This window comes from Microcaecilia unicolor, chromosome 11, assembly GCF_901765095.1.
Source record: "Microcaecilia unicolor chromosome 11, aMicUni1.1, whole genome shotgun sequence".
Classification (NCBI taxonomy): domain Eukaryota; kingdom Metazoa; phylum Chordata; class Amphibia; order Gymnophiona; family Siphonopidae; genus Microcaecilia; species Microcaecilia unicolor.
In genome coordinates, this window is record NC_044041.1 from 25,918,281 (window position 1) to 26,155,261 (window position 236,981).

The 236,981-nt window shown below is 43.9% G+C and overlaps 2 protein-coding genes across 7 annotated transcripts; one reads left to right on the forward strand and one right to left on the reverse strand.

Annotated features, from left to right (window-relative positions):
• Positions 1-1,731: 1,731 nt before the first annotated feature.
• On the reverse strand, positions 1,732-99,290 carry ANKRD13A (ankyrin repeat domain 13A). Of its 2 annotated transcripts, none has more exons than XM_030219440.1 (15): positions 98,591-99,290; positions 79,003-79,141; positions 57,896-58,020; positions 50,993-51,038; positions 44,467-44,610; positions 42,881-43,070; positions 40,669-40,735; positions 36,030-36,111; positions 34,434-34,495; positions 31,256-31,386; positions 20,868-21,025; positions 19,201-19,323; positions 8,953-9,098; positions 3,150-3,217; positions 1,732-2,204 (listed from the first exon to the last, which is right to left on the reverse strand). In XM_030219440.1, the coding sequence occupies exons 1-15, from the start codon at positions 98,684-98,686 to the stop codon at positions 2,009-2,011; spliced, it is 1,773 nt and encodes a 590-aa protein (XP_030075300.1). In that variant the 5' UTR covers positions 98,687-99,290; the 3' UTR covers positions 1,732-2,008. The 2 variants fall into 2 exon arrangements, with proteins under 2 accessions (XP_030075300.1, XP_030075299.1); XM_030219439.1 differs by having other exon boundaries at positions 8,953-9,113.
• A 204-nt stretch (positions 99,291-99,494) lies between these two features.
• Positions 99,495-221,450, forward strand: GIT2 (GIT ArfGAP 2). 5 transcript variants are annotated; one of them, XM_030217921.1, is made up of 20 exons: positions 99,495-99,510; positions 99,697-99,937; positions 131,479-131,612; positions 132,262-132,374; positions 133,568-133,673; positions 134,228-134,314; positions 134,949-135,079; positions 135,504-135,598; positions 140,296-140,341; positions 142,815-142,866; positions 146,532-146,604; positions 147,963-148,060; positions 160,315-160,426; positions 162,492-162,634; positions 170,675-170,824; positions 175,586-175,831; positions 190,557-190,639; positions 191,304-191,492; positions 218,342-218,405; positions 220,533-221,450. In XM_030217921.1, the coding sequence occupies exons 2-20, from the start codon at positions 99,886-99,888 to the stop codon at positions 220,743-220,745; spliced, it is 2,187 nt and encodes a 728-aa protein (XP_030073781.1). In that variant the 5' UTR covers positions 99,495-99,510; positions 99,697-99,885; the 3' UTR covers positions 220,746-221,450. The 5 variants fall into 5 exon arrangements, with proteins under 5 accessions (XP_030073781.1, XP_030073780.1, XP_030073784.1 ...); XM_030217920.1 differs by lacking the exon at positions 99,495-99,510 and having other exon boundaries at positions 99,548-99,937; XM_030217922.1 differs by lacking the exon at positions 99,495-99,510 and having other exon boundaries at positions 99,549-99,937; positions 218,342-218,409; positions 220,533-220,639.
• The last annotated feature ends 15,531 nt before the right edge of the window (positions 221,451-236,981 follow it).

Here is a 236,981-nt window from a genome sequence, read left to right on the forward strand (position 1 = left end):
ACATACCTATTTGACTGCTCCTGCTGGGTATTTATCTTACAGTTTCATGTTAAGCCCCTGAAGCAGCTCTGCGTTGAATAAATTTTGTTTTAATTTTACCATGTGGGCCTGCTTTTCTTTTCTGCTCCAACTTCTTTAGCAGACATTCACACTAGCCACTGACTTAGTGTAAGCGGCCGCACCTGAATTCTAGCACATAAATGCCGACTTAAGTATGTGATTGCTGCTATAGAACTCACACTTAGCATGCAGCATCCTGGCGCCTAACAGTAGGTAACCCTTTTGTTTGTATAAGTGGTGTAGCCAATGGGGGGGGGGGGGGGGGGGGGGGGGGGCGCCTGGGCCCCTGCTTTGGGCTCAGGACCCCTCCAACATGGCTGGTGGGGGTGCTCAAGCTCCGCCAGCCAAAGGGTTTTGCTGCTGAAGCCCTGCTCGTGCTGCCTGAGCAGCAGGAAGTCAGTAGGGTGCTGTAGCCGGCACTTCTGCACATGCTCAGTTTATATATTTGAACTGAGCATGAGCGGAGGTGCTGGCATTGGCGGCTGGAGCACCCTGCCTGCTTCCTCATTTCTCAGACAGCATATGCAGTGCTCCAAATGGGGAAACTCCAGCTGGCGGGGCTTGAGCATCCCTGCCAGCAAAGGTATGCTCTGAGTGGGGGGAGGGGGAGTGGCAACAGTGGCAGCAGGAGGGTGGGGGACTGAGAGGAAATGCTTCCCCCCCTCCCAAAATAAATCTACTTCTTGCTACACCCCTGGTCTGTATATGAGTGTAGAACAGCACTTGTCAAACTTTCTGTGGCTACAACATATATGACCCCGGAGGAACGTGCCAATGACATTTCTACTGACCCCAAACGTAGGTTTCGTAGCCCCATTTGAGGTTATAACTTATGGTTTGGGAAGCCCTGGTGTAGAGGGATAGCTGGGACTCCCTCCTTCCTGAGAGTTGCAGCATTTCCCGCTCTGATCTCCCTGAGGATCCCTCTGCTACATTTTACTGACACTCATTGAACTCATATTATCCCAGTAAAAGTTGTTGCAGCTGAGAGAATTGCAATATAATGGGCCTGATGCCCCACAAACACATGCACGACTGGTATTTCAGTGAGATAAGTGCTCGCTGCATCCTGGTAAAAATGAACACCAGTATTTAGGTATACAAGTGTAGCCTGAGAGTGAAAAGTAATGCATAATGACAGCATCCCAAACTGCATTTATGAATCATCTGGCTGGAGTGGGCAGTTAAGCACAGTTGCCTTCCCCCCAGATATAAGGCTTATAATTATTGCAATTTAGGATAAGGATCTGCTAATAGATTGCTGGAAGCAAAACCTTGAATTTAAGGCTGGGGATCTGGGATTTGGAAACTGAATGCTGGTATTTACTTCCAGCAGCTCTTCCCCTATCACATATGAAAAATGCACCTCATTATTGCCTTGCCGGTCCACAGAAGCCTGAGGCAGACTATTTACATGGCAGTGTTCCACATGTTCTTTTCACCTAAAACTAGGCGGCTTCTTATTAAAATTATCCCCTTTCCGCTTTATTTGCCAGAAAAGCGGTAGACAGATCGACCAACTCTGGCCTGGGAGGCAAACGTAGCCTTAAATTCACCCCTATAATGCAACCCTTAGGATACTAATGACGAGACCCCTGAATGGGAGTTCTGAGTACAGGCAAAGCGCTTCTAAGCTCATTATGAGGCAAATAATTGCAATGAAACAAAATGTGAAACTATCCGCTTTCAATATTACAATTTTGGGTTCAAAGGAATGAAGAAAAACTTTAAAAAAATAAACATCTAGTCATAATACAACCTTGGAAGCTAATCAGAGTTCTCATAATGAAACTGAACTTGCATGTATGAACTCGGCTTTCTACGGTGGAGAGGCACAGGCCGGCAGCAGTGGCGTTGTGTAACCTTTGGTCGAGACTTCTCTCCCGATCATCAGGGGACAGCTGATAATTTGAAGGATTTCTCTGGAAACAGCAGGAAGGCGTTCTTGCTATTTTTCTATGAGAGACAGCTGTAAGATCCGCTCCAGTTCCGCCTCCTCTACTTGCTGCCTGGTCTCCTGTTCCTGTTGCTCTCTGGTTGATAATTCCATGGCAAGTTTTAAGTCTGCATCCAAGCCAGTGGGTTGGCTGAGAGCATCGGAGTGTAGGCTATTTGAACCTGCAAGAAGACTTTCCTGTAGCACCCTGGGGAATTGAGGAGAAACAAAATTCAGGCACTCACAAGCAAGGGGGGTGGGGAGCAGTAATTTTATAAAGGCCCCCAAACGAAGAAAAATGTCAAAACACAAAGAGATAAGAATACAATATCTTCAAAATACAACCTCTCCCAAAATTATATCACCAGCATAAGCAAATTTACGTAAATGAAACTTGTAGCGAAACAAAAAAGCAACTAAAAGGAAAAATAAAGGTGTGTTTTGCCTATGTGCATATATATTTATATTAAAGCCATCTGGCTGAAGGTATTTTTGAAACTCAAGGCTCTTTTTACTAAGCAGCGGTAGGCCCAATGCGGGCTTACTGCTTGCTAAACAGGAAGTACCGCCGGGCTACCTCAGCAGCCTGGCTGTACTTCCCATCCCTAGCGTGCCATTATTTCTGGCGCTATAAAAATAAATTCTAATTTTTGTAGCGCTGGAGTGTACCTGGCGATAATCGGGCAGTGCCGCATGCTGCCCGGTTACCGCTGGGTTAACACGGGAGCCCTTACCGCCACCTCAATGGGTGGCGGTAAGGGCTGCCCCTGAAATGGCCGAGCGGTAAGTGCTTTACTTGCCACACAATCCAAAGTGATACCACATTAGGTGTGGAGGTACCACCCAGAGTGTGGAGGTGCACTTAATCCCCATGAAACAAAGTAAGGGAGAACGGGGGGGGGGGGGGGGGGGGGGGGGGGGGGGAAGCTAGGCTCTTTCCAAACAATAGAGAACACGTATGATTGTAAATAAAAAGTAATATTTATTGCAACAAATATCTTGGGATACTGCTGGACCCATCATTAAAAAAAAAGAGTTTACAACAGCTCCAACTAATTCAGAACGCAATAGGATGACTGACAGAGGGCTGCAACCAAAGCAACACCATGGATGAGACAGCCATGCAAGGAAGAGCGTGCTTTCATGAACTCACCTCTCGTATTCTCTGTCCAAGGTCTGGTGCTGAGTAACGCTTCCGTTGGGCTGGATTTCACACATTTCCTAAAAGACAAACAAGAGGTTTCTTTTCAGACTCTTCAAAGATAATGTGCCTTGAAAGGCATTACACAGTAGGACTTGATTGCTAGTTTTCTGCAACAAAAATGATTTTTTTAGAGGTCTAAACAAACCGATTTGAAGTCTTAATCATCTTTGCTTTTTTTGTAACGCTCAGTCATGGGAATGGTGGGTTTGTGGTTTCAGTAGAGATGACAATCTGGGGAAATGCATCGGATGGTCTGGAAAGCAAAGCTGCTTACCCTGCAACAGATGTTCTTTCTAGACAGCAGGACTAATCAGGCAGACAAGTGGATGACATCACCTACTTGTGTGCTTGATTCCGTCCTGTTAGTTGACAGAGAAAATGTCAGATCACTGGCCCTTTATTTCTCAGTCTGCTAAAATGGATTATGAATTTATGGACAAAGAGAAGAACACAGCTTTAGAGTGTTCATTATACACAAACAAAAATATTATAATAAAAGTCTGGTATGTCTCCAAGGAGACACGACGGCGGAGGAAACAATTTTTACTCCTTAAGCCCGAAATTTTGCACTTCGGGGGTGCCTTTTTTTTTAAGGTACCCCTGCAAGTGCATAGCAGGGGGGTTGCCAGACAGCAGATTTTGGGTGGGCCTAGGCAAGAAGTGGGTGGGCACCAAGCGTTCTCCCCCTCCCACCAAACAAATATCTCAGCTGGTGGGAAAATGCTTCTCTCCACTTTGGCAGTCTGCAGCAGGCATGTGCTGAAAGCTGAGCATGCGCAGGTGCCAGAATCGTGGAGAGCAGCGTTTTTGTTACCATCAGGGGGAAGTTTCCAGCTGGCGGAGCTTGGGGTCCCCACCAGCTACTGCTAAAAATGTGCTACTGTTGGGTGGGCCTGAGCCCTAAGTGGGTGGGTCCCGGCCCACCTAGGCCCACCTGTAGCTACGCCACTGGTGCATAGTAAGGCTGGGAGGGAAGAAATATCTATTTACTGAACCTGAACATTTGTCATCACTAATAACCTCAGTTAAGATGGAGAAGCTTTAAAGAATGATGTACAATTTCTTACCAGAGAAGGATATACCTTATAATTTGTTCCTATATTATAATTCTCCCCTTAGATTACTTGAAATCTTGGATCTCCAATTATGGACTTGAGTGTCTTATCATTTTGAAAGCGTAGAGATTTATTCTTTTGTAATTTCTTTATGTAATAGTTCCTAGTTAACTGACACTTTCCTAAGCAAGAAGTTTCTTGTAAATATTGATTAAATGAATAAATAATCAAATAAAATAAAAGTCTGGTATGATGGGAAAGACTTTGACACCCTATAATTTTAGCCATAGGCTTAAGTAGAGGAGTGTGGTAGCCGTGTTAGTCCACTCTTAAGGTTATCAATAGAAATCAAACAAAATAAAACATGGAAAAGAAAATAAGATGATACCTTTTTTATTGGACATAACTTAATACATTTCTTGATTAGCTTTCGAAGGTTGCCCTTCTTCCTCAGATCGGAAATAAGCAAATGTGCTAGCTGACAGTGTATATAAGTGAAAACATTCAAGCATTACTATGACAGCCTGACAGGGTGGGAGGAGGGGGGTGGGTAGGAAGTATGCACCTATCCACACCCATGACCTTTGAAGTCAGAATGATTGAATATTTTAACACCCAACAGAAAGGACTTAACAAGGACCTGGGGTTCCTAGCCCATTATAAACCATAAAGCTGTATATCTCTGTTGATCACCCCACCCCTCACCTATCCACACCCATCCTGTTAGAATATCAATGATATGCTTTGATGTCCCCATGCATACCTCCGACCCACCCCCATCCTCCCACCCTGTCAGACTGTCATAGTAATGCTTGAATGTTTTCACTTATATACACTGTCAGCTAGCACATTTGCTTATTTCCGATCTGAGGAAGAAGGGCAACCTTCGAAAGCTAATCAAGAAATGTATTAAGTTATGTCCAATAAAAAAGGTATCATCTTATTTTCTTTTCCATGTTTTATTTGGTTTGATTTCTATAGATTCTACATGGAATGTTGCTATTCCACTAGCAACATTCCATGTAGAAGTCGGCCCTTGCGGATCACCAATGTGGCCGCGCAGGCTTCTGCTTCTGTGAGTCTGACATCCTGCACGTACGTGCAGGACGTCAGACTCACAGAAACAGAAGCCTGCGCAGCCTTCTACATGGAATGTTGCTAGTGGAATAGCAACATTCCATGTAGAATCTCCAATAGTAGCAACATTCCATGTAGAATCTCCAATGGTATCTATTTTACTGTCATAGTAATGCTTGAATGTTTTCACTTATATACACTGTCAGCTAGCACATTTGCTTATTTCCGATCTGAGGAAGAAGGGCAACCTTCGAAAGCTAATCAAGAAATGTATTAAGTTATGTCCAATAAAAAAGGTATCATCTTATTTTCTTTTCCATGTTTTATTTTGTTTGATTTCTATAGATTCTACATGGAATGTTGCTATTCCACTAGCAACATTCCACGTAGAAGTCGGCCCTTGTAGATCACCAATGTGGCCGCGCAGACTTCTGCTTCTGTGAGTCTGACGTCCTGCACGTACGTGCAGGACGTCAGACTCACAGAAACAGAAGCCTGCGCAGCCTTCTACATGGAATGTTGCTAGTGGAATAGCAACATTCCATGTAGAATCTCCAAGAGTAGCAACATTCCATGTAGAATCTCCAATGGTATCTATTTTACTGTCATAGTAATGCTTGAATGTTTTCACTTATATACACTGTCAGCTAGCACATTTGCTTCTTTCTGATCTGAGGAAGAAGGGCAACCTTCGAAAGCTAATCAAGAAATGTATTAAGTTATGTCCAATAAAAAAGGGATCATCTTATTTTCTTTTCCATGTTTTATTTGGTTTGATTTCTATTGATAGCCATAGGCTTACTATGCCCTTATCTAGAATGGCTAAATTATGGGAGTAGCAAAGTTTCTGCCCCACCGTCATCCCCTTTTCATCCCATGTGCTTCCAATCCCACCTCTTTCTTGGACCTCAAATCTTTTTCTCCTTAGCTGCCCCAACCTCTTTCCCCTCCCCTACAACTTTCTTTAAATTAGTCACCTTACTTTCTAAATCCTCTCTCTTACCTATCTATACATCTTCCATCTTTGCTTACACCCTACACAGTCAATTAAAATGTTCTATTACGTATTGTGTTGACATTGTAAGTAGTACACTATTCTAATTCCAATGTTGTATTACCACGTGGTATTCAAAATATTCTGCTTCCAACAACTGCTGCTGTTGTAAATCACACTTGTTTATTCTTACTTTTATTAAGAGGACCTCAAATCTTCCCGGCTTGGCTGTTCTATTCAGAACTCTTTTGCATGATATTTTCTTACATGCGCTCAAGCTGTTTTCTGAAAGTATTTATTATCACCGGTCCTGTATTTGCTATCAAATTCTTTCAGAGGTCAAGATTCTAAATCACTGAAAAAAAACTCCCACTCGGAGAAAAACCAGTGATTCCTGCCCTCTGAAACACAGCTTCGCCCTTGGTCCCTATCTAGGCATTATTGTGGTTTAACACAAAGTAGTACACTATGCCATACTTTGTATTGTTATTTGAATGTTTTTAGTGCTGTAATTGTCTATCGCTTATGTTTGATTTATTCTTATTGTACACCGCCTTGAGTGAATTCCTTCAAAAAGGCGGTAAATAAATCTTAATACATAAACAAACATAAATAAATATCAAGGTTCCAGTTCTGGCAATGCTATCAGCACAGGGATCAAATCTATTGGTGCTCACAGGTATCACAACAGCCCCAGCCCTCCAGGCTTCCGTGAGGCAGCAGGGACTGTAAGCATGGGCCGACTCAGTCACTCAACATGCCGTCTACTACTCACAGGTTCTGTGGGGAAGTGGTGAGACATACAAGAATTGGAGATCTGTATGGCTAAGAGATATTAGATCAGATCCAATGTGGGGAAGGGGAAGAGGGGGATGAACTCAGCACCAGAACCAACACAAACAGTGTCTAGGAGAGTGTCATTTCAATGATGCCTTGCATTTTTAAGCTCCCCAAAACTAATTTTAAGTTAGGCCAGTAAAGCATCACTTTATATTAATTTTTTGCTTGTTTTCATTTATTAACCTTTATTCCTATTCTTGCAATTTTTATACCTTTTTAAATTGTATCATTAGTTTTTGTACAAATCTGAAGGTGCTAGATATTTTGATGTAATCCACTAAGAATGTTCACATTTATAGAGATATACGTACATACATACTTCTATTTATATTTTCCAGCCTGGATTCTGGAAGCATAATTTATGTCTAAAACTGATTGCTCTGGTACCAGCCCTATAGCAAAGCATGCCCCGCCCCATACAGAGGGATCCAAGTTCAAATTGTGGTTAGGTAATCTGCTCTTTGAGCCAACCAGGGCTGGGGAGGCTGCAGAGGCAGCATTTTTACGGACTCTGGGGGGAAGAAATCATGGCCTTTGTGAAACAGCTACCCCTACTGGCCGGATTTAAGGTCGATAACTGGAACGTCCTGAAAGGAGCCCTGGCACATGGCCCTTGGCCAAGGACTTTCATTACAATGATTGGAGCCAAGTTAGAAGGTGATACTAAATACAGCAAAAATTGCTTATCTATGAATGAATGCTGGTTGTACTGGATTCCAATTCTAATTCTGACTGAACTGGAAGTTTAAAGGAGCAAGAGAGAGACTGTGGAATCAAATCAATCAATAAATAAAACAATATACAACCCCCCCACCCCCCCCAAAAAAACTATTGCCCTTTCAGCTTGAGCCTTTATTTGACCTTGAAAGTTTTCCCTCAAAAGCAGAGCTCAGGAAAATTTCACACTAAAAAAGCACTTCAAAAATCCTTAAGTAGATTTTATTACTATTCAGACACATAAAACAAAAACTGCAGGCAACATATGGCTTAACCTTTTTAGTCTTAATTTGTTTAATAAAACAAAAGATTCATATAAGGTTTTGTCAATATACTGATGATCTGCTGCAGTACAAGAAAGATAAAAACTAATCCTATAAGAAGCTCAGGGATTAAATGATATTAAATAAAACTTCTATTTCTCAGAACACATGTAGGTCAGAACCCAAAGATCCAGGATCTGGAACCAGAACACGCAGAACCAGGGCCGGTCTTAGCAAGTGCAGGGCCCTGTGCAGACCAATTTGATGGGGCCCCACCCCAGCTCCGCCCCCACCCTAGCTCCACCCAAGCTCTGCCCCCACCCTAGCTCCAGGGCCGGCCATCCCCTCCGAGCTCCAGGACCATCCCCCCTCCCTCCCTGCTCCAGATCCCCCCTCCCTGCCAGCTCCAAGGCTCCCCACCTTCCGAGGCCTCCCTCCCCTCCCTCTGAATTTTAAAAGTTACCTCGTCGGGCAGGAGTGAAAAGCGTGCAAGCTGCTAGGCGCTTCAGGAGCCTTCCTTTCCTTCTCTCAGCTCTGGTCCCGCCCTCATTTCCTGTTTCCACGAGGGCGGGACCAGAGCTGAGATAGAGAAAGGAAGGCTCCTGAATCGCCGAGCAGCTTGCACGCTTTTCACTCCTGCTGCTGCCTGTAACCCCACGAGGTAACTTTTAAAATTCAGAGGGAGGGGGACTGGAACTCAGGCGGTCGGGGGCGGAGGCGTGCCACGCGGGGCCCCCTATGTGGTCGCCTCGCCCTGACCGGCCCTGCGCAGAACAGCACAAGAACAGAATTGCTGCACGGCTTACCGGGCTCCCGTGGCACTCAAGCAAACTCTGCTGGATGGCGAACTGCATGATTTCATCTTCATCATCCCGGATGTGAATGCCTCTTCCATTCTCTTGAACGTAGTAGGACGGAGGGATCTCAAACACAGACTGGTCCACCTGAAACTCTGCAACAGCGCAAGCTGAGAAAAGGGCTTATATCAGTGAATGGGCCACCAGTCAGATCACACAGACTTTCAATTCACACTCAGTATACACTGCTCATAGCATGGGAGTCATTTTCAGTAGCCTGCCTAAGTGCAAAGTGTAGGGGACTTTTTGTACCCACAGACCTGAAGAGCAATTTTCAAAGAACTGCATGTGTAGTTTTTCTTTTTAAAACTTGCTTCCAAAGGTATTCGGTGACAAAGAATCTCCTTTTACCGCAGATGGAAGAAAGGAGAAAACAATGATTGTGCAGATGTGAAAATATCTTTCTGTACATGTATTTTACTCCCCAAGACCTAATCATGTCTTGGGAATATCCCTTTTTAATATTATGAACCCCAAATAATTGCTTTTCACCCGCTCCGAGGAAAGGCAGACCGATCACTTTATCCAGATAAAGGTAAAGGGAAGGGAAATGGGACGGGATTTGATATACCGCCTTTCTGTGGTTACTTATTATATACAGGTACTTATTTTGTATCTGGGCAGTGGAGGGTTATGTGACTTCCCCAAGGTCACAAGGAGCTGCAGTGGGAATTAAATCCAGTTCCCCTGGCTCTCAGGCCACTGCACTAACCATTAGGCTACTCCTTGAGATGTGACCTCAGAATGCTGGCAAACTAATAGGTTTTACCCATATATGCACCTGGATAATGCTGTCCAGATTAGGCTGTGAGCGCTCAGCAGTACATCGCTTTCCTTTCCAGTCTCAGGGCTGTCCCTAGGGCTGTGAAGCTGTATTGGGTGCAAGGGAGACAAGACTGTAAAAGTCCCTCCCTGTCAAGTTTATTATAGGTTTACTATCCCGCCCTTTGGGGCACCTTCAGGGTGGCTTCCAATCTAAAATATAGTAGAGAGTGAAAGAGTTAGACAAAAAGAAAGTCAGACATGACTGTTGCAGTCTCGACTGGAGATGATCTTGCTGGACCCATCTGTGTCAGCCTGCATTTTCATCTTTCCCCTTGGCCCGCCTGGACTTTCAATGTTCATCTTTGCCTCCTTTGCTTTTCCCTTCTTTTCTTCCTCTCCCTCTCTAATTACTAAAACGTAACTGTAATGTATTTATTTTAATTGGTTCATTGTAAGCCGCTTTGGGGCTGCATCACTGTGGCAAAAGGCGGGGTATAAATGGACTGAAATAAATAATAAATAAATAAAAGTAACATGCCACGTGTGCTCATGGTTTACTTCCCAATGGCTTGGTATCCGTACTTGATTTTGCTGCACAGATCTGAGAGCGTACGCAGGACGATAAGGAAGAAGGTGATGGAAAAGATAAAGAGGTTGCTCAGCTTGCAAGATTTCAAAAACAAGCAGTGCAAGTTTATAGGTAACACTGTGAGTAATAGGGAGCCAGTGAGCGTCTTTGAAATAAGGGGTAACATGATCCATGGTCTCCCCTGTGGTGGTCATGACACAGGAGCGCTATGGGGTACGTTGCACAGAGTGCGATTCTGGATTAGAATACTCCAGTAAAATATGGTCACCTTCCCAGTGCTACAAATCTGCAGCTTTGGCTTCTTCATAAGACAGCTGGCCCAGCAGGCGCTCTGATCACAATTATTAAAATCCCAGTTGCTAACAATGCTTATTGTGGAGGAGTGGCCTAGTGGTTAGGGTGGTGGACTTTGGTCCTGGGGAACTGAGGAACTGAGTTCGATTCCCACTTCAGGCACAGGCAGCTCCTTGTGACTCTGGGCAAGTCACTTAACCCTCCATTGCCCCATGTAAGCCGCATTGAGCCTGCCATGAGTGGGAAAGCGCGGGGTACAAATGTAACAAAAAAAAAAAAAAAAAATCCAGATTTGATCTGTCCTGCATTAAATCCCCAAATCTTTTCAGGTTGGATTTAAATTTGATGGAACCCTCCAACTGCAGCATTTTAAGATTAATATTACACACTCCCTGGGATTTTGGGCTTCTCAGAGGGATCAGGTAGGTGGCCACAGCAAGTTTCCTACTGGCAGTCCTAGGTGATCTGTTACCGCCACATAATCATCTTTGGCTGCTCTTACTGTTAAAAACAATAGCTCGCTGTTCAGGATTTGTTCTCACTTAAATGGAGATTGATGTAAAGGAACCTGCAAGTACTTCCCATATCAAGTTAAGAGGCCCTTTTATAAAAAGGCATTAAGATCTAACATGCACTTAGCAAACGAGAAAAGACTTACTGCGTAATCTAAGTGTGCACTAAGGGCCTTATTCTATAAAGGTTATGCTCCTAAATTTACGCTCTTAAATTTATACTCCCAAATTATGAGCATAATCTATGCTCCTAAATTTATGAGTGTAAATTTAGGAGCATAGGGCCTTATTCAAATAAAGGTCATGCTCCTAAATTTACGTGCCTAAATTACGAGCATACTTTAAGGCCCACAACCATTATAGAATAAGGACCTAAGTGCATTTTATTTATAGTTTTTGAAATATTTTTTTTAGATGGGGCATGGTGTGGGCAGGGAAGTGTTATTCAGTTAATACGAACATTAATGCAAGACCTGGAAAAAAATAATTGAAAAATGCCTCCTATTCAGAAGGAATGGATCCTAAGGAGCTTAGCCGAGATTGGGTGGCAGAGCCAGCCGGTGGTGGGAGGCGAGGATAGTGCTGGGCAGACTTATACGGTCTGTGCCAGAGCCAGTGGTGGGAGGCGGGGCTAGTGCTGGGCAGACTTATACGGTCTGTGCCCTGAAGAGGACAGGTACAAATCAAAGTAGGGTATACACAAAAAGTAGCACATATGAGTTTATCTTGTTGGGCAGACTGGATGGACCATGCAGGTCTTTTTCTGCCGTCATTTACTATGTTACTATGTTATGTTACTATGTTAAAGCTGTGAGCACCGAGCATCAAACAGTAGAGAAGAAAGAGGAACCTCTCGCAGATGGTGTCCAGGAGGAATCTTTATTAAACAACAATCTTCAATAAACAATCAAAGGGGACCCGACACGCTGCGTGTTTCGGCCCTAACGGCCTGCTTCATGGGTCTAGGAATCTAACATGTCAAACATATTCCCAGATACATCGGGAAACCAAGGGGCTCATTTTCAAAGCACTTAGCCTTACAAAGTTCCATAGTAACCTATGGAACTTTGTAAGGCTAAGTGCTTTGAAAATACGCCTCCAAATCTCCTATTAGTAATCTTTCTGTGTTCAAAGCGTGTTTACAAGTCAGTTTGTGCCCGCACTCTTTGATTGTTTATTGAAGTTTGTTGTTTAATAAAGATTCCTCCTGGACACCATCTGCGAGAGGTTCCTCTTTCTTCTCTACTGTTTGATGCTCGGTGCTTTCCCTCAGTGGAGTTTTTCTTCTGTTTGTGTTTTACTTAAAGCTGTGTTAGAAATAGTCTTAACATGGGACATTTCTTGCATGCTAAGCCTAACGTATAGTAAAAGAGCCCTTAAAATTATGTAAACAACACTGATGTTATAAATCAGCCTCCCTTTTCTGCACCACTTAATGAGATGCCCCTAAATAATTCCACTGGTACATGCTGAGAAGGACCCGGCTAGCCAAGGTCACTGCAGGACAGTAGCTCCATCTGCTGGGAGATCAGTGCAATGCTACCTACACATGTACTTTGCTTTCCCTGGCCCAGACATAATTATATGGACACCTCTCTTCATATGTGGAGCAATGGACATGCTCTTAGATGCATTGAGAGGGCGATTTTCAGATAACCAATTTACTTGTGTAAATCATTATTTACAAGTATCAATAGCTTTGATAATGCCAATCGTCCCAGTACACTAGAGGTTACGATTTTGTGTTATGGACACATTGCAACTCTCTACAGTGTACAGACAGACCAAAAAGGTCTATTGGGTGTTCATGTGGCTGTTTATGCCGCTCTCCAGTCTCTTGCTGAGGGTTTGATTATGATTTGAGTCTGCTTAGATGCTTACAGCATTAAGTAATTAATAAATCAAGGCAAATCAGAGACTGGAATCAATTCTCTGGGATGATGAGTGTTTGATTTATCCCGCTGTCCACAGAGAACATCCATTACAGGTAAGCAGCTATGGAACCCTTTTACTAAGCCGCACTGGCACCTACGCGCACTCAATGCATGCCAAATTGGAGTTACCTCCCGATTACTGCGTAGCCCTTGTGGTAATTTCAATTTTGGCGCGTGCTCACTACGTGCGTCTGAAAAATATTTTTTATTATCTGGCATGCAGCTGCTACGTGTGTCCAGTGGCATTTGACGCGATGAAACTACAGTGTAGTAAATTTAAAACAAATCGGAGAAAAGTTGTCTTCACCCAACGTGTAATTAAACTCTGGAATTCGTTGCCGGAGAATATGGTGAAGGCGGTTAGCTTAGCAGAGTTTAAAACGGGGGTAGACGGTTTCCTAAAGGACAAGTCCATAAACCACTACTAAACGGACTTGGGAAAAATCCACAATTCCAGGAATAACATGTATAGAATGTTTGTACGTTTGGGAAGCTCGCCAGGTGCCCTTGGCCTGGATTGGCCGCTGTCGTGGACAGGATGCTGGGCTTGATGGACCCTTGGTCTTTTCCCAGTGTGGCATTACTTATGTACTTATGATGCGCATAGACCATTATCGCCCGGTTACTGCGCGAGACCTTACTGCTAGGTCAATGGCTTGCGGTAAGGTCTCAAATGGACACGTGGCAATTTTCATTTTGCTGCACGTTCGTTTTCAGCCCCCTCCCCCAAAAAGGGATTTTTTTGTAGGAGCGCTAAAAAATAATTCTGTGCGCTCCCAAAACACGTGTCTACACTACCGCAGGCCATTTTTCAGTGCACCTTAGTAAAAGGACCCCTATGTTTTCTTTACTAACAAGCAGGATGAAATCAGCTACACTGGAGGGAACTTCCATTCCTGAGGAAGCCTGGACATTCCAGTCATGATGGGGCACTCTGGAAGTAAACAGTGAGGAGAGGTGTCAGGTTGCTGACAGTTGGATGAATCTGGTCTCCTCTTGGGACCCATCGTTTAGGCAGTAATAGCATATGAAGATATGAAACGATGACCAGATGGCAACTCTGCAGATCTCCTTCACTGGCACTAACAAAAGACGAAGACATCGCTACTCACTTGGTCGGCTTTCACCCTATCATGGAGGCGGAACCCAGTGGTGCGAGAGAAGCAGGCAATGTGTTTCACCAGCCAGTTGGAGAAGGAGCACTTGGAAACTGCTACAACCCTGCTGATCTGTTACCTATCTGAACACTTCTGCAGACTTGCAGCACAAGTGGGTTCTTTCCAGGAGGCAAGCAGGGCATACAGAAGTAAGTGGTTGGGTGTTCTCACACTACAGTAGAGTCTGTAATCAAGTGACACAATCTTCAGCTCCCATTTGTCCACCATGATGTCCACCTTGGGCTCCCATGAAAACCTGGACCAGTGGAAGTACGGGATATGCTCGTGCCTCTGAAAAGCTCTGAGCTGGCTCTGGCTGCATTAGGGTCAGAGACTTCTGCCTCAGTTTGTGAGGTTGCTGAGACTGAACTTGTCGGAATCTTTGCCATTGGTGGGCTGGTATGCTCTCCTCCTTAATGGACAGATGGACTTCCTAGAAAATGTTGTCTGGACTTCCACCCCTGCAGAGTCTTTAATTAGGCTGAGCGTTTCTTTCATTTTTGAACTACATGGAGCTAACTTTCCCCTACATGGAACATCTGTAAGGTGATGATGAACATCCTCTCACAAGCCTCTATCTAACAGCCACAACAACCTTCTCACCCTCTCATGACTGCAGAGGTTCTGGAAACTGTGTTAAAGGCCTCATAATTCACATGAAGTTTTTCCTGACTTTTACTGCTTAGTCAAGACTCCCTATGAAGTTGGCATAGTCTTTCTCTGAAACCTTCTCCATAAATGGCTGATGCTTAGATAGGCTCTTGTATATACCATATATAAGTGATGTGCCAGGGTCCTAGAACTCAGCATTGTGCCCTGAAAAGATTTTTTTTACTGATTGTGTTCAGGTTTTTCTGATCCCTGCCAGTTGAAGAGTTTGAATGGTCCCTTGACCATTTTATCCCAGGGGCATAGCCAGACTTCAGTGGGAGGGGGGGGGGGGCAGAGCCCGAGGTGAGGGGAACATTTTAGCCCCCCCCCCCCGCAGACCCCCCTGCCACCTTTGACCCCCCCCCCCGCGCCTCTCCCCTTTCAACCCCCCCTTCCTGCTGCTGCCAACCCTCCCCCTGAGTCCCTTGCCGCCGTCAGGTACCTGTGCTGGCAGGGGTCCCCAACCCCCACCAGCCGAAGTCCTCCTCAGCCGGTCTCTGGGCCGGCACGTTGCTGCAGCTGATGTGGAAGCCTAGGATTCTGTTTCTTCTGTGTGAGTCGTCCTGACGTCCTGCACGTTCAATGTGCAGGACAATTCACACAGAAACAGAATCCTAGGCTTCCACATCAGCTGCAGCAACGCGCCGGCCCGGAGACCGGCTGAAGAGGACTTCGGCTGGCGGGGGTTGGGGATCCCCGCTATCACAGGTACCCGAAGGCAGCGGCAGGAGGGGAGGGGGGTTGAAAGAGTCGGCGGGGTCCAGAGCCAAATCTGGGGGGCCCAGGCCCGTGTGGCCCCACATAGCTACGTCCCTGTATTATCCTCTTAACGGTCCATTTAGCCACTACAGAGTGACAGGGTTGGACTCTATATTCACGCTTTCCAAAAATACTAGGACAAGGAGGCATGCGATGAAGCTACAATGTAGTAAATTTAAAACAAATTGGAGAAAATCTTTCTTCACTCAACGTGTAATTAAACTCTGGAATTCGTTGCCAGAGAATGTGGTAAAGGTGGTTAGCTTAGCAGAGTTTTAAAAAGGTTTGGACGGCTTCCTAAAGGAAAAGTCCATAGACCACTATTAAATGGACTTGGGGAAAATCCACTATTTCTGGGATAAGCAGTATATAATGTTTTGTACTTTTCTGGGATCTTGCCAGGTATTTGTGACCTGGATTGGCCACTGTTGGAAACAGGATGCTGGGCTCGATGGACCTTTGGTCTTTCCCAGTATGGCAATACATATGTACCTATGTCCAACAGGATATGTGGGCTCTGTTACAACTGTAACTGTAGCTCCTGCAGCAATCTGTGAACCGGGATGGACACAGCCTCCCTGAATGTGCTCAAGAGATGCAAGAGGCTGTACATATCAGCCCTTGGATCCTGTTCCTTCTGGATGGAGACAGAAAGCACAGCGGCCATTTTCTATACAATCCTGAAGTGTTTAGGTCTACTAGTGAAAGTGTGCTCCATTTGTGGAATGGAGTCTAAAAGGATTCCTATAGAGCTCCCCTCTTCTGACCGATCTAGGCAGGAGAGACAGTGACCATATCCTTGGCGTGAAAAGAGTTCTCTTTTTAGTGAAGCATCTCAAAACTTCAACCCCTTTGAAGATGCTCTACATGTTTAGATGTCTCCCCAAACTCTTGACTTTCCTCTGTGAATGGTGGAGAACATGGACCAGATGAAACCAGGAGCCAACAGCTGTGAATCAATTGTGCGTTAAGGGTCCCATAAGAAGGGACTGTACTACTACTACTACTACTTGACATTTCTAAAGCGCTACTAGGGTTACGCAGCGCTGTACAATTTAACATAGAAGGACAGTCCCTGCTCAAAGGAGCTTACAATCTAAAGGACAAATGTACAGTCAGTCAAATAGGGGCAGTCTAGATTTCCTGAAAGGTATAAAGGTTAGGTGCCGAAAGCAACATTGAAGAGGTGGGCTTTGAGCAAGGATTTGAAGATGGGTAGGGAGGGGGCTTGGCGTAAGGGCTCAGGAAGTTGATTCCAAGCACAGGGTGAGGCGAGGCAGAATGAGCGGAGCCTGGAGTTGGCGGTGGTGGAGAAGGGTACTGAGAGGAGGGATCTGTCCTGTGAGCGGAGGTTACGGGCGGGAACGTAAGGGGAAATGAAGGTAGAGAGGTAATGAGGGGCTGCAGACTGAGTGCATTTGTAGGTTAGAAGGAGGAGCTTGAACTGTATGCGGTATCTGATTGGAAGCCAGTGAAGTGAACTGAGAAGAGGGGTGATATGAGTATATCGGTTCAGGCGGAATATAAGACGGAATATAAGAAGGGACTGTCTATGCTGGCTCTTCCAAACTCATCAGATCTGTCAACCTGTTGGATGACATGACTCTGAAGGTCTTTAATAAATGCAATAAATAGAAATAAAACAAGACAAAAAGAAAATAAGATGGTAACTTTTTTTATTGGACTAACCTACTACATTTTTTTTAATAAGTTTTCCAAGGCAACCCTTCTTCTTCGGATCAGAAATTCAAAAATATCCGAAGGGTTACCTTTGAAAGCTCATCAAAAAAATGTAGTAAGTTCTCAGCGATACCTTTGCACAGTGCAAGCAATTTGGGATGTCATGGCTGGGTTCCAGGCAGCTGTAGCAAACTGTATGCATGTCGGTGATTGATAGTTTTACTCTACACAGGCACCTCTGGAAGGCCAATGCTAGCCATCGATATGATGGCGCTGGACAGCTTGAACTTAATGCTGAATGAGGAGTGGTGGTGATTGTGGTGGTGGGGAGGAGTTATTTATTTATTGCATTTGTATCCCACATTTTCCCACCTATTTGCAGGCTCAATGTGGCTTACAGAGTCTTGTTATGGCATTGTCATTCCAGGATATAAGATACAGTTAGTGATGTACTACGATTAAGTAGGGGAAAAGAAGAGAGTTAGGTGGGTGAGTATAGAAGGTAGACTTTCTTAACTGGGTTGGGTTGGCAAAGTAATTTATTGAGGCTATGGGTATTCTTTGTAGGCCTTGTTGAAGAGATAGGTCTTCAGAGATTTACGAAAATTGGTTATTTCGTCAATAGATTTCAAATCCTTCGGTAATGCGTTCCACAGTTGCGTGCTCATGTAGGAGAAGGTAGTGGCGTGTAGCTGCTTGTATTTTAGTCCTTTACAGCTGGGGAAGTGCAGATTGAGGAATTTGCGGGCTGATTTTGGCATTCCTGGGAGGCAAGTCCACTAGGTTTAGCATGTAAGTTGGGGCGTCTGTGTGGATGATTTTGTGTACAATTGTGTATATCTTGAACGCAATGCGTTCCTTGAGTGGGAGCCAGTGAAGTTTCTCTCTTAGGGGTTTTGTACTTTCATATTTAGTTTTTCCAAATATGAGTCTGGCGGTGGTATTCTGGGCTGTTTGGAGTTTTTTGATGGTCTGTTCTTTGCAACCAGCGTATAGTGCGTTGCAGTAGTCCAAGTGACTTATTACCATTGACTGTACTAGGGTACGGAAGATGTATCTCGGGAAGAAAGGTTTTACTCTTTTGAGTTTCCACATGGAAAAGAACATCTTTTTCGTCGTATTCTTCACGTGAGTATCGAGTGTGAGGTTTCGACTGATGGTAACTTCAAGAATTTTCAGATAAAAGAAACCAAAGGAAATGCCTCTAGTGCAATAAAATTGAGAGTGAGAGCGAGAGAGAGAGAAAGCAGGACCTGCACCCATGCACAGCTCGGACAAAAAAGGACTGAAGAATTGTGGAGGCAATCCTTAAGCTTTGAAACAGAAGGGTCTGTGCTGGTGCTGTCTGATGGCATCATCCACTGCATCCTGCTTATTGGGAAAGTGGAAAAGTGAGCAACTCAGGCTAGGTGATCTGCACCAACAACAGTTAAAAACGCAGCCCTGGTGCCTCGAGATTAGATTTTCAGACTGGTAGAATGAACTGCCAAAGCAAACATAGAGGTTCTATGAAGGTTAAAGACAGTGGCGTACCAAGGGGGAGGGGTGGTGGTGGTCCCCCCCGGGTGCACGCCGCAGCGCGTGCCTGTCGGCTCAGAGTTCGCCAACTTCGCTCGTTCGCTGCAGCTCCCTCTGCCCCGGAACAGGTTACTTCCAGGTGCACGCCGCAGCACCCCCCCCCCCCCCCCCCAGCGGCGTGCACCTGGGGGGGGGGGTCATTTCACTGGGGGGGGGGGGGGAGGTGTCATTTCGCAGGGGGAGGCACGCTGCACCCGGGGGGGGGGGGGGGGGGGCGGCGCATCGGCGATCCGCCCCGGGTGCCATCCAGGCTAGGAATGCCACTGGTTAAAGATTACCTTCAGTTTTACTGCAATTTGCTGCTTTTTCAGTAGTCTGTGATGAAGCCTCCTCTGTTGTACTGCAGACATTGACATTTCCAAAGGTTATCCGAGCATTCAGCACATGAAACAAGGGAATTTCTGGAAGCAGAAGGTAAATGGATCATTATCAGAGATGGGCACTAGGTACTTGTGGGTAGTTCAAAGAAATCTGAAACCTATTCGCTTCAAATGCAATATTCCAGACATAAATAAATGAATGCTCTTATCTGCCTGCCCACAATACTAAGTGGAGTACAATAAAGACGAGAAATAATGCCACATATAACACAAAACAATAACACAACACATAAGAGAAAGTAACAACACGTAAAACAAATAATCCATCAGATCCTATCATGACTTGACCAACACACATACAAACCACTTAAAAATCATAAAATAAAAGATAACACAGTACCATTCCAATCACCACATTCACATCAACATCCACACATATACCATAATCCAACAAAGAGTAAAACATACTGCTCTCATCTGCTAAAATTCCCCAAAGGAACAGGGCTCAAGGCGCATCAACAGTTGAACAAATAATGTGAGCAAATACCTTTTCACCTGGGTAAATCTGATTGTGAAAACTATCCTCCTCAGAGCAATTAACAAGTACTCAGAGTTCTCTAGCATGTGTGCTATTAGTTGCATTAAAAAAATAAGAGGCTGATATTCAGACCGTGGGAGTTACACTGGTTAACTCTCGCAGTTGGCGTAAAAACTGGATATTCAGTGTCGGGATGTTTCCGTTGACTGGCATTAAATATCTGATTTATTTTGGCCGGTTTAAAGATAACCGGCTAAGTCAACATTCAGACTTAGCCGGTTATCTTTAAACTGGCCAAACATATCCCACTTTTTCACGTGGCCAAATATGGTGATATAGCCGGCTATCTGCTAACGGGGGATATTTAGCGGGGGACAGCTGGTTATCCCCCTCTGAATATCAGTGGATAGCCGGTTAAGTGCTATTTAACCGGTCAGCAGCCTTTCTGGCCGGTTAATTAGAGCTGAATATCAGAGAGTAGGTGTTTCTCTGGGCATGTTTACAGCACAAGAGTAGAACAGTGCAGCGCATACTTAGCATTTTCAAAAGTTCACATGCTTACGCTCCCTCTGCTGCCCAAACAAGTAGCAGGTACAAACTATGAGGCACCTTTGGTACATTGTATTTTTTATTTTAGTTACATTTGTACCCCGCGCTTTCCCACTCATGGCAGGCTCAATGCGGCTTACATATACAGGTATTTATTTGTACCTGGGGCAATGGAGGGTTAAGTGACTTGCCCAGAGTCACAAGGAGCTGCCTGTGCCTGAAGTGGGAATCAAACTCAGTTCCTCAGTTTCCCAGGACCAGAGTCCACCACCCTAACCACTAGGCCACTCCTCCACTCCATGAATCTTATGCTAGCTAATCTTCAAAGGAGCTGCCAAAAACCTTGATCTTGGGAGTGCAAAAGATTCTGTGCCTAGGAGGGCATGAGATATCAAGCCAGTCCTGGGTCACACACAGCATATCGCGCAGAAATGCACACTGCAGAGCAAATCATTTACATTCTCTTCTTTGGTCAGCATGATACCCCGTGCATGAACAGGCCAATAGAGCTCTAGGCATAACCAATAGTAAATCGCACCAATTTTAACTGGGAAACCTGGAGGAAACTGTAGAGTGATGAAATCTCGAAGATGGGCAAAATGAGCGCTTGTCCTGGCCATGAGGTCAATGACTGGAGTGACCCGTTCAACGAGGGAAAGAGGAAAATCTTCACACATCCATAATGTTGCTTTGAATCTGGAATATTTTGAGAAACAAAAACCTAATCAAGAATAGCGCATTAATGTTGGGTGGAAAGAATCAAACCGCTTAAGACTCCTAAATTTAAGAGCATAAAAAGTGGGCGGCAACCAAGGTGTTTTTAGGGCAGGGAAACAGTTAGCAGCTTAACATTGATTATCAGCGTTAGGCTCATAAGGGCCCTTTTACTAAACTGCAGTAAGCACTAATCTTCATGGGGCACGCTCAGGTGTCCCGCGATAGTTTTGGGATCGGCACATGATTCCCACGCGCTAAAAATCAGAATTTTGGCGTGTCTGGGGCACAGAGTAGGTGTGTGCTGCGCTAATCGATTAGCACAGCTACATTGCTGCGTGCTAACCGAATACCGCGTCAGCCCTTACTACGTAGAAAATAGGTGTCAGTAAATGTTCATGCGCTAATGGTCACATTAGCGCATGGCCATTAATAAGAATAAAGAAAATGGGGTCATTTTACCACATAAATGAATAGCAGGCCTAAATTTATAAGTATAACTTTAACTTCTTAAATTAAGATTAATTTTCAGCTAAAAATATACAGGGCAATTTAATAAATTGGGGCCATGATTTAGGCACCCCAATGCCATGTACTTACAGTGGGGGAAATAAGTATTTGATCCCTTGCTGATTTTGTAAGTTTGCCCACTGACAAAGACATGAGCAGCCCATAACTGAAGGGTAGGTTATTGGTAACAGTGAGAGATAGCACATCACAAATTAAATCCGGAAAATCACATTGTGGAAAGTATATGAATTTATTTGCATTCTGCAGAGGGAAATAAGTATTTGATCCCTCTGGCAAACAAGACCTAATACTTGGTGGCAAAACCCTTGTTGGCAAGCACAGCGGTCAGACGTCTTCTGTAGTTGATGATGAGGTTTGCACACATGTCAGGAGGAATTTTGGTCCACTCCTCTTTGCAGATCATCTCTAAATCATTAAGAGTTCTGGGCTGTCGCTTGGCAACTCGCAGCTTCAGCTCCCTCCATAAGTTTTCAATGGGATTAAGGTCTGGTGACTGGCTAGGCCACTCCATGACCCTAATGTGCTTCTTCCTGAGCCACTCCTTTGTTGCCTTGGCTGTATGTTTTGGGTCATTGTCGTGCTGGAAGACCCAGCCACGACCCATTTTTAAGGCCCTGGCGGAGGGAAGGAGGTTGTCACTCAGAATTGTACGGTACATGGCCCCATCCATTCTCCCATTGATGCGGTGAAGTAGTCCTGTGCCCTTAGCAGAGAAACACCCCCAAAACATAACATTTCCACCTCCATGCTTGACAGTGGGGACGGTGTTCTTTGGGTCATAGGCAGCATTTCTCTTCCTCCAAACACGGCGAGTTGAGTTCATGCCAAAGAGCTCAATTTTTGTCTCATCTGACCACAGCACCTTCTCCCAATCACTCTCGGCATCATCCAGGTGTTCACTGGCAAACTTCAGACGGGCCGTCACATGTGCCTTCCGGAGCAGGGGGACCTTGCGGGCACTGCAGGATTGCAATCCGTTATGTCGTAATGTGTTACCAATGGTTTTCGTGGTGACAGTGGTCCCAGCTGCCTTGAGATCATTGACAAGTTCCCCCCTTGTAGTTGTAGGCTGATTTCTAACCTTCCTCATGATCAAGGATACCCCACGAGGTGAGATTTTGCGTGGAGCCCCAGATCTTTGTCGATTGACAGTCATTTTGTACTTCTTCCATTTTCTTACTATGGCACCAACAGTTGTCTCCTTCTCGTCCAGCGTCTTACTGATGGTTTTGTAGCCCATTCCAGCCTTGTGCAGGTGTATGATCTTGTCCCTGACATCCTTAGACAGCTCCTTGCTCTTGGCCATTTTGTAGAGGTTAGAGTCTGACTGATTCACTGAGTCTGTGGACAGGTGTCTTTCATACAGGTGACCATTGCCGACAGCTGTCTGTCATGCAGGTAACGAGTTGATTTGGAGCATCTACCTGGTCTGTAGGGGCCAGATCTCTTACTGGTTCGTGGGGGATCAAATACTTATTTCCCTCTGCAGAATGCAAATAAATTCATATACTTTCCACAATGTGATTTTCCGGATTTAATTTGTGATGTGCTATCTCTCACTGTTACCAATAACCTACCCTTCAATTATGGGCTGCTCATGTCTTTGTCAGTGGGCAAACTTACAAAATCAGCAAGGGATCAAATACTTATTTCCCCCACTGTAATGCCAAGATCCTGTTAAGAATACAAGTGTAAGTCAGCATTGGCACATCTAAAGTTATGCACCAATTGTTATGCCTAGACAATGCCAGTCATAACTGTTGGCACCTAAGTGTGTTCTGAAATGTGCATACCTGTATTTTTCTATAAGGTTCGCGCTATGCCAGAGATACGCCCAAGACCCCATGTACTTAAACGCTAAACAATTTTTGGCCCATATGTTATTGAATTGCATCCAACACTTAGGCGTGTAAATGTCAATTAGTGGTGCCAATCACACGAATGAGGAGAAATTAGGTCTTACCTGATAATTTTCTTTCCATTAATCCTTTTCACTATTCCACGGCCTGTGGGGATAATTGTGTCCCATCAACCAGCAGATGGATATAGAGAAATGAAAACTGAGCTGAGACATATCTCGCTTGGCATCCAGTCCAACTCCTCAGTATTTATGTAGATAAGCAGCAAGAAGAAACTTGGAATAAACACAACCACCTTAAACAGCTTGCTAACCTAACACTAACCATAAACAGCAAACATGTGTGGACCTCTCATCTCTGGACAACTTGTAGAGAACAAGAGATATGCAGGCAGCACCATGCAAAGGTGACAGTCGTTACCTGATCCATTACTTAGCACTGACTAAACATCTCAGAAACCTTGGGTAGGCCTCTGGAATAGTGGGAAGGATTAATGGGAAGAAAATTATCAGGTAAGACCTAATTTCTCCTTCCATTATGTAGCGTCCCACTATTACAGGACCTGTGGGATGTTTAAAAGCAATCCCTCGAGTGGGTGGGATCCTGGCACTGCCGCCCTGAGGACTGAAGACTCAAAACTAAATTCCAAGCACGCCACAACGCCCATCTTGTAGTGCTTGGCAAAAGTATGCAGCGTCAACCATATCACTGCCTTGCAAATATCCGCCAGAGACAATAAAGTAGTTTCTCCTCAGGATGTAGCAGTATGCCTCGCAGAATGAGCCTACACGGGCTGAAGAGCCTGCTTCCCCACAAGCAAATAAGATGACATCATAGCCTGCTTCAGTTATCTAGCAATTGTGGGCTTGGAAGCTGCAAGGCCAAGCCTCTGTTTACCAAAAAAGAACAAACAGTTGGTCTGATTTGCAAAACTCATTTGTGACTTCCAGATATCTAATAAGGACTCTACGCACGTCAAGAAGCTTCAAGGAAGAATATGGAGCCTCTGTAGAATGACAGAAGTTCCACAGATTGGTTGAGATGAAGTGCTGATACCACTTTTGGAAGAAAGGAAGGAACCGTTTACAGGGTGACCCCCCACCTCTGAAAGCAAAGAAAGGGATACCAAAAAGAGAGAGCCAGAAGCTCCAAAACCATACATGCTGATGAAACAGCCATCAAGAATGCTGTGTTTACCATAAGATCTTTCAAAGGAGGCCTTCTGGAATGGCTCAAACGAAGTTTTCTGAGAGCCCGAAGGACTAAATTAAGGATCCACTGTAGACAGGGTGTACAAAAGGGAGGCCAATGCAGCCCGCTCCCGCAAAAATCAAACGATATCCGGGGGAAGCACAAGAGATGTCTTCTGTAGTCAGCCCCTGAAACAGGTCAAAGCTGCAACCTGAACTTTTAGAGAACCCACTGCCAATCCTTTCTGAAGACCTGCCTGAAAAAAACACTAGGATGTGCATGATCTGAGCAGAGAAGGCAGAAAGTCCGTGCTCAGAACACCAGCTTACAAATGACCTCCGCACCCTTGAATATGTCATGGATGTAGAGGATTTCCGAGCCTGAAACAAAATAGCAATGACTGAATCAGAATAACCTTTTCAACTCAACCAAGCCCTTTAATGACCAAGCCATAAGACCAAAAGGGCACGGATCCTCCATGAGCACAGGATCTTGTTTCCGTAGGCCGTGTACCTGTGGAAGATGGAGAGGACCCACATTCAGCAGATGAATCAGGTCTGTGTACCACAGCCTCTACAGCCAATCTGGGGCTACAAGACTTATTCAACCCTGGTGCAATATGACCTTTTCAACATGCGGCCTACCATGGGCCAAGGAGCAAAGACAAACAGTAGATGTGTTTCTGGCCCGGGCTGCAGTACAGCATCGATCCCCATTGAGCCTAGTTCTTTCCAACGGCTGAAGAACTTACTTTGACATTCTTTTTTGTCACCATCGTCCAGAAGCAGAGAACCTCACCTGTCCACTATCAAAGGAAACCCCTGACTGGATAGATCCCATTATCCCGGTACCAAGGACTGCCTGCTGAGAAAGTCCACATTAAAGACCCCACGATGTGAGCTGCTGATAAGCAAAGATTTTTTTCCGCCCAACTCATGAGGGAGGTCCTCTCTGCTGTCATCGAATGGCTGTGGGTCCTGTCTTGCTTATTGATATAAGCCACCACAGTCACATTGTTAGAGAAAACTTGGACCAGGGCCCTCGCCAGAAAGGGAGCAAAATCGCTTAACACATTCTGCACTGCCTTAAGCACCAAGCGTGCCAGATGGAACTTGGAATATGTTCCCCAACCCGATTTGCTGATGTCTGTTGTCACCACTTCTCATTGTGTTATCGGAAAGGGAGCTCCAAAGGTCAAATTCCTGGGCGACAACCACAACTGCATACTTAGTCTGGCAATCAGCTTCCAAGGAAGATGAAGATCGTACTTCTATGACACCAGAGACCAGCGGCTGAGAAAACATTCCTGTAACAGCCGCATATGAGCCCATGCCCATGGCACCACTTCCATCGCTGCCGTCATTGACCCCAGAACCTGGACATAGTCCCAAACCCTGGGCCTGCCTTGACTGAGGAGAAGACAAATCTGTTGAACCAGCTTCCACCTCCTGCACTCCGTGAGGAAGATCCTCTCCCATGCTGTGTCAAATAGAATGCCCAGATACTCCAGCATCTATGATGGAGTTAGTCAGATCACCCAACCCAACTGCAGAAGATAGACAACTTTGTCCATCACCGCCATGCTGTTTGAATAGGACGACACACAAATGATCCAATCATCAAGATACGGAAATCTGATTCCCTGGCTCCGAAGGATGGACGTCGCCGCCACCACCACAACCTTGGAAAAGTTCCTGGAGGCATGGTGAGAGCAAAGGACAAAGCCATGAACTGTAAATGACGGCCCAGCACCGCAAACATAGAAACTTCTGATACGGCAGCCATAGGGGTATGTGCAAGTATGTCTCCTGGAGATCAAGGATGGTGAGAAATTCTCCCACTTGAACCGAGGCTATGACTGCTCTAAGTGTCTCCATGCGAAAGCAGGACACTAAGAGGAAGTGGTTTAAATCTTTGAGATCTAAGACTGGATGAAAGGTGCTTTCCTTCTTTGGGACAACGAAGTAGACTGAGTATCTGCCTTGTTCCTATTCGTCCTGGGGAACAGGAACAATGGCCCGGAGCACCATCAAGGAATCTACAGTGGCCTGAAATTGACTGCCTTGGCTCCCTTTCGACAAGGAGACTGCAAGAAGAGAGGTGTGACCATGCAGGAGAACTCCAACTTGCAACCTTCTGCAAGAATATCCATAGCCCACTCGTCTGAAGTGATTTTGGCCTGCTCCTCCCGAAACTCCTGAAGACGTCCTCCCACCGGAGGAAGAGTAGACCAGCCTTGCATCACTGCGAAGCTCTGGAGGCACTGGGTGCTCTGACTGAGAGGAGGACTTCCTGTCCACATGAAAGGAAGATTAGCATGCCTGAAAAGTGGGCCTTCTAATCATACTGCCTACGACTAAGCCAGTACCATTGCTGTCTCGAAACACAAGATCAAGAGCCCCATGAAAATGGATAACCAGAGGTTTTTGGCTTATCCTCCAGCATCCGCTATGGCTTAGTTTCCCCCAGTTTTTCACCAAGTTACTGAGATCTTCTCCAAATAGCCACTTGCCCCAAAAGGGCAGTTTAACTAGATGCGATTTTGATGGTGCGTTCAGAGTTGCCGACATGCCGAGACAGCTAAAGACATACTGTGGGCCATAACTCATAATTTCATAAATAGCATCCACCAAGTAGGCCAACCCCGCTTCCAGGTAGGCGTTATGGTGCCCATCTTGTGTTGCCAACTGCTGATGCCACTTCAGGCATGCTGTTGCCACTGACGAGCTGCACACTGTCGCTTGAAGGCCCAAAAAGGCCGAGAACTTGCAGCCCTCCAAGTGGTTCCGAGTCAAATTTTAGTCGGACTTACCACTGTCGGATGCTCTCCTCAAACTCAAGAGTCTCCACAAGTCTACCACAGATGAGAAAGGCTCAGGACTAATACTCTGTCCCACGTTCTCCAGAAAACCTCTTTTCGTCTCCTTTTTGTTTGTTTAAAGGTTGTTGTGCTGGAAAAGGAGAGCTCCACAGGAAAACAAGAAAGAGTTGAAGGGAGGTATGAAGTAAATTTGTAGGGAACCAGAGACAGGGATCTGAAGACCTCCCCAAATAACTCTGCAGACTCAAGTCACCTGCAAAGCTCAATTGGGGACTAGATGACTAACTGGACCAGGAGCAAATCACTCAGAACCAAAGGCTGAAAAGTGTGTCCATCCACTTGCTAGAGATAGAAAATACTGAGGCGCTGGACTGGATGCCAAGAGAGAGATCTCTCAGCTCATTTCTCAGTTTTCTATCTCTACTTGCTAAGCATGATGTACTTAGGAACAACAAACATAGTTTGAAATGTCTATATGCGAATGCCAGGAGCCTAAGAAATAAGATGGGGGAGTTAGAATATATTGCACTAAATGAAAAATTAGATATAATAGGCATCTCTGAGACCTGGTGGAAGGAGGATAACCAGTGGGACACTGTCATACCGGGGTACAAATTATATCGTAGTGATAGGGTGAATCGGATTGGTGGAGGGGTAGCATTGTATATTAACGAGAGCCTTGAATCAAATAGATTGAAAATTCTGCAGGAAACAAAACACTCCTTGGAATCACTGTGGATTGAAATTCCATGTGCAAAGGGGAAAAGGATAGTGATAGGAGTGTACTACCATCCGCCTGGCCAGGACGAACAGACGGATGCGGAAATGTTAAAGGAAATCAGGGACGCAAACAAACTGGGCAACACAATAATAATGGGGGATTTCAATTACCCGCATATAGACTGGGTTAATGTAACATCTGTACACGCAAGGGACATAAGATTTCTTGATGAAATCAAGGACAGCTTCATGGAACAGCTAGTTCAGGAGCCAACAAGAGAAGGAAAAATACTAGACTTAGTCCTTAGTGGTGCTCATGATCTAGTGCAGGGGGTAACGATACGAGGGCCGCTTGATAACAGTGATCATAATATGATCGGTTTTGATATTGGCATTGAAGGAAGTGAAACTAGGAAATCAAGTACGCTAGCGTTTAACTATAGAAAAGGTGATTACGACAAAATGAGAAAAATGGTGAAAAAAAGACTGAAAGGAGCAGCTCGCAGAGTAAAAAACTTGCATCAGGCGTGGATGCTGTTTAAAAACACCATCCTGGAGGTTCAGGACAAATATATTCCACGTATTAGAAAAAAGGGAAAAAAGACTAAACGTCAGCCGGCGTGGCTAAACAGTAAGATAAAGGAAATCATTAGAACCAAAAAACAATCCTTCAGAAAGTGGAGAAGAGAACCAACTGAAAGTAACAGGATAGATCATAAGGAATGCCAAGCCAAATGCAAAGCGGAGATAAGGAGGGCAAAAAAGGACTTTGAGAAGAAATTAGCGTTGGAAGCAAAAATACATAGTAAAAATTTTTTTAGATACATTAAAAGCAGGAAACCGGCCAAAGAGTCGGTTGGGCCGCTGGACGAAAATGGTGTTAAAGGGGCGATCAAGGAGGACAAAGCCGTAGCGGAGAAATTAAATGAATTCTTTGCTTCGGTCTTCACCGAGGAGGATTTGGGGGGGACACCGGTGCCGGAAAGAATATTTGAAGCGGGGGAGTCGGAGAAACTAAACAAATTCTCTGTAACCTTGGAGGATGTAATGGGTCAGTTCAGCAAGCTGAAGAGTAGTAAATCACCGGGACCTGATGGTATTCATCCCAGAGTATTAATAGAACTAAAAAATGAACTTGCGGAGCTACTGTTAGAAATATGCAATCTGTCCCTAAAATCGAGTGTAATACCGGAAGACTGGAGGGTAGCCAATGTTACTCCGATTTTTAAGAAGGGTTCCAGAGGAGATCCGGGAAATTATAGACCGGCGAGTCTGACGTCGGTGCCGGGCAAGATGGTGGAGGCTATTATTAAGAATAAAATTGCAGAGCATATACAAAAACATGGACTGATGAGACAAAGTCAGCACGGATTTAGTGAAGGGAAGTCTTGCCTCACCAATCTAATGCATTTTTTTGAGGGGGTAAGCAAACATGTGGACAATGGGGAGCCGGTTGATATTGTATATCTGGATTTTCAGAAGGCGTTTGACAAAGTGCCGCACGAAAGACTCCTGAAGAAATTGCAGAGTCATGGAATCGGAGGTAGGGTACTATTATGGATTAAGAACTGGTTGAAAGATAGGAAGCAGAGAGTAGGATTGCGTGGCCAGTATTCTCAGTGGAGGAGGGTAGTTAGTGGGGTCCCGCAGGGGTCTGTGCTGGGTCCGTTGCTTTTTAATGTATTTATAAATGACCTAGAGATGGGAATAACTAGTGAGGTAATTAAATTCGCCGATGACACAAAATTATTCAGGGTCGTCAAGTCGCAGGAGGAATGTGAACGATTACAGGAGGACCTTGCGAGACTGGGAGAATGGGCGTGCAAGTGGCAGATGAAGTTCAATGTTGACAAGTGCAAAGTGATGCATGTGGGTAAGAGGAACCCGAATTATAGCTACGTCTTGCAAGGTTCCACGTTAGGAGTTACGGATCAAGAAAGGGATCTGGGTGTCGTCGTCGATGATACGCTGAAACCTTCTGCTCAGTGTGCTGCTGCGGCTAGGAAAGCGAATAGAATGTTGGGTGTTATTAGGAAGGGTATGGAGTCCAGGTGTGCGGATGTTATAATGCCGTTGTATCGCTCCATGGTGCGACCGCACCTGGAGTATTGTGTTCAGTACTGGTCTCCGTATCTCAAAAAAGATATAGTAGAATTGGAAAAGGTACAGCGAAGGGCGACGAAAATGATAGTGGGGATGGGACGACTTTTCTATGAAGAGAGGCTGAGAAGGCTAGGGCTTTTCAGCTTGGAGAAGAGACGGCTGAGGGGAGATATGATAGAAGTGTATAAAATAATGAGTGGAATGGATCGGATGGATGTGAAGCGACTGTTCACGCTATCCAAAAATACTAGGACTAGAGGGCATGAGTTGAAGCTACAGTGTGGTAAATTTAAAACGAATCGGAGAAAATTTTTCTTCACCCAACGTGTAATTAGACTCTGGAATTCGTTGCCGGAGAACGTGGTACGGGCGGTTAGCTTGACGGAGTTTAAAAAGGGGTTAGATAGATTCCTAAAGGACAAGTCCATAGACCGCTATTAAATGGACTTGGAAAAATTCCGCATTTTTAGGTAGAACTTGTCTGGAATGTTTTTACGTTTAGGGAGCGTGCCAGGTGCCCTTGACCTGGATTGGCCACTGTCGGTGACAGGATGCTGGGCTAGATGGACCTTTGGTCTTTCCCAGTATGGCACTACTTATGTACTTGCTGTCTGATGTACACAACTGTCCCACAGGTTCTGGAATAGTGGGAAGCTATGTAATGGAAGTGCTATTATTCTATAACTTATGGGTACAATTAGTGCCTATTTTTAGGCATCAATTTATAGAATTTCCACCTTAAGTTTGGCTGAAAATAAGGCACATATTTATTAACTGAAATTTAGGAGCTCAGCTTTTTTTGAATACTGGACTTTAAGTATAAAAAGAGGTCTCCCCCTTCCTCACAATTATACCAATAGAAATCCAACAGAAAGCTGGAGGACCCCCCCCCACACACACACAACAAAAAACCTTCCAGTCTACCGGTATCAAGTAAAATGATAAGAACATTCCCGGGAAATTAAAGGATAAGTTCACCAATCTTACTTCTGGGTTCTAATTGTTAGTTCTTTTGGTCTTCCAATGTCCCTGTCCTTCAGGTCAAAGTCTTTATTAAAATATTCCTCCGGAGTGATGGCTGTTGGGTTGTTCACTGTCGCAAACTCTGTCATATGGTCCTACAAATAAACAGGTAAAGATATAAAATGAGAAATATATGGGTACAAATGTCCCTGGGTTCTCCAAGCTGTGGTGTCACTTCCTCAAGGCAAAATTGTTTATTTATTTATAAAATCTTTACACCATATTGATAAAATCATTCAAAATGGTTTACAAAGCAAACAGAAGAATAAAGGCAGAAAAAACAATAACGACAAAATCAACCAGAAACCTGGGGAAATGTTTTCAAGCCCTTCTTGAATGCAACGGAGACTGCTGCTCTCTCAATCCGGGTAATAATTCAGGCCAATGTTCAGGCCCAACCACTAAAAATCCTCTTCATCCATTTCTTCCGATCCACTTCATTCCACCCCAGAGTCACTAACAAACCTTTGACTCCAGATCTCAAATTTGGTTGGATCATAAGGATATAGAAGCTCCCTTAGATACTATGGCTTACAATTATTAATAACCTTGGATAGTAACACCATTAATTTAATATAACATCTCTCTTTCATAGGAAGCCAATGGGGTTCAAAAAGCAAAAGGCAGGCACTCGCCCACCTTCATTTCCTTAATAGCAACCCAACCACCATATGTGGTTCCAGATCATTGACACCTGTTTTACTAATAAGGCCAGAACAAGATTTGTTCAATGGGAACAGAAAATGGACTACAGGCCACTGAGGGCTTCTCTTGCTCCACCTCCTTTAATCATACCCCTGACCACCATTTGGATATTTCTAAAGAGACACTCAGTCATCAGAAGTAACATGAGAAGAACAATAGAAGGAACCTGGATCCTGAAGGTCTTCCATTGATTACTTCTCAACCAGTTCATTCAGAACCATAAGATCAATATTCAGAAATGCTAATGGGATTGATGGCAATACCAACCACGTAAGATTTTTTTTTGTCTCCTATATACAGAAAAATCTGGCTATTTATATCACTAAGAGGCATATTTTCAAAGCACTTAGCCTTCCAAAGTTCTACAGAAATCTATGGAACTTTGGAAGGCTAAGTGCTTTGAAAATATGCCTCTTAATGGACAAAGTTATCAATTAAAAAGAGGGTGTAGATAAGGGTATTTCAGGACTGACCAAAACATTAAAATGCTTAAAATTTCTCTCATTTATCAGTTATCCTTTTAAGAGGCAGTATTCAACTAGAAGTGCTGCTGCACAAACAGAATACATGACGTTAAACAGATGTCTTATCCATCTAAATTGACCTATGGATTTTCTGTGGTGCTATGTATTTTTATTTATTTTATTTTTGTTACATTTGTACCCCGCGCTTTCCCACTCATGGCAGGCTCAATGCGGCAGGCAATGGAGGGTTAAGTGACTTGCCCAGAGTCACAAGGAGCTGCCTGTGCCAGGAATCGAACTCACTTCCTCAGTTCCCCAGGACCAAAGTCCACCACCCTAACCATTAGGCCACTCCTCCACTCCATGAGGATTAACTTTATGTGGTGGATAACAGACTAAAAAATCAGATCTAAGACGCTTTTTAACTCTTCTCTTTATGATCTAATTGCTTTTCTATGGAATTAGATCTGCCTGCAACCTCAGAGTCATCTTCGACTCCTCTCCTCCTCCCTCTCCTTCTCTGCCCATATCCAGCAGATAGCCAAGACCTGTCGCTTCTTTCTCTATAACATCAGTAAAATTCGCCCTTTCCTCTCTGAGCACACCACCCGAACTCTCATCCACTCTCTCATCACCTCTCACCTTGACTACTGCAACCTACTCCTCACTGGCCTCCCACTTAGCCATCTATCCCCCCTTCAATCCGTTCAGAACTCTGCTGCATGTCTTATCTTCTGCCTAGACCGATGTGCTCACATCGCCCCTCTCCTCAAGTCACTTCACTGGCTTCCGATCAGGTACCGCATTCAGTTCAAGCTTCTCCTACTAACCTACAAATGCACTCAATCTGCAGCCCCTCATTACCTCTCTACCTTTATTTCCCCTTACACTCCTACCTGTAACCTCCACTCACAGGACAAATCCCTCCTCTGTACCCTTCTCCACCACCGCCAATTCCAGGCTCCGCCCTTTCTGCCTCGCCTCTCCCTATGCTTGGAATAAACTTTCTGAGCCCATACGCCAAGCACCCTCCCTGCCCGTCTTCAAATCCTTGCTCAAAGCCCACCTCTTCAATGTCGCCTTCGGCACCTAACCATTCTACCTGTATTCAGGAAATCTAGACTACCCCAATTTGATTGTCTGCACATTTTGTCCATTAGATTGTAAGCTCCTTTGAGCAGGGACTGTCCTCCTTTGTTAAACTGTACAGTGCTGCGTAACCCTAGTAGCGCTTTAGAAGTGTTAAGTAGTAGTAGTATTAACTCTTTACCTTTTGAATTACATATGCTCAGGAACTATCAGGTATTTTGTAAAGTTCTTAAAATGATCTTATTCCACGAATATTTGGATTGATTAGGCGTATTTATGTCTTTTATAATTATACTACTACTACTAATCATTTCTACAGCACTACTAGACATACGCAGTGCTGTACACATTATATGCAGGTACTTTCTTTGTCCCTAGAGGGCTCACAAACTAAGTTTTTGGTACCTGGGGCAATGGAGGGTTAAGTGACTTGCCCAAGGTCACAAGGAGTTGAAGTGGGAATTGAACCCAGTTCCCCAGGATCAAAGTCCACTGCACTAACCACTAGGTTACTCCTCCACACATTAGTTCATTTATGATAGTTTGTAATTCTTGAGGTTATGTCTCATTTTGATTTGTGATCCGCAATGAACTATGCATTGGTATTTATGGGCAATAAGTCCTGAATAAGATAACATAACATAACATAACCTCCTCCATGTTTTTATGAACTGGAAAGTGCAATTTGGATGCAAAAGGCTGTGCGTTTGACGTTCACATCCACCGAGTTACTATTCCTGGTCACTGGAATCCAGCTTTTCAACTTTTTCTGTTAGGTTTACAGAAATTGTTTCTGAAAGAACTTGCAGCTTAATCCAGCAGTGCATTATCAAATGCAAACGGCTCCTAATTTACAATACAGTTCAGAATAGGAATTTACTCACCCCTTGAGCGCCAAAATGATGCTCCACTGATCCCAGCAAAGATTCCAGTATGTTCCTGTCAGCTGAACAAAACCCAAAGATTTTAATTAGCGGAAACCAGCATCACAGAGTCCTAAGAGCTGTACTGGTCCAAACATATTTACTTTCTAAAGATTAGTTTTGATTAAATTGGGAAAGAGGTGCAGCCTATCTGTAGAGAACTCTATTTGTTGACCACAGTAAGAACCAGATTCTATAAACAACACTGAAAACTAGATGCCAGGAATAATCTGCACTCGGTGCTTAGCGCGGATTTCTACGGCTAACTTTTGGTGCAAGGACATACGCCTGCAGAAACCTGATGCAAATCCCGGGGTGCACGTTGGGTGTGGATCTAACACTGAGCCTAAATCTTGTGAATGACCCTGACTCGCCCGTGCCCCTCCATGGCCACTCCCCCTTTTCAGTTGTGTGCTATCCGATTTAAGTGCCCATTGCGATCGTATAGCGTGCAAATCATAATTTGTGACAATTAAATGATTGCCAACTCCAATAATTAAATTGATGGAGCTCGTTAACTAATTATTTTGCATGTGGATATGGGATCTGCACCTAATTTTAGGCAACCTTTATAGACATAAGTACATAAGTATTGCCATACTGGAAAAGACCAAATGTCCATCAAGCCCAGCATCCTGTTTCCAACAGTGGCCAATCCAGGTCACAAATACCTGGCAAGATCCCAAAAAATTACAAACCATTCTAAGCTGCTTATCCCAGAAATAAGCAGTGGATTTTCCCCAAGTCCATTTTAATAATGGTCTATGGACTTTTCCTTTAGGAAGCCGTCCAAACCTTTTTTAAACTCCGCTAAGCTAACTGCCTTTACCACATTCTCTGGCAACGTATTCCAGAGTTTAATTACACGTTGAGTGAAGAAACATTTTCTCTGATTCGTTTTAAATTTACTACATTATAGCTTCATTGCATGCCCCCTAGTCCTAGTATTTTTGGAAAGAGTAAACTGACCTTTCACGTTTACCCGGGGGTAGACTCCAGGGGTAAGTGAATGCAAGGCACAATGTATCTTCTGCAGTGAATGGGATGTAACATTGATACTGGGGCATAACATGCTAGCCAATCCCCACATTGCTAGCACTTGGGGTTGCTGCCTCACCTTGATTTTAGGACTACATTTCTATACATGCTTCGGGGCAAAACCAGGATTCGATCAGCCTGGGCGAGCTGGCAATCCTACCAAGACCTGTCATGCTCAGAACCTCACCTATTATTCCAAGATTTATTCAGATCACTATCACAAATCATATCAACCATATCTCTATAAATCACGGGGAAAAGAACCCTAATCCTAGAATGCAATTTTCCGCCCAAGTCTGTGCATGACATGAAAATACTAGAAAGCATGATGTGCCCCATGCAACACACTCATCTACACTCTCGCACTGCGCTGCCAGTCATCTGTAACTCAAACTGCAACCCTTCTCAGCCAATCTGGCTGGCTTTCCTCTCTCGAAGGGGGCAGACCTGTCTGAATCACACGGTATGAACTTTTATACCAAACCCGCATGTGCTGATGAGACACGATGAAAGAATGACCTTTATATCTGGCCTTGTCTTCTTCCGTCAAATGTTCTGTTCGGGTTTTTGTTATAACGTTCACGTTGTTTGCCGTGTAGACCTGAAGAAGATTGGCAAAAGATGACAAAAAGGCGGAAATGGAGATTAAAGAATGGCAGGTTTGAAGCCAGTGATATTACCCAAATAGATGATAAAAACTGGAAAAAGATTAGCTTATTTAGTGAGGATTCTTTCCACAGGCATAGGCCAGGAGAAGGTTTCTGAAAAGCCCCATGAAAATGAAAAACAGAAACACAAGTTCTCAGCAGAAAGGACCATTTGGTCCACCTGGTCTGCCCCCCAATGTGCCTACTGGGCTTTCACAGAACATTGTCCATCTCTTATCTTCCCTCTCCAGACACCACTAAGGTCCCAATCTCATGCATGCTTGAATTCTTTAGAAGACCAAATTCAAGCCGACATAGGATAAGAACCTTACTGACAACAGGAGGGAGGAAACCAGAGTGACAATGTCCTCTGAAAGCAAAGTGAGCAAACAGGTGGACCAAGTGGTCCTTTCAGCCAACATGCTCTGTTTCTGTTTTCAAAAAGCATGTCCTGTTTCATGACTATGGCAAGACTCCAATTAATTCAGTGAAAAGGTATTTTCTCTCGTTCCTTCAGGTCTCCCTCCCTTCTACTTCTGATGACAATCTCTGGTCCTAAAGCTTTCCACTCTATGAGAAATGCTTCCCACTGGCGCTTTATTGAAGCCTGCTGGAGATTTTAATGTTTGAACTATACTCTCCCCCCCCTTCCCTTCTTTCTTTCGGAGATTATGAAAGTCATTTTAGAAGCATGTAAGCCGCATTGAGCCTGCCATGAGTGGGAAAGCGCAGGGTACAAATGTAACAAAAATAAAATAGATACTATTGGAGATTCTACATGGAACGTTGCTATTCCACTAGCAACATTCCATGTAGAAAGCCGCACAGGCTTCTGTTTCTGTGAATCTGACGTCCTGCACGTACGTGCAGGACGTCAGACTCACAGAAGCAGAAGCCTGCGCGGCCACATTGGTGGAATAGCAACATTCCATGTAGAATCTCAAATAGTAGCAACAGTGGAGGAGTGGCCTAGTGGTTAGGGTGGTGGACTTTGGTCCTGAGGAACTGAGTTCGATTCCCAGTTCAGGCACAGGCAGCTCCTTGTGACTCTGGGCAAGTCACTTAACCCTCCTTTGCCCCATGTAAGCCGCATTGAGCCTGCCAGGAGTGGGAAAGCGTGGGGTACAAATGTAACAAAAATAAAATAGATACTATTGGAGATTCTACATGGAACGTTGCTATTCCACTAGCAACATTCCATGTAGAAAGCCGCACAGGCTTCTGTTTCTGTGAATCTGACGTCCTGCACGTACGTGCAGGACGTCAGACTCACAGAAGCAGAAGCCTGCGCGGCCACATTGGTGGAATAGCAACATTCCATGTAGAATCTCAAATAGTAGCAACAGTGGAGGAGTGGCCTAGTGGTTAGGGTGGTGGACTTTGGTCCTGAGGAACTGAGTTCGATTCCCACTTCAGGCACAGGCAGCTCCTTGTGACTCTGGGCAAGTCACTTAACCCTCCTTTGCCCCATGTAAGCCGCATTGAGCCTGCCAGGAGTGGGAAAGCGTGGGGTACAAATGTAACAAAAATAAAATAGATACTATTGGAGATTCTACATGGAACGTTGCTATTCCACTAGCAACATTCCATGTAGAAAGCCGCACAGGCTTCTGTTTCTGTGAATCTGACAGGACGTCAGACTCACAGAAGCAGAAGCCTGCGCGGCCACATTGGTGGAATAGCAACATTCCATGTAGAATCTCAAATAGTAGCAACAGTGGAGGAGTGGCCTAGTGGTTAGGGTGGTGGACTTTGGTCCTGGGGAACTGAGGAACTGAGTTTGATTCCCACTTCAGGCACAGGCAGCTCCTTGTGACTCTGGGCAAGTCACTTAACCCTCCATTGCCCCATGTAAGCCGCATTGAGCCTGCCATGAGTGGGAAAGCGTGGGGTACAAATGTAACAAAAATAAAATAGATACTATTGGAGATTCTACATGGAATGTTGCTACTATTGGAGATTCTACATGGAATGTTGCTATTCCACTAGCAACATTCCATGTAGAATCTCAAATAGTAGCAACAGTGGAGGAGTGGCCTAGTGGTTAGGGTGGTGGACTTTGGTCCTGAGGAACTGAGTTTGATTCCCACTTCAGGCACAGGCAGCTCCTTGTGACTCTGGGCAAGTCACTTAACCCTCCTTTGCCCCATGTAAGCCGCATTGAGCCTGCCATGAGTGGGAAAGCGCAGGGTACAAATGTAACAAAAATAAAAAAAAGTAAATAAATAAGAAAATAAGTCCTGAGTGGCATTTGTACGTACAGATTACATTTACATGTTCATGGGGATTTCAGAACACTGCTATTTACACTGGAGATGGCCCAGAATGCACAGGTGGGTCAAGAGCTGATACAGTTACAATGATAATACGCATATACAGTAGTTTCAAAAGCCTCTGCTGTTGCACTTCTTCTGAGGCATGCATAAGTTTTGCAAAGTGCTCGTTTCGACTAGGGCTAGAAAGGAGGGATTGAGGAAGTAATAATGCTTAGCCGCCCAGTACTTTTCTTAGCCTTTAAAATGTTAAATTTTACAGGGTAATGTTTAAATTCTGCAGTTGGCATTCCTTTTAAATGCCTGCCACAGTGTTTAAAAGCAGGTATCTGGTATCTAGTAGACCATTTTTGGGGGGCCACCCATTCCTCTCTACTCTCTCTCCCCCATTAAATATTTTACCTTTCCTGGCGGGGATGCCCAAACCCTGCCATCTGAAGAGCTCCACAGCCTGAATCCCCTGCCGGTGCAAAGAAGTCAGTGACGTGCCTTCCAGCCGCTGATGCAGGCACTCCTCTCGCATGCTCGGTTCGCATCAGCAGCTGGGAAGTGCACCACCGACTCCTCACACCGGGAGAGAGCTCTTCAGCTGGCATGGCTTGGGCATCCCTGCCAGCCATTCAGGGTACTGCAGTTTTTTGTTTTTTTTTTGGGGTGGGGGGGGGAGTCCCAGAGTCCAAAGTGGGGGACTCAGGCTCCCAAGTGGTTATACCACCAGTTTAAAGATAAATCCACCACTATCCAGACATTGGTGACCACCGCTCTTATCCAGTAACAGTGATTATTTGGCAAAATGGGACTTGCAGCGCTGCGTATGCTTTGTAGCGCTATATAAATGCTAAATAGTAGTAGTAGTAGACTTCACGTCTAACTTTCATGGTCTGAGTATGTCTTATCATGCAAACTATATTTATTTATTAATTATTACATTTGTACCCCGCGGTTTCCCACTTGAAGCAGGTCCAATGCGGCTTACATAGTAATAGGGATTACAGAGTATTAATAGAGAAAATATAAGTTAAGTATAGCCAAATAACAAAAAACGATAGGTAGAGAAGGGCAAGGGTGAAGGGAGTAGGAGAGGTATAAGCAAGGGTAGGTGAGTGCTGGAGGAGGGGTAGAGGGAGCAGAGGAGGCGGGAGGGGGATGGGATACGGGATAAGCATAGGGAATTTTGGTGGGAAAAGTAGTCTGGTCATTGTCGTATTCATTTTGTTGGCCCTCTTCTCAACTGCCTCTACCTGGTCAATACCATTTTGTAGATGTAATCTCCACAAACGAATACACTATTTACTCCTAGGGGAATTTTATGCTAATTCCCCTCCTCCGTAGGCTATAGAGAATTCTGCCTTTCCCGTGCAGAATTCTGTGTAGTCTGCTGTTGCAGAGTACAGCACAGAATATGCTCAGTTTCTGTCTGCCTCCCTCCCTCCCTGCCCACACCCCATTATAGCGCAGCAGAGAAAGGAGATGCACATCCGCATATCAGGCTGCTTCGGCCTTCTCTGCCACCTTGGTCCCCAGCAGTTCCTTTAAGCTGTGCAACTGTATGGAGAGCTGCACAGGTCAAAGGAACTGTAAGGCCCAGGATGGTCCTTTGTCACACTGACTGGTTAGCTTGAGTTCATCGCCAGATCTCTTCTGGTTTGCCAACTTGTTGGTTCTTCACCTCCAAGTGGTATTTGAGCCTTGGATCTCCGAATTTACAAAATGTAGCAATGTCCACTGCTCAAAAAATCTGTTTGTTTTTCAAGCCTATTTTTGTGTTATTGTTCTTTTTGAAAATTGTGATTTTTTTTTTAATGTTTCTTTAATTTTTTTTTTTAGAATTTTGTATTTTCTTTCTCCCAAAATAATACGTTTCACCCGCTGTCTGCTGTTTCCGATATCTGTTGCTCCATGGATGGACTGTTGTATGCCATTACAGCACATAACCAAGGGAAGGAGAGCAAAGAAAACCAGAGTTTTTATTCTGGATTTAGCTCACTTTTCAGTAGTAGCTCAAGCTTAGGCATTTCTAAAATAGTTATATAGACAGCAGCTGAATACCATTGGCTCTCTGCACAGCAGTGGAGTTCGTTGCGGTGTACATGTAAAATATTTAAATGACGCAGTGGTGTTTACAAAAAATGCTGACTACAGTGTTTGAATAGTGACCCAAATGTATGTTGAACATGACTCATTGAGGGTTTTCTCTAAGAAATAAATACGAGAAAGCTTCCGTTAACTATTTTTTACCTTTGTTTCGTAACCATTGATTGCTTCTGCTTTGTCTGTCCTCCAGCCCCAGAATCCAGACTTTGTCCTGAGGAAAAGGCAACAAAAGCATGTTCTACCACCGATATGCTTTTAAGGTATTTCCACTAAGATAAGAGACCAGGGGTTCTCAACCTAGGCCTCAGGACACACCCTGCCAGTCAAGCTTTCAGGATATCCACAAAGAATGGTCCAAGAAAACAGCAGGGTAATCAATCTGCAAACTCCAAGATGGAAACCAAACGAAGTAGATATGCATGTGGAAAACAATATTTAATGGATACAATAAAAATTAGCAAGCCCGACACAGGCCGTGTTTCGCCCCACTGGGCTGCATCAGGGGCTAATAAATATCTGTATGATCATATAGTCTCCACTTGAGTATCTATTTGTTGAACTTGACAGATGGCACTTCACGAAAACAAATCTTTCAGAAGCCGTGAACCGACATATGCCACCATAAAAATGTAAATATTATTGACTTGTATCCATTAAATATTGTTTTCCACATACATATCTGCTTCGTTTGGTTTCTATCCACAACGAATGTGCATGAGATAAATCTGCATACAATGGAAGTAGTGCATGCAAATTTACCTCATGCATATTCATTGCGGATATCTTGAAAATGTGAGTGGCTGAGTGTGTCCTGAGGAGAACCCCTGGGTTAGACTAAAGATCCCTGGCAGAGCAGCTAAGCAAAGCTGTGGAGTTAACGAACACAGCTATACTTCTGCCACTTTTCAATAGGCGTTCTCAACGGCTTGTTTGGATCATGAAAAAGAACTCTGAGTGTATAACTGAACTGTCAATTAAATGTGCATCGTTTCCTCCCTGGAACTGCAGCCGCATAAAGAGCAAAGCAAAGTACTTAGGAATTTTAGAGACAGGGGTTCTCTACCCAGTCCTTGGGACACATCTAGCCAGTCTGGTTTTTAGGATAACCAGAATGAACATGCATGAGATATATTTGTAGACAATGGAAGAAGTGCATGCAAAATTTATCTTATGCATAGTCATTCTGGGCATTGTGAAAATTTGACTGGCTAGGTGTTTCCCCGAGGACTGGCTTGAGAATCCCTGCTTTATGATATTTTGAAATAGGAACTACACAGGGTAAGGAGTACGTGACTACAAAAGAGCCCATGTACTTTGCCAGCGTGAAAATTACATTCCTCTCCCCAACCCCATAACAGATTACAAGGATACAGGAAGGGGAACTGCCATTTCCACAGGCTGCAAATCAGTGTAATTGTATAATCTTTCAAAATGATATATTAGACGTTATTGCCCAGTCATTTTACTGACTGGGTCCATAAGAGGTCTGAAGAACTAGTCGCCAAGGGTTGTAAATGATTCTGATTTTCAGAATGTAAGCGGAGTATGCATTAGAAGCTTTGATGGCAAATAAATCTCTCAAGTATTGATTCCAGATATCCTGCAAATCCAATCTGTCTGCCGCCCTTGAGCACTCGGAATCCGAGAACCCCGATTCACATATTTAAGGGCTTGACCTTTAACGTCCGCCTAAGCCCAATAAAGTAGCTCCATCTTACCTCCATAGCTCAAAACCTTTATCATGCCAAAGATCTGTATATTGCTGCTGTAAAATAATGTTGCTATTTTCTGATAATCTTCTGGAAATCTAAAGTTAAATTTGATGTCAAAATACAAAAATAGACTAGCCTGGGTGTTTGCATTGTTCCCTCTGAGTGGGAGTCCTCCAACTGCATTGCTGCCAGCAGGGGGCAGTGCTTCAATATTGTATTTTCAGTCACTAGGGACAGGCAGGTTCCCAGGAGTCCTGCAGAGCTTACCTGTTCCTCACTATTGAAAATGTGATAGTGAGACTGCGCCCCCCCACTGGCAGGACTATAAGAGGAGAACTCCTACTCAGCTTAGAAGGAACAGTGGGTTCAGTGACAGCAGTGCGTGCTGCCGTGTGTGTGTGTGTGTATCCAGATTTTGCAAAATATGTTTTGAAAGCATATCCAAACGCCTGGGGCAGAATCTTCATCATTATGAGGTTTTTTTTTTTTAAGATCTGTTATTGATTCAGTTGAGCTCCAGCACTCATAAATCACATGGAAATTGCTCTGAGGCACTGAGATCCTTTTTTTCTCCTTGCACAGTGTTTCTGCCTACATTGTGTTTTTGTTTCAGGATGTTAACATTTTGGAAATGGTTTGCCTACCTTTCAAAGGCAATATTTGCGGTGTCGAGGCACGTGTGAATAATGGGGGACGTTAAGCGCTTTGTCACTTCTCTCTCTGCCGGCTGCATGGAGTCCAACGTGATGCCCTGGATTTCCTGAGAGATGTCAAAACGCTCTTTGGTAACAGTTCTGTCATCGTGGTTTACCTCCATCAGCTCTGCCCAATTGTCTGATCACAGAGTGAGAAAGAGAGACTTAGTCAGCACATTGTGTTGACAGATAATGGACACCTGGAAATACACAGCACTAGTCATCCTGTACATGCTCAGTCTGCTCATGTCTTTATGTGCATGTGTTCTGCTGCATAGTGCTATTCTATAGTGCTGTGTTTCTGGGGCACAGCAAACAGATAACTTGGAACACACTTGTTAGTCAAGCTAGGACCAATCACTGAGCAGTTCAGTAAGCTAGCACTCTGATGAGTGGTCCATACACACTGTATAAAATACATGTATAGAATGTTTGTACGTTTGGGAAGCTTGCCAGGTGCCCTTGGCCTGGATTGGCCGCTGTCGTGGACAGGATGCTGGGCTCGATGGACCCTTGGTCTTTTCCCAGTGTGGCATTATTTATGTACTTATGTCCTCTACTTGGCTCACTTTTATTACATAGAGCAGTGATTTAACCTATTGTGATGTCATAGTGGCTCATTCCACCAATAAGAGCCAACCTCATTAGTGATGTCACAATGGCTTGATTGTATAGAATGTTTGTACGTTTGGGAAGCTTGCCAGGTGCCCTTGGCCTGGATTGGCCGCTGTCGTGGACAGGATGCTGGGCTCGATGGACCCTTGGTCTTTTCCCAGTGTGGCATTACTTATGTACTTATGTCCTCTACTTGGCTCACTTTTATTACATAGAGCAGTGATTTAACCTATTGTGATGTCATAGTGGCTCATTCCACCAATAAGAGCCAACCTCATTAGTGATGTCACAATGGCTTGATTGTATAGAATGTTTGTACGTTTGGGAAGCTTGCCAGGTGCCCTTGGCCTGGATTGGCCGCTGTCGTGGACAGGATGCTGGGCTCGATGGACCCTTGGTCTTTTCCCAGTATGGCATTACTTATGTACTTATGTACCACTTCCTTATATCCTAGAGGCCTCGTACAGTACAAAATAGCACCATCTACTTACAAGAGGACACTAGAGTGACAGCAGCTTGAAGATAGCAAAATCAAGTCATCGTTATTTCTATTGATAGCTATCTGCTGTTATCAAGAGTGTGCGAGTCTGTATCTTATCACTGACCAAGTCTGCAGAACACCTATTCCAAGTTAGCTTCGTGAGATGCGCAAAACCACACATTCTAGCTTTTCTAGAACTGGAAAAAGAAAGATGCCACAGGTCAGTGGCAGTGCAGGATACTGGGGTTCGACTCTCCTGTCCACTCGGATTACCGTCACTGCATCAACTCTTATTAACACAAGTGTGGCACGGGGGTTTGGAGGAGACTTCTAAGCCTCCCTTGGTCAGCAGGGTTCTCTGTGCTCTCAGGGCATACTGTACGAGGAGAGGGGTTGTACTGCAAGAGCGGGGAGGGAATGGAGGAGTCTCACTGCTTACCCTCTTCCTTAAAAATATAGCTGTGTTTCCCTCTTATCCAGCTCATGTTTTCAAATCCCAGTAACGTGGCATCAACTCGCAGCTTGGCACCACTTTTCCATATGCGACAGATATCATTGGGACATATCCGGGACAACAATGGAACTGTTGTAAAAACAAAACAAAAACAAAAAAAGTACAAAATCATTCCATAATTATGCAAAGCAACACAGTTTAGGAAAATATCTAAGCAGAGATGGCTTTTTAGACAAGGAGGCATATGCCAAGTCTTCATACACCTGCCACGGGGACTCCGCAATCAAATTATCAGCACATCCACAAAGAATATACACGAGATAGCTCTGCATACAATGGAGATCTCTCTCATGCATATTTGCTGTGGGTGTCCTGAAAACCTGACTGGCTATGGAGTCCAGGATGCCCTGGCTTCTGTTGTTGTAGCTCTTGAAGAACTCACTCAATTGCTGATTTTTCCCTGGTTCTTCAGTTCCTTTGTGCTCTGGGATCACAGTAACCGATGGAGTTTATCTTGTTGGGCAGACTGGATGGACCATGCAAGTGTTTATCTGACATCTATTATTATGTTGCATGGGTCAATATTCAAAGAGAAATATACAAATAACCAAATAACTGCCCTTAGCTGCAGCTATCTGGATATTCAGTGGCAAAATTCAGATAGTGCTGTTGAATATCTTTGCAAAGCAGATAGTACTAACTCACTACTACATATCCAGGAATATGTTCACCATAAACATGAGTTCATGTCCTTGTGTCCTTATGCCAGTCACATGTCCCGTAAGCAAGTTCATTCTAACTTGTGAACCTTCATGTCCTTGTGTCCTTATGCCATTCACATGTCCCGTATATAGTGAAAAGCTTCTGATCCCATTTCCGTGTGAAGTAACCGAGTCTAAACACTGAAATTGACTCATAAAATTATCATTGCGCATAGACATCTGAAAAAGTGTGGAACTTCTTTTTTTTAATTTTTAGAAGTCTTTATTGAACATTATTAATTCTGAACATAGCGTAACCAACACATTCGCAATACAATTTTGCACATAGCTATGTGCCAGATACATAACAAAGAATACACATTTAAGTTTGCCATGCATAATCAAATACAAAATATACTTCAACTTTTTAATTGTGTTTTATAAGTGACCTCCCATTTCCTACCTATCAACCTCCCCTCTTCCCCCCTCCAGTTCCACCCCCCCTAAACCCTCCCCCCCTCCCCCTTCCCCCAGTGCTATTTCTGGTCCTTCACACTCGTAAACTACGTTCTCTTTTTTTTTTTTTCCCCTAGTTAACTGCATTTACAAAGAACTGCCATGTTGAGTGCCACTGACTTGTCCGGTGTTTTCGTGCGGCTATGAGCCTTTCCATTTCACACACATACTTTAATTTGTTTTGCCATCTTGTAATTGGGGGGACTGTTTTTTGTTTCCAGTGCAACGCTATTGTCACTCTGGCTACTGCTGTCACCTGTCTCAGCAACTGCTGTTTACAAGATGTCAGTCCTCTCACCGGTGCAGAGAAAAGAAACACCTCAGGGACCCAAGGTATCAAACATCCCAGCCAGCTCTGGAGCCTATCTTGCACTGCCTTCCAGAATGCCTTAACTTTAAGGCAACGCCACCATATGTGCCCCATGGTTCCCCTTAGGCCGCATCCCCTCCAGCACAGTCCCGTAGTCGTCGGGTATATTCGCTGAAGTCGATCCGGGGTAAGATACCACCTATATATGACCTTTACTGCATTTTCTTTGAGCGGTACATGTATAGAGACACCCGCCACCCTTTTTTCTATACTCTCCCATTCTACTTCCTCTATGGTCCTACCCAACTCTTTTTCCCACGCCCGCCTATGGCTACTATGTCCTGGAACCTGTGCCGCGACACATCTATATATTTTCCCAATGAGCCCCCAGGATCCAATTAACTTTTCACATATTTCTTCGAGGGGGAGTGATTGCCGCTGGATGACCTTTCTGGTCGCTGCATTGTGTAGGAAATGTGACAATTGACAGTATGCAAACTCTTCACCCTCCACCACCGGGAACTCCGTCTTCAGTGCCGCAAAAGTTAGTACAGTGTTGTTATTGTCATACAATTGACCCCACCTTCGCACTCCCTCCGCATACCAGCGGGTGAAGACACCCGTAGTGTTCCCCGGCAGGAACAAAGGGTTATAAGCTATTGGTGTCATTCGGGACAGCACACATCTGCCCTCTGGAAATAATTTGTCCCAATAGTATAGAGTAACTTCCACTGAGGGGCATACGCCTTCTTGCAGTTTGCGAAAAGACCTTGGCAACCACATAAGTGCCCCCAACGGCGTCTCTCCAAGAGAGTGCTGTTCTAAGTGGACCCACTGTCTATCAGGATAGTCTTGATACCATTCCATAGCTGCCTTTCCCTGAGCTGCCTTGTAATACCAATGAAGGTTTGGGACTCCCAATCCTCCTCTCCTCTTCTCTTGATATAACAAGGTGCGCGACAATCTGGGATGCTTTCCTGCCCAGACGAAACAGACAATACGATCTTGTAAGGACGCGAGAAATCGCCTGGGCGCCTTCACAGGCAGCACTTGGAATAAATACAGGAGGCGAGGTAGGACATTCATCTTAATAATAGCTATACGTCCAAACCAGGATACCTCTAGTCCTCCCCATCTCTCCATATCCTCTGCAATTGTCTTTATCAATCCCTTATAGTTTGCCGAGAAAAGCTCTGACAGTGGTATCGTCAATTTAACCCCTAAGTATCTAATCTGTCCCCGGGCCCACCTAAATGGGAATGATGACTTCAGCTCTGTTACCGTTTCCTCATCTATAGTTACATTCAAGGCTTCGGACTTTGCCATATTCACTTTGAATCCCGAGACTACTGAGTACTCGTCTATAAGTTGAATAAGTCGAGGGAATGTAGTCAGGGGTCGTGTCGCATATAACAAAACATCGTCTGCGTAGAGCGCCAGTTTATGCGTTCTGTCTGCTACCCGGGCCCCTACGAACCCCGGATCTTGTCGTATCCGTGCTGCAAAGGGTTCCATAACCATAGCAAATAGGAGAGGAGACAGGGGGCAGCCCTGTCTCGTTCCTCTATGCAATGTGAACAGCCCAGAATAATTTCCATTAAGTTTAACACATGCTTTTGGCGAGGTATAAAACGCCCGTATCCAGCCTATAAACTTCGCACCAAAACCCATTACCTCCAAGACTCTGTACATGAAGGACCAATGAACGCAATCGAAGGCTTTCTCTGCATCTAAACTCAAAAGACACAAGGGCCTCTGATTCCTCTTTGCCAGGTGCATTAAATCTACCGTACGCCTGATATTGTCCATCGCCTTTCGATGGGCCACAAAGCCCACTTGGTCCGGGTGCACAAGGGTCGGGAGTATAGGCGCCAGCCTGTTGGCCAGTACCTTAGCCAGTATCTTAACATCGGCATTGAGTACCGATATGGGCCTATAGGAGCCACACTCGGTGTGATCTTTTTCTGGCTTGGGTATCACCGCTATCCAAGCATCTCTCATAGTCAACGGCAGAACCTCCCCCTCCTCTGATTGAACAGATCCGCGAGCAACGGCGCTAACTCGGGGGCAAACTGCTTATAAAATTCATTAGGGAGACCATCTAACCCTGGGGACTTGTAAGATGGCAAGCTACTTATCGCCTCCAACAGGTCCCTATGCTGTCTAGCCAAGTTGGGAAGCTCGCATTCCTGCAGAAATTCATCTATCGCGTCAGGTGTCGGATTGATTTCCTGTTTATAAAGCGCTTGATAATACTCCCCCAATCTTTGGCGTATTTGCTCAGTTTGATTCAACAAGCTACCACTCTCATCCCGAACCTGATGTATAAGCCGATCTACTCTCTGCCTGCGTATCTTTGTAGCCAGTAGTCGCCCTGCTTTGTTAGTGAACTCATAAGAGCGCATCCCCTGCCTAGCCCTTAAGACCTCTAAATGCTCTGAGTATATGGCGTCCAGCCTCATCCTTAAAAGTGTGGAACTTCTAAAATAGTTTATAATATTTTCAGGTTGCAAACAGTTCTCAAACCCTGGAGGTGGTGGTCAGTAATCAAGAATCCAAAAACACAGATCAGCATATACTGAGCCAGTAGCTGTTTCTAAAATGTTTAATCAATTAAAATCAACCCATATAATTTTATTAGAGAGTTACATGGACAATTCAACTGAACCCGTTGAGAGTAAAAAATTGATATAACAAATGATTCTATATGAGCAAGAAGTGGTTATGATTTTGAAAATGATAATAGACCAAAATTTTGAATAATAAAATGAATATTATAGATGATTAATATCGAGATTATTGTTTTTTCCAGAGTTCTGGGTATGACTCTAATAAAATTATATGGGTTGATTTTAATTGATTAAACATTTTAGAAACAGCTACTGGCTCAGTATATGCTGATCTGTGTTTTTGGATTCTTGATTACTGACCACCACCTCCAGGGTTTGAGAACTGGTTGCAACCTGAAAATATTATAAACTATTTTAGAAGTTCTACACTTTTTCAGATGTCTATGTGCAATGATAATTTTATGCGTCAATTTCAGTGTTTAGACTCGGTTACTTCACACGGAAATGGGATCAGAAGCTTTTCACTATATTTTTCACATCTATGACATAACTGGATAATGACTGGACATCATTAGCAAGAGCTTTATAAACCCTGTTCTCTGGAGGACAGTGCGTTCAGCACTAAGCCAGAATTTCCAAACTAATCCAGCAAGATCCCATTACTTCATAACTGTGTGTGTGTAATGTCTGGCCAGTGACCTGAGAACCAGAAATTGTTCCGATTAAGAATCTCCCTCAATCAAGCTAGGCTGTGGAGTTCACCATCTTTCCTAGATGGAGAAATGGATTAAACTGGGTTTTCCAGAATAGACTCAATGTACCACAAACTGCAATGTGACACATACTTTCCAACTCTGAACACAAGGACCTTCATTTGGTGAATGGTCAGTTCCAAGATCCTTCTTAGGGCCAATGAGACTGTACACCAGTGTGAAAGGGACCCCTTGCTATTTGGATTTAGCACATGCCTTTTCACTGGTAAGTAAAGGCGAGTTACATTCAGGAGCAGTAGGTATTTCAGTGTCCCTGCAGGACCTACAATCTGTCTGGCATCTGAGGCAATGCAGGGGTTAACCGATTTGCTGAAGGTCACAGGCAGCATCAGTGGGATTTGAACCCTGGATTCTCTGATTCCCAGCCTGCTGCTCTAACCAATAGGAGATTCCTCTATTCCTGATGACAATGGGACCCTACCAATATGGCAGAAGTGGAATCCTGAGCCTGGCTCAGAGGAATCCATGGCTATGTTTAAATGTCGTACAGCTAAAAGGCCTGATATCTAAATGTACTTATCTGGTGAACAGCCCCTACTATCCGGGTAAGAACTGTTGACTGGAGATCTCCAGAAAAGTGGTGCTGAAAAGCATTACTGGCCATCTCAGCATTAAAAGATATCCTAACTTGGCACTGGCGCAATAGTTTGCACGTGTTCGCCACGTGGGAGGCCAAAGATGCTAGAGGAACTTCCAAACGGAAAAAGGAGTACTGGATGGTTTGGGAACCTTATATACAATCGATTAGTGGCAGGGCCCATAGCTTACTACTTAACACCATACAACTATACAATCAATAGAACACAGTAGAGATTGCACACGAGGAGAGAGAGAAGGGAATGCATGGGAGGGGGTGGGATAGATGGAAGGTGGGAGGTGGAATTGGAGGAGATCTGGTTTAGACTTTTTTTGTATATGATAATAGATTTGCTGGATGTCATTAGACTGGTAATTGATATATGCTCATGGAGAGAGGAGTAGATAAGGGCGGGGGGGAGGGAGGTGAGGGGGGAAGGGGGGTAAGGGAGAGGAAGGGAAACTCGACATAACTGTGATAATACTGTCATAGTTGACACTCATTAATAAGAAGATTGCAAGGATGTGGATGCTTGGTAACATATATATACTGTATGACAATCTGTATTCTTAATAAAATATTGAACATAAAATGGAGGGGTGAGGTGGGGGGGATAAAAAGATAAAACGTTGATGACGGACTGTTGAAATGTAGCTTAATAATATTAATTTCCATGTTTGAGTTTCTGTATAATCAGAATGTAGAATGTATTTTCTTTGCATTATCAATAAAATTGTTGTATTATAAAAGATATCCAAACTTTATCTAGTTAACTATCGGGATAGCAGCACCCTTCACCACTCTGTGGATATTCAGTACTGGCCACTATCTGGATTTTTTTGGGCTGTTGCAACCAGTGTTTTTTTTTTTTTTTTTTTTAAATACTGACAGTGGTGGCTAAATGTCAACCTGAAGAGTTTCACTGAATTTATAAAGTGACAGGTTTCTGCATTTCTTCGCACAAATGTGAATCCTTAGCCTCAAGGCTTTCTAATAGAAAGAAAGCGTAGGATAAGATTCTAACACATCAAGGCCACACATCACTCTACCGCTCTTAGACTTACCCCAACTTGTAAACTCCCATTTCATTTCCATATAAAAGTCAGGTGCCTGAGACAGAACAAAAACAGCACAGGTAAAAAAATAAATAGAAGGAGGCAAGCAGAGAATGAACATAGGCTGCTTTCTAGGATGAAAGAGAAAACCCACAAATTAATGATCTGAAGCGCCTTTGACTGGCTGCCACAGATGACATACAGAAAGGTCCCTGGAATGCACTGGGCGGGACTTCCCTACCCAGCGCATTCCAGGATAGACTGGGCAGCGCACCGCCATTATGGAAGTGACGCTAGAAAGAGACGGGAGTGCTCTCCCTCCACCATCTTCAAAGTACAGGAGAGGGTTCAGGGGTGCTAGACCACCATGAGCGTCTGGAGGACTGCCAGACCTCCAGCCCTCTATGGGGGGGGGGGGGGCCTGCAAGCATGCAGTCGTATGCTGGATAAGGCTCCCCATTTCTCCCCAATGCTCTGCAAACCCTAATGGCAGCTCTAAGCTGGCGTAGGGTTTGCCGCCGCAGCAGCAGCACCCTTGTTTGGCGCGCTGCCCGCTGAGCATTGGAGAGGAATAGTTAATGCTCTGTTTCGTATGCATTTGCATGTTACTTGCGGTCAGAGCTGGCGAGCTCGTTGTTTCACGCGCTCGCCGGCTCTGATCATGGAGCGTGAGCAAATGCGGGCGCTTGTATGGTGCTAACGACTGTGTTTGCTTCTGATCATCTGGGCATCTAGGTAATGGCTCCCACACAAGTGAAACTGTTCCCATTCAATCAGGTAGGACTAAACTCATCCAGAATTTATACAGCATCAAGTCTGGGAACTTTAACCAACATATGTCAAATGAACGAGCCAAAATGCTTGGTGCTGCGGCCACACTCCAAAAATCGGCAGTTACATGCGTAAGTCCTAGCTGCTAATTCTATAAACCGCACCTAAATCACTTTGCGTGCAACTCTCAAGGGAGGAGGGGTGTGAACCCATGGGCGGAGCATAAGCGTGTCACCAAGCAACACACACAACTTATAAAATACTACCAGTTGCGGTGGTGGAGGAGTCAAGATGGCGGCACACAGACCTCGCCTTTTTGAAGCTGCTTTTAACTCCTAACCCCTATCCCCTTGTTCAGTATCCAGGTCCGTTGTATTCTTCCCATCTTAATTCCCTTATTTGTCCTGTTTGTCTGTCCTGATTAGATTGTAAGCACTTTCGAGCAGGGACTGTCTTTTCATGTTCAAGTGTACAGCACTGTGTACATCGAGCAGCGCTATAGAAATGATCAGTAGTAGTAGTAATACGACCGACACAACTTAAAGACTTGATTGTTTAACAAATACTTGGTCAGGCTTATTTAGTTACTAACTTCTCACTCTTTGCAATGTTACGCTTTATAATAGTTGCTGTAATTGTTTTTGCTTTTCCTGTTTGATTGTTTTAATTGGTTTTATAATATTTGTATGTATTAATTTTTCTTTTAGTGTCCAGATCCTTTTTTTTTTTTTTGTAATCTGCCTTGAACTGGGTGGTTGAGCGGAATATAAAATAACTGAATGAAATTAAATTATGGTTTCATATATCATATGAGGTGTTTGGGTTATTTTCAACTGTTCCTCTACAACCTCCAACTCACATTAGATTGGGTTTTGTTTAAACTTGGTTTAAACGTTCCACTTGGTTACTGTATAGAAAATATGAAGTAAAGAGTTCAGGATGTGTGCCTACTTGGAGGTGGATATTCCAAAAAGTGGAGCTTCTCAAATTAACCATCTAAGGGGGTCTTTTACTAAGCCACGGTGGCGTTTTTAGTTCACGGTATACGCCGAGATGCCCATTATTACCGCCAGCTGATTTCTACTGCGAGCTAAAAATCACACCATGGCTGAATAATAGACCCCTAAGGAGTACTTTTACAAAGGCGCACTGAAAAATGGCTTGCCGTAGTGTAGGCACAGGTTGTGGGTGGGCGCGCGCCGATCCATTTTTTAAATGCGCCTGTAAAAAAAGGCTTTTTTTTTGCCGAAAATGGATGTGCTGCAAAATTTAAATTGCTGCGTGTCCATTTTGGGTCTGAGACCTTACCGCCAGCCATTGACCTAGCGGTAAAGAATCTGTAGTTAGAAAGTTTGAATGTTGAGATAAGTTATAAGACAGATATACGAATTGTTGTATATTTCATGGTTGAAGATGACAATTGTACACAAAAAACAAATGCAATAAAAATTTAAAGTTAAAAAAAAAAAAGAATCTGGGCGGTAATGACCTCCACGCGTCCATTACGCGCACCAGAAAATAAAAAATATTTTACAGACATGCGTAGCGGACGTACGCCAAAATTGAAATTACCGCAGGGCAAAGCAGTAACCGGGCGGTAACTCCAATTTGGCACGCATAGGCGCCTACGTGGCTTAGTAAAAGGGGCCCTAAGTTAGGAACCTACTTTTACTCAAACTCAGGGGCTTTCATTTTCAGTTGAAAACTTATCTAAAATTTAAGATTCTAAAGTTTAAGCTCCTAATTTAGGCCTGCTAATCATTTACCTCGATTTAGTATCCTAAGGGTAGGCGTCTACTTTGAAAATCATTGCTAAGTTTCTCTTTTTCCCTTGCCCGAAATCTTCCCTCAGTCTCTCACCTTTTAGGCTCCTAAATTCACAAGCCTAGTCAAAATAGGATCCACGAGGCTAAATTAGGAGCCTGAGTCTCAAAGTTAGGAGTTTAAACCCTTTGGATGCTGGCCTTGTGGTGTCCAGCAATATCAACGAATCATCTGACTACACCAGCAATAAAAGGAATAGGTTCAGAAGTACATACCCAAAGAAATATGGAACCTGAAGGTAGAGAGAGAGACCTAGATCCAGCGTACCTGCTGCCTGTGTTCCCTGCCTTCTACACTAAACAGACCCTGTTCGATCGCTGCCTTTGCTCTCACCTTTTTTTCTGCATCCATCTTTTTCTGAATTCCAATTTTTCCTCACATAATGCATTAGAAACATTGTGCATATCAGTAACAAACCTTCCAAAAGATGCTAAGAAATATTACGAACTTGAATTTAAATATGCAGAAGTGCAGAGGAATAGTGGGCCATTTTTTTAAAATCATGGCTGGGGAAAAGCTATTTTTAATGGGCCGCGAAATGGGCCTGCACTAATATTAAAACTAGTGCATGCCTATTTACGGCCTGACCTAGCGGTAAGGATTCACGCGCTACTCATATGGCAATCATGCAACACGTGCCGTGGACAAGCTGCCGGTTACCACTGGGAACGCCCCCACCCCCCCCCCATGGTAGAAAATTATTTTCTACCGTGGGATTCGGCTTGTGCCAAAATCGGACTTATGTTAGCCCTCCCGCACCTTTGTAAAAGAGCCCCTATATATGGAGTTTGGGGTGCTATTTTCCCCCTCTTCCTGTCAGCATGCCTGGGCGGCTCTGGGGAACCCTCTCCTTCAGTGCTGCTCTTTTACCAGCAGGGTTCAGCAACTCTATTCCCTTTCCCAGATCTGAACACACCACCTCCATGGCGCAACACAGCCTAAGCAAAACTTAAAGAAAGCCATGTTGGGTCAGACAGTATTTCATCAAGCCCAATATCTAAGTGTGGTCAGTCCAGGTTGCTTGGACATATCCAACAGATCCCAAAGAGCCCTCATGGACAGAGGATCTGAATGTGGACTTCCTGCATTGCAGTGGTCAGTATCATAGCCTGAACCAGAGTTACTCATTTACAGGCTGGAGGCTTTTTGGCCAGTTCTGGTTTTGAACTTACAACCCAAAGCATTGTGGGATTTGTAGACCTTGATTCTGCCCATTAGAATCAGTGCTGCAAGTCCTATAATGCACCAGGATGGAGTGGTTTCAAATCCAGGACTGATCAAAAAACTCCAGCCTGGAACTGGGTAACTTGGCATCTCTGCTGAACCATTTATTTATTTACTAGTAAAAAAAGGCCCGTTTCTGTTTGTAAGGAAACGGGCGCTAGCAATGTTTTTTTTTTTTTTTTTTGGTATCTGTAGAGTTGTTAGTAAAGTGTGTGTGTTTGAGTGTGTGTCACAGTGAGACACAGAGAGTGGAAAAGAGTGTGTGTGTGTGTGACACAGAGCTACAGTGTGCCAGAGTATGTGTCTGCGTGTGTGCATGACCCCCTCATTCTGTCAGATGTGCAGTTACCCCCACCTTTTGTGTTTGAAGTTCTGGGACCACAGGGGCGAGCAGTGAGTCTGAGTGTGAGTGTGTGTGTGAGAGTGTGTCTGTCTCTGTGTGTGTGTATTTGTGTGTGTGCATGACCCCTTCCTTCTGTCCGTGTTGCAGGGCCATCCCCTCCCCCCCCCATGTGTTTGTATTTTCAGTAACTTTTCCTTGTTTTAATCCTGCGATTGTGCTCTTTTGTCCATGCCCTCCATGTGTAACATTTGTCCTCTCCCCTTTCCCTCTCATTCTGTTCTCTCCCCCCTCTCCATGTGTTTTTGTCTGTCTCCCCTTGAAGTTCCAGGCCCCTCTCTTTTCCTCCCCCCCTCCCTGCATGTGAGAGAGAACATGTGTGTGTGTCAGACAGAGAGTGTGTGTGTTTGAGAGTGTGTATCACACAAAGAGTGAAAGACTGTGTGTTGTGTGTGTGTGTATGACCCCTTCCTTCTGTCTGAGGTACAGGGTAGTTCCACCCCCCCCCCCTGGTTTTTCAGTTCCTTTTCTTTTTTTTTTTTCCTGCCCTTTCTCTCCCATAAGTGTACCTGCTGTTAGGAAAGTTGGTCCGTCTGCTAGGCTTCAAGCAGCTTGCGTTATAGTCGACCCCTGCTGATACGCTGGAGGCTGTGTGTTCACCTTTGTTTTTATTTTGTTAGTGCGGGTCCAGAGGGCTGTTCAGCTTCCTGCTGCTTGCTGAGGTGCCCGGAGCCTGTGTGTTCACTTTTTTTTGTTTTTTTTTGGTTAGTGCAGGACTGGAGGGCGATTCAGCTTCCTGCAGCTTGCAGTGTGGTCGAGGGCCCCTGCTGAGTTGCCCCGAGGCTTTCTCTTCACCCTTTGGGTTTTTTTTTTTTTTTTTTTGTTACTGTGGGTCTGGTGCCTTTTTTTTTTGCACGTGCCAGCAGCCAGTTCCTGCGTTCAGCTGTGTTTGTTGACGTCATTGAGTTCGATGCTGCCTAGTAGACCACCTGCTGAGGGAGCCACGGTCCCAAGCATTAGAACGTTGGAGGTGAGTTTTATTATATAGGATTGCATTTGTATCCCACATTTTCCCACCTCTTTGCAGGCTCAATGTGGCTTACAATACATCATGAATGGTGGAATTATATAGGAAAATAGACATTTAGTGTTACAGGAGGATTTTGGTAGTATAATAAAGTTAAAGCATTATAGTGGTAAACAAGCAGATAGCATAATACAGTTCTGGATATGTGTGGACGAGTTCACATATGTTGATCTTTGTGGTATGCCTTGTTAAAGAGATGAGTCTTCAATAGTTTGCAGAAGTTGATTGATTCATAGGTCGTTTTTAAGTTACGCGGCAGCGCATTCCAGAATTGTGTGCTCAAGTAGGAAAAGGTTGACGCGTGCATTAGTTTGTATTTTAGACCTTTACAGTTGGGGAAGTGAAGATTGAGGAATGTGCGGGATGATTTTTTAGCATTCCTGGGTGGTAAGTCTATCAGGTCTGACATGTAGGCTGGAGCATCTCTGTGAATGATAGTGAGGCTCATTTTCAAAGCACTTAGCCTCTCAAAGTTCCATAGAAACCTATGGAACTTAGCCTCCCAGAGTGCTTTGAAAATATGCCTCTTTGTGAACTAGGGTACATATTTTGAACGTGATGCGTTCTTTAAGTGGGAGCCAGTGTAGCTTTTCTCGTAGGGGTTTAGCACTTTCATATTTTATTTTACCGAATATGAGTCTAGCTGCAGTGTTCTGGGATGACTGAAGTTTTTTGATTATTTGCTCTTTGCAGCCAGCATAGAGTGCGTTGCAATAGTCTAAATGACTGAGTAGCATTGATTGTACTAGGCTCCGGAAGACGGTCCTTGGGAAGAACGGTCTTACTCTTTTTAATTTCCACATGGAGTGGAACATCTTTTTTGTTGTGTTTTTCGCGTGATTTTCAAGTGTTAGGTGTCGATCGATAATAACTCCGAGGATTTTTAGGGTTTCCGAAATTGGAAGATTCAGTTTTGGTGTGTGAATGGTGGTAAATTTGTTCGTATTATGTTGAGAAGTGAGTATTAGGCATTTGGGTTTTTTCCGCGTTGAGTTTCAGCTGAAATGCATCCGCCCATGAATGCATGATCTATAGACTTTGAGGCTGGCCTGAACTTCCAGCACACAACCTGACTCCGTAAACATGAGCCTCCTCTACGTAGAGTCTTTTACTACAAGTGGCAATAAATTAATCACAGTAAATTCTTCCACATTTATTAATCTTTATTAATAAATGCTGCTGCTCCCCAGTATCTCTCCACACTCATCCTTCCCTACACCCCTTCCCGTGCACTCCGCTCCATGGATAAATCCTTCTTATCTGTTCCCTTCTCCACTACTGCCAACTCCAGACTTCGCGCCTTCTGTCTCGCTGCACCCTACGCCTGGAATAAACTTCCTGAGCCCCTACGTCTTGCCCCATCCTTGGCCACCTTTAAATCTAGACTGAAAGCCCACCTCTTTAACATTGCTTTTGACTCGTAACCACTCGCCTCCACCTACCCTCCTCTCTTCCTTCCCATTCACATTAATTGATTTGATTTGCTTACTTTATTTATTTTTTGTCTATTAGATTGTAAGCTCTTTAAGCAGGGACTGTCTTTCTTCTATGTTTGTGCAGCGCTGCGTATGCCTTGTAGCGCTATAGAAATGCTAAATAGTAGTAGTAGTAGTACTTTATGTATAATCCAGAAACTGAAAAAAAACAAGATCTTATCTCCAGGTACCTCCAGCGTTTTTTTCAGCAATTCCGGAACGCCTCCGAGCGCCATGGTTGCTGTGTGGTACTCCCGATACTGCAGGACCATCTGAACCATCTCCGGGTCGCCTGTGCTTACCGCCTCGTGCAAAACTGAAACCCCAATGAGTAGAGTTTAAATAAATCAGAAACAAACAGGAACATTACAAAAGTAGTTATTCTTCAGGGAATCTAAGTAGCAGAAGGGGCAAAGGTGTTTTACATCCAAAAAAAAAAAAAAAAAAATTATTTAACAATGTTATCAAGTTCATTGTTGATTTAAATCTTGAATTGATAATGAATGTGACTGTTGGGCAAACTGGATGGATCATTCAGGTTTTTATCTGCTTTCACTTACTATGTTATTAAGGAAAACCAAAGTTACAAACAGTTAGGTGTAGGTAAAATGACTGTGGTTTAGGATGGCACCCGACAACCTTGCCCATCATCCAGGCCAGTAAACTGTGTAACTGTATACATAAGCACATAAGAACCGCCATGCTGGGAAAAGACCCAAGGTCCATCAAGCCCAGCACAAATTTGTGTGATTTCTGGTTATCTACCGTTTCGGAAGGGACTGAAAACTTATCTTTTTAGTAAACATCTGAACGATTAATTTTGTAAGCCTTCCCAACTTTTCAGTATATGTTTTGAATTTATGTAACCTGCTTAGACATAAATACCCTGAATGGAATAGTGGATCACAAGCCCAGATCACTGAAAATTCTCTCTCATCAGCTCCAAAATGTTTGCAACTCTTTGCGATCTGTTTGCCCATCCCTATAAAGCAACTTTCTTGTTTTAGTTAGCTTAAAATTTTGTTTTTTGAACGCATATAATGTGGGCAAAGAAGTAAGTTCAAATTACCTCTCCTACTTGAGAGGTTACAAGCCATTTCTAAACTTAAATTTAATGTGCATAAACAGTCTTTGAAGAGTTTGTGTTTTCAATAGGACTGAAAGTTAATCGTAGTTAACTCTGTGACTAATGCATTATTAATCGTAAATTTTAAAAATTGCCATTAATGCATTAAACATAATTTAAAAAATTAATGTTGCGGGGAGGAAGTGACGTCACGAAACTGAATGGCTGCTTAATCCCGGAGCTCCGTTCCTACCTCCGCTAAAAAGGCACTATTCGCTATAAATTAATCTCTCACTACATTCGCATGAAAGGCGAACTGTTGCTGAATTAATTGACTCCAGAAAAATGAGTAAAAGAAGCGGCGCGCTGCATCGGGAGAGCGAGCGTCTGTCGTCGAAGCAACCGGATCGAGGCCTAGCGCACCCTGCCTCCCCCAAGGTATGCAGACTCCCAGAAGCTAGCCAGATATCGCCTCGCGAAGAGCGCTGCGAATCCGTCCCCGCTCAGGCTCCCTCGCAGGAACTGACTAAATGCTTGGAGGCACTCAGGGCTGAAATTATTGCGTCAAAAGACGAAATCCTGGAGCACGTGGATGCCCTGAGCGCCGAATTGAGGGAGCTGGGGGGGAGGGTTGAAGCTTTGGAAGAGCGCGCAGACGAGCTGGGGGAGAGACACGACGAGACAGATAAACGCGTGCAAAAATTGACGGATCAGGCGGAAGATCTGCGTTTGAAATTAGATGATCTTGAAAACAGGGGGCGCAGGCAAAATCTTCGCTTTCGAGGAGTTCAGGAAAATGGAGACCAGGAAGATGTTCAGACAGTGGTGCGATCTATATGTGCACAATTGATGGGCCCAGAATTTGATATCAGTGAGATAGCAATGGACAGAGCACATAGAGCGCTGGGGCCTGCAAGGGACAACAGACCGCGAGATATTGTGGTGCGTTTTACCACCTATGCTTGCAAAGAACGGATCTGGCAAAAAGCTCGACAATCCACCAACCTTGAATTCAATGGGGCCCGCGTTGCGGTTTATCAAGATCTTTCTTTGTGGGGGGTCACGTGATGGCAGGAGCCTAGACGGACGTCTCGAGGCTGCTCTCCTCCTCATCGCTTATAAATCAGCTGATTTAATGTGCTCAAACCCCCGATCTGGTCCCTCAAAACATCGTCCAGTACAAGGTAGCGTGGGCTGCATCGATTGAGCAATAAAGGAGAAAGATCAGAAGCTGCTTTCAGGGTATGCCGGCAAAGACCCCGCGTACTCAGAAAGGGCGCGGAACCCCCCACGTGGCTAAGATGGCGTCTGGAAAGGAGAAAGGAGAGGCGACCCAGAGTCAGGATCTGCCGGTGGTAGCCATACAAGACGCAGCGATACAAGAGATAATGAAGCACATGGCAGCAGTTCTGGATGACAAGCTGTCGGCGCTGCATGTCTTTATGGACGAGATGAAAGAAAGCATGGTGGCACAAAGCACCCGCATACAACTGGCAGAGGAACGAATATCACAGCAAGAGGATCTGATGAATAATGTGAGTTCTCAAATGTCTGCTCTGGAGAAGAGGTGTAAACTGCTGGAAGAGCGGGTAGAAGATCATGAGAACCGGAGCAGGCGGAATAATATCAGGCTGGTGGGAATACCGGAATCGGTCAAAGATAAAGAGCTCTGGGACTTGGTAGAAGTCTGGCTGCCGAAAGAGCTTGGGATTGAGTCAGAAGGGCAACGTCTCAAAGCAGAGCGGGTGCATCGGATCGGAGCGCTTAAAGAACATAGCAGTAAGTCACGCCCGGTAATTGCTCGTATTCTCAACTATGCTGAGAAAGCCCAGCTGATGGAAAAGTATCGCCAGAAGAGAACCCTGACTTATCAGGGGACAGGCGTGCTGATGTTTCAAGATTTCTCGCCGCGGGTGTCAGAGCTAAGAAAACGAGTGTCTCCGTACTGCTCTCAGCTCTACAACAAAGGGATCCGGTTCTCGCTGCAGTACCCAGCAAAGGTGAGAGTGCTGCATGAAGGTCGTGTTCTATTCATGGAGCAGCCAGAAGAATTGCGCTCATTTCTGGAGCGGTTGCAGTGATAGAGTGCAATGTTAGAGTGGTTGAAGGGAGCCGGCTTGAAAACACCTTTGATGACACGTGGAGAGCCGCCGGAGACATTATGCCAGGCAGGCTAGGATTTATTTCTTGTTATTTTTGACGTGCAGGGGATTGCAAGCAGCAGAACCATTAAAGATTGATTACTGTAAACAACAAGGAGTGGAGCCCGGGCATTCTTAAACGGGAGACATTGTTGATTTGGAAGGAGAGGCTGTTTGTGGTTTTTTTTTTTTTTTTTTCTTCCCAGCTTTATCTGGATGCCAGCTAGAAGACTGAAGACTCAGTGGGGAAGTTGTGAGTTGCCTGGGGACGATTTGTAATTTAAAGAGGTTTGTTGCAGTGAAGCCTGTGTTCTTTTTTTTTATAGGCTGCACGAGGTAGAGAGAGAGAAAATAAAGGAACACAATGGACTATAGTTTGAACAAGTTTGGAGGGGTACTGTTATTTGTATAATTTGCCTCTGATGGGATCGTTTTACTTTTCTGCTGTCGTATTGGGGGAGTTGAAGGGAAAATGTTGAAACGGGTGGGGGTGTTTAAGAAAGGGAAATGCAGCGCTCAGGCAAGCTGAGGGTCCTTTTCGGGGGGGGGGGGGGGGGGAGGAAGGGAGGGGAGTAGCTTTCTCTTAGGGGAGGGTTGTAACACTGGTTGTTCTAAAGGGGAGGGTGGGAAGGGACTTGAGGGTGTGGGCACAGGTAGGGGGGAAGGGGGATGGGAGGGGAGAAGTGGGAGGAAGGAGCTATTTGACTGGATGGAGTGAATGGTACACAGAGTGTGGATGTAGCAAACGAAGGGAGGGACAGGGATGGGAAAGAGAGGGAGGGGAGGGGGAGGGGCTGGGGTGGGGGGAAGGCTCCTGGAGAAATAAGGAATACTGTTACATGGAGGAGATTGGTACCGAGGCAACACCTGGAAAGGGAGGGGGTGGTGAGCTGGGACATCACCCCTTGTTCTCGGACATAAGGCTGCATATCGCCTTTCGATCTGACAGATGGGTAGTTTGAGAATAGGATCATTAAATGTTGATGGTATTCACTCACCGGTTAAGCGGACTAAAATTTTGGCATACTGTAATAAAATGAAAGTTGATGTGATGTTTTTACAGGAGACTCATCTCTCACAACAAGAACATCGGAAGTTACAAAAAGGGTGGGTTGGAGAGATAGTGTCATCTTCCTTTAATAACAGACAAAGGGGGGTGGTTATATTATTCCATAGAAGGCACCATGTTAGCATGCATAAATTAGTACAAGACCCAGAGGGTCGGTTTGTCATATGGTGGGGAGAGGTTGCAGGGCAGAGGGTGGCCTTATGCTCCATATATGCGCCAAATGTATATTCCCACTCTTTCTTTTCTGGTCTTTTAGCTCATTTGGTATCAGTTAGTGGGTACAAATTGGTGCTGGGGGGAGATTTTAATATTACTGCAGACCCCTTGATAGATTGCAAGCCAGCAAAGCCGCGGCCTCCAGCATGGAAAGATAAAGGGATTAACTTTCTAGTACAAGAGCTAGGGCTCCTGGATATCTGGCGGATCTTACATCCAGAATCATATGACTACACTTTTTTTTCTCAGGTACATGGGGTATATGCACGGCTCGATTATTTACTAGTTGATGCAACCCTTATGTCGAAAGTGCAGGCGGCAGATATAGTGGACGGGGCAGTGTCGGATCATTGTTTGATTTGGGCAGACATCCAGTGGCACCAAGGCAGTGCATCAAGGATGTGGCGTATGAATCCAACGTTGTATTTGGAGCCTGAGTTTCGTAGTTTTTTGTTGAAGATGTGGGACAATTATCTAATGGAAAATGACCCGGAATCAGTAGACCCTATAACTTATTGGGAAGCGGGGAAGGCCGTGATGCGGGGGCATATTATCGCCTATGGGGCAAAATTAAACAGGGAGCGTAATAGTAGATTAATTGCCTTATCGAGCCATCTGCAACAGTTGAGGGGGAGGCATGTACGGCAGAGGGAAGACGAGATAAAAAAGGAATATTTGGACACTCGCCGGCAAATTAATGATATTTTGAATGCGCGGGCGGCTCAGGATATCAGCTTGTATAAATTTAATTTGTATAGATGGGGGAATAAGGCGGGGAGATTGATGTCGACCCTGGTAAAAGGCAGAGGGGCCAAAAAAATCATAATGAAGGTGAGATCTCCTGGAGGGCAGGTAGTGGCCACATCTGAGGGCATCCAGGAAGAGTTTGTCAAATTCTATCAGGCACTGTATAATGCAGGAGAGACAGATCGGACCCAGCGGGAATTATTTTTTCAGAATCTTCCTTTACCGCAGTTATCGCAGGAGCAGAGAGATCAGTTAAATGCGCCGGTGAAGGGAGAGGAAGTACTTCAGGCAGTGAAACGCCTTAAGTTGGCTAAGGCCCCCGGTCCGGACGGCCTAGGGCCTGAATTTTATAAGATATTAGGTGCCAACGTAGGACCCCCTTTTCAAGAATTATGTCATCATCTCTGCACAACTGGGGAGGCGGGTGGTAGACTTACACATGCACACATAGTGGTACTCCCTAAGCCTGGGCGAGATGAGGAATTGCTGGGTTCCTACAGGCCCATATCGCTCCTTAATCAAGACATAAAGCTTTTTGCCAATATTATGGCAAATAGGTTGGGGAGGGTCTTACCTGGCCTGGTTCACTCGGATCAGGCGGGATTCGTGCCAGGCCGATATGCATCTTCCAATATTATGAGAGCCTTGACAGTGTTGCAGAAAGGGGGGGGCAAACCCGGAGATGCGATCATTACAAGTTTGGACGCGGAAAAAGCATTTGATAAGATCTTGTGGGACTATCTATTTTGGGTGTTACCGCAATTTGGTATCATGGGAGCTTTCTTAGGAGGAATCCGCGCTTTATATAGCCATCCCACAGCTCAGATATTAATAAATGGAGCATTGTCATCTGTCTTTTCCTTAAAGCGGGGCACACGGCAAGGGTGCCCACTCTCCCCGATGCTATTTGTGCTGTCCTTAGAACCCTTTGCTATCAAAATTCGACAGACGGACAAAGTTCAGGGAATTAAAATGGGATCCCAAGAATTTAAAATTAATCTGTTTGCAGATGACATGCTTATATATCTAGATAGAGCATCCGTGACTGTTCCTATTCTTATAGACTTAATTGTCCAATTTGGGTCTTTCTCTGGTCTATGTATTAATTTTGATAAGTCTGAGGCTTTGCCGGTGTCCTCCCCTTGTGCGTGTAGGCAGCTCCACACGTTTCCCTTAGCTTGGTCAACCGGAACTTTAAAATATTTAGGAGTGTATTTGCACGCGGATATGAGAGTGGTATATCGTCGCAATATACAGGACAAGCTAGATGGCATTAAAAAATTGTGCCACAGATGGAGAGATTTGCCCCTTTCTTTATTGGGGCGTGTAGCGTTAGTAAAAATGGTTATGTTGCCCAAGATTCTATACCCCTTACAGATGATGCCATTTTGGATAACACGAAAAGATGAACTATACTATAAGGGGTTTATTGGTACTTTTCTTTGGGCGGGAAAGCGGGCCAGGATAAGTTTTGCTAAATTGACGATTGCTAGGAATAAGGGAGGATTAAATCTTCCGGACCTGCGGTTATACAATGTGGCAGCGCTACTTAGGTGGATTTTTGAGCTCCATTCTGGGTCTGCTAAATATGCCCCAAAAGGTATCTGGCAAGGTGAGGTGCTGCCGTATTCAGTGTTTAATAGTTTACAAGTACAGGGAAGCTCGAAAGGAGACCTCCAGTGTTTGCTTCAGCCTCTGAGAAAGGCCTGGAATTGGTGGCGGGGTGGACTGGGAAAGGCCACAGGACCATCTCCGTTTCTGACAGTAGTAGATAACCCCTCATTTCCAGCGGGTCAGGGGGCGTCGCGGTTCAAAGTGTGGGCCAAAAATGGGTGTCGTTATGTGGGACATTTTACGGTGGAGGGACAGGGGATATTCCCCACATTTGAGCAGGCTCGGAATTCTTGGAGCTTGGGACAGGAAGATTATTTCCCTTTTCTTCAATTGAAGCACTATTGTGCGACCTTGTCTTCTAGGAAAGAGGGGGGGCCTAGTTTTTCGCGGCTGGATAAGATGTTTTGTCAGATGCCGAACGCTGCAAACAAATTGGCGGTATGGTATTCTATAGGAAGGGAGCAAAAGGAGGACTTCTTCATTGCTGGCCTGGCAAAATGGTGGGGTGAACAAGTGGGGGAGGAAATCACGGGTAACATGTTGGCAACCTACTTTGCAGCGTCATTTAAATTGACAACTAGTGCAAATTTGCAGGAGATGCAGTTTCGGTTGCTACATGGTGCTTTTATAACAAGAGAGAAAGGAAAGCGGATGGGGCTTTGGGAAGATGACACTTGCATAAGATGTAAACACAGCAAAGGCACCTTAGTACATACCTTTTTGGAGTGTACTGAGTTGTATGTATTCTGGAAAGGGGTGCTGCAAGTGTTGGAGCATTTGTTGGCACAGGCTGTAGAGTGGTCCTACCGGATTTTGCTGTTGGGGGATGAGTCTCAGTTGCGAGAACAGGGGTTGCAGCCATCTCAAGTCCAGTTTGTATGTGTAGCGCTGATGCTGGCACGAAAAACGGTATTAGCACACTGGATTTTGGAAGACCCGCCGGCTATCAACCAGTGGTGGACTAGAATGCTGCAGATGGCTAGATGGGAAACGGAACGCAGTAAGTCCACTGGAGGGAGAGGTCAGGCATATGGTTCTTTATGGAAGCTGTTTGAGGTACTGTATTCTGCAAAGAAGGAATCTCCAGGAGCGGGGAGGGGGGTGGGGGTTAGACGGGTATAAACTAAAAAGTTAGAGGGAAGGGCAGAGGAGATATATTTATGTTTAAAATGGCCTCATTTTGATAGTTGTACTATGTTAAGGTTATACAACAAGGTTTGTTAGCTGACACATGTAGTCAATGTATTCATTGTATTTATAGGTTATTATCGGCTGCTAGATATTGGAAATATTGGAAATAGTTGGCTTCATTGAGCCGAAATGTGATGTTCAAATGTTACATGTCTTTTCTTCTAATAATAAAGATATTTTCAAAAAAAAAAAAAAAAGATCTTTCTTTGTACACCTTGACCTTGAGAAGGAATATGAAGCCGATCATAGAGGTCTTAACTAAGGAAAAAATCTTATACAGATGGGCATTTCCGTTTGCAATTTGCTTTGAGCTTAAAGGGGAGAAACTCCGCTGTCGCACTGTGGAGGCAGCATGGAAGAGCCTATACGAGGTGGGATTAACATCTACAGAAAGTCCGCCGATGGAGCTGGCTCCTTCAACAAAAGCACGGCTGCAGAGATGGAAAAGAGTTGAAAAAGGAGCAAAGAAATCAAGAAACCAGACCTGAGAAGCAACAACTGGACAGTGTGGTGAAAAGATAGTTTTGGAGTTTAAAGCCCCAGTGGGGGAAGAGATGACTTTAAGAATGAGTGAGAGTGAGAGTAACTTAAACATTATCATAAGAAACAAGATAGTGGATCTCCATGTGTATCTGAGAGGATAGATGGAGGTAGGGACGTGAGAAGGGGGGGATTGAGGGGTTCTGTTTATTTTGGGTTAAAAAATTGTAGTATACAAAAAATAAGGCTAGAAATCAGCTAGTGGAGTTTCTTCTTCAAAGTCCCAAGCAGTATCATAAGGAGCTGCTTGGAGGGTTGTTAAGAGGGAAGGGAAGGGAGGGAGGTAGGAGGAGAGAAGGGGATAGGGTGGGTATGGATGAGGGGGAGGGGATAGTAAGGGTAGGGAATAGTAGGGGAGAGAGGGAGCTAGAGTTAGGATCAAGTCTTCCCGGGTTTATATCTTATTGTTCTCTTTACCGAAATATAAATGGTTGATTTTAGGGTTTGCACATACAATATAAAGGGGCTGAACTCTCCATATAAGAGGCATGCACTGATGCGGGAGTTAAACTTGATGAGACCGCGGGTTGTCTTCCTGCAGGAAACTCATTTTCAACGAAGACATGAAGGGCTTTTGAATTTTAAACAATACCAGCAAGTGTTCTGTGCCTCTGATGTGGCTGGTTCTAAAAAACGTGGTGTAGCAATAATGTTTCATAAAGATACTCAGGTACAAGTCTTACACTCTAGAAAGGATAAGGAGGGCAGATTTTTGCTATTGCACGTGATGTTGGAGCAGGAGGAATGCACATTGGCTAATGTATATGCCCCGAATGAGAGGCAGGATAAATTTTTCATGCGCCTGCGGAAGGAACTACAGGCTTTTGCTAAAGGTAAACTGATTGTGGCTGGTGATTTTAATGCCACCATGCAGCCAGGTTTAGATAGGTCAGCTCCTCCTGCTCCGACTGACCGTAAAATTTCTTGTGCTTTAAACTGTTTGGTTGATGAGATGGGCTTATATGATCCCTGGAGAATTGGGAATACCAGGGGGAGGGAATATACCTTTTACTCAACAGTACACCTCTCTTACTCCAGAATTGACTATATATTCTTGGATAAAACATTGTCGGTTGGAGTGGGAGGGGCCAATATAGGTCACATAACGATTTCAGATCACGCTCCAGTCTGGGTCAATATTCCATCATTGAGGGAGGAGCAGCGTGACAGAAGATGGACGATTAATAATTCTCTATTACAAGACCCGGAGCTGGTGGGGAGATTTTACCCAATACTAAAAGAGTATTTTGACATTAATATGGACTCTGGACCATCTCTGGGTACAGTTTGGGATGCTTTTAAAGCAGTAGCGAGAGGGTATTTTCTCAGGCAGGCCAGTCACAGATCTCGAATTCATAAGGAACGCCTGTCTAGATGTATGGATAAATTGGGAGAATTGGAGCTTAAATATAGAGAGACTGGGTCGGTGGCTGATTATCGGAGGCTGCAGGCTATGAGACTGGAGGTGGCTGACCTGCATGAGGAAAGTTTGAAATTTGTGCATGCAAGGGTTAACCAGGTATATTACGCAGGTGCTAATAAACCAGGAAGATTATTGGCCACTAAGTTACGAAAGATGAGATCTGACCGACATATACTAAGGATGAGGGGTACTAGAGGTGAGGTGGTGCACAAATCCGCACAGATCAGAGATTGTTTTGCACAATATTATGAAAAATTATATCGAGAGGATGCTACTGTACAGACTGACAAAATAGATGAATATTTGGAGGCGAGGGGCTTGAAGGCGCTTTCTGAGACACAGAGGTTGGACCTAGACAGACCGGTGGGAGTAGATGAAGTCATTAAGGCTATCAAGAACCTGCCAACGGGGAAAGTGCCGGGGCTAGATGGTTTTACAGGCGAATTTTATAAGACCTTTGTAACCCAACTGGCGCCCTATCTGACGTTGATCATTAATGCGGTGCAGGAGGGAGCTTCATTGCCATTGACGATGTTAGAGGCATGGGTGGCAGTAATACCAAAGCCGGGTAAGGATAGAACTGAATGCTCTTCGTACCGCCCAATATCGATACTCAATACGGACGTAAAAATTTTGGCTAAGGTTCTGGCCACTAGACTGGGGAGGGTCTTGCCTTGTTTAATTCACCCAGATCAGGTAGGCTTTGTAGCTAACAGACAAGCTATGGATAATATCCGGAGAACAGTAGACCTCTTATATGCAACTCGGACGAGGGCTAACCCGCTGGTTTTATTGGGGCTGGACGCTGAGAAAGCCTTTGACCGGGTCCACTGGGGGTTCCTTGACAAAGTCCTAGCTAGGGCTGGGATAGGTACCCAATATAGAACTTGGATTGGGGCATTGTATACGGGGCCACGAGCTTGTGTGAGGGTAAATGGGGGACACTCGGCGATGTTTCAGCTAGGTAGGGGTACAAGGCAGGGGTGCCCGCTGTCTCCCTTACTCTTTGCCCTGGCAATGGAGCCCCTGGCGGAGGCGATTAGAGAACATCCAGACATAGCAGGGGTGAAGGTGGGAGGACAAGAATATAAAGTAGCGTTGTTTGCTGACGATGTCCTCCTGTCATTGACAAATCCGCTGATCTCCTTACCTAACCTCATGAAAGTGATAAGGGAATACGCGGAAATTTCAGGATATAAACTCAATGCTAGTAAGTCTATAGGAATGGCAGTTGGGGTGCCTTCGAGTGTAATGGAGACATTGAAGACATCCTTCCCTTTTAGGTGGGAGGAGAGTGCATTGAGTTACTTGGGTGTGAAGATAACTAGTAATATATCCGCTCTGTTTGACAATAACTACCTAGCCCTTAAGAGGGAGATACAGAGGGATCTGGACAGATGGTTGGGAGTGGGTTTGTCTTGGTTCGGGCGCATTGCAGCAATTAAAATGAACGTTTTGCCCAGGCTGCTATACCTGTTCCAGGTCTTGCCTTTGAAAGTGTCTAGATCCTTTCTGTCTGGGCTTCAAGATACTTTGATCCGATTCATTTGGAATCATAAAAGACCACGATTGCCCCGAACATTGCTATACAAGAGTAAGAGGGAGGGAGGTCTCGGAGTTCCCAATCTGACGTGGTATTATTGGGCGGCTCAGGCGAGAGGTGCTATAGACTGGTTTAGAGGGGAGGACCATAAAAGATGGGTGGCTATAGAGCAAGCTTTGGTGGGTTTGCGACCCCTGAACCATTTAATGTGGCTACCTAGTAAACATAGAGGAAGGACAGACAGATTTCCTCCCACAGTCCAGGCTACGTTTCATTATTGGGATTCTATGTTCACTGACCGTCAACCGACACTATCAGGTTTAGCTCCAATTGCAGATAACCCCTCCTTTGAACCGGGTATGGGCAGTAGACCTTTCAGTGATTGGGCAGTAGCAGGCCTGGATTTGTTAGGGCAGTTGCATGTGGGCGATAGGGTGATCCCTTTTGAGAATTTGATGAATGATTATGGACTTAGCTCCAGTGATCATTATGCCTACTTGCAACTCCATCACTTTCTTAAGGGACCTGTTTATGGTACATGTTTAAAGCGTGACACACACCCGATGGAGGAGATTTGTGTAAACACGAAGCGTACGAAGGGTCTGATATCCTTTTTATATGATTACTTAATGAGGCTTTCAAAACCATATGTACTACATAGACAGAGATGGGAGCAAGAACTACAATTTACACTCCCTGAGGCCAATTGGTTGACTCTGGAGAAGAATATTAGGAAGGTATCATTGGCAGTGGCCTTACAAGAAAATGCGGTTAAGGTATTTTACAGATGGTACTTGACCCCTGCTAGACTGCACCACATGAATGCTCAAATACCACTTAGTTGCTGGCGAAATTGTGGAGAGGTGGGAACTGCAGGACACATTTGGTGGAAATGTCAGAAAGCACAAGCCTACTGGAGAGGAATTCAGGCACGCCTTCAGGGATGGATTGGTAGGTCTGTGCAGTGGCATCCCTCGATCTTTCTGCTGGGGGCAAGGCCTGAAGGTCTTGAGTCCCATCAGTGGCTCTTGGTGCGTGCCTCTCTCAATGTGGCACGGGTGAATTTAGCTCAAAGCTGGAAATCTCCCTTGGTTCCCTCAATGGTAAGATGGATAACTAAGGTTCGCTATACCTGTGAAATGGAAAGGCTGACTGCTGTAAAACGAAAAATGTTGCCTAAGTGGCAGAGAACTTGGGAACCCTTTTTGGCTAAGTGCGCAGAATAATTGAAGTTTTGGATGTTATAAGAAATAAGAGGGAAGACGGGTGGGAGGGGGGAGGGAGGTTTAGAGTTGATAGAGGGGGGTAGGGATATAACGGTGGGGTAGATTCAAATGTAAAATCATAAAATCTTTGAAGTACTGCGAGCTGCATATATGAAAATGTTAATCCGTTAACACTGTTACTAGTTATATTGATTAGTTTGACCTGGATTGAAAGTGAATCATTATACCTTATGGATATTATGTAAAGAAGGTTAAAGCTTATGTTTGATTAACAATACTGAATAAAGACTTCTAAAAATCAAAAAAAAAAAAAAATTTAATGTTGCAGCATCTCCTGTCTCCTTCAAACATCTCTTCTGCTCTGTTCCACTCCTAACCCCTGTCCTTGATGCGATCCAGCATCTTTCCCCTCAGGTCATAATCAAATATCATCACCTCCCCCCCAATGCCAGTCTACCTTAAAGGTAGCCTTCAGTTGGTTCTTGGCAGTGATAGCATTGCACATATGCTGCCTGAGGCCTTGTCCAAAGCGTTCCTTCTCACCCATCCCGCCAAAGCAGAAACAGGAAATGATGTCAGAGGGGGCAGGACAGGCTAGAAGGAAAGCTTTGGAGCAGTCAGTGTATGTGTAATGCTGTCACTGCCAGGGATCAACAGAAGACCACCTTTAAAATAGACCGCTGGAGGGGGGGGGATTGAGGGAGAGGTAGATGCTGAACCTAGGGTGGGAGGACAGGAGTGAGCAACAGAACGAAAAGCAGAAACCAAGGGGCCACTGGTGGGAAATATGGCCAAGATGGTGAGCTCCAGTAGCCATGAGAAGACCTTGGTGTTTTCTCACCACCAAGCTTGTGTTGCTGCTCATGAGGGTGAAGGGGAGGGAGGGAAAGGTGCTGGACAATGGGAGGGAAGAAGGGAAGACAGAGAGGGGTAATTGACCCCTGGAAAGAAAGAGATAATAGACCTGAAGGAAGAGGAGAGGGAGAGAAAGAGAAAGAAAAGGAGATATTTTGGATCTGGGAGTGGGAGGGAGGGAGGGAGGGAGGGAGGGAGATTATCAGTCCTTTAGGGAAGGGAAGTGAAGGGAAGAGGGATGGGATTTGGATTCAGAGTGCATCTCTTCCTGTGACAATGGAAGGTTAAATGACTTGCCCCAAGTCACAAGGAGCTGCAGTGGGAAATAAATACATAAATCAATATTAAAATTGAAATGAAGCCATATTTTTCAGGTGTGCTGGATACATTGCCATTAGCTTGTGATTTTAGTTGCCACTGCTTCCCCCATCGCTATTGAGTACATATTACACAAGAATGTACAGCTTCAATGTGATTTTTTAGCCAAAGCAGCAAAAGTAGCACCGGTTTTATCCAACTTTTTTGGCACTTAGTGGTAGTAAGAACAAGCTTCACGTTTTTGCTGCTTTTCTCCCATTCTTGCAGATCTCCATCAGAACTGCAGTTTCATATGGGTTAAAACTGCAATACAGACTGGACTTGGATGATTTTGAAGCAAGAGGTGTGGCACAATGAAAAATGTGCATCTTTAATCGCCAATAGTATACACAAATTTTTTTTTAAATTGTATTAGCAGAAGAAAGAAGCTCCTTAGTGAGGAGCTGGTAAATTCAGGGAAATTAAGAAAGGGAGGGGTCTTCAGACCCCAATTCTCGACCTGGGTGCTAGCAGCACCAAGAAGAGCCTTCTGATGTGGGAATAGATGTGGCTGTCCAGTACAGCCCAACTCGCTGCTTGCCCCATCCCATTTCTGGACACGCAAGCAGGTTGGCTGACCACAGGATGGCCTACTCTCTAATGGCATCAAAGCAAGTGTCCTCCTACCACAGAGTTCCTCTAGTTCCCCCTGCTGGTGAATGGAAGAAAACTAAATTCAGGTCACTTCACTGGCTTCCGATCAGATACCGCATTCAATTCAAGCTTCTCCTTCTTACCTACAAATGCACTCAGTCTGCTGCCCCTCACTATCTTTCTACCCTCATCTCCCCTTACGTTCCCGCCCGTAACCTCCGTTCACAGGATAAATCCCTCCTCTCAGTACCCTTCTCCACCACCGCCAACTCCAGGCTCCGCTCATTCTGCCTTGCCTCACCCTATGCTTGGAACAACCTTCCTGAACCCTTACGCCAAGCCCCCTCCCTGCCCGTCTTCAAGTCTTTGCTTAAAGCCCACCTCTTCAATGCTGCGTTCGGCACCTAACCCTTACCGTTCAGTGAATCCAGACTGCCCCTATCGGACCGACCGTTCACTTGTCTATTAGATTGTAAGCTCTGAGCAGGGACTGTCTCTCTTTGTTAAATTGTACAGCGCTGCGTAACCCTAGTAGCGCTCTAAAAATGTTAAGTAGTGTAGTAGTAAATTTAAATGCACATCATAAAAAACACCTCCAACGTTCTAATTGAAGCCTCCAGCCGGAAACTTGAGGTGGCATAGATATCCGGTTTAGCAAGTACACAAAGGAAAAGAGAGTTGCAAGTAAAGCAATTAACTCCTCCCAGAGTGGTTGCCCTGGGTGATTAACAAGGTCAGCTGGGGTGCACAGGAAGTGGGGAGGGAGACCCTGGAACTGGGAGGGAGGAGGGAGTGATGGGCCCCTGGCACACACTCTTATTCTCATACATACACTATCACTGTCACAGACACACTCTCTCTGTCACACACACACACACACTCTCGCACACAGTCAATCTCACACACACTCTCTCAAACATACACACTCTGAGGAAAACCTTGCTAGCGCCCGTTTCATTTCTCAGAAACGGGCCTTTTTTACTAGTTAGTAATAAGCTGCACTTCATTTCAAAGATAAGTACAAGGAATGAAAGTTAGGAGTTCAGTAAGCAAAAAAGATTTCTGGCTAAAAAGGGACTGTGTGGATCCAAGGGCTCAGCAGCAGCGCTATGGATATTAGAATTTGATTTCCAAGCCCAACTTCCTGTTTCTTGAACCAACAGGGACTGAGGACATTGTGGAGATAGAAGGCCCGTATTTTCCTGCAAAGGACTGTAGACCTGCCTTTTGGGGTACTGGCCTGAGGACACCTTTTCCTTTGTCTAGGCAGTATTTTAAGGAGCAGCAACATCCTGCCTCATCATCACCTGCCCTCTTAAAGTTGTAGGGTTGGTGGCATTAAGCCTGGAAAATACAATGTGTACTAGCCTGCCCCTGCTCCTTTAAGGGCAGGTGAACCGGAAAGGAGCTCAAATCCAGATCCTCTAGGATAGCATTTTCTGAAATGCTACCTGTTCCACGTGCAGGGCCCAAGAGACAAGCAGAGCTCCAGAGTCTCAATGCGTGGATGAGACGATGGTGCAGGGAGGAGGGTTTTAGATTTGTTAGGAACTGGACAACATTCTGGGGAAGGGGGAGCCTATTCCGAAAGGATGGGCTCCACCTTAACCAGGGTGGGACCAGGCTGCTGGCGTCAGCATTTAAAAAGGAGATAGAGCAGCTTTTAAACTAGAAATGGGGGGAAGGCCGACAGTCGCTCAAAAGCGCATGGTTCGGGAAAAGGTATCTTGCAAAGATACCTCACAAACAGGGAAGATAGGGTTTCTGGATAGTGAGGTTGCACAACAGACCATGGTAGGCCAGGTGCCCTTAAATACAACTAAAGATCAGACAAAAGATGTCAAATCAATAGTGTCAGGTACTAAGCATCATGCAAATAAGAACAACAAACATACTCTGAAATGTCTATATGCAAATGCTAGGAGTCTAAGAAATAAGATGGGAGAGTTGGAATATATTGCACTAAATGAAAAATTGGATATAATAGGCATTACTGAGACCTGGTGGAAGGAGGATAACCAGTGGGACACTGTCATACCGGGGTACAAAGTATATCGTAATGATAGGGTAGACCGGACTGGTGGAGGGGTAGCATTGTATATTAAAGAGAGCCTTGACTCAGATAGATTACAAATTCAGCAGGACACAAATCACACCTTTGAATCACTGTGGGTTGAAATTCCGTGTATAAAAGGGAAAAAAATGGTGATAGGAGTGTACTACCGTCCGCCTCGCCAGGATGAGCAGGTAGACACAGAAATGATAAAAGAAATCAGAGACGCGAACAAAATGGGCAATGTGATAATAATGGGTGACTTCAATTATCCAAATATAGACTGGGTAAATGTAACATCGGGACACGCTACAGAGATACAATTCCTTGATGAAATCAAGGACAGCTTTATGGAGCAACTGGTGCAGGAGCCGACGAGAGAAGGAAAAATTCTAGACTTGGTCCTTAGTGGAGCGCATGATCTGGTGAGGGACGTTATGGTACTGGGGCCGCTTGATAACAGTGACCATAATATGATCAGTTTTGACATCAACCTTGAAGTAACTGTACACAGAAAGTCAAATACGTTAGCGTTTAACTTTAAAAAAGGAGACTATGATAAAATGAGAAGAACGGTAAAAAAAAACTTAGGGGGGCAACTGAGAGAGTAAAAACTGTACAACAGGCGTGGACGCTGTTCAAAAATACCATCCTGGAGGCCCAGGCCATACATATTCCGCGAATTAGAAAAGAAAGACGGAAGTCCAAAAGACACCCGGCCTGGTTGAAAAGTGAGGTGAAGGAAGCTATTAGGGCTAAAAGAAACGCCTTCAGAAAATGGAAGAAGGAACCGTCTGAAAATAACAAGAAACAGCATAAGGAGTGTCAAAGCAAATGCAAGGCGCAGATTAAGAAGGCCAAGAGGGAGTATGAAAAAAAGATAGCATTAGAGGCAAAAAAACATAGTAAAAATTTTTTTCAGTATATTAAAAGCAGGAAGCCGGCAAAAGAATCGGTTGGGCCACTGGATGACCGAGGGGTAAAAGGGGTGATCAAGGAAGACAAAGACGTAGCGGAGAGACTGAATGAATTCTTTGCTTCGGTCTTCACCGAGGAAGATTTGGGTGGGATACCGGTGTCGGAAATGGTATTTCATGCGGACGAGTCGGAGAAACTTACTGACTTCACGGTAAACCTGGAGGACGTAAATGGGCAGTTCGGCAAACTGAAGAGTAGCAAATCTCCTGGACCGGATGGTATTCATCCTAGAGTACTGATAGAACTGAAAAACGAGCTTGCGGAGCTACTGCTAGTGATATGCAACTTATCCTTAAAATCGAGCGTGGTACCGGAAGATTGGAGGGTGGCCAATGTAAAGCCCATTTTTAAAAAAGGCTCCAGGGGAGATCCTGGAAATTATAGACCGGTGAGTCTGACGTCGGTGCCGGGGAAAATGGTAGAGGCTATTATCAAAAACAAAATTACAGAGCACATCCGAGGACATGGATTACTGAGACCAAGTCAGCATGGCTTTTGTGTGGGGAAATCTTGCCTGACCAATTTACTTCAATTCTTTGAAGGAATGAACAAACATGTGGACAAAGGGGAGTCAGTTGATATTGTGTATCTGGATTTTCAAAAGGCGTTTGACAAGGTACCTCATGAAAGGCTACAGAGGAAATTGGAGGGTCATGGGATAGGAGGAAATGTCCTATTGTGGATTAAAAACTGGTTGAAGGATAGGAAACAGAGAGTGGGGTTAAATGGGCAGTATTCACAATGGAGAAGGGTAGTTAGTGGGGTTCCTCAGGGGTCCGTGCTAGGACCGCTGCTTTTTAATATATTTATAAATGATTTAGAGATGGGAGTAACTAGTGAGGTAATTAAATTTGCTGATGACACAAAGTTATTCAAAGTCGTTAAATCGCGACAGGATTGTGAAAAATTACAAGAGGACCTTACGAGACTGGGAGACTGGGCGGCTAAATGGCAGATGATGTTTAATGTGAGCAAGTGCAAGGTGATGCATGTGGGGAAAAAAGAACCCGAATTATAGCTACGTCATGCAAGGTTCCACGTTAGGAGTTACAGACCAAGAAAGGGATCTGGGTGTCGTCGTCGATAACACACTGAAACCTTCTGCTCAGTGTGCTGCTGTGGCTAAGAAAGCGAATAGAATGTTGGGTATTATCAGGAAAGGTATGGAAAACAGGTGTGAGGATGTTATAATGCCGTTGTATCGCTCCATGGTGCGACCGCACCTTGAGTATTGTGTTCAATTCTGGTCGCCGCATCTCAAGAAAGATATAGTAGAATTGGAAAAGGTGCAGCGAAGGGCGACTAAAATGATAGCGGGGATGGGACGACTTCCCTATGAAGAAAGACTAAGGAGGCTAGGGCTATACAGCTTGGAGAAGAGACGGCTGAGGGGAGACATGATAGAGGTATATAAAATAATGAGTGGAGTGGAACAGGTGGATGTGAAGCGTCTGTTCACGCTTTCCAAAAATACTAGGACTAGGGGGCATGCGATGAAACTACAGTGTAGTAAATTTAAAACAAATCTGAGAAAATGTTTCTTCACCCAACGCGTAATTAAACTCTGGAATTCGTTGCCGGAGAAAGTGGTGAAGGCGGTTAGCTTAGCAGAGTTTAAAAAGGGGTTGGACGGTTTCCTAAAGGACAAGTCCATAAACCGCTACTAAACGGACTTGGAAAACTCCAAAATTCCAGGAATAACATGTATAGAATGTTTGTACGTTTGGGAAGCTTGCCAGGTGCCCTTGGCCTGGATTGGCCGCTGTCGTGGACAGGATGCTGGGCTCGATGGACTCTTGGTCTTTTCCCAGTATGGCATTACTTATGTACTTATGGTTTGTCTCTCCCCAGACCAGTTCCAGTATCCTTAGGGGGGGGGGATGATGCCCCCTTTCCCATCTCTTTGGGAACTTTAAAGGTGTATAACTTTACATGTGTACATTGTATAGTGCCATGCTGATGAATATTCACGTCCTTGAAGTCAGAGAGAGGGCAGGCATCCCACCTGCTGTATAACAGTGACACCTACTGGTTAAGCTCAGGATGTTTATGTACCCAGATCAAAAAGGTGTCTTAAGTCTGTAGCCCTTCAATAAGAATTATCACTGTAATGAGTAAGTCAGACTAGACAGGGGGTACAACCGAGAGAAAATATTCACATAGCCATGAATGGAAGCTCAAGGAGCCACAACCCCAGAAGAAACCTCCCCAAAACAGCAGGAGGACGTGCCTACAGTACCAAAAATTGAGAAATGGCAAAGGACAAGCGGAATTGGCTGGGAGGAGCAGCAAGGGCAGTGGCAGGGACTCCCAGGCTCCACCAGCCAAAACGAGAACTGAGGTAGCCACACAGGGCAACGGGAGCCTGTCCTATGGTTCTCCGCCACTTTTCCTCCTCCTCTATAAGGCCAGCAGTGCAAATACATGCCACACATAAGACCACAGGGCCAGCAGTTCTAGATGCTGATCTCACAGTGCACAAAGTGCTGGTCCTGTGACCCTTTGTTTTGAAAATTTTTTTTTTTTTTTTTTAATATTTGTACCCCGCGCTTTCCCACTCATGGCAGGCTCAATGCGGCTTACATGGGGCAATGGAGGGTTAAGTGACTTGCCCAGAGTCACAAGGAGCTGCCTGTGCCTGAAGTGGGAATGGAACTCAGTTCCTCAGTTCCCCAGGACCAGAGTCCACCACCCTAACCACTAGGCCACTCCTCCACTGTTGCTACTATTTGAGATTCTACATGGAATGTTGCTATTCCACTAGCAACATTCCATGTAGAAGTCGGCCCTTGCAGATCACCAATGTGGCCGCGCAGGCTTCTACTTCTGTGAGTCTGACGTCCTGCACGTACGTGCAGGACGTCAGACTCACAGAAACAGAAGCCTGCGCAGCCTTCTACATGGAATGTTGCTAGTGGAATAGCAACATTCCATGTAGAATCTCCAATAGTAGCAACATTCCATGTAGAATCTCCAATAGTAGCAACAGAATCTCATATAGTAGCAACATTCCATGTAGAATCTCCAATAGTATCTATTTTATTTTTGTTACATTTGTACCCCGCGCTTTCCCACTCATGGCAGGCTCAATGCGGCTTACATGGGGCAACGGAGGGTTAAGTGACTTGCCCAGAGTCACAAGGAGCTGCCTGTGCCGGGAATTGAACTCAGTTCCTCAGGACCAAAGTCCACCACCCTGACCACTAGGCCACTCCTCCACTGCCACAATGTGCTCACAATGCATTAAGGAAGAGAAAGAACATAGTAGATGACAGCAGATAAAGACAAGTACTGTCCATCCAGTCTGCCCAACAAGATAAACTCACAGTATAAGGTACGATGTGATACCACATACGTATACTTGACCTTGATTTGTCCTTGCCATTAGCAGGGCACAGACCTTAGAAGTCTGCCCGGCACTGGCCTTGTTCTCCAGTTACTGAAAATGAATCTGTCCAGCCACAATCGGAAGAGCAGTGGGGAGCCACAGTGGGTCAGCGGGATGGGGGAGGAGGGAAGAACAAGGAGGTCCAGTACCCTTCTACTGCCCCTGTGTTTATCCAGCAGCCTTTCAGTAGGTTTCCCAATGAATACTGCATTGCACACCATAAGCATGTGCCGCTTTGATCAGCTTAACTTACAGAACCTGCTACAGCCAAGCCATTAAAAACAAACCAGTACTTACCTGTCCATCCCTGCAGATTTTCTCGTGAGACATCAGCCTTGTGTTTCAGCAGGACTCGCACAGACTCTAAGTGACCCAAGGAAACAGCAAGGTGTAAGGGGGTCCGGCCTCGGGGGTCCAGCTCTTCAATGTTCTGTTGCTAAATGAACAAAAAGTAATTAAACTCTGCAAGAAGAATACACTACGGTGCAGAACTGCTTAGAAAATCCCATTTCACAGAGCGTCAACTAATCCAAGGCCCTGGACTAAGGCTGCCAAATGGATCCAGAATCACAGGACAGGTTTGATCCAGTCCTGGGTTTACCCTGTTGCATTCCCTAAGAAATGCAAGACTACAAGTGCCAGCATGCATTGGGGTAAACCCAGGACTGGATTAACCCTATACCTGCAAATTTGGATCCAGTTGGCAGCCTTACCCTGGTCAGACAAAATAAAGCAGAACTACAAATTCCCAGAATACTTTGGGAAGAGAGCCTGCTTACCCAATCCAGCCTGTATTTCGGATCCATGATACAATTCATTTAATGATGAAGAAGTAGGAATTATGTCTGCAAAGAGGATGGTTTCCGACTTTTGCATTATTAGTCACACACAATATTAACCCACCATTCTACAGGGCCAATATTCAAACCAATATGTATGCACACACATACAGGGTGAGGCAAAAAAAAAAAAGTAACCTCTTAGAATTTTTTGCCATTTTCTGAGTTACTGCCTTGAATTTCAATGAGAAATTTTATGTACTTATTTAGTCTTTATTTATTGCATTTGTATCCCACATTTTCCCTCCTCTTTGCAGGCTCAATGTGGCTTACAATACATCATGAATAGTGGAACTATATAAGAAGATAGACATTTAATATTGCATAAGGATCTTGGTTAACATGATAATGAGAAAGCAAGGTAGTAGTATAACAAGTCATCATACTTACATATTATTATTCAATAATATTTAATTATCTTACGCTATGTTGATGTTACTGACATTTTAACATTGCTACCTACCAATTTTTGCATGTTAAAAATGTCCGAGCTACAACACAGTAAAATAACGTCATGCGAATGATATAATTAACAATGTGTCAGAATTTTGCAGTCACTGTGAATGCTCAAAGTGTCCAACCCCAGCTTTAACACAGACTTTCAGGGCCAGATGCACTAAACTTAACGAGCAAGTAGTAAACCCTGGCATGCACTGGGGGCCAAAATGGGTGCCCATCCAAAAAAAAAAAGTCCATTTTGGCCCCCTTAATAATAAAAAATGTCTTTTTTGGCAGTGCTTCACTCAGCTGAGACCTGGAAGTCCCTGAGCCAATCACAACGTGTTTAGCCGAGCTAAACGCGCTGTGATTGGCTCAGAGACTTCCAGGTCTCTCAGCTGAGTGAAGCACGGCCAAAAAAGACATTTGAGCTGCGAAGAAGTTGCAGGAGATGTTTCTTTTTTTTTTTTCTTTGCAGCTCCTCCTGGCAGGCAGGCAGTCTGAGCAACTGCCTGGGAGGAGCTAACCATGCTTCTGGGACTTTTGAAAGACTTTGAAACGGATCGGATGAGTTTTTTTTGTTGTTTTTTTTGAGTGAAGGACGTCCATTAAGGATGTCCTTGGCATGCGCAGAGCAGCCAGCATAATGCTTGGTTGTTCTGCGCATGCTCGACCGGCCAACTGGCCGAGTGTTTACCGACAGAATAGAGAATGCAAGTGAGCTACAACGAGCAGCTCATTTGCATTCCCTGTCCTTACCGATTCGCTAAGGGAATCGGTAAGGGAAGGGCTCTAACGATTTTTTAGTGCATCTTCCCCTCAATCACTTTGGGAAGGTAACAGCCTTGTCGATAGGGCCCTGTGGCAGGCTGGCCGACATCATCTGCAGCGCTTCCTTGAGTTCAGCGATTGTTTGCCGCTTTGGCTGGAGCTTGTGATAGGCCTCTAACATTGCTCCCCAGAAAAGTCTATATCACTATGACATCATTACCATTATTTGAAAAAAAAAAAAAAGGGCACCAGCTTGTGGAGGAGTGGCCTAGTGGTTAGGGTGGTGTACTTTGGTCCTGAGGAACTGAGTTCGATTCCCACTTCAGGCACAGGCAGCTCCTTGTGACTCTGGGCAAGTCACTTAACCCTCCATTGCCCCATGTAAGCCGCATTGAGCCTGCCATGAGTGGGAAAGAGCGGGGTACAAATGTAACAAAAAAAAATAAAAATACTGTTAGTTTTACATGCAAACCTTTTAGAAAGTGCGAAAACTGCTGGGTGGTCACACTACAAAGTCTGTAATTTTGCTGTTTTTAAAGATTATGTGCCAAGTGGAATGAGATTAACGTAGATATTAACAACAAAGCTGTAAAATCCACATTGAAATTCCAAGCAGTTGCTGAAAAAACAGCAAAAAACTCTAGGGGGTTCTTTCTTTTGCCTCACCCTGTACAGTACATGCAAACATTTGCATCTTCTTTGGAAGCGGGACAAATTTATGCGAGAAGTTCTTTGACACTGTAGGAGCCCATTTTATAAAAGGTATATTGGTGGCTATGATGCCTTTATAAAGTAGTTGGGGTTTGGGGGTATTTTTTTCAAGATTTCACATTAAGTGAGGATGGCCTTGCCACCTAGCAGGCTAGGCATCTGCCCAGGGCAGAAAACTTTGAGGGACTGTCTGTGCGGGACGAGCACAGCACTTTAAAGCTGCTTTCAGAACAATGTGGATCCTTCCATTACAGTCCCGTGCTTAAGTTATACCATGTCCAGTGCCTTCTGATAGGATGCTCAAAATTTAAAAATGCGTTCTGCATAAGAGTTTTTGATCATGTTAATTTCAATACATTGGAGATGGTAGGATGCGGAAGTCCTTGAGCACAAGCTTTGAGGGGCTGCTCTTCTGCTGCTAGACACCTTTGGAAGGTGGGGGCTACGGAAGGGGAGAGGAGACGCTGGACATCTGGGAGGGGACTAAGGAAGGAAAGATGAGATGCTGGACTGCTTGGACGGAGAGCTAGGGAAAGGAAGATACTAGACTACGGGGGGATAGGAACGGGAGATGCTGGACTATGGAAGGTAGGGCCTTGAGCAGCCCGGAAGAGGAGGAGAGGCGCTAGACTATTGGGGGGGGGGGGAAGAGAAATTCTGGACTATGGAAGGTAAGGCCTTGAGCAGCCTGGGAGAGGAGGAGAGGCGCTAGACTATTGGGGGGGGAAGAGAAATTCTGGACTATGGAAGGTAAGGCCTTGAGCAGCCTGGGAAGAGGGGGAGAGGCACATGGCTGAAAGTTTGCCAAGGGCGTCAGGTACCCTTGGACTGCACATAAGAAATTACCTTTCTCCCCATGGTGGGATGCGGAAGTCCTGGAGCACAAGCCTCAGCTACTAGGACCCATGCTGTGCTGACACAAGCTTTGAGGGGCTGCTCTTCTGCTGCTAGACATCTTTGGAAGGTGGGGGCTATGGAAGGGGAGAGGAGATGCTGGACATCTGGGAGGGGACTAGGGAAGGAAAGATGAGATGCTGGACTGCTTGGACAGAGAGCTAGGGAAAGGAAAATGCTAGACTATGGGGGGATAGGAACGGGAGATGCTGGACTATGGAAGGTAGCCCGGGAAGAGGAGGAGAGGCGCTAGACTATTGGGGGGAGGGGGGAGAGAAATTCTGGACTATGGAAGGTAAGGCCTTGAGCAGCCTGGGAAGAGGGGGAGAGGCACATGGCTGAAAGTTTGCCAAGGGCGTCAGGTACCCTTGGACTGCCTCTGCACGTAAGAAATTACCTCTCTCCCCATGTCTGTACATGCATCAAAGTAAATGTCTGCCAGGGATCCTGCCAAAATTATATGCTTCACACACACCCTTTTTGAAGAAGCAATGATGTTATAGCTGAGATGGACAATTGTGAAAAGTAAACAAGAAAGCTAAAAATACATCTAATATTTGTGGCAGTATATCTCCCACTGCCCCCTGCCACCCCTCCCCTCTGGACTATAAGAATAGATTCTTATTCACTTTAACCAGGTCACTCAGCAACTGATGCTTTTAAGACCTTGTTTCGTTTCTCAGGCTCTCCAGTCTCTCTGCTTGTATTTGAGTACATTTCTACTAAGCTGTTCCTCATCCTGCTGCATCACCACAAGACCAAAGGCATAAACACAGTCAGTCACCTAAAGAGCTGCAGCTCTGATTTCATAGTTTTGAGCCAGCTCAAAGCTTAAGATAGTGCAGGGGAAGAAAAAAAGCAGGATGAGGTCAATGTTCAAAAGTACTGATGCAGCTGGCAGCAGTGGCGCCAACCATGTAAATGCTCTTCATTAAAAAAAAAATCCCAGGCCGCTTGAATGGATAATTTTGGACAGATACATCATTGGAGGCCAAATATATTTTTCTGAAGAGATGGCTGGATCTGGGGTGTTTTATATAGACACTAGGAAAAAATGCCCGTTTCTGAGTGGAATGAAACGGGCGCTAGCAAGGGGCCCCCTCCCTCCGTCCCTCGAAGCTACTTGCCTTGTTCGCCCTCCCTCCGTCCCTCGAAGCTACTTGCCTTGTTCGTCCTCCCTCCGTCCCTCAAAGCTACTTGCCTTGTTCGCTGTGGGCCGTTTCGGCCCTCGAGTGTCAATAGCTCCGCCCTCGACGTCATGACGTTTTGACGCGTCATGACGTTTTGACGCGAGGGCGGTGCAGACACTCCAGGGCACACCGGATATCTCGGGCGCCTCAACTTCCGTGGAGGCTTCAGAACGTTGGGGTTGCCTTTTATATATATAGAAGATGAGGAGAACCGTTTTACATAGGACTTCTAGACTGGAAATGGAAGGCCTGATAGACAATTGATCACCCCAAGGTTGAGAGTTTTAAAAATTTGCTAGGGCTGGGTGCAAACCGAACAGAGAGGGTAACCAGCATACATAAAAAGTACACAAACAAAAAAAGCAACACTGGGCCTTCAAGACTGAGACAACAGGAGTATTTTATTGACAAGTGACCCGACACGGGCCGTGTTTCGGCGTTAAGCAACGCCTGCCTCAGGGGTCTAACAACAAAACATATAAAAACATGTAAATCACCATGAAAAATGATTAGCTAATTACAGGACATTCATCTGATAAAACAATAAATATGAGGAAACATCACTATGAGTTATATATACATAAAATATCGTAGTGGCTGGGTGCATAAATGTTTACTCAAAATTTCACTAAACTCCTAAATTTAGGAGTATAAAAAGTGGGTGGTAACAAGGCTGGGTTTAGGGCAGGGGAAAAAAAAGTTATGAGTTTAGAACTGATTTTCAGCTCTAGGCTTATAAATTAGGCTCATGAACCTAGGTAAATAAATGGCAGCCTTAAATTTATAAGCATAACATTTAAGCTCTTAAATCAAGATGAATTTTCAGCTGAAAATAGGGCACTAATTTAGGAGCTCAGCATTTTCTGAATATTGAGCCCAGAATGTCTAAAGATGGGAAATTCACTACTTCCAGCCTACGTTAAAAAGCATCTCTGACTGCAGAGCCTTCAGTAAAATATGTATTGTGCCAGAGAAGTACATGTGGGTTTCTCTATGTGCAGCAGAGTGATGCCGCTCTCTTTCTGAACATGTATTTTTCTGGCATCTTATACAATAGCGTATACATATTTTACAGAAGACTCCACATTCAGTGAGCCTTTTTTTTAAAGATAGGCTGGAAGTTGTGAATGCCCCAACTTACATCCATCTCCAGTCTAGATGCCCTAAGTAAAATGATGCCTTGCACGTCTAAACAAAACACCCCAAATAATGCCAAATTTTCAGAAAAATATATGAATGCAAAGTCTTCTGTAAAATATGTACAGTGCTGCAAACATGTATGTGGGTTTCACTAGATATGCAGCGGGAACGATGCCAGAAAATGATATGTTCAGAAAGACAGCGACATCACTTGGCAGCTTCTGTGTGTACGCTCCAGTGACTGAACGTGTCAAATCCCAATTTTCACTACTTCCATAAGTGCCAGCTTACACATACATATATGCTGTAGTCAAGAAAATTAGACATCACTGAGTCAATACTCAAAGCGATTTAACCGGCCAGAAACAGCTCCTAGCCTGTCCAAATCGCCTGTTTGAAACTAACCACAAATTTTCAACAGCATTTAACCAATTAGTGCTACCGAAAATAACCGGTTTGTGTTGGAAGTCAAAGCTGGCTATTTTGGGGGCGTTCTGGGGCCGGAGTTGGCACTTGGCCAGTTAAGGAGAAATTAGGTCATACCTGATCATTTTATTTCCATTAGTCCTTCCCACTATTCCAGAACCTGTGAGGATAGTTGTGTCCATCAACCAGCAGGTGGAGCTAGAGAACTGAAAACTGAGCTGAGACGTATCTCTCTTGGCATCCAGTACAGCTCTCAGTATTTATACAGAAAAGCAGTAAGGAGAAACTCAGAAGAAAACATAACAATCTTAAACAACTGGCTAACCTAACATGAACCAGAGAGCAAACATGTGTGGACCTCTCTCACCTATGGACAACTTGTAAAGAACAAGAGATATGCAGGAAGCACCATGCAAGGTGACAGATGTTATTAGACCCATTACTTCACACCAACTAAACATATCAGAAACCTCAGGTAGGCCTCTGGAAGATTGGGAAGAACTAACGGAAAGAAAATTATCAGGTAAGGCCTAATTTCTCCTTCCATTTAGTAGCTTCTCACTATTCCAGAACCTGTGGGAGGGATCCACCCTGAGGACCGAAGCCTATAAACTGGCTTCCGAGCATGCTGCAACGTCTGCCCTGTAGTGCTTGGCAAAGGTATGCAGCGTTGACCATGTCGCCTTCTTGTAAATATCCACCAGAGACAGTAAGGTAGTCTCTGCCTAGGATGACACTGTACATCTTGTAGAATGAGCCCACAAGGCCTGAGGAACCTACTTCCCCACAAGGAAATAAGCTGATGTGATAAGTCTTCTTCAGCCATCTAGCAATTGTGGGCTTGGAAGCCATGAGGTCAATCCTCTGTTTAACAAGAAGCACAAACAGTATGTCCGATTTGCAAAACTCATTCGTGACTTTCAGATATCCAATGAGGACTCTGCGTACATTGAGATGCTTCATAGAAGAATACTGAGCCTCTTTATCCTCTATGTGACAGGATGGAAGCTACACAGATTGCTTGAGATGAAATGCTGATATCTCTTTCAGAAGGAAGAAACCATGGGCAGGAAGACCCCTGCCTCCAAAAAGCAAAGAAAGGGATCCCGACAAGTGAGAGAACTTGAAGCTCCAAAATCCTATGTGCTGACACAACAGTCACCAAGAACGCTGTCTTTAGTGCAAGATCATTCAAGAAGGCCTTCCGAGGTGGCTCAAAAGGAGGCTTCTGAAGAGCCCAAAAGACTAAATTAAGATTCCACTCTAGACATGGTATACGAAAGGGAGGCCAGGCCGCAAGTGGCCCGCTCCCCACAAGACTTGAATGACATTCAGGTGAGACAAAAAAAAAAAAAAAAAGACAGACATCTTCTATAGTTGGCCCAAGAAAGAAGTCAAAACCACAACCTGAACTTTTAGAGAACCCAAAGTCAATCCTTTCTGAAGGTCTGCTTAGAAAAACGCTAGGATGTGGCAATCTAAATAGTCTGCACTCAGAACTCTAGCTCTCGAACGTCCTCCACACCCTCGCATGGGCCATGGATGTCGAGAGTTTCCGAGCCTGAAGCAAAGGTAGCAATGACCGAATCAGTATAACATTTTCGTCTCAACCAAGCCCTTTCAATGGCCAAGCTGTAAGATCAAAAGGGGCATAGATCCTCCATGAGCAGCGAACCTTTCTTCGGTAGGCCCCAAATTGATGTGGTGTCTGCTGGTTCGGCTGGTGGGGGTCCCCAAGCCTTGCCAGTAGAAGTCCTCCTCCAGCCGATTCTTGTTTTTCCGAGTTGCTATGCTTCCTGCCCTGCCTCCCCCCCGACATGCCTGATTTTAGTGAATTTAAGTATGCGTGAGGGAGGCTCACCCTTTGCACATGCTTGAAAACAGAGCATGTGCAGGGAGCAGGCCTCCTTCTCGCCTGCTCAATTTAACTAAAACCAAGCATGCACCGTGGTGGGGGGGGGGGGGGGGGGCAGGTCAGGCAGAGCAGCAGCTCAGGAAAACAAACATCGACTGGAGGAGAGCTTTCGCAGGCAGGGCTTGGGGACGCCCGCCAGCTCATGTATGTGGGGTTGTGCAGGGCAAAATTTTGTCGTTGTTCCCCCCCCCCCCTCAGGTCTGTCTCTGCGCATGTCACAATATAAGAGGTCCTTGTACTAAAGGGTGATAAGACCTTAACAAACGGTTAGCGTGCGAAAACAGGCTACTGCACAAACACATTAAAGCATTTTGCAAGTTTTATTCTGTTTCTGTATGCTAAACCGTGCCTTATTTAATTTTTAAGAAATTTTCTCTGAGGGAGCGTGGCATGGGTGGAGAAGTGTTAACCAGTCCTAAATAGAAAGCACTAAATTGCTCCTGCGTTAACTTTCTGCAGGTAACGAGAACATTAGCGCATGACCATGCAAATAACAAAAAGGAAAAAGCCTTTAAAAAAGTGCCGTGTTAAATCTGGCCTTAGCCCACAGTTTAGTCTTGTGATATAATGCGTTAAGCCCTAATTTTACTGCGCTTTAATAAAAGGGCCCCATAACTTGTAACCGAGGCAATGGAGGGTTAAGTTACTTGCCCAAGATCACAAGCAGCAGCTGCAGGATTTGAACTGAGATACTGTTTACATTTTAAAGGCTAGAAGGGCTACGCAAAATCGCCTCCTCCATCATTTATTTCAAGCCCAAACGGAGTACTTTTCTGACATTTGTGGATGCCTTAGTGCAAAAGCAGACATGCATATCTGTAAAGCTATATCTGTACTTCCACGCATTCCATCATTCTACTACTACTACTACGTATCATTTCTATAGAGTTACTAGACGTACACAGCGCTGTACACTTGAACATGAAGAGACAGTCCCTGCTCGACAGAGCTTACAATCTAATTAGGACAGACAAACAGAACAAATAAGGAATAAGGACAAAGAGTAGCAAGATTCCATGCAGAATCCTAAAGAGTAGCAAGATTCCGGAATCCCATAGTAGCAAGATTCTGTGCAGAATCCCAAAGAGTAGCAAGATTCCGGAATCCCAAGACTACTACTACTACTTATCATTTGTATAGCGCTACTAGACGTACGCAGCGCTGTACACTTGAACATGAAGAGGCAGTCCCTGCTCGGCAGAGCTTACAATCTAATTAGGACAGACAAACAGGACAAACAAGAGATAAGGGAATATTAAAGTGAGGATGATAAAATAAGTGTTCTGAACAAGTGAATAAGGGTTAGGAGTTAAAAAGCAGCATCAAAAAGGTGGGCTTTTAGCTTAGATTTGAAGACGGCCAGATATGGAGCTTGACATACCGGCTCAGGAAGTCTATTCCAGGCATATGGTGCAGCAAGATAAAAGGAACGGAGTCTGGAGTTAGCGGTGGAGGAGAAGGGTGCAGATAAGAGAGATTTACCCAGTGAACGGAGTTCACGGGGAGGAATGTAGGGAGAGATGAGAGTGGAGAGGTACTGAGGAGCTGCAGAGTGAATGCACTTATAGGTCAATAAGAGGAGTTTGAACTGAATGCGGAAACGGATAGGAAGCCAGTGAAGTGACTTGAGGAGAGGGCTAATATGACCATAACGACCCTGGCGGAATATTAGTCATGCAGCAGAATTTTGAACAAATTGAAGAGGAGAAAGATTTGAACGTATGTGTCCCAGGGCATCTGCATGTGCAAATAGCAGCACTATAACATCAGCATTTACAAATGCATGTAATCTACACATGTAAATGTTATTATTTACACATGTAGATTCCACTCAAGGCTTTACAACGACCTCCATAACTTGTATGTCTAAATGGCGATATTCAGTCAAGTGGGCCATACAAATACAGTACAGTCTCGATTATCCGACCATCGCTATTCCGACCATCCGGCATATCGGACAGATCCCCGGTGATGTCATCGCATTTATTTCTATTAAAAATCTTTGTTTTAGAACTATTTTTAAAAATCAGGAACTCTATGCCTTTGTTCATGCATTGTATGAGGGGTTTATGCAATGTTTTCTGTATTGTACGACTTTTCACTTATCTGACGATGGGTCAGTCCCGTTTACATCAGATAATCGAGACTGTACTGTAGCAGGTTTAAATTGAAACATCTTACTCAGATGGTTCAGATTATACGAGTATATTCCGTAGCGACACCTAAAGGAACGGCACCACTGAATACAGATATGATTGGAAAATATATAGGTTAGACGGTTCAAATTATATGTTCACTGCATGGCTGAATATTGACCTCGAGGTTCTGGGCCTTAAACAAAAACAAAGAGACTCAGCAAGATTTAAGTTATTTTAATACTAGTAAAAAAAGGCCCGTTTCTGACACAAATGAAACGGGCGCTAGCAAGGTTTTCCTTGGCTCCTCTGCAGCCACCCATGTCCAGCGACCCTCCTCTCCCCCTGCGTCCACTGCAGCCACCCATGTCCAGCGACCCTCCTCTCTCACCTGCCCCCCCTCCAGCCACCCATGTCCAGCGACCCTCCTCTGCACATGGATCAGCTGTGAGGCATGTTTCCCCCCCCCCCCCCCGTTCTGAAGTTGACATCATAATGGCTACAGTGATGTCAGCCTGATCTACGGAGCCTAGCAGACCAACTCGGAATGAGCCACGGTCCCAGGCAGCAAGTCAGAACATTGGAGGTGAGAATTATTATATAAGATCACTTTACAATACATTGGATGGCAGCTTGAGGCATCTTCTGGACCCTCTCTGTAATGCCCAAATGATTTGACTCAAGCAGTTGCGTCTTGGGATTTCAAGAGTATAATCCATGGGCTTGCCAAAGATAGATCATTGGGAAGGAAAAGAGAGTTGAAGAGCTGCCAGGGGGAGGTCCCTTTTACTAAAGCTTAACACGCACTAATGGAATTAGTGCATGATAAATGCTAAGAAACCCCTTTTTATGCTTATGAGTTTCTTAGCATTTAATGCCCGCTAAGCTTTAGTAAAAGGGCCATAGGATCTTTGTTCTGCATATTCTTCAATCTGAGATTATTACTCGTTCGATACTTTATCTAATTCTGTTCCTTGGGGCTTCCAGCTCAAATGACTGGCTTCTACCAGGCTACTACTTTTTTTAATCCCAAAAACCTTTTTATTAATTTTCCAAACCAACAGGATACATCAGCGTAGCCATCAAATTACACAAGTAAAGAAAACAATCAGTCCTGCCCAGGGACCTGAAAAGAAGGAAGCACCAATTTATCAGTAATTAATTAAATAAACAGATATATTGAACCGCTTAAGAAAAAGGAGGGCTGGGACTGGTGGGTGTAGAGCACTCTGTCAGACAGTACTGCATTAAGGATGGGTGCTGTGCTGAATGTGATTGCTTTTGAGTATATTTTTATTTTTGTATTAATTTTTATTTATATTACTATTATAACACCTTTCCATACAACTTAATGGGAAGGCTGAAAGTTCTACAAAGGAGGTGTTTCTTCCTGATGCAGCGAGAGAATTAGCAAAACAAGGTGCTCTTGTTGAAGATGAATGAGTTAAAGAACGATGAATAGGCAGTGCACTGCTAGTAAGTACATAAGTGTTGCCACACTGGGACAGACTGAAGGTCCATCAAGCCCAGCATCCTGTTTCCAACAGTGGCCAATCCAGGTCACAAGTACCTGGCAAGATCCCAAAACAGTACAATACATTTTATGCTGCTTATTCTAGAAATAAGTAGTGGGTTTTCCCCAAGTTCATTTTAATAATGGTCTATGGACTTTTCCTTTAGGAAGCCACCCAAATCTTTTTTACTACTACTACTACTACTTAACATTTCTAAAGCGCTACTAGGGTTACGCAGTGCTGTACAATTTAACATAGAGGGACAGTCCATGCTCAAGGAGCTTACAATCTAAGAGACAAGTGAACGGACAGTCCGATAGGGGCGGTCAAATTGGGGCAGTCTGGATTTAGTGAATGGTAAGAGTTAGGTGCCGAATGCAGCATTGAAGAGGTGGGTTTTAAGCAAAGTCTTGAAGATGGGCAGGGAGGGGGCTTGGCGTAAGGGCTCAGGAAGGTTGTTCCAAGCATAGGGTGAGGCGAGGCAGAATGAGCGGAGCCTGGAGTTGGCAGTGTTGGAGAAGGGTACAGAGAGGAGGGATTTGTCCTGTGAACGGAGGTTACGGGCGGGAACATAGGGGGAGATGAGGGAAGAGAGGTAGTGAGGGGCTAACCGCCTTTACCGCATTCTCTGGTTTTTATTACATTCTCTAGCAACGAATTCCAGAGATTAATTACATGCTGAGTGAAGAAATATTTTCTCCGATTCATTTTAAATTTACTACTTTGTAGCTTCATTGCGTGCCCCCTAGTCCTAGTATTTTTTGGAAAGAGTAAGCAAGTGATTCACGTCTACCCATTCAACTCCACTCATTATTTTATAGACCTCTATCATAGCTCCCCATAGCCATCTTTTCTCCAAGCTGAAGAGCCCTAGCTGCTTTAGCCTTTTCCTCATAGGGATGTCGTCCCATCCCCTTTATCATTTTCGTCACCCTTCTCTGTACCTTTTCTAATTCCACTATATCTTTTTTAAGATGCAGCAACCAAAATTGAACACAATATCATTGGAGGTGGGGACGCACCATGGAGCGATACAAAGGCATTATAACGTCCTTACTTTTGTTTTCCATTCCTTTCCTAATAATATCTAACATTCCATTTGCTTTCTTAGCCGCCTCCAAAAAACTGAGCAGAAGGTTTCAATGTATCATCAACGAGGACGCCTAGATCCCTTTCCTGGTCAGTGACTCCTAATGTGGAACCTTGAATTAGATAACTATAATTCAAACAGCAGAAGAGAATGGCCCAGCACGCTGTATGCAATGGCGACACTGGAATAAGTGTATTGCGAACAGCATGAGAGAGGGTCCCTTCTTCTAAGATGTGCAGGCTGTTATACGCTTTTGACTTTTTAAAATGTTTTGTACTGCCCTTTACAGTACTTCAGGTTTTAAACAGTAGAACCCCTTATAGAGTAAAATAAAGCATACACATTCATTCTAGCCTGTTTATTTATTTATTTATTGCATTTGTATCCCACCTCTTTGCAGGCTCAATGTGGCTTACAATTTATCATGGATACTGGAAATAGAAGAGAATATACATTTGGTTTACAGAGGGTTTTGTGTTACATGAAATACATGATAGTGTTAAAGCAAAGACATTATAAGACATTTCTGGATATTTTAAAGATTATACAGTTACACGTGCTGATCTTTGTGATATATCTTGTCGAGGAGATAGGTTTTCAATAGTTTACGGAAATTGGTCAATTCATAGACTGTTTTTAGGTTACGTGGCAACGCGTTCCAGAGCTGCGTGCTCGTATAGGAAAAGGTAGATGCGTGCATTGATCTGTATTTCAGACCTTTACACTTGGGAGGATGAAGATTAAGGAGTGTGCGAGAAGATTTTTTTTGCGTTCCTGGGTGGTAGTTCTATTAGGTCTGACATGTAGGCTGGGGCGTTGCCACGGATGACTTTATGGACTAGGGTGCAAAGTTTGAACGTGATTCGTTCTTTTAGTGGGAGCCAGTGTAGTTTTTCTCGTAGGGGTTTAGAAGCGGACAGGACTTTTTTGAATCAGTCATTTTTCTCCAAAAGGAGCTTTTTACACTGATTCTTTTTTTTTTCCTCTAAGGAACCAGTGACAGGAATTGACTCCCAGTACGATAGAGAGTAGAAAATGTATTGTAAATTCCCCTATCGGGAGATTTGAGTTTTTTTAATATATTATATACAGGAAGAGTGGATGTGTAGTAGCTTTATTAATTTAACAAACATTGTAATTTTGTTATTATTATTATTATTATACGCTACCTTGGCGATCTTTGTTGAAATGCGGACTATCAAATCTGTAATGAAACTCAACAGCTGTACTAGAAGATGCTGTCTAAAGTGATTACCCCCTTAAACAAAAGAACAACCAATACCAAAACCCAACACCTCCCCCAATGCACCCACCCACCCACCCACCCCATCCCCAGCAACCACAGAGTTGGACACATACAAAAACAGCAATGAGTGCAGAGAAAGGAAATCAAAGAGACATAGATCAGCCTTCGAAAAGCAGAGGTTAGTCAGAACTATAACTAAGAGAGGGCAGCTGGCAATGGTTCTGAAAGCTTTCATTTCTAATAGCCTGGGGCTTTGCTCCACAACGTTAACCCTTTCTGTCTTCCCATCTAGTGCAGGCAGCACAGCAACAGGCCTCAGTTAAGGACCACAAACTGTAACTCCCACTGCAGTTTGGTACATGTGTATCTTGGGTCTGGCAACTAGATGCTACCTAGGAGTGGTCTAGTGGTTAGGGTGGTGGATTTTGGTCCTGGGGAACTGAGGAACTGAGTTCGATTCCCACTTCAGGCACTTAACCCTCCATTGCCCCATGTAAGCCGCATTGAGCCTGCCATGAGTGGGAAAGCGCGGGGTACAAATGTAACAAAAATAAAATAAAATACAATAACTAAAACTCCCTTCCCCATCCACAGTATCTCCATCTAAACCAAGGAGCAACTCAGGTTCTGTAATTAAACCCACAGCTCACTATTTTTCTACAGCTTTCCTCAATGCCATAAAGACAACGCAGAATCACCTCACTTTCCGGAAATCACTAAAGACCGATCTGTTCGAAAAGGAATATACTACTGATCCAACTTAAGTAACTGAACTCAGCAACACAACGAAGCAATAACCTGCAATGAATAATATATCACTCTTCTTTTCTTGATTCTCTAATGTTCTGTAACAACATCACTCTGTATTTGTTTCATCACCGGAGGTGGATAACACCTCACGGTACTATGTAAGCCACAATGAGCCTGCAAAGAGGTGGGAAAATGTGGGGAACAAATGCAACAAATAAATAAATGAAACATATTTCCATTTGGCCTAACAATGAATGGTGAGCACTGTTGTGTTAACTGGTGATGAGGCATTGCCCATATGGAACAAATAGTACCAAAGCACAATGTCAGGTGAAATATAAACATGGGATAGGTCAGCCAGAGTAGAAAGCAGATAAACACTGAACAATGTATATCTTCTTTGTCCTACTTATTCACATTGTAGCAAAAAAGCATCTGAAACTATAGAGCTTTCTTATGACATCAGAAGAAACTAGCACCACACCATGAGGGGCTGTGGCATTCTGACTTGGAGATCTTATCACTGGATATCATAGCGATTGAACAGCTTACTGTGGAAAAATGGACAATCTGGAAGGCCCTAGATCACTTCCATACCCAAGCGGTCAGATTAAAAACCAACCTTGGACAATGAGGATGCTTGCAACTTGAACTGTGACAACAGGCAAGTCACCTTTCGGCCTTGTGAACAACCTCTGCAAGTGTGGGATCTTGCTGAGGCCAAAAGTACTGACATGTCCTCATCAGGAGAAAGAAATGTGATTTTGGTGGATAGACAAGAGAAGAAAAAGACTCACAGTGCTGAATATTGCACGCCAATGCTTGTGTGGCACCTTTTCAAATTAACTAGTAACATAATAACACAGGAAAGGCTGATAGATAATGGCCAACTTGCCCATCCAGTCTACCTAGTAGACATTCTTTCTCTGGCTTCCTAGGTAGGTCAGCAAATTCCCTTAAACAAAGAAACACCAACCACCGCACCCCCCACTGTCTTCTATTTTCAACCACTGCCCAGCATGTTCCACATCTGCCATAGTGCCGGCTTTCACCACCTCTACCTGTTGGCCACTTAAAGCCTCGTCATCTTCTTTAATTCTAACAAGACTAATATTTTACCAATACCCAGATCCTCTTCCAAAACCTTATGACTAAGGGGCCTTTTTATTAACCGTGGCAAAATTTGCAGTTCCTGAGGCTTAATGCGGTAACTGGGGGAATTCCCAGTATTTTCTATTACAGGTCATGTGTTAATATTCCCGTTATCGCATGTACCTGCTTCCAGATAATGCAAAGCACTTAGCGCCTCTAATTTAGGAGGTGCTAAGTGATCCCGTGTTACTTCCACATTAGCCAGTTAGGGGTCCTTTTACTAAAGAGCTGTCATGCGGCAACAGGCTTGCCGCGCGCCAATCTGGAACTACCGCTGGGCTCCATAGGAGCCCGGAGGTAGTTCCCACCCCAGCCAGCGCCATTTCCGGTGCTACAAAAATATTTTCTATTTTTGTAGTGCCAGTGCTTACCTAGCAGTAATCAGGCAGCGGTTGTTGCCGGGTTGGAGAAAAGGCGGCTGAGGGGAGATATGATAGAGGTCTATAAAATAATGAGTGGAGTTGAACGGGTAGATGTGAAGCGTCTGTTCACGCTTTCCAAAAATACTAGGACTAGGGGGCATGTGATGAAGCTACAATGTTGTAAATTTAAAACGAATTGGAGAAAATGTTTCTTCACTCAACATGTAATTAAACTCTGGAATTTGTTGGCAGAGAATGTGGTAAAGGCGGTTAGCTTAGCGGAGTTTTAAAAAGGTTTGGCCGGCTTCCTAAAGGAAAAGTCCATAGACCATTATTAAATGGACTTGGGGAAAATCCACTATTTCAGGGATAAGCAGTATAAAATGTTTTGTACGTTTTTGGGATCTTGCCGGGTATTTGTGACCTGGATTGGCCACTGTTGGAAACAAGATGCTGGGCTCGATGGACCTTTGGGCTTTCCCAGTATGGCAATACTTATGTATTTATGTTAGCATGGGAGCCCTTACCATCACCTCAATGGGTGGTGATAAGTGCTACCCCCTCCCCAAAATGGCCGCACGGCAAGTGGTTCACTTACCGCACAGTCGTTTCTTTTCTAGAAAAAAAAAAAAAAAAGAAAGATAGCCTTTTACCCACTGTGGTAAAAGGGGGCCTCAGCACGTGTCAAAAACACACGCCGACGCTAGCGCAGGCCCCCTTTTACCGCAGCTTAGTAAAAGGACCCCTTAATGTCCAGTAAACTGCCAAATACCTTCCATGCCCACTCTCTGCTGGCGCTATGCCCCCAACACAAAAAGCACTCATCTGTTAAATAACCAAAGCCCCTTAACACAGTTTAATAAAAGGGCTCCTACGTTTTCTAATAATCCACACAGTTACCAAAATTAGTGAGACTATTGACCAAAACATCTGGCCTCCTCTTACTCAGTGATGTTCTGGTTTACTTAGGAGTTAAACATCTCCCCACAATCTTTGTTAATCTCTTGAATAATATGGAACTGAGACCCCGTTGATTGATAAACTATGCTTTTCTCACTTCCAATGAAGGTTCTCATTAATGCCAGAAATAGAGACTTTAATTGTCTCAAAAGCTTAAATCTCAAAATATTTATTAGCTAATAAAATTAGGCAACTATTTTGTAGGTTTCCATTTAAGGAACATCAATTAACATACAGAAAATTGAGTTATGGCTGCCCTGAATACCTGACCTTCCATGGGGTTATGTTATGTCTAGACAAGAAGAACATTTGGTATTATCCAAGTAAGAAAAACAATCTATAATTTATTGCATATTGCAAATGTTGCACTTTTGCTTCCACTCAGAAGATTTGATTCAACGTGGCCTTGCTTTTTTGCAGGGTTTAAAGATCTTATGTTTCATGCTACATCGGACATGAACACAATTTAAAACATGGTTCAGCTGCAGACTCCATGGGGACACGTGTGCAAACTTACTACAGCCAAAGGTGTTGTTGTACAGTGAGCAAAGACACCCGACGCACAGTTCAAGAGCGCCCGCTGGGGACACTCCAGGCATTGTTTGAAATCGGATTTTTTTATTTCTATCATGGGAAATAAAATTTCCCGCAAGATCAAATTCAAGGGAAGCAATACAAGGTGTACAAATGTTATTTTATAATCAGTATTATTATTATAATTTGTGAAAAGAGACAAAATCCATCTAGCCATGCTGAGTGCAGAAATGTATCCCCCTGTTCACTAAGCTGCGCTAGCGGCTGTTAGTGTGGTGATCCCACACCAGCGGGGGTTGTAAGTGAGGAGAAATCCAAATACCAAGGCAAATAAGTGGCAAGAGTGTCCAAGAGTTTATTTGCCAAAAAACAATTGATACAAAGACCCTACAAGGGCCGTGTTTCGGCTCGAAGCCTTCGTCAGGGCTTGTAGTAGTACAAATGTAGTCAGCTTCACAGAGATTTTAACCGAGTAAAAGCCCTAAAAGCACCAGAACAATGTGTGCTATAAAGCAAGACAATCAGACGTCAGTATTTTTGGCAAATAAACTCTTGGATGCTCTTACTACTTATTTGCCTTGGTCATTTGGATTTCTCCTCACTTCCACCCCTGCTAGTGTTGCCTGACCGTTTTGTGGATGCTGCGAGGACCCCCCTCTGTTTTTGCTTGGGGTGCGATAATACCGACAGAGCCCATTGACTTTGAATGGGCTGTGTTGGTATTGCTGCACGGCTTAGTAAACAGGGGGGGGGGGGGGTTTCATTTTAATTGCATGATTTATCAACCACATTTTAATTTTATGGAACGGATAAAGCAGACTGAAGAGGCCCAGAAAGCTTTTTTCCCTACAGACCAGACCCAAGCTGGCCCCATAACAGCATGGCATCACCTATGTGTGGCTGCCTTAACTGGCGTGTCCAGTGAGAACAGCGATGCCAACTAGACTAGAGGCACAGAGCATTCGGTCTCAAACTCTGCTATAAGGGCCTCACAAACGCCTAGTTTGGTTTTCTGAGCACTTCTTTCTTTGGAATTAAGAGAGAACAAAAGAATGGGGTATCAGAAACCGCACATCTGTGATGATGAATGACCCTTATCCTGAAAAATTCTGATAGGGGTACCAAAGACATTCACTGTGATGGCTGCATGAAGATGCAAATGTGACCACGCTAGTACTCTATAAAGGAAAGCACGCACCCGAACACACCTGAATGTAAGTACCCCATAAACTGCAAGTGAAAAGGTGTGCGCTAAATCCAAATAAATAAATAAATATGAATGATTATTAAAATATAAACAAATGCGCCTTTCAATGCCTGATCCCCACATTTTTCGCAGTGACAGTCCCCTGCTGCCCCTCCCCCCCCCCCCCCCCCCCCCCCCCCCCCCCCCCCCGTGCACATTTGGAAAGTGACCAGAGGAGGGAATGAAGATAGGTTAACTAGCTAATTCATAAATGAGCATTGGATTAAATGTGATTTCGGCAATGCAAAAGAAAAAATGACCCCCCCCCCCCCCCCCCCCACACACACACACACACACACACACACCAGAGCCCATTTCTTCAGATTGTATCCAGACAAATGTCAACCTCTGGCACCTGAACATCTTCTACGCCTGTGAAAGAGCAGCCAGCTCTAGAAATATCTTTATAGCGGTTCCACAAACAGAGCGCATTTACCTTAACTATGAAAAAGCGAACTTTTGTTTTATCGTGCCTTAAGCTATAGCCATACCGTAAAAAGTCACCTCCTCCCTACACCTTCATAGAGGAAAGCAACAGGCCTACACAGCACTAGATCCCGTCATCTACATACCTTGCTGCCCAGCTCTTTCTCCAGATCCCTGTAATCATTGTTCCAAACTAGCGCATGGAGGGGAAACTTGCTGTTGTAGTCAGCTGAGGAGCACATGGTGGCGGCAGCAGCAGGGGTAGCGGGACACAGAAGCCTGCGCTGTTCCCCCACCCCACCCCCGTGGAGCTCTTTCTTTCTCTCTTCCTCTGCCTGTTGTCCCAGATCTGCCCAGACAAAAGGGAAACTGAAATCAGAGAGTTTCCGCAGAACTTTTCAAAACAGGGAAGTGACAGGCGAAACCGGCCTCGACGAAGGGGGTGGAAATAAAACCGGTGCCCCGGCCACGCCGCGAAGAAAGCCGTTTTTTTAAATATCCTGCGCAAGCTGCGATACTCCTGACACCGGCTGGGGAATTCCCGCCTGATACTTTGTTTCTTTTCCGCGTTAGTCGCCGAAAGTTTTAACTGCGGGATGCGTTTCCCCCTCTCTTTCATCGCAGTGGTCGGTTCCATCGTTGGGACCCGTCTATCTCCATGTTTGCTGTGGGGATCGTTAATTTTAAAAAAACAAACAAACAATGTTTTGCTAAATAATGTGACCCTGCTGACGCAAAATAATAATCAGGCAAGGGGATACAACTACTAAACCAAAAACAAAAACCCTCACACTGTCAATAAAAGCATCTGGTTTTTTTAACCAGTCAAGAAGAACTGTTTTCTGGTCCAACTGCCTGCCGTAGCTTTTTACGCAATTATTTGGCCCGTACCATCCTTTTAATACCCGAAACGTGACAGCTGTCAACGTAAACGGTTTGGAGAATCGCTCTCTGCGTTTCCAGAGAAGGGGAGGGGCTGTTTGCGAGTGACTGACGACGTCGTTCAGAGAGGAAAAGGGGAAGCGTTGCAAGCCTCGCTCTGACTTGGGGGGGGGGTCTGCTGTAGGTGAGACTACGATGCGCTAAAGCGAGGTTTGCAACGCGGAGCAGTCAGCGCGGAGACGAGGGCGGGCTGGCGCCTGCGCGTGGTGTAGTCGCTGTGACCGGAGGCGGCAGTGGGTTTCTTAGTTCTGCCTTTTGCTGTTAATGTGTTGTTTTTTTTCCCCTTCCTTCCTGCACCTTCGACTCGCAGCGTTAAATGAAAAGCAGAAGGGCCGAGGCCGCAGCTGTGCGTCGTTTACAGGAGCTACCCCGGTATTTCCCCACAGACGTTATATAGGTGAAGTGAGTGACTGACTGAGAGAGCGGCTCTTCTTAACCCGGCTCCTGTTTCCCCTCCCCTCAGCCGGGGGCGGGGGGGCCGCCTGCCGAGGGAAAAACCATGTCGAAGCGGCAGCGGAGTAACGAGGTGTGCGCGGACTGCAGCGTGCCCGGTAAGAAGCGGCGGCTGTCACCAAGCTACACCCCCCTCCCCTCCCCCTCCCGAAACAGCTTGGTAAGATGGGGTTGCATTTGTCGTTAATGAAAGGTTGGCAGCACGTTGAAGCTCGGGGGGGGGGGGGGGGGGGAGAGAGAGACAGCTGCGGCTTTGCACAGCTCTCCTCCCCCCAGGTTGCAGTTGGCAGATGTGTGTGCAGCCTGCTGCTTTCCTGTCACCGCTGTACGGGGGTGGCACTGGCTTCAGGTTTTTGTAATATTTTTTATTTTCTGGTGCTTAGAGCGGAACAGCTCCCCCTTCCCACCGGAGCTGAAGTTCTTCGCCTTTTTTTTTTTTTTCATTCTCTCTTTCTTCCCCTCCCCCCCCTCCCCGGTATTCTGCCGGTAAATGGTCTTATTATTTACCGGCAGGAGTTTTATGCTCGTTGGCGGCAGAGCGTGGGAAAAGTTCCTTGGTTTGTGCAAGTGAGTGCAAATCTGGCTTCAAGTTGTTTTACGCCGAGCTAAAGGAGTCTCTTCCAGGAGAGCATAGGAGCCGACTCTGTGGGTGCTTGAGCACCCCCAATATTGAGAAAAGGCCTTGTACGTGTCCAGGGAGGGGTTATTTCCACTGGAAAAGTTGGTTCCTATGTAGGAGAGCTGCGTATTTAAAGAAGAACAATACACCTGTCAGGCCTTAATGCTTCTATCTATCGATCCAGCTTGAAAAGTTGTTTTGGCGAGAATAGCATTAAAAAAAAAAAAAAGAGCAGTTTGGGACGGGGGATAAACACTGTGATCGTATAAGCTTGTTTTATAGAGTCGTTGTAACAGACCTGCTGGGGCCCAGGGCAGAAATTTGTAAAAGGGAAGGCAAAAACCCACCTGCAAGACTGTACCTGCTGCCTCTGGTTTTTGGTAATTTTTATTTCCGGTGGGGGGAGGGGCCTTTGTGGCATGGGGGATCAAGGTGATTTCTGTGGTTCCACCCCTATAACCCCCATAAAGCGACCCCAGGAGCTGATCTGGGGGGGGAAGTTGAATTTTTGTATGTTCTAGTAACAGAATCAAAAAAATTATGTTTTGAGTTGACTGTTATTAACATCTTAGAAATGGACGGGAGCTGTCTTTTTCTTTTGGTTAAAACAGGAAGAAAATTACGGAAGTTGCAGTACTGCACTTAAGAGTGAAACCATGGTAGCACAATTTTTGATTATTTGTTTGCCATATTAATGTTGATAGGAAGTCAGGTGGCGAGTGGTTTGTCAGCACTTTTGTATCCACTGGCTCAGATCCCTTGAGAAAGCGGCAGCGAAACGGGTGCCTGTCTGGGTCCGATGAGCTCACAGATGAGTGATACTGCGGCTTAAAAGCTTTGTGCCATTGCCAGTCATTCTTTTTTTGAGTATCTAGTAAGATTCATTTTGAAGTATGAAACAAGATATAATTAATTTATCATATAAAAAGACACAATACACATAGGTGGGGGTGGGGGTGGGGGGGGGGGGGGGGGGAGGTTGTCGATGATTTTAAGTCACGAGTGGGATCCACAAATAGTTCTCAAGTGAACACAGTGTCTACTTTTTGTTGAGCAGATAACCAGCAGCGCTTAACACAAATACAATAGAATATAATTACTTAAATACTGCAAAAACCCAGACAGTTCAATGCAGTTAACAATAAAGAGACCAGGGTTTAACTGAAATTAGAATAAAATATTAAAATAAAAACTTAGGTCTCCTTTTACAAAACCGCACTAGTGATTTCGGCGCAGCAAATGCAGTGAAGCTCATTCAGTTCCTCTGGGCTTCGTTGCATTTGCCGCTCCGAAATCGCTAGTACGGCTTTGTAAAAGGAGCCCTTAATTATCAAAAAAAATTGTTTTAAACAAGTACATTTTTAGCTGTTTCTGAACTCTTAAGTAGTCTGGATTCATTCTGAAGTTTAAAAGCAAAGAACTCCATATCTGTAGTACAAAAGTAGAAAATAGAATTAAGTTTTTTTTAATGTTTTTAGCCGGTGGAAAGTTTATAGTTAAGTGGTTTATATTGTGCTGAAAATCTGCTCTGATCACCGTGTCACTCTCCATTTCGTGCCAGGGCAGTCCAGAGGTAGAACTAGGAGTTAGTGCGCAGCTATTAAAAAAAATGTGAACACATAAGCACTTGGGACCTATTTTGTATGCAGTAAGGGCTCACAAGCTAATCCTGCACTAATCACTTAGTGCACGGTAATGTAGCCACACTGATTAGCGCAGAAACGCCCATTCTCCACCCCTCCGACATGGCCCCCTCTGCGCAGTTATAAAGTTTTCAGCGTGCAGTTAGTGCTCGCTGATTTGGAACTTAACGCAGGACACCTGAGCATGTCCCGCAGTAAACCCTTGTAATCTGTGTTAAGTGTGCGCTAGCACTAGTGCTTACACCAGCTTAGGACCCCTTGGTGATTTTTGAAATTTCAAATAAGGAAATTGGCTGTTGTGAGGTCGATAGCACAAAATTCATCTTTCCAATCTAGACACTGAAAATGTTTCATGTTATTAAATTAGCATTTTATCCAGTGTCAAACTCATATTTGACAAGTCTTTATCAGTAGCTGGACACATGACCATTAGCTTTAGAAAGATTCAAGTCATTCAGTCTAGCTTGGGTGGATTACAAAAAGTTCTAAATAAGCCAATCTTCACAATTCTAAGCAGCTAACTGTTTACAACAAAACAAAATCATGTAAAATGAACTTTTAGACATTAAAGCCTGTTCAAACGTGTTTTACAATGGCTAGCAAGGATCTTGTACATCTAGTAAAATCTGATAGAATGGGGGCTTATTTTTCTAAATAGAGAAAGTTAAAGGTACGTTATCTAGTACAATCAAGATACACATCATTTCTTGTCTTCTATTCCATGTGTGTCTCACAAGGGCTTTGCCCAACAAGACTGGCTCAGCTTCTGAAAACTTGTGACAGCCTGGCTCTTGTCTCAAAAATTTACCCCCCCCCCCATACCCCCCCCCCCCCCAGATTCAACATAGCTCGACCGAAATTGCATGCACAAATCGGTCGTATTCTGGATTTGCTTGCGCAATTTAATTAACAAGCCAATCAGCGCTGATAATTGCCACTTAAGCAATTATTGATACTAATTGGCAAAATTAGAATTTATATGCACAGCTTTCTAGGTGTATTCTGTAAAGTGGTACGTGTAAATTCTAAGGTGCACTGCCAAAAAAGGGGAATGTGGGCATGGACTGGGCAGATTGTAGGAGTTCTGAAAATCCACGCATATGGTTATAGAATACACCTGCTCTGCCCCCCACCCCAGCTTAGGGGTTTACACCACGTTTTAATTGGCATAAATGGACGTGCCTAGAGTTTGGCACAGGCGTGGCTGCTAGACGTATTCTACAAACCATGCCTAAATCTAAGCACAGTTTACAGAATGCTCCTAGGTAGAAATATATTTTCACTGCCTATTTTTCAGGCACCATATACAGAATCTAGTCCTTAATGGACAAGGTAATTGACTAGCCAATTACACGCTATTAAGATCAATTGAACACATCAAAGTAAGACTAACTTACTGCACATATCTGACTATAAACATCTATCCCAGCTTCTCTGTCATATCCTAGTTTTCCTGTCTATATATTCACCTGCTTCTGTCTACTTCAGTCAAGATGTCCTGATGTGTGTAGTGTACTGACATTGTGTGCATCATGCCTTTATTGTGAGATTTTCTGTGTTTTGATATGTATTGTTACATGAATGTTTTACTGTTTATGTATATTGTACTGAGACTGGATTATATTGTTGTAACTAGTTTGCCTGTTTCCAGGTTTACATTGCTAGTCCAACTGCACACTGATAGTCAAGCATTGCTATTATGATCCTGCCATAATTTATAAACTGCCTGTGTCTACTTACATTTGAAGAAATTCACCCAAGGTGGTGTACAGCAAAAAGGTGGTATTTAATCTTAATAGATAAAAATGAGAGCGCTGAGCAATGATTTTTACATTTCTACATAGTAACATAGTAGATGACGGCAGAAAAAGACCTGCGCGGTCCATCCAGTCTGCCCAACAAGATAAACTCACATGTGCTACTTTTTGTGTATACCTTACCTTGATTTGTACCTGTCCTTTTCCGGGCACAGACCGTATAAGTCTGCCCAGCACTATCCCCGCCTCCCAACCACCAGCCCCGCCTCCCACCACCGGTTATGGCACAGACCGTATAAGTCTGCCCAGCACTATCCCCGCCTCCAAACCACCAGTCCCGCCTCCCACCATCGGCTCTGGCACAGACCGTATAAGTCTGCCCAGCACCATCTCCGTCTTCCGCCACCGGCTTTGCCACCCAATCTCGTCTAAGCTCCTTAGGATCCATTCCTTCTGAGCAGAATTCCTTTGTTTATCCCACGCATGTTTGAATTCCGTTACCGTTTGCGCTGAGCAATGATTTTTACATTTCTACAAGACATGGGGGGGGGGGGGTAGGGAGCGGTTAACTTGCATGAACAGCAGTTACAACCCTAATTGATGCAACATGGGGTCCTTTTACTAACTGTGCCAAAAAAATGGCCTGCGCTGGTGTATTGGACGCACACAGGCCCATTTTTCAGCACGCCTGCAAAAAAGGCCTTTTTAAAAAATTTGGGGGCGAAAATGGACGTGCGACAAAATAAAAATTAGCGCATGTCCATTTTGGGTCTTGAGACCTTACCGCTTCCCATTGACCTAGCAGCAAAGTCTCGCGCATTAACAGGGCGGTAATGGTGTACGTGCGTACAGTGCTGATTACTTCCCGGTTGGCAGCGTGCACCAGAAAATTTCCAGTGCGCTTAGTGGACGCTTGTAAAAAATGAAATTACCGCCCGGGCCATACGGTAGTTCAAAATTGACGCATGTAGGATGTGCCTACGCGGCTTAGTAAAAGGGCCCCCATGCCAACTAGCTGAGTCATTTAAGTTTTTCTATTGCCAACTACTATGTTTCTGTGAACATTGGTCCTAAATTCTGGCATGATCCTAAGCTTATATATAGCCAAAATAATTAAAACCTACAGTAGAACTCTCCAAAGAAAAAAACTCGCAAACCTCTCCTTATTGAACTGAGGAAATGTCTTATAGATACTGAATTTCTTCCACCCAAATACTTAACCTTTCAAACTTTTTGATAACGGACAGAGGTGATGGGAGAAAAAAAAATGGGAGGGAGTGGAGTTGAGGGGATTTTTTTTAAAATCTGTATCATCTGGAAGGATTTTGTTTAGCACTTTAGATATGTATTATGTGTCAAACTAAATAAAGGATATTTCTAATTGGGGAAGACATATAATGCTTATGTTTTAACAAAAGGCAGCTATGCTATATGACCAAAAATTTTGGTCTCTGTAAACATTCTAATCTAAATTGATGTGGTGATACTGGTAAAGTGTATTGGCAGCCATATGACAATGAGATAAAGAGAGCAAGGCAAACGGTTCCGACATGTCAGACCTACAGTAGTGACACTCTTAAACAGCAAAATACATAAGCAGCAGTATCTATTAAAATATGAAGCACCTAATGGATTTTATATTTGTGTTTATTTTTCTATATAAAAGGGACACTGGAAACATTTTCCTGCAGCAAAAGTCTGACTGCCACTCTGTGTCCCCTGATATCAGACCTGCAAGGTCTTGCAAATTTCAACCAGCAGAATATAGAATATCCTAGTTTTATAATCAGGTTTTCCTCAATACTGACAAAAAAAAACAATGAAATAACAATATCAGTGTTGTAAGGATTGTGAGACAAAAGTCAAAAGAATTTTGGTGTTACCTCACAGAGCTATAGTATTCTGTACACGTTCCCGAGGCTCCTGAAGCAGGCGAGAAAAGAAAAAAACTCCAAATGGCATAGAGTCCTATGATGCTTCAAGGAGTCCGTGAGGAGTCAAACTGAAGCCCTGTGATAGGTTTAATATAATCAAATAGCTATACAGAAAGATTTAACTGTGGGGCTGATATAATAAACTGTGCATTCAGCATCAGCACACAGTTTTGGAATACATGCATTCATACCTGATGCGTATATTGCATATGATTCGTTTACTGCGACACAGGAGAGCATGCAGGTCACCATGGAAACGTGTACAGATTACTGAATCGGGTGTTAGCTGCAGGAAATAGTATTTTGTACAGAGATTGTACTGGGACCTAGAGGAGCACTGTGTGCTAGGTGAATTGTAGATTACAGACATATCTTTAATGGCAGACATTTAACACCAGTAAAATTTATGCTTGGGGAAATATATCTATAGGATGGAGGTGTAAGAGCAACATGGATGTGATTTACTGTAATCATATAGAGCATACCAGCAATATTAAAAAGAAAACCCAACTTCATCGCTTGCTGTTATGCCCACTACCACTAGATAGGTCACCTGTGGGGACCTCCTGATGATAGCTTGAGCCAGGGCTGCCTGGTCCTCTTGTCTCCTTCTTTCATCTTATTAACCTGGTTTTCTCTACCCTCTCTCTTTGTTCACTAGCTCTGCCAGTACAGGCAATAAAATAAAGAAAAAGCTGTGGGTATATCATATTGGCATAAGAAACTGGCACACAACTGAGCTAACATTTTTACTGCTCTTCAGACCACAAGCTAAATTCCTAGCATTCAAAAATCACACGTTAAGGCTTTGGGTCTTTTGGGTGCTTTCTTTCCATCCAGGTTTAGTAGTTGAAGCCTTCGGTACCAGTGGATTTAAATGAACAGAATTCTAACATACATTTCTTTACACTGAGTTTTTCTTATGCACTAAACTCTTTTTTGCATGGTGCACCCATCTCAGCTAAGCTGTGTACTAAGCCTCCTGTGCTTTATTACGTTGGTCCCTATATTAGTTAGAATTCATTCACTCTAAAATGCAGAAGTATTAAGCTTAAAACTTGTTATTTTAAAATTTAAACTAAGGGAACAGAAAATAACGCAATACTAGTTTTTAAAAAAATATTTTGAGAGCTGAGAACTTTTATTTTATACCTCTTTCCTTTGTTAGAAGGCTGTTAACTATTTTTTTTTTGTTAACCTTGTTTTCCATGGCTGCTTTGGTATAGAAATTTACATAGTTATGACATTTCTAACTTAGGGCCCTGTTTACTAAGCCGCACTGTAGGCATGCACAGTTTTTAGCACGTGCTAAAAGCTCATGCTAACGATAGACACACCCATGATATTCCTGTGGGTGTCTCTAGCATTAGCGCACGCTAAAATGTGTGCGCGCCTACAGTGCGGCTTAGTTAACAGGGCCCTTTGAGTATCCTGGACACTTTCTTTCTTGGAAAAAACCCCACACGCTAAAACTACCGCAGTCAACTTTTTTGCGCAGCTTAGTAAAAGGACCCCTTTAGACTTACAAAGTTACTTAGGGGCTCATTTTCAAAGCATGTAGACATACAAAGTAGCATAGTAACCTATGGAACTTCGTAAGTTTCAGTGCTTTGAAAATGAGCCCCACAGTCTCCTTGTGGAGTTAAAGTTTATTTTTGCATCTCAATATGCATTCTTAATTCAAAATTAACAGCCCAAACCATTTGGGGTCAATATTCAGCCATCAGCATTTCTTTAAACGCTGATAGCCGTTGGCTAAATTAGACTCGGCCCCAGCTCTATCTGGACAACGGCACTCAGTAATTCTTAAAGGCCCAAACAGTAAGTGTAATAAAATAAATATCTGGTTTGGCGACACCTGCAAGCTATCAGGGTGCGGCCAATATTCAGCACTATACCTGCATAGCTAACTGTGGACATAGAACTGCTTTTTGGGGCCCTTTTACAATGCCACGGTAGAGCTATTGTGGCACTGACACATGTCAATCTAGCACTACTGCTGGCCCACCATGGTAGCCCTTTCTGCCTCCTAAATAGGAGGCAGTAAGGCCCCCCCCCCCCCCCCCAAAAAAAATGGCCGTGCAGAAAAAGGGGCCTTAGCACATGGCAAATCCACACGCCAATACCACTGCACGACCCCTACATACTATACATACTGTAGCATACTGGTTCTCCTCCTATCTCTCCCACCGCACCTTCAAAGTTCACTCTCATGGATCTTCCTCCACCCCCATCCCCTTATCTGTTGGTGTTCCCCAGGGATCGGTCCTTGGACCCCTTCTCTTCTCAATCTACACCTCTTCCCTGGGCTCCCTGATCTCATCTCATGGTTTCCAATATCATCTCTATGCTGATGACACCCAACTGTATCTCTCCACACCAGACATCACCGCGGAGACCCAGGCAAAGGTATCGGCCTGCTTATCCAACATTGCTGCCTGGATGTCCAACCGCCACCTGAAACTGAACATGTCCAAGACCGAGCTTATCGTCTTTCCACCAAAACCCACTTCTCCTCTTCCTCCACTTTCTATCTCAGTTGATAACACCCTCATCCTCCCCGTCTCATCTGCCCGCAACCTCGGCGTCATCTTTGACTCCTCTCTCTCCTTCTCTGCGCATATCCAGCAGATAGCCAAGACCTGTCGCTTCTTCCTCTTTAACATCAGCAAAATTCGCCCTTTCCTCTCTGAACACACCACCCGAACTCTCGTCCACGCTCTCATTACCTCTCGCCTGGACTACTGCAACTTACTCCTCACCGGCCTCCCACTTAGCCATCTATCCCCCCTTCAGTCTGTTCAGAACTCTGCTGCACGTCTCATATTCCGCCAGAACCGATATACTCATATCACCCCTCTCCTCAGGTCACTTCACTGGCTTCCGATCGGATACCGCATTCAATTCAAGCTTCTCCTTCTTACCTACAAATGCACTCAGTCTGCTGCCCCTCACTACCTCTCTACCCTCATCTCCCCTTACGTTCCCGCCCGTAACCTCCGTTCACAGGATAAATCCCTCCTCTCAGTGCCCTTCTCCACCACCGCCAACTCCAGGCTCCGCTCATTCTGCCTCGCCTCACCCTATGCTTGGAACAACCTTCCTGAACCCTTACGCCAAGCCCCCTCCCTGCCCGTCTTCAAGTCTTTGCTTAAAGCCCACCTCTTCAATGCTGCGTTCGGCACCTAACCCTTACCGTTCAGTGAATCCAGACTGCCCCAATTTGACTGCCCCTATCGGACCGACCGTTCACTTGTCTATTAGATTGTAAGCTCTTTGAGCAGGGACTGTCTCTCTTTGTTAAATTGTACAGCGCTGCGTAACCCTAGTAGCGCTCTAGAAATGTTAAGTAGTAGTAGTAGCAGGACATGTTTATCCACTCCTGCCCTAGCTAAGATAATGTTCAAGCACCTTTCTCACCTCATTTACAACTTTCTTTAAATTAGTCCCTTATTTTCTTACTCCTTATCTATTATATCTTTGCTTACACCCTTTGCAGTCTATTAAAATGTTTTATTGTGTTTTGTGTTGACATTGTAAGTAGTATACTATGCCATACTTCTACTGTTCTTTGAATATTTTTACTGCTGGACTTGTCTGTTGCTTATGTTTGACTTATTCTTACTGTACACCGCCTTGAGTGAATTCCTTCAAAAAGGAGGTAAATTAATCATAATAAATAGTTAAATACAGGTGCTAGTTAAAAGGGCTGCTTTATGCAGTCCATGTTCAGTTAGTTACCTGGGCACCTGCACTAAGTATTAGTGATGCTTGGATAATGACAACATGAGTGCATGGCCATTACTACATTACAGTTCCTTCAATACATACCATCCTACAATCAGATTCAAAATTGACTACTCCCCAGAAAAAGTCAATTTTTTGGACACCACAGTCTCAATCAGTGATTGCTATATACAAACATCTATATACAAGAAACTCACAGACAAATGCAGCTACCTCCACAACTCCAGCTTCCACACTTCATATACGAAAAGATCCATTATTTACAGCCAAGCCACAAGGTACCACCGTATCTGCTCTGACCCAGGGGTCAGAGACAGACACTCCTTGAAATCCTGACTGCATCCTTCGAACAGAAAGACTATAACCCCAAAATAATCTCCAAGAATATTGCCTCCTCCCTCAAAAATTCACCCAGGGAAAATCTGCTACAGTACAAGGAAAAGAAAGCCACAGACAGAACCCCTCTTATAGTGACATACAACCCAGAGCTGGAAAAATTAAGAAAAATCATAAAAGATCTACGGCCTCTACTCCAGGAGGATGAATTACTGAAAGAGAGATTACCATCCCCACCAGTGCTGGCCTTCCGACAGCCACCCAACTTAAAACACAAGCTAATTAGAAGCTCCCAACACAGACTCAAAAAGAAGAGAATGACACACATCCTTGCAATATATCCAGCTCCAAACTATGCCAAAACATTTCACAGGACCCCATGGTCATTCACAAAGGAAAAATATTCAACATTAAGGAATCTTTCACATGCTCATCTTCCAACGTGGTATATATCATTCAGTGTAAAAAATGCAATGAAGGGTGCTACATTGGAGAAACAAGTCAGATGCTAAAGAAGAGATTTAATTTACATAGACACCATATGAAAAATGCTAGTACCAGTCAGGATGTCACCTTTGTGGGGCAGCACTTTACAAAACCAGAACACTGTACCAGTGATTTTAGGGTAAGGATACTGAAAGGGAACTTTAGAACAATACAGAAATGTAAGATATTTGAAATCAGAATGATTAAATATTTTGACACCCACCAGACAAGACATCATAAAGATTTGGGTTTTCTTGCCCATTATAAACCATAAAATTGTACTGCTTTGTCACAGTTCTGTCTCCATTCATATCTCCCTGTCCCTCATCCACCCGGCTGTCCCCATTTCTCACCTAACCCACCCCACCCTCATCCTGTTAGACTGTCACTGGAATGCTTTGATGTTTCACTTTATATTCTGTCATCTACCAACATTTGCTTATTTCTGATCTGACAAAGAAGGGCTGCCTTTGAAAGCTAATCGAAAAATGTATTATGTCCAATAAAAAAGGTATCTTATTTTCTTTTCCATATTTTATTTTATTTCTATTGATTACCTTTAAAAGTGGACTAACACGGCTACCACATCTCTCTACAAAAAGTAGAAAATCAGACCTTTATGGCTGTAATAAAAATGGCCTTAGCATATGGGAAAATCCTGCAGAAGGGCACACTAAGGCCACTTTCTACCGCGGCTTAGTAAAAGGATCATTTAAAGTTGGTGGTAATTTGGTTTTATTAGGATAAATCTTCAGATAGATTTATCTATCTCAATTGGTTATTTGTAGACATTTAATTTATAATCTGTGCATCAATCATCCAAACAGTTGTGTAGTTTGAAGAAATGGCGTTCTCTTGTATGTATATGTATGTATTAGGATTTATTTACCACCTTTTTGAAGGAATTCACTCAAGGTGGTGTACAGCAAGAATAAATAAAATATGAGACAATTACAACAGTAAAATATTCAAATAACAGTACAAGTATGGCACAGTAGACTACATTATAATGTCAACACAAAACATTTTAATAGCATAGGGTGTAAGCAAAGATGGAATATATAGATAGAGTAACAGAAGTAAAAAATAAGGGGCTAATTTAAAGAAAGTTGTAAATGAGGTCAGAAAAGTGTTTGAACATTATCTTGGGTAGGAGTAGGTAAATATATCCTGCTATAGTATGTGTAGCCAGTGTTCCTTGTGTGTGACAAGCAAGTTAGGACTTTATTGGGAGAAATAACTGGTTGAATAGCCAAGCTTTCATCTGCTTCCTGAAATAGAGATGTAGTCTTGTATTAAGCGGAGCCTTTCAAGCAGTGCATTCCAAAGTGTGGGGGCTGTCATGACTCTTGGAACTTGGTAACTAGAAGCCCCAATATCATGGAGTGTAACCCTGGCACAACAAATCACCTGAAGTCTCTATTATTTTTACGAAGTCTCTTTTATTGAATAAATCACAGATTACTCACAGATAGATGCTCAGAAATGTTGCTTCAGGATACAGAGACTTCTTAATCTGGAGGCTGTGGGAGGTGGAGATCTGAGGAGAGGTAGTTGTATTGCAGGGGGGGGAAGGATAGATGAACAGGTAGAAATAGTCCAAAGCTGGGTGACTGGAATGTGCGATGAATGTGCGATATCTCATTTGAAAGGAGATATTCTCAGGGTAAAAAACCAGGTTCTTTACAGGGAGTTTTCAGCAGGACAGAGCCGTCTGGAGCAAGATGCTGTTCGCTCCATGTCCCTGGCTAGATGGTGTTGGAATGCCTCGTGGCAGAAAGGACAAAGAGGTGTTGGGGCTTTACACAGGTTCAGGGAGGAGCAGATAGAGGCCAATGGGAACAGAGCCTGCCGTCGGGTACCAAGGGGTATTCCTAGAGATAGGAGGGAAAGGTCATACCTGGCTGACCTCTCAGGACAGAGATAGTAAGACTGAACAGGAAGTGATTGCAGGAAGACAAAAGAGCCAGGCTTGGCAGAGAGAGAGAGGAGATTTGGGCAGCCTTGCAACCAGTGGTAACAGTTCTTGCACAGCCAAGCAAGTGTGGCTGTACTGCCTGTGAACTACGTTACCCACAGTGCCTTGCTCATGTATCTTGCAATGAGAGACTGCAGCAGCAAAAGTCCTTAGAAATGAGAATACCAGTAAAAGCATTACACACATTTTAGGATCACGTTATAAACTAGTGCAAGGCTGTCAGCGGACAGAACAGGGGCTACCCCTTAGAAGGCTCGTTTGTGGGTATTACATCATGTCATGTCTGTCTTTTGGAGAGGGTGTGGTTAGAGATACTTCTTGGGAGTACCTTGGTGTCCTTGGAGGTGTGTAGAGGTTGCCCCTCTTCAAGTACTTGGGGCCATTTCCTTTAAGGTCCTTGAAGGTCAAACATAGAGTTTTAAATTTGGTCCTGTATTGTACTGGTAACCAGTGAAGTTTTTTGCAAAAATATTTTGATGTGGTCACGTCGCTTACAATCATCCTTTTAGTCTTGCTGTAGCATTCTGAATCAGTTGGAGCTGGTGCAGACCCTTTGTAGTCAGACAAGTAGAGTCAGACCAATTGTTTTCGGTATTCCAGAAGAAACTATAAGTGATCTGTAGCTTCATACCTTTTTGTTTTCCAAGTTAAATCACCATCTTGGTCCCATGGAAATTAATGAATAGAATCCCTGCATTAAAATCTTTTCAGGTTATACACCACTTATGTGAATCTAAAAAGCTCTATGGGCTAGATTCTATATATTGTGTTTGAAGATGTAGTGTAGTTTAAGCCTGTAAAATATGTTGGATATTTTCTTGCAGTGTGTTTCTCTAGTTTGGCCAGCAGGTGATGCATGGTTATGCTTAAAGCTGTTACAAAGAACTGACCTGTCCTTCTTTTAGTTAGCACACAGATAATAGGAAGTGCTGCAGTGATGTAACCAGCTATTTTCAAATAGCTCATACCATTTGGATTGTACTGGTTTTTGCCCCATGCTTAGTCCGGGAGAAGAGAGAGACATATCTCTTTGCTAAGGCCCTGTAAACAGTTACATTTGATAATTTGTGAGCAGCTATATGTCCTGATCTTCCCAGGTACTGTTTAGAGAGTAAACAAATGTAGTTTTTTTAAATAATTGATCCATATTTCAGTTACCCGTTATTGTTTGCTGTTTGCACATTTTTTGTTCATTGTTCAATTTTTAAGGCAATAAACAAGTTTCATTTTATTGCCTCTTTGGCCTGATAAAGAATCCTGGTGGTTTGTGTGTTGAGTCTGTGAGTGCTTTCTGGGAACTGTGGAACCACTGGGAGTGTGGTCCTAGAAATCACTGGGGATAATTTGAGAGCGGGAGACTCGGCCAGAGGCGGTTGGGACCCAGTCGGTGAGGGGAGGGTGCTAGTGTAGAGCACAAGCGGCCAGACCTGAGCTATGCTGGGGATAGACCCTCTATGTGACCACGGGGTAAACCCGGGCAAGTGGCTAGGCATTTCCTCACATGGCGCTTAAAATCCGTGTGGAAAACATTTCCACCAAAGCGTATTCTATAAGATTTAAGTGTGGTATATAGAATACGCTTAGTTGATATCCCAGCACCTAAACTATGTGCCTCCATTTACACAAATGAAAATGTGGCGTAAATCCCTGCACGTAGATTTACATGGTCTGGGCCATATCTATAACAATGCATGAAATTTGGGAATCCCCATTTTAACACCCATGCCCCTTTTGATTTGCATGCTTTAGAATTTAAGCGCACTTCATTTCAGAATACACTTAGGGGTAGGTTTACTAAGTGGCGTTATAGGCACGTTAGCGTTTTTAACGCGCATAAATGGTGTACGAACGTTAAAAGCTAATGTGCCCATAGAAATGTATAGGCGCGTTAGCGTTTAACGCGCCTTAAATTTACAAGCGTGTTAAAAATGCTAACGCACCTTAGTAAACATGCCCCTTAGTTATGCATGGGAATTCTAATTATTGCCAGTTAATGCTCATTATTGCTTGTTAAATACTGTTAAACTCAGGCTTGTTAAGCCAATTAAGTTACGCGTGTTACGGAATATGGTTAGATTTCAGCACGGAATGCTAGGCGCGATATATAGAATCCGGCAGTATATGCTAGCCTGCCCCGTAATACATTTGTATACTGTTTAACACGTGGAATGTTGGAAAGAATTATATTAAATGGTTGGATGTCTTATCAGTAAGCAAAATAACTCTCGAGGGACAAAGAAAGTGAATATTGAAAATAAGCTTGAAAACAGAAACAGATCAGTATTCCCAGAGGTCCAAGTTTCCAACAACAACAACAAAAAAAAAAAAAACCACCAACACATTGCTGCTTCTGGGAAGCAGAAGTTGTAGAATACTGAACAGTGTTACATTTCAAAAGTCTCCCACCCACTTTCTTTCAGCACTTGGGCCTCAGCAGCATAGGCAGACAGGAAAAAATAACCCAAGCAGCTGCAAATGGCATCAGCCACCCAATACATGGAGCATACATTTAAACATTTCTAACCAATGCACCCTCAGCTGCACATACTGTATGCACATTGACTTCCAACTTCCCATGCACCCCTGCTCACCTGCCAGTCACATACACCTATAGAAATCCACAGCTTGCACTCAGCCACACTCCCATTCACACTATACATACAAACCAGTTCACCTGCCACCCCATACACTTGCATTTACAAACCCAGTTATCCATACAACCAAACCCCATATATACATATGCCACACATTTATTTCTACAAATCTGTGTTGTAAAGCATTCCCAAAGCTATGGCACTGCATGCTTTCCTCCCATGCTGAACAATTAAAATTGTACAAAAAAAGTAGATTAATTGCAGCTAAATTTTGTTTGCTAACTTGGAATTTTCTGTTCCTCAGTTTGAAGTCATGGAGCTAAGTAATCCTTTAGCAATTTAGTGTTCTTCAGTCCAAACATCTTTCTAGCTCCCAAACAAAACCCTCTCTTCTAGTGTATCTGCTGCCCTGCTACTGATATCACCTTCCTCTCTCCTCTTTGTATTCTGAAAGTGAATATGCAGGGCCAGGCCCTACCACTAGGTCATTTAGGCACTGGGTTTGGGGGAGGGGAAGGGGGAAGCACAGCCAGCAAAGACAGCAGCAGGGAAGCCCTTAAGGTCACAGTCAGCAGTTGGCCTTTCATCATCTGTACACACGCTCAAGGCTTGCTGTATCCCATCCACTGCGATGGGAGGGGCAAGATGCATCAGACCTTGAGCTTGTGCTTAGCAGCAGGAGCAACTTTAAAGGCTTCCCTGCAGCCGTCTTTTGTTGGCTGTGCTATGCTGCTGCTGCTCTCTCTCCCCCCCCCCCCCACCCCAAAGTCTGTATTTCCGTTGGGCTCCTGCAGAGGTAGGGGGGAGTAGGAGGTGTGGACACGCATGCTGATGGTTTGCCTAGGGTATTTTATACCCCTGTATCAGCCCTTTGAATATGTGATGAATGGAGAAGAGGAAAGGGTGAACAATGAAAAGATGGCAGAGAAGGGATCTGATCTACTGGAGCATGTGCAGAATCTCCACTTTACTCTTCCCATTTCCAGCCTTGATGTTATGGAACTAGTTTCTAATAACCTTTGTCAATAATAATAGTAAATGGCAAGTGATCAAAAGGTCAGTCCCAGTCTGCTGAACAGAAAGAAGCTCATCGATTTAGGTAGATGGAAAATGCTGGCAAAGGGAATTGTGTATGCCTAAGTCAGTCCTGCAGTACCCCCTTGCAGTCAGGTTTTCAGGATATCTTCAGGGAGTATGCTTGAAAGAGATTGCATATAATGGAGGAAGTGTATGGAAATCATTTTAATGCATATTAGTTATGGAAATTTGAAAACTTTCATCAATGGGGTACTCCAGGACTGACGTTGGGAAACACTGCCCTGTGTAACCCCTCTGTCCCAAGTCCCTTACTTCCCTTCTCAGCTCTGTCTTCTCACCTTTCCTTAGCGTCCCTCCGGACTGGCCCAGAAAGTGACTGACGGGTTATGCAGCCTTTCCAGCAGGTGGAGACTGAACTCCGACTCTTAAGAAAGCCAATAAGAGCCCTGGCTACCTAGAGGAGGATTCAGTATTCTCAGGTCTCCAGCAGGTGGAAGGTGGTGAGCCCTTCAGTCTCTTTCTATTTTCTTCCTTTTAGCTTTAAAAAGAAAAGGTTTTACTTTTCTTTGGAGTTTCTCTTAAAAGTCAGAGACTGAGACCTGTGGGGGGTTCTCAGTAAGCCTCAGGGGTGTCACACTTGGGTGGCCGGGTCCCTCCCCCCACGAACTCCTTTCGAGTTTTAGTGCTGGCATCTTCCTCCCTTAAGAAGAGTTTTTGCATTACCTCAGCCTCTTCAGGAAGGGTGTCTTGAGGGCTGGGAGAGACAGCCTGTTAAATCTGTACATTAATTTAAAAAAAAACAAAAAAATGAACAAGCAAAGCAGCTCTGCTTTAGGCTCTGTTTTGCTTCTTTCAGCAGCCCTTCCGTTTTGCGTGGGTGCTTCTTGGCTGGCTTTTTTTTTTTTTTTTTTCTTTCTGGGAGAATTTTTCCGGTGTTTAAAAAAAATATATATAGACACCACATTTGCCAGTCTCGCAACATAGCAGAGAAGCTTAGGCGCTGCGTGGTCTGTCAGAGAAAGGGGTATTACAGCGGTCAGAGTTTGCAAGTTCTTCACGGTTAAGGAAATCTTATCGGTTTCTCTTTCATCCGATCTAGCGTGTTCGGCCTCTATGGTTTCTCATTGCGATGCAGGGACTTGGTTATCGTCTGCTCCAGTTTCGGCGGGAAATGCCACCATTTTAGATAAGCAGGTTGTTATGGTAGAGAAGCCAACTCCTGTTAAGGAACAGTTGTCAGGGGCCTCTTCGATGCCTTCTTTTGAGTAGAAGGGAATTCCTGAGGGGGGATTCCCTTCTGAAATTGTTTTACAGATGTGTAGCATTTCTTTTGCATAAAGTAGCTCCCTCTGCAACAGCTCCTTCTACATCAGAGAGGGTTTTATCTTCAGCTAAGCGCCCAAGAGTTTCCTGGGACCTAGAGGATGAACATGTGTGTGACACAGATCCTGAGATGCCCCTCCTTGAAGAAGATACTGGTTTGGGGGATGTGGAGTTCTCCAAGAACACCAGTTCTATGGATCCATTTGAGGATACGCTCCTGCCTGGAGATGTTCCCTCAGTAGTACTGATCTTTCACAAGGAGGATTTACAGGAGCTCATATCTAGATTTTTCCACTGTAAATTTTGAGGAAGAATCCTCGACTACAGCAGCGTAAGTTTGATCTTTTAGTCAAGGGCATCAGGAAGACTGGCAAAACATTTCATAGTAACATAGTAGATGACGGCAGAAAAAGACCTGCACGGTCCATCCAGTCTGCCCAACAAGATAACTCATATGTGCTACTTTTTGTGTATACCTTACCTTGATTTGTATCTGTCTTTTTCAGGGCACAGACCGTATGTCTGCCCAGCACTAACCCCGCCTCCCAACCACCAGCCCCGCCTCTGCCATCCAACCTCCGCTAAGCTCCTGAGGATCCCTTCCTTCCGAACAGGATTCCTTTATGTTTATCCCACGCATGTTTGAATTCCGTTACTGTTTTCATCTCCACCACCTCCCGCGGGAGGGCATTCCAAGCATCCACCACCAAAACTGAACACAATACTCCAGGTGGGGCCTCACCAACAACTTATACAGGGTCCCTATGCGTCAGGGTATTAGAGATATCATCAAAGCACAGTGGGACGTACCAGATGTGCCGTTCAGGCTTTCAAGATCCATGATTCGTGTCTATCTGGTTTTAGATAGGTCTTCAGATGATTTTTCTTTAATAGACAAGGAAGTGGTGAAAATTGAGAGAGTTTCTGCCTGTTTAGCAGATATATGATTTGCTGAGAACTTCATCGGAGTTTATGGCAGTGAGTGTTGCCGCACGTCGAGCCCTGTGGCTTTGAGGTTGGTCAGCTGATGCGGCTTCTAAATCTAAGCTTAGTAAGTTTCCTTTTTGAGGGTCATTACTTTTTAGTGAAGAGCGTGATAAATTAGTCGAGTCTAGGAGACACTAAGGTCCCTCGCCTACCTGAGGATTGTCTGAGGTCCGCTGGTCAGTTTCCTTTCCAGTTGGGGTTGTGGCAGAGATTTTCATCAGTTCAGATCTCATAGAGTAGCTACTGCCCAGAGATTTCAGTCCTTTCATGGTGCCCAGCAGGGGGTGGCAGAGATGCGGGTACTTCATTCCAGTCCCCGGCTCGTCCTTCCCAATGAAGTTCTCTGGGCCCAATCTCTATTGCCTGTAGGAGCTTGCTTGGCTCAGTTTTATTGGAGGTGGGCACAGATTATCTCAGATAAGTGGGTTGTTCAGGTTATTCACAACGGGTACGCCTTAGAGTTTGTGCGGCAACTGCCAGATGCCTTCCTAGAGTCTCTTTGTCGGTTGCATCTCAAAGCGGGAGCTGTTGGGGATACTTTACAGAGGCTTCTCGAGTTGCAGGCTGTTTGCCCAATTCCACCTTCAGAGATCAGAATAGGGCGCTATTCTATTTACTCTGTGATTCCGAAGAAAGAAGGCTCGTTCTGGCCAATTTTAGATCTCAAAGCAGTCAACCGAATGCTCAAGGTCTCCAGCTTTCATATGGAAACTCTTCGCTCTGTCATAGTTGCTATTCACTCAGGGGAGTTTTTTTAAAGATGGGACTAGGTGTGCCTGGAGGACTGGGTTTGGAATGGCTGTTCTAGGGATACTTTCTTGGGGTCACATCCTGGATATTATACAGTGTCTTATGTCCTGAGACCTCGACAGCTTAGATAAAAGACATTTGTTGGAGTGTGTTAGAATAAAGCATGGTTTGAATAAGCAACAGTTTAATTATCAAGTGGAGTGGAGGAGTGGCCTAGTGGTTAGAGCACCGGTCTTGCAATCCAGAGGTGGCCGGTTCAAATCCCACTGCTGCTGCTTGTGATCTTGGGCAAGTCACTTAACCCTCCATTGTCTCAGGTACAAACTTAGATTGAGAGCCCTCCTGGGACAGAGAAATATCCAGAGTACCTCCATACTTTGTGCCTTCTGTCTCACTGCACCCTACGCCTGGAATAAACTTCCTGAGGCCCTACATCTTGCCCCATCCTTGGCCACCTTTAAATCTAGACTGAAAGCCCACCTCTTTAACATTGCTTTTGACTCGTATCCACTCGCCTCCACCTACCCTCCTCTCCTCTCCTCCTTCATGTATTTGATTTGCTTACTTTATTTTTTGTCTATTAGATTGTAAGCTCTTTGAGCAGGGACTGTCTTTCTTCTATGTTTGTGCAGCGCTGCGTATGCCTTGTAGCACTATAGAAATAGTAGTAGTAGTAGTACCTGAATGTAACTCACCTTGAGCTACTACTGAAAAAGGTGTGAGCAAAATCTAAATAAATAATTAATTGAATCATGGTATCATGATGCCTTTTAAAGCATCTTACTCTGTGTCTCTATACTTCACATAATACTGCAAGCTCCACTCTCCACTGCTGAAATATGTTACTCAGAAGTGATAAACTAGCACGTTTCTCTGCATATTAGCAACATAAACGGTGATGGTTAATCTTGAAGATGTCATCTTTGCTCTTATCAAAGACATAATTACTGATGAAGCTGCAGTTTGTGTTCCTGTAGAGAATTTATATCTACTGTATATGTAATGAGGGTATTGAAGAAAAACATGATCTTTAGGTTGAACAGTGAGGGAACTTTTTTTTTTTTTTTAAGCAATTTTTTTTTCAGGTGTTTACTTATAGAGAAACCCCTTTTTGATTAGTACCTGTCTCCCCTCCACTGCAGGAGAAAGTGGTAGTGCCAGAGTCATTGGGGAAATTATTTTTAGCTCCTGTTTATTCTTCTGTAGGGATTTTGCACTTGCAAACTCTGCAAATGCCTATGTACAAGCAGTCCCCTGGAGGACAAGGAATTTTCAGAAGGAAACTCTATAGGCCTGTAAGCTCAGTGGGATGGGGGGTGGCGGTAGTTTGAAAATTTGTGTCCTTAACAATATGTGTTTTGTATTCCAAGAGTCAGCTGTGAATCTGACTGAAGTATGTGTGTTACTATTGATACTATATTACATGTTGCTACTCCTTCCAGTACATGGTACTACTGTTTCACTGATCAGTACTATAGGAAACAGCTTCATTGAGATTTTGGCTGTTAAATACTTGTTTTCTTTACTGTGTGACAAAATTGCTTTCTTTGTCGCACTGTCACATAGATGCAATGGTTATCTCATGGGAAGATGTTAATTTTGAAGTGCAAAAGATTTATTTTAACTTCTTACATGCTGCCTGCAGGCCATTGAAGCAGTATGCATTCAGGTTTAGGAGGTACTTTTTCTGTTCATGGGAAGCTCAGGGTCTGAGCTGGTAACTGAAGCAGTGAATGGTTAAATGACCTGAACAAGATCACAAGGAGCTGTAGGGGATTTGAACCCAGGCTCCCTTGGTTCACAGCTTGCTGCTGTACCTATTAGGCTATTCCTGTGCTCCAGATAAGCTCCTTGTTTGTGTGTGATCAAAAGTAATCTGGTGCAGGTGGAACGCTTATTAATCAAATGCATTACCCATTTTCTCCTTAGAATTCATTCCGTCACTTGGAAGAAGCCTAAATGATTGATATTTTGGTTGAAAACACTATTAGTTTTGATTTTTTTTTTTTTTTTTTTGCTGCTCTGTAATTTTGTTGAAGAAATGATAATGAGAACCTGAGGATAATGCTGACTTTGGAAATCTAGTTACAAAGTAATTTTTAAATGAAAGGCAGATGGATCAATTGAGCAGTTGTGGATGAATTGAACACGTGTGAGCTGGCTTTTTTTATTTTTTAAAGCAAGTCCTTTTTCTTTAGACTTGTAGTGTGGGAATTGAATACCAAGATTTGTTGGGGACCTTTTCACTGTCTCATTTGTAAAGATTCTCCTTGCTTAACGTTTTTCAAAAATATAGGAGCATGCCATATATGGGAAGCGGCGTAATATTGAATCTCTTCAGCAGTAGAACCTACATTTTTAAAGTGCTGTCTGTCCTCAGTAAAGTAAGCCCATCAGTCACACTGAACTTTTGGTTTTGCCCAACAATTCCACACTTCTTTCTTTTTCATATAACTCGGTTGAAATCAGTACTGGGATTCCAGCATCAGATTCAAATAATGTGCATAGTTTCGAAAATAGAAAAAAAAAAGTCTTTACATGTTGAAGCAGTTCTTGTCCTGGAACGCCTCCATTGATTTTGGGTAAAAATAAACATGCTCAATTTTATTTATTTGTTACATTTGTACTTCACATTTTGCAGGCTCAATGTGGCTTACATAGTTCCGTAATGGCGTTCGCCAAATCGGTTGATAACAAATACACACCTACCTCATTGACCACAATATAACCTTGTATCAGGCATCATGAGGGTCGAGGGAATGATGATTGCATATTGTCCAGTACGATCATTGGTTATTCTGTGTTGCTGGGTGTGGGGATTTACGGCGGATCGGTGGGGTAAGCCTTTTTGAAGAGGTTGGTTTTTTAGTGATTTCCTGAAGTTATGGTGGTTATGGATTGTTTTCACAGCTTTTGGGAGTCCGTTCCATAGTTGTGCGCTTATGTAGGAGAAGCAGGATGCGTAAGTTGCTTTGTATTTAAGTCCTTTGCAATTTGGGTAATGTAGGTTTAGATGTGATCGTGATGATCTGATTCTGTTTCTGGTTGGTAGATCCCCTTCTTTTATGAAAAGGTGCATATGTTTTCCAGTGATATCAATCATCCTCCTAAAATCTGTGTACTCTTAGTACTTATTTAGATGCTAATAGATTGCAGATGATTATCGCCATTCTGAAAGAGCTTAATGTGATATCATGGTAGGGATCCCACATCAGCGCTCTAAGCTGTGTTGGAATCCCCTACCTATATTTGTGCCAGCATGGGAGGTAATTCGATTTAGCATTTTCAATCCTGAAGGGCAAACAGGTCCCCCTAGGATCTAGGCAGAAGCAGCCTACCCCTTGCGATTGAAAACATGGTATTGAGACACTATCTCTGGTGGAGGCAGTTGATTCTGCCCAGCTTAGAGGGAAAATTATTCCAGATAAACGTGCCGAGGTTGATTTTTCAAAGCAGACCGTTCATAGTTTTCTTTTTTAAAATCCAGGCTGCTTTAAATGGTCAATATCCATCTAAGAAGAGTGGGACTGCTTAGATGTATAACTTTTATATCTAAGTGATGATATTGCCCAAGGGAGCAATTCAACAATTGGTTGCTTCCATTTAGACACCCCTATGGGTTCACACTAGGAGCTTATTCTATAAGTTGTCAGGAAAAACCAGGACCACCCAACCAGGTGTGTAGCTACCAGTCAGTGAGCCTGGAAAAATGCCCAGGGCTGCCCAAGGGTAGGGACCGCCTGAAATTGGAACCCCTCTCCCCTGCACTCGTGGGGTCCAGCATCTGCCTACCTCCATGTATGTCTACCCAGTCCTCCACTGGCGGGTTGCAGCAGAGGCAGTGTTGTGTCCGGAAAGGACCTTTCCTCTCCCCACTTATTGGAAGTTGCATCAGAAATGCAGGACATGGCAGAGAAAATGCCCTGCTGGACAGCAAGCAGTCTTCAGTGCTGCTTCTGTCGCAACCTGCCAGCGTTTGAAAGACTGGGGGGGAGGGGAATCGCACAGGTGTACGGGAACATCGTTCCCCACTGTGTTGGATGGGGGAAGGGGGGAGAGCCTGGATCAGAGGAGAGAGGGAGGGAGAAATGTTGGATCTGGGGGGGGGGGGGAGACTGAGGGGGGAGGGGATAGAGAGACCTACCTGGAGCAAAGGGGAGGGAGAAGAGAAGGGGCAGATGCTGGACTGGTGGCAGAGTGGAAGGAAGAGAGAGGCAGAGATTTTCCTGGGGAGAGACGGACACTGGCCCAATTGGGGAGAGAGAGAGAGCGGGAAAGAAATGCCAGACTGCAGAAGGTAGGTCGGTCAGGAGGGGTTGAGGGGCTGCAGGAAGAAGGACATGGAGGGACAGGGACACAAGAGGTGCTGGCTCTGGAGGGAGCGTAGGGACAGGGACACAGGCAAAGAGAGGAGACACTGGACAGGACGGATAGAGAGACATAAGAAAGATGGATGGTGAACATAAAGAATGTCAAAAGGACAAGAGACCCTGGAGAGAGTTAAAAAAAAAAAAAAAAAAAGCAGATAAGAGACACTAGGACCAAAGCAACATTGAGACAATCTGGAAGAGAAGATGGAACCTGTATCCACATGGGGGTTGTCTACAGACCTCCAGCACAAATGGAGAAGCTAGACAAGGACCTGATAGGAGATATTCAAAAGGTTGGTATGAAAGGAGGGGGGTTGCTACTGTTGGGAGATTTCAACTTGTCTGATGTGGATTGGAACATCCCGTTGCCAGAATCGGAAAGAAGTAGGGCGATTGTGGACGCCAGACAAATGGTGACAGAACCCATGAGGGAAGGGTCGCTACTGTGATCTAATGCTCATGAATTGAGGAAGTATTTCCAATATCCAGGTGGATGCCCATCTGTGTAATAGTGATCATGACACGATATGGTTTGATATAAGGGCAAAGACAGAGTGTGGATGCACAAAACTCAAAGTACTGGGGGAATACCTGAAGGAAGGAGCTGTTGGTATGGGAAGGCATAGAAGAAGTGGAAAATCAGTGGTCCAAGCTAAAGACTGCTATAAATATGGTAACTGATCTTTACACAAGGAAAGTAAACAAGAGAAACAGGAAGCCTATATGGTTCTCCAAACAAGTAGCAGAAAAAATAAGAGCAAAAGAGGCTTTGTTCAAGAAATACAAAAGAATGTAATGAGAGTTGACCATTTGCAGAACACCAAGACTAGCATATAGCGTTTTTCATGGGTTGGAGATTTGATTACGTGAGTGAATGCTAGAGCTGCCATCTTATCAAGGAAGGCAGCAGTGGTGGCATCTAGAGTTTCGATGTGCTAGTTAGTCTCCCATGATCAGTAACCTAGGGGGTAGCTCAGGATTACCTCGGCTATCAGATTCAGCAGTTCCTGCACAATGATAGGTTGTTGCAAGGTGCTGTGTAGACTATGAGCAGCCACAGTGGTTCCTTACCACCCAGCTGTATTAGGAGGCGTTCTGACTCAGACAGGTGGGGGATGGAGATTCTCCGAGGACAAGCAGGCTGCTTGTTCTCACTGATGGGTTGACGTCCTCGGCAGCCCCCTCCATCGGAAACTTACTAGCAAAGGCCTTTGCTAGTCCTCGCGCGCCCATGCGCACCACGCATGCGCGGCCGTCTTCCCGCCCGAAACCGGCTCGAGCCGGCCAGTCTTCTTTCGTCCGCGCTCGGTACGGTCGTGTTACGCCGTTCGTGCCCCGGAGAGTCGACCTCGCTCGTCCGTTTCGACGTGTTGTCTTCTGTTTTTCTCTAAAAAAGGTTCGGGAAGCGCTCCGGAAGTGCTCCGGAGGACCCTTTCGGGTTTTCTGCCCTTCCCGTAATTTCTAGGTTTTCGCCCCGTAAGTTTTCTTTCGTCGTCGGGGTAGGCCTCTTTTGGCCTCGGTCGAGATTTTTCTCCCTCTAAATTTTGGTGCTACATTTTCGCCATTTCGGCTTTTGATTTCGCCGGCGTGATTTTTCCGCCCATGACATCGAAGCCTTCCAGCGGCTTCAGGAAGTGCACCCAGTGCGCCCGGGTAATCTCGCTCACTGATAGGCACTCTGCGTGCCTTCAGTGTCTAGGGGCCCAGCACCGCCCTCAGAACTGCAGTCTGTGTTCCCTGTTACAAAGGCGGACTCAGGTAGCGAGATTAGCCCAGTGGAACGTTTTGTTCTCGGGCTCTTTGTCGGCATCGGCACCGGAGGCATCGAGTGCATCGACGTCGTCAGCGTCCGGACCATCTTCCTTGGCCGCCACTTCATCGACTGCATCGAGGCATCGGACCTCTGCATCGGCGCCGAGGCATCGGGCGACTGCATCGACGTCGGTGGTACCGAGACTTCGTCTGCTGATGTCGTCGGACGGAGGTGCATCGTCAGGAGTGCAGGTGAGGGCTGTCCATTCCCCTGCTGGTGGCGGTGAGCCTTCGGGTGGGTCTCCTCCTACCCTGAGGGCTCCTGCGGTACAGCCCCCCCGAGATCGACCCTCTTCGGTCTCGGCCCCGAGGAAGCGACGGATGGATTCTACGTCCTCCTCGTCGGTGCAGGGGAGCTCCGGTGACATGCTTCGGAAGAAGTCGAAGAAGCATCGACACCGGTCTCCTCCCCGTGTCGGCACCGAGAGCTCTGGGTCGCCGAGGGATCCGGCACCCAGCAGGCATCGGCACCGAGAGGACCGCTCACCCTCTGTTCAGGAGGTGTCGATGCGCTCCACTCTGGACAGCCCGGAACGGCCTCCTCGCCCGGAACAGGTTCTGACGTCGACGCCTGCATCGACCTCTCAGCCTTTCTCTGTAGCCGCTCTAAACGAGAGCCTCCGGGCCGTTCTCCCAGAGATTCTGGGAGAGCTGTTGCGCCCTACCCCTCCGGTACCGGCGGTGCTTGCGCCTCCGGTACCGTCGAGCGTGGCGCCGGCTGGCCCATCGCCCAGGTTGAGGTCCCCGACGTCGGTACCGCGTGCGGTGCCGACCGCGGCCACCTCCCAGGAAGGCTCCCCGACTACGTCGGCGGAGGGAGCTTCGCCGATGCGGGCGAGGGAGTCTACCTCTCGACGCCCCCACCGTGGACGGGGTTCCACCGAGTCGAGCAGGGCGAGGTTGCAGACACAGGTTCGTGAACTTGTGTCTGACACCGAGGGTGAGGCCTCGTGGGAGGAAGAGGAAGACCCCAGATATTTCTCTGACGAGGAGTCTGAGGGTCTTCCTTCTGATCCCACTCCCTCTCCTGAAAGGCAGCTTTCTTCTCCTGAGAGTCTGTCTTTCGCTTCCTTTGTCCGGGAGATGTCTACGGCCATCCCCTTCCCGGTGGTTGTGGAGGACGAGCCCAGGGCTGAAATGTTTGAGCTCCTGGACTATCCTTCTCCACCTAAGGAAGCGTCCACAGTACCCATGCACCATGTCCTCAAAAAGACATTGCTGGCGAACTGGACAAAACCACTAACTAATCCCCACATTCCCAAGAAGATTGAGTCCCAGTACCGAATCCATGGGGACCCAGAGCTGATGCGCACTCAGTTGCCTCACGACTCTGGAGTTGTGGATTTGGCCCTAAAGAAGGCTAAGAGTTCTAGGGAGCATGCTTCGGCGCCCCCGGGCAAAGACCCTAGAACCTTAGACTCCTTTGGGAGGAAGGCCTACCATTCTTCTATGCTCGTGGCCAAGATCCAATCTTACCAGCTCTACACGAGCATACACATGCGGAACAATGTGCGGCAGTTGGCGGGCTTGGTTGATGCTCTTCCCCCTGAGCAAGCCAAGCCTTTTCAGGAGGTGGTCAGGCAGCTGAAGGCGTGCAGGAAATTCCTGGCCAGAGGAGTGTATGACACTTTTGATGTTGCGTCCAGGGCCGCTGCTCAAGGTGTGGTGATGCGCAGGCTCTCATGGCTGCGTGCCGCCGACCTGGAGAATAGACTCCAGCAGCGGATTGCGGACTCGCCTTGCCGTGCGGACAACATTTTTGGAGAAAAAGTCGAGCAGGTGGTAGAGCATCTCCAGCAGCGGGACACCGCATTCGACAAGTTCTCCCGCCGGCAGCCTTCAGCGTCTACCTCTACAGGTAGAAGATTTTTCGGGGGAAGGAAGACTGTTCCCTATGCTTCTGGTAAGCGTAGGTACAATCCTCCTTCCCGACAGCCTGCGGCCCAGGCTAAGCCCCAGCGCGCTCGCTCTCGTCAGCAGCGTGCACCTCAGCAAGGCCCCGCGGCTCCCCAGCAAAAGCAGGGGGCGAGCTTTTGACTGGCTCCAGCAGAGCATAGCCGCAGTACGAGTATCAGTGCCGGGCGACCTGCCAGTCTGGGGGAGGTTAAAAGTTTTTCACCAAAGGTGGCCCCTCATAACCTCCGATCAGTGGGTTCTTCAAATAGTCCGGCAAGGATACACCCTCAATTTGGCCTCAACACCTCCAAATTGCCCACCGGGAGCTCAGTCTTACAGCTTCCAACACAAGCAGGTACTTGCAGAGGAACTCTCCGCCCTTCTCAGCGCCAATGCGGTCGAGCCCGTGCCATCCGGGCAAGAAGGGCTGGGATTCTATTCCAGGTACTTCCTTGTGGAAAAGAAAACGGGGGATGCGTCCCATCCTAGACCTAAGGGCCCTGAACAAATATCTCGTAAAAGAAAAGTTCAGGATGCTTTCCCTGGGCACCCTTCTCCCCATGATTCAGCAAAACGATTGGCTATGTTCTCTGGACTTGAAGGATGCCTACACGCATATCCCGATACTGCCAGCTCACAGACAGTATCTGCGATTCCAGTTGGGCACACGCCACTTCCAGTACTGTGTGCTACCCTTTGGGCTCGCCTCTGCGCCCAGGGTGTTCACAAAGTGCCTGGCTGTGGTAGCAGCGGCACTTCGCAGGCTGGGGGTGCACGTGTTCCCATATCTCGACGATTGGCTGGTGAAGAACACATCCGAGGCAGGAGCCCTGCAGTCCATGCAGATGACTATTCGCCTCCTGGAACTACTGGGGTTTGTGATAAATTATCCAAAGTCCCATCTTCTCCCAGTACAGAGACTCGAATTCATAGGAGCTCTGCTGGATTCTCGGACGGCTCGCGCCTATCTTCCAGAGACAAGGGCCAACAACTTGTTGTCCCTCGTCTCGCGGGTGCGAGCGTCCCAGCAGATCACAGCTCGGCAGATGTTGAGATTGCTGGGCCACATGGCCTCCACAGTTCATGTGACTCCCATGGCCCGCCTTCACATGAGATCTGCTCAATGGACCCTAGCCTCCCAGTGGTATCAGGCTGCTGGGGGTCTAGAGGACGTGATCCACCTGTCCACGAGTTTTCTCAAATCCCTGTATTGGTGGACGATTTGGCCCAATTTGACTCTGGTACGTCCTTTCCAAATTCCTCAGCCACAAAAAGTGCTGACCACGGATGCGTCTCTCCTGGGATGGGGAGCTCATGTCGATGGGCTTCACACCCAAGGAATGTGGTCCCTCCAGGAACGCGATCTACAGATCAATCTTCTGGAGTTGCGAGCGATCTGGAACGCTCTGAAGGCTTTCAGAGATCGGCTGTCCCACCAAATTATCCAAATTCAGACAGACAACCAGGTTGCCATGTATTATGTCAACAAGCAGGGGGGCACCGGATCTCGCCCCCTGTGTCAGGAAGCCGTCAGCATGTGGCTCTGGGCTCGCCGGCATGGCATGGTGCTCCAAGCCACATACCTGGCAGGCGTAAACAACAGTCTGGCCGACAGATTGAGCAGGATCATGCAACCTCACGAGTGGTCGCTCAGTTCCAAAGTAGTGCGACAGATCTTCCAGGCGTGGGGCACCCCCCTGGTGGATCTCTTCGCGTCTCGAGTGAACCACAAAGTCCCTCAGTTCTGTTCCAGGCTTCAGGCCCACGGCAGACTGGCATCGGATGCCTTCCTCCTGCACTGGGGGGAGGGTCTGCTGTATGCTTATCCTCCCATACCTCTGGTGGGGAAGACTTTGTTGAAACTCAAGCAAGACCGAGGCACCATGATTCTGGTTGCTCCTTTTTGGCCGCGTCAGATCTGGTTCCCCCTTCTTCTGGAGTTGTCCTCCGAAGAACCGTGGAGATTGGAGTGTTTTCCGACCCTCATCACACAGGACGAAGGGGCGCTTCTGCATCCCAACCTCCAGTCTCTGGCTCTCACGGCCTGGATGTTGGGAGCGTAGACTTTGCCTCTTTGGGTCTGTCAGAGGGTGTCTCCCGCATCTTGCTTCCAGGAAAGATTCCACTAAGAGGAGTTACTTCTTTCAGTGGAGGAGGTTTGCCGTCTGGTGTGACAGCAAGGCCCTAGACCCTCGCTCTTGTCCTACACAGACCCTGCTTGAATACCTTCTGCACTTGTCTGAGTCTGGTCTCAAGACCAACTCTGTAAGGGTTCACCTTAGTGCAATCAGTGCATACCATTACCGTGTGGAAGGTAAGCCGATCTCAGGACAGCCTTTAGTTGTTCGCTTCATGAGAGGTTTGCTTTTGTCAAAGCCCCCTGTCAAGCCTCCTACAGTGTCATGGGATCTCAATGTCGTTCTCACCCAGCTGATGAAACCTCCTTTTGAGCCACTGGATTCCTGCCATCTGAGGTACTTGACCTGGAAGGTCATTTTCTTGGTGGCAGTTACTTCAGCTCGTAGAGTCAGTGAGCTTCAGGCCCTGGTAGCCCAGGCCCCTTACACTAAATTTCATCATAACAGAGTAGTCCTCCGCACTCACCCTAAGTTCCTGCCAAAGGTTGTGTCGGAGTTCCATCTGAACCAGTCAATTGTCTTGCCAACATTCTTTCCCCGTCCTCATTCCTGCCCTGCTGAACGTCAGCTGCACACATTGGACTGCAAGAGAGCATTGGCCTTCTATCTGGAGCGGACACAGCCCCACAGACAGTCCGCCCAATTGTTTATTTCTTTTGATCCCAATAGGAGGGGAGTGGCTGTAGGGAAACGCACCATATCCAATTGGCTAGCAGATTGCATTTCCTTCACTTATGCCCAGGCTGGGCTGGCTCTTGAGGGTCATGTCACGGCTCATAATGTTAGAGCCATGGCTGCGTCGGTAGCCCACTTGAAGTCAGCCACCATTGAAGAGATTTGCAAAGCTGCGACGTGGTCATCTGTCCACACATTCACATCTCATTACTGCCTGCAGCAGGATACCCGACGTGACAGTCGGTTCGGGCAGTCAGTTCTTCAGAACCTGTTTGGGCTTTAGGATCCAACTCCACCCCCCGAGGGCCCTGTTTGTTCTGTTCCAGGCTGCACTCTCAGTTAGTTGGTAAATTTTTTAGGTCAATCTCAGTTATGTCCTCGCCGTTGCGAGGTCCAATTGACCATGGTTGTTGTTTTGAGTGAGCCTGGGGGCTAGGGATACTCGGAGAAAGCGAATGCTACATACCTGTAGAAGGTATTCTCCGAGGACAGCAGGCTGATTGTTCTCACAAACCCGCCCGCCTCCCCTTTGGAGTTGTGTCTTCCCTTGTATTGTCTTGCTACATACTGGACTGGCCGGCTCGAGCGGGAAGACGGCCGCGCATGGGCGCGCGAGGACTAGCAAAGGCCTTTGCTAGTAAGTTTCCGATGGAGGGGGCTGCCGAGGACGTCAACCCATCAGTGAGAACAATCAGCCTGCTGTCCTCGGAGAATACCTTCTACAGGTATGTAGCATTCGCTATCTGTGCAATTTATTTATTTATTTATTTATTACACTTGTACCCGTGCTTTCCCACATATTAGTGTTGTACTAAGGGCTGTGTGAGCATAGGGGTTACAGGGTGTGAAAATTCCTCAGCCCATAGTCTTTTTTTCTTGGTGGTAGCAAGGCAGGAAAAGAGGGGTACCAGTGAGTAAGCTGCACAGGTTGCAGCTAGAGTTTGGTACGGTCCTGACAACAGGTTTTTGCATTGTAAAAACCATTTTAAGTCTTTATTGTAGTTTATAAATTCTCTATGAAGAGACCTGAAGCGGTGAACACAGACACAAAATTACAAATACCACCTCAGAAATCATCACCCCCACCCAAACAGATGCCTTACTACAGTGGTTCCCAAATCTGTCCTGGGGAACTCCAGCCACAGTCAGACAGATTTTCAGCATACCTGCATTGAATATTCGTGAGTTAGATTTGCATGCAGTGAAGGCATTACCGCCCAGCCTAACGGGCAGTAAAACTGTGGGAATTAAAACCAGATGCAAAACAGGTTTAATTTGATTACTATTAATACATTCTTGGTTAATTTTGTTGAAGATTTTGGAGTTTGCTTAGCCTCAAAAAAAAAAAAAAAAAATCCTAAAAGTAGCGAATCAAGAGAGGCGCTCTGGGATAGCGTGTTGTTCATAAGAGCAATAGTAAGCAGAGTATCAGCCTCTTGAAGTATTTGCTGTTTCAAGAGTCATTCGATTTGTGCATTCGTTCTGGGAAGTCGGTACATTCGAGACCACTGTTTTTGGAAAGAATTTTCAGATTCTGTATATTTTTGATTCAACAGATCCTCATTGGGCATCAATTAACAGAGGCGTTCTAATTTGCGATGAGTGTTGTAGTGTCCATCGGAGTCTAGGGCGCCATCTCTCTCAAGTGAGGCATCTTAAGCACACACCGTGGCCGCCTACGTTGTTACAGGTAAGAGGTTGTGATGTGCCCCTTTTGATCCATTTGTATCTCTCTCTCTCTCTCTCTCTCTCTCTCTCATGGGTGCATCATGAAGGTATTCAGTACAAGTCTGAGATTGTATATGTTAGGTGATTTGGGGGGAGGGGTTTTAAAATTTGAAGCTATTATGTGAGCATTCAGTTGTAGACTACAGTCTTCTGGTAATTCCATTTAAGGTGTATGTTCTGTCATTAATAGGAAATTTACAACGTTTTTTTTTTTAAATTCACCTTTCCAATAAATCATTAAGGGGAAATGGGACTCGATATACCGCCTTTCTGAGGTTTTTGCAACTACATTCAAAGTGGTTGACATATATTCAGGTACTTATTTTGTACCAGGGGCAATGGAGGGTTAAGTGACTTGCCCAGAGTCACAAGGAGCTGCAGTGGGAATTGAACTCAGTTCCCCAGAATCAAAGTCCACTACAGTATCTGTTGTGTAGTAGTGTGGATTTTATATGGTTTTCTTGCTGTGTTTTTCATGGCCTTGCGATTGACCTTTCAATGTTTATTGAAAATAGATACGTAATGGGTCCAGGCTGCTGCTTGACAGGAGCTAGAATGAACTACTATGTTGGGGCTAAGCAATGAACAATGGTTTCTTTCTGTGTTTTCAGATGGTACAGACCCTGTATAATAATGGTGCCAATTCCATATGGGAGCATTCCTTGCTAGACCCATTGTCTGTAATGAGTGGCAAACGCAAAGCTAACCCTCAGGATAAAGTACAGTGAGTGACTCAATTTTATGCTTTTCCCCATCGTTCTCTTTTGCTCTTTAAGAGCAATTCAGCTATTTTAATGTACTTACAGGACAATAGTATATGTGGCTGTACAAGATCTTTCTGTAAACTGCTCTGTAGGACCATGGAATAGGTGGAACTTGTGTAAAGTAGCCCAATAGAGGTACTTTGGAAATAATAAACTTCTCTTTTGGGGGCCCTTTTACCAAGCCATGAAAGCGTCTACACGCGCCAAAATGGAGTTACCGCCCGATCACCGCATGGCTCTTGCGGTAATTTCATTTTTGGCACGTGTCCGATAATGCGCGGCTAAAGAATAATTTTTATTTTTGGATGCGCGTATTGGACATGCGCAGGTCATTACCGCCCAGTTACCATGTGAGACTTTACTGCTAGGTCAGTGGCTGGTGGTAAGGTCACCGACCCAAAATGGACGAGCGGCAATTTTGATTTTGCCGCATGTTCATTTTCGACAAAACTTTTTTTTCTTTAAGCCTTTTTTTTTTTTTTTGTAGGCACGCTGAAAAATGGATCAGCGCGTGCCCAAAACCTGTGCCTACACTACCACAAGTCATTTTTCAGCGCACCTTAGTAAAGGACCCCTTATTGATTTGACTGTTAAATCTTGGAAGGTTTTTAATTTTGTTAATATAGCATATTAAGAGCCTTAGGGTCCTGTTTACTAAGGTACGCTAGCGTTTTTAAGCGTGTGCTTAACGCTAAAGACACCCATATATTCCTGTGGGGGGTCTCTAGCATTATCGTGCGCTAAAAACGATAGTGTGCCTACAGCGCGGCTTAGTAAACAGGGCCCTAAGTTTCTCACATATGTGAACAGACATTTTGCATTTGATATGTCCTGGCTTATGTCTGTGGTCCAAGCTTGCTACAGCATTACCAATCTATATTTGCCTTTTGAAATCAAAACCTGAGATATCTTGTGTCAGTGAAGTATATTTTTAGAAAAACCCTAAAATCATTCTTTAAAAAAAAGGGGGGTGCTTCTAAAGGCTGTTCTTTCCTGAAAAAGAAAGGTGGTTTCATTATAGTGATTAGCCACATTTTTGACCATGTCATGTAAACAGGAAAAGATTTGTATTAGCTTATTTCGTATATGAGAAGTGTTTAACAAATGTGTGGCATTTTATACCTACTGTAGCTTTTTTTTTTTTGTCTTTCAGTCCCAATAAAACGGACTTCATCAGAGCTAAGTATCAAATGTTAGCATTTGTTCATCGTTTGCCATGTCGAGATGATGACAGTGTTACTGCCAAAGACCTTAGTAAGGTAACTGCTAAATAGTCTGACTGTCACTGACATCTTGAGTTGATCTAAAATAATAGAATATATCACTATCTTTGCAATAGGATTTTCTAGTATAGCCTTTTTCCAAAACAGAATCGAGCAAAACTTGCATCTAGAAGCTTTGTTTATGACCCTTCCTGAAAAATAAATACCTAAATTTACAATTTTTTTATTTATGGTTTATTTATACATTTAGAATTTAATAAATAAAAATAATAAATCCCTACAATGGGAAGCACTAAATATCGGTCAATTGTAGTCAGTCCAAAGTGATCTAATGCGAATTTCCTTAGTAGGTTAAGTATGCTTTTATTTTAATTTTCAATACAAGGACAATTCTCAAATTTATTTTAAATTTGTTCTCATGACGACTTATCAGTTGCTTTCTTATTTGACAATATTAGGCCAAAAATAAAACGAATCGCTTGCGTAGTTGTCACATCAATAAGACCTAAGTAAAATTTCATCCTAATGTCTACATTTTGCAACTTTGGGTTTTAATTTTGATATACTTTTTTTTTTTTTTTTTTTCACAGCAACTCCATTCTAGTGTGAGGACTGGGAATCTGGAGACTTGTTTGAGACTGCTGTCCTTAGGAGCCCAAGCCAACTTTTTTAACCCTGTAAGAAAATTTAGTATTTGCTTAAACCGATTCTTGCACCAGGGGCGTATCTGCGTGGGGCCACAGGGGCCTGGGCCCCCGCAGATTTCGCCCTGGACCCCCCTACCACAGACCCTCTCCACCTCCCCCTCCCTCCCGCCCGCCACCAACCCGTCGCCGATCTTTGCTGGCGGGGGACCCCAAGCCCCCGCCAGCCGAAGTCCTCTCTTCCGTGCAGGATGCAAGTTTCAACGCTTCCTGTTCTTCTGAGTCTGACGTCCGGCACGTACAACGTGCAGGACGTCAGACTCAGAAGAACAGGAAGCGTTGAAACTTGCAGCGGCGCAGCCTGCATGGAAGAGAGGACCTCGGCTGGCGGGGGGTTGGGGTCCCCCGCCAGCAAAGGTAAGTGACAGCAGCGGGGGAGGGTGTCATTGGTGGCGAGGGGGGGGGGATCGGTGGCGCCGGGGGGGGGGGGGCTAAAATGTGCCCCCTCCCTCTGGCTCTGGCCCCCCCTACCGCCCGAGTCCAGATACGCCCCTGTCTTGCACTGTGGTTTTGAAGCTATGTGTTTTGCACATTTACTTTAATCTTTATATTCATTCTTCTAATGCATTCACCAGTAGGCGTACGCTTTTTCTCTTGATTTCTTCAGGAGAAAGGAAACACCCCACTTCACGTTGCTGCCAAAGCAGGGCAGATTTTGCAGGCAGAATTATTGGCCGTGTATGGGGCTGATCCTGGTACACCAGACTCAAATGGGAAAACGCCAATTGATTACGCAAGGTAATCGATCAGATTCTGTGTGAATATCTTGTCTGGTTACCATTATTATTATGTGGCAGTGATTCTTTAAAGAACAGCATGAAGATCTCTACTTGAATTCTGCAAACTTTAGGATTGTGCTGTTTTTATGTACTGCTATGTATAATTAAATATTCCATAGGCAAAGTTGCCTGTTTGTGTGGAAACGTGCTTGAAAGCTAACATGCTGGTGGTGTGTTACCCACAGTAGTCTGATCTGATATCAACTTCTGTCAAAATAACTGAGGTGGAATGGCCTTTTGAAGACTGATATCTTGGAAGCAGTGTTCCTCCGTTTTTTGCTTCTCTAGATGAGAAATGTCATAGGTTGTATACTTCAGAGTTTCTGAAATGCAGCTTTTCCTTAACTCCACAGTCTTTAAGTTGTTTTAATGTCCCTATCTAGAAAAGGAGGGCACCTTGAGCTGGCAGATCGCCTTGTTGAAATACAGCATGAGCTTACTGACAGATTAGCTTTCTACTTATGCGGTAGGAAACCAGGTAAGTCAATTGATACAGAAACACAGCTATGCTTTAAACTAAAATATTGAGATGCATTTCTCAAGCTGTATAGATGAAAAGGCAATCATTTAGAAGGCTTGGGCAGCATTTGCAGATGTAAATGCCCTACATGTATAAGGAGAGACGAGAAAAGCCATTACGTATATCCACAGTTCACACATATTTAACAATGGTTCATGTTGTGGGTGGGTCAGAAAAGTATTTGTATAATTCTGAATTTTTTTTTTTTTTTGCAACAGCAATGCATGTGTGCTATAAAAATAAAATAAAATTTGCATGTGCCCCAAGGCACATATAAGTGTTAGGTAACTGCTCATTTGGACTGTGGCTCTGGAGGACTGATAGAGCAATTCCAAAAACATAGGTTTGTAGCTCTGCTCCCTTCGAATGCCAAGCTCGGTAAAACCTGGCAGTTGCATGTGTAAGTGACAGAACTTTAGCACATAAGTTATAAAATTCATCACTTAAGCATGTACATGTTGGGTTTTACACTTATAGCACCAAGTGGTTCAGCTTTTGAACATGTTCCTACATAAAATAGTACCTGCTGGCATTTACACATATATTTGTTTCCCCTTATAATTTGTAGTGTAGTGGAGGAGTGGCCTAGTGGTTAGAGCACCAGTCTTGCAATCCAGAGGTGACTGGTTCAAATCCCATTGCTGCTCCTTGTGATCTTGGGCAAGTCCCTTAACCCTCCATTGCCTCAGGTACAAACTTAGATTGTGAGGCTTCCTGGGACAGAGAAATATCCAATGTAACTGAATGTAACTCACCTTGAGCTACTACTGAAAAAGGTGTGAGCAAAATCTAAATAAATAATAATTTGTAAAGCGCTTTGGTTGCACAGAAAGGCGTTCCTGACCAGATACCCCATGGAAAATTGAGTGGTAAATGTTTTTAAATTTGGTTTTATTTAAAAAATGAAGCTAATACTTTAAAGTATTATAATATAAATCTATGGCCAGTAGAAGCATAATCTGATAACTAAAATATTTTCAGGCATTTTTATTGTAGTAAGGGTGGCTGGTTAGGGATGTATGAATTCATAAGATGAAATTTTTTTTTAGCATTTATGAATATCTTATTTATTGCATTTGTATCCCACATTTTCCTACCTATTTGCAGGCTCAATGTGGCTTACATTATTCCGTAATGGCGATCGCCATTTTCGGAATGAGAAATACAAAGTGGTATTGCATTTTGTTTAATATATTAAGTATTCTTAGTTTATTATTGGATATTTGTATTATGTTGTTATGTACGTCAGCTTGTATCTCCATTTAAGTAAGATGTGTTACAAATAAAGGACTCTGTTTACTAAGGTGCGCTAGCGTTTTTAGTGCTTTCCCAAAAAATAGCGCGTGCTGTGTAGACACCCATAGGATTATTATGGGCATCTACATGGTTAGCGTGTGCTAAAAATGCTAACACGTCTCTAGTGTGGCTTAGTAAACAGGAATTAAGCTTCTCTTAGAACAAGTAAGACAGTCCCTTCCCACACGTGGGTGATGTCGTCTACAGAGCTCCGGTGCGGATGCTGCACAGCCTTATATAGTTTCTAGAAGCCTTTGGCATGCCCCCACCACACATGTGCTAGTGCCTTCCCCCTTGCCTGACTCGCGTAGGACCCACAGTTTCATCTTTTCCATGGAGCAGTGACAAAATCTCTTCAGTTGCTGTCACATTTTTAAAAACATTTTTCTCTCAAAAGTTTTTTTCTGTGCCTTATGCCTCTTCATTTTTATTATGCGGGACCTGTTTCCCCTTTATTTTCTTACTTTTGCCAAACTTTATAAGTTTTCTTTATTTTTCTGCAACTCATGGCCTCCTTAGGCCTGAGCTCCATTCCAGATCTTTGTATTAAAAAAAAAAAAAAAATACACACACACACTTTTTTGTTTTAACAATTGAGCCGTTTGATTTCTGTGACTACCTTCCACTTTGATTCATGCTATCTGAGGTACCTGGCCTGGAAGGTCTTGATTTTGGTGGCAGGCGCTTCAGCTCGCAGAGTCGGTGACCTGCAGGCCCTAGTAGCTGATATTACACAAAGTTTCATCATAGCGGACTAGTTTTCTATTTGCATCCTAAGTTTCTTCCTAAGGTAGTGTTGGAGTTCCATCTTAATTAGTCAATTGTTCTTGCAACATTTTTTTCAAAACCTCATGCCCATCCTGTCAAAAGTTCACTGCACACCTTGGACTTCGGTCTGGAGCAAACTAAAGCCCATAGATGGTCCCCCCCCCCCCACCAGATTTTTGTTTCTTTTGACCCAAACAGGATGGGGGGCAACCATCTGTAAATACACTTTCTCCAGTTGACTGCCAGACTGCATCTCCTTCACTTGCACCCAGATTGGGCCGACTCTTGAGAGCCATGTCACAGCTCACGATGCGAGAGCCTTGGCTGCGTTGATAGCCCACTTGAGGTGCCCTTCCATTGAGGAGACTTGCAGATCTGCAATATGGTCTTCAGTCCACACATTCACATCTTATTACGGCCTTGAGTAGAATCCTTGACCCCCATAGCTAATTTGGGGTCAAGGATTCAGCAGAATTTGTTTGGCGTCTAGAATCCAACTCCACCCTCCTATGCCCATTGTTTTCTGTTTCAAGCTGCATCTTCACAACAGGCCTACATAAGTACATAAGTAGTGCCATACTGGGAAAGACCAAAGGTCCATCTAGCCCAGCATCCTGTCACCGACAGTGGCCAATCCAGGTCAAGGGCACCTGGCACGCTCCCCAAACGTAAAAACATTCCAGACAAGTTATACCTAAAAATGAGGAATTTTTCCAGTCCATTTAATAGCGGTCTATGGACTTGTCCTTTAGGAATCTATCTAACCCCTTTTTAAACTCCGTCAAGCTAACCGCCCGTACCACGTTCTCCGGCAATGAATTCCAGAGTCTAATTACACGTTGGGTGAAGAAAAATTTTCTCCGATTCGTTTTAAATTTACCACACTGTAGCTTCAACTCATGCCCTCTAGTCCTAGTATTTTTGGATAGCGTGAACAGTCGCTTCACATCCACCCGATCCATTCCACTCATTATTTTATACACTTCTATCATATCTCCCCTCAGCCGTCTCTTCTCCAAGCTGAAAAGCCCTAGCCTTCTCAGCCTCTCTTCATAGGAAAGTCGTCCCATCCCCACTATCATTTTCGTCGCCCTTCGCTGTACCTTTTCCAATTCTACTATATCTTTTTTGAGATACGGAGACCAGTACTGAACACAATACTCCAGGTGCGGTCGCACCATGGAGCGATACAACGGCATTATAACATCCGCACACCTGGACTCCATACCCTTCTTAATAACACCCAACATTCTATTCGCTTTCCTAGCCGCAGCAGCACACTGAGCAGAAGGTTTCAGCGTATCATCGACGACGACACCCAGATCCCTTTCTTGATCCGTAACTCCTAACGCGGAACCTTGCAAGACGTAGCTATAATTCGGGTTCCTCTTACCCATAGTAGTGTTGGTTCAGGTTGGACTTTTTGTTGTAAGTCCCTGTTGGCCATTGGTTGTTCTCGATGCACTTGGTAGATAGGGATTCCCACATGTAAGATGGTAATGTCCTGCTTGTCCTCAGAGAAAGCGTAGTTACTCACTTGTATCAGGTGTTCTCTGAGGACAACAGGACATAACATTCTCACATACCCTCCCACCTCTCCTAGGAGTTGTATTCTCTGTGTTTTTTCATCCAACTATTGCTCCCGTGCGAGTTGGGCAGGCGGGAAAACACTCGCTCGTGCCAAAGGCTTCTAGAAACAATAGAACATTGGGCAGCGTACACACCAGGGCTCTGTGGATGCCATCACCCACATGTGAGAATGTATGTCTTCCTGTCCTCAGAGAGCACCTGCTACAGGTGAGTGACTTTGCATTGCCATAAAATATGTGTGTATGATTTAGTATTAAGATGTAGCTTTTGTATTCACTGTTTGCAGTCTTAACTACCAAGTCATTATTGCATTTCCGGAACTGGGTAGAGTCAGACTTATTAAAGAATTTTTTCCCATGTTTGTGTCTTTGAGAAACTTTGTACAGTAGATCTGGCCCTTATAATGAGAACCAATATATATGCCATCTGTAATGTCCGCTCCAGTATAACATGAGATTTAAGGAGCATAAGCAGGGCCATTCTTTGCTATATTGTTCACACAATAATAGCAGCTTCCTTCACCAGTAGTGCTTGTGCATCAGCTTGTTCACAGGTTCTGCAGTGACTCTGCCCTCTGCATGGGACCTCTGAGCATGCTGATGGGTAGAGAAGATGCGGTTGGCAGTAAGAGGCTATTGTTAGTTTCTGGCCTAAGGCGATGCTTATCAGTATTTTGTGGCTGTGACCCATGATCATGGCCAAATTAAATTGTGTGACGTCCTCACTCCAGAGGTGCAGAATAATTATGCACCTATGGAAAGCCCACTCAGGCCACAAACCCAAACTTGGGTTTTGTGACTCCACATCCCACCCCACAGTTTGGGAAGCTCTGGTCTAAGAGAGTCCTTTTTCTTCTTGGATGCAAATGTTTTGTTTTGGGGGTTTTTTTTGGGGGGGGGGGGGGGGGTTCTTTCTAATTATTAACCATTATTTAACTAGCTATGTATTTTGTATATTTGAGGCTTGTAAATATAATTTTTCATTTGACAATTTTATTTCAGATCACAAAAATGGACAGCATTATATTATACCTCAAATTGCAGACAGGTAAACTTTAAAAGATTTCATAGTAAAATAGTTGAATTTAAATGTTTTATCCAGTTTACATTATATATATATATATATATATATATATATATATATATATATATATATATATACATATACATATTAAATTAAAGAAGCCAGCTCTGTGGATGCAGTGGGTGATGAGCCCCCCTCCCCCCCCATTATTGCACAAGCTGCTTCATTTGTGTCCAGGGAGAGGTACTTTGTGTTATGCACCCCTAATCATTTTGAAATGTTGGCGTTTATATATGAGACCATGCTGGGTTTTGTGGTTTGAAAAATGTTTAGCCTCGTATCTATAACTGTTTGCGCCATCTAGCAGTTAATAACTGTTTTCCTCTCAAGATATACTTACAGGATTTTTGTTTTTATTTTTCTAAGAATAATAATAAATGAAAGTCCTGAAGTATCTAGCCATCCGCCTGGGGTTACCCCATGGCTACTTAGAGGGTGTGTCCCCAGCATCTCAGGTCCACCTGCACCTGCTGCTTGTACTCTACACTAGCATCCTCCTCCCATCGACTGGATCACAACTGTCTCTGGGCGAATCTCCCACTCTCAAATTATCCCCCATGATTTCTAGGTTACTGGAAACCACAGTGGCCCCTCAGTTCCCAGAAAGCACTCAAAGACCCAACATAACAAACCACCAGGATTTTTTATCAGTCCAGACAAGCAGGGCGAACAAACAAACTAATATGTTTATTCTCAAAAATTGAACACTGAACAAAAAAATATGTAGTTAGCAAATAATAACTGGTAACTGAAATATGGATCAATTATAACACTAGCTAATCATCTATATACTGTCTAAACAGTACCTGGGACGGTCAGGACATATAATTCCCTGAGCCTCAGCAAAGAGATCTCTCTCTTTTCTCCCAGGCTAAGTAAGACTGAAGGCAAAATTAGAACACTGTATAGGAAATGAGCTCCTGGGCCAATCGGAGCCCAGTGAAGAAGATTTGAAAGTACACTGCTGCTTGCTTCCTGCTTGTGTTAAAGAAGAAGAACATTCAGTTCCCTATAACAGCTTTACAGCAAAGAAATACCACCTGATAACCAAATAGGAAAAATACATTGCAAGAAAATATCAAATACATTTTACAGACTTAAAACACTTTGTTCACAATGAACATTTAGCATACTATTCAGTGGGAGCTCTTAAATGTTTATGGGTTGTTACAGCAGCAGTTCCCAAAGTGAACAATTAGATGGAATATTGGTGGCTTTCTTTATTATGTCTTGCAAGGAATTTTCTCCCTGAGGGAGCATCACAAATCAGTTAAAGTAACATTGGAGAGAATTATGATAGAAAAATGCTCACGCTGTTCAAACTTATGAGTTATTTCATGTTTAGGTGTTGCACAAAACCTTGTGGGCCCTTTTACTAAAGTTTATACGTGCTAAATGCTGTCTTTCTTCTATGTTTGTGCAGCGCTGCGTATGCCTTGTAGCGCTATAGAAATGCTAAATAGTAGTAGTAGTAGTATTTCCAATTTTCTACCTTTGTGCCACAAAGCAGTTGACGCACGCTAATGTCCATTAGCTTATGCGAAGCTTTAGCAAAAGGTCTCTTAATCCATTACAGAACAGCATGGTTTAATATGAGAACTTGCCTTATCCTCCACATTTGAATCCTTTCCTCTTGAAAGGATGCAGAAGCTTTTTCAGAGTACTTTAAGGGAACTAGGTTTTTTTTTTCCCCCTTCATTTTAATTTGTTTTGGCTAATGACATGTTATTTTACATGACTGGATGTATGTATCTCTCTTAGGAAGAATGCCAAAGCCTCATTTTAAGCGCTTGGTCTGCATCTCTTTCAAGGACCTAATTTTAGTCCACTTTTTCCTCAGAAATAGACATGTGGCTGGAAATATACTTTCCTGTCTGTTGAAATAACCAGTAATTGTTGGAACGTGGAAGAGATACTGAACTGCTAGTACTCAAAAAAACAAAAAAAAACTGTAATCTAAATTCAGAAATGAAGATATATTTTGGACCCAACAACTTCTTTCTCCTGTTTTAGGTATTCAGCTCAGTTAGAACCAGCACTGGGATCCTGGCACCAATTATTTGTGGTTATCTAGGAATTCTTTTTCTTTTTTTTTTTTATCAACTTCTCTTACACAGCATACCTAGTCCAGCAATTACACTGACATTCCTTTTGGCCACAAGCCATGCACCAGAGCTGCTTCCAGAATTTTATAATCATGAGCCCTGATCTGGCCAGCAGGTGGTGTCCTTGAGCCATGACAATCACTCCTTTCTTTCTCCTTCCCTGTACACTAGGTGCTCTGAATGCTGCCTCCACAGCATCTCCAGTGGGATAAAGTCATCAACTGTTTTTGTTTTGGGGTTTTTTTTAATTCTAGTAACTGAAAATTAATGTATTAGAATTTCACACCTTTTCAAGTTGTTTTGCAAACATCGAACACTTTTTGTTCTTATAGCAGTCTGGATGTGTCTGAGTTGGCAAAAGCAGCAAAGAAGAAACTCCAGTCTGTAAGTACATCTGATATAAATTTTAGGTAAAAGTGGTGCTGGCTGAAAACAATTGTGATTTAATAATTGTGCGTTTTGACACACACAAAGTAGTCTTGGCTGTATAAAATATACAAGTGACAGGAGAGGATCCTGATTGATGGGAACATCCTGCCGCCTTTGTCACTTTTTTACCACTTAGAGCAGAGAAAGCAAGGGGTAATGGGTCAGTGGGTCAAAATAGGTCGGGGAATGGCTGGGTCAGATGGGTTATGAGTCTGGCTATATTCAAAATGTGAAACAAACTTCCACAAATGAACGTCGGCAGTCCACAGGAGTGGAAGATGCCAATCGGTCTCCAAGGTGATCAATAAAAAGCTTTTATTATCCAGAGTGGAGGAGTGGCCTAGTGGTTAGGGTGGTGGACTTTGGTCCTGAGGAACTGAGTTAAATTCCCACTTCAGGCTCAGGCAGCTCCTTGTGACTCTGGGCAAGTCACTTAACCCTCCATTGCCCCATGTAAGCCGCATTGAGCCTGCAATGAGCAGGAAAGCGTAGGGTACAAATGTAACAAAAATAAAATAGATACTATTGGAGATTCTACATGGAATGTTGCTATTCCACTAGCAACATTCCATGTAGAAGGCTGCGCAGGCTTCTGTTTCTGTGAGTCTGACGTCCTGCACATACGTGCAGGACGTCAGACTCACAGAAGCAGAAGCCTGCGTGGCCACATTGGTGGAACAGCAACATTCCGTGTAGAATCTCAAATAGTAGCAACAGTGGAGGACTGGCCTAGTGGTTAGGGTGGTGGACTTTGGTCCTGGGGAACTGAGCAACTGAGTTTGATTCCCACTTCAGGCACAGGCAGCTCCTTGGGACTCTGGGCAAGTCACTTAACCCTCCATTGCCCCATGTAAGCCACATTGAGCCTGCCATGAGTGGGAAAGTGCGGGGTACAAATGTAATAAAAATAAATAAAACATATAATGGTGCTGACAGTATGAACCCAACACAGGTTGTGTTTTGGCACCCAAGCCTTCATCAGGGGTTCTTATAAGCCATTCCTTAAAAACGTGACAAAATATAAATACCAAAAATGCCAAGCATAAAAGCTTAATTGCAGGAAAAAGGCAAAAAATATGCATATCCAATAGAAACGGCAGAGAATTCCAAATTTTGGTGGCTTGATAGGAGAAATTAGCAGAGTGAATTGTTTTATATATCACATTCTTACAGATGGGGAAATGTAAGACAAGATATTCTTGAGATGATGAAACAGCATTACAAGGGGGTAATTCAATAAGATTATTCATATACTAGTAAAAAAGCCCCGTTTCTGATGCAAATGAAACGGGGGCTAGCAAGGTTTTCTTCAGAGTGTGCATGTGGGAGTGTGTGTCCCTGCCCTCTGCCCTCTCTCCCTCCCCCCTTGGTGTCCAGTCCTTCAGTGTTAAGTTTCCTGCTGTTCTGTGTTACAGAGAGAGTGAGGGCATCTCTCTCCCTTCCCCCTCTGAGTCCTTCACTGTTACAGAGAGAGGGATTTCGTGCTGTGCTGTTTTCCTTCACTCATGGGGAAACCGGATATCTCTGGCGCTTCACACTTCCGGCTGGAGGCTTCAGAACGTTGGTCTTGCCTTTTATATATATAGATGATGGGGCTTGACCAAACAGAATTTGGTGAATGAGAACGCATAATTGTAAAGACATTCATCTCTTATTGGTAATCAATGTAGCTCATATAAAAGAGGAGTGGCTTTGGTGAAGTGAGGAGATCTATTTATAAGACGAGCAGCAGTATTTTGAGTTGTTTGTAATTTTTTGAGAAGATCACCTTTTTTAAGTCCAGCATAGATGGAATTGCAATAGTTGAATTTGGTGAGGACAAGGGATTGAACCAAAGTACGAAAGACAGATTTAGAGAAAAATGGCCTCAATCTCTTTAGCTTCCAAAGTGAGTGAAAGACACTCTAGGTCAACTTAGAGACTTGGTTTTCAAGGGTGAAGAAACGATCTATTGTGACTCCCAAGATTTTCATTGATGACTCAAGGTAATAAGTTTTGTTCTTAATAGTAAAGTTACTAAGATTCATAGGATGGTGAGGGTTAGTTATTATTAGAAACTTAGTTTTATCCGTATTAAGTTTTAGTTTGAAATTACATACTTTAGGTTAGGTCAGGGTGTTGGGTTCCATATGGAAATTTATATGCATGTCTATTCAAAGTGAAGAAATGCTGCTGGGCAGTCTGGATGGATCATTTTGGCTTAATGTGGTGCTGTTCACTTTTGGGGGGGTGGGGGGGGAGTCTTTTACTAAAGATTAGCACGTTATCTGCCACAAGGCCTGTTTTATTCCTTTGGGCCTTGCTACAGATTACAGGTGCTAATCATTAGTGAAAAAAAAAACCTCCTCTGTTCTTGTGATAAGATTGGACTTTTTTGGTTTTTAAGATTTTACTGAATTGGGATCAGAATGAGATGGTTTTAAAAGCTTGGGCAGAAGAAGATGTAATATGGTGTCCCAGTGCAGAAGATATGGCTTAATTATCTAGAACCCCTTTTACAAAGCAGTGGTAAGCTTACCACTCGCTAATCGGGAAGTACCGGCGGGCTACCGCAGCAGCCCGGCAGTACTTCCCACCCCTAGCATGCCGTCCCACCCTTTTGCCACAGCTTGGTAAAAGGAGCTGCTAATTAGTTTGCAAAATACAGGTTTTCAAGTATTAACAATTAAGAGATACCAGTGATGAGCCATTTTGTAACATAGTAAATGACAGCAGATTAAGACCTGAACGGTCCATCCAGTCTGCCCAACAAGATAAACTCAGTTTACATGGTATGTGATACTTTATATGTATACCCGAGTTTGATTTGTAGTCTAACTTGGCACTTTTATAGTGCTACGTTGTACATCAGAATAGTGCTGACTAGTAGTTCCACACTGTTGAATGGAGAAGCCACTGTTCAGACCTTTTTGTTTCTGACAGTTAAAGAAATTTGGATAAACTTTCTTCCTGAACGAAATATCCTGTCTTATATTGGTAGTGTTGTCTACTTAACGCTGCCATCTAATTTTTTTCCTATACCACAGACGGATATAATGCAGATATTAGGATCCAAGACATCCATTTTTTAGTACAGCCAAATATTGGAACTACAGTATAACGTGTAATTATTATATAAAAAAACAAACATGAAGTCCAGCCCTTTACCACTCTAAGCAATCAGTGTTATGTTGAGCTGCATTTATCAGGCCTACAAGTAAATTAATTGCAATACATGATGATGATACGTTATTTAATACCATTTTAAACTGAAGTTTATTCTCCCACCTTTTAGTTGTCATTCTCAAGGCTTATCTTGAGGATTTAATTTAAATTTTGGTTTTCTTTTTCTATGCCTAAAGTGTAGCAGTGCCTCAGTAAAATTGCCACAGAGCTCTCATAATGCTTTCTTACCCTTAAATGCATCTTACTTGATTCTCTTTTTTGCAAGTATAATTGTATCAACAAACACGTAGATGTTAAATAAGTTGAAAAATGGGGAGAATGTTTTTTTTTTTTTTTCAGAAAAGGGTTAAAAAAAAACATTAAACGTTGATAAACATGAAAAGTTGTATGAAATGGTCCCTGTTCATAGATGACATGTGACATTCAGAAATGTTTCTATCTGCTTTAAATTTCAGCTGAGCAATCACTTATTTGAAGAGCTTGCAATGGATGTTTATGATGAAGTTGACAGGCGAGAGACTGATGCAGGTGATGAAAAGATCATGAAATGAGATTCTGAACGGGCAACTCCTTTAGGGTTGAACTTGTTTGTTTATAGTGTATTGTTAAGAGTTTATTTGTAATGCAATCTTTTATGTTACTGATGTTTTAAGACCTTGTTTATTTATGAAGTTCTGCACTTGGCTGTATTCATTATGCATACCTTTTAAAGATATAGGCCCCTTTTTACTAAGACACGCTAGCGTTTTTAGCGCACGCTAAACTCTATAGACACCCATGAGTGTTTACAGCGTTTAGCGTGCTCTAAAAATGTTAGCACGTCCTTAACGCTGGCCCGTAGTCCTAGTAGATTTAGTGATGCCTAGTAGACAATATGAGAAAAACAAAGGAGAAGTACATGATCACCGTCACATTTGGATAATTGTGTTCAGTGAAAGCTATTTCTGCAGTGTTTAGGACAGTACTGTATTTGCCCCCCAACAGGGCCGCTGAGAGACCATAGCTGGGCCTGGGGCAGGACTGGACCACTGCAGCAGCACAGCGCCCCCACTCTCCCACACTCGGTCTGTTGCCCCTGCACCTTTCTGTCCGCTGGCCTAGCTCTGTCCTCTCCTTTGCTGCTCTTGTCCGTGCCGGGAGTCGGGCCCAGATGATTACATTAACACAATATTGTGTTATTGCATCATCCGTGTCCCGGGCAGGACACAGGAGCAGGAGAGAACAGACCCAGAAGCAGGCCCCGGGGAATTTTGCCCTCCCCCCCCTCCTGTCAGTGGCTCTGTACCCCAAAGACAAGACAGTGGAACTGCAGGTAGACGTCTTGATCTTTCTTTCAGCCTTGCAGTATGAGCCTCATATAGTTTTGAAAGTGCAACAGTTTCTTTGGATAGTTTGTTCTGTGATTACCAATGCCAGTAAAAACAGGATTGTTTTGTTTGGGGGATTTTGGCACAGTGGAACTAAACACAAGGCTATAACACTTATGAAATGTAGAAACAGAGCATATTTTGTTTGTTTTTTCAACACATTCCTTGCTCAATCTCCACATGTAGCAGCAGTCTTTTAAAACTATACATCTAAAGTTAAGATATTTGTGGCACATGGAAGCAGAGTAAGCATTTTCGTGATACTTGGGCTTGTAAAAATATGGATGGTTGTATGTGTTTTGGTAGTAATGTGAGAGTACTTCCTAAAAACATACCAGTTTTCATGTTTTTCTTCTACAAGATGCCATTTTCTACCGATAACCAATACTGTTTTGTTCCAGCTCAAAAACAGTACTGTTGATAAAACAAACAGCGAGCATAACCTTTTTGTTTTTGTGTCATCTTGTTTTCCAAACAGCTATTATGTGGAGTATAACATTTTACCTAATTTATCTGCAGTTTGGCTTGCTACACAGAACCACAGTACGCTAGTAACAGAGACCACGGTTGTCCCTTTTCTTCCTGTAAATCCAGAGTATTCATCAACACGGAACCAGGCAAGTATCAAACATATAAATGGCAAGAGGCGTACTCGCTCGCAAATGCGCAGTAGAGACCCTCTCTGTCCCACCCCCGCGTCAATACGTGATGACCGAGGCGTGAGAGATAGGGAACCTGCGCACCTGCGAGTGAGGGAACCGCAGTCTCCACCCACCCACCCGGATCGCTGCTGCCACCCGCCCTCCACCCGGCCCGGGTACCTGGCTTCACTATTCAAACCACCGGAACGCAGCACACAGCTCATCTGAGTTGCCGTTGGCCTTCCTTACCTGCCTGTGTCCCGCCCTCGCCGACGTTACGTCACACGAGGGCGGAACACACGCAGAGAAGAAGGAAGGCCGACGGCAGCTCAGATGAGCTGTGTGCTGCGTTCTGGCGGTTTGAATAGTGAAGCTGGGTACCCAGCCCGGGCGGAGGGGACTCCGGGGGGGGGGGGGGGGGGGCGGCGACCTATCCGAGGGGGGGGGGCTTTCAAACCCCCCCCCCTTCCTTTACTAGCCCGTTTTTACGGGCTCAACGGCTGGTATTGTATAATTAGGTGGTGATGCTGTAATAGTCAAACGAAATGCTGTTTCTTGAAGGACAAGCAGGATAGCTTATCCTCGCATCCGGGTGATATCATCCAACAGAGCCTGCACAGGAAAAAGCTTCCACAACTGAGCTGTGCTTCTGAAAGCTTATGACTGACTCACTCAGGGTGCCCTGCACTTTTGCCCTACATTGTCACGCATGATCTCCTCAGTCATACTTTTTTTTTCCTTCACAGCCAGATAGTCATCTTTCCACAGTGATCTAAGAGTGTTTTGTTTTTGCTGTTTTGCAATTAAATTTTTGTTGCCACGTCTTCTGTCATCATTTTCCCTTTTTCTTGTGGGGGTTTATTTTTTCGGTTAAAGTTTGCCTATAGCAATTTTCATGTGTTTGACAGCTCATTCGAGCCTGTTTTTTTTCATCATCAAGTTGTTCGAGTTTTCCAAGCTGATATTATTTTTTTCTGTGATGTAGCCCAAAATTAAGCTCCCTAAAAAAAAATTACAGGCAGTGTGGCAAGGACCATATTCAGTGCAGACGCTCATAATTGGTGCTTAGTGTCTGAGGCCTGATTGCAAACCCACTAATTGTCATCTGTGATCAGATGACAGAAGAGAGAGACTTGTGGCTATGAAAAGCAGAGAGAAATGCTGTTCAGTTCATCTGTTCCACTATAATTTGCATTGGAGGCTGGGTATGCATGGAGGTTGACTAGTTCCTTCTTGGAGAAGGGGGGATATGGACAGAGGCATAGACAAACTAGGCATATGCCTCGGGCCCGAAAGTTTAGGAGGGCCCTGCCAGATGTACTCAGGATTCAGGAAGCTAGGATTGCCAACTGTCCCACCTGTCTCAAAGCCAGACGGGTAAAGTGTGTGGATATTTTTCAGCGTTTAGCCCATGACTACTCTCCAATGCTCCCCTTTCCCAGTTCAGAGGCTGTGGTAGAATCCAGTCAGTGGGAAGGCTCTAATAGTCACAGGAAGAGAGGGGCTGAGCTACGGGGGCTGTGGGGGGGGGGGGGGGGGGGGAAGAGAAGCTAAACTCTGCACAGGGTCTTTGAAGAGAATCACTGAAGAAGCTAGAAGAATGGTCTAACGTTTGGCAATTAAAATTCAATGCGAAGAAATGCAAAGTGATGCACTTAGGGGGTAGAAATCCAAGGGAGACGTATGTGTTAGGCGGGGAGAGTCTGATAGGCACGGACGGGGAGAGGGATCTTGGGGTGATAGTATCTGAGGACCTGAAGGCGACGAAACAGTGCGACAAGGCGGTGGCAGTAGCTAGAAGATTGCTGGGCTGTATAGAGAGAGGAGTGACCAGCAGAAGAAAGGAGGTTTTAATGACTCTGTATAAGATGTTGGTGAGGCCCCACCTGGAGTATTGTGTTCAGTTTTGGAGGCCGTATCTTGCGAAGGATGTTAAAAAAAAATGGAAGCGGTGCAAAGAAAAGCTACGAGGATGTTATGGGATTTACGTTCTAAGACGTATGAAGAGAGGCTTGCTGACCTGAACATGTACACCCTGGAGGAAAGGAGGAACAGGGGTGATATGATACAGACGTTCAAATATTTGAAAGGTATTAATCCGCAAACGAATCTTTTCCGGAGATGGGAAGGCGGTAGAACGAGAGGACATGAAATGAGATTGAAGGGGGGCAGACTCAGGAAAGATGTCAGGAAGTATTTTTTCACGGAGAGGGTGGTGGACGCTTGGAATGCCCTCCCGCGGGAGGTGGTGGAGATGAAAACGGTAACGGAGTTCAAACATGCGTGGGATATGCATAAAGGAATCCTGTGCAGAAGGAATGGATCCTCAGAAGCTTAGCTGAAATTGGGTGGCGGAGCAGTTGGGGGGAAGAGGGGGTGGTGGTTGGGAGGCGAGGATAGGGGAGGGCAGGCTTATACGGTCTGTACCAGAGCCGCTGATGGGAGGCGGGACTGGTGGTTGGGAGGCAGGAAATACTGCTGGGCAGACTTATATGGTCTGTGCCCTGAAAAGGACAGGTACAAATTCAAGGTAAGGTATACACATATGAGTTTATCTTGGGCAGACTGGATGGCCCATGCAGGTCTTTTTCTGCCGTCATCATCTACTATGAGTGCTCTTGGGGAGGGGGGGATATTATTGCAAAGGAGGGGAAAGTGTGAAGGGTCTGCTGAGGAAAAGAACATGCAGGAAATGCCAGAATTCTACATGGTGGTGGGCAGATCTGGTGGGAGGTGGGGCACTGCCTGAATGAGCACATGAGCAGTAAGACAGCAGTAGAAAAGAGAACTAAAAAGTACTTGTGGATGTTTCTGTATATCTGGTGAGGATAGTCTTATAGAAATGAAGCTTCATTTGAAAATAGGGGCTGGAATGGGGAAGTTCAGTGGTACAAATGTACCTGTGCACATACTAAGAAGTTTACAGCTCTGTGAATTTACCCTGTTAACAAATTACTCAGGCAAATCCCTTTGATCAGTGTCCTAATACTGCCTCCACTCTGCCTATGTTCTTTCAGAAAAATAAAAAATATATATATTTTATTTTACTTTATAAGTTTAGATCTTGGACACATTGCCCTTAAATCTCACTCTTTTGGGCAGTCTGTCCTTGGATCCTCTGGTTTGTATCAGAGGCAGTAGAGAGTGAATGACTTGCCATCTTTCCTGGTTCTGAGCCCACCACTGCAGAGCTGCCAAGTTACCCAGCTCCAGATTTTTGGCCAGACCTGTTCTTTTCCTATTCTTTGTTTTAGCCGGTATACCACTCTTCGCTGCTAGTCAGTTAGAGTGGTATAAAAATTTTGGGAAATTTATTTTTGAACTTGTATCCCAATTCCGTGTTCTTTTTGTAGTCTCTGATATCATCAATTGAAATGAGCACGTTAGGTCCCATAACGTACCAGGATAGTGTTGAAGAAATCCAGGACTGGCTCAGAATTTCCCTCCTGAAACTGGGTAACCTGGCAGCTCTTTTCTCTACCTATTAAGCTTCTCTATTCAAAGCATGTGCTTGCATAATCCCCATGCTCACTCACAAACTATTACTGCTATCATACCCACAGCTAGGCTCTGCTCTTTTCCCTGCTACTACTGGAATGGGGAAATGATGGGTGGATGGAGGGCCCGCAAATATATGTTTGCCTAGGGCCCAATGCTGTGTTAATCCAGCCCTGGATATGGATGCTACTTCATCAACACCAAAGACAACTGTACATTGAGCAGAATCAAGGAGGCATTATTTCGAACACACAGGCAGGGCTTGACAAATCCCGGGCACCAGGTCCGCCTAGAAATTTCATCCTGGTGCCTGAGATTTCATACCCCTGATTATTTTTTTTCCCCAGTACTGCCTCAGACCTCTTCTCTCGGCCTTGCATAGCGATCAGTCTCTTGCATATACTTGAGCTGCACAGTGCAGGGGTTTCAGGAAGTCTCACAGAACTTGAAACCGTGAGAATTCCCACAACTTCCTGCATTGTGCGGCTCAGTATATGTATAGCACGATCTCCATCCAGAGCCACGAGAGGCACAAGAGAGACTGGGGAAAGTCTGGAGAGCTCCAGACTGAGTAAAAGATATTGGGGGGGGGGGGGGTATGAGAGACTGAGTGAAAGCTGTGGGGGGGGGGCAGAAGTGGAAGGCTGTGGGAAGGGGGAATAAGATGGACAGCTAGAATGAAGGCTATGGGAAGGAGGGATGGGAGAGAAACTGATAAGAACCCAGACTATGGTGATAGGTGAAGCAAAGAAGCAATTGCCTCTTTGCTTCACCTGTCTGGAGGTGCTGTCACACAGCTGACAGAATGCTTTAGGAAGGGGAGACTATTAACTTTGTAGTTGATTAGCAGAGGCACCTTAATGAACTGAGTTACTAAAGTTGCTTTGCCCACAGGCACAAAAAAGGGGGGGGGGGGGACATCTTAGTCAGTTTCTTAAGGAGTTACTGCTAATCTTGGGAGGGGATTCCAACCCCCCCCCCCCCCCCCAAAAAAAAAAAAAAAATCACCAGGGGAAAGTGTTGGAAAGGTGGGAAAGGTCTTGGACGCTGGTTCTTGATTTGACAAAAATTTGCCGAGGCCTGCACAGAGGTATCGGTGGCTGCTGCATTCTCAGTGTCCCCCAGAAGCTCAGAGTTTATGGTTTACCTGGGAGTAATTTCATTAGATTTACTGGAAAGGGCTGTGTGGAACACTTTGTAAAAAGCTTTCAAAGATAAGTTAGCTAACAAAATTGTTCTAGTCCAGATTAGGAAATCAGATAATCATTTACTATATCAATAAACAGGAAAGACAGATTTAAATCTGTGTGAGGAAATTGGGCCATTTTTTCTTTGTCAGTAAAGGACAATGTCTTGGCAGACAGACTGAACTGGGTACTCCAACCACAGGATTGGTCTCTAGATTCAAGAATGATGAAGATGTTTTTCCACAAGTGGGGAACTCGTGATGGACCTCTTCACATCCCATCAGAACAAGAGACCCTCTGTTTTATTCAGAATAGGATCCCACAGCAAACTAACCTCAGATTCTTCCCTCCCAGGTTGGGGCCAGATGGCTTTGGGGCTCATTTTCAAAGAACCTAGCCTTACAAAGTTCCATAGTAGCCTATGGAACTTTGTAAGGCTAAGTGCTTTGAAAATATGCCTCTTTGTGTACACATACCCTGCAATACCAGTGTTAGAAAAGACTGTCCTGAAACTGACAGGACTGAGTGTCTATGATGAAATTAATTATGAGACCATCATACTGGGGAATTCTTTTTTGTTTACTAGTATAAAAGGCCTGTTTCGGTAGGCAATGAAACAGGCGCTAGCAAGGTAATCCCCCCCCCCCCCCCCCCCCCCCCCGCAGCGGCCCTTCTCTCTCCCCTGCCCCTCCTGCAGCCACCCATGTCCAACGACCCTCCTGTCCTTTCCCCTTGCAAACCCATATCCAGCGACCCTCCCCTCTCCCCTCGGCGCATCCCCCAAGCCCCCACCCCCCCCCCCCCCCCTCGGGCACATCAACCCCATCGCCACCCGCAGCCACCAGTACTTAGCTGTCCAGCCGCTGCTGCGTCTCCTGTTGAGCAGCAGTGGCCGGTACAAAAAGAAAAAAGCCAAAAAAAGATTTTAAACCTGAAACACGGCTCTGTAGACAGCCATCTGGCATTGGCTGTCGTCTCTGCAGCCGCTCCTCCTCTCCCCTCTGACGTCGCTGCGCTCCTCCCCCTTGGAATCAGCTGTCAGTGACATCACTGCATTCTAAGCTGCCTAGCAGACCACCTCCGAGGGAGCCACGGTCCCAGGCACATTGGAACGTTGGAGGTGAGAATTATATAGGATACTGCAGATGTGAGGAGCAATATTTGCATCCCAACATCGGATCCCTTGGATTTGCTTGATAACATCACAAATCTGGTTTCCAAGAGAGACTCATAGGTTTTGGGTATGGTTTAATACATAAGTATTTCCATACTGAGACAGTCCGAAGGTCCATCAAGCCCAGTATCCTGTTTCTGACAGTGGCCAATTGAATCCACAAGTATCTGGCAGGATCCCAAAAGAGTAAAACAAATTTTATGGTGCTTATCCTATCCATTTTTTGTTATATTTTTTGATTATCCTATGAATAAGCAGTGGATTTTCTCAAAGTCCACCTTAATGATTTATGGCTTTTTTTTCTGTTAGGAACTTGTCCAAACCTTTTTTAAACTCTGCTGTGCTTATCACTTTTACCACATTCTCTACCATTGAATTCCAGAGCTTGATTACATGTTGAGTGAACTAATATTTTCTCCAATTTTTTTTTAAATGTACTACTTAGTAGTTTCATTGCATGCCTCCTAGTCCTTGTATCTTTGGAAAGAATAACGAAGCAATTCATGTCTATCTGTTCACTCCAGTTAGGATTTTATGGACTTTTTATCATATCTGCCCTCGTCTCCCTCTTTCTCCAAGCTGAAGAGCCCTAACTTCTTTAGCCTTTCATTATAGGGAAGTCATCCCATCCCCTTTATCATTTTGGTCACTCTTCTCTGTACCTTTTTTCTTTTTAATTCTGCTATATCTTTTTTGAGATGTGGTAACCAGAATTGCACAGAACATTCAAGGTGCAGTTGCACCATTCAGCAATAGAAAGGTATTATTATGTTCTCAGTTTTTATTCTCCATTCTCTTTCTGATAATTTTAAATAAAAGTAGTCTGTTGATGTGATGGTATGGTGTTGGATCCTTTTTCACATTTCATGTGAAAACTGAATGTCTTTGCTTTCTTCTCAAGTCAAGTTTAAAGACCACCTCTGCTAGGATCCACCTTAGTGCAATTGGTTCTTCCTCCCATCGGACGGAAAGGAAACCTATCTCCAAACAGCCTTTAGTTGTTGTCTGCTTTATGCAGGCTTGCTTCTGTTGAGGCCTCCAATCAACTCTCCTGTAGCCTTGAGACCTAAATATTCTAACCCACCTGAAGAACTCTTTTCAACTACTATACTCCTGTGATATTATTATTTATTGCATTTGTGTCCCACATTATCCCACCTATTTGCAGGCTCAATGTGGCTTACAGAGACCTGTTATATGGCATCACCATTCCAGGATGTCAAATACAATTGGTAATGCAAAAAGATTATAGATAGGAAGAGAGATCTAAGCAGATAGTTATAGAAAGATGATTTTCTGAGCTAGGTAATTTGGTGGAGTAGTGATGTATCTGCCCCTGGTATGTCTTAATTTTTGGTAATGACCACTTTGACACAGAGTTAGTGAACTCCAGGTGCTACTAACTCATTGAGAGCAGATGAGTGGAAATTGCTTCATATAGTGGTATTGTGCTACATGGCTTAATCAGTCCTACTAACATGCAGGTACGTGTCTTTAAGGAAGCGATAATGAACATGTCTTGCACACCTTGGATTGCGACCAAATGTTAGACTTCTACTAATAAAAAAGAAAAAAGTGGAAAAACACAAGTTCAAGAGATCAATCCGAGACAAGGGGTGAGATGCTCCAGGAAAGCTTTATTAAGGACCCTACACGGTCCGTGTTTCGGCTTTTAAAAAAGCCTTCATCAGGGGTCTATAAAATAACATAACACATACATAATTAAAATCAAATCAAATATATAACACCAAATATAAAAAAACGTAATATAAAAACACGTAATGTAAAAAAATTCCTCATATAAAACATTCTTAATATAAATCAAATCCTCTGACTTAGAATTTAATATATTAACTAAATCAATACAAGTACTATTACTATATCATCAGACAAACATCATAGAGATCAAATGGTAAATAAATAATATATAATTTAGTTAGCATTATAGAAACATATTTCAAAAAGTAATATATCTATATCACAGGCTTATAATATCATCCCATGAGTCAATAGATAATTAAATATAACGTATAGCGGAACAAATTTCTTTAAACATAAAAACTGATAATGGATATAATGTACTAAGTAAAAAGCAATGACATACTAAATAAAAAGCCATTTTAATTTAATTATATATGTGTTATGTTATTTTATAGACCCCTGATGAAGGCTTTTTTAAAAGCCGAAACACGGACCGTGTAGGGTCCCTAATAAAGCTTTCCTGGAGCATCTCACCCCTTGTCTCGGATTGATCTCTTGAAGTTGTGTTTTTCCACTTTTTTCTTTTTTGTTGACCTTTTGTGGAAACTTCGAACCCCTTTTTGTTTCTGCGGTTGTTAGACTTCTACTAATAGCAGACAAAAGCCTTTAGAAAGCCTAACCAGCTTTCTGTTTTTTTTGTAATCACAATAAAATGAACTGCCATTGCAAATACTGACTTGCAGGTAGTATCTTTATTCAATTATGCTCTTGCTGGACATTTTATGTCAAGACTCATACTGTCTTAAAACCATGGCTGTGTCAGTAGCAACATATGAGGTTCATCCTCTTTGGAGGAGATTGGTAAGCTGTGACATGGACTTCATATCACGTGTCATTACTGTTCAGAAAGGGCTCTGAGATGACAGTAGCTTTGTTCAGTATGTCCTCTGGAATCTGAGGTTTTAAGCGTCAAATCCATACTCCCCTCCCACCTCACCCCCCCCCCCCCCCCCCCAATTCAGCCTGTCTACTACTACTACTACTCATCATCATTTCTATAGCGCTACTAGACGTACACAGCGCTGTACACCTGAACATGAAGAGACAGTCCCTGCTCGACAGAGCTTACGATCTAATTAGGACAAACAGAACAAATAAGGGATAAGGACAAAGAGTAGCAAGATTCCATGCAAAATCCCAAAGAGTAGCAAGATTCCGGAATCCCAAGACTACTACTACTACTTGTCATTTCTATAGCGCTACTAGACGTACACAGCGCTGTACACCTGAACATGAAGAGACAGTCCCTGCTCGACAGAGCTTACAATCTAATTAGAACAGGACAAACAAGAGATAAGGGAATATTAAAGTGAGGATGATGAAATAAGGGTTCTGAACAAGTGAATAAGGGTTAGGAATTAAAAGCAGCATCAAAAAGGTGGGCTTTTAGCTTAGATTTGAAGACGGCCAGAGATGGAACTTGACGTACCGGCTCAGGAACACCCTCTTCCCACTCCATACCTCTACCACCTTCCCCCCTTACCCATTTTACTTATCCACTTTATTGTCCACCTCTTTATTCACTACTAGTAAAAGAAGCCCGTTTCAGAGCAAATGAAACGGGCGCTAGCAAGGTTTTCGTCGCCAACACCCCCCTCCCTCCCTGGCCAACCCCTTCGTTCTGGCATTGCTCCGCCTCCAACGTCATGACGTTAGACGCAAGGGTGGGGCCCGAAGCGATTTTCCACTCCCTGCCTCCCTCCCTGCCAACCCCTTTCGATGTTCTGCCATTGCTCCGCCCTCGAGGGCGGGGCACGGAGCGATTTTGGTGGCTTCACCACCACGAACCTTCGAACCTTTTTGAAGGAAGTCAGAGCTTGGCTTCACTGACGTCAGTGTCCTCAGAACGTTGAGGGTGAGTTTTATTATAGTAGATATTACAGCTGTTATCCTTTTTTGTGTTATCTTGTAAACCTGTTATATTATGTAAGCCGCATTGAACCTGCTAATGAGTGGGAAAGCGCGGGGTATAAGTGTTACAAATAAATATTCCAGGCATATGGTGCAGCAAGATAAAAGGAACAGAGTCTGGAGTTAGCGGTGCAGGAGAAGGGTGCAGATAAGAGAGATTTCCCCAGTGAACGGAGTTCCCGGGGAGGAATGTAGGGAGAGATGAGAGTGGAGAGGTACTGAGGAGCTGCAGAGTGAATGCACTTATAGGTCAATAAGAGGAGTTTAAACTGTATGCGGAAACGGATAGGAAGCCAGTGACGTGACTTGAGGAGAGGGCTAATATGAGCATAGCGACACTGGCGGAATATTAGTCATGCAGCAGAATTTTGAACAGATTGAAGAGGAGAGAGATGGCTGAGTGGGAGACCTGTGAGAAGCAAGTTGTAATAGTCTAAGCGAGAGGTGATAAGAGTGTGGATGAGGGTTCTGGTAGTGTGCTTAGAGAGGAAAGGATGAATTTTGGTGATATTATAGAGAAAGAAACGACAGGTTTTAGCAGTCTGCTGAATATGTGCAGAGAAGGAGAGGGAGGAGTCGAAGATGACCCCAAGGTTACGAGCTGATGAGACAGGAAGGATGAGAGTGTTATCCACAGAAATAGAGAATGGGGGAGCAGGAGAGTTTGGTTTAGGGGGAAAGATAAGCTCAGTCTTGGTCACGTTTAGTCATGTCCTTTTTCATTTGTTGCATTTTGGTTAACAAAAAAAAGTTTTTGAAAATGCTGAATTTTTATTTTATTTCTCTTCCACCTCAACCTTCAATGTGGCCTGCAGGCACTGAATCCTTTACTGCTGTCCTCACTTGAATTATTTGTGTGGGGCTTTTCTCTTTCAAAAGGTTGTCAACCCTAGACTCGCCATTCATGTAGCTGACAGGGATTTCCAAGTGCCGCCCACCGAACTCCAGTCAGAAAGCTGTGGTAGTCAATAGCGGCACTCTGAGCTGCTAAGGCTGGCATAGCGGGCATGCTCATTCATCCTTGAGATTTGAATGTACCAGTTTTGGAGGCTGAGAGCACTGCCGTTGACTTCCATGGTTTTGTAAACATGGATCGGTGGGCTGGTGGGGCTTGGGAATCCTCACCATCTAAGATATTTAATTGAAAAAATGTTTAAATTTCATAGCAGAACTGGGAGGGGGGGAGGGAGTGAAGAAGAAACATCTGTGCATACCCAACCTGCCTGTTGTGCCACTACTCTACAGGCTCTGTCAGATGTCGCCCAAATGCGAGGACATGTATCCTGCTGTCCGTGTAGAACACCTGCTACAGGTAAGTAACTTGGGGCCTCTTTTACCAAACTATGCTAGCAATTTCCGTGCGGCAATGCCAATGAAGCCATTTCAAAGTGAATGGGCTTGTCAGCATTACCGTGCCAGGAATTGCAAGTGCGGTTTAGTAAAAGGGGCCCTTGGTTTTTCAGGCACTTTCATCTTAATCAACAAGCTTGTGTTATGGTCAAAAACCTCATACAGTCTTGTAATAATTTAGCATTGTAAGCAAGGCTGCATTCTAATCGCAGTTAACACCGTGGTTAACATGTTAGTTACAGTTTTAAAAAATTATGGGTAATAAAATTAACCCTCCCCCCCCCCCCCCCCCCCCCCCCCCCAAAGTTGGCAGCACAATCCAGTATCTCGTCCTCCCACAGTTTGGCATCTCATCCTCTCTTTCAATCCATCTCCCCCTCAGGATGGCACCCCGGCATAATAGACCATGACAAACCAAAACAGACCATGACAAAAGAAACCCTCCCAAAAAAAAATAGACTCTACACAAAACAGGGCAGGGAAACCTCCTTAATCAAGCTGGATTATCTTGTCAAGCAGATTTGATTCTCACTAGATACCAAGTGTGGATAGTGAAGCCAAGCCGTTGGCAGGTGCCAGGTCTTTCAAGGGACAAGCCATGGACTTTCTCAGTAAATCTATTTCATCAGGCCCTTTTGTCAGGAGTCTATTTTGTCAGGGACATTTATGTCTGGAACTTTCTTGTCTGGTTTCTTTTGACAGGGTGCCCCTCAGGATCTACCTTAAAATAGCATCGGGCTATGGGATCTCTTATAGCTCCTGCTATTTCAGATCGATACTCCTTTTCAATTCATCAATCGTGTGCCTCCAAGTAAACGGTGCTCAATTTTCAGTTTTTATATATATATTTTTTACTTTACTTTATCCATTGCTTTCTCCAAAAGTTTATTCAAAATACCAAAACTGTTGAAACATAATAGAGCATAAATAATAATAAAAAAAATGCAGCTTCTTATCTTAAAACCACAAGCAGAGGTGACAGCGCTGAAAAAATATTCAGAAGCTCCCAATGCCCGTGTGTCCAAAAAAGGTGTTTCGGTCTAAAAGGATCTGCTTTGAGGGATCAGAAAGGAGCCACAAAACATTTTTCTTTAAAGCTCTCTAACATCAGGTTTTGAGCAGTTCGCCATCTTGAAGAGGTGTTCATTGGGGTATGGTTGGGGAAGTGTTTGCACTTAGGTACGTAGTTTGTTTTCACACACACCTGAGTCTTCTGAAAAGGATCTGCATAATTTAGTAGGTGTATATATGTGTAACTGCATCTCATGGCATAATTTTCATGTGTGCTTTTTCACCTAGGCAAACCATATTAAAATTAGCCTCACTTGATGATTTTCATTTTGTTTCAGGGAAGACAGAAACTTGCTCGCTTTAATGCCCATGAATTTGCTACATTAGTTATCGACATTCTGAGTGATGCAAAGAGAAGACAACAAGGAAATTCTGTCTCCGTTTCTAAAGGTGAATACATTTATTAAGTGCTTTGGTTTTCTTTAAATTTGCATTAATTCTTGATTTTCCTCTGATACTCTCCACATTTATCTTCTTGCGCCTACCACCCTGTTCAATGATTCTCAGATCACTTATGTTGTAGCAATTGTGTGTGTCAGTGAAACTGATATAGTAGCGTTATATAAAAACAACGCAAGACCTAACCATCTTCCGAAGGCTACTGAAAACAGATCTTTTCAAGAAAGCATACCATAAACATCCATCTTAAATACTAAATAATATTATACACGATCTATACAAAACTGAACTCTTATCACATGATTGATTATCCACTTTGTTATGAATGATCAAGCACTATCACTAGATGACTTAAAGTATGTTACAATCTAATTTATTACTCAGGAACTTTCATGCAATACTATAATGTACTCTTCTTTACCATGTATGTATGCACATGGTATATATATATACACCATGATCTGTTTCATATATATTATGTTCCATGTATGTGTGCACCTTAACGCAATACCATTTGTAATTCTGTTACCCGGAAATGGCAACCGCCATTACGGCAAATGTAAGCCACATTGAGCCTGCAGATTGGTGGGAAAATGTGGGATACAAATGCTACAAATAAATATATATATATAGCAGTTCAAATTGGAAGCAATACGCTGTGTTTGTCTGTGGATATTCTTGTACACAACTCACCACGTTCAAAAAGGGCATTGTATTGTCATGTTTTGTTTAAGTTAGGATTAATATTTTATGTATTGTATGTATGCAGAACAGGTAAATCTGAATCAATATTTTACTCTTTCAAAAAGTACAAGGACTAGGGAACACTGAATGAAATCACGTGGTAATACTTTTAAAACGAAAGGGAGGAAATATTTTTTTCACTAAACAAATAGTTATCCTCTGGCAATCAATTCCAGAGCTTGCGGTTACAGCGCTTAGCATAGCATATCTGGGTTTAAAAAAGGCTTGGACAAGTTCCTGGAGGAAAAGTCCATTGTCTGCTATTGAGATGGACACGAGGGAAGCCACTGCTTGCATTGGGATCAATAGCATGGAATATTGCTACATGAGCAGATCCTACGGTAAGCCATTTTAAACCATGGTAAACACGTTTTTAAGCTGAGGCAATTAAGGATAATTCGGCCTTATTCTGATATTAAACATTTTGCACTTGTGGTTCACTCATATATATCGCCTACATAACGGATAACGATAAGGGCTTACATTCTAATCTGTTCTAATGGCCATGCACTAATGCCAAAACCAGCATGTGGCCGTTTAATACCAAAAATAGAAATTTTGACCATTTTAACCCAGCAGTAAAAATGGCCTTGGCACGTGGGAATGATCCGTGTAAGGGGGGGGGGGGGCTAATTCCACTTTTAGCTCTAGGGCTGTGTGTCCCATAAGTATAAACTAGGACATGGCAGCATTTAGCACATGCTAATTTAACCCCAGAATCTATATAGTGCGCCTAGCGTTCCACGCCAAAATCCAACACGCGTAACTTAGTTGGCTTAACAAGCCAATCATCATTGGTAACAGCACTTAAGCAATAATGAGCACTAATTGGCAATAATTAGAATTTAGGTGTTTAACTTGCTAAGTGTATTCTGTAACGCACTGCGCCTAAATTATAATGCGCACATTCAAAAAGGTGTGGTTATAAGTGGGGAAATAAGCTTTTCGTGAGCTTTCCAAATTTTAAGCACATGGTTACAGAATATGGCCCAGTGAGCCTAAATCTACACACCAGGATTTACTCCACATTTTCGTTGGTGTAAATGAAGGAGTGTAGTTTTAGGCGCTAGGATATAAATTAAGCGTATTCTGTATACCGCATCTAAATCTAGGTGCCCCTTATAGAATACACTTAGGCGGAAATGTTTTCCGCGTGTTTTTTCTAGGCACCATATATAGAATCTGTACCTTAGTTTGTGTTGAGCTTTAGTGAAAGGACCCCTGAGTGACATGCATTGCAAATGTTTGTTTACCTGTCTGAGTTGCTTTTCAGGATAACTTTTTCTCTCTTTTTTTTTTTTTTTTTTAATAGAAAATGTGGAGTTGATATTGAAAAGTATTACCAGCCAGCACAGTAATGAGAGCCAGGATAACGACCAGCCCGACTATGACAGTGTTGCATCAGATGAAGATGCAGATCTTGAATCTGCTTCAAGTAAAGCAAACAGAAAAAAAGTAGGTCCTAAAAATTCAACATTTTGAAAGCCAGGCATGTAATTGATCACGTCATTATAGGTTTCTGCTTTCCTTTGTTGTATGAAAGCGGCATACGTGAAACGATTTGAACTGTATTGACTTTGGGCTGTGTTTTTAAAGTGTTATTGTAAAAATAATCTTGGCGTGTACAGGGCGTTTAATGTATATGCAAAGTTCAGGACTTGGGTTTCTGGATTTGTCTACCTACAGAGCCTATTGAAATTCAGCAGGCAGGTTGTTTTTGTCCAAACTACAATAGTTGTGTATTTTTACATTTTGTTCCTCTTAAGAAAATCCCTGTCACTTTACAATAAAATACAATATATAGTCCGCAATCTCCCAGTGTTACTGGTTCTATGCGGTTTACAAAAAGAAGCTAGAATGGTTAGGAAATGCAGGCAAAAATCAACAAAACTGACTAGACTTTTAAATATTTCTGAAACGGATAAGTTTTTTTTATTTTCTTCCGAAAGGTCATGTAATTAATCTCATCCCTAATGTCCAATAGAAAAGCGTCACACCAGTAAGCAGCAAGATAAGGCTTTGAAGAGAATATTTAAAAACTGAAATTCATTTTCCAGAGAATGTGATAAAAGCAGTTAGCAGGGTTTAAAAAAAAGGTTTGAATACTTTGTTGAAAGAAAAGTCCATAAGCCACTATAGAGATGGACTTGGGAAAGTCCACTGCTTATTTCTAGGATAAGCAGCATAACATCTGTTTTACTTTTTTGGGAGTTTGCCAGGTACTTGTGACCTGGATTGGCAACTGTTGGAAACAGGATACTGGGCTTGATGGACTTCGGTCTGTCCCAGTATGGCAATGCTTACATTCTTAGTATTCCCTTGCATTTATTTCCTTTCACTGAAGGAAAATGTAAAGGGTAAAGATTTAATGCTGACGACACTCTTGACCCCTCCCTCCCGCCGCCAACCTGCCATCGCCTGCCTTTGCTGGTGGGGGACCCCAACCCCAGCCAGCCGAGGTCCTCTTCTTCTCACAAAAGGCTTCCTTCTGTTTCTGACGTCGTGCAGGATGTCAGACTCGCAGAACGAAGAGTTACAGATCATCTGCAAGGCTTCGTGCAGGACGTCAGAAACAGAAGGAAGCCTTTTGTGAGAAGAAGAGGACCTCGGCTGGCGGGGGTGAGGTCCCCCGCCAGCAAAGGTAGGCGACAACGGGTTGGTGGCAGGATGGGGGTTGAGAGGGTCATCGGCGGGGGGCAAAGTCTGCAATGGCGGGGGGGGGGGGTGTCAGCAATAGCAAGTGTGGGTCGGCGGCACCAGGGGGGGGGGGGGGCTAAAATGTGCCCCCTCAACCTAGGGCTCTGGAACCCCCTCCCGCCGAAGTCTGGCTACACCCCTGGAATTGATCAAAAAGTATTTATGAATTTGACAAAGTAAGAACATTTATTGTTGCAGGTGTGTTGAAAATAGCTGGTTTATTAAATAGCAAGCATGTTGGACAGTGGCAGATGTCAGAATGCTGATGTAGCTAGAATCAAATTTTGGAAGTATTCTTAGGAAAATGATGAGTCTGTGCTTTCCTGTTTTACTTTACATTAGAATTGGTTTAATATAGATTGTTGCGACAACATATAAAATGATTAATGGATGTGTGTACTCATCAAAGAAGCTACATATCCCTTCGGTAAGAATGTGGTTATTGTTTAGTTCAGGGATTCTCAACCCAGTCCTCAGGATTTACCTAGCCAGTCAAGGTTTCAGAATATCCACAATGAATTTGCATAGAATGGAGAAGGTGGATGCAAATTTATCTTACGCATATTCATATTGAGAACCCCTGGTTTAATGTTTGCTGAACCCAAATCCATTTAGTTAATTAAGGGCCTATTTACTATTGCATGCAAAGGTGTGGTTTTTTTACCTATTGGGGGCATTCCAAGCACTTTGTGGAAGGCAGCTGTGCAGTTAATGCAGATAAATGATCTCTAACTTGTATTAACAGAATGGCAAATAACATGGAATACAGTTAGCCACACTTTTGGAGATATAGCTAATTGCACTGTATTACCTGCCAGCAGCCTGGTCCCACCCTGGCTTGGGCTCCACCTTAACCAGGGTGGGATCAGGCTGCTGGCATCAGCATTTAAACAGGAGATAGAGCAGCTTTTAAACTAGAAATGGGGGGAAGGCCGACAGTCGCTCAAAAGCGCATGGTTCGGGATAAGGTATCTTTCAAAGATATCACCAAAACAGGGAAGATAGGGTATCCTGATAGTGAGGTTGTAAAAGAGAGCATAGTAGATCAGGTGTCCTTAAATAAAAATTGGATAAAAGATTGCAAATTAAGACTGTCAAGTACTAAGCATGATGTAAATAGGAACAACAAACATACTTTGAAATGACTATATGCGAATGCCAGGAGCCTAAGAAATAAGATGGGAGAGGTAGAATATATTGCACTAAATGAAAAATTAGATATAATAGGCATCTCTGAGACCTGGTGGAAGGAGGATTATCAGTGAGACACTGTCATACCGGGGTACAAATTATATCGTAGTGATAGGATGGATTGAATTGGTGGAGGGGGGTAGCATTGTATATTAAGGAGAGCCTTGAATCAAATAGATTGAAAATTCTGCAGGAAACAAAACACTTCTTGGAATCACTGTGGATTGAAATTCCATGTGTAACGGGGAAAAGGATAGTGATAGGAGTGTAGTACCGTCCGCCTGGCCAGGATGAACAGGCAGATGCAGAAATGTTAAAGGAAATTAGGGATGCAAACAAACTGGGCAACACAATAATAATGGGTGATTTCAATTACCCCGATATTGACTGGGTAAATGTAACAGGGCACGGTAGGGAGGTAAAATTCCTTGATGAAATCAAGGACAGCTTTATGGAACAGCTGGTACAGGAGCCAATGTGAGAAGGAAAAATTCTAGACCTAGTTCTTAGTGGAGCGCATGATCTGGTGCGGGAGGTAATGGTGCTGGGGCCGCTTGATAACAGTGATCATAATATGATTGGATTTGATATTAGCTTTGAAGTAAGTATACATAGGAAATCAAATATGTTAGCGTTTAACTTTAAAAAAGGAGACTATGATAAAATGAGAAGAACGGTGGAAAGAAAACTTAGAGGAGCAACTGCGAGGGTCAAAAATTTACATCAGGCATGGATGCTGTTCAGAAACACCATCCTGGGAGCCCAGGCCAAATATATTCCACATATTAAAAAAGGAGGATGGAAGACCAAACGACAGCCGGCGTGGTTAAAAAGTGAGGTGAAGAAAGCTATTCGAGCTAAAAGAAAATCCTTCAGAAAATGGAAGAAGGAACCGACTGAAAATAATAAGAAACAGCATAAGTAATGTCAAGTCAAATGCAAAGCGCTGATAAGGAAGGCTAAGAGGGACTTCGAAAAAAAGATTGCGTTGGAGGCAAAAACACATAGTAAAATGTTTTTTAGGTATATTAAAAGCAGGAAGCCGGCAAAAGAATCGGTTGGACCGCTAGATGACCGAGGAGTAAAAGGAGCGATCGGGGAAGACAAAGCTGTAGCGGAGAGATTAAATGAATTCTTTGCTTTGGTCTTCACCGAGGAAGATTTGGGTGGGATACCGGTGCCGGAAATGGTATTCGAAGCTGACGAGTCGGAGAAACTTAATGAATTCTCTGTAAACCTGTTGGATGTAATGGGGCAGTTCTACAAACTGAAGAGTAGCAAATCTCCTGGACCGGATGGTATTCATCCCAGAGTACTGATAGAACTGAAAAATGAGCTTGCGGAGCTATTGTTAGTAATATGTAATTTATCCTTAAAATCGAGCGTGGTACCGGAAGATTGGAGGGTGGCCAATGTAACGCCGTTTTTAAAAAAACGTTCCAGAGGAGATCCGGGAAATTATAGACTGGGTGAGTCTGACGTCTGTGCCGGGCAAAATGATAGAGACTATTATTAAGAACAAAATTACAGAGCGTATTCAAAAGCATGGATTAATGAGACAAAGTCAACATGAATTTAGTGAAGGGAAATCTTGCCTCACCAATTTACTACATTTCTTTGAAGGGGTGAAGAAACGTGGATAAAGGTGAGCTGGTTGATATTGTGTATCTGGATTTTCAGAAGACGTTTGACAAAGTACCTCATGAAAGACTCCAGAGGAAATTGGAGAGTCATGGGATAGGAGGTAGTGTTCTATTGTGGATTAAAAGCTGGTTAAAAGATAGAAAAGAGAGTAGGGTTAAATGGTCAGTATTCTCAATGGATTAGGGTAGTTAGTGGGGTTCCCCAGGGGTCTGTGCTGGGACCGCTGCTTTTTAACATATTTATAAATGACCTAGAGATGGGAGTAACTAGTGAGGTAATTAAATTTGCTGATGACACAAAGTTATTCAAAGTCAAATCGCGGGAGGATTGTGAAAAATTACAAGAGGACCTTACGTTACTTGGAGACTGGGCGTCTGAATGGCAGATGACGTTTAATGTGAGCAAGTGCAAAGTGATGCATGTGGGAAAAAGGAACCCAAATGATAGCTACGTCATGCAAGGTTCCACGTTAGGAGTCACAGACCAAGAAAGGGATCTAGGTGTTGTCATTGATGATACGTTGAAACCTTCTGCTCAGTATGCTGCTGCAGCTAAGAAAGCAAATAGAATATTAGGTATTATTAGGAAAGGAATGGAAAATAAAAATGAGGATGCTTTAATGCCTTTGTATCGCTCCATGGTGCGACCGCACCTCAAATATTGTGTTCAATTCTGGTCGCCGCATCTCAAAAAAGATATAGTGGAATTAGAAAAGGTGCAGGGAAGGGTGATGAAAATGATAAAGGGGATAGAATGACTTCCCTATGAGGAAAGGCTAAAGCAGCTAGGGCTCTTCAGCTTGGAGAAAAGGCGGCTGAGGGGGGGAGATATAGAGGTCTATAAAATAATGAGTGGAGTTGAACAGGTAGATGTGAAGCGTCTGTTTATGCTTTCCAAAAATACTAGGACTAGGGGGCATGCGATAAAGCTACAATGTATTAAATTTAAAATGAATCGTAGAAAATTTTTCTTCACTCAACGTGTAATTAAACTCTGGAATTCGTTGACAGAGAATGCGGTAAAAGTGGTTAGCTTTGCCGAGTTTAAAAAAGGTCTGGACTGCTTTCTAAAGGAAAAGTCCATAGAGCATTGTTAATGGACTTGGGGAAAATGCACTTTCTGGGATAAGCAGTATAGAATGTTTTGTACTTTTTTGGAATCTTGCCAGGTATTTGTGACCTGGATTGGCCACTGTTGGAAACAGGATGCTGGGCTTGATGGACCTTTGGTCTTTCCCAGTATGGTAATACTTATGTCCTTAGCAGTTAAATTCAGGCATCTACAGCATATTAAATGCAAGGCAAGGTCCCTGCTCATTCCATGCTCACTAACTGGAATTTCTCTATTAATGTGCACTAATTTGCCACCTTAAACATCTTCTAACACAACCATTGTTCGCATGGCTTTCAACGCATGCTGGTGCGGCTTAATAAATAGGGCCCTTACTACAGTAGGATGTTCAAGTCTTGGATTAAATTATAGAATTGTTGAGAGACATTTGTGCGTAAAAGTCTTAAGACATCCCTTACAAAACAATCACAGGGGTGTTTTTGAATCATTTTAACGTTTTTATATAGTCTCTTAAAGTAATGATTTTTTTTTTTTTTTACCAGCAGTTTTCTCTTCATCTTTGAGTCTCAAGCTAAGTTGGAACTAGGGCTAGGAACCTAGTGTCATGACTCTCCATTTATAGGTATCCAGGGATATTGTTTTCAACTTTGGAAGTATAAAAGTAAACTTGGACCAACTGAACAAAAGTTTAATCTGTGCTTTTTTTTTTTTCCCCCTAAATGTTATGCATGATTTCATTTTTTTGTTTTTAATAGTGTATGAAAGGAGTGGTCCCAATTCTAGTAGTTTTTAACAAGTCACATTTGGGGCCCTTTTATTAAACCGCACAGTAACAGCTAATACACAAACGTAACAGCTTTTCTGGGCAGATGACCTGCAGAGGATGATGATTGGATATTGGTTGTATGTTTTTGGAATGAATTGTTTTACTTTTATTATTGGCGTCCTTTTCTATCTGAGATTTTATTTATTGTAAACCATTCTGACTTGTTTGCAAAAAGGGTGGTCTATCAATTTGTTTTAAACTGTTAAACTTCTGTGCGTTAATAGCATTTGTTTGCGAAGAAGGTAGCTGGATGGAGAATGGGTGTGGAAAGGTTTCATCAGTTCACGCTGTATGCAGAGTAACGCAGTTAAGGACGGGACCGCTTATGGCCTTATTCTATAAAGGTTATGCTCCTAAATTTACGCTCTTAAAATTTATGCTCCTAAACTTATGCTCCTAAATTACAAACATACTCTATGTTCCAAAATAGATTATGCTAGTAATTTAGGAAAGTAGAGTATGCTTATAAATTTAGGGGCATAACCTTTATAGAATAAAGCAGTTAGCGTCTCCTAAATAGAAGGCGCCAATTGGTTCCGCAGTAGCACGTACTGAGGTAGCAGTTAAGGGAACTTTTAACATGGGACCTGTATTGAAAAGTTCAGGGAGCACCTCCAGTAGGTGCTGTTAAATTTGCAACTACCACGCAGTAAAATCCCACATTAATCTGTTCTAACGGGCAATTTTTCCATGGTTAAGTAAAAAGGGAAACCGAAACAAAAAAGGAGGTAAAAACCCTCACGGAACCGTGAGATATAAAACAAAGAGTGAGGAGAGTGAATAAGGATACCAAAAAATATTTATTCACATGAAAAATACAAAATAATATAATCTGCATTAAAAATTGTCATGATTTCTCTAGACTTATATATGTTTACTATAAATGTACAAATATTTTCATATTCATTTAACTAAACACATATACCCATATATTAATCCATATACTTCTAATTTTTTAATTACCGTATTTTTCGGACTATAAGACGCACTTTTTTCCCCCAAAATTTGGGAGGAAAATGGGGGGTGCGTCTTATAGTCCGAAGGTAGCGTTTTTTGACCTCCTTTCCGTACTTACAGGATTCCATGTTCCCTGGTGGTCTAGTGACGTCGGGGCAGGAAAGAGCCCCCTCTTTCCTGCCCATCGCGCTGCTCTCCGTGCTTCTCAATGCTTTCCGACGGTCTCGGCGAGATTCAAAAGCACGGAGAGCAGCGCGATGGGCAGGAAAGAGGGGGCTCTTTCCTGCCCCGACGTCACTAGACCACCAGGGAACACGGAATCCTGTAAGTACGGGACGGAGGTCCAAAACCCGGACAAGACGCACCGGAGCACCTAGGTTTTAGAGGAGGGAAAGAGGAAAATTTTTTTTTTTCCTATTTCCCTCCTCTAAAACCTAGGTGCGTCTTATAGTCCGAAAAATACGGTATACAAATAACATACATTTTTCAATTTTTTAATTTTAATTATATAAATAACACACATTTTTCCATTCTTTTACAGCCTGCATATAAACCCAATGTTCATTTTAACAGATTGATGTAATTTTTAAAGTATAATCCATGTGCTCTAACAATCCATAATTGTTAAAAAAAAAAATTTGTATAAAAAAGAGACTTTCTTAGACTTTACACATATATTCGCCTTTCTTATCCAATGTTATGTTGTTAGATTGAATCACAGATAATTTTCCGTTTGTTCGTTAGTTCAGTTATGCTGTATATTTGGCTGGTGTCTGTTGTTTTACTCATCACATTCATGACTATGATATATTTGTAACAATATCCTTCATTTGTTTTATCGTTCTATTCAGGTTATAAAGACCCCTGAGGCAGGCCTTAGGGCCGAAACACGGCCGTGTCGGGTCATTTTTAATGCAGATTATATTATTTTGTATTTTTCATGTGAATAAATATTTTTTGGTATCCTTATTCACTCTCCTCACTTTTTGTTTTATATAAGTAAAAAGGGACCCATTAGGGCGGTTAAACTTTAAATGCTGCTCTTTGGAGAGAAGAAAGTTATTTTTGATATGTGTAGACCTTTCTTGTGAAACAGTCTTTATTTCTAGAGCATGGATTCAGACTTGTCAGATGGATCCATCACCATCCAAGAGTTTCTGGATGTTAAAAATGCTTTAATGGCTTCTGAAGCAAAGATACAGCAACTGATGAAGGTGAATAACAACTTGAGTGATGAGCTAAGAATCATGCAGAAAAAGGTAAAAGAAAATACAGTTTTGAGTTTTAATTTTAGAATCTTATTTCAGTAGACTTGTTTTTAATATGTTTCCCTACACCTTTTGGTTTCAGAAGTTAATTTATTTATTGTAAACCGTTCTGACTTGTTTGCAAACTTCTGGAAAACACTAAAAACTAACCTGTTTTAAAAAGGCATACCCTACCGATCCAACATAAACGCCTGATCTCTGCAACACAACAAAACTCAAGAACGTAATGGACATAACACAAGCCTTCCGTTGTACGGATTCCCTAGTGTGGCTGTGCCACATGAACTTTATCTTACCACAACATCACTATGTATTTGTTTACACCGGAGTCTGTAACCCGTCTCCGGTACTATGAAGGCCACATTGAGCCTACAAATAGGTGGGAAAATGTGGGATATAAATGTAACAAATAATAAAAAAAATAATAATAATTGACTAAGAAAAAAAGGATATTAAGAAAATAAGCTAAAAGTCAAAAACAAATGGTACACTATAGTAAAGTGTGTCAAGTAGCTAAAATCATCTCCGTTTTATCTGTGTTTCACATAGGGACACATTGTTCTGTCTTGTCAGATATTTAGAATGTATTCTTGAAACCCCAGAATGGTGGTTGGCTGTCTTTTTATAGTGGAATGATTTTGTTCTCAGTAGATTATATGGTTAGTAGCAGGCACAATGTTTGTCATTAAAATGATGCTTTATGACTCATCTGGGGTTTTGGGGATTGTGAACATATTTTTTATGTTCAAGGATCCCTGGGAAAGGCATCACTTTGACGATGAGAAAAGTGTCTTCTAATTGAATAGGTTTGAAATATTTAAATAAGACAGAATTATGTGGAAACTCAAGGGTAAAACCTTTCTTCCCAAGGGAAATATTCCGCAGCCTGGTACAATCGATGGTGCTAAGTCACCTAGATTACTGCAATGCAATCTATGCCGGATGCAAAGAACAAATCATTAAGAAACTCCAAACTGCCCAAAACACTGCAGCCAGACTCATATTTGGAAAAACGAAATACAAAAGCACCAAACCCCTAAAAGAAAAACTACACTGGCTCCCACTTAATGTATTACGTTCAAAATTTGCACTCTGGTTTATAAAATCATCCATGGCGAGGCCCCGGTCTACATGTCAGACCTCATAGACTTAACCAACCAGAAACACAAAAAGATCAGCACGCACATTCCTGAATCTCCACTACCCCAGCTGCATAAGCACGCAACTATGGAATGCACGACCTAATAAACTTCCGAGAAATCACTAAAAACCAATCTGTTCAATAAGGCATACCACTATGTTCCATCCTAAACACCAGACAACAAAACTTGGACAAAACAAACTCGCTATACTTGAATACCTCATTTACTTTGTCAATAATGAACTTTAACGCTATACCACTTTATTTCTCATCCCAAAAATGAATTCTCTATACTTGACTGCTTAATCTACTCTGCCACTTAAGAACTTTAATGCAATACCACTTTGTATTTCTCATTCTGGAAATGGCGATCGCCTTTACGGAACAATGTAAGCCACATTGAGCCTGCAAATAGGTGGACAAATGTGGGATACAACAAATAAACTATTTCTTTTTTTTTTTTTTTATTGCAAAATTTGGAATACTCAAGCGTTTTCGATAAATAGAATTTTCATTTGCATTTAGGGCTTGTGGTAAAGGATTTGTGGTGGCACTGAGGAAGAACTAGAAGGGCAAAAGTGATCTGGCCATAACGGGGGAAGATTCTATATATGGTGCATAAAAAAATCCACGCGGAGCTAAGCTTATTTTTAAAATTTAGGCGCAATATGTAGAATATGGTTAGTCGATAACTTGTCGCCTAAGTCTACGCGTGTTCATTTATGCCAATAAAAACCTGGTGTAAATCCATGCGCGTAGATCTAGGCACACTGACTTGTATTCTGTAATTACGCACAGAAATTTTGGAACGCCCACGAAATGCCCATAAACACAACCCTTTTAAGCTATGCATGTTTATTTTGAACTGCACACTTTGCAATTTAGGCGCAGTTCTTTATAGAATACGCTTAACAATTTCTGCGCATAAATTGTAATTATTGCCAATTGGTGCTCATTGTTGCAAATGCTATTAAAAACGCTGATTACCTTGTTCCCATCAATTAAGATACATGCATATCTCTGCGTGGAATCTAGGCACCATATATAGAGTCCAGGGGAAAGTGCTACTAATGACCATGGAATTTAGGAATTCATGTAGGAGTCCTTTTACTAAGCCGCGTTACATGCTAACATGCACATAATGCAGCAAAATATAAACTATCGTGGGGATGCACTACACCATCACGAGGTAATTTTTGAATGTACATGTGCTAACCACACGCTAAATTTTTTTTTGTATGTTTAAGGGGTGTGTCAGGCAGGGAGTGGGCATTTCTGCACTAATCAGTGCAAGTAATGTAGATGCAGTAACTGGTTAACACATGGATAATGCAAAAGCCTTTACTGCCTGCCAAATAGGTGGTGGTAAGTTCTCCCACAGTAACTTAAAAACCAGCTGCTCACTAATGGCACCATTAGCAGGTGAATAGGGAGAAAGACCAGGCACCTCAGGAAGAAGGCAACAAGAGCAAACACAGGGGCCCTTTTACTAAGGCAGTGCGTGCTTAATTGGAACTACTGCCCGGCTACCGCATGCCCCGGGCGGTAATTCTATTTTTGACATGTACCCAAAACACAAGGTAGAAAATATATATTTCTATTTTCTACCGTATGGCGCTTACCCAGCGGTAATCGGCAGTTTACGCACGCTGGCCGCTTACCACCTGGTTAGCGCGTGACACCTTACCGCTAAGTCAGTGGGTGGTGGTAAGGTCTCAGGCTGAAAATGGACACACGCTGGTTTTAATTTTGCCGCACGTCCATTTTTGGCCACACAAAAATGCTTTTTTTTTTTTTTTTTTTTTTTTTTTTTTTACAGGTGTGCTGAAAAATTGACCTCTGTGTATCTAAAACATACGCCTACACCAACGCAGACCACGTTTAGGTGCGCCTTAGTAAAAGGGCCCCACTGTGAGGGGATGCAATCAGTTTCCAAAAGTCAAGTAACAGACCCCCTCAAAGACGCCAGCTAAAGAAAAAGAGCGACTTCTCTTGATGTTGGATTATTTTTCAACACGATATCCGTTACATGCAGATACTCTATTAAATTTCCCCCTGCTGTCAAACATAAATGGAATTACAGTGCAACTGAGTTAGAAGAAGGAGGCGGGGTTGGTGGTTGGGAGGCGGGGATAGGGCTGGCCAGACTTATACGGTCTGTGCACTGAAGAGGACATTACAAATAAAAAAGTATCACATATGAATTTATCTTCTTGGGCAGACTGGATGGACCGTGCAGGTCTTTTACTGCCGTCATCTACTATGTATGTTACTAGATGTCATAGAAGATCAACTTGGAAAGGAGGTTATGCAGTAGACCTCACTTAACTGATAAAACGTTGGGACTGTGTAAGGAGAGACATAGTTCTATGCTGAGCCCCCAAATTTAACCAACACAAACCTACAAGATCATCTTTGCAAAAAGAAAAGAAAAAAACATCTGATTTTCAAGTGAGATGAGGCAAAGTCTAGATTCTGACAGTTCTGCATTGAGACAGACTAGGCTATTGGTTTCCAATTCCGTCCTGGGGGCTCCCTAGCCAGTCAGGTTTTTAGGATATCTACAGTGAATATTCATGAGAGATCTGCATTCACTGTCTCCACTGCATGCATATCTCTCATGAATATTTATTGTGGATATCCTGTTACCCTGACTGGTTGGGGAACCCCCAGGACCGGTTTAGGGACCACTAGGCTATCATGGTCTGCAGTGGCATTTATTGAAGGTGCCAAGTCAAATGAGAGGGAAAAGGTTGAATTTTTCTGCCTTAACTGCAAGATTGGCAACTGTGTGAAAGTGGCCACTCATGCCTTGTCGGAAAGGAAGATTTAGAAGTGCCAGATTGCCTACGTTTATTTTTCTGATGTGTTAATATTTTCTGATATGTTAATATAGCAAAGCATTACTGATCCATGAAACATAAGATTTGATATTGTTGCTGCATTTTGATTATTGAAAAATATTATGTCAAAGCTTGAAACCCTCATTTCTCGTTAGCTTGTTAGAAAGCAATAGCCAACATAAGCTTTTTCTGAACCTTAGCTGCAACTGTCTCTCCTTGCTTTGCAAAGCACCTGTATTTTTCATTGTACTGTATCCATTCAGTCTGCCTTTTGGGCAATTTAAACAACCTACCTGTCTTGTTTTTTTATTAATGGAAAGATAAGTTTATATTCCAGTCCTCCATTTCCTGCAACACATGTATTGTGCCAAGCACAGATTATTTATTTATTTAAAACCTTTATAAAGTGCACGATCCAAAAGTACTCAGCGGTGTACAGTATGTTAAAATTTATAATTTTGCGGCAGCTGTATTAAAAAAAAAATTTCAAATTGCCAAACCAATTATTTTACATTTAAGAGCCTGTAATGAATTAAAAATTCTACAATTGTCAGACTTGAGGATCTATTAGTTTACTGTATGCAAATAGTCATATTTAAAGGACGATAGAAATATTTTTGCCACTTTAATTTGTTTTTCCAGCCACTGTTTATCCAGCTAGACCTTATGTTTGATTAGTAAAGCTGGTAGACAAGATTTATTTGCATAATCTGCTTTTGAAGCTTTTTTCTATTAAAAAGAGAAAAATCCACTGAAAATTTCTTTCAGCTTCAAACACTGCAGAGTGAAAATACGACCCTCAGGAGGCAGGCCACAACCAATATATATCAGATCCAATCTGGTTCTGAATATACAGATCCCTCCAACCATGCTTTAAAGCGGCGGCCATCAGCACGGGCTAGCAGGCCCATGTCTATGTATGAGACTGGATCAGTTCAAAAACCCTACCTCCCCATGGGAGAGGTCACCTGTCCAGAAGAGAGCATAGCGAGACTTCAGCCCTTTCCACTATACGTAAGTAAACCTGCTGATGCTTCTTCTCTTTGTATATCTGCCTTTCTGCTACAATCCAAGCTTGCTTGCTTGCTTAGGGCGTCTTTTACTAAGGTATGCTCGCCTTTTTGGCGCCCACTAAAATTGTGGGCACGCTAAACATTATTTAGATCATTTATACCCCGCTTTTTACCACATAAAGCAGCCTCTATGCGGCTTACAATGAACTAAAGAAACAATTACATTGACAGTAGAGAGGGTAGAGGGAACGGAGGAAGAAGGGAATATAAATACAATATTTAAATAAGTAGGCAAGGAAAAGAAAACAAAAAGAAGAGAAAGTAAGGAGTCCAAAATCAGGTCTTGACTCGCTGAGACACATTAAGGCAGGTAAACAGATCCTGCGAACAGGACAGGAATGCGGGTGATGGCCAACGGCTGGAATCGGCGATCCAGGAGGAAACGGGGCCCCTTCAACGTGCCGCACTCTCCAAGCACAAAGCAGCCGCAGAATAGATGACCAGCAGCTAACATCGCCGAGGACGACCACCCCAGTCCAGCAGCAAAGCCAAGGAAAGGGAAAGGAGGTTATGCAGTAGACCTTACTTAACTGATAAAACGTTGGGACTGTGTAAGGAGAGACATAGTTGCTGAGCCCCAAAATTTAACCAACACAAACCTACAAGATCATCTATAGGAATGCATTTGCATCTCTAACGTTTAGCACGCCCACAGTTTTAGAGTGTGCCTAAAACATGAGCACACCTTAGTAAAAGACCCTCTTAATGAGGAAGGGGAGGGGTGGTGGTGTGTGGTCTACTAACCAACTGCTTTCTGAATAAGTAAACAATGAAAAGATTAGCTGTTTTTGCTGTATTAACATGTCTGAAAATGCTTTTAGATTTCTAAAATGAAGAACAAGTAATGTAGTAAAAGAACTGCAAAATATGAATGGTGAAAAAAGTTGTTTCCCTTTAGCATATGCTTTGATTTTTATTTTATTGTGTACCGGCTAACTTAGCTGTGCATCTGCGTAGCTGAGAAAAGCAATCAAGTATTAGTCTTGAGCTTCCCAATCGGAGTTATTCTGGTTCATATACACATATGCAAATGTAATCTCATAAGAAAAGTAAAGACGTGAATATTCATAGAAGTACATAATGCTGCAGTTAACAAGATATGAATTAAAATCTATGGTGTGTGAAAATTGCAACAAGATAAAACATTTTTAACAAGAAGAGTTGCCCTGCTGGATCAGACCAAGAGGCCCCAGTGTCCTGTTTCCAACAGTGGCCATTCCTTTATAGCCATTGTGGTCCTGGTTTACTAAGGTTTTTTTCTGTGTGTTTGGAGAAGGACAATGGGTAAAAAAGAGCTTGGTGGATCAGGCCCTATGTTTATTCAGTAGCTTTTCATATATATATATAAAGTGGAGAATAGTTAAGTGGTACATATTTAAAGCAATCACTTGGCTTTCAAAGGTATAAATCGGAAAATATCTGTAGATCTATTATTTTGGCAATCTGTGGAAAGAAGCATAGCAAAAACACGTTAGGCGTACATTTTTAATAATCTTGTAGCAAACTTACCTCCCCCGCCTTTTACAAAGCCATGCTAGCGGCTGCTGGTGCGGTAATGCTGACACAGCCCATTTAAAGTGAATGAGCTATGTTGCTTTGTAAAAAGGGGGGGGGTGTTCGGACCATTTTCCTCACTATAATAAGTGTGCATGTTTGATCCAATCTGTATGCTGCCTTTGTTTTATGGACATGATCATATATTTTAAATTGTCATTATTTGTCTTAGAGTTCATCAAAACGTTAATAACTTTTTTTTAAAAATAAAAATAAGCATTAACAATCAGTGTTATAAGGCCCTTCCAGTTTGCCTAGCTCGTGCTCCACAGACCCTAACCAGTCATTGGCATTTCTGTCCTTTTTCCTTACTCCCAGAGATTCCTTGTGTATAGTAATGTAGAACATGTCGGAGAGAAAGCAATACATGTACAACGAGGTGGAGTCTTGCAAAGGTTGCAAAAATCGTACCTTGTAAAATGCATGAAGTAAAGCAACATCTTTTATGTCATTAAAAATCATTTATTCAAGAATGATGCAATGAGTGGTACGTTAACCAGTGACGCTGTGACTTATATCCATGTGCAATACAAAATTTGTTTTGTGTTCCCTAAAGAGGTAATGTTTGCAAGGTAGAGAAGAGCTATCCTAGTGTAAGGAGAAAGGTAGAAAGTTGGGCAGTTTTTGGACCAGAACTGGGAGCCTCTTTCCTGATGTACATCTTATTTTTCAATGAAAGATATTCTATACAAGGAAGGGAAGTGACATCACACAGCTAGATGGCCGCTTGAGGTCAGGGCTCAGCACCAGCAATAAGCTATCTAGCACATCCCTATCATCACGAATCTCTAGCCCCCAAAAACCTTGGAATAAGGTTTAACGCTTGCTGCTCTTAATATGTCTCAACCTGGCCAGGGCCATCTGGACAATGATTTTTGCATATCAGCCAGGAGCCCTGGAGTCCCAAGTAAAGGACAAGATGGTAACCGTAGTACCAGGGCAAACAAGGGAGGGAAGTGACATCACAGAGCTAGATGGCCGCTTGACCTCGGGGCTCAGCACCAGCCATAAGCTATCTTTAGCACATCTCTATCATCACGAATCTCTGGCCTCCAAAACCCTTGGAATAAGGTTTAACGCTTTCTGCTCTTAATGTCTCAGCCTGGCCAGGGCCATCTGGACTTGATGATTTTTGCATATTGGCCAGGGGCCCTGGAGTCCCGAGTAAAGGACAAGATGGCGAACGTAGTACCGGGGCAAACAACAATGTATGTGCCTAACACTGAAGGAGCATTACAACCTACCTCAGAAGTGAACCAGCCAGAAGGTGAGGAGGCCATTGGATCCTTGGTAGAATTTTGCACCCTCCTGTATGAAATCAAAGCAGACATTGGGGCAGTACGCATTGAGCTAGCTACCCTCACGGCCGACCTTCAAGGTGAGATAATGGCGCTTGGACATCCAGTAGAGGAGGCAGAGGGTCGCCTAGATGAGCACGCTGAAGATTTAATTAGCTTAGACTCAGCTATAGGAGCATAAAAAAAAGACTTTATAAATAAAACTCAAAGATTTAGAGAACCGCAGCAGGCGCTGCAACCTTCAAATCTGTGGAATACCTGAGGGAGTAGAATATATCGACTGCTAAGCTGTGGTTAAAATCACCTCTATACTACTCTCCAAAGACCAGAGAACATAAGGAAAGGGAATTGTGACTTGATATACCACCTTTCTGAGGTTTTTTGCAACTACATTCAAAGCGGTTTATATATATTCAGGTACTGATTTTGTACCAGGGGCAATGGAGGGTTAAGTGACTTGCCCAGAGTCAGAAGGAGCTGCAGTGGGAATCGAACTCAGTTCCCCAGGATCAAGGTCCACTGCTCTAACCACTAGGCTACTCCTCCATTTACATACATACACACCTGGCCCTTGGCTGGAGTACTCCTAATGGCCCAAAGGAAAATGTAGCATGTGTTGCTGATTTCAAACTCTAGGGCCCTTTTACTAAGGCGCTCTAAAAAAATGGCCTGTTCTGGTGTAGTTGCATGTTTTGGACACGCGCAGGTCAATTTTTCAGCACACCTGAAAAAAGGCCTTTTTTTGAGGCTGAAAATGGATGTGCGTCAAAATTAAAACCAGCATGCGTCCATTTTCAGCCTGAGACCTTACTGCCATCCATTGAGTTAGCGGTAAGGTTTCATGTGCTAACCGGGCGGTAATCGTTAGTGCGTGTAAACTGCCGATTACTGCTGGGTAACCACCACACGGGAGAAAATAGAAAATATTTTCTACCGCGTGTTTTGGACGCACGTCAAAAATGGAATTACTGCCCGGGGCACACGGTAGCCGGGTGGTAGTTCCAATTTGACGCACGTAGGCGCCTACACTCCGTAGTAAAAGTGCCCCTCAGAGACTATATTGGCCAAAGCATGTGCAAAGAAGCACCTTGTATGTGACTCGTATGAGTTAGAACTTTATTAAGACTTTGCAGCAAAAGCGTTAAAACGCCATGGAGAATTCTAGCCCCTCATGCAGTACTTGAGAGAAGGGCACAGGCTACAAATGACACCCGTTTGCCTTAGCATTCTACCATAATGATAAACTTCTACAGGTCTGCCCTAGAAGAGGCTCAGTTGCTCTTAAATACAACTTTTTGTTTAGCTTCCTCGGTCCCACCATCTGCTGTTCTGTCTAGGATCAAACCTTGCCCAAAATGGCAGCATGCCAGCACAGGTAAAGGGTGCCTGCAGCGCAAACCTCGGATGTCCAACTCGCTACACGTGGCAAGACCCGAGATAAAGACCATTTGCTACAGCTGGAAGTCAAACTGGTTTTTAACCATGGCTGTCTTAATATCAACAATAGCAGTACATGGTGATCTCCATTATCCTCTCAGGTTATATTACTGAGTTTTGACTGACTTAACATCTGCTGCTTTTTATATGTTTTATAAAAGTCTTATATATTAACATTATAGCTACTGTAGGTCAAGCAGTTTCTTGTACCCAGAACAACAATTTCAAGTTATACTTTTTATAGGGATGTCTATGGTGATATAACTCTGAATATTTAATAATTGGTGCCTAGCCGGCTTCCTCCTACTTGGTGTATAATTATGATCCTACATCAATTCACTATATTGGGGAGGGAGGATTAGGAACTTTTAAAGAGAGAATATTAGGCCTAGATGCATTTTTGTCTCTCTTTGATCATTTCTTAGATTCTCAGCTACAGATTGGGTTACTACAATTATCAATAGAAAAACCAAGGGGGAAGTAGACCAAAAACAAGTTACAAAACAAGCAAACCACTTCCTTCCAATGAAAAGCCAGAAATTAACCACCAGGTTTTCTTTAAAAAAAAAAATAGTGGAGAAAAAAAGACCTCGATCAACTTAAGTCAGTCCCTGCCACCGGTACAACCAATGGCGTCTCACTAGGGACACTATCAATCATTGGTCAGAAAAAAAACTCCACTTAATACAGTATTGAAAACAGTTCTTATTTATCATTCCTTGGCTTTACATCAAGTATAAATAATTAATTTTACTCAGAGTAAGTCAGTCAAGAAACAGCAAGTCAAACAGACATCAGTTCAAATTGTGATAGTTTGAAAATGTACTCATTCTCTTTTTTTTTTTCTTTTTTTTTTTTAATGTTTATTTTTATAGTAGCAAACATAGTACTTATCAAACAATCAATCACTGACACAGTCAAAAAATCCCTTCCCCCCTCCCCCCATCGAGCAATTTATACATTTGGTTTTATGTAATTTGGGTTAAGTTCCGATATTGAGTCCATAACTCTGAGGATTCACTATAACGTCCCAATCTCTTGTCCGTAAGTTTCTCCATTTCACCGATCAAAGATAGCTTTAAAAGCCAGTCTTCTTCCGAGGGCGCCTCTAATTGCTTCCAATGCCTTGGTATGACGCTCTTTGCTGCTGCTAGACACATTCTTTTAAACCGGCTCTGCCACTTAGCTCCTCGTCTATTACCCAGTCCAAGCAGACACACCATTGAGGTTCGCACAGGAATGGCTTCCCCGTGTGGGCTGCTATCTTTGCAGCAACATTTCCCCAGAAGGCCTGTATTTTTGCACAGGACCACCAAATATGTTGAAAATGTACTCATTCTCAGCAAAGCAAAGTTCCAAATCCTTCAGCTGCAGACAAAATCCTGACCGGTGTACCCCATTTCACCACTCAGTGTCTTCAGGAGAAAATAGTAGACTAGAACATCTCTCCTCTTCCAACAACAGAAGTCAAAATGGCTGCGGGAAACTTCAACAACCCCAACGTTTAACAGTGGCATGACGTCGGCAATCCACATCACCAATAGCAAAAAAGCTTTCCACTCGATTGCCATATTCAGACCACCAGAGGCCACACTCTGTGAAAAGAAAATCCACTGCTGTTCCTTCTGTCGCAGTTGCCACGACGATCACTAACAGCAACTTGTTCCAATACTATACAACGTAATGAGGCAAATTCGTGCTTCTCAGTGCTATCGGCAACTAAAGGTTCCAGCAATTTACATGCAGACACACAATGCCGATGCTCAATTAATCAAGTCTTCAGAGATCTAGATGTCTGCCCCAAGTAGTATAAACTACAGCGACAGATCAATAAGTAGGTAACATTGCAAGACACACAAGAAGTAGTAGTAGCCTTTAACAAGTAGTTTCTACCAGACCATGTGTCATAAAAACTAGATCCTTCTAACATCATAAGACAGATGGAGCAATGACCACATTTAGAATGAGTTCCGTACTGTCTTTTTGCAATGGGTGACATACTTTTTATCCCTGAATATGAAAGACCTGATCTCCCCATTTAAGTATAGTCTCTTATTTAAGGAGGCAATCGGGGTATGAGCTGTACTATTCATTCAAGAGACTCATTTCCTTCCTAAATATGATTTGTTAAAACAGAAGCAATACAAACTCCTTCACCTAGCCTCTAATAAGCTATCAGCTAAAACAAGGGGAGTGGGAATTCTCCTGACAAATACCTTCCTTCCTTATCAGCTATAGCTTTACATATCTTCTTTTATCCCTATATTGGCACCGTTTTATATTTCTCAATCTCTCGTATTCGAGGCACTTTTTTTTTTTTTACCAACTCACTATACTTCTTACACAACAACTTGATGGAGATTTATTAGTAGGGGAGATTTCAGTCTTACCATTGACCTAGAGCTAGATAATACTGCTCCCAATGTGCATGCTGTGATAGGGCCTCAATACATTTTATTCAACACTGGGGCCTTAACTGATTTATGTAGAGCTCAGCATGGCTTAGAAAGGGAGTATACGTTTTATTCACCAACCTACCATACTTAATCTCATATCGATCTCTGTCTAAGAGATGGGATCCAATCTAAGGTGATAGATACATAACCAGATACAAGCCCACATTTGGTCAGACCATGGCCCTGTTTTTTTTTCATCCTTTATAAAGAAAACATTACAGGTCAGAGTATGGAGATTCCCAGAGGCAGTGCTCCTGGACCCTGTTGATACTGTACAATTGGAAAAGGATTTGGTTGAATTTTTGGATTTTAATGATAACTCCGGATGCAATGCCTTTTACATTGAGAAAAATTAAAAGTAGTTATGAGGGGGAAATTATTTCTCTACAGGCACATATCCATAAAACTCAATTGGCATAGGAACAGAATTTATGCGCAGTCATAAAAAATTAAGATACCCAATGTAAAAAAGGTTGTGCCAACATCACTCAGTGCAATGTTACATAAGGCTAGCTTACAATTAAAAGACTTAGAACTTGCAGATTTTTCATTCAGTTGAAACATGCTAACCAGACTTACTTTGAGTTCGGAAATAAGTCAGTCGTCTACTTGCATGGAAGCTTAAAAAGAATGGCAATAGAACTATATTCCTGAGGGGCTCCCTTATATGATGACCTTGATGTGCAGAGGGAATGTGTTAGCTTTTATACCAGCCTATATAGTCTAGCATCTACTCCTTCAGACTCTGATAAGCCGATTTCTAGACCAAGTTGGGAGGGGTATGTTTTTGTTTTTTTTAACTCCAAAATGTTGTAATACTTCAGTCATTTGGATCAAGGGCCATTTCTCTTCATGCAGAATATTAGAAGCCTTCCCTGAAATAAAACTGTCCTGTCTACTATATTACAATTTAGGTACATTCCATATCTTTAGTAAAACTATATTCGAGCCAGTAGTAAAGTGATTTATGCAAACTGCTTTTTTAAAAGCCATTACTTTTAACATTGAGACCTTGCCGATTTTTCTTTTTAATTAAAAAGCATTAATTCCTTAATTAGCTTAGAAGAAGAATGGCACTGAATAATTCAGTTTTATAAATGTTTAGAAACCGAGTATGTTTGTATGCAAAAATATAAATAAACTGCATTAACAAGTTATTAAATATTTTCCACATGTAAAGCACTTTTTTATAAGTGTATAATTGGCTCTTATAAAAGTGTGCATGACAGAATCATGTATAGCTATTCCCAGGGATGGAGTTTAGGTAGGGTTGCAATATACCTGCACGTTTCTTAAAATAGGCATGAGAGTCAAAATAGAGGCCAGATCACACAAGAGATGATTTAGTAAAAGAAGAGTAAGATGAACAAATAACAGGTGGTTTATTTAAAATCAAACACTAAACCTGACAGTGGCCATGTTTTCAGCACACGCCTGCTTCATGGATAAATACAATTTTGGTTGAATTTGAAGATTTCACACTATTTGATTCAAGCAAAGATTTTACCGGTATTTTATATACCTATTTATTTATTTATTTTTGTTACATTTGTACCCCGCGCTTTCCCACTCATGGCAGGCTCAATGCGGCTTACATGGGGCAATGGAGGGTTAAGTGACTTGCCCAGAGTCACAAGGAGCTGAACAGGTGTCTGCTGAAACATGGCCACGTTGGGTTTGATGTTTTAATAACCCACCTATTACTTCTTTCTTGTCTTCTCTGGGGATAAGCAGGCCATTGGTTTTCTCACATCTGGGTGGTGATACCGATGGAGCCCAGTACTTAGCGTAGATAGCTATTAGAAAATTGTAGCAGCGTCCCACAACGCATGAGCAGGTGCTTTCCCACCTGATGCAATAGCTCAGATTCTTCAGTCTGTTTTTTCTATGGAGCGGAGAGGTTTCTCTTCAGTCCGTATTAACAGATATTTTTCAGTGCCTTCCAGTGCAGGTTTTTTTTTAATTTTCATTTTCTTCATAGTTTGTTTCAGTCTCTTGCCTTTTTTCTTAGATTTTGGCTTTTTAAATTTTCTTCCTTTTTTGCGCCGCTCTTTAGTCCCCTTTTAGGCCTTAGGCCTGAGCACTGATCTCGATTTGAGTCTTGTCCCTTTTTGACCCTGGAGATTGATGAATTTAATTTAGCTGTGATTCTTTCTCAATGTCTAAGACCACCTCTGGTGGCTTCAAAAGATGCGTTTAAATGCAATCGGGTGATTTCTGACACGGCCTGCACAATTGTTGCCTGACTACCAGCTTCATTCTTTTTCTCTCTGTTTTCAATGCAACGGAGTGCACACAGGGTTCATCTACTCCAGCAGGAGAAACCTTTGGCTCCTCAAAGGCTGCTGTATCAGCATCGGCACCAGAAGCATCGACCTGGATAGCCGCCCAGATTTCTTCTACCACTGGGAATGCACCGGCATCAAGGAGGTCTTCACCAAATGTTAGCAGTAGTTGTAGCATCCACTACACAGACTTTGTTTGTGTTTCCGTACCTGGACAATTGTCTTGTCAAGAGTACATCACAGGAAGGAGTGCAGGAATCAGAGGAGAACTGTTTGGGTGCTGGAGCTCCTAGGTTTCATCATAAACTACTCCAATTCCCATATTCTTCCATCTTGGCAATTGAAATACATAAGAACCCTGCTCGATATGGTACAAGCTTGGGCCATTCTGCCACTAGCAAGAGAAGTTCTTGATAGCACTCACCTCGCAGGTCCGGAGCAGGAAGCAAGTCACAGCTCAGCAGATGTTGCTCCCACACTTGTGTCGGGAGACAGTATGGATGTGGAAGTGGGCCCTCCTTTATGGGATGGTATTAACAGTATACCTGGTTTGAAAGGACACAACAGCTTGGTGGGCAGTCTGAGCAGAGTAATGCAACCTCACGAGTGCTCTCTGAACATGGAATAGTCCACAAGATCTTTTGAGAGTGAGGCACTCCCTCGGTGGATATTTTTGCCACTCATCGCAACAAGGTCCGTCAATGAGTCCATTCTGCATTCCACCTCCAGTCCCTGGCCCTCATGGCTTGGATGTTGAGAGCGTAGAATTTCAGTCCTTTAATGTGCCCGAGGGTATCTCTAAAACCTACCTTGCTTCCAGGAAAGATTCTACTAAAGAGATGATATTCTTTTCAGTGGAGAAGGTTTGCCATCTGGTATGAGGACAAAGCCCTAGATCTTTTATCCTATGCAAAAACTGCGTCAGTACCTCCGCACTTCTCTGTGTCTGGGTTAAAAACCAACTCTATAAGGGTGCATCTTGGTGCAATTAGTGCTTAAATTTTTGTGTAGGAGGTAAACCTATTTCTGTTCAGCTTCTAGTTGTTCAATTCATTAGGGGTTTGATGTTAACTCAGCCCCCTGGTCAAACCTCCTACTGTGTCATGGGATCTCAATGTCGTTCTAACCCAGCTGATGAGAACTCCTTTTGAGCCACTTGACTTCTGTTATTTATTTATTTATTTATTGCATTTGTATCCCACATTTTCCCATCTATTTGCAGGCTCAATGTGGCTTACAGAGTTTTGTTATGACATTGTCATTCCAGGATATCAGATACAATTACTAGTGTACAAAGATTGAGTAAGGGAAGAAAGAAGGAAAGTGTATTTGATCTGGAAATTTGTATTTTTGGTGACAGTCACTTCAGCTTCTAGAGTCAGTGAGCTTCAGACCCTGATAGCTGATCTTAGCACGCACCCTAAGTTCTTTCCTAAAGTAGTGTTGGCGTTCCATCTTACCCAATTAATTGTCTTCTAACATTTTTCCCAAAGCCACATGCCCATCCTGGCAAAAGTGTACTACATACCTTATACGGCAAGTGAGCCTTAACCTTATATTTGGAGCGGACTAAAGCCCATAGACAGTCCATCCAGTTTTTTGTTTCTTTTGACCCAAACAGGATGGGGGTAGCCATCAGGAAACATACTATTTCAAGTTGGCTAGCAGATTGCATCTCCTTCACTTATGCCCAGGCTCGGCTGAGTGTAGAGGGTCATGTCAAGGCTCATAGTGTCACGTTTTCAAGGCAAACACTAGGTTCGTGAGCCCTTGGGCCACTGCCGAGGAGCGGCAGGAGCAGGCAAAACCACCCCACACCAGAGGCAAGGCAGAACTCAGACAGGGACAGCTAGACTTCACCTGCGCTTGACCACCCTTCCCCAGGAGTTGAGCCCCTGGGTGCAGGCGGCCGGCAGGACTTACCGGACAGGGCAGGCACTGGATACCAACTAGGCTGAACAGGGACTGAGGGTCAGAGGGGAAAGGATATATACATGGGCAGCAAGGCAGGAAACTGGGCTAGGACTCACAGACAGACAATACTACACAAAGCAGGGAATGGACAAGCTAAAGGACAGGAACTGAAAGCTGACAAGCAGCCACTGAAACAGGGTACAAACACTGACAGAAAAGAGAGAGGACTGAAAGCTGCCACGCAGCCACTAAGAAAGAGACACAGACAAACAGAAACTAGACCAGGAAGACAGACCAGAAACAAGGCTAGGAAAATAAGCAATAAACCTAAGCTGAACTGGACAAGAAACTCAAACAAGAAACCGGACTAGGCAGAAGTGCAACAAAGCACCAACAAACCAGGGATCTTGGACGATGCAAAGGCAAACACAGAAATTTCTAGGTGATTAATAAAGCCTATCAGCACCTGAGGCTCAGCTGCAGCAATCTCAAGGCAACTACAGGTGCTGTTCGGGCACAAACAAGAAAGACAAGTCTGGCAGCCTGGAAGATCCGGACCGGACTGAGCTGAAGCCTGGAACGGGTAGGGACAGCAAGACAGTCTATGGCAGCCACCGGTTCTGGCCACCAGAAGGCGAGGGGAGCACAAACCAAGAATCAGGCAGAAAGCATACTGAAGCACAGAGTGGCTCAACATACACAGGTGCAGCACAGTGGAGAAATCAGAGCCATGCTGGAAGCAGCCAGCACACAGAGACAGAGACAAAGCTAACTCAGGAAGAACAGACAAAAGCCAGCTTAGAAGCTGACCGCCAGAAATAAAGTAAGCCTGAGAGGGGTCACGACCACAGACGTGACACATAATGTCAGATCCATGGCTACGTCGGTAGCCCAATTGAGGTCAGCCTTGCAAAGCTGCAATGTGGTCTTCAGTCCACACATTCACATCTCACTACTGCCTTGAGCAGGATACTCAACATGACAGCTGGTTCGGTCAGACAAGTCTGCAGAATTTGTTGTAGAATGGAACTCCACCTTCCTAGGCCCAGTTTTATTCTGTTACAGGCTGCACCTTCACAACTAGTATGTATGTAGTTTAAGGTTTGACTACAAGGCCTCGACGTTATGAGTTCCCATTGTCCTAGCATTGTTGCTTTTGATGAGCCTGACAGCTAGGGATACCCAGATGTGAGAATATCATTGGCCTGCTTGTCTACGTTACTCACTTCTGTTATCCTAACTTAAGGAAAAATTGCTCATGGAGTTAGAGCAGGTTCATGAAAATTCTCTACTGGAGTAGGAGTGGATAAGCAAGATGTGACTGGTGTTAGGCCTTGTGTATGTGACTAGTTAGTTGCTGCTTCTTTTAAAGACTTGGGAGAAGAGCCAGACTTCACCTGCTTTATGAAGTAGAGTGTCTTGCATTAAGTGAAACCTTTCTGGGGGAGAGCTACAGAGCGAGGGGGTGGGGTGGGGTTTACTCCAGAAGTTGGTTGGCAGGTGTCGCACATGATTTTCTTTGGAGGAGATGTGGTTAGGGATATTCCTTGGGAGGACCTTAGTGACCTTAATAATGCTTTCAGGGAAGATTCTGTTTAAGAACTGTGGCCCATTCCTTTAAGAGCCTTGAAGATCAGACAGAGGTTTTTTTTTTTGTTTTTGTTTTTTTTAAAGCCCTGGATTGTACTGGTAGCCAGTGAAGTTTCTTAAGATATAGTGTGATGTGATCACGTCACTTACAACCTTCTGTCAGTCTTGCTGCATCATTCTGAATCAGTTGGAGCTGGTGAAAATGCCTTTTTAGTCAGTAATCTAACTTTTTGATGATGATATGGTGTAAACTACAGTGACAAGACTGGGCTTATTGATGTAGTTGTCGATTGATAGAGGCAGCTTCTGAAGGTTGCTTTGATTGGGAGGGATTAGCATGTTATTGTAGCTGTACCATAAGGGTCACCCACCTCTATTTAGTACCAGTAGAAAAAAATCTGAAAAGCAGCAGTGCTGTCTATTCTCACTTCTGTCCTGCACTGCTGTCTGAACAGCTTATCTCCATAGTATTTGGCCAGGTTATGTTTAATAAGAATTCTTCAACTGCCAATCTAGCCTTCTAGTGAGTTTCGAAATCGCAGTAAGCTTAGACTGAAGAAGGCAATACTCAGCTTGGGATTCCTCACTGAAGTGGCTCATTTTCATCTGCCTACCTGTAACAGTGGTTCTCTGTTGCCAGCAGGATAGGTTGCCCAATGCTTACCTGCCTCTGAGGAAGTTGTCTGCAGAGTGGCGTTCTGGACTGAGGAGCAGCAACTGTGTGGAAATTCCACAAATGCTCAGAAAGGTACTTGTCTTTCTGAGCTCAGAGAGCAGGCTCCATTCCAGCATTGTTGTTGTGTCTGATTTACCTTGCTGTCTATTGAGAGCCCCTTTTTAAGATAAGCAATTCCACGTACCTAAAAAATGTATACAAATTTTTAACTGCATGGTCCTCATTTACTGTTTTGTTTCCCATTCTGTTTTCTGTAAGTTAAAAACTTAATAAATCAGGCTTTATACCATTCCCACTTAAGGTGCCTATGAGTTAAGACATATGTAGTTCATCAAATCTCCCAAACTATGAAGAGCATTCAGAAGTGGAAGGTCAATATGAGAAAAGTTTTGGTTCCAACTTTTTCTTTGATTAATAAGGAAGCTGGGCACAGTGGGTCTGATGTTTAAATACCTTTCTTTTGTGTACCTATGAGGAAAACTGCACTATACAATGGTCTGACTACATAGGGCCTGCACCAGCTCCAGTTGATTCAGAATGCAGTAGCAAGACTCATAGAAGGTTGCAAGCGACTTGACCACATCACGCCACTTTTGCCAAAACTTCATTGGCTACCAGTACAATACAGGGCTAAATTTAAAACTCTGTCTGATCTTCAAGGCCCTGAAAGGAAATGACCCTGAGTACCTGAAAAATAGTGATCCTCCACACACTGCCAAGGACACTAAGGACTTTCACTAACCACACTCTCTCCAAAAGACATTACACGATGTGATACCCGCAAGCGAGCCTTCTCCAGAGTTGCCCCCACACTCTGGAATGCACTCCTTGAAAGGCTTCGCTTAACACAAGACTATCTCTACTTCAGGAAGCAGGTGAAAGCTTGGCTCTTCAACCAAGCCTTTAACGGAAGAAGTAGCTAACTTGTTAGTCTCACTCACACACACACAAGGATTGACTCGGGCTGCACATATTGCAGCGGGACATGTTTATCCACTCCTACCCTAGCTGAGATAATATTTAACCATCTCTCTGACCTCATGTGCAACTTTCTTTAAATCAATCACCTTACTTTCTAACTCTTCCTACTTTTTTACCTATCTATATGTTACATCTTTGCTTTACCCTTCATTATCAATTATAATGTTCTATTACGTATTGTGTTGATATTGTATTTTGTTTTTGAATATTTTTGCTGCTGTAATTGCCTATTGCTCATGTTTGAGCTGTGCTTACTGTACACCGCCTTGAGTGAATTCCTTCAAAAAGGCGGTAAATAAATCCTAGTAATAAGAAAATATTCTGTAAAGCTGTTTGCAACAGATGCATACAGCTTTACAGTATGCTTACACTCTTTAAAATGTGTTTTGGTAAAGCAGCACCTAAAGGACATATACTTTGAGGAGAGGGAACTGGGGAGATGTTTTTTAATTTTACATTTTCTTCTTTATTTTAGGCAACAAAATTAGAAAAACAGAACAGTGTTCCAGACAGCGATTATGACAATGCAGTCAGTTACTCGGATTTGGATGACACTGGGTTTGTTATTATCAAACGTAACATTTCTGCTTAAAGAAAATCGCAAAACCAAACCTTCAGTCTCAAAATACAAATTATTGTCTGTACTACTGCATGTTATATGTTTCATAGCTATCATTGCATGTATAATTTGCAATATTACAAAATGCATGGCATATGGTTTTCTTTAATAAACATCAAATTATACTTGGTTTGCCAATCTTCGGTTTATTAATCTCATCTGTTTGTGTGTTTGAAATGTGTATTTGCAATGGCCACATTTTTGCTTTACTTCACTTAGTGCACTTGTTAAGCTGTATACACACATACTGCTAAAGTTGTCTGTAGGTACCAATTAATCCTTTGTAACTACTATATAACAACGGTGGGCTGATGACCTCATTACAAAACTTAACTGCACTTGTTTTATTGCTTAAAAATGAATGCACCTCCCAGGTCTATTAAGATAGATTAGAGAAAAAAAAAACAGCTGAATTACAATTCGTGTCATGATAAAACACAAATGTCTTGGATATACATGTCTTGGCGAGAGCATTTTTTTTTAACCCACTTCATATTTTCTTACTCCCTTCCTCCTTTATTAAAATCTCTCATTAATAAAAAAAAAAAAGAAAATTAGAAAATATGTTTTTCTTCATTGTGAAATACTTGTCTCTATATATAGCTCAGGTAGAAAGGGAAGGCAAAGAAGTGCTGGATGGCAGGGAGAAGGCTCTGTCCCTGAAACTGGTGACACTGATGCAGACCCAAGTTCTGTCCTCCCCAGCACAGAGGATGTCATTCGGAAAACTGAACAAATCACAAAGAATATTCAGGAACTGTTGCGTGCTGCCCAAGAAAATAAGCATGACAGGTAAGATATGGTTATGAAATTCCAAGACTCAAGGCTTTAGAAATACAGTAATAGGCGAGCATTATGAAAATGGAGAACAACCATGAAAGCAGGTGGGTTTTTTTTTTTTGTTATTTCATTTCCTTACGCAAAACTGCCAAGCCTAATACACTGTTTATGCTGATAAGGGATACGTAAGACTGCTGAGGCATCATAGGTTGGTTTTATTTTTTTGTTGTTGTTGTTTTGTTTTGTTTTTATCATGGCTACCTGATATTTAGTTTTCAGCCTGCTCTTCTCTTCCTGGCTGCTTATGATTCAGCAGCCAATGTCTCATTGGCTGGAAGCATTCGTTCTCCGAGGACAAGCAGGCATAATATTCTCACATGTGGGAGGACACGTAATCCACGGAGTCTGGTGTGGACACTGCCGTAGTGCACTGTCACTTTAAAACTTTAAGGCGGGTCTCCCACTAATGCGCGAGTGGTTTCCCGCCAGACAGTTGATCTCAGGACCAGCAGTCTAGCATTTTCCATGGTGCAGAGAGGTTGGTTTTCTAATTGCAGACTTCTCAGTCTAAGCAACAAACCAGTTTTTAACGCCTCCTTTCTACAGAGCATTGCCACCGTACAGTTGTCCGTGCCAAGCGGCTTACCGGTGGTAAACATATTTATCCGTTTACCTTATTCTCCGATAGTGGGTGCTACGTATCATACAGTACAGTTACACTCTGCGCTGGGGGAAAAGACCTCCCAACCATCCACCAAGAGAGTCTCTTGTTTCAACTATCTTCAAATGATAGTACTTTGGGAGGAGCTCTCTGCCCTCCTCCAGCAGAATGTAATAGAACCAGTTCCTCCGCTGGTGAAGGATCAAGGGTTTTACTCCAGGTACTTTCTCGTACCAAAAAAGACGGGGGAAGTGACAACCAATTCTCAGTTTGTGAGTTTTAAATTAATTCCTACTCAAAAGAAAAATTTCACGTGGTTTCCCTGGGATCACTTTTCCCCATGATCCAACTCAATGACTGGCTTTGCTTTCGAGATCTAAAGGAGGCATACACTCACATACCTATCCTCCCTGCCCACAGAAAGTCTTACCGTTCGGCTTGGCTTCAGCTCCTTGTCTTTACAAAGTGCTTGATAGTAGTATCTGCAGTGCTCCGCAAGTGGGGCATACACATCTTCCCCTACCTTGACAACTGGTTAATCAAAGCAGCCTCCCCAGAGCTGTCGCAGACCCAATTCTGTTCGCCATAAGACTCCTAGAACAACTCTGTTTTGCAATAAATTACCCCAACTCACATCTTCAGACCTTACAGTTCATCAGGACTCTCCTAGATACCACTCGTCAAGCCTTCCTCCCTCAACCAAAAGCAAACAATATAATCCATATCTCCGCTCGGGTTTCCAGATACACCCAAGTATCTGCTTATCAGATGCTCTGCCTACTTGGTCACATGGCTTCAACGGTCCATGTAACACCATTGGCTTGACTCAACTTCCAAATTCTTCAGTTCTCTCCTCTCGTTGGTTCCAAACCATGGGAATACTCTTGGCCCGTATTTGAGTTGCTCCACAGCTGTGCCACTCTACAGTGGTGGATGGTGTCCCAAAATATCACCAGGAGACTTCCTTTTCACATTTTCCATGTCATGAAGTCCTCACCATGGATGCCTCCTTGGTAGTTTGGGGTGCTCATCTCAAAGTTCTCCACACACAAGGTTATTGGTCCCCAAAGGAGAAATAACATCATATCAATCTTCTGGAAATGCAAGCAGTCTGTAACACCCTCAGAACTTTCCAGGACCTTATACTCAGTCGGATAATAGTTGTTCGCACAGACAACCAGGTTGCAATGCATTACCTGAACAAACAAGGGGGAACAAGTTCTTACCATCTGTGTCAACAAGAAATCCAGATGTGGACTTGGGCAGCTTCTCAAAACAGAGCTGTTTACCTGGCCGGCAACAGAATGCTATGGCAGACATAGGTGCCGACTCCATGGGTGCTGTGGGTGCTCAAGCACCCCCAATAATTGAGGCAGTGGTGCGTGGGCATAAATTGCCTGTTCCTCCCGCTCCCTGCACCGCTGTCCACACTCCGCTGTCCTTCAATGTATCCGGGCTGCCGCGCCGTCAGTGACTCAGTGTCAGTGCAGTAAGCACACTGCCTTTGGCGGTCCGGAAGCTTTCCCTATGTTAGTTTCCTGTCCCACATAGGCAGAATGCTGCAACAGAAGGAGAGTTTCCGGAGCCGCAGAAGGTAGTGTGTGTTTAGTGCTTACCGCCCAATAATTGAGGCAGCAGTGGTGGCGCGTGGGCATATAAAGTGCCTGCCCCTCCCGCTTTAGTCCCTGCACCGCTGTCCTTCAATGTTCCGGGCCACCGGCAATGTCAGTGCAGTAAGCACACTGCCTTCGGTGGCCCAGAAGCTTTCCCTCTGTTACATGTTTCCTGTCCCACATAGACGGGATGCTGCAACAGGGGGAGAGTGTCCGGAGCTGCCGAAGGTAGTGTGTGCTTACCACGTTGACGCTGCCGGTGGCCCAGAACATTGAAGAAGGGCAGAGAGCGAGCCAGAGAGGTACAGGGAAGGGAGCCAGCCCACCCCAGAATAGAGCCAGCCAGTCAGCCGCCAGACGACGTTAACAAGCTGAAGAAGGTAACTTTCCCTAATTCCCTCTCCTCCGCGCAGCTGTCGGGTCAAGGTTTGTTTTCAGGCCAAAAAGCACTTGTTTATAGCTTTATTTAAAGTAAGCTTGCTTCACTCTGAAATGTGGAATTTTTTGTATAGCAGAAATGTAGGAACTTGCTCCTTTTTGTTTTATGGAATGCAATGGTTATTATAAAAATGCACTTGCCTTTTTTATTACTGCTGTTTCACGGAGAGATATTGAATAATGAGGGTGGAGGAGGAGGGAGAGGGGGGGGAATGCACTACCTGTAAAAAAAAAAAAAAAAAAAAAAAATTCAGCACCCCCAGTCATTTTGAAAAGTTGGCTCCTGTGGTGGCAGACAAATTGAGCAGAGTCCTTCAACTTCACAAATGGTCCCTCAGCATGCCTGAAGCTCATCGAATATTTCAGCAGTGGAGAACACCAGTGATAGACCTATTCACTTCTGCTCAGAACAAGCAGCTTCCCCGCTTTTGTTCCAGACTCTTGTGCTCTCAGCCATTTAGCCCCAGATGCCTTCTTGCTCCACTGGGAAATGAATCTTCTATATGCCTTTCCCCCACTGCCTCTCATAGGGAAAACTTCTCAAACTATCTGAAGTCCAAGGGACCATGATCCTAATTCTTACTGGCCACATCATTTGGTTCCCTCTTCTCCTAGAGTTATTGTACAGGGAACCATTGAGGTTAGATCCTTTTCCAACCCTAATAACACAGAACAAAGGATCCCTCCTCCGTCCAGACCCCCACTCCCTGGCCATGACAGCTTGTTTTTTGACAACATAGAGACATTCCTTTAAACCTTCCAGAAGGATTCTCTAGAGTACTATTAGCCTCTAGGAAACCTTTTAGACAGAAGTGTTATCTGTTTCAAGTGGATAAGATTTTTCCTCTGGTGTACAGCCAGAGCACTTGACCCTGCTACATGCTGTCTTCCTGCCCTGTACCTCCTCCATCTTTCTGATTCTGGTCTCAAAACTAATCAGAGTACACTTGAGTGCCATTAGTATTTTCCACTCTAGAGTTGATAAGCCAATTTCCGTTCATCCATTCATGAAAGTGGCATGGGATTTCAATGTCATCCTCACAACTCTCATGAAATCTCCATTCATTCAAACCACTTCATTCCCATTCTCTGAAGTTACTTACATATCATGTAGTGTTCTTGGTAGCATTTCTTCCAGAAGAGTCAGCGAACTTGAAGGTCTTATGGCAGACCCACCTTACACCAGTTTCTACCACGACAGGGTTGTGCTCTGAACCCACCCTCAAATTCCTTCCTAAAGTGGTATCAGAGTTCCACCTCAGTCAGTCCATTGTACTTCCTGTCTTCTTCCCTAAACCACACGCTTATCCTGGAGAAGCAGCGCTGCATACTTCAGACTGCAAGTGTGCTCTAGCGTATTATCTGGAGCTTCAACCCTAACAAACAGGGATTCCTATCACCAAACATACTATCTCTACTTGGCTGACTTGACTGTGTCTCCTACACGTATGCTCAGGCTGGGCTTGACCCTTTATGGCCATTTCACTGCTCACAATGTAAGCTGGTGGCTCCAGTAGCCCATTTCCACTCTGCCTCCATTGAAGAAATTTGCAAGGTGGCAGCATGGTCACTATTGTCTCGTGCAGCATCCTAGGCAGGATAGTCAGTTTGGACAAAGCAGTCTTGCAGAATCTTTTTACTACTTAATTCAACTCCTCCCTTTTCCCCCCCTTTTTTTCTACCATGCTCACTTTATTTATATTGTGAGCCTGGTAGCTGGTGAGTCCCACATGTAAGAATATTATGCCTGCTTGTCCTCTGAGGAAGATAATTTACTTGTAGCAGGTGTTCTCCAAGGACAGAAGGCATATATTCTCATATCCATCCCACTTCCCCTTAGAGTTGTTGTCTTAGCTTTAGTATTGTACTGCTGGTCCCATGCTAGAGTGTTGGGTGGGAAAGCAACTGCCTTAAAAGTCTTAAAGTGAAAGTGTCTGCTGGGCTCTGTGGATGACGTCACCCCCTCGTATGTGAGAATATATGCCTGTTGTCCTCAGAGAACACCTACTACAGGTAAGTAACTTTGCTTTACTGATGAAATTAGTAAATTTTAGAAAACGGATATTTGCGAAAAATTAAGTCCCCACAATATCTGTGTAGTGACTCTAGAGTTGCCAGCCAGCAAGCAAACAATTGAACATTTTACAGTATTTTTTGGTAGTAAAATGAAGGCTGTTAAGTTTATTTAATTATTAAGGCCTAAACTGTTTCCCATGACGGTATATAGCCCAGGGGTGGCCTTCCTTTCACACAATAAATGCCACAAAATTAGAATGCACAGCAGTAGAGACCTCATCTTTGAGGAGTTGTGGGAGGGAAGTATACTACTCCCTCTCCCCCCCCCCCCCCCAAAAAAAAAAAAAAGAAAGGGCCGACTCTCTTATCTTTCCATTATATCTACTAGTCTTCTATGTCTCCTTCCACCATCTTTCCCTCTCCCTACCCTCTCTTGGGTGTAATCAAAAAGTAAACGAGAGCCTGAACTTTCCCAGGCCTGCTGAGCAATGCTCGGGCTCTGAATAAGTCTTCCCTGTAGTCTTCAGAGCATTCACAACAAAGCACAAACTAGGAAATAACTGGGCTAGCTTAGCGCTGCAGGCTTTGCATCCCCCTTTCACCTTCTTAATAAAACTTTCTGCACCCTCCATCAGGGTGAATCACCGCAAGCTCTGGTATCTTGCAGAAAGAGAGGCAGAGGGGATATTTTATGCAGGAATCAAATGGGGGATCTAAATAGTCTGAGCATGTACAAGAAAAAGGCTCATTAGAGCTGAAGATAATGTGCTGTAGTGATCCCAGCAGGAAGGGAGATCTAGGCCTGCCCGTTTTCCCAGCATCTCACATGGACTGTCGAGTGTCATCGTCCACTGGTTTCACTTGGTCTTATAGTTCCACTTCTGCCTGCTTTTCTTCCCAATGGGAGCCATGTTTTGTTTTTCCTTTCAAGCCACATTTAGCTCTCAAGATGTCAGTTGGCCACCCCTGATTTGGGCAGTACATCAACTTCTATTTCTGTGGTCACTATGGACTGGTGATACGAGATCAACCGCTAGGAAGCAGAAGCATTATTAGGTTCGTTAACAGTCCAGCAGACTATTAATGAACAGTCCAGCAGCCATAAGCAATTAAATGTAGCCCTGAAGCATTCATGCACCCTTTGCATCTATGTTCGATAGAATTTAAAAAGCCTGGGGGCCAGTTTAAAGTTTCAGATTAAAAAAAAAATACAAGGCCTTCAGATCAGTATACTTATACAATTGTGGTTAACCCATTTCGCACACAGAAAATTGTGCAAGTGAAACATTCTGTAAAAAAAAAAAAAAAAGTTTTTGCCTAATTTCTAGCATGGGGTTTTTGTTTTCTTTTTGTTCTACTATGCCCAAAGCATATCTGTCCTTTCCTTCAAATAATCCAAATGGTGGTTCTTTAATGTTCCTGCGTCATATTTTCTGTAGTTACTATTTATTTTCTTTTATTGGTATTTGTCCTTTTGCTCACCCTGTTGTAATAAGACCGTTTGAGAGTGAAAGCATACGCAGGCTCAGACATAGCCTTGGCTGTTTCAGTACACTGGTTCCTTGGTCCGAGAAAGCTCCCCTGCAGCCACTGACTCTCCAGCAGCCTGATCCCACCTCCTGGTACTCTGGCCTCTGTCCTTGTCTTCCAGGCACAGTGTCCTTTTTTTCTTTAATTTTGTCTGTCGTCTTCCGCACTGCTTTCTCCTTATCCATTTTTTCCTGTCCTGCCCTCCTTATGCCTGGACAATGCAGGGGTTCATATGTATTATCCATGAAAGCTAAACATATTTTAAAGAAGTTTTCAGGAAAACAATTTTTGAAGGACAGAAAATCGGCATATTTTTACATTTAGTGTTCTGTTTTCTAAGCTGCGTGCCGTAGGTACACTAACTTTTTAGCATGTGCTAAAAATTAGCGCGTGCTAATGCTAGACACAACCATATATTCCTATAGGTGTCTCTAGCGTCAACATAAATCAAGTTCAAGTTTCATACATCACTAAATTATTCTTAACTAATTGACCTGGAAATGGTCATGTTTTCTCTGGGGGAAAAATGGCCGTAGAAGCATTAATATGGTACACTTTTTTTTTTTTTTTTTGCTTTTGGAGTTTTTCCCCATTGGAAGCTTAGCAGAGAGAACCAAATTTTTCTAGCAAATCAATTATTCTGGAATAATAAATGTTAACGATGCTGAGATCCTTTTTAGCATCTGTAATTGGTCTGCATAAATTAAGCATTAGGTAAAAAGTAGGTATGTTCCATTACAGCCTGCATTGATTAAAAGTGCACTGGAACATCACAGGATTACCCAGAAATATTACCCATGCTCATTCACACCTGCTAATTTGTGCTGATACTTCTCTAACCAAAACTACATACATACATTTCACTTGTGAAGGTACAGTACAAGAGAATGTACTTAGAAAACCCTATGACTAGGAACACCTCCCTACAATGAGTAAAAGTATTCATGAAATGGTATGACTGTTGGCAGGCTGGATGGACCGTCCAGGTCTTTATCTGCCGTCATTTACTATGTTATTTTAACCTACATCCAGAATGGGCAGTTTGTTGGAAAATTACTCTTAAGGACTCAGGAATGTATGATTTGAAATTTTAAAAAAATCGCATAAAATCAAACAAAAATATAAGTATAAAGTGGAAGATTGCAACCAGCCTTATAGACAAGAGTTTGTCTTGAAATTATTAGGTAATGTGGCATCCTTAATGTGTACATTATCCCCATCTGCACTCTGTGACGTACTGCTGTTCTACTTCCACAGTTAAATTGCTTAGATTTTTCAAGATTAGGAGGAGACTGTCTGATTAGTAATGCTACCTAAGTTTTATCAATATGTGTGTTTAGTATCTGTTATTTTTCCGAGAATATGTAATCACTTTGATTAGTGTGTTCATCTTAGAGTCCCAAATGACATTTGCCTTGTCTCCTCAAACACATATTTCCAGCTCATTTTAGATAAGTGATCTGGCAACATGGATTAGATGACAGAAGAAAAGACAAGCAGCTCAGAAATGTGTTTTTTAACAAGTCAGAATGTGATAGACTGTCACTGTCAACAGTGCTTCAGTCTGAGTCAGGAATTGAACTGTAAATTAGTTGAAAGAAAACTATGCGCAGGAAACGCAAATTAAAACTAATATTGCTTTAAATGCATCAAATTCTCTTCCTAAAATGTCACCATTTAAGGGAGAATAGGATACATTATTTTTTAACATGCAGATTATACCCTGGATTCCCTTGGAGCCTTGAATTGGATCCACCATTCGAGAATGCAATTAACATCATTAGGCCCAATCACGAGAGTGCTATATAAGCAAAGTACTAGTGAAGTTGGTCAGCAAACAGGTAGACTGTAAGAAAAAGAAAATCCTCATCCCGAGTAGTATAGGTTGGATTAATTTGCTTAGAATGAAATCTTTTACCTGCTTCACAAACTTTCATGTATAATCAGTGACCCTTGTCTTGTGCTGGTTTGTCTCTTATTTAAATTTGTTTTTGCATTGCGTATTAAATATTTGCATACATAATACACTTGTCAATTCTTGTTGTGTGGCGTGACTTAGAATTTCAGTAGTGTGTAGAAGATGCCCACCTTCTGCTGTGGGTGTGAATTTGTGTTTTGGTGAACTAATTTCTAATGCTGCATTAGATTTAATTTTAGTGTGCAATGAATATAACAGCTTCATTAAAACAGCTTTAACTTTTAAACACTAAAAAAAATTAAAATGTCAGATGATGGTCAAAAATGAATAGGAAAGTCATGTAAACTTTGGACCAAGAATCAATTTAATTTGACATCAACATCTAGAATACTTGATTGGTACCAGTAAAGTTTTAACCTTATGGAGGACCTCTTTGTAGAGACCATCTAGGTCAGGAAAATAAATGTTTAAGTCCATAAATAGTACTGCAGATGGAGTGTGTATATACTTTGCACTGAGCATTATAGGGGCATCCATTTTACAAAAGCCAGCGAAGCATCGCTTGGGGTTTGCCCTTGTAAGTAGCACTGTGGGAGGAATTCTGTGTAGATCGCCCAAAGTTGGGTGCTCAGTTTTGCATGTTTATCCAAGTTCTGCATGCACAGTAATTTGCAATAACAAGCACTTGATTATCAGGCATTAGGAGTTGTACGCCTAATTTTCATAGTGTACAAAGGGGGGGTGGCAATGAGAGGACCATGGGTGGGTCAGGGGCATTGCCAGAATTTAGGTGTAGTGTTATAGAATACTAGCTTAGCATGGTGCCTTACTTTGAGTGACGTATACAGATTTCTCCCCTTGGGGCATTTGGAAGTGGCAGTTTTACTACTTGCACTTGCATAGGGTGAGCTATTAACGTTGGACTCACCAGTTGTCAATACATAACCCAGTCACAGCTATTCAAATTTATAAAGATAGTTGACATTCATAACTGCAATCATTTCATTTTGCCGTATCAGAAAAATTTTTTTTTTTTTTTTTTTTTTTGGCCTATCAGAAATAGCGAATCACCACATTGCAGTATATAAATATTTAAACTTTGCTTCCACTCATCGGTCTTTTTATAATAAAATGGCAATATTCTTCAACTTGTATTAAATTTATTTTTAGCGAGTGGCAGAATTGTGATTGTAAATATAGACCACTACCCTGAAGAAAGTGGCGAAACATGGGCTGTGTTGGCAGTAGATCGAAAACTTTAAGTACTGAATAAATATAATACAAGTTCAAGAAGATCACATCCACTCCTTTGTTCAAGCAGTTATGTACTGCACTGTGGCGATGTGTTATTTCTGAAGGTCCCCCCCATTTTTCTTTCCTTACATTTGTACCCCGCGCTTTCCCACTCATGGCAGGCTCAATGCGGCTTACATGGGGCAATGAAGGGTTAAGTGACTTGCCCAGAGTCACAAGGAGCTGCCTGTGCTGGGAATCGAACTCAGTTCCTCAGTTCCCCAGGACCAAAGTCCACCACCCTAACCACTAGGCCACTCCTCCACTCTTTCTTATGTCAAATTGAAATGGTTGAATTGATTGAATTTATGAATGTCAACTAAACTTTATAACGTTGAATGGCTGTGACTGGGGGGGGCGGGTTACGGAATGAAAATCTGCAGGAAACTGCTTAGAGCCATCCTTCAAAAGTCAAATGTTTTTGCAACAGCGCTGGTTTTGAATGCCAGAGATGTAAATGTAATTCTTCTTTTGAGCTGTCCTTCAAAACCTCACACCCTAATGAGACATTTGCAAGAGGTGTGTGATTTAAGCATATATGAATACTAATGGGAAAATTTGTGAGGGGTGGAGGACATAATGTGTATTGCCGTTGTAATATAATGGAGTATGTCTCTCTGAAGGATCACCAATGCCCTGAACTTTCCTTTTTAAATGTGGGCTGCCAGATGTATGTATAAGAAGCACCTGTTTTAAAATTGCGGCTTCTATATCACAGAAAGGCAGTGTATTAAATCCATGACCTGTATCCCTTATATGTAAATGAGTTAGACATAAATACACTTCTTACACGTGCACACAACTTTGGAAATCACCTCTTTGATCTGCTAATATAGATATTAAAGCACTTTTTGCATGAAATCACACATGGCTGATATCAACACCGCTGAAAGGATAGTTCTTGGAAAGCTTTCCAGAGCTTTTTGTGTTCATAAAGGGCCCCTTCCTGTTTCACAATCCCTGTGCACAAGCAAGAGCTGGAGTAATGTGTGGGTGATGTCCCTGATCCTGGCTTTCCACTCTCCTGCTATACTCAGAATAGCTTTTAGAGCCCCTTGTACAGTAGCTCCTGCACTCCTAATCTGTGTTTTCCCACCTCAGTCTAAATCATCTGCAACGCTCAATAGCAAGTTTAGCTTTCCACAGAAAGAAATGTAAACTTGCAGCAAATATTCCTGAAACTTGTTATGACTGAGTTAGGTACCAATGCGGTCTCTTACAAAAGCTGGTGCACTGATCACGGTGCTTCTCAGGGACCTGCTCTGGGGTAGCCATTATTGCATTTAAAAACAGGGTTCCAGCAGACACCACCGTCCATGGCTGAAATGAGGGCAGGTCAAATTTGAGAGAAGGAGGTAGGATTAACAACCACGCTTTTACCCCTTCCCCCACCCCAACAGTGTCAATGCAGTTACTTCAGTACTTACCAAGTCAGCCCTTAAAGGAACAGTGATAGAGAAAACCCCCAAAAGGAGTTGGGGGGGGGGGGGGGGCAGAAGGTTAACATAAACAGAAGGAATCAGGTAACACTCCTCCTATAGGCAATGTAAAGGGAATATGGGGGACATACTGGCTCGTCTGCAGTAGAGATTTATCCTTGACCTCAAGAGATGCCTCTGCTTCAGAAGGAGCAAATGGTTCCTCTACTAGCTGCTATTGATAATATTCTACCATACGTTTGCAGTAAAGCAGAATTTTCTCCAGCAAACATATGACCTGCTTCAGTGGACCACCGAGGGGAGGGGGGCTCTTCCAGCCCCCCCCCCCCAATATATATCTGCCATCTCAGCAACTACCAGCTCCACCACAGTATGAGATCACTCCCACACCATCCCATAGCAGATAGACTGGCACCACTGGATAAGTAACTCCTATCTCTGTGAGGATGGGAAAGAAGCCACCTGTCCCTTGAAGCAGTGGTTTTCAACCCAGCCCTAAAGAACAACTTGGCCAGTTGGATTTACAGGATTCTCACAATGACTGTGCATGAGAGAGGTTTGCATGCAATGGAGGAAATGCATGCTAGAATACATCTCATGCATATTCACTGTGGATATCCTGAAAACCTGACAGGCCAGGTAGGCCATGAGGACTGGGTTGAAAAACACTGCATTAGAGCAGTGCTTCTTAACCCAGTCTGAGCCATACCCAGCCAGTTGGTTTTTCAAGATATCCCCAATCAGCTTGCGTGAGAGAGATTTGCATACCAAGGAGATAGTTCATGCAAATATATTCAATTCATTTCTTGTATACTGCTAATATCCCCTTGCCAAGGTTCAGTGCGGTTTACATTCTATCTCATTATATCTTATACATATGCATTGTGGATATCATGAAAACCTGATTGGCTGGTTGTGCCCCGAGGATGGGGTTGAGAAGCACTGCCTTAGGCGAAATAGGCATTGCAGAGGGATATCTATCATATCAAAATAGAGAAGTCATGGGATCTCTAGCAGCACAGGAACAACGCGAACATGTTTCCTAACTGCAGTTCTTCAAAATCTTGTGAAGGCATTAAGTATCCATCCTGAAATGCCTCATAACAAGCAGTACTTCAACTCTAAAATGCTGTCTTATCAATACACCTAAAGAAGCACTACTTATTCCCATCTGTCAAATATTTTCAAAAGCTGTAGCTCCAGATATAATAAATACTGATATCCATGGAGACAGTATCTAAAAAGCTAAATATAAAAATACAAGGTACAATCGCCAAAAGTCATTTGCAACCTCAGCTTCCTCACCAATCCAGAGTTGCTGAGGTGGCCCTCCAAGAAATTGAAAACCCTAAAACCCTGCCTGGAGCAGTGGGCAGGAAGGTTTACCATGGTTCTATAGTAAGGCTGCGCATAACAGTGCACCAGCTGCAAATGTTGCATTCTCCGAGGACAAGCAGGCTGCTTGTTCTCACATGTGAGTCTACATCGGCCTAGAAACCAGCATTTTGCAAGCAAAATATTAAAAAATCTTGCCAGAGTCTTCTGGCGCGTGTGCAGCATGCACAGACCAATTTCCCTCCCATCGTGTGAGTGTTCCCGCTCAGTTATTTTTTTTCTCCGCGTTGAGGTGCGGTCGAGTTTTTTCCCCGCTCTTCTCAGACCCGGGAAAGAGTCTACTCATTTTGAGGCATTTGCCTTTTTTTTTCTTTTTATTAACAATTTATTGGTTTTTTTTTTTAACTTCCCCGTGGTTTTCTTTATTTTTTTGCCCTTTTTTTTTTAATCATTTATAATTTTTCATTTTATAAGGGTCACTTGCAAACAGTAATACAGAGAAGATTATACAATTTTTTTGCCCTTTTAATGTTTCCTTTTTTCGATGCGGCCGGGTTGTTCCCCTTCTTTTCGTTCCCTTTTTTCTTTTAACAGGCACGATCGCGTCTTTTGATTTCGCCGAAGCCGTTTTTCCTTCCATGTCATCGAAGACACCCAGCGGCTTCAAACGTTTTACTCGGTGCAACCGGACCATCTTGGGTACCGATACCCATGTCTGGTGTATCCAGTGCCTTGGGCCCAACCTTAGCCCAGCTGCTTGTAGTCTGTGTCTTCGCATGAAGAAACGGACTCAAGTGTCTCGAGAGGCCCAACGAGAGAAGCTTTTTGGGGCTCGGTCTGGTCCTTCGACATTGGTACCGAAGCCGGCGGCGTCGACATCAACATAGAGGGACGCATCAACAGGAGCGAAGGTAATGGCTGTGGAATGACCAACTAGTGCTGGGAGCAGTGAGGCATCGAGTGGGTCTCCACCTGTCTCAAGGCCTCCTGTTATGCAGGCCCCCCAGGACTGACCTTCGTCAGACCCGGCCCCAAGGAGACGTGAGGATTCTACGTCTTCCTCATCAGTACCGAGGAGTCTTGATGACAGGCGTTGAGCGAAGGCGAAGATCATTGTTCTCCTTCAACACACGGTGCCGGGAACTCCAGGGCATCGAGGGATTCGGCACTCGAGAAGTGTCGCTCTCCCTCTATTCAGGAGGTGCCGATGCGTCGGTCTAGCAGCCCGATACCTGCTCCCGAGCCTCGACAGATTCTGCCACCAGCTCCTTTATCGACCCCGCAGCCTTGTCCAATGGCAGCTCTTGACAAGTGCATCAGGGCCCTGCTTCCAGAGCTTCTGGAAGGGTTACTGCACCAGTCTGCTTCGGTGTCGGGGTGCTTGCGTCTTCTGTAACGTCTGCTGCAGCGGTATCTGGCCCTTCGCCTGTGGTGAGGTCCCCGACCTCGGTGCCACCTGTCGACTCCCCTTCAACGTTGGTGGAGGAAGCTTCACCAGAGTCCAGGCGGGCGTCGACTTCTCGGCACAGCCATTGAGGATGTCGTTCCTCGGCGTCAAAACAGGCTCAGTTTTGGACTGCCCTGAGAGATGTCTTGTCCGATACTGAAGATGAGCGTTCGTGGGAGGAAGAGGAGGATCTCAGGTACTTTTCTTCTGATGATTTCTATGGGATTCCTTCTGAACCTTCTCCTCCTCCAGAAAGGAGACTTTCTCCACCGGAGAGTCTATCCTTTACCTCCTTTGTCCGGGAAATAGCTGCGGCTATTCCCTTCCCTATGGAGGTTGAGGATGAGCCCAGGGCTGAGATGCTCAAAGTCCTGGATTATCCTTCTCCACCTAGAGAGGCTGCAATGGCTCTTTTGCATAATGTACTGAAGGAAGTCCTTATGCGAAACTGGTCGTTCCCTCTGTCTAATCCCATGATCCCGAAAAGAACTGAATCCCAATATTGGATCCACGGGGAGCCTGGATTGATGAAGTCTCATCTACCTCACAATTCCATGGTGGTGGACTCCGCTCTCAAAAGAGCCAAGAGTACTAGGGACTATGCCTCGGCGCCCCTAGGCAGAGAATCTAGGACCTTGGACTCTTTTGGGAGGAAGGCATATCAGGCCGCTATGCTCGCTGCCAAAATCCAAACATATCAGCTTTTCACGAGCATCCACTTGCGGAACTCGGTGACGCAGCTGTCTAGCTTGGTTGATTTACTCCCTCCGGAGCAAGCCGAGCCTTTTCGCCAGGTGGTCAGGCAGCAGACGGCGTGTCAAAAATTCCTGGCCAGGGGTACGTTCGACACTTTTGATGTAACATACAGGATCGCTGCCCAAGGTATAGTGATGTGCAGACTCTCATGGCTGCGTGTCTCTGACCTGGATTATTTGGTCCAGCAGCGGATGGCGGATGTTCCTTGCCGGGGAGATAACCTTTTTGATGAGAAAGTAGAGGGTCTGGTTGACCAGCTCAAGAAGCACAATGATGCTATGGATTCTCTCTCCCGCCGGGCGTCTTCTGCTACTACCTCCTCATCTAGGAGGTTTTTTGGAGGAAAGAGGAGTGCTCTCTATTCCTATGCTAGGCGTAGGTACGCTCCTGCTTCTTGGCAGCCTGTTCAGGCTCAGTCCCAGCGTGCTTGTTCTCGTCAACAGCGTGCGCCTAAGGCCTCTACGGCTCCCCACCAAAAGCAAGGGATGGGCTTTTGACTGGATCCAGTTCAGCATAGCCTCACTAAAACTGTCCATGCCAGACGACTTGCCAGTCAGAGGGAGGTTGATATTTTTTCACCCTCCGACCGGTGGGTTCTTCAAATAGTCCGGTCAGGATACACCCTCAATCTGGAATCCAAACCTCCAAATTGTCCACCGGGAGCTCATTCTTACAGTTCCCAGCACAAACAGGTATTTGCAGAGGAACTCTCCGCCCTTCTGAAGGCCAAAGCGGTCGAACTCGTTCCACCATGGGAAGAAGGGCTGGGATTCTATTCCAGGTACTTCTTTGTGCAAAAGAAAACAGGGGGATGCGTCCCATCCTAGACCTAAGGGCCCTGAACAACTTTCTTGTACGAGAAAAGTTCAGGATGGTTTCCCAAGGCACCCTTCTTCCCATGATTCAGGAAAACGATTGGCTATGCTCTTTGGACTTAAAGGATGCTTACACCCACATCTCGATACTTCCAGCACACAGGAAGTATCTTCGATTTCGGCTGGGAGCACAGCACATTTAGTACCTTGTACTGCCGTTTGGCCTGGCGTCTGCACCCAGAGTGTTTACCAAATGCCTAGCTGTAGTCGCAGCGTTGCTACGCAGACTGGGAGTGCATGTGTTTCCTCATCTCGACAATTGGCTGGTGAAGAGCACCTCAAAGGAGGGTGCTCTGGAGTCCATGCAAATGACTATTCAGGTGCTAGAGCTACTGGGATTTGTCATAAATTATCCCAAGTCCCATCTCTCCCCAGTCCAAACATTGGAATTCATTGGAGCCCTGTTGAACACTCAGACAGTTCAAGCTTATCTTCCCGAGACAAGGGCAGACAATCTTCTGTCCCTGGTGTCCATGGTTCGAGCGTCTCACCAGGTCACAGCTCGGCAGATGTTGAGACTTCTGGGGCACATGACCTCCACAGTTCATGTCATGCCCATGGCATGTCTGCATATGAGATCAGCTCAGTGGACCCTAGCTTCCCAGTGGTTTCAAGCTGCAGGGGATCTAGAGAATGTCATCCAACTGTACACCGGCTCTCGGAATTCTCTCCACTGGTGGACAATTTGATCCAATTTGACCATGGGACGACCATTCCAAGTTTCTCAGCCACGAAAAGTGCTGACGATGGATGCATCTCTCCTAGGGTGGGGAGCTCATGTAGATGGGCTCCACACTCAGGGAGCCTGGTCCTTTCTGGAAAGAGGTCTGCAGATCAACCTCCTGGAATTAAGAGCGATCTGGAACGCTCTGAAGGCTTTCAGAGATCAGCTGTCCAACCAAATCATTTTAATTCAGACAGACAATCAGGTTGCCATGAATTACACCAACAACCAGGGGGCCACCGGATCTCACCCTCTGTGTCAGGAAGCCGTCCAGATGTGGCTTTGGGCTCACTGTCATGGCATGATCCTCCAAGCCACTTATCTGGCAGGCGTAAACAACACTCTGGCCGACAGGTTGAGCAGGATAATGCAACCTCACGAGTGGTCACTGAACATGGGCGTAGTCCACAAGATTGTCCGAGCGTGGAGCACCCCCTCGGTGGATCTTTTTGCCACTCAGATCAATCACAAGGTCCCTCAGTTCTGTTCCAGGCTTCAGGCCCATGACAGACTAGGGTCAGATGCCTTTCTCCTACATTGGGGGACTGACCTTCTGTATGCGTATCCTTCCATACCTCTAGTAGGGAAGACTTTGCCGAAACTCAAACAAGACTGCGGAACCATGATCCTGATTGCACCGTTCTGGCCGCGTCAGATTTGGTTCCCTCTTCTTCTGGAGTTGTCCTCCGAAGAACCATGGAGATTGGACTGTTTTCCAACCCTCATCACTCAGAACGAGGGGTCGCTTCTACATCCCAACCTCCAGTCTCTGGCTCTCACTGCCTGGATGTTGAGAGCTTGGAATTTGCCTCCTTGGGTCTTTCAGAGGGTGTCTCCCGAGTCTTGCTTGCTTCCAGGGAAGATTCCACGAAGAGGTGTTACTCTTTCAAATGGAGGAGGTTTGCTGTCTGGTGTGACAGCAAGGCCCTAGATCCTCTTTCTTGTCCTACACAGACCCTGCTTGAATACCTTCTACATTTGTCAGAGTCTGGTCTCAAGACCAACTCCGTAAGAGTTCACCTTAGTGGGACTAGTGCTTATCATCGCCGTGTAGAGGGTAAGCCTATCTCTGGACAGCCTTTAGGTGTTCGCTTCATGAGAGGTTTGCTTTTTTCTAAGCCCCCTGTCCAACCTCCACCAGTGTCATGGGATCTCAACGTTGTTCTCACCCAGCTGATGAAAGCTCCTTTTGAGCCACTGAATTCCTACATTCTGAAGTACTTGACCTGGAAAGTCGTTTGCTTGGTGGCTGTTACTTCAGCTCGTAGAGTCAGTGAGCTTAGGCCTTGGTAGTGCATGCACCTTGTATCAAGTTCCATCACAACAGCGTAGTCCTCCGCATGCACCCAAAGTTCCTGCCAAAGGTGGTGTCGGAGTTCCATCTGAACCAGTCAGTTGTCTTGCCAACATTCTTTCCCTGTCCTCATAACTGCCCTGGCGAAAGCAGTTTGCACACCTTGGATTGCAAGAGAGCATTGGCCTTTTACGTGGAGCGGACAAAGCCCTTTAGACAGTCTGCCCAGTTGTTTGTTTCTTTTGATCCCAACAGGAGGGGAGTCGCCATCGGAAAACGCACAATCTCCAATTGGCTAGCAGATTGCATATCCTTTACTTACACCCTAGCTGGACTGACTCTGGAGGGCCATGTCACGGCTCACAATGTTAAAGCCATGGCTGCGTCAGTGGTTCACTTAAAGTCAGCCTCTATTGAGGAGATTTGCCAGGCTGCAACGTGGTCATCAGTCCACGCGTTCTCATCTCACTACTGCCTGCAGCAGGATACCTGGCGCGACAGTCGGTTTGGGCAGTCGGTGCTGCAGAATCTGTTCGGGGTTTAGAATCCAACTCCACCTCCCTAGACTCTCATTTAGTTGTTTATGGTTTCAGGTCAATCTATGTTATGTCCTCGCCATTGCGAGGCCCAATTGACCAATGTTCATTGTTTTGAGTGAGCCTGGTTGCTAGGGATACCCCACATGTGAGAACAAGCAACCTGCTTGATACATACCTGTAGAAGGTATTCTCCTAGGACAGCAGGCTGATTGTTCTCACAAACCCGCCCACCTCCACTTTGGAGTTGTTGTTTGTTATTATTTGCTTTTTGATTACACTGAGTGGGAATGCTCACATGACGGGCGGGAAATCGGTCCATGCATGCGTGGTGCATGCTGCACGTGCGCCAGAAGATTCTGGCGAGATTTTTTAAATATTTTGCTTGCAAATGCCGGTTCCCGGGCCGACACGGACATCGACCCACAGGTGAGAACAATCAGCCTGCTGTCCTCGGAGAATACCTGCTACAGGTATGTATCTTCGCTTTACCAACATAAGCTTCCACAAAATAATCCAAGAAGCAATCAAGCCATATCCAATACACATCTCAGAAACACTGATTCCTCTCATTCAGGAAAGTCAGCTAATACATTCCATGTGTGGCTGCTGTGCAGCTGCAGTAGCCATAGGAGGCAGAACATCATGGCTTAGAGCATCAGACCCTGTGAAGGCCTACATGACTGCCTTGCAGATGCACCACGTCTCATACATGAAGACCATTAACTGGCAATATCCATCTCTATCTCCAGGTGTTTTATTCCTGTAGGAGATATCAGCCCCATGCAGAACAGGAGCTATAAATGCATTATCATATGTATTGACGCCAAAACAGCAGGAAAGAAAACAGTCTACTGTAACCAATCTCTCTTACAAAAACTAGTTCCTAGCTTTTAATGGTTTACTAGTCAGGGAATGTCTTCAATTCTTCGTCAGCACATGATAGGCCTTAATATTACAGGTCAGGGGTACAGGCTATATTTTATGACACTGCTCCCCCCCCCCCCCCTCCCCCTTGTAAATCCACATCTGCCACAGAACTGGAAATTCACTGTCTTTCAATCAAATATGATAGGATACATTCCTTGTTGGGAAAGAGGTTAAGGAGCTATTTGAGATGCTTCCTAATCCCCAAGAAGCCAGGAGGTCTTTGGTCAATTTTGGATCTCAAAAATGTAAATGTTATTTACGAAACAAATCTAGAATGAAATCCCTCGCCATAATCCTGCTACTCTTACAGGAGGGTGACTATCTGGCCACTTTGGCCCCGAAAGATACATACATACATACGCACACATATATCTATTCATCCAAGACCAGTCAGGATATGGAGAGATTTATACAGTCGGCCATCTCCCTCTAGCAAATGCTGGGTTTTTTGATAAGCAGAGAGAAATCCTCAGTGATTTCATAGAAGATTTTCAGTTTATAGGTACTTACCTCATCATGATTCAATGCCAGACACTTTCAACTATCAACCACACGCAGTCGACTCAGGGTCCTTGGATACATAGCAACTGTAGTACTTGTCTTACTCTTTGTAAGACTCTAAATGTGGCCTCTTCAATGGCATGTAAAGCTTCAGTGGAAACATTTGTCAGCTACTGACCCAAAAAAGTGGCAATTACTTCAGCAATGCAATGGTGGAACAAACTCAAACACTTAGGAATCAGTTGCCTCTTCCAATCGCCATGTTACCAGATTACTCTCACAACAGAGGCATCTGTGTCAGGTGAGTGCACCTCAATCACCTCTGTATGCAGGATCAGTTATCAAAAGCGGATTGATATTCACATTTTTCTCTGCTGGAACTTTGAGTAATTATCCATGGAGTCAATACCTTCCAGCAGTGACAAAATAGTCCGTATCAATAGACAGCCTGGTTGCAGTGTACTATATCAACAAGCAAGAAGGTTCAGTATCTCTTTCCCTTTGTCAAGAAGCGATCAAGATTTGGGAATTTTGCAGTCTCCAACAGAGAACAAGTTCAGGCAGCATATCTCCCTGGTTAGAGCAGCCAGTAAGACAAACTCAGTCATCAGTTGGATCCCTACAACTGGTCATCGAGCAACAAAATGGTCCATGCTATATTTAATTATTGGAGCATGCCTGAAATTATTTGCTTTCCAACACAAGTGTCACATCCTCTGCTCCAGAACACGAGCCTAAGACAGACTGCTTCAAGACACCTTCAATGTTAAATGGAAGACTGAATTCTATGCTTTTTACCAATACCACTCTTGTCCAGAGTCATCCAGAAAATCTTTTAAGCCAAAATTTCTTGTTATACTAATAGTCTCCTTTTGACCCTTCTAGCTCCAGTTCCCATGGTTCGTAGTCCTAGCAAAAGACCAGCCTATCTATGTAGGGCCCAATCCCTAGAGTAAGGGTGCCTTCTTCACCTCCATGCTAGTCTTTATCTCTGACAACTTGGATCTTGAGAGCTGCTTAGTAACTTTCTTGTCAATATCAAGATACATTTCATTCTTCAGGCTTTGAAAAAAAAAAACAGCTACAAGAAAATCATGTAGAGATATATTTTCAAAGCACTTAGACTTATGAAGTTACATAGGAATCTATGGAACTTTGAAAGTCTAAGTGCTTTGAAAATGAGCTCCATAATAACATAGTAGATGACTACAGGTAGTTTACCCAACAAGATAAGCTCATAGCATATAATGTGATGCGGTATAACCATTGAAGCCCACTCCCGCCCAACCAGATCTGTCTAGATGTCTACCCGGCTCTAGCCTTACTGCCTAACTACTGGATTTTCTGTCTAACCATGGCTAAGTGGTTTTTATTTGTTTGTTTTGATTCTATTCTCTTTCCAAACAGGAATCCTTTGTGTTTATTTCATGCATTCTGGAATTCCATTACCATTTTTGTCTCCACCACCTCCTGGGGGAGGGCATTCCAGGCATCCACAACACGGTCTGAGAAAAGTACTTCCTGATATTACTCCAAAGTCAAGTCCCCCCTACCACCCCTGCAATCTGAATTCATGTCCTCTGGCTCTACTGTTTTCCTTCTCTGGAAAAAATTTGTTTACATATTAATACCTTACAACTAGTGCTATGGGACCTCAAACTATATGCAAATACACAAGCTACCCTTAAAACATTTACTAAACCAATATACTTTTAAATAACATGGACCTCAAATCTCCCACTAGGGAATAATACACTAAGTATTAGAATATCCACTATCATACATGGGAGTCCATTACTATCATAGGTCCTTATTTTATATTTAAAAAAGAGGAAGAAAAAAAGACTTCATCAAAAACTTCCTTCACATGGAGAAAATCTACTGATTAAAAAAAGAAAAAACCCTATTTCAACTGAATAGATCAAAGTGAATGAAAGCACAAACCCTAATACGTAATTAACAAAGTCTAAAATCCAAATAATTTCAATCCAAATGGACTAAAAAAAAATGGAACTTATCAAAAAAGCTAACTGCAATAAATGTCTATCAAAAAACATCAGAGGAACAAAACCAGCAAAAAAGGGCTACACATTTTGTGGACTAGAAATGGAGGTAGAAATAATATAGACAAAAGTATACGTGTTTTCAATTTTTCCTGTAATGTAATCGAACTGTTTATTTCATACCATTTTTGCATATCAAGAGTTTCTTGACAAATTGTTAATATTTGATAAAAATGTAAAAAAAGGCTACACATTTTATATAAAGCTCACTGAGCTGCAAAGGCATCCATATGCCCATCAAAATAATCGAGGCTGCTTCCACTGGTAATTCAAGAGTCCCCACTGAATGCGACATAAAACAGTGCACTGCTAGTTCCACATGGTGTTCTCTTCTCTCTTTGAGCAAGAGTGCCTTGTTTCGCTGCTCCTATCGCTGCTTCAGGAAGAATCACCAAACTTTCACTGGATTACACATACCTTACAAATATTTTGATGTCTGTATCATATCACCCCTATCCTTCCTTTTCTCTAGGGTTTATATGTTCAGGTCGTCAAGTCTCTTCTGCTCTTTTCGTCACAAACCCCATATCGTTTTTGGCACTTTTTCTCTAAATCGCTTTATCTTTTTTTATGTCCTTATCAAGATGCAGCCTCCAAAACTGAACACAATACTCCCAAGTAGGCTATCACCAATGACTTGTACAGGGGTATTTATACCACCTTTCTTCTGGTTATACCTCTGAAACCCAGGTCTTGCCCATATGCTAGTTCCGGTCTCGGGCCACAAAGCAGATCAGTTCAGTTTAGTTCAGTTTCACATTCAAGGCCACTCTCATTTCACTCATCCATCCCAGTTCGCATGTAGTCAAGCTCGGGAGTGGGTCTAGAATAGCGATCCAAGGGTTTGGGAGGCACTTGCACCCTCATGCTCAAAGATACACTGTAGTCTCAGTTTAAGCAAACTCAAACTGTTTATTTCTTCCAACTCTGCAACAGGTAGTACTTCAAACCTATATTAAGCAGTCCAAAAAGCATATAAACTCTAACTTAGATCCAGTTCTTCAGGTGTTCCTCAGGGGAACTTCTATACCACTTCGCCTCTCAGGTATGTTTACAGGGATACCTTGTGGGCACCATATATACAGTTAATCTGTCCATGCCTATCCCATAGGGCAGTACTATTCTCTGTGGCTGTTTCTCCTCCTCTGGATCTACCCTTGTCATGGGACTGAGCTCTCCCTAGCTTCAATTCCCTGCTCCTGGGCTGGGTCTCTCCTCTATCCACCCGTAGCACACACAAGCTCCTGGGTGCCGCTTTCAGGAGCCACAACCCTCCTTTACAGCCAAGGGTTACACTCCTCACTCAGGGTTCCCCTTTTTCTCTTCCTGGTCTCTTGGCAGGGGACTGTCAGACAACCAACAATGACCCCTCTATGGACATAACTTCAACCTTTATCCCCTTTGTCACTCCTCTCCCAATGTCATTCTCTACAAGGGCAACTCTTTTCTCTTGCATTCTATTTCAAACCACTATTCATGGGCTGGTCTTCCTCCCAACCAGAGACATCCTACCACTCCAGCCCTCTAGCACTCCCTTCCCCCAGGAAGCTGGGAAAATCTATCACTTTTAGAAATACCGATTACCTGGGGTATTACACCTGACTTTGTGCAACCCAGCATCCTTCTGGCTACGACTACTGCCTAGTAACCTTGTTTCACTGCCTTGAGATCTTCAGACACTATCACACCAAGGACTCTCTCCTGAACTTTGCTTATCAGTGTCTCACCTCTAATTTCATATATATCCTTTACCAGACCGCAGACCATTCTTTTTCTAATTTTCGTAGATCTTTTCTCATATTTTATACTCCCTACTGGTGTTCACTCTGTTGGTAATCTTTGCATCTTCTCCAAAAAGGCAAATGTAAGTTCCTGCCCTATACCTCTCCTATTGCAATATTTATTACATCTTTCCGATTCAGGCTTGAAGACACACTGTACATTTGTACTTGTAAGCAGTAGCAGCTTACCATATATTTACAGAGGGGCAACCAATCTCTTTCCACCCTTTGATAACTAGATTCATGAGGGCACTTGTCAACACAAAGACATCCATAAAACCTCCTGCCTCACCATGGGACATAAACATAGTAATCACACAGCTGACTCAAGCACCCTTTGAAACACTCAACCAAGCCACCTTTTGACATCTGTCTTGGAAAATGTTAAATTCATCCGCCAGATGAATAAGTGAACTACAAGCCTTGTTGCGTTACTTTTTTTTTTACACACAATTTTTCCAGGACAAATTGTTCTGCAATCCCATCCTAGCTTTTTACTGAAGGTAGTGCCTGAGTTCCACCCTAATCAGAGCACCATATTGCCAGTCTTTTTTTCCAAAGCCCCATTCCATCACTGCTGAATCTACTCTCAACACATTGGATTGTACATTGGGAAAAATAATCCGAATCATAGTTACCTGCTGATAGGTTCCACCTTGGGGTGTCGGCACCCAAGAAAAAGATCTAGGTGTCACCATAGACAATACACTGAAATCTTCTGCCCAGTGTGCAGTGGCAGCCAAAAAACCAACAGGATGCTAGGAATTATTAAGGAATGGGATGGTAAATAAGACCAAGAATACTATAATGCCATATAAGTCCATAGGCTACTATTGAGACAGATATGGGGAAGCCACTGCTTGCCCTGGGATTGGTAGCATGGAATGTTGCTATTATTTTGGGTTTCTGCCAGGTACTTGTGATCAGTTTTGGCCGTTGGTCTGACCTAGTATGGCTATTCTTATGAGCTGTGGAGCAACTCATGTAAGGGGAATTCCAATGTCCAAGTCAGAACATGTGGAATTTCCTCCACACCCCACACCCAGAGGCAGACTTCAGGCTTACCGGGGGGGAGGGGGAGGATTGGAAGTCTTACCTGTAATGGTAACATTGTAGCATTACTGCTAGAACTCTGTGGCCATTTTGAATCCCAGAGGCCCATGAGTTTAGGGGCCTTGGGCCCTAGGGAAGGAAGGAGGAGGCTGCCACATGGACTTGTGCCCCCATGGGCAGGCCTCTGGGGAAAGGGAACTGTTGTGCCAAGAGGGGTTGGTGATGCTTTAGAGGGGAGTAGAGTGATGGCAAGGTGTGCAAAAGGAGGGGGGAGCGCTGAAATTATAGGAACTAAAACCTTGTGATTTAGAACTACTCCTGAAGGAAGCACTTAGTCGTGCCTTGGAGCAGGGCTAAATTCCAATCTTTGGGTTTACCACTGCAGATGTTGATTCCCTATATGAAATAGTGAATGTATGTCTGTACTGTTGTCCTGCTCAGATCACTCCCTGTCCCCACCCTCCTTGCCATCCTGATGTAGTGAGCTTCAACACCTTCTGAATGGCCCCCTGTTTCGAAATGATATTTAAACGTCTGGGCCTCTCCAGACATTTAAAGCCTACCAGTTAGACATGTGGATGCTTCTAAGCACCTTGCTCTACTATCTCAACATGGACAGGACTTCAGGAAAGGCTCACGAGTTTTCATATGACTTAAATGGACCAGGTCATGCAGTGAATAAGCAGACTTGATGGATTAGACTACATAGAATTCTGTTACATACAAGCTGATGAACCATCACCTGGGTGCATAACTAGCCAGCAGCAAAGGGCAAAAGCCATCACAGTGGCAAATCCTTGATGGACATTTGCAAAGTGGCAGTATGGACCTTCACGCCTACCTTCACTAAACTATAGTTCAGACTGTTTCCTGAAAAGACAGTGTGTTTGGTCAATCTGTATTAAATCTGTTTGGCTAACACGGTCCTCTTTTTTTTAGGTCACAATATAACATAACACTCAGCTTTAAAATCGTTCACACATGTGACTCCATACCCAGCTTATCCATGGAGAAAGCAGAATTGCTGAACTGTAATGGTGGTTCTCTGGCCACCAGAGGAATGGAGTTGCACAATCCCAGCTGCCAGTCCCCCTGACCCTTTTATAGATAAGCTATATTATAGACTGGAGGCAGGAAATGCAGGTCAGAAGAGGGGGAGTCACTGGGGATGCTCAGAGAAGCCCTAAAACAATGATTCCCAAGGCAGTCAGGTTTTCAGGATATCCACAATGAATATGCATGAAATCGATTTGCATACATTATAGCTCTTTGATATGCAAATCTATCTTATGCTTATTCATTGTGGATATACTGAAAATCTGACAGGCTGGGGTTCCCCCAGAACAGGTTTGGGATCCTGTGCCCTAAAAGGAGGCAATGAGAGTTTAAAAATGCATATGAGTTGCATACAATTAAGGTAGTGTATGCAAGTCTTTTATATACAGTAAATACATACACTCTTTGTTGCATTTTCAATTTCTGTACAGCTCAAAATGAACCAGTCCTCAAAGCATTACTGTTGTCTATCGCAGGGGTGAGCAACTGTGGTTCTTGAGGTCCACAACCCATTCAGGTTTTCAAGATTTCCACAATGAATATGTATGAGATTGATTTGCATGTAGTGCTTCCATTGTATCAGTGGAGTACCAAGGGCGGGGCGGTCCGCCCTGGGTGCAAGCTGCTGGAGGGGTGCAGAGAGCAGCCGCGCATCTGTTGGCTCCGCTGGTTCCCTGCTCCCTCTGCCCCGGAACAGGTTATACTTGTTCCAGGGCGGAGGGAGCAGGGAACCAGCAGAACCGACAGCTGCGCAGCTGCTCCGCGCAGGTAAGAATGCACCCGGAGGGGGGGGGCTTGGGTGATACGCCGGGGGGGGGGGGGTCGTGCTGCACCCCAGGGGGGGGACGGATGCTGCTGCACCCATGGGGGGTGCGCAGCGGCAAGCTGCCCCGGGTGCCAGCCGACCAAGGAGCGCCACTGCATTGTATGCAGACTGATCTCATGCATATTTTTGGTGGAAATCTTGAAAACTGGACTAGGTTGGGGACCATGGGTGCCCACCCCTAGTCTATCGTGCCTATCAGGAGCAGCATGCTATGACATATATAACTTGTACACCTACATGTTATGTTGCTCTACTCAGCACACCTTACAAGAGCAGAGCAGGCTAAAAGTGAGCAAAGTCATTTAAACAGTGGATAATCTATATAGGGGTGGCTAGATTAAACCAATGATGAAGACAGGATGTTCTAGGAATGTTAAATAGAATAAATTACTTCTTAGCGTGGAATGGAATATCCCAGAGCAGATTTGTGCTTCATTTTATAGTAAATTACTGCTAGAACGATACTGACATAAGCATCCAAATTTAGATACCATTTTTCCTTTTTCAAAAGACAAGTCTTCCCTTTAAGGGCATATTGCAGTCACGAGAGTTGAATTTACAGTTCACCAAGCTATATGGCTTTTAATTCCAATTGACTTTAAGGAGGAAAATAAGGTTCATGTGAGTAATAAAATACAAGACATTAAATTTATAACACCATTTTTTTTCATTAATAAACTAATCCTGTTTTTGCTTGTGAATAAATGTCATGGTTCGCTTGCTGTGTGGTTAAAACTCTTTGGCTGCCTTTGAGTAATTTGGTCATTTTCTTGCAGCTATTTACCATGCTCAGAAAGAATACATGTGGCAGTAACAGAGATGGCAGCTCTCTTCCCAAAAGTAAGTCCTTCAGAAGCACATTTGATTGTAGTTTGTCAAGCCAGCAGTAGCTCTGGATGAGAGAGGTGTTTCATTCCAACGCCCGGCTTCTGTTCATGACTCCTGGAAAGGGCTGAGGATGTTAACTGTGCAGTGTTGAAGCCCTGGGGAGGAAGGGGCTACAAGTCCAGCCACTGTTCAAGAGTGAAACCTATGCGAATGCATTTTGAAGAGAGAGAGAGCAAGTGCAGGGAATGAAAAAGAGAAAATCCCAGAGTAGCCACAAGGGAAGGCTCATGGCACCTTCTAGACTGAGGAAGATTTGTTTCCAGTTGAGCTTTGAAGCCCAAAGGAGCAGGAGGAAAGTGCTGGGATTTACAACCCCCACCCCCTCCCAAAAAAAGAAAGAAAAAACCCTTTAGTTTCAAAGCTGCTTATGCAAACTTTATACGGGTGGTTAAAAACAAGCAAAAGTCTTGTTTTCCCAAGCATATTAACTGAAGATAGAGGTGAATATTATTTTTTATTTTTATTACATTTGTACCCCGTGCTTTCCCACTCATGGCAGGCTCAATGCAGCTTACATATTGTATACAGGTACTTATTTGTACCTGGGGCAATGGAGGGTTAAGTGACTTGCCCAGAGTCACAAGGAGCTGCCTGTGCCTGAAGTGGGAATTGAACTCAGTTCCTCAGGACTAAAGTCCACCACCCTAACCACTAGGCCACTCTTCCACTGTTGCTACTATTTGAGATTCTACATGGAATGTTGCTATTCCACTAGCAACATTCCATGTAGAAGTAGGCCCTTGCAGATCACCAATGTGGCCGCGCAGGCTTCTACATGGAATGTTGCTAGTGGAATAACAACATTCCATGTAGAATCTCCAATAGTATCTATTTTATTTTTGTTACATTTGTACCCCGCGCTTTCCCACTCATGGCAGGCTCAATGCAGCTTACATGGGGCAATGGAGGGTTAAGTGACTTGCCCAGAGTCACAAGGAGCTGCCTGTGCCTGAAGTGGGAATGGAACTCAGTTCCTCAGTTCCCCAGGACCAAAGTCCACCACCCTAACCACTAGGCCACTCCTCCACTCAAAGGCTGCATTAGCTCACAGTAACATGATAACGGATAAAGACTAAAACAGCCGTCTGTCTGTCTGTCTGTCCATAAGATGTAACTGCTGCTTTGTGCATGTTGCCTCCATGCTGTCACTTTAAGGTGATAGCCTTGCTACTGTAGATTTCCATTCAGGAGACCTAATGAAGAGGCAAACTTTGTCTTTGATAATGAATACACCTCATCTCATAACAGTGTATCATGACTGAAAGGAGACCTTTAGATTTTTGATTCTTTAGGTAGTCGTTCAGTTAGAGCATGTTCAGGAAGAACCCGAGTTAAGAATCCTGCACCTCCCTCAAAGTAGGGTTACCATATGGCTCCAGAAAAAGGAGGACACATTGATCCAGTCCGGGTTTTGCTTCCATTGAACGCAATGGAAGTAAAACCAGACTGGCTCAATCTGTCCTTCTTTTTCTGGAGCCATATGGTAACCGAAACACGGCTGTGTTGAGTCACCTATTCATAATAAATATCATTGTTTTAACTAATCCATACGTCTCCCCCATTGTGTGAATAGAGCCTATTTTCCCCACCTCTCTTCTGTTTTCTCCCTTTTGTCCTGTGGGGATCAAGTGCACCTCCACACTCCGTGTGGTTTTTCTTTAACCCTCAAAGTTGCAGCTGAAGTATCAGCTCTGTTTAAAATGGAGCTCCATGAGAGAGCCAAGGTGGTTTGATGAACAGGAAATGCCAAAAGTGTGCTTGGCCCATTATCTGGCCTGAAGTCAGTAGGCAGAGCTTGTTACACTACCTGTTACATTGTTTTGGGTGTACCAAGATGGCGGCAGCTGCATTGGGTGGACCAGCTTCAGTTTTATGACATCACAACACCTCCTCTTTATCAAACCTCCTTGAAGAGAACACCATGATTTACTGAGCTTAAAGAGCAAAGCTGGCAACTGCAAGACAGATAAGGATTGTGTGCAACAAGTGATGTCGTGTGTGTGTCCTAGAAATGAGCATTTCAGAGTTGAGCAAAATGCCTTTATTAATACTTGGCGTACTTTCTCCATATCTTTAAAGAAACCAAGGTCTGAGATGGTGAGGACGTCACTACGGCTGCTGACATCTAGTGCCTATCGACTCCAGTCCGAATGCAAGAAAACAATTCCCGTGGAATCTAGTGCTACAACTGACATACAACTGGTTACACAGCAGGTTATTCAGTGTGCGTATGATATTGCCAAGGCTGCCAAACAACTGGTTACTATAACAACCAAAGAAAACAACAATTGAATCCTATTCTATTTTGTAGAGGGTTTTTTTAAACGAGGAAGGTCAAACTGAAACCTCCAAATTCAAGGTTTTTTTATAAAAGTGTAAAATAGCTGATTGCATTTTTTTTTTTTAACTCTGTATTATTTTTGCATGTTTTCTTAAGCAATTTTACAGCGGTTAGCTTAATGTACGGCCTTATTTTGTACTTTAAATCTGACAGCATGGATGCTGAATTATAATCGGTCATAAGCACATATTTGCTGGCATTGTGTGTGTCCAGAAAACATTACTATGTATGCTCCAAGTGTTTCTTTGGTTCTAAATTATTGAATAGAATAACAGTGCTCTCTCTCTCTCTCTCTGATCTGGAGAGGGTAATTTTATTTCTGCTCATGCACCTGTATTGGTTGACATTCAAGCATTATTAATCATGAGTTCAGGACTAGTGCCTGGATGTTAGGCACCCTAGATAAGCCTTTCACTCTGCATTGTCCTGAATAATTGCCCCCCGCCAAGATTTTGATAAACTCAACAATCATGATCACTCAAACACCTCCCCACACAGAAAATGCCTATAAAATGTCATCACAGGACATCATGCTCTTTAAATACTGAACTTTGTTTAATGTATACATACATAATGAGGGCAGCTCTCAAAAGTCATTTAGCTAGGTAAATGGTCTGTTTGAAAACTGCTCACTTCCTTGTGGGTTAAAGTCAGTGGCGTAGCTAAGTGGGGCCAGGGGGCCTGGGCCCCCGTAGATTTGGCCCTGGACCCCCCTGCCGACGACCCTCTCGACCCCCCCTCCCGCCGTCGCCATCGGATACCTTTGCTGGCGGGGGACCCCAATCCCCACCAGACAAGGAGGTCCTCTTCTTCCCGCGAAGGCTTCGTTCTGTTTCTGTGAGTCTGACATCAGCAACAGAACGAAGCCTTCACGGGAAGAAGACCTCCTCGGTTGGTGGGGATTGGGGTCCCCCGCCAGCAAAGGTAGGCGGGGGAGGGTTGGCGACGGGAGGGGTGGGGTCGAGAGGGTCGTCAGCAGGGGTCGTCAAAGTTGGCGGCGATGGTGGGGGTGTCGATAATGGCTGGGGGGGGGGGGTCGGCGGCACCGGGGGGGGGGGGCTAAAATGTGCCCCCTCACCTCGGGCTCTGGAACCCCCTCCCGCCGAAGTCTGGCTATGCCCCTGGTTAAAGTACATGCTGTTGGTTCTTTGTATTTATGTGGCTGTCAAGGACCTATTGCTTTGCTTTGACTGAAGCTGGTTTTTGCCACCCTAGGCAAATGCCTGGTCTATCTAATGAATAAATTGGCCCTGCATGTGTTCGTATTAACCACTTTTGAAGGAAGCATAAAACTGAGACACTGTGGGACCCTTTTACAAAGCAGCGGTAAGCCCAATGCAAGCTTACCGCTCGTTTTTTTGGGGGGACTACCGCCAGCCCAACGCGGCCACCGACAGCAGTCCCACTCCGAGCGCGCCCCATTTCTGGGTGAAAAAGAAAAACCTGGCAGTAATTGGGCATCGCTGCATGCTGCTAGGTTAGCGCCGGAGCCTTTATCAACACCTCAATGGGTGGCGGTAAAGGCTCCCCACTGCATGGCCACGCGGTGAAAGTTATCTCACCACGTGACCATTTTTTTGGGGGGTGGGGGGTTTACTGGCTGCGGGGAAAAGGGCCCTGGTGTGTGAAAAAAACGGCCCCCGTCGCCTTTTTCCTGCAGCTTAGTAAAACGACCCCTATGTTTCAGATCTACCTTCGCAAAAGGAGGCTGTTAGTGGGATGACAGTTATTACTAGTAACCCTTTCCTCTAAGACTGATGTCCAAATGCAACTGGTAATAGAAGGACATTGTCTAACGAAAACTTCAGGCCAAACAAGTTTTCACTGTGGCCAGTTGGAATAGGATTGCTCCCATCCTGCTTGCAAGCTACAGAAGGATTTGAGATATACATTTTAGAAAGCAATAGCCAAATGTCCTTCTATTATCAGCCTTAGAGGAAAGGGTTACTAGTAATAACTAAGGGGCCCTGACCGTGTTAAAAAATGGGCTTAGGGGTAAATTCTATAAGTGCAACCTAAAAATGAGTGCCGAAACTTGTACGCACTGGGCGCTATTCTATAAAGGGTACTTGTCCTTTATATTATAGCATTTAGGGCATAAACCGCACCTTTTATGGGGCCGGCAATTACGCCTAAATTAAACGAATTTCAGCTGAATTCGGTGTTTATATGTGTAAAATTTTGGAATGCCCCGAAACATCCCAAAAATGTACACGCATTAAGATTTATGCACGGATCATTATAGAATATGATCTGTGTGTAAATCCTAATTAAGGCTAATTAACACCAATGTATTTATTAGGATTTATTTACCACCTTTTTTAAAGAATTCACTCAAGGCGGTGTACAGTAAGAATAATTCAAACATAAACAATAGACAATTACAGCAGTAACAATATTCAAATAACAATACAAAGCATGGCATAGTATACTACCTACAATGTCAACACATTGTAAGTAGTATAGAACATTTTAATAGACAGCGTAGGGTATAAGCAAAGATGGAACATATAGATAGGTAACATGCAGTAAGTGCAGCCTGTGTCACTCCTCGTGTGTGTGTGTGAGACTAACAAGTTAGTTACTTCTTCCATTAAAGGCCTGGTTGAAGAGCCAAGCTTTCACCTGCTTCCTGAAGTAGAGATAGTCTTGTGTTAAGCGGAGCCTTTCAGGCAGTGTATTCCAGAGTGAGGGGGCTACTCTGGACAAGGCTCGATTGCGGGTATCACATCGTGTAATGTCTTTTGGAGAGGGTGTGGTTAGTGATAGTCCTTGAGAGGACCTTAGTGTCCTTGGACGTGTGTAGAGGATCATCCTGTTCTTCAAGTACTTAGGGCCATTTCCTTTAAGGGCCTTGAAGATCAGACATAGAGTTTTAAATTTAGCCCTGTATTGTACTGGTAGCCAGTGAAGTTTTTTGCAAAAATGGTGTGATGTGATCACATCACTTGCAACCTTCTATGAGTCTTGCTACAGCATTCTGAATCAATTGGAGATGGTGCAGACCCTTTGTAGTCAGACCATTATAGATTGCATTACAGTATTCCAGTTTGGAATTCTGCATCATTCTGCACACAGATTTTATTAATAGTGTGTGAATTTTTGTGCCTTTGGGCATTGTAACACTTTGTGCCTTCGTTTGATAAGATATCAGTCGAATCCTGACGCAGGCCTTTGGGTCGAAACACAGTCCATGTCAAGTATCTAATATAATAAAACGCACCATGAACATTCTGAGGACAAAGATTCTGAAGTCACAGCACACGATAAAGGGTTCATGGTTTCATGGTGGTGAAGCCATCCGACATAACACGGACCTATCAGAAGGGACCTATCAGAAGGGGCTTGCCCACAAACAAAGCAGAACTGTTACCAGGCAACGGAATGCGACATAGAACTCACCTATCAGAAGAAAAAAACAGAAGAAGGGAGGAGCATTCAGCTGTAGAATGCCTCATTGTCTGAGCAGCACAGAGAGCAGACGAACGCCGCTGGAAACAGAGAATATCCCAGCACTGGGTATATACACAAATGTAGTTGTTGGACCCGGGGAAACAGGAGTACAGCGTGCCCCTCGCTATCTGCAACGTGCGCCGCCACCTGCAAAAATTAAACCCGACCTAGCTTGCATCACAGACTGACCCAGGCAGGGGAAGGAGTAGGGAAACTTTCCTACTCCTTCCCAGCCTAGGATTCGGTAGAGACTGGCTGGCAAACTGCTTGAATATACAAAACCGCTAATTCCTTCAATATACAAAACCGGAGGCAACAAAGAAAAAAAAAACATTATCACGCACGTGCACATAACTGGAACACCCCCCCCCCCCTTCACCTTCTCACGAATCAAGCAACCCAGGACGTGCAAAACCATCCCCCGCCTCAAAAAACCCATCACCCACCTCGAGGATGCACACACCGCGCTGCTTCCCGCTGCGCATTCATCCTGCATTCCTCCTGCATCATTCCTACGCTGCTGCCCTATAACGAACCGAAAGAGTGGCGTACTCTCCCTTGCGCAAACCATACCACCCAAAACAAGACGCCGCTGCTTGCCACAAGGACCAAAATTCCGTTAAAACCGACGGCCCCAGACAGTGCTGCTCTCCCGCCAACCAACAAACAACATCCCCGGCATAAGGCAACCCCTAACCCACCTCAAGGATTCCCCGACCTCAATCACCCCGGGAAAAGACAGCGCCGCTTCATACAGTGCTTTTCTCTTCAAAGGAAAAACTACAGGAGAAAAAAAAAACTACATGCTAGCGCCCGTTTCATTTGTTGCGGAAACGGGCCTTTTTTACTAGTGTTCAATAAATAATTTTCTACCATACATTGTGCACTTCACTGCTTTTTTGTTTGACTTTGCTAACAGGATGAGGAAAATGCCATTTGGGTCAGCGCATATCAAGTGAAGGAATTCTCGAAATCATCCCCACTCGACCATTTTTAATTTTGACTAAACTTTGTGTATATGTTCTTTGGAGATCTTAAACTACAGTCTGCAAAGTTTTAGAACAAGATTTCTTCTGGTTCCAGAATTAGGGTCACTAGTCTATAAGCAAGTGTCACAATTATACACTGCCATACACAATCATTATGCAAAGTTTGCAATCTCATTTTCTTGGAACATCATTTAGCAGCCTGAAATTCACACATTTAGGTAAACTGTTACTGCAGAATTTGAATATTACATTTTTGAGGCTCTCATTTCTCAGCATGTTCCAAAAATTGGACTGAAAGTGTGCTGAAAAATTTGCATAATGTAATTTTAATGACACTTTGAGCTGAGCCTGCTCCCAGGCAATAAGCTCAAATTAAATAATTTGCTAGCTCTTTGTGAGCAAATAGAATGCTAGGAAGGAATGGAAAACAAAAATGAGGATGTTATAATGCCTTTGTATCACTCCATGGTGTGACCACACCTCGAATACTGTGTGCAGTTCTGGTCACCGCATCTCAAAAAAGATATAGTGGAATTAGAAAAGGTACAGAGAAGGGTGAAGAAAATGATAAAAGGGATGGGACGACTTCCCTATGATGAAAGGCTAAAGCGGCTAGGGCTCTTCAGCTTGGAGAAAAAGCAGCTGAGGGGAGATATGATAAAGGTCTATAAAATAATGAGTGGAGTGGAACGGTTAGACTTGAATCGTTTGTTTACTCTTTCAAAAAGTACTAGGACTAGGTGTTACGCACTGAAGCTACAAAGTAGTAAATTTAAAACAAATTGAAGAAAATATTTCTTCACTCAACATGTAATTAAATTCTGGAATTCATTGCCAGTGAATGTGGTAAAAACAGTTAGCTTAGCGGGGTTTACAAAAAGGTTTGGATAGCAAGAAAAGTTCATAAGCCATTATTAAGATGGTCTTGGGGAAAATGTACTGCTTATTTCTAGGATACTGTCAAAAAATTAGGCGTTCTACTTATTATGTTCTCAAAACTCAACAAACATATGCAAAATAGAAAGTAGAAAAGTGAGTGTCACCCAGTACTATACAAATTGAATCTTGGGGATGTCTCATATGTTATCATTTGGCTGTATATATGACAAAGTGCTCTTGTCTGTCAGCCATATCAGTCTTTAATCATTGACAACCCCCTCCATCCAATTTTTGGTGAAAATATGTATTGGTATGGAAAGTACTTAGGGCACACACTTATAAAACAGTAGGAAGGTATCTATTTAGACTGCCACTGTTTAACTATCAAAATAACTTATCTTGTAAGTCTTATGTATATATTGAGGAGCATCCAGGAACCTTTGTTATCCCGACAGGACCTGTTTTGCCAGATTGCTTTGTCAAGGGATAATCGGTTTCAACTTCCTGGTATGCCTTGTGCTCACTCTACTGTCAAAAGCCCAAACCTGTCAAACACAGGGGCTGGAGGTCCATGGGACCACAAGGCCCTGACTACCCCTGCCCCGAGCAGTGGGGGCTGGAGGTCCGGTGGACTTCCGGTCCCCCCGACAACCCCCCCAGGTTAAGGGAGGGCTGGAGATCCGGTTGGTCTCCAGCCCCCCCCCCCCAAACACCCGGAAAATGGTCCCTGGTGGTCCAGTGGCCACCGGCCAAACCCCCCTCCCCACCTCCAGTGTTGTCTGCAGAATCCCTGGTGGTCCAGTGGCTGCCGGCCAAACTCCCCCCTCCCAGCGAGTGACCGGGGGGACTGGAGGTCCACCCCAACTCCCCCCCCCCCCCCAGCGTTGTCAGTCGAATCCCTGGTGGTCCAGCGTGAAAAAGAACCCCCTCACGGCCCCCTACCTTTGTTGGAGGAGGGAGGTAGCCTGCCTCCCTCCTCTTCCTTAGGTTGACGCCGCTGCAAAATGGCGGTGCCCAGCCCCTCTCAGTGCATCCTAGGATGCGCTGGGTGGGGCTACAGACCATATAAGGGATTTGCAGTGAGGTGGAGTTTGTGGAAAGGGAGAGATCCAGCAAAGAAGACAATAGAGTTGAAGCTGAGGAAGGAGCTGGAGAAAGGAATGAAAGCTATGGAAAAAGAGAACAGGGGTCAAGCCTTAGGAAGGAGGCTCAAGTCTGGGTTGAGGAAGGGGAAGAATGGAGGGGCTGATGGATAGAACCTTGGGTGAGAGCTCAAGGTTAAGTTGATGCTGAGGGTGCTGTTAAGAATTTGCATTTTTGCACACTAATTTTTTTGTACAGTATTTTGAAATTAAGTATCTAAATATTGTGTGGAAAATTCCCCCAGGAATAAATAATGAACATTGCTACAGTGCCACAAGTATTGACAGCAGCCAGAAGTTGGCGCTGCCTGCAGCTCAGTATTCCCCTGAGATTCTATTGCCTGCTAAATTAAAGTCTCCAAAAACTGGAAGTTTTAGCTCTGGTGCACTATTAGTGTATTGGTGAAAAGCTGTACAAGTATCTTGAAAATGTTGAATCATTGAGAATGACTTTATTTTTGAAGTTTAGATTAATTACGACTTTAAGACAGTGATTATATTGTATTTTGATTAAAAATATAATGTGGAATTTTAAAAATATTGTTTGAAGAATTCCCCCAGGAGAATTTCTACTTCTCACCGTGTATTGGAGCAATGACTAAGGAGCAGCAAAGCTGTAAAAGATGTGTGTTCCCATATACATTTTCAGTGGTTTAACTTTTCTGCCTGCCTGAGGGCGTTTTGGAGTTGTTGTTTTTCTTTTTTGTCCTCTGCCCCATCTCCATGGCAACATACGCAGTTGCTTTGGCAGATAGGGGTGCCATTCTTGCCAACGAGGTCTTGTTTCCTTCTCTGGGCCTGACTGTGCCACCTCTCCAGTCCCAATGGATGGGAGATCCAGGGTTGCCAACTATCAGTGTTTAAATTAAAAGCAATTTGCCAGTAAAAATGTCAGGTGTGACAAAGCCAGTGTCTGATGCTGCAAGCCAGTTCCTACTACTTAGAAATTGGGGGATGATCTCCCTGTGTACTGTTACAGCCTTATGTTATATTTAATCAGACGTGTAGTGTGTTTTCTGTGGTATTTGTAAAACAAAATTCCTATTAAACAAGTAAGACGGTATAATTTCTCAAATATAACTACTTTCAATTCATAATTTAAAAAGTCATGTTTATTTTATTTTTTGTTATTTATTTTTGTTACATTTGTACCCCGCGCTTTCCCACTCATGGCAGGCTCAGTGCGGCTTACATGGGGCAATGGCAGGTTAAGTGACTTGCCCAGAGTCACAAGGAGCTGCCTGTGCCTGAAGTGGGAATTGAACTCAGTTCCTCAGGACCAAAGTCCACCACCCTAACCACTAGGCCACTCCTCCACTGTTGCTACTATTTGGAATTCTACATGGAATGTTGCTATTCCACTAGCAACATTCCATGTAGAAGTCAGCCCTTGCAGATCACCAATGTGGCCGCGCAGGCTTCTACATGGAATGTTGCTAGTGGAATAGCAACATTCCATGTAGAATCTCCAATAGTAGCAACATTCCATGTAGAATCTCCAATAGTATCTATTTTATTTGTGTTACATTTGTACCCCGCGCTTTCCCACTCATGGCAGGCTCAATGCGGCTTACATGGGGCAGTGGAGGGTTAAGTGACTTGCCCAGAGTCACAAGGAGCTGCCTGTGCCTGAAATGGGAATTGAACTCAGTTCCTCAGTTCCCCAGGACCAAAGTCCACCACCCTAACCACTAGGCCACTCCTCCACAAGTCATGTTAACTGATAATCTGACAAACTGAAAATTACCAAAGAATATAAAGTTAGACCCAGAGGAAACAATATTAACAGTCTGGACCTTAAATTCAAAATATCCTCGATTACAAATGTAGATTATATACAAGACTTTTTTCTCTGCTGAGGAAATATTGTGTGTGTGTTTTCTGGCAATTGTTCTTGGAGAGAGAGAGAGAGAGGTTTTGCAAAACATTGCATAGGAAACCATTTGTATTTATCATGGCCAGCTATATTGTACTTATGATTTAACGCTTTTTATTTGTACATTGTTTGTTGTAAAATTGTACAACTATGTATTGTTATTGTCTGTTAGTTATGCATTAAATGGAGTTTAAATGATTTGTTTCATGACATAAAGAATGCTTTATTCATACCTTGCCTTTGAAATTATGGGTGGGGGTGAACTTGATAAATTGGGAAATATTCTTTAACCTTTCAAACACTAACACAAAGATGGTATTCTATGAAACTGAAAACTAATCACAGAAAATATTTGTATACATAATTAAGCCTTGGAATCTGATGCTGGAGATTGTGGTCCAGGTAAGCAACACAGAAGGGTTCAGATGCAGTTTGGACAAGTTGCAAAAGTCTGTTAAAAAAATAAATTAGGCAAACTGAGATCATGACTTATCCCTGGAAATGAGCTATGAGAAACTGATCATTTTGGAAATTATTTTTTTGTTACATTTGTACCCCGCGCTTTCCCACTCATGGCAGTCTCAATGTGGCTTACATAATGTATACAGGTACTTATTTGTACCTGGGGCAGTGGAGGGTTAAGTGACTTGCCCAGAGTCACAAGGAGCTGGAGTGGGAATTGAACTCAGTTCCTCGGGACCAACGTCCACCACCCTAACCACTAGGCCACTCCTCCACTGTTGCTACTATTTGAGATTCTATTCCACTAGCAACATTCCATGTAGAAGTCAGCCCTTGCAGATCACCAATGTGGCCACGCAGGCTTCTACATGGAATGTTGCTAGTGGAATAGCAACATTCCATGTAGAATCTCCAATAGTATCTATTTTATTTTTGTTACATTTGTACCCCACACTTTCCCACTCATGGCAGGCTCAATGCAGCTTACATGGGGCAATGGAGGGTTAAGTGACTTGCCCAGAGTCACAAGGAGCTGCCTGTGCCCGAAGTGGGAATCAAACTCAGTTCCCCAAGACTAAAGTCCACCACCCTAACCACTAGACCACTCCTCCGCTTGCTCCAAAATGTGTAAGCCAGACTGGTTACTGTAAAAGAGCATGCTGGGTTTGAGGGACCTATCATCATCATCATCGATTTGATATAATGTGTGGACAACCTTTATACACAGAGAGCCACATGAATGTCAGAACTATCCCTAGCGGGCCGTACACAAAAATTAACAAATGCGCCATGTAATTCTCTGCCAACAAAACTCAATGCGATGACTGAATGAACATAAATCATTACCAAAATGATCTGTCTGGAAAGCTACCACTGGCAAGTCTTTTATCCTTCAAGAGTTCCACTGACAACAAAACTCTGGTTAATGGCATCTGTGACCATCTCTGGGAAAAGGTGACTAAAGTCAGCAGAAACAAAAAAAAAAAAAGAGGTTTTAATTAATTGTGTTAGAGCAAACAATTTGTAAGACAGTCCAAACACCGTCCTTTTATGTGAAAAAAAAAAATTACAGAAACTCAAACATGTAAATTTCTCAGACTGCTTATGGACCCATGACATGAAAAAATCAGTAATTCTCTGGATCCACTACTTTCATCACCTTTCCCCAAAGACAGTCATTTCCTATGGTCTTGCAGGTCGCATAAAACTGAATGGTGGACCACAGGTTTCCTACCCCTGTCCTAATAGAATCTATATCATTTACAATACCGGTACATTTCCAAAAAAAAGGAACATAGGAAGAACCAGTGATGGGGGAACTAGGTTACAATCAAGTATTCATATATGTAACAGGGCACATGATAGGAAGGGATAAAAACCAGTACCACATACTCATCTCTGAATACCAGAAGGCAAGCCAGCCAGGGAAGTAAAGCTTAGCCAACATTGTAAGGATTTAGGTTATTAACAACACCTTTAACCTACCATATCAAAACTTCATGCCCATGGTTTTAAATTTCTTAAATGAGGTTTCCAAATCCAAGGGTATAAACTTCCAGAGAACAGGCGCCAGTCTGAGCTCACAAACTTGAGCTGCCCATATGTAGATGAATTTTATGTTGATAGGGGATTAGAAGTTGGCTTTGCTGTGAAGAACTAAATGCTCATGAGGCAGTACAGGGAATGAGGAAAACTAGCAAACTGGAATTTTAAAAAACCTAGAGGGTCTTTTACTAAGGTGCACTCATGTTTTTAGCACGCGCGTTAGAGAGGCCAGTGGATTCCTATGGGTGTCTCTAACGTTTAGCATGCACCCAACTTTAGCGCGCGCTAAATGTTAGAGACACCCATAGGAATGCATTGGCGTCTCTAATGTTTAGCACACACCTATTTTTACCGCATTCTAAAAACGTGAGCGTAAGCAAAAGACCCCCCCCCCCCCAGTGCTGCTCCCACAACAGGTGACCAACATGAAATAACCTGACAATAGTATTCCATACAATTTGTAAATTTTTAATTTGTCAGAATTTCAGGTTCTCATATCGTAAGTACTGTAAACTAGACAATTTATAACAAGGGCATGAATAAAAATGCATAAAGTCCTTTCATCTATTGCTATTCTGTTTCAAAGCATAAAACAATTTCTTTACTACATATGAAATTCGGGGGAGAGAACTAAAGAATCTATCCAAAGTAACTCAGAAGAGTAACTAATTCCTGCTCAGACCACTGCGGCAAGACTGATCTTCAGAAAATTCAGTGGCGTTCCTAGGGGGGCTGACACCCCCGGGTGCAGCGCCCCCCTGGATGCAGCGCGACCCCCCCCCCCCCACGAAAGAACCCCCCGCCCGGGTGCACACCGCGCGCAGCTGTCCGTCATTCGTTCCATGTTCCCTCTGCCCTGGAACAGGACCTGTTCCGGGGCAGAGGGAGCATGGAACGAACGACGGACAGGCGTGCGCGGCACCTCCCCAGCGGCGTGCACCCGGGGTGGACTGCCCCCTCCTAGGAACGCCACTGGGAAAATCTAAATTCAAATGTGCCAAGCCCCTTCGCGAAAAACTGCATTAGCTTCCCATTAGAGAACGAGTTGCCTTCAAGGTCTGCGCCTTGATTCACAGGATCATTTATGGGGAAGTTCCAGATTGCATGCTTGAATTGGTTGACTTACTACTTAGAAACAGATTCAGTCTCTCATGATCCTATTTAAATTTACACTACCCAGACTGTAGTGGACTCAAGTACAAATCTACTTATGCCTCCAACTTCACCTTCATGGGCACACAACTGTGGAATGCTTTACCCAAATCAGTTAAATCCACTCAGAATTACCTGAATTTCAGAAAATTATTGAAGTCCGTTCTGTTCAAGAAGGCTTATTCTCCAGGTTCAACCTAATCTGTTTAACTCCAGATTTAACAAGACTTATAGACATTAATTATTCTTTATCATCATCTACATATTGCTGTTTAAATGTTATCTATATGTTCATTATCTTACTTTAATACTGTTTGATTATACTTTTCTTTACTGTAGCCTTCATACAGTTGTGTGTAAGCCACATTGAGCCTACAACTAGCGGGAAAATGTGGGGTATAAATGTATAAAATAAAATAAACAAATAAATTCCCTCATCTGAATCTTCTCACCTCCACACCACAGAGCACAGTGAGGTAGCGAAGAACTGTCCAGAGAATAAATTATGGTTCCTATTTTAGATTGTAAGCTCTATTGAGCAGGGACTGTCTCTCTGTGTCAGGTGTTCAGCGCTGCGTGCATCTGGTAGCGCTATACAAATGCTAATAATAATAAGTTCGCCTAGGTTTAATTTATCTTGTTCCTAGCAAGCCAATCAGCAATTTTCTCCAATTTCAATATGATCACAGATTATTTCAGAGGCGTGTGCATCAAGAATAGTCCAACTGGTGTGTAGCCCCTGGACAAGCAGTGGCTCTGTAGTAGCTTGGCTGATTCGAGAGGGGATATACAAGCGGTGGAGAAGACTCTGGGTAGTTGTAAATGAAAGATCATGATGCTACTGCAGAAGGAAACAATTAGGCCATAAAGAAAATTGAAAGAAGACAGAGTGACACTAGTAATCTACTCAGGCAGCAGAAACTGTACTTCCCACCACTCAAAGGTGGCAGGGAAGGGGGAGACACTACATAACAAATCATCAAGTTATTTGACTTGAGTAAAATATGTTTGTAGAAATCTGGCACAAAATGCTCTAGCAATACTCATTGCAGAGTTAGTGCAAGGTTTGTAGAAACCTCAGGTGAACCTTCAGGTCCCTAGACCCCACCTGAGATTTGAGGCCCTTTTACTAAGCCGCATAAGCGTCTACGCATGCCCAAATGGAGTTACTGCCCTGTTACCGCATGGCTCTTGCAGTAATTTCATTTTTGGCTCGCGGCCAAAAAAATAATTTTTATTTTCAGACATGCGCCGTGGCATTTGATGTGCGTAGGTCATTACCACCCGGTTACCATGTGAGACTTTACCGCTAGGTCAATGGCTGGCGGTAAGGTCGCACACCCAAAATGGACGCGCGGCAATTTTGATTTTGCCGCACGTCCATTTTCGGCAAAAATGTTAAAAAGGCCTTTGTTACAGGCGTGCTAAAAAAATGGATCGGCGTGCGCCCAAAACCCGCGCCTATACTACCACAAGCCATTTTTCAGCGCACTTTAGTAAAAGGACCCCTTAACGATTAAACTTAACAGCCCCCCCCCCCCCCGCACCATAAAAATGCATAATTTGACACTCTACATAGTATATACAGGTATACACTATTGCCCGAAATTTCCAAAAGCCATTTAACAAGAGCAATTGTTTTGCTTTGACTATAGCTGCTCTTTGCCACCCCTTGTAAAGCTGCTGCCCTAGGCGAATGCCTAGTGTTGCCTAATAATTACACCTGCCTTGACTCACTTAACTACAGTTACTGGGAGGTTTACATTAAATCATTGCACATGAGCTCTCTTATTCTGAAATAATCCAAATGTTAACAAATGCAATTGACTTAAAACAAAGTTACTTGCTAGTTGGTAGAAGCCAAAATGTTTCTTTATATACTTTCCAACACAGAAAACATATGAGTTAATAGAAAATGCTCTTCTATATCAAGAATCCCCAGATCATGGACAAAGGTGGATACAGTGTGTGGCTCCCACAGGGACCGTGTCAATCTTGTTAAAGAGCCCTTTTACTAAACAGTAAAATTTGCAGCAACTGCAGCTTAACTGAGGACTAGAAAATGGCACGGGGATGGGGATCTGTGGGAAATCCGCGATAACGGAAAACAATTGGCGTGTTTACTGCAGGCGTGGGAGCAAAATGTTTTACCGCTCCGCGGTTTTAAAAAAAAAATGGGGTTACCGTTCCCGCAGGTCCAGCATCTGTGTCTTCCTTCCTTCCCTGGCGGTAGTTCTACCTGTATGGAGCCGACAGCCAATCTTCACAGGCCTGCTCCTGGGCCTTCCCTCTTTAGCGAAAACAGGAAGTTGCATCAGAAGGCGGGACCCGGCCCATACGGACCCATTTGCTAAGCTACGGTAAGCACTAGTGTGCGCTTACCATGGGACATGCTGAGGCATCCTGTGATAAAATCCCAATGTGCACACGCAAACCACAAACTAAAAAAATTCCTAAATTTATCTTACAGGGGGCATGGACAGTCAGTGTGAACCAGTTAGCGCAGCCACATTACCGTGTGCTGATTTGTGTAGAATTAGTGGATGAGCCCTTAAAGCGTACAAAATGGGTGGCTGTAAGGGCTCACATGCTAATTTTTGCTAATGGCCACACGCTAATGGCAACATTAGCTAGCACATGGCCATTAATTGGGAAAATTGGCCATTTTCCGGCTATGGTAAAAATGGCCTTAGCGTATGGGAAAGACCCGCATAAGGGCACACCTTTTACCTCAGTTTAGTAAAAGGACCCCGTAATGTGCAATAGCGCAAAATCTCTTAACACGGTTGTGCGTTAGCAGTTATCACATGGTTTACTGGAAGGTAACTGCAAAAATACTGCAAAGCCACTTCATGTATTTTAGTAAAAGGGCCCCCAAGTCATTTAGGCTAAACATGTGTTTGTTTGTAGCAAGATTCTTTTCAATGGGTTAAAGTATGAAACTGTTCCAGCTGTAAATTTAAAATAAGCATTTGTCAAAAGGTAAAGGAGTAGCACTTATCTAACTATATAAATGAGAGGTGACTGACTCACCCGCAAATGCACAGAGCAGCTGTTCTGTGCATACGTGGCACGTCACAGGTCTCTCCCAACATCAGCTGATCATAACTGCAACACCTACTACTACTTATCATTTCTAAAGCGCTAGACTAAACGTGCGCAGCGCTGTACAGCGACCCTCCTCTCTCCCCTGCCCCCCTCCAGCCACCCATGTCCAGTGACCCTCCTCTCTCCCCTGCCCCCCTCCAGCCACCCATGTCCAGCGACTCTCCTCTCTCCCCTGCCCCCCCTCCAGCCACCCAGGTTGTCCAGTGAATTCTTCTGGGCAGGCAGGAAAGATCTCCAGTCTTGCCTACCTGCCCTGAGTCTCCTGCACTGCCGGATCGCTCTTCAAAATGGCTGCCGAAACTTCAGCAGAAGTCTTGCGAGGCCGCCGCTGGAAATCTCTGCGGCCATTTTGAAGAGCGATCCGGCAGCGGAGGAGTCAGCGCCGGTAGCGGGCAGGCAGGCAAGACTGGGGATCTTTCCTGCCTGCCCTGAAGAATTTGCTGGACAACCTGGGTGGCTGGAGAGGGGACAGGGGAGAGAGGAGAGTCGCTGGACATGGATGGCTGGAGGGGGGCAGGGGAGAGAGGAGGATCGCTGGACATGGGTGGCTGGAGGGGGGCAGGGGAGAGAGGAGAGTCACTGGACATGGGTGGCTGGAGTAGGAGAGGGGCAGGGGGAGAGAGGAGGGTCGTAGCATATAAAAGTACTGTAGACATCCACTCTCATTTCATGCTTTGGCTATTTCATTACATTTTTCACAACAAAAATGTCGCCTGTTTTAACGGGCTTTACTGCTTGTTTAATAATAGTCTGAAGAAGACATTCTTGTGGGTGCTCTTTAAATCCTTAGGAAAAATCTTTCACAGGAGATGTACAGCTTTCTCCGAGGACAAGCAGGCTGCTTGTTCTCACTGATGGGTGACGTCCACGGCAGCCCCTCCAATCGGAAACTTCTCTAGCAAAGTCCTTTGCTAGTCCTCGCGCCCGCGCGCACCGCGCGGCCGTCTTCCCGCCCGAAACCGGCTCGAGCCGGCCAGTCTTCTTTTGTCCGCACTCGGTACGGTCGTGTTTTCGCCGTGTCGAGCCCCGGAAAGTCGACCTCGCGCGTCCAAATTTATTTTGACGTGTTTTTTCTTCGGAAAAGTTTTTTCAAGTGTCGGGAAGTGCTCCGGAAACCCCCCCCCCCGGGTTTCGTGTTAATCCTCCCCGTACTTCCAGCTTTTTGCCCCGATAAGTTTTCTTTCGTCGTCGGGGTAGGCCTCTTTTCGGCCTCGGTCGAGATTTTCTCCCTTACAAATTTTTTGGTGCTCTTTTTCCGTCATTTCGGACTTTGATTTCGCCGGCGCGATTTTTCTGCCCATGACATCGAAGCCTTCCAGCGGCTTCAAGAAGTGCACCCAGTGCGCCCGGGTTATCTCGCTCACTGATCGACACTCGTCGTGTCTTCAGTGTCTGGGGGCCGAGCACCGCCCTCAGAACTGCAGTCTGTGTTCCCTGCTTCAAAGGCGGACTCAGGTAGCGAGATTAGCCCAGTGGAACGTGTTGTTCTCGGGCTCTTCGTCGGCATCGGCACCGGGATCTTCGAGTGCATCGACGTCGTCAGCGTCCAGACCATCTTCCTCGGCCACCCCTGCATCGAGT

Excerpts from the sequence above, each read along its gene's own strand:
- GIT2 (XM_030217921.1), top strand. The coding sequence starts at position 99,886 with ATGTCGAAGCGGCAGCGGAGTAACGAGGTGTGCGCGGACTGCAGCGTG. Across the intron at positions 175,832-190,556 it reads TTCAGCCCTTTCCACTATAC|GCAACAAAATTAGAAAAACA; the intron begins GTAAGTAAACCT and ends TCTTTATTTTAG. Across the intron at positions 218,406-220,532 it reads TGGCAGCTCTCTTCCCAAAA|AAACCAAGGTCTGAGATGGT; the intron begins GTAAGTCCTTCA and ends ATATCTTTAAAG.
- ANKRD13A (XM_030219439.1), bottom strand. The coding sequence starts at position 98,686 with ATGTGCTCCTCAGCTGACTACAACAGCAAGTTTCCCCTCCATGCGCTA. Across the intron at positions 36,112-40,668 it reads TCAATGGTTACGAAACAAAG|GTCTACACGGCAAACAACGT; the intron begins GTAAAAAATAGT and ends AATCTTCTTCAG. Across the intron at positions 2,205-3,149 it reads TTGGACAGAGAATACGAGAG|GGTGCTACAGGAAAGTCTTC; the intron begins GTGAGTTCATGA and ends TCAATTCCCCAG.